This window comes from Odontesthes bonariensis, chromosome 10 (genome assembly GCF_027942865.1).
Source record: "Odontesthes bonariensis isolate fOdoBon6 chromosome 10, fOdoBon6.hap1, whole genome shotgun sequence".
NCBI classification, from domain to species: Eukaryota; Metazoa; Chordata; class Actinopteri; order Atheriniformes; family Atherinopsidae; genus Odontesthes; species Odontesthes bonariensis.
In genome coordinates this window covers 16373313-16605989 of record NC_134515.1, presented here as the reverse complement: position 1 = coordinate 16605989, position 232677 = coordinate 16373313, and the positions used below count along the sequence as shown (strand labels likewise).

Below are 232677 nucleotides of genomic sequence, written 5' to 3'. Positions count from 1 at the left end.
AGTCAAATTGTGTTGGGTGAAATCAGTTTCAGCACAGTAGCAACTGGAAGAACTGTCATCTAATTTAAGTGTTCCCCCACAGTGTTTGCTAATTTTTTTTGTCATCTCAACATGGTGCAATACTCACCTTCTAGAATTGAATTTGTCTCGCCAGAGATCAAATGGAAGTGGATGATTCTGCATACAGAGAATCCTTATAGAGGGCTATTATTTCCCCAGTAAACTGCTTTAGATGCAAGCCCAGTCACTCTGAAATGCCAGCCAGCAATTGAGTGGATGTTTGTGTGCGTGTGTGTCTTTTTCGGCGTGTGAGCAGGAAGAAGAAGGGACACTCAGCCGTGGCAGAAACTAATGAGACATGCCTTGGTAATATGATTACAAAGTCAGCATGGCTATGTCACTGACCAGAGGGGCACTTTGGTAGAGACACGAGCAGAACAAAGTGTGCACTCATATGTATACTTCTAAATGACATTGCGTATCTTGTAAGTGAGTGGCAACCAGTGCAGATGATGGAAATTAAGCTTGCATGCTCTGGTTTACGTACTGATACTTAGAGCAAAACTATAGAGCTTCATGAATGATGATTTCCAACTACTCAGGTGTGTGTTTCATTAAAGAATGTCATCTGGGCCCTTTTAAGGTCAACACTATCCGAGTTTGATCCAGAAAATGATTTCATCTTGGCTACTGCTGGAAGTTTAGATGAGAGACTTGTAAGTGCCGTGTGGGTGGAAAATAATTCTCACCTTCCTTCTAAGCTAAGGGCTGTCAAAGCAACATCTTGGCACAAGCCACAATAAATACACAAAAGTCTGCTCAAACTTGTGACAGTCATGTGAAAAAATGCCACTCTTAACTGTAGTCACATCTAAATCTGCTGTTTTTATTTCCTCTTGAACGTTCCACCTGCAGTGATATTTTAACGTTATTTTTAGTGCATTGACAAGCTCGTTCATTATGGTTCAATTGATTTTGCTTTTTGCTTTGTAGGCCGTAATCAAACTCAAGTATTGTACAAACAACAGCTACCTAAAAAGAAAAATCGAGCTTGAAACCCAAATCTTTGTGTTTGTTTTTTTTTTTTTATCAAAGTTCAAAAGGCTGCCAGAAGCATGAGAGAAGTTGATTGGACACAATGAGTGCACCTCCTGTTCATTACAAGCTAATTAAAAGCGCTGTTTCAGTTTGCTGACGTCTTTTAATTAGCAAGTGATGAGCAGTTCTGGATATCAAAGAGAAAGCAGAGACACTTCAACATGGGTTCTTGTTTTTTTTTTTTTTAAAGTAAATCTTTTTTCTGTGAATCCACTCTGTGGTGTGTCTGCTGTGGAACATCACTCCTGAATTATTCATGAAACCTTCATTAAAACACCTAAATTTGCATAACACACAGGGGCTGCATGGGATACATTAGAGCTTTTGATCCTAGTGTACATGTCAAATAATTTAACACAGAACTGGACCACCAAAGAGCAGGATCTTGGAAAGCTTGATACATGTTCAGAAACTGATGATAAACCTTACTCCGCTTTAAGTATAAAAATGAGGAATTATCATGCAGGGATGTAAGTGGGTCAGCATGGACCCCTTTGGTGCAGTAAGTAGATAAAGTAAAATAAAGGAGTTATGACTTGTGAGGACATTAGTGTTCCTCTGAATAAAACTGCTGTGTTGATTTATCATAATAATCCTTTTGATGGAAGCAGTGTCAGTTTGTCAAACACAACTTCCCAGACGGAAATATAATGATAGAACAAATTGTGTTTCTTTTCGATTTCAGTCACACCAGTTTTGCAGATCCACACCAATCCAACCCCACCCACACATGTTGGTGCACACTTCATATTATAAATCCTTTGCTAGGTGCTTCACATTGGCTACGGAAATCAGGCCAATGGGCACAAACGGTGTAAACACATGTGTGTTCATTTTGTGGGCTCCAACCAGGGAAACATGTATATAGTTGCCATCTACTACATATAGGTAGTAGCTATGCAGTATACAGTAGCATGACATACAGATTCTAAGACCTTGTATTTCTTCATGCAGGTGTTGCAGTTCATGTTCATACCTAGCTGCAGACATAATGCATTTAAAATGCTAATCTGTTGATATAGTAATCTGAAACAGTGTTTTTGGAACCAAAGTTTGGCATGATGAAGACATAATGTGTTGATCTTTTAGACATTAGAGTGGTATGACTGGTTACTGGTTAACACACAGATGCAATTGTATTTGTGCAGCAATATCAAAGACTAAGATCTTCCATGAAGATGTTAACAAAATTGATTGACATAATGCTGACAAAAGCCATCACAAATCCTGGCTCATTGTTCTCATTTGAAACACTGCACATGAACAGGTTCAGCTCATAAAAATGATTTGCTGGCTGCATCTGTCAGCCATATGTACGCTAAATGCCTTCAGCTCACAATCAACAAGAAAACGACTTAGGACATACACGCAAGGTTTCATAAAGAAACATTTCTCAACCCCATTTTTCTGTTTTATAGCATCTTCCCTCAGGCTTGCTCAAATTATGTAAGATTTGCTTTCTTGAAGACTGGAAGCCAATTGACATGCTAATCTGTTACTGTGACAGTATATTGAATACCTCATTGTGCGTGTTGTAGAAACAGCTCTTTATTTTAAATCGGTGGCCTCATAAGATTTTGAAGAGCTCACTGTAATAAAATTGAACAGTTGATAGTGACTTGACAATGGCAGACGATAAACAAAGAACTTTGTTTATCACCTTATTGAAACCCTGTATCCAAAGAAGATGGGAAATTGTTTAAAATGTCGATTAAAAAAAACTTAATGATTTGCATAACATTAAACTCCCTATTCAACTGTAAACAAATCAAAGACAGGACATAAAACTGAAAGTGAGAAATGTTTTTGAAAAAAAATAAATTGTACAGTCATTATGAATTCGATCACAGCAAAACATCTGAAATACATTAGGACACGGCAACAAAAGACTGGAAAAATTCATTAACGCAGAATGTAAAGTTCGCCATTCTGTAACAGACTGCATAAATAGCTCAACAATTTGAATATAATTTTTCTGTATCATCTACACTGCATAATGTAATCTCAAGTATCTAAGAGTCCATAGAAACCTGTGTAAGCCAGGCACATGGCTGTAAACCAATACGGAATCTTTAAACCTTAGGCCCTCAGATGCATTTAAGAGGCACGATTCTGTTGTGTAAATTATTGCAATGTCAAAGGAAAACTACAGAAAACTTCTGTTATTGACACTTCATCGCAGCATCCACAAATTGCAAGTTGAAAAACAAATATAAACAAGGTCCAGCAACGATGCTGCACTCTCTGGGTGGTGCTTTTCTAAGATGAGGTCAAGTGTACAACTGTGTTGAGGTTTGACTAATAAAAATGTGAAGTGAGAGAAAGCTTGTCACGGCCGGTTTCAGGCAAACGGCTCAAAAGGGAGCATCTTTGATGGTATGGATTTGCTTTAGTACACATGGCGTGGGCAACTGTCACATCAGTGAATAGACCATTAATGCCACCAAAAGCAATGTATTCTGGCCGGAGGAAAACAGTTCCATCGTCTGAATCAGACACCCCTAATAGACTTACTCCAAATTAAGACAGTCAGTGCATTAAATTTTCCTGCCTGCAGTTGAAATCAGTCACACTTTGAAAGTATTTGAAGCATTATGAAATAAAAGATACGACTAGAGAAGTACAGAACTTTAGAGCATCTCAAACCACTTATGATACAAGAGTAGGGGTATCACTTTTGAGGCAGTTATTTTGAAACAGGTTGCTGGTTTCAAATTCATGGAGGCATGGTCATAAAGATCCAAAACAATTTAGAAACCACTATATTTTACAAAACACAATAGAAAACAGAAAATACGACATTTCACAAAACTCATCCACAAAACCAAAAACACATTGTCTTAACGGTGGTTGTGGCATGGAAAAAGGAGGACCCAAAATGCAGACTAAAAGCAAAACTGGATTTATTCCACAGACAAAACTAACAATTCAAACTAAATCTGACCAGAACTTTGGAAACTTGACTTTGGACAAACATGACTTGCACAAACCTGACTTGCCATGACTAGCTGTGACAAGGAATCATGAATGACGGTGAGGATCTGGCAATGTGCATTATAAAACCTGGAAACTAAATACTGAGGAGGGTGATTGGTGATGGAGTGCAGCTGAGGGGAGAAACACAGGTGACGTGAGTGAAGCTGATGGCCGATAAACTAATGAAAACATGGCAAAAACTAAAGACTAAGCAGGAACTTAAAACCTAACAAAGCTAACAGACATGAGACACATCAAATTTGCATTAAATGCAGCACAGTATGTGGTGTTGTTTTTTAAAACTGTATTATGTTTTCTGCTGTGGAAGCGCCACAGGTGACACATCATAGGACCAAAAAAAAGATCGGATGCCTCAACTCTTTAAGTTTTCTGTTTTGTTGTGATTTACTTTTTATTCACCGAATATTATTAAATTTCTTTGATCCTTACCCCAGTCCTAAGGAAACTTGAAAAATAAATGTATAATATCCAGCATCTGTCAGCAATCTAATTCCAATTGACATAAATTCCAGTTCTGAGAATCTGACATTTTGGGCATAAACATTAAAGTTGGCTAAAAGTTAAGGAAAAAAGTCAAATATCTTTACATTCACCTGCTGTGTGCTCTTATTTGACAGGGACTTATCTGATACCTGTCAATGAACTTTTCACTTTTGTCAATTTCATTTGAGGAGACAAGAGGATAATCAATAAAAATGCTAGCTAAAACTCATGCAAAAGGCATCATTTGGCCACATATTATCACACAATCGACTCTTACGTCCTGGTGGAATGCCATTGTGAAAGCCTGCATATTTTTTTTTCTGTTTAACACAGACTGATTACTGTAATGGCTTTCTCCTGCTCCACACCATGAAAAGCTGATCCTTGTGCATGCTGTGTACCATCAGTAATGCTGAACGTTTAAACACACGGTCATTTATTCGGCTTTTTTTTCAGTGATGTAATTTCCCTTTAAGACATAAACACATTTGTCTGATACAAGCTCAGCTTAATACTGGCAGCTGCAGATAGTGTTATGATGTGTACAAAAGCATGAATATTACTGCCCGATCAAACTTATATCTTTATCTGAGATTTGGAATCAAATAGCTAACAATGCTAAAATTACGCAAAAGCTTTCTTGGAGTTAGAGCAAAGAAACCGTCTGCTGTCTCCACTGATTCAGAGAGGAGTTATTTCTTAGAAAAACAGCTTATAAACTGTAGGATTAAGTCAATATATTACGTCACACTCATGGATCATGTATACATTTCAAATAAGCCCATATCTGTCAGAAAAGCATTAAAAACTTTCCATACTGCACTGCAAATGAAATAGACTCTCAAATAAAATTCTAAATCAAAGCTTAGAAATATATAGAATGCTTGAGACTCAAAGTATAAAAACACTATACTGATATATACCGTAGGGACCAGATGGGTCTTCTATACTGGTAGGGTTCCCTCCTCCTTGTGAAGTGCTTTCAGACTGTTCTATTTATATAGCACCAGTTAACAAAAACAAAGTTATCTCAGAGCAGAAAATCAACAATTCCTTTTTCCTGAGGAAGTACTTGTTCTACTACATCCATTGTTGTACCGCACCTTTAGTGTGTTGAGAATTACCGCTTAGTTGCAACTTGGCAAACTAGTAAAAACATCAGTGAGTTGAGAGGACATGAGGACAATTGATAATTGTTTATCCAATGCGGCTCTTGCTCTCTTTTTCTGTTTGTTTTGGGACTGTTAACCATCCAACACTGAAACATTGGTTGGGTGGTTTGGGTTTATAACGGATTGTTGAATGGACTGGAGCGAATAGAGATCTCTGAAGACAGATCTCACTCCTGGCAAGGCAAACGTCATGGTTGAGAGGGTTATCCTGCTCCTCCAAAGGACCGATGAACTCGTAAAGTAACTCTAGACATGTGAATTTGCTCAGGTTTTTTTTTTGTTAATGTTGTTATGCCAAGTAAAATATGCATTAATTATAAAGTAAAAAAAAAAAAGAAGAGTGAGCTGAATCTCTTTGAGATTACTGGAGAAATCTTATGGACACGATTGCAGGTTAAGGATTGTACAGCCATATTAAACGTTTATTGCAGTACTTGAACTCTATCACATCTTTCAGCGCCTAACTGATTAACTGGGGCAACAATATTTTGAAAATTGCCCGGTCCTGTGGAAGAATGTTGTAACTGGCAACCATGAAACATTGCAATGTAAGCCAAAAGATAACTGTCCATTTTAAAGCAAAAAGCATCTATTTCTGCAATTATCCTACAACGCTTTTGTATGCATAGCTCTATCTCCTCTAAGAGGAGTGCTTTTCTTCAAGAATAGAAGCTTTTGGTGTGGGATGTCTTCTCTTTTTTTGAACAGCAGTAATCTTCTTGGTCAAAATAATGCTTGCAAACATGATATTCCGCAAAGTACAGTGTAGTAGCAGGAATATTTGTCACTTTGTAAGATAACCATTAGTATTTTCCAGTTCCCTAATAGGAGTGATATCACAATCAAGTGTCACTCCAGAACGTGTTGTATCTATGTTGGTATGTGGCATAAAATGTACAGGTTTCATAATAAACCTGTCCCAGCTGCCATTGGGCAAGAGGTGGGGTACACCCGGGATGGGTCGCCAGTCAATCACAGGGCAACCACCCAATCTCACACTCACTCCTGGGGTCAGTTTAGAATCACTAATTACACTAACATGCATACCTTTGGACGGTGGGAGAAAGCAGGGAGAACCCAGAGAGAACCCATGCACCCACCCATGGGAGAACATGCAAACTCTACACAGAAAGGGCACAGCTGGGATTTAAACCAGGAGCCCTCTTGCTGTGAGATGGTGCTAACAACCGCAACACTATGCACCCATTAGAACAGCATTATTCAATTTTTTGGGGAAAAAAAGGCTACTACAGCTTTGTGAATCAGAGGTATAGGCAAGGCAAGGTAAGGTAATTTTATTTGTAGAGCACAATTCGTACACAAGGCAATTCAAAGTGCTTTGCAGCTACATAAAAGCACAAGAAGGCAATAAAATCATTAAAAACAAACAAAAAAAACCAAAACGTTTTAATTGTAATTTTTTTTTTAAAACATGAAAAATAATAATTAATTAATTAATTTAAAGGCACAATGTGCGATTTTTATGTCATGAGGTGGCGATATAGAGTAAAATCAACCCCCGTTCAACCCCAGGCAGTAGAAGAAATCGCTGGTCTGGCGCTGGCCCCGCCCCCGCCGGCCCACCCCACTCACTCCTCCCAGAGAGTCTCCTCCTCAGAGCAGGTGCCAGTGGCTTCAGAGAGGCTAACGAGATAGCAGATGCTAGCGGAAAATCCGAAAGAAGTTTGTCTAAAAGAATATCAGACAAAAAAAGGGGGCAAGCCCGCGTTAATATAGGGAATGCTTTCATCAGATGGAGGCAACTAATGGAGACCATGGAAATGCGCTTTGACCAGCGATTTCTTCTACTGCCTGGGGTTGATTTTACTCTATATCGCCACCTCCTGGCCAGAAAAACTGCCGGTCCGGCGCTATCAGTTTAGCCTGCTAATTCTGCAGTAATTCAGCTATGCTGCGTATAAACTTTGGTTAGGACATGCCAGTAGGATTATTTCTGCACACTCTAATGGTATGTATAGGTGTTTTTTGTATGCAATACACTTCAAAATGACATAAAAATCGCACATTGTGCCTTTAAAAGTGAAGAGTGCAGATAAAATACTTTCAGGTGTCATATGCACAGCTAAACAGAACTGTTTTCAGCCTGGATTTAAACATTGTCAGAGTTGAGGCCTGTCTCACATCTTCTGGAAGGCTGTTCCAGATGTTAGGAGCATAAAACTGAAACACAGCCTCACCTTGTTTAGTCCTGACTCTGGGCACCAGCAGGAGACCCCTCCCTGAGGTTCTCAGAGCCCGAGTTGGTTCATATAGCTCTAATTATATTTATAAAAACAGGGGTCAGACACTGGAGTTGCCGCCTACATCTATACAACACTACATATTCAACAGAGATGATGTGTCATAATTGCAAAAGCTTAGAAAGGCCTCGACAAATTATGCTGCACCTTACTGATTCATTTAGAGAAAGTTCACCTCGTCACATTCTTCCAAAAGTTTCCTTCTTCACGGATGCTGCCTCCACATCCACACTTCCTGCCACCTTTGAAGGTCTGTTTTTGAACTCTTTACCCAGAGGTTTCCTCATTTTTCTCTCTGTGTTTGTGTTGAGTTTTGTCATATGTGAATCAGGATATACTCCTTTTTAACCCACCGATACATTTTTTGGATACTATTGTAAACTCAATTTGACTTTACCATTTTCTGCACATAAACACACACACACATTCAGCGACATCTTCAGGACTCACCCTCAAATGTTCACAGGGCATGAGCAGGGTGGAACAGGCCTCCACGTCAAACTTTACCTGCAGTGTTGGATTTGACATCTCTACTGTTGATGATAGGAAGTTAGGGACATAGAGTTTGACTTGTGTGGGCTCATAATGCCTAAGTTCTTATAACTTTTCACACTCCAGTGATTGTAAGCTCCCCTAAGGAGACGTGTCCTCTGCATCTTTCAGTCTAAATCACCTCATCTCATTTGCTCCCATTATACTCCATCACGCTTTATATCTCCTGTATGACTTCGAGAAACCAGAATTGCCCTCCATTTTCTCTGCGACATGCAGTAAGACACAACAGGGGCACCTCTTCCTCAATTAGTGGTCAGTCATCCTCCTCTGGAATCCATCAAGCTCTGCCTACCTCGTTTATACGCACTTCACTCCTCTTCCTAACTCCACATTTTCCGCCTGAGAGAAATCTCTCCTGACATGCACGATTACAAGAAAGCCTCTCACTGTCCTTTCCCATTATACTTACTCAGCTGTGATGGAGCCTAATTTAGCTATACAGAAGGTATACTGTCAAATTCTAGCTTATGTCATTTGCTATATATGAAGGAATATCTGCCCGTTCAGACAGTATCTTTTTTCAATCATTCCGTGATTCAGTCAGTTTTTTTTTTCTCTCCTCATTTGTTGAATACAGGAAAAAAAGGATGCTGATGTAAAATATGCCCAAACATTTAATGAATTGGGTGAGCAGAAATTATAGAGAGGCTGTAGCATGAAAATTAGGGAATTATCATGATGGATCCATACAGTTACATTGACCCTTTTGCCCTTTAAGCTCTTCTTGTAAAGGGCTCCACTGTTACACAGAGGTGGTGTAATCATTCATTTCTGATGAGTCCTGCATGGATGTAGGATATTCAAGCATCCTTAAGATTTTCAGGAAACAGCACTTACTTGACATTTGTGAAGCTACTAGCACCTCAGCAAGGTCATGTCCTCATTATATTCTAGAGCTTTTTTTCTTCTTTACTTTATAGTACTTGAGTACCTATGACTAATTTTCTTCTATGCTGCTGTGTATTATATGAGAGAGGCAGGTCCATTGTGGTTTCGCAGTTCTCCATGCACCATGGCACCATGCAGAGATAGTAAAATAAGCTCTGTTTTCCAGAACGCCAGGCGGTGTCATGGGGAGCATTTCTGTTTATTCAATTGGGCAAGCATGCACTATTTTAAGATTTATTTGTTTGTTTCGGGAGGGCTCTTCAGAAACTATACTTTGAGATTTTTCTACATAAGGAGTTCATTTTATTACTCTTAAAAACTGAATAGCAGTAACCATGAGGCACGACTGCTGTTCAGCATCCAATGAAATGTAATGAATTACCAGCTGCCTTGCATCAGCAGAATTTGGAGTCTTGTGAGTTGGCCTTCTCCCAGTATCTTGAAGATGGTAATGAATAAGATTAATGAAGATGGTAAATCTTATTGTCATTTCTATTATCTTTTCTTGAAGAACCATGTGTTTTCCTCTTCCCAGACAGTAGGTAGCCCAGCAGTAGTTTTTGGAAAGCATCCATGCCATGGAGTGGAGTATAATCAGAAAACAACACAGCAGATCATAAAACCACATAAATTTGCTGTCTTTACTGTGGTGCTCACATCTGCTCTGCAGAGTGAAAAGAAGGTTTTTCATAGCCTTAGACACAAAAACAAATTGCGATCCCTACTTTGGTGGAGGGCTGTCATGAACAAAGCATGCTGACAGCTGAATTAGAAATAATTTACCATAGTCATATTAACAAAGCAGAGCAAAATGTTTCAAAATCATTGACTTGAATGATCGGCGGCTGAAAATAAAAGCATTTGCTGTAAAACTTCTTTCTTATGTAAAATGACAGGCGCAAAATGAAGTTTCCTGAATTAGTATTTTGTATTGAAGATAATCTTTGAGAAAGAGGATTATGACGCTGTTGTCTGTGGTTGAAATTTTATTCTTGAGATTTCATCACACCAGTGATTTGACAACACAAGCTGTAACTGGTAGTTACAGCAGTAACAATCAAAGCCATTGCAGTGGCCTTATGACACATCTGGAGCAATTTCATCCCACAGCGTCCAGTATTCTGGGAGCAGCTACCTCTTGAGTGACTACTAACACTCATTGTATCTGTTCATAATTTCACAATAAAACGTCAAAATACAGTATCTACATTTTGCTTCCACAGTTGTGGTACAGCTGTGATACAGCTCTGATGACGTTTCCTCCGCTTCTCATTTATAACACCATGATTTCAACAATTGCCCCTGTTGAGTAGGACAAAAAAATGCCTTATTAGATTGAAACTCCTGAACTTCAAGTGACAGATTGCTTATAAAATAATATTCTAATAAGACTAACTGTCATGTTTCTTCCATCAAGAGATTTTTTTGTCGTATTTTTTTCCCCTTATGGCATATTTCAAGATGGCCAGGATCCATCAGGCTTAACTGATTGATTACACACAGCGTCCAGACCTTTAACGCAATTGAAAATATTTGGGATGTGATGGAGAAGACTTTAGCCTCAGCAGCCTGCATCTATCATTTTATCATTAATACAAGATCTACATGAAAAATTGATCGAACAGAGGTTAGATGTATCAGAGTGTATAACTTTGTGATGCTAATAGTATTTGTTCTTTTCTTGTCTGACATAAAGGAACTACTTTTCGTGTGTATTTAGACTGGGCGGGATATCCAACTGTAGCTACCTATGATTTTTACAAGATTAAATTAAATCTTCTTGAATGTAACAAAAAAAACACTTTATACATTAAATTTCATAGGTGTGTATCTAAAGTTAATACTACTTTGGATCAATGGCTACAGTAAAGTTAGTAAGATTTGTAGATCAAAGCGGCAAAATTGCAGTAGTCTTCCACTTCTTCCTTTTCTTCTTTGGGGGTTGAAACAGCAACTCTGTTGAACCACTTTGCAGTCAAATGTAGTCATTATCAGTAACTGCTTGACCAGTTGTCTAGAAAATGCCCCAGTATCATTCAGAGATGTGGTTGATCTTAAGGTCTTATGGATATTCAATGTCATTCGATTAACATTTTATTATCCAACTGATGTTCAATAACTCCATAAAGATATTAACCTCAAACCACCTTTTTTAAAACTTTTGTATGATTGTATTAAGTATAATTACTGTATGGACTATTGTATTGCTTTAGAGTCTAGGGATGACACAAATAATCAATGTTTATTTCTAAAAAAGTAGTCAGTCACGTTCAGTTGATCTATACAAGTATCTAATATTGGTTAACATAAAAGAAAATCTATGTGTGTCGTACAATGTTGAAAAATGTGAAGGACATGGGACAAAGGGTTAACAAAAGTTTGCCTGGAACATCAATTGGAACTTGAATTCAGTGAGCCAAGCAAATTAGCAAATTAACTCGCAGTTGAGCAAACGTTCTGATAAGTGTCTCTCACCATGTCCACAGCTTTCGGGTGCTAATTTATAAATGAGTTTCTTGAGTAGATCCTGAATTAAGGACAAAATACGGGTTGCTCCCTGTGCAAACTGTAAGTAAATCTGGCCTCAAATCAATTTCTCCGGTTTATATAGATTTCTTTTTTTCCAATTTTCATCATGACTCTTTTTGTGAAACCAAGAGACTGCTATTTAAATTCCTTGGGAAATTTTACTAAATGTTTTTAGTTTGTGGCCATTTTTTGTCTTTTTCTTTTTTCCTTTAGTCCTCTTACACAAATTGAGGCTCAACCAAAGCTGACTTTCAGCCCCTCCTTCGTTTTAACTGGTTATTAGCTGTTCTCAAACATAAATGATAGTTTGCGTATGGACTACATTCATCAGAAAGTTGTGGAATCACCTGGAGAAAAGTCTCTCGTTATGGAAGGTAAACAAGAAACAGGCCTGGCCAAATAGAAAGGAAATTACTCGCAGCAACAGTATCTATCTAGAACAAGTGGCTATTTGCAGGATTTTCTAAAGCCATTATTACCATAGATGGACTGTTTGATGGACTGAGCAATTTTCGCTTGCAGTCCCGCCACAGTTAGAGGGACCGTTTTATAAGAATGAAAAAGCAGAATATTCTACCGAAGTCTTCAAGTGGTATCATATTTTGTCGACAGAATAACTTATAGATTGTGATAAATATTAAAGAGAAAGGGGGAACTAAAAATATCAGAGGCAGCTATCTCAACAATTGTAATTTGAAGCATAAATTATTCAACAGAACTGCAAAATCTGTGTTTATTTACACTTTGCACAGCACAGAGGTAATATCAGAGCATTTGATAAAACGTGCAAATTAGCAAATTTAAGTCAGCAGAATGTTTACTCCATTGTCACTGAAATTGAAATACATCCCTGCATACCACAGATTTTGAGAAGGGATCTTCCAATGTCATATAATTAGTTATATTTTCTAATGTTTATTTCAAGTGGTCCTTATTGTTGTATTGCACATGCGTAGTCTATTTTTTGCAGTAGTGTATGTATGTGTGGACTTTTGCATTCATTACGGTAATTATCCATGGCAGCCAGCCATGACTCCTGCATGCCATGTGTCCACTGAGCTGGCGTAACAGGACATGGGCATGGACTTTGCACTGTAGCCTGCATTACTGCACGCTGTGTTCTTCTCATGTGAGTGTGTTTGTGTCTGAGTGCCCATGCTACAGGCATTCACTACAAATATAACTCTGGCTCTTTGTCCTTCTTTCAGTATGCTTTTCTCCTGCCCCCTTTATCCTTTCTTCCTCCGTCTGTGTCGGAGTGCTGAGTACAATGCTAAGGCTGTGTAGACAAAAATAGGGACATTATCAGGCTGAGGGGATAGACTGCGCAAAAGTTCAATCTTCAACCATAAATAACTTTCTTCCACAATATCATTGACATTCATAAAGGGACATAGCAGGCTGGAAAAGTATAGACGCTCTGTTTGAGGACTTTTTCCATCTTGTTTATTTAATCAAACACCACTGCATCAAAATCAGAACATCCTTGCTATTCCTCTTGTTCTGTGGTATATGAGCTAGTACACATGGGACTATTCTTACAGCACACATATATATCTTCCCCTTGTTTTCCAGTCAGTTCAATATCAGCCAATATTATGCTTATTCATAAGTTTAGAATCTTATTTTGAGGTCTACTAGATTATAATTACAAACTAGAGAAGTTTATGAACCGTAAAACTATGCTTCTGACTTATTTTGAAGTACATTCACTTTATTTATGCACATTCCTGGACCTGAAACTGTGATAACTTAGCCCCCTGCCCACCTCACAGTTCACAACTTTGGTTTCCAGTCTTGCCCATTGTTTTGCTTTACAGTCCCTTGGCATTTTTGTGGACTTTTGCTGGTGTCTTTGTGGCCTCTTCAAAACGACACCAAAGTCACAAGTACGGCTGTACATTTGCAGGACAATGACCCGAAGCATACTACTAAAGCAACACTCTAGTGGTTTAAGGTGTAACATTTAAATGTGTAGGAATGGCCCAGTCAAAGTCCAGACCTCAATCCATTTGAGATTCTGTGGTTAGACTTGAAGATTGCGGTTCACAAGCAAAAACCATCCAACATGAAGGAGCTGGAAAAAGGTGGCTCTACAAAGTACTGACACGCTGAAGTTTTCTGTGATTTTGTCCTATTTGTTGTTTGGTTCACAATAAATAAAAAAAAGAACACATCTTCAAACTTGAAGGCATGTTGTGTATGAAATGGTGCAAACTCTCAAACAATCAATTTTAATTCCAGGTTGTGAGGCAACAAAACATGAAAAATGCCAAGGGGGTGAATACTTTTACAAGGCACTATAGAAAGCAACTGCTTGGACAATTTAAACATACTACCGTACATAACTCTTTCATAAACTCAAATTGCATGACACAAATTTCACGTCACTCATTTGCACCAAAAACAAACAAACCCAACAACTCCAGAGCCGCAGGGGGACAGGAACACATTTTGGAAATTGATCTGAAGTTAGTTGGTTCCTGCTTCATTCCCTCTTCAACATTCACAGATACAACAATAACAGTTCAGTAGTCCCTTGTGTTGACTGAAAGTTGACACTTCATATATTTTAACCACAAAATAAATTGAAGATGTGTTGCGTGGAAACTGTGAATATCAGTGTGTGTGACTAAAAGACCATTTTGGAGGCACAAGTTTGAAACATTATTCAGGAGTCACATCTTCACATTATCACTCTTCTCTTGATAAACGTTTATTCCACCTCTGTGTGATTTTCCTTCTTCTTCTTCTGCTGCTGGTGAGAGGAGTGTGAGTGGAAGAGCTGAGAGAAAGGCTAAGTGTAAAAGTGGTTTTTCTACCCTTTATTCGCTATCCTTGTTTTCTCTGGTAAATGTTTCGTTAGTTGTGTTAGTTCTGCATACTTTGTGTAGTGTTGTGAGGTTATTTTCGGGGGGTTTTTTTGCGTTTGTTTAGTGCGCTTCCCGGCCGCAATGGCGTCTGGCGGCTTCTCCATGCTGTCCCGGAAGTACGGCATCAGGGTTGGTGCCGGCTCTCCGTGCAGTGTGGAGGAGGTGGCGCTGGCCGTGGGGCAGGTTATCGGGCACGGGTCGGTAAAGTCCACTGTCCGTATGAACAGTGCGGTGGTTTTGTTTGTGGCGAAGGTGGAGGTGCACAGCCTGGTAGAAGCGGGCATTACGGTAAACGGGAGGTTTGAGCCGGTCATGCCGCTAACGCAGCCGGCTACAAAAGTTACCCTGTCCAGTGTTGCCAGACAGGAAATCCGGAAGTATCGTACCAAAACCTCCAAATTATCGTATTTTGAGAGAAATTATCGTACACAAACAAAATATTAATAAGGAACATCTCATTCTCGTGAGGTCCTCCCCCAGAAGATGTTGTGTTTCTTAGATGCAATTTCCAGCCTTTTAACGAAATTGCGTCTCGTTTCAGCTCAATACGGAACCGCACTTTTGTTTCTAAATACAGGCGGCAGACCCGGCAACCTGTCTTTACAGAGGTTTACAATTCCGTATTTCAAGAGTTGGTGGTTGGCAAGGCAACCCTAAATGTGGTAACTATAGCTCTATGGCAAAAAAAACAACGCAAATGCAAAAGCAAATACACAGACTAAAATGATTTCTTCTCTGTGAAGGGACACAAACACTGTAAAAAGAGTAGGACTTGGTACTGATGAGAAGTGTCTGAACTAAATGTAACACTTCATTAAACTTAACGTCAAATCCATGTTAACCTAATAAAATGTATGATTGCTACTGTTATACTCGCTTTGGTTATTAACACAGGCGAGACAGTGACTGCCGCGAGTGGTCAGTAGATGACTCTGCACTGCAAATAACATGCGAAACTTAATCGAAATGTTTGGTCATTCAGACCAGCACAGCTCCTGTTCTCTGCACACAAAAAATGTTTGGTACACATGGGTCAGAACAAAAGGCGTGACACAGGTTTAAACAGCGCAAGTATTTAATAACGTTCACCGTAAACAACAGTATTGTAAAGATTCTTCAAGTGCGCACAGTTAACATCAGAATCCTATATAATAAAACAATTCAACAACATAACATAAAATTCATTGTTAATCAAAACTCACTGTAGTAATCAAAGCACATTAGTTTTACTATTAACCCATGTGATAACATGACTGAAATTCATTGTTACATTAATAGAACTCATTATATTACTCACTACTCATTGTAGTAGTCAACTTACACCATCTTCGCAGTTTTCAACGTACACCATCTTCACACTCCACAACCTTTTGTGTGTGTATGTGTGTGTGTGTGTGTGTGTGTGTGTGTGTGTGCGCGTGTGAGGGCATTTTAAAGGGCAGCGATCCGCCTACACCCTAGTAGAGCCCGTGAGTGTGTATGTGGGTCCCGCTACTAGAAAGACTCGGATTCAACCTCGAGGTCGCTGTCGTCATCCGATGCCATGGCCACTTGTGCAGATGTTTGTGCAGATGTTGGTGCCACTTGTGCAGATGTTGGTTGGGGAATCTTCCTGCCAGGGTAGAGATTGGATGCAGTCATGGACCGAAGCATAGTGTCTGTAGGTTTGAAGGCGTGACAGCCACCAGCCTTCCTCACGCACTCTGAACTGTGCACAAGTCCATTGAGAGTGTCTGTAATGAGCCGATTTCGTGGTTTTGTTTTGATGAGATTCACCTTGGAGAAAACTCGCTCGCACGATGCATTGGAGTGGGGAAAGACGAGCACATCCAGGACAAACTTTCCAAGTTCGCTGAATATGGCAACCCCCTTTAAATCCTCCACCTTAGAGACGTAATTCCAAAATTCATCCACATCCATTGCTTTCGAATCTTCTCTCAAACCAACAAGGGGCAATCTTCTCCATTGGTCATCAATGGCTTGAAGACGATCGACATCTGAAGTGTCAATCAAGCGTGGCACCTGCTGCATGAGGGGGAGCAGCGATGGATTTGCGTTTGCGTCATTTGCAGTGGCAGGAGACAGGCATGCAAGGTGGACTAACAGGGCATCATCAAAATCAAACCTTTTCTTGATTTCCCCGCAGGCAATCTGAAGGAAATTCTGGCAGCGCACAAAGAAGTCCGTCAGGCTGGCTGAGGAGACGGTTCCCTGCTGGATATGCTGCATCACTTTTATGCCCAAGTACATGGAGCTGAGTGGGACTTTGGGACCATCTTTGACATCGATGTCTTTAAGTGGAGTGCGCAACACATAGTCCCTGTCCATGTAAGTCAGCAACAGATCTTTGTGCGTCTCGCAGACTTTGCCCATCAAGGAAGTGATTATGACTTTTTCACTCTGAAAGTGCTGATTGAGGTCGGTGAATTTTGGCAGCACCCACTCAAGGAAGTAGTAGAAGAGGCGCAGAGACGGGTCATTAAGGGAATTGAAAACTCCCTCTGCAGAGGTAAGTCTGGCCTCAAGCCACTGATCTGTAAAGAACAGCCGCAGAGCATCCCATTGTGCAGACACGCGTTTCACGACGTCGTTCAGTGACAGCCATCGAGTCTGTGCGGGCTTGAGCATTTTGTGGGGTTGAACTTGACAGAACTCCTGGAACTCTCGGAGCTGCGCGATGCGTTTTGCGCTGTTTTTGAAGTATCCATAAATGTCTCTAGCTAAATCCTCACACCTGCGAGGGAGCTGTTTACATGCCTCACTTGCGCAAAGGTGTAGCGAATGGCACACACAACGCTCCACTGTGATGCCTGGAAACTCACTCCTGAGGCGGCTAGAGACCGAGTTATGTTTCCCCATCGTTGTGTTGCAGCCATCAGACCCGAAGCCCACAATGTTTTCGAGTGGTACACCTGCATCCGTGAATGTCTTGATCATCTCTGTGTACAGTCGTTCCGCAGTGGCTCCCTCTCTTGCAACTCTGTGGTCGTCTGTGTTGGGGAAGAGCTGTACCAGTTTCCAAAACCTTGTATGAATTCTCTGTGATCCCTCATCAAAAAAACGCACTACTACGCAAAGTGTTTTCACATTTCCATTACATTACATTACATTACATTACATTACAGTCATTTTGCTTTTAACCAAAGCGACTTACATTAAGTGCGTTCAACATCGGTAGGCAAAAGAACTTCAGGTCACAAGAAATCATAAGTGCATTTCCTTCCAATACCAAACAGCTAAGAGCAAAACTAGTGCTAGAGTAAGTGCGATAACCAACCAGCCTCTCACCAACTGCACACCAGTCACAGCGGGGTGGGGATGCAAACCCTGGTTCGGGTAGGGGAAGAAATAAAAGAGGTAAGAAAAGCAGGAATGGGATGCAAACCCTGGTTCGGGTAGGGGAAGACATAAAAGAGGTAAGAAAAGCAGGAATGGGATGCAAACCCTGGTTCGGGTAGGGGAAGAAATAAAAGAGGTAAGAAAAGCAGGACTGGGATTCAAACCCTGGTTCGGGTAGGGGGTAATGAAAATATAGAGGGTGCCAGTGGTGGAGGAAACAATAAGTGCGTAAGGAACTAGGACGGCGCAGGTGCTGTCCTAAGAGGGCGGATCAGGATAGTTTTTCTTGAAGAGGTGGGTTTTCAGCCTACGGCGAAAGATGGGCAGTGACTCAGCTGTCCTGATATCAGTCGGGAGATCGTTCCACCATCGGGGTGCCAGAACAGAGAAAAGCCGTGACCGTGTCGATCGTGCGCAGGGACCCCTGAGTGACGGGGCAGCCAGGCGCCTGGTGGCCGCAGAGCGAAGTGGTCGGGCGGGGGTGTAGGGCTGGACCATAGCCTGGAGGTATGAAGGAGCTGTTCCTTCCACTGCCCTGTAGGCTAGCACCAGAGTCTTAAACTGGATGCGAGCAGCTACAGGGAGCCAGTGTAGAGAGCGGAGAAGGGGAGTGGTGTGGGAGAACTTGGGGAGGTTGAACACCAGACGAGCAGCAGCTTTCTGAACCAGCTCCAGAGGTCTGATGGCAGAAGCCGGGGCGCCAGCAAGGAGGGAGTTGCAGTAGTCCAGGCGGGAGATGACAAGAGCCTGGATGAGCCTGGATTTCCAATGTCGGTAGACTCGTCGATCAAAACGCTAAATTTCTTCTGCTTCAGAGTTTCAGCAAGGCTCTCGGCATAACAATCGCCAATCACATGGTTAGTTATGGCAGTCGCTTTCGTGCGCCCAAGGGTCATGTTTTGAGCAATTTGTGAATCTTTGAAAATGTCCTTCAAGACCAAAACCAAATTATCTGAATTTTTCATAGCTACATTGTGCTCTGCCATGAAGCCTGCTAGCTTGATCTCGGCCCTCTTCACAGCCTCATCTAACTTTGGTTTAGCAGGTGGTTTTTGTAGGCATTGTGTTATCGACTTCTGAGACGGTGCAAGATGATTCTTTTTTTCGGAATGCTTCTTCGACTTTTCATGGTTTTTTAACACTGGGCGCTCTGCTACCATTTGGATGTTACAACAACGGCAATATGCCCTAGCATCGTTTCCCTCCACAGCTTTCAGCCATCCGGCGAATTTCGGCTCTTTCTCCCACTCTGACCGATATGACTGTGGTCTATGCTGCTTACTTTTATGTTGATCTCCCGAATCTTCCTTTCCCCTCTCCCCTCCACTTTCACCTCCATCTTCGTTTTCTGAATCCATCTAGGAACTTTTTTGTTTATGTTGTGTTGCTCTCTTCTTTAGCTGCTAGGCTCAAACTTTGTGTCAGTCAAAATGTTGTGATGATGGTGTCATGGTGACGGCGGTCACGGGGTCATACGTAGAACTATGTGCGCATGTGCAGCCGAAACAGGCAGAGCGGGAGGGAGGGAAGGGCAGGGCCGAGAATTGGGAACACATTACTTTGTATGGGAATTCACCATTGGGGAGGGGGTGGGCCTTCAAGTGACTTTGTCCTGGGCCGGGCAAAGTTAGCAGCAGGCAGCCCTGTGTGTGTATTGAATGCCACGCCACCTGAGTTCAAAGCCTGCTATTAATGATTCTTGGGTGTCAGAGAGAGATGCGTGTTTGGGGAACTAACTGAAATTATCGTACATTTTGGATTTTTCCCCATTATTGATCGTACATCGTACAGAGGGCAAAACTATCGTACAAATACGATAATTATCGTACATCTGGCAACACTGACCCTGTCCAACGTGCCTCCCTTCATCAGCGACGAGTTCCTGTTTAAAGCTGCAGTCGGCAGGTGTTATGTGCTTTGGGCACATTAGTAAGTATTTTGGTAATTAATTAGTTTACGTTCATTGGAGGCGCTGTTGGTCCGCCTATAAGTAGGCTGGGTTTCGACATGTCGGGGAATTCCACTTGCACCTTGCCGCTCGCTTCCGCTCGCTCCATTACCAACGGGAACGCGCCTTGAGGCGGTGCGCGCTCGTCCAGTCGCGGTAGGCCGCAGCTGACGTATCCAGCCTGTCATGCGGTATTTTTGGTTAGTCTTTGTTTGTTCGTTTTCTAGTTGGGATTTTGGCGTGGTGGGACCGGTTGTCCTGGTTTCGATCTTTCTTTTGCATTAGGTTCCTTTTTGCTTTAGTCCGGTACTAGTAGGGGCTTCGACGGCCCTGTATAGGGTTGGCCCCCTGCTGTACCGTTTTGTTATGTTTGATCGGCTCACCAGGTCCAACTTTTGTTAATACTTTTGGGGTTGTGTTTTTTCTTTCTTTTTTTGGGGCACGGGAAAACTGAGGGAAGTTAACTCTCTTTTTCTTCACAGAAAATCAAAAGCAGCTGAATCAAGAACTAAAAGTTCCAGAGAGTTTAATAATAAAATATATATTTTTGTACCCTCAATCTTGTCTCGTGTCCTCCAAATATGTTGTGCCTTGGTGGCCGTAACAGCAGGTTTTCAAAATTGCGAGTCTAAAGTCGGAAAATTCGAACTGATACAACTTTCAGGTCCCTCCCCCAACCTCTAACAAGCTCCGAATCGCCCCCCAAACCCCTCCCCCTCTGTGGACGAGGTTGTGCACGTGAGTTCACATCAGTGTGAGCGCACACAAGCTGGGGCAGACTCACGCTCAGCAGCGTGTGCACAAGCTGTGATTGACAGGTAGGATTCCTCCACCCTAACTTGATTGGTTAAAAACAGCCGGGAGCGCTCGATTTTTGCAAGCATGATTACAGGCTTCAGAGGGAGCTACAGATTTCGTTATTTTTCCTAAACAGCCTATTTAATATTCTACTTCCAGAATCCCATGACAGTTCAAGCTAATATGACTAAAAAAAAGTTGCCCACCGCAACTGTCCAGGCACGGACGGTAAGGTGGTGTCACCCATCAGGAAGGTGCTGTCGGGCTGTAAGTCCCCACTGCTGAGACACGTGGTGTCTCAACGCAGGCAGCTCTTTATGATTCTCAACAATAAGAACGTAGAGTTTGACTACCGCTTCCATGTCCGTGTGGATGAGTTTGAATATATTTTGTTTGCGACATCGTCCACTGTGAAGTGTTTCAGTTGTGGTGAGGAGGGCCATCACCGCCGCTGAGCCGGCTGCTCCCGCGGGGTCGTGGGCGGCCGTCGCTGCTGGCAGAGCCGGTGCAGCAGAGAAGGAGGGAGACACAGGAGCTACAGGGAAGTGGCAGGCTGATGAGGTGCTGAGCCAGGCTGCAGAGAGCACTGAGGTGACCGGTGAGAGGGAGGAGGTGGGAGGAGAAGCAGGGGAGGTGAGAGATAACACCTCAGGTAAGTCAGCAGGTAACCTGGTGGAGGATGTGGTTGTACCAGGTGCCAAGGGTGTGTCAGGTGAGGGTTCTGGAGAGGTGAGTGGAGCATATAAAGTGGGAAGTAAGTTAGGTGGGGCAGGTGGACCGGGTGAGGTGGAAGAGGCAGGTGAGCCTGTAGGTGTGCTGGATGGAGCAGGTAAGGCAGCGGGGGGGGGGCTCTGCAGAGGGTCTGAGGTCGCTGGGGGCCTGTGTGAAGTGGGTAAAGAGGGAGAGGCAAGTGAGGCGGGTGAGCTGTGTGAGAGGAGCAGAGCAGCTGAGGCTGAAGAGATGGAGGCCTGTGAGGCTGGTGAGATGGAGCCCTGTGAGGCTGTAGGTGGTTCTGCTCCTGGTAAACTGTGCTGTAAGAGGAGAAAGGTGACGACTGTGGTGGTTGGTGGCAAGGCTGGACGCCTGGCAGGCAGGCCGGGTGCTGCAGGGAGCAGAGCGGCTGTGTCTGACGGCAGTGACAGTGAGGGGTGTGTGTCTGACAGCAGTGTGATGTCCCACAGCCAGCAGGCTGCTCCAATATATCCTGCTGAAGACTTAAAGTCCTTTCTGCGGCAGACCAAAGGGATGAAGGGTCTGATGTTCGAACAGCACTTCCCTGACCTGCAGGGTTTCTATAGTTCTGCCAAGTATACTGTGAAGCACAGAGCCGAGTCAGACCTGACCGACCAGGAACTGTTCAGGCTGAAGAAACACATGAGCAAAGTCAGGAAACAACTCTGCTTTTAATGATGTTGTACTCACAGATTTTCTCATTGTCTGTTCTTGGTCTGTTTTTCCACTTCTCTTTCACCATGGCTGGGTTTAATATAGGCAGTCTTAATGTAAATGGTGCCAGAGAGATGACAAAAAGGGCTGTAGTATTTGAGATGGCCAGGATGAAACGCATTGATGTGTTGTTTTTTCAGGAAACTCACAGCGACGCTGGGAATGAGGCGGAGTGGAGCAGAGAGGGGGGAGGGGAGCTGGTGCTGAGCCACAACACCACCCGCAGTGGTGGAGTAGGTTTGCTGTTCTCCAGAAGCTTCACTCCTACTCATCTGGATGTTCAGCATGTTGTGGCGGGGAGGTGCCTCTTGGTCAAAGCTCACTTTGAGCATTTTAAGGTGGTTTTTATCAACATATACGCTCCGAACAACGGTGCAGAGAGAAAACTCTTCTTTGAAAACATGAAAGACATTTTAAATAGCTGCAGCGAGGAGGATTTTTTATTCGTGGGGGGGGATTTTAATTGTACTGTCAATGAAGTTTTAGACCGCAACCATGCAGAGCCTCATCCAGCATCCCAGCATGCCTTGAGGCAGCTGGTCTCCTCCCATGGCCTGGTGGACGTGTGGAAGAGGATGCACACGAGCTGCCGACAGTACACATGGTCCCACGTTTGTGAGAACAGGATCTCCTCAGCTAGACTCGATCGTTTTTATGTTTTTAAGCATAGAGTTGGTGTTTTAAAAATGTGTAAGATTTTACCAGTTGGTTTTACTGATCACTCTTTGGTTTTATGTCAGGTTTTCATAAAAAATATTTTACCAAAAATCACATATTGGCATTTTAACTCGGTTTTAGCTGTCGACAGATCTTTCAGGGAGGCTTTTAGTTTCTTCTGGAGTGATTTTAGACAGAGGAAAAGCGAGTTTGTCTGCTTGAGACAGTGGTGGGACCATGGTAAAGTTCAAATCAAACTCTTATGTCAACAGCACACGCTCAATGTCACACGTGACATCACCAGACCTCTCAGGGATCTGGAGACTGATATTGTGGATCTCGAGTGTGCCAGTGAGTCCACAGGAAATCGAGGATATATTGAAATCCTCAAGACTAAAAAGATGGCTTTGGCCAACCTGCTGGACACTAAAGTACAGGGTGCGCTGGTCCGGTCCCGGCTCCAGAACATCACGGAGATGGATGCTACGACGAGCTACTTCTTCGGGTTGGAGAAGACAAAAGGGCAGAGCAGACAGGTTCACTCACTGCTCTCTGAGACGGGGCAGGTGCTGACGGAGCCCGGCCAAATCAGAGAGAGGGCTGCTGGGTTTTATGCCTCACTGTTTACAAGTGATTTTAAAGAAAATGAAGAGCTGATGGAGGAAGTCTGTGCTGGACTTCCTCAGCTGTCTGAGGAGCTCAACTCCCTGCTGGACAGGCCTCTGGCTCCTCAGGAGCTGCAGGCTGCTCTGCAGAGTATGCAGGGGAGGAAAGCTCCGGGCATAGACGGGCTCACGGCCGAGTTTTACAAAGCTTTCTGGGACATCTTAGCCCACAATCTTTTAGATGTTTTTAATGAAAGCCTGATGTCTGGGTCACTGCCAGTATCGTGCCGGAGAGCCGTCATTACCCTCTTGCCTAAGAAAGGCAACTTGCAGGACGTAAGGAACTGGCGTCCTGTCTCTCTGCTCTGCACCGATTATAAAATACTGTCCAAGGTCTTAGCCAATATGCTGAGGGGAGCCATGGAGCAGGCTCTCCACCGGGACCAGACGTACTATGTGCCCGGCAGGTCTATGGTAGATAATATCTACCTCATTCGGGACGTTTTGGAGGTCTCCAGTTCATTAAGCTTGAACACTGGATTGATCTCATTGGATCAAGAAAAGGCTTTTGACCGCGTTGAACACGACTTTCTCTGAAAGGTCATGGAGAGGTTTGGGTTCAGCGCTGGTTTCATAGCCAAGATCAAGGTGTTGTACAGTGACATTGAGAGTGTGCTGAAGGTTAACGGTGGCCTGTGTGCTCCTTTTAGGGTACATAGAGGTGTCCGGCAGGGCTGTGCCCTGTCTGGGATGCTCTATGGACTCTCCCTGGAACCCCTCCTACACATGATATGTTCGTCTGTCCGAGGCCTGTTTTTACCTGGTTTTAACAGCAGTGTTGTTTTATCGGATTACGCCGACGATGTTGTTGTTTTCATTAAGGACCAACAGGATGTGTGTGTTTTAGACTCCATCACTAAGTTTTCTGTCTTCTGCGAGGGTGAACTGGAGGAAGAGCGAAGCCCTGGCTGTTGGCGAGTGGCGTGAGGGCCTCGCTGTTCTCCCCCAAAGCCTGACCTGGAAAAGGGACGGCTTGAAGTATCTGGGTGTTTATTTAGGGAGCAACGACATTGTACAAAAGAATTAAGATGCTGTTTTAGAACAAGTGGAAAACAAGCTAGTTAAGTGGCGGTGGCTCCGCTCACAAATGTCCTTCAGGGGGAGGGTCCTAGTTTTAAATAATCTGGTGGCCTCCTTACTGTGGCACCGGTTGGCCTGTCTGGACCCTCCACCTGGACTGCTATCCCAGATTCAGGCTAAGATGGTCAACTTTTTCTGGGATAAGTTTCATTGGGTGCCTCAGTCTGTGTTGTTAAGTAAGCCAGTAAGACAGCCACCTTCAGACTCCGGTTCTTTCAAAGGTATTTGACTGGACCGGAGGATCTGGTGTGGAAGGACATGGCCAGCTGCATACTCAGGCGTGTTAATAACCTGGGGCTGGATGCTGCTCTGTTTTTTACAGATTTTAATTCTCTAAAGTTAAGTGGGTTGCCTCCTTTTTATCGTGGTGCTTTGAAGTCCTGGGCGCTGTTCAAAACTCAAAGAAGAGAAAAGTGTGACTCTCTGCACTGGCTGTTACAGGAGCCTTTAATCTGTGGTGCCAGGCTGGACGTCTGCTGCAGTGCTGTGCCCGGTCTGCAGGGGGCGCTGTGCAGGTCAAAGGTCGTCTGCCTGCATCAGCTGGTGAGTGCTGCTGGACCGGCGCTCGCGGACAGCCAAGCTCTGGGCCCTGTTTTGGGGGTGCGCTCCCTCCACCTGATGGAGAGGTGCCTGGAGCTGTGGAGGGGGAGGCTGACGGAGAAAGAGAGGGGCCTTCTCCTCGAATACGGCAGGGGAGAGACGGAACCTGACCCCAGAGACCTGTACCCCGACATCCGCCTGCGACCTGGGTTGGCGGAGCTGAGTGGGCCTCTGCTAAAGTCCTGCAGTGCGGAGAAGCTGAGCCTGCACACGGCTGATAAGAAGGCACTGTACACACAATGCGTTAAAGCCATCCACCAGAAGGGCCTGTGCGACAGGCCGGAGTGTGTGTGGACCGGGAGGCTGGGTGGGCTGAGCCCACAATGGAGGGTTCTGTACAAGCCTCCTCTGAAGAAGAGAACAGGAGATCTCCAGTGGAGAATTTTACATGGCGCCATCGCGACCAACACCTTTTTGTCTGTGTTTAATCGAAGTGTTATTAATGTGTGTCCTTTCTGTAACCTGCCCGAAACCCTCTTCCACGTTTTCACTGAGTGCAGCAGATTAACAAGTTTCTTTAATGTTCTAACTCATGTTTTTGGTTTGTTTGGTGTTCTTTTTACTGCACCCATCTTCATTTGCAGAGTTAAGTATTGCAAGACACAAAGAGAAAAGTGTACACTCCTTAATTTTTTAGTTGGCGAAGCAAAATTGTCCATATATTTGACTCGCGGAGACAAGCTGCAGGGTGAGCCGACCCTTGCTGCAGAGACTCTGTGGAAGTACCAGTACCATGAAGGCCAGGTTGAAACTGGAGTTTTGTTTCCACAGGATCACCGGGAACCTAGCGTTTTTTGTGCAGCAGTGGGCTTTAAAGAGCTTTTGTGCCGAGTAGCTCACGGAGAATTATCATTTGCATCCTTTTTTAATTAATTTGTTGCCTGCGCTGTCGTTGAAACTGTTCTCTTCAGTAATTAAATGTAAATAAAGTTGTGTTTAAAAATAAAAAAAATCTTCTTCTTCTTCTTCTTCTTCTTCTTCTTCTACCTTTCCTCACTTCCAATCTTTATAATTGACATTTCTGTTTAGCTGTAAGTAGTTCCTGCACAGATGCTTTTTCTTGCTTTATCTCCAGGTCATGGTGTTGCTTTGCTATTGTAGATATCACCCTCTTATTTTTCTTACTTTCCTTTTTCTGGCTGATCATGCATAATTCTTGGTTCCATTCTGAGCAGCCTTTATATGCCTACATTTCAAACTGATATTCTATATGTCTCCAGATACCACAAACAATTGCAAACTTGTGATACCATCTCATTCTAATGTGGTACGGACAAAACTGAATATGTACAATGCTCAGAAGCATTCTGCTCTCTGAAAACATCACCAAAGAGGCATTGATTGTCAAAGATCTAAGATTTGTTTTACAAGAATCACACCAGCTGCATTGGAGTGAAAAATCATACAGAGGTCTAACATTATGCCAGTTTGTTGTCATCCCAGTTTAGTTTTTGTACATTGCATAGTCCTCAGTCACAGAGGAAATGTTGGTTTTATGCTACATAAATTGTTCAGCTTTTATTTTAGGATTCAGTTTAGTAGAGAGCACAAAATCTGACCCACAGAATCTGAGGGTTTGAGAATTTTTTGGACTTTGTTCTTGGGTTTCTGGGTTCATTGTTTCACTTTAGTTTGTGTTCCTGAGTTATTGGTTTGTTATCAGGTTTTTATTTATTTTGTATTTTAGTCTTTAGTTTGCTGTTTAACTACTCATGATTTGTCTTTATTAGTTTTTCTTGTCTTAGTGCTGTTTTGTTTCTGGTTCCCTATTTTGGCTCATTGTTTCCTCTGTCCCCACGTTCAGTTTATTAACTCATCTGCCACACCTGTAAAATTATCTAAGCTGCAATCATTCACTCATCAGTTCCCACAGTATTTAGGCTCTCTAGTTTCTCATAGTCATTGTCAGATCCTTGTCGCCGTAACTATCTGTGGTTTGTTCTTTGTTGCTATTTCTTAGGTGTTTTGTTTACTCACAGTTTAGTTCACGGTTTTCCAGATTTGTCACGCTCTTTCAACTCTTCTAACCTTAAATAAAGCAAGTTCAGTTCCTCCTCATCCTCCTGCCTATCTAAGTCTATATTTGGATCCTCTCACCACCTTGCACCCACCCTGACACAGTCATGAAAGCCCTGCATGTTTATCATAATTGACCTCAGTTTACACCAAGGGAGATCACATCTCTCCAGAGCTATTGTGTTTCAAGCTAACTCCTGCTGGAAACCCAATCTTTGCAATAATGAGCTGTGAAATTTGCAACCTGTGAATCCTTGGGCATGAAAAATTGAATAGGTGCATTGAGTATTGACCTAGGTAGCAGCTAACTTGGGAACATGAACAAATATTTCTGTATGTAAAGACATCTTCCTAACTATTTTATCATTAGTTTTTGCTAGGAAAGTCATACTTGCATGGTTATGACTTTGTGGGGGACAATCTTTGTCTTTGCTGTTTTCTAATTGAAACTGAAAATATGTACAATGCAATGTGTTCATTAATTATGCCCCTTTTTTCTGTGCACTTTTTAAATAGATTTATATATATTATATATTATTAAAAATATTATTGATATCTGAAAACAGACAAAACCCTTTCATGTCTGCTTTTAAATTCAAGTCATCCAAGCCTTTGTTTATTTTAGAGCCAAGGTCAGAATTGCTGATTTCAGTTTCCTCTGTTCATGCATTTGTACTTTTGTCAGGTCTTTGCGAGAGGATGACTAACGACAAAGAGGGATCGACAAGCTGCAGCCTCAAGCTCTGAGAGAGCTATGATTTATTCCTGTTATTAACCTGTACCATTTCCCTCAACACTTATTCACATTCATGGCGAAATCTATCTCTTTCTCCCTGCCATTTTTTCATCTGCATGCTTTTACATTCTTACTGTTTTGATCTATATTCCTGGATAATGATTTGCTGTTTAAACAAAGGAGCAATTTAGATAGTAGCTAGGAATGTGGAGAGGGAATGGATATGAATCTTACATGACAATGCATTTGATTGAAAGCAGCATGAGGCTTGTGCTCGAGAAATGGCTGCGGACAAAAAAAAGCAATACATGTGTGCATATAGAACATTTTAGTCTCCACTGTTAACTAACTGCAGAAAACCTGCAAGCCACACACACACACACACTATGAATTTGCTCCAGCAAAAGCCTACTGTTGTGTTTTAAATTAAGATGAATTTCTTTATTCATTCTATGCTAAAGTAGTCAGTGGATGTAAGAGCGGTGCTGTTTTGTCAGGCAGCAGGTCAAGATTTATTGGAGCTTTCACAGGGAGGAATATCAGTCGCTAACTGTCTGTCATTCCTGCCGCTGTTTTCCACACAGTATTTTCCCTTATTCCATGTGATAAACTATCAGCAAAGGCAAGGCAAGTGGATTTGTTGAGAGCCTTTCAAACACAGAGGCAATTTCAAATATATTACACAAGGAGAAGTGTAAGCAACCTTTCAAAGCTAAATTAAAAACAGCTATATCTCGCTTTGTATTTCTGAAAAATGTGAGTATAATAATAATTGAATGATTGAATACATTTATTTGAAAAAAAAACAATTTTGTTTTTCTAATTTGCTTAGAGCAACACGTCATATTAGTATGTTGGTGATAAGCCTTCATTAATAGGTATTAAAGCCTTTAAGTCAATGTAAAATACTTACTAATACTCTTTGTTTGTCAGACCTAATAATAGCATTATACACATTTACCTTATAAAACATTTTAGAATAAACAATTTTGGTAATCGTTAATAACATGAAGAATACAGTCATTATCTCTAACTAAGTTACTCATCTTATCATCTTTTTAATCACTTTAATAAGATGAATACATCCTTAAATATGCATTTATTAACAGTTCAATATGGTAATGTAGTGGGAAGCACTGTCGCTTCACAGCAAGAAGGTTCCCAGTTCCATATCTCGGCTGGGTCCTTTCTGTGTGTAAATAGTTGCTCCCACTGCGTCCATCACAGAACAACCGCACAGTGCCTGTCTGCGGTGCTTTCCAAAATATTCTGGGTGGCAACGCGGACTGTGTTACCTGCCTAACTATCTGATGCATTAGTAATATAGAACAAATACCCACAATACAGCTTTGCTTGAGCTGCTGTAAATTTTATTTTAGGTTAGAGTGTTTTTTAGATAGCTTTTCTGGTGGCCCCATTCTGGTTGTTTTTTAGGTCTAGCACACTCATTTGAAAAGCTTCTGAAACACAGAGCACTCTGACTGCTGGGTACTGTAGACAAGACATTGATGTCCTTCACACAACCCCACTTATTAAAAGAAATTATGTTAATAGAATGTAATAATATTAAAGATTAAAAAAAACTAAATATCCCTTTATCTCTACAGGTTTCACATTAGACGTTACAATGTGTATCTCATTCACAGAAAGACTCATGCATGCGCTAAAAGTGGTGTTTATAAGCAATAGGTAAAAGGAAAAAACACAGCAAGAAAAATGAACAGGCCCTCAGACATGCATAGAAGAGCAGGTATTATGTTCATCTTGATATAGAACGGAACAAAAGGTAGGCAACATCCAAAGAGCTTTGAGAGGCTGCTTAAGACTATTGAATATGTTTTGAAAAGAGTGATGGCTCAAAACTATTTCAAAACACTATATGCAGCTATAATCATGCACTCATAAGTATATTTTGGGCAGTGTGGGGGATCAGAATCCTGCCCAAGAACCCACACAGGACAGGCTGGAGACTGAATCACTGATGGTCGAACTGACTGAGCCTCACCAAATATATACAGCTCTCAATATCGCATGCCACTTTTAGTTATTTGTCTTACTTTTGTTCCCGTAATTTTTTTCAGTGTGTGTCTGTGCCAGTTTTTCTCATGTTTTGACTGTTGAGAGGACTTCGCATTTGCCCCCACCTTGCAATATTCAGCTCTTATTCAGCTCTCCTGCCCCTCTCTCTCCTTTAAAGCATAAAGGAGAAAGTTTGGTGGCAGCTAAACACACAAAAAGTGTATTTTGTCAGTTCTGAGCTATTTTAGAATCACAAGGTTGCAAAAAAAAAGAAAGAGAGGACCCACATAATTAGTATATCATTACACTTACGAACACAAGGTTTTAATTAATTTATTTATAATTGTTACACACAAGAAACTCTACTTTGTATACATGATTTTTTTTTTTTTTCGATGAACCGATAAGGAACCCACTGAAGTTACAGATACAGTAATGCACTGATACACAGCATAGTTGTAATCTGAGGAAGACTCTTTTACATATATATTGTGAGTCCTGTGGCCTGTAATGTGATTCTTCGCACTGCCTTTTGGAAGGACAGGTGAGAAAAATCATAAATCCAGCCATAAATACCAGTGGTGATATAAATAGTTGTTTTATGCTGTTATATGTTGTTTTATTGTAAGTCCAACCTTTTGGCAGTTGTGGTATGTTCTTAGTGACTGTAACAGCCAGAAAAATCCAGGACAAGCATGAACTGAAACCTAAAACAAGCATCCATTGTCTCTCAAAAATTTGGGAGGAACTTTATTCACACTATTTGACCATGGTGATTGTTTGCATCTCCACAGGCTCCAGTTCAGTGGATAAAAATGCACTTTGCAGAAGTCAAGTCATGATTTCAACTCTCACAGATGACCCAGTTGGAGACTGTTAATCCACCAACTGAAAGAAAAAAAAAACTGCTCAAAAACAAAAATAAACCACAAAGAAAACTTGTCCTTGACATAGTTATTTTTATAAATGATGCATTCTCTCTCTGGAAACCTTTTCTTTGTTTCTGAAGTCATTGAATACAGGCAGCATAAATCATAGTCAAGTGAAAAACAAAGCAAAACAGAAAAAAAAACAAAACTTTTACATATTTTTATCAAAAACAGGGAAATGAGGTAATTGCCATCCACCCTTCAATATAAGTGTCTTGAGACACAGTTGGACATCTGAGATACAGTCCCCAGAGAATAAGTTCGCTGCTGGAAAGGCTGCACAATGAGAGGCTGTTCACAGTAGGAGTTATTTCCAAATCCTTGTACACATCATACTATGAAGTTATGTCTGATATGCTTCACCAAACGCACAAAAAACACAAATGTGACTAATAAAGCTCTTCTTCTCAAGCTCTGTTTGGGAAGTGTGTTATATTTAAGGGAGTGATGAATTTTAAGACCATCGCTAAGACCATAAGCTGTGAATGATTGCTGGTCAATTTAAATAAGATTCCCAGTTTCCAAAAGGTGTGCTCATCCATTCATTTAATGAAGGAGACTGTTACTCTTTATTGGTCAAGAGATATGGTGGTGCTTGAGGCGTCTGTTGAAAAAAAAAAAAGAAAAAAAAAAGTTTTATCATATTACCGCATTATATATATATCAAATATCATTATAACGTAATCATTATTAATTTGTCATCATTTGTTAGACACAATCTGATTTTCATAACATAAGGAGATTTCTGAGGATGTTTGAAGGAAAGGAGGGAAAGAAAAATCAAAACTAACCAATCACTCTAAAGAGTTTGAATTCAACCAGTCTCTGAACAAATGTAGGAAATTCAGAACCACTGTTAGATAAGATTGACCGACAAAGATCAGTCTAAGAATGTAGATAGTAGTTCACGAGGACACAGAAAAAGAAGAAAAAAAAAATACTTCAAAGCAAGTAAAAGCCTCTCACATTAGCCTAAATCTTACGAGATAGAGACAACTTGGAACGACAATGTCATGCATGTCGGGGTGGGAAGAAGAAAGCCATTGCTCTCCAAAAAGAACACTGCGGCTGACAGATTGATAAAGATAACATGGACGAGGCATGTGATTGTGGTATGTTCCTGTTTGCAGCATTTAGAAGATGACTTTTTGAACGATCCCAGTAAATTCTGGGGATACATGTTTGGACACCTGTTACCGGTAAATTAATCTCAATTAAATTGAATTGAAACAGTTATGTAACAGGCCAACGAGCATGAGCACACATCTATCACAAAGAATTGAAAAGTATTGACTTCAGTCCAACAGCAACGTTGTGGAGGGACCTGAGGACCACTGTACACATCAAATACTAACAGCAAAGATTGTTGTTGCCACCCACTGACATTTCATGTTGGATTGTTTCTAACCAGTTCTAATATTCACTCAGTTTTGTATAAGTGGGTTCTATTTATCTTCTTACAAATCTGTGTAAAGCTGAGGTTCTGTCCTTATCATCCAGGAATGCAGACTTTACTAAAGGGTTCACAATCTTTCATGCACCACATTAAACCTACAACTATAAAGTTATCTATATTTTAAAATCAACCCAAGTGCGTGTTCTGAACTCTTTTTTGTTTGGAAGTTTGAAAGATGTTTTAACAGGTATTTGCTGAGGAGCCTAACCGACTTGCAGCGAATTAAATCAGAGGTTGTAATAACAGTGTAATGAGAGAAGGTAGTGTCAACACCAGTTGATAATAGTCCTGCTAAATATAGATGAGAAAATGTTCTACAGATTTTCTGTGAGGAACTGAGGTCCCAAAAGTGAAAGCAGATGGCGTTGATGCAATGCAACGTAAACCTGCCAGCTGTAGGTGTCACGCCCAGGGACTCGTTTTTAGTTTTCATGTTTAGGTTATGCTTTTGTTTTCAGTCCATGTTTAGTTTTGCCTTAGTTCCCCTGCACTCAGTTTATTAGTTCACTCACTTCACCTGTGTTTTTTCCCTCAGCTGCACTCACTCTCCAATCACTCTCACTCCCTATTTAGTTTCCAGCCTCCCCTCTTAGTTTGCTGGATCTTTGTTGTATGTCATGTTTGTAACCCATGCTATGATTCCTGTATCCCATGATTTCCACGTTTTGAAAGCTAAGTATTTATTCCATGCCATGTCCTTTTGTTTTGTTTATAGCTACGTTTTTCTCCGGCTCTGCCGCGTTTTTTGTTGATACTTTGTTTTTTGTTTAATAAATCTACCTTGTTTTTGGAAAGTCCGCATCCGTGTCCTCCCTCACACACCACTCTGACAGTAGGTGCACGACAGGACATAACATGTTGCAGTAGAGGCCTGAAATTCAAACTCATGGGACAGAATAGTGATAATGAGTGGTGGAAGAAATTACCTTGCGACATGTTGAAAGTGTTTTTTTTTATTCATTATTAATAAATTAGAATGAATCCACACATTAATCAAGAATACAATGATCTTCAGGTTGTAGCCTTTTCAGAAAATAAAAATAGACCATCATTTGAGCACATCTGCAAATAATTTCACAAAATCTTTGTAAGACAAAACAAAAGAAAAACCAGTACATTACAAAAGACACACTGTTTCTGCAGAGCTAACGTTTTCCCATCTCTCTGAAGTGACGGTACACTCTGACTTGAAATGCAGACGGTTGACGGTTGATGCAGCTCTAAAGTGTACATAAACTGTCAAAAGTGCTGCTGGGAGACTCTTACTGTTTATAGAGGTACCTGTACCTGAGAGGCAGTAAACCTTTTAACGAACATTTTCACTTCGATCTGGCTGGTAAATATTCTATTTGTATGAAAGAGTTAAGTCCAAGGAAATTCACAAAGTCAGACACTAAAGAAAAAAGAAATATAATTGGATTGAATTGGACTTTATCTAACTGATGTATTGAACTTTTTTAATTTCTTTTTAAAGTTATCTCTAAAATTAGAGATAACTTTGGTGGTGCTATGTTAATAAACTGAATTAGAATAAATTGAATTGCAAATTGGAAAACGTGAGACACTTCACTGAAGCTGGGCATTTTTCAGGCTGTATGAGCTGTCAAGACATCACTTGATATTTTGCTACATATTTGAACCAGACACATATTGTGGATACAAATGAATAGCTGCTTTTCATATTATGGTCAGAATCTTCCTAATAAAGATTGGTGGCTAAATAAATACAGTTTGACTATATAGAATATTTTGATCTAAGCCAAATTTAAGATGCCGAGGAGGTGATACTAGTGGTTAATATCCAACGTGGACCATAGCATTTGGAGCCTGAAAACAATGTACTGTTCAAGTCAATTGGTTTTTGTGCTCAGCCGAACAAGATTCAATCTATTTTAATAGGGACAGTTGGGGTCCATTGGGCATGTCAATGCTTGTTGTCACAAAAAACACAATTTGTCTCACTTTAAGCTCAGACAAAGCCCTAAGGTTATAAATATGTGCCATGTTTGTTTGTTTTTTAAATAAAGGAGGTTTATTGAAAAACCAACTAAAGGGATACACTATGAGCTCAAAATTAGCAATACAAAAGGAAAGAAAAACATTTGTCCTTGCATGTGACTTGGAAAATAAGTGATGCTGAAGACTTCAAGAGGCATTTTAGTTCAATCGTGTTTTCTTTGGCTTGAACATATTTTCTAATTATGCCCTGTCCCCTTTGGCTGACGGAAATGTTCTGAGAGCAATAAAGTTGTGACATTTTAAAATGAGGGATGCCAGACAATTAAGGCTTACAGTGGGATTACCTCCTCATGTGCGACCCTAAGTTGGATGGAAAGCTGTGTTCAGAGCAAGAATATGCTCTTTATTCTTGTTTCACATCCTTTCTTTTTTGTTTTCCTTTTTTTTTCTTGTCTAAATGTCAGATGGGGGATTATTATTAATATGTTTTTGTTGAGGAATGGCTTGGTTGAAAGTAGCATGTCACATGAGTGCACACTGAGGCCACTGACATCAGTTTAACCCAAGGGTCTGCCTGTAAAATGTCAAGTTTCTTAGCAATCTGAAGAAAAAACATGTATAAGAAACTGTGATAAAAATGACATCAGCTGAAAATTTCAGTCATTTTTCTAATTGCTATTGTTTTCCATAGTATCTATAATCTTATTGATCAGCACTTCCATCAAGCCAGTTTCTCTTAAAACATTTTGTGAGTGTAGACAAAAAAACAAAGACAATCTTGAGTCAGCATCAAAAAGTAACACCGATCCACTGCCACCTACACAGTGGCTGCATAAATAGCTGCAGAGATTGCTGATTGATAATCATCCTTATCTCCAAATGTCTCCTGTTACGAGGAAACAAATAAGGGAAGAGGGTAGCGGGAGCTGTCAGGCAGAGGTCAATGGGAGGACTTCTACATTTCATCCTGCAGACGTTGAGAGATGGAAGTGCCACAGTGTGACAGTCTCCGACCCCTAGGTGAGATCTGAATGGGATGATAAAGGCAACTGACGGGTTGAAAATTGGCAGATAATTACCAAGGCTAGAGGGGCACGTTTTGTCTACCCTTGTCTCTTTCTCTCTGTAATACAACACATGCATACACCAACACACATACGATCCGACTGTGACATGTCACGGTGTTCACTCTGCAACATACACAGATAGGCACCAAAATGACATGTAAGCCCAATTCCATCATTATCCCTGTCTGTTGTTGGCTGCTTTGGCTGTTTTTCTTGGAATTACTGGTAAAATATGTCATTTCATAGTGTCCAAGATACAAAATCTTACGTCGAAAGTTTACACTAATCTCTTTACATAGCGATACCCAACTGGTTGAAATTGTGTGTTTGAAGTTTCAGTTTATTTTTGTCTCAAAAAGTTTACAGTTTAGTTTTACTGAGGTAAATTGCAATTAGCAGATTACATCAGTAATCCTCTCCTGAATGAGGACCATGGGCTAGAGAAGAACTGTTTTCCTGTACAAATGGTCACTGTGTGTTGAAAGTATGATAAATCATCACGACAACGAAAAGACAGCAGTTTGGTTAAAGGTGGAGAAATTCTTTTTCTGATTACGATGGACATGTTGCTACAGTTGTTGTAGTGGACAGAGAGTCTCTCAACTGAGGAGGTGTAAAGTTCCACAAAAAGCAACTTGTGAGTAAGGAGGAGATGATGGCAGAGCAGCGCCAAAAGACCCTTTTATTCCCAAATAGAATCACCGGTCCACAGCCTTTTTCTTCAGTGGTTATGCCAGCAAAAATACTTGGTCACAGTCAGAAAATTGTATTGTTTTTGCAGCCCAGTGTTACCATAAAAACACCAACAGAACTCAACTTGTCCTCTCCTCTGAATGAGTGAATCCCTGATTCTTTCTCAGATATGCACCTTTCTTACAGTAGATTAGAGTTCAACCTTGAGCATCATGACTCGTCAGAGTATCAATTCATGCTCATACTGTATAATCTCTAACTTTACATCTACTTCATGGTTTTGTTGCCTTGCCCAAAACTTAGCTTGAGATCTGGGTTGAAGCTCATATTTCTATTGCAGAAATTGGCCATATATAACAAAGACTTTTTTGCAGCTAGCCTCTGATGAGCAGCAGCATCATATAAGCATTGGAGTCTTATCTGAAGATAATATATAGGATTAGGATCTGAGGGGTGTCTACTCTGATGGAAGAGTTCGGAAGTAGCTTTGATGATTGAGGTTCCCTGAAGAAGCCAGATGAATTAATAGTGAAGAAGAGGGTTGCATTGTACGACAGGCATAAAGGAAAAGTGATGGAATTACAATGTTGTTTAAAGAATCTGGGCTGATTGGCCCGGGAAAATTAGGGAAACGGAGGATGAAATTATGGAATTATTTCAGCGTCCTTTTTCAGTAGCATTTGAAGGTGGAGGAGATAAAGAGAATAAACATACACGAAATGTCCAAATTCACCAAAAACTTTATGTGAAGAAATGATCAAAATCATATCAGGAAATAGAGAGATAATTTTCAACACTTTTATTCATGCTTGCTATTCTTTGAAAGTTGAGTTGGACATTTAAATGTGTAAATGTAGCTTCAAGCTGTCAGTGTTTTCACCCCTGATGCATTCCACTTTTACCAATTTTCTACCTGTTCATTTACATCAGACCCTTAATTGCAAATGTTGCCAAACTACCTGATCCTCCTTCATCATTTTCACCAATTAGCCAGCTCTGTGACCAATAATCATGTCATATGTCTCACTGGACTAACCGCAAGGAGTGCCGAGGGGATCAGAGGACTGAACTGCTCTTGAACTGGAAAAAAAAAAAAAAATGCACTAACCCAGCTAGAGTTACTGAACCAAATCATGTCTCAAGAAAATTGTGTGTGGGTGTGTGCTGGTGAGAGAAAAAGACAGATTAAAGTGCTGTGCTGCTGGGTCCAATGTTAATGCTGTCCCAGAGAGAGAAGTGTTCAGTGTTTTCTTTATCCCATTTTTGTTGTTTTCTCTACAGCTACCTTCACTCCTTTAATAATACAGAGGCAAGGGTAATGCAGATACATCTCACTTTATTATCTAGTCTTTCACAAATAAGTGAGAAAAATCACAGGAGGCAGTGTTCTTCTTTTTAATTAAGTGGCATTACAGATTGTGAATTGAGGCATGTGCTCAGTGGGGGCCTGAGCTGTAAATGACTCAAAAGTCCTTACACCGGCCTGCTTTATTCGTTTCTAGGCTACATGTTTACGATCTTGTCTCTCAATGCTCAATGTTTTATGGATGGAAGAAATTTTTCAATTCTGCTCATTGCAGTCGATTGGCTAATTTATACATTTTTGTTTTAAAAAGAATCACCACTTAACTCATAAATTTGTTGTTCCCAAAACATTCTGTATGCAAAACATACTGCTACAGCCAGCAACAATCGCACACATCAAAGAGGAAGTGCTTGTTTTTTACACTAACAGGCTCAGTTATGGTTATTTTAAGTGTTTGACAACATGAATAGAATTCCTACAGAGGTCGATGTGTGTGGAACAGAAGTTTTACTCTGTAATCTCTTGGGAGGAGAGTTGATGCTGGAAGACGACTGTATAAACAGGAAGGAGAGTAGAGTAGCTGGGTTTAAGTCGTAATACAAAAACGGTACCTTACTGTCAAATATTTTCTTTTAATTATTTAGTCACCACAGTGGAACCAGGATTTTGGGTACTTACCTGCTTGGTTTTTAATGTGTATTTTTACGCCTTTCTCCATATGTAGCTTCTTCCTTTCGCTCAAAGATGCATAGGTTAGATGATTTGTTGAGTTTAATGGGTGCCTTTCTCTTTATGATTGGATGTGATGGACTGGTGACCTGTCTACAGGGTACCCCACCTTATGCCCTCTGTCAGCTGGGATAGGCTCTCGGCCTCTGTGACTCCCCACAGCATAATGCGTGTGTAGTGAATAGATGGATGGGTGAATTTATTTCTATGATTTGGCATCAACACACGCACATTTTGCTACTATTAAACATTCAGAACCTTAAAGATAAGAGAAAGAAAGCCCAGGCTTAGAAAGGCTCGTATTTTTCTAATTTTTTTCATTTGTTATAAAAAATGTTATCATGCTCCTTTGCTAAGAATAAATGTAAACATCTGTGTCATGTGATTCACTTTTATCTCTGGTAGCAATTCTAGTGCAACTGCCACTCTCTGTCCAAATCTGTTTGAAAGAAGAGTTGGCTGGTTAAACCATGAGTTAATGCTTGGCCTCTCAAGGAGACACTCAGCCTCTTAAAGCCACTGAGTCAGTCAGTGATTCAGTTTATTCAGCTCATTCTAAAGATACATTTCAAATGTAGTTGATATGGAAATGTGTATTAACATGTAGTTTTTGCCAGAAGCAGTGCATGACTGTGGTGCAGACATATATCATAAAACAGCATGTAATAGATGAGAAGGATCCTTTGACATGTTGATAAGTCTAGTTTGCTTTTACTGATTTTCAAACTTTGTATCCCACTGAAACAATTTTCTATCATTCTTCTACTGATTTTACTTGGATTTGTATGACAGGAGGGAAAACACCTGAATGATATTTAAGCACAATTAGACAGTGAATGGAAACTGACCCATTGCCAAATCCATCATTTTCCTGACAGAGAATCCGAGTCGCTCTATGGAGGATGCGCTCTGTAATGCAAAGCCAAAGACCAGGAAAGGGCAGCCCTAATTGTCTAAACAACACACACCACATTCCTCAGTTGATTCGGCATTGACATCTAACATATTGGATTCCATGCTGGAGCAATCAGGCCAGCACTGCCGTGGTGGAGCACTCTGAGACACGACCAGGAGCCAGGATAATTAACGTTTATTGATACATGACTGCTGTAAGCCTGTTTGCCTAGTGAATTAAACCAGCTCATTACAAATGTAATGGTGGGCAGGGGAGATAAATAATAGATGCTAGTCCACTCACTGCCACTTAAGAATGCATCGGGAGACCCCTTCCACCTTTCTTCCCTCCCCACCAATCTTGACATCAATTTGCCCTACACAAATTCAAAACATCCTCCCATGAAACCAAAACTGCCATTACTGCTTCACTCTAATCCAAGTGGTCTCATGTGAGCTTGGATTGAGGTTTTAATGGTGGTAGTTGAGGATAACGGTTAAGTTGAGCTGGATAATAAATCAGATTCATCCACATCTGCAAAGACATTTTACATGCAGTGAGGGAGCCATGATTTGCAACATTGCTATATAATGTTTATATACCATCCCCGGGGGGTATTAAATGATAAAAATGCAGATGAAGAAAGATGAAAAGTTCTTTGTAGGCTTCAACATCACAGAGAGGTGTTCGCTTGGTGTACTCATATCATATCTCTGCTTTAAAAAACAAAAAACAGAGGAATGTCACAGCGAGACATCTTGACAAATTGGTGATGTTTTTATTGTTGTTGTTTTGATCTTCTATGCCTCACATATCATTTGCAGTTGTTCTCCTTGACAACATAACATTTACACTGCCCCCCACCTCCTGCATGTAACCCCACATGAAATACTGCCTTATCAAGCATTATTTTGTACAATCCACTCAGTCCAAAGTCTTTCATTTTTCTATCTATGCGCACCAGATGTAAAAGCCAACCTTATTTTTTACTGTTTTTTTAGGCTTACACTTTCACTGACCAAGAGATTGGATTAATTGGCTCAAGCATGAGAGACATGTTAAGTTTTGGAAGAAGTTTCATGCAAATTTTTTGTGTGAAGCAAGAAAAATTCATTTTTGTTCTAAAATCCTTTTAATCATAAAACATTGAAATATGTGATGGAAACCATTTAGATTATATCATTAACAGCTTCTTTCTTTAGAGGAATTGTGTATGATAATATCTAAGATTTTGTGTCTTAATCTGATTTACAAAACATTTTAGATAGTTTATAAATTATTGGGGGATATGCTAGGATGTTTTTGCTTTTAGTTTCATGCATAATTACATTAATCTTCCTATTTCAGTGTAGATTGTGATCATGGTTTTGGTTCTGATCGGATCTTTTTTTTCTTTCACTTTTCTTTCTGATTCATCTTGAATGAATAATAATTGAACCAGCATTTTAGTCTAACCTTGAGTAACTCATCAACAAAAAAACTCTGAAGCTCCATTTCACTGCCTTTAATGTCAGTTTTCAAAACTAAAACTTGCTGTAATGCTGTAACCATGCAGTTATTGATTTGTCATTCAATAGAGAAAATGCTGAAATTCCCTAATTTACCTCAACTCCTTTGAAAGAATAGAATGCTTGAATAATGAATGGAGGATGCCATCCACCTTGTGTGCAACTTAGAAACCCACCGCATGATTCAGCTTTGACCTGCTGTTAAATAATGTCCTTTTCTTAGAGAGATTGGTCACTACTTTCCTCCAAATGAAAGTAGTTTAGATGATATGGAAAGAGTAGCTGTTTTGACCACATTGCTTTTAACACTTCTTTTTTTTTTCTGATAATGATCATATTGACTTCATTAAACGTATGATATAATATAAGCAAATCTAAAATAATAGATTTATTGTTTGACCAACTATAATAAGGTCTGATCCAGCCTGACATCTCTGCTCTGCATGTGTCAGTGTGTAAACCTGACCACATTTCAGTGAGTGCACTGTCCTTCTGTATAGCAATGGGGGTGTTTGCCTGCTGCTAAACTATAAAACAATATCTAGATTAATTAATGTGCTTGATCTTTTGATAATTTCACATAAAGGGAAATAATTGACATTCTGTGGCCACAAAGTGATTCATTAGATTAGCTTGCATCTCATGACCATGTTACATTTCCATCTTGACCTTTTCTGCCAGTGCTAGCTTACTTTGTCTTGGACAAAAGAGCACTTTAAGATTTTATATTCCCCCAGTTTGCTCTAGCCTGCCTTATTTTATCTTAACTGAATTGAGATACTATGATCCCTGACTACATTGATCCCTGGTTATGTACATAACCAGGTGTGAGCTGCCGGCAATGAGTTACACCATGCCCCGATGTTCAGGAGGAAGACCCAGCAAATCATCAGCGACTGCAGACCTCCAGATTTGGCATACCTTGGGTCTAAAGATCATCCACCATGTGGATCATCCACCAGAGCTGGGAACTCTCAATATAGAGGCAAAACGTTGGGTTCACAACACAGCACTTTTAATAACCTAAACTTGTTTAATATTCACTGTATGATTCATGCACCATCCTATTAACTTAATTGTTTCCTGTTACTGTGTTTTGATTTATTTGATGTTTCTAGAAAGAATTCTTGAGTCTCTTCACTGTTAGAAGAGGCTGAAGGCCATAATCAACAATGGCTGTCATGCCTGTAATTTCTCAAACCTCTAAGTTTACCTTGAAAGTGTTAAGCATTTGTGCCAAAAGCAGTTGGACAAAGGTCACTGCGCGAAGTTTCAACTCTCAAACAGTTATTTCATGGCTGTAGACAGTATTCACTGGTTCACTTGTACAAAAAATGCTCACATTGTCCGAATAATGCCACTTATGACATTTATGATTCTTTTGGTTTGTTTGGTCAGGTTTGTATGAGGACTCCTTCTGTGTTATATAATTATAATTATCTGTCTATACCAAAGCAACATGTAAGAAACCTCTCAAACATCACAAGCCCTTCTCCAAAAAGGATGTGCTTGGAGTGCTGTGTGGGGATCTAAAAAGCCTCAATGACAAATACTGTACTGTTACATGGTACATATGAAGATGTCGACATGAGCGAATGAACAAATGTTTACTTAAGTAAATGCCGGCAATTTCTTTGTTTTTACTATAGCTTTTATGTACACAGAATGGACAATAATTTCACTCTTGACAGTTCAACACAACAATGAGGATCTGGAACTGATAAAGGGAGACCAGGGAGTATTTATACAGAGGGAAATTGACAAACAAAGGGCTTGGTGTGGTTCTTGTCTGATAGAACCCAGGTGGGAGAGCAGAAAGATGGACAAAGCCAAAGAACAAACTGAGAATTAAAACAAGAATGTAGGACATGATACAAAATTGAATACTCTACTCAAACTTAGCCAAGCATGACACAGAAAACATGAAAATTAGAATGACTAAATAATACAAATATGACAAAAAGCCCACAGATTAAATGAGCCATGTCTAAAATATTTGGATGGATGGATGGATGGATGGATGGATGGATGGATGGATGGATGGATGGATGGATGGATGGAAAGTTGTGTGGTGGTTAGCACTGTTGCCTCACAACAAGATTCCTTTTTTGAATCTTAGTCTGGGCCTTTCCATGTCCAGTTTGAACATGCACATTAAGTTAACTGGGGATTCTAAATTGACTGTAGGTGTGTCAGATTTGTCAGGATTTTTCCCTTTGTGTTGTTTGCATTTCACCTGATTGTAGCTGGGATAGGCTTCACCCACCCACACACCCCTCCCACAGATTTTTCAAAAATCTCCCAAGTTCTGAAAGTAAGAAAGGCTCTGTAATAAATTGTCCAGTATTAGGCTACAGTACATTGTCTGAGTGCTTGATCTATCTTACACAGATTTAACACAGAAAACAAGTTAAGACACAGCTCTCTTAGTTACATTTGGGTTTGTGAAAACGTGTTCACCCCTTGTTTTTCTTGTTTGCCAGAAAATGTCTCTGTAGTGAAACAAGCTTCCAACACAGTGGCTGAACATGTCTGTCACTGGAATATAACATTTCAGCACCGGTAGTGTAATGTTTAGGTGACGACCTATAAATCCAGTTGACAGCTTGTGGGATGAGTCTAACTTGTCAGAGATGTTGATTGGCATGCATTTAGCAGCACATTAACAGCTATGCATTAATCTCAAGTAGGCTCTGTGTCCCTCCATTTAATTTCAGCTCAATATGACTTTATAGGACTCTGTTGCTGATCTCTGTTTTTTATTTAATATTAGAGTGTGTATCTCGTCTCCTGAAAAAATAAGATACACGACCCCATCATGTTCTGACTGTGCTGCTTTACTTTGCTCATGTGTTTTCCCTCCTGGCGCATCTGCTTATGTCACACGTAAAAAGAGGCACCGAACTGAGTCAAGCAGAGCAGACACACTTGGACAGAAGAGTGAAGGAGGGGAGAAGAGAAGGGGGGACAGGTGAAGTGTCAATACTTAGCTAACAACTCATCACACTACTGTAAATGTAAAATCAGGTTTCCAGCAAGTGTTTATCCATTTAAACAGAGCTCTGTATTTATTGTGGCACCTTCTGGTTTAAAAGTGGTAACATCTGCTTAAAAAAGCGTTTTCAATTGCACTAAAATTCATGTATCAAAACACTCAGTATGCACTGAAGCACAAAGTATTTGCGCCTCCAGATATCACTGCAGATGCTCCAAATCCCTAACAGTCATGAAATGAAGGAAATACAAATTTATTCAAATATTTCTTTGTTACCTATCAAGAATCCAAGAAACTAATAACATTTTTAATAATTAAAGATTAAAATCTAAATGTCAACTTCATATATTATGTATAGTTTGAGTTATTGTGCCTTAACTGTCATCAGACACTTGACATTGAAGGAAGTTTCTGTATGGTTTGGATGTTGCTTCTACGAGTCTAGAAGTGTTAGAAACAATCTTTTCTACTATCTGAAAAATCTTCAATCAGTCACTGGGTACAGTGCAGAACAGGTGGCTATTGAGTTGCTTTGACTTTGAGGATTCTTAACTCAGACAGGCTGAGATGACTTTTGGCAAAGTAATACCACCACTGCATTTTGAACAATTTAGCCATTCCAAGCTCTGTTGGAGCCGTCACTGCTGAGTCTGTATAATAGCGCCCATGGGTGCATCCCTGACTAATGCTTTGTTCCTTTTTTTTCTTTCTGTCTGTGCTTTTCTGTGCCCTGAAATGGATTTGTTCCCTATCATTTTTTCCTACCATCTGTCCTAGTAATCTGGAGGCAAAATGAGCTGTGCCATAGCAGCATTTTTTAAGTTATATGGGTGTTATTTTCACATGCCTGACTTTCATCCACATGCAAATTGCTCTTCCTCTTCCAAACAGTTTTGGAATGGTCATCAGCGACGATTTTTAATGTTGCAGAAATATCACTAACTTCAAATGATAAGTGCTTGGATTACAGGCTGTAATTATGCTCCAGCACCGGAACTTGTTTGCTACTTGGTTTTGCAAAGCGAAAAACAAAGGAGTAAACAATATGTACTACATGAAGGCACTATTGCACACCACTGATGCAGTTTCAATTTCTTCTTTTTCCTTTTTTTCCCTTTTCTTTTCTTTTCTTTTCTTTTTTTTTTTTCCTTGATGTTCACTTGTGGTTGTAAAATACAGAGTATAAGACAGTATGGCAATGGCACTGCAATAGAAGTGAAGGACAGGGTGATGGAAAGCCTAAAAACACTCATCTTCACAACACGCAGCCCAATTTTGTGTCTCATCTCATCATAGCACTTCTTTTTATTTTCATTACGTAACCTTGACTATCATCTCTCCTTATCCTCGACTAATAGCTTGTAGGTGCTTTGCAATAAACATCCATCCATTTTCTGTACCTGATTAATCCAATGCAGGGTCTGGGGGGGGGGGGGGCTGGAGCATATCCCAGCCGTCATTGGGCGACAGGCAGGGTCCATCACAGGGCTGCAATAAACATGTTCTCTCCAAATAGATATTTTTTACAAATTGAAAAATTTTGATTGTAAAATTTTTTGCACTTTCATTTAGAAAAATAATTATTTTCAAACTATTGTTTCCCCAAATGTCTGTTAAGTGACCACTTTCAGCAGCGCTCACCCTCTCACATCCTGGGAAAATATTGTTTGGTGCAATTCTTGTTTTTCCCACACAACAAGTAATTGTATCTCAAAATAACCTGGCACAATTCAATTCTGTGACAAGCTACTGGCCTGGATGTTTGAGACTATATCTTCAGGGGCAGAGCTTTAGTTGTCTGTAAGGCTGCACCAAGCAGCATATAGAAAAATAAAATTATAAGAAATATCAAACTCTCCTCTAAAGTTGTGGAAAGTAGGCCTTCAGGCAAGATAAAGTATTAGTACTTTATTGAGCCTTTTGCTTTAGACTGATTAAAAAATTGTGATATCTGTTTTTAATTAGATCATTAAAATATAGTGCTCTGTTTGGTTGGTTTTGATGGCATTTTTCATCTAGATTAAGAAGCAGTGTTCATTTTTATATACACGCATACATATACATACTTGTATACACTGTATATACTAGATTATATAGTCAATTTCTTTTATTTGCTGCCTTCTCCTACTTGATCCCCATAAAATGTCTAGATTAAACTGATGACTGACACGGACAGAATAAAATCCTGGAATAACTCATTTTATCTCAACAAATCTTCACCTCATTTAGTCACTCACAAATTACTGCAGGCAGTTGAACAACTGTGAATATCTGTATTTGCCATGCTTCACTGGTTTTACTTGCACAAAATAACAGATGGAAACTGGTGGCCGAGTTGAACAGCAGCACTGCAACTGCTGCAAAGTCATTTTCAAGCGAAATGCCAGTCAATCTCTGCTGAACATCAAAACAACATGTGTCCAATAGCCTCCCATTTGGACACTAATAGAGCTGTTGGGTCGAGATGTTTAAGACAAGCGAACCTAAATGACACCAAAACACCTGCTAAAGTGTGATGATGATGAACTTCGACGATATGACCGGTTCTACACATGTACAGGTGCATACACAAAGCCTTACACATGCGTGTGCACATACATATATGCAACTTTCTGTCCTTTCAAAATGAACACCTCTAACCTTCTGATGTTTTTTAATCATTCAGCGTTTGATCCCTCTTTCCTTCACCTTCCCTTGAGCCGACCATTTCAAGTGGCCAGGTGCAGCCACTTCATTGTAGCTAACACAGCAGCCCTTCAACCGCGTTCACACAAAGGCCATAATCACAAGCAATGAGCCATTCTGCTTTTCACACTTCATGAACAAAAGCATACAATCAACTATCCAGTTCTTCTTATTTGGTGACGGGCTACAGAAGCTATATGCCAGAGAACTTTACTTTGCCTTCTCTCATTATGTTTTTGACAAGCTATCATTTACAACATCAGTTTATTATGAGTTGAAGAATATTTGCGTTCCTTTCACCACATAGACATCACAACTACAATGTATGGTTTATGTAACTATAACTTCTGGATATGTGAAAGGACAATTGTTTGCTGACATGGTTGCCATGTTAACCTAAAATGTCACTCTACTTTCCCGCAAATGGACAAAAAAAAAAAAAAAAGTCAGTGGTCCAGAAAAAAATCTTTTTCATTTGAAGGTCAGGCCATTTGTCTCACAGCAGAGCCTTGGGGCTGCCCCCCACGGTGAAACTAGGTTAGCTAATAGCTGATTAGACAGAAGAGGGTCGAACAGTCAGGGTAAAGGGCAAAGCACCAAATTTTGGGCTTTTATTCTCCCAAGTAGTTTGACGGCTTTGATTTGTTGTAGCTGTAAGGTACATATCAAGAAGCATTTATTACAGCAAACAGCCATCTTTTTTTTTTTTATCAATATCAGTAACAACCAGCTACCAACACAATCTAATCTGTGTTCTGGCCAATGCATGACACAATCCCAAACAACATCTGCTTAATTACTTACCATGAAATCATTAGCTGATGTTTCCATAATGAAATAATCAGCAGGAATGATGTCTACCACTTATCTTTTCCAACAACATACTGACTCCACAGTCCGTGTTGGCCAGCTCAGCATACCAAGCTATCTAGGCTCGATCGCTCTCTCTCATCCCCACCATCACCATCTCCCATCAGCCATTCTTCTGCTCTATTGAGTATTAAGCTACTCACTCCTCTCTTGCTGTCAACCCAAGCAGAAACGTTGACAGTGAAAAACATCAGTACAATGCCCCTCAAGGAAATGTACTTTTTTTTTTCACACAAATATTTGAATCTAAATTAATCGATAACGAAAGTCCCACCTGTGCTTTTAAGTGTGCACAGAATAAATGAAAGGGTGTTTTACAGCATGAAAATTGTTTCCAGTTTCTATGATCATAATTTTGACAAAAAAAGGAGCTGTCTGGGAACATGAAAAATGCTTTAATCAAATAACTTGACAATTCAAAAGGCCACAGGGAAATCTGCAAAACGAAATTGATGTACTTTTGTCTTTTTTTAAAAACAATTTGTAAACTATTGAAAACATTTTAGACATAAGACTGGTAATGTGCTTCCAAGACAAATCAAAGAATAAACTCAATAAGACACCTATAAAATTTGGTGCAGATTATGGAAATAATCAACACAAGACTTTTAAATCGGTAAATAAATAAAAAGTTTATAAATCTATACAAATCTGGTTGCTGTAATTTTTTCTTGACATGTGAAAACTGTGGATGGACAATCTGGTTTCCGTTAATTCAAATAAAAAAATTAACAAAAGCTTAAATGTATTTGTAATAGCAATGCGGGATAGTGGTTAGCACTTCACCTCCACACCTTAGATTTCCACTATGAGTGTCAACTTGTCATAAATTATGGAGGAACGGACCCACATGCAAAACTAAAGGAGAGACGGTTGCAGCTGGCAGATGATCAAGAAGATCATTTATTAATCCAAAACAGAGAAAACTGAAATGCACTGGAAGAAAACACAGGAGACTCGAGACAAAGTCACGAACGTAACAGCATGAAATGATCTGTCAAGAAACAACTGAAAACCAGAGGTAAATACTGAGGGAGTAAATTACAAACGAACAGCAGGTAAACAACGAGTAATGGAAACCAGGTATGAAACAGAAAGTAAATACAACAAAATATACAAGGGGGAAAATACTGCAAAAACAGGAAGTGAATTAACTAAGGGGCAAGAAGTAAACTGATGGCCAAAAAGGAAAGATAGAACATGGAAAAACCCAAAACATAGAAAAATATATAACACATAATACATGAATCATGACACAACTGGGGCCTTTCTGTGTGGAGTTTGCGTGTTGTCACCAACATGTTTTCTGCTGTTACTCCAGATTCTTGGGTACTCAGGCTTCCTTCTAAAGTCTAAAGTAAACATGCAAGTCAAGTTATTTAGGGGTTTCCAAATTCATTGTAGACTATGTGTGAATGCAAGCTTGCATGGTTACTTAGCTTGTTTCTCTCTGAGTTGGCCCAGTGATGAACTGGAAACCTGTCCATGGTTTACCCTGCCATTGGTTTTATAACAGATGGGATTGGCTCCAGCACCTCCTCTCCTTTTCATATAGAAAAGGAATGAACATTTCAATTGGTTTAATGTAAAGAGACAAAAAGCATCTCCAACATTTCCCTTGTACTGGTGTTCTACTTTTTGTAAATTACTTACTTCTAGGGCCCTAATATGTATGAATTATTAATCCAAGGACTACTGAGACTGTTGAGACTTTAAGTGTTCATTAGAAAGAGATGTGCTTGGAGAAAAAAAAATCAGCAGACATAAAGTAGCCTAGAGTTTTAATTCTTTTGGATCCTCTGGGAAATTGTCATAAAACTGAACCTCCAGCGTGTCCCCGGACAGGATTGTTTATGTCTACTGTTATGTCACGAATTACAACGTGTACATTAATTGAGATGCACTTCTCATTTAGCTATTTGTACAGTATGGATAATGTTGCTAAACTTGGTCACAACAACACAGCAACAAACAATGTATGGTGTCTTGAAAAATAATGTAGGATTTTGAATGTCCATTATGGCTCTGGTTAGGAAGCATGTGGTGACTTTGACCTTTTCTATTTCTGCCAAGATGATACCATGACCAACTGTGAGGCCGGCTGTCTGTCTCTCACTGGGTCCCTTTGTTAAAGCGACAAAACTGGAAATGTTGCAAATATATTCTTCTGTTCTGATGAAGTATGCCTGCATTTAAAATGCAAAGAAATGATCATGACAGCACTTTTGATTACCAAAAAAAAAGTCAAATCCCCTTTTTGGCCATGAATGTGACTCTGTTGGTCCTGAGTGGAAAAAATCTTGAGGAACAGATGTACCTGTTGTTGGAAATGCAGGACCCCACAGGGTGTTGGTAGTTCTGTGCTCTCAGATCACGTGCTCACTATGTTTTCGAGTCCAAGAGGTGCATGACATATTTGTGACAGGTGGATTGCCAGGTGTCTCAGGTGGAGGCCAGACTATAAAGTGCCGAGGCCGAGATCTTACATACGGCTGCGTAGGTCTAAATTGGCCAGACAAAAAAGCGGTAAGTATGTACATTTTCTATCATGGAAATTTGCTCATTAACATTACTTGAAAATGAATTATTTGAGATTTCACCAATGGCAAAACTTATGTATAAAAATACAATGTAAGTGTTTGTAGTTCCTGGTAAATATCAGCACCTGAAAACAGAGTCGACTCTGTTATGTTAAAAACAACTTACTCTTTGAGGCAGGGATGGATTAAATGGAATGAAATGTAGAAAGGTGAGCTCACTCCCCAAATATAATGTGACTGTGTGAGAGCATGCGTGCTTGTGTGCGTATAAAGGAGGAGTACACCTGTAAGCCCTGCACTCACTGGAGCAAAGCCTATTAGAACAAGCACAAGACATATCCTTCAGACTGTGAACTGTGAACACACACACACACACACAAACACACTCAACCCCTTCTCAGGCAGACAAGACATAGTACAGTGCAAGCATGAATTACCATCTTGATCATTCCCACAGTAACCGCAATGTCATGCAAACGTATTGCTCTGTCTGATGTCGAGGTCACCTTTGTCAAGACAAGTCTAGGCGTGGCGTTGGGCTGTCTGCACCCATGATGCTTTGTTCTGGCTGTGAAATATATTCCTTATAACCTACGAATGATTCTTCATTAAGTGACGGCAAAAAATCCGGTGACTTTCCTTGGTGATACTTATCGTTGTGCTTACTGCAGAGGTTGCAGAGCTCCAGAGATCTTAGTTACAGTAAACGCAAATGGTGCAATTTGAAAATCCACTTACTGCATCAGTGAAGCTTTTACAGTCATAGCATTTATTTCTAATTATTTCTGAAAGCTGAGTCGTTCATTGACAGCAAACCAAGGTAACTGTCTGGCTTTTAAGTATCCCTGGTTCCTTTGTGCATTGTCCAATATTTGGTGCAGATTAAATATTGATTTCTATACATTTTGGAACACAGTGAAAAATGTTCCCTTGAGTTGGACTGTATAGGGTGTTACTGGGGGCCACTCATCATCCTTCTGATACCATTTGACTTAAGAGGTGAGGATATACCATTTACTATATTCATGAGACCTTTTTGAGTTGTTAGCAGTGATCAAACTCCACTAAACTTACTTTCTAGAGTGCTAAGCCCTTAAACTAATCACACATGGGGAGAAAATAGACAATTTCCACAAGAGTATCTCATGCTGATTTGCTAGCCAAGCTTATCCAAATAGTCTGGCTGCTTATCAAATTGAATTGGTTTATTTAAATGGGAGTGAAGTCCCTTTTGGTCAGCAGAAGATTAATATTGATTTAATCTGAAATTGTTAAATATGAGTCAGATGGTAACAGTAGAAAAGGCCTTGAATTTTTGAAAGGGTTGTCTACAATGTACTGATCTCTGTCTTCTTTTCTGCAAAGGAACAAGGAGTCTGGAGACTATTAAAGTGGCTTCTTCAAATGAATGTACAATGGTGGCAGCTGTGGTGATGGGGAAATGTATAATCGTACAAGACCATTTCTTTTCCCATTCACCATTGAAACTCATCAAACTCAACGCATGAAAACATTGTCAATATTACCTCTGGAAAGGACTGTAGCAAAATGAATTCACTTTCAACTCACATTCAAGCACATGGCAAAAATACTGTAAAATGTACCCAAAATCTTTAACGATTGTCTCATTACACACGAGTTTGGATGGTTTGAATATTTTACAAATGAAAAAATAATACTGTTCTCTTTCCCCATCAATACTATGATTACAAGATCCCTCCAGAGTGAACGATGTTACTGTTTGTGACAAATGAGAATCAGTCACCACCGAGCCCATTTCAGCGTCAGTGTCCAAAGCTCATCAAACGCTCTCCCTTTGTGCTAGCAGATAATTACAAAGGATTTACAGCATGCCCTCACCTTGAAATATGGTGCCTCATCAGGGCGAAATGTCAGCTACCTCCTCTGAAGATGATCACCGCAAAGTTATACAAAGTCACCACAAATCTGTACAACTGAATTTCCTATTGCATATATCATCCGCACTGTGATGAGGTGGCCTCTGCTTTCCAGGAGAGCAGCAGGTAATGAACTCCAGAGTATCTCAGAGTGTACTACAAACTTGTTGTTGTTCTTTTATTCTCCTATCCCGCACACTGCTGCAGTCATTGAGACTCTGCAGATGCCAGTGAGAGCCAAGAAATCAATGCGCGCAAAAAGGGATAAGAGGGACTTGGTTTTGGATAACTCCGGGTTTCTTTGTGTGCATTATTCATAAGGAAGGAGAGACACAGTCACAGTTGCAGCCTCTGCAGAGTTGTACTGGATATGAAGAGTATGAAAGCTTCATCAGAATACTGGGATTCCTGGTGTTTAGGTTTCTCCTGCTCGATCGGTTTCAGCTGACAACAACACAGTCTCTGATGATGGAGTCAACTTATTTAAAATGGATTATTTGGGGGGAAAAAAACACAACTCAATGCAAAACATGTAAACTGGATGAAATTTGATTATTTTATAGTCAGCTGTTGGTGGACATAATTTGTCATTGAATCCAGACGTAATTCATTTGCATTGCTCATAATCGAATTCATTTTCAAAACCTTTTTCATCTTATTCATGGTAACAGGAGGGCTGGAGCCTATACCAGCCACCATCAGGCAAGAGGTAGGATACACACAAGTCAGGACGTCAGTCCTGTCGCAGAGCCAACAAGGAGACAAACGTGATAAACAACCCTGCTGTGGGATGAAGCCAGAGTATCCAACGAAAACCTGTGCTTTCATGGAGAAATTATGCTAAATGACCCAGCTGAGAGTCGAGGCACTAACCTTTTCGCTCCATGGCAACAGTGCTAACAACCACATCGCCATGCAGCCCAAATGATTTCACATACTAAATATTTATTTTTAAGCTCCCAGTTGAGTGTATATCTAGTGTAAGCCACACGCTAGACAAATCTATTTTAATTCATTTTCAAATTACCTAAGCTCATTAAGTTCAGGCTAAATATGTGAACGTATTAATCGTGTTGCTCCTGCACGAAATATTCCTTCAAGTGGGTTGCTTTTGCTCAAGAGGTTGGTATGTGCCAACAAAAAATAGACAGAACAGCACATTACACATGCAGATTAGTGAAAACACCTCAAGGGCATGTACTTACACACAACCCCCCTCATCCCCAAGACACACTCACAAAGCAACTTTATTTTTATGTTTACAAAGGCTGAAGTTGACATTTTGTCAATGTCAGTTTGTTTTTTGTTTTCTTTCACTCCAAATGTAGAGTCTTTCCAATCGGGCAAAGTGACTGGAAACCAATGCATATGGGTAGAATATAAATCCTTTGGTGAAATGAGCGCTAAATGTTAAAGGAAATATTTGTCTGTTACCTGTCTTTTTTGGTCACATAACACTTACAGACTTAAGAGGAGCATGTTTTTCTTTGATTGCATTATATTCAGTGAATTGAAACATACCTACATTCCTCCTCACAATGCTCCCTTGTCGTACGGAAACCGATAGTTATGGTGTATGAATGTGGATCCCATGAAAGTATTGATCTTAGAAAACATTTGATCCTCTTTGAAACAGATTTACGTGACATAACCTAAACACATTATTTTTGTCTTACGTGCTTTCACTCATGCATTCATTCCACAGAATAGAATGGTGAATATAGAAAATATAAATACACACAAAATACTATGTTACCTCTGCTAAGAATAGTACTACTAAGAGGAAAAAGTAAAAACTAGTGCTGTATTTTTGTAAAAAAAAAAATTAGATATAAAAGGAGAAACACCAACACTATTTAGTCAACAGCAGCAGCAAATTATATTGCACTTGTTACAAGGATATTGCACTTGTCAGTAGGTTCTGCAGCAGTCATAGGGTATAAGTAATATTGAATATTGTAACATGCTATGCCAGTGAGTCCGGTGTATCAGTCACTCAGTGATAGAGTAACAATTTGAGAGGAACATGCAGTTTATTTAAGTACAAACCATTCTTTTTTTTACCAAATCAATTTCTTAACATTTGTCTTTTTTGTTTGTTTTTTTCTAACCCAAAGTAACCAGGTACTTTATTCCCTAAACATGAGGTTTTGGTGCATGTACACATAAATAAAGAAAAGAAAAGAATGAAAAGAAATTTCAGAGTGGAATAGGGATATCTGAGGTAAAAGAACATTAAGGGGTATACAACTACAATGAGATTGCTTGTGTTGTAAAAAAAAAGTTGCAGATTGCATTCACTCTCCACCAGTAAGCAGGTGAGGGGAATTCAGGCATAACGGTGAACACCTTTGAAACGATAAGCCAACTTTTTTCCAAAATAATAGGCAAGCATATACCATTTTGGGCCATGTGTATTTGTCAATTGTAATTGAATTTGTGCTGTTCTGGTTGTGTTTCGCTTACGTTGTTATATATATTTTTTCGTTTCTTTCTTTTTAAACAGCGCTGGGGACAGGAATGTTTTTTGAGAAGAAAACCAATTTTGGAGAAAAACCATGTATGTCAGGACTAGATCTCAGACGGTCTTTTGTTTTCTCATAAATAAACCGTTCAGAATAACATTCTGATGCAGTTTCTGTGAGTCTCTAATAATTCCACAGACGGTGCATCCGGGCACCAAAACCTACCTTGTGTGCATCTCAGAAAAGCGAAAAGTTCCAAGAAAATAATTTAGTGCCCTGGGCTCACAACACATTGCTAATCCCTGCAAAATGATTTAAAATGAAGGCTGTTTGACAATTTTTTTTTAGCTCCCAACGCATGCACACACACACATATATTAATGAGACTTCTAATCTAGGTTTTCACATGACCTTTCCATGACGATTTATTTTTTCATAGTTGAGCAATTCCTCAGTGTATTTCTCAGTGTGCTGTGGATCATTATCCCTTAGAAATTTCAATTTGCAGTTCAAATTCATCCGTCACTCAGATTCCCTTCCATTATCTTCAAGTTCTCTTTGATATGATGTGGATTTCAGGTGAATCCGAGACTGCAAGCTGTCCAGTCTTTGAGGGAGCAAATTAAAACAAAACTATAAAGTTTTCCTTTCATCATGCTGAACAGTTGGTGTGAGGTTCCTCTGAAAATGTGTTTTTGGTCTGCACCAAGCATGTCTACTATTACTGCAGCCAAAGATGTCTATGTTCCCCCTCCAAAAGGCCTGGTCTTTGTTCATATGTTCACTGGCAAAGTGTAGTTTTGTTTAGGTGTTAATTTTGGACATTGTTGGCTTTTCCCTGACTCCCTTCCCATCCATACCAAGTTTTGTTATTTCTTCCTGATTATCAATGTGCACATTGATGCCAACTGCTAAAAGAGTTACTAGCAACATCTGAAGGAGCTAAGTCTAGTACTTGAGATTCTGAGGATGTTAGGCCCAGGTGTAGGTTGAAGCGCCTGTGCCTATTCGCGGTCTTTACCGAGCAGAAAAGGAACCCGGATCTCATATTTTTTTTATTTAACATCCAGCTGTATGTTACAGTTCCATATCCTCTTTCACTGGCATCGGCAAAGTGATGTTGTTTCACCTCTCCAAACTCCACTTGCTTGATGCACCTCCCCACACTGAATGCAATCAGCTGATTCATGTCCTCCATCCACCTTTTCCACCGGGGTAAGATGTCCTTTGGTAGATCATCATCCCAACCATTGCCTCTCCCACAGAGCTCTTGTTGCATCATCTTTGCAAACAAATACATTTGGCTCATATAACAACAGTACCATCGCTACGTTTTTCACCTGATTTTGGTGGCTGTTTGAAATCTTAACCACTTATAGATGATTTTCTTTGTAATGGAAAGACCGTTTTCAAAAAAGTAGGGCATATAATTAAAACCTTCACCGCACTATTCTTTCAAAACTTTTTTTCTTTAGATTTTGGCATGAGGAGACCACACACTTGTAAGTCAGACATGTAAGAAGTTTAAGTAAAACATCTGTCGCTCTATAAGTGGGTTCTAATCACTGACACCTAACCCAAAAACCTGATTCTAATTTTGTAAATATTAAGATGGAGAAAATGTAGGAATATGTATTTTTCTTGTCGACAGCTGTATATAACCTTTAATATGATGCACAGTTTCAGTGAGGGAAAAAAAATCAACCATTTGAATGGGTTGTAAGTACTTTTCACTTGGCTGTAATCACTGTTTTGTGCCCACGCCTTTATCAATCTGTTTGCCAAGAATAGCAACATTCTCTTGGGGGGGGGGGGTGTTCTACATGCAATTACTTGCATCAAATCAACGGTTTCTGGACAGGTACTGTACAGCACAAGTATTCCACGTAAACTTTAATCAAAAGTGTTGCTTCTTTTCATGAGAAAACCATTGTGAAAGTTCACATAAAAACAGATTGAAAATGTCTTATTACTATTTCAGTTAAACTGACCTCACGACATTTGCAATGGCAATAATTGATTAACCTTGAGGTACCCTGGGTTGTAAAATCAATTCAAACACACAACTATCTCCATTTCATGGTTCAAGAACTCGGCTTTTCTTAGTGAAAAGACAGAATTGGCTCAAGGTTAAATGCTCTGGCAAGACAGTCATTAGTGTGCAGCAAGCAAAGGATGGAGATAAAAGAAAAAGGCTCTATCTCTAGATTTTCTGTGAGCTATCTCCCCACACAGACAATGTGGCCCTTGGAGCCAGGAGTCAGGGGTTTATATCACAGCTCCAAAACTATTTCAACTAACATGACTAATTACAAATGAATAGTAGTAAAGTATGTGTTACTTATAGTTGGGTTGTATGTTAGTAGGTTACCTACATTGCTAAATTAAGCTCATTTAACTGAGTGAACGTTGCAAATGAGCCCAGATGTCTTTTTCTGACTCAGAAACTGGCAGACAACCATTATGTGTCGACATGGAAACACATTCTTTTAAGACGATATGAAATAAGTGCAGCTCTTCATCAATCACTATGTAGAGAGATATTAGACAGTTACCGTCTGTAGTGCAAAGATGAGCATCCAGCACGGGCCTCTTTTTTTTTTTTTTTTTTTTTGTGATTTTAATGATGCAGACTCATCCTGCTCAAGGTACATTAAGGTTCTTTCCAGCCAAGACAATTTAGAGTTAAGATTGCCATGTAGTCTGTCTCCTGTAAATTATATTAAGATAAATTACTCCATAACAATTTTTTATCAACAAAAATGTGCTACTTTATTTTTTTCAAGAGTAGAATGTTCTTCGCATGCCTCATGAGCTCATTCTCCTTTGGCAAAAAGTTCAGAACTGAAACATTAGTTTGTGCAATTGTGAAACGAAAAACCCAATAGATCCATTTGCACGGACAGACAAAGTGGTAAAGTTTTTGCTCCATGTGACATTACTGTGTAAGGCAATAAAAGCCCAGGGAAATATCAGGAAAAAAAAACCTGTACATTGGCACCATTGTTGTTATGGTTTCAAGTGCATGCGCTCTACTCAAAGCAACAGGGGACGTGCGCAAAGTGTCTGACACCTAAAACCTTTGTTTATCATGTACACAAAGATACACTGAGGACAGAGCTTTTAAAACTCTTCACTTTGTAAAGCACTTTTTAAATGAACTGTTTTTCTGACTAAAAACACCTCCTGGGTGTGAGTGAGAGGTGCAAAGGCAGATAGATAATTAGCAAAATAGAGAAATATATATTTTAGTTAGATTTTTGAACTTGGAAATTTCTAATTTTTTATTATTTTGTTTTAAAGAAACCTACAATGAACAGAGGCCAAACATCAGTGATGTTTCCTTCTGAATGTATTTGGTGACATCATATTTTAAATTTGCTCTCCATTTCAAAATTCAAATTGATTCTTTTCGATTATTGATTTAAAAGAAAAATGTGCATTCACCCTTTTTTTTTTTTTTTTTTTTTTAACCCCTTGTCCTGTCCAGCATTATGGCAACAGAATTGTAATCTGAATACCATTTATGCCAAACACATTTGCTATGCCAAGGGAAGCTTTATGAATGTAAAGTTCCCCTTGATGTCCATCAACTCCTTATTTATTTATTTATTTTTGTTACAATACTTAACATGTGATAGTGCCGAACTGGACCTGGGGACAGAGAAAGAGGGAAAGCAAAGAAGAAAAAAAAGGAACAGAAATAGGAAGAGACAAACATAGAAAACAATGAAAAATCAGACAACCAACTGCTACACCTGTAAAAACAAAACTGAAGACAATCCACAGCTTTTGTGGGGAATCCAGCCTTAGAGCCACCAGGAGCACCTGTAGGCAGACAAGCAGAGAACAAACACACAAACAAACAAACAAAAAAGCACAATCAGCAGCAATCACATGTAATACAACTGTGGATACAGACTACCTTAAACCACAGGACAACACAACAACTGCTTAGCAAGCATGCTACTGGGCTAATGAATGTGTGTGAGTGTGTGTGTGTGTGTGTGTGTGTGTGTGTGTGCATGAACATGCAATACACAAAGATGGTCCCACATAGGTCTAATAACCATGCTTAATTATGAGTGTATAAGTGTATAGGGCCACAATCCCCCCCCAGCCATCAGAAGCAGGCCGAGAGGGCCCAGAGACCCAGGCCACCAACATGGAGCACAGAACCCGGGAAACCTACCGCAGGGACAACCACGCATCCACCCAGAAGACAGCAGAGGAAGCCAGAAGACAGAGCCTCCACAAGCATAGGGCAGAGGCCCCCCGGTGACCAGAGGTGGCAGCCTACCAGCCCCGCCAGGCCCCCGCCACCCAGACATGGGCCGTGCGCTGGAACCGGTCCCCGTGAGCCCGAGCGCCACCAAACACCCCGGCAGAGGCCCCGCTCAACACCGGAGAGGGCCAGGCGCCCCAGACAGCCAAGCGCAGTGGGCCAGCGCATGCCCCAGTGCCCCTGGCAAAGTGCAGCAACAGGCAGCAACCAGGCAACAGGGGTGTGGGAAGACCCCTCCCCTCGCCCCTCTGGCTCTTCGATATTTTCTAATAGTGAGCATTTAAAATTGAGGGGCAGGCAACCTTGTGGAACTGGGAGTGTGGCACTCCGGGCAGCCTACATACCCGTCTCTTTATCACCCAAAGCCCGATAAACCACACACCTCCCGTGCTTATATTGCTTGGTGGAATATACACAGAGTTAAAACAAGTTTAGAGTTTTTGCTAGAATCCTATTTGTGGACTTTACCTGTGCATTCTATATTATCACCCTGGCTGTGCTCCACAACAATGTGACACTGCTCTATATTGCTCCCTTAATGAGTGGGCGATTATCTGACTTCCCGACAGGTTGAAGGCAGCTACCTGTCAAACCTTAGCCTACAGATACATACATTTTATAAAAATCACTTTTCAAAAAACAAGTTTGAAAAGTCAGAGATGAGATTCTATTTCAGCAGCCAGTGCTAACTACATTTTTATTTGTTTCCATAAGAAATCAGTTATGCTGTTAAGACAAAAGCAGCTTACAACAAACTAAAAACAGGGAATTTCTTAGTTTAAAAAAATGACTTCATAGATGCAGTAACAGATTGCTTTAATTTTCTGTAGACTTAACAGTTAATTAACTTGCTGATTGTTTAAGTACTAACAGAAAGCATGTATCTCTGGGCACATTTTGACTGAAAGCAGGCCCTAAAGGCCCTGGGCTTTTTTCCACAAGCTAGAAAATCTTATTCCGCTCTGAGTCTTTTTCATTTTCTACTGACAACTAAGGTAAAGATTAGACACATTAGCTCAATTGAAGTTTGTCACTCTACTCACTCACTGGTCACAAAGCAGCAGCAAATCTGCTCATTTTACACAATTGTATCAGTCGTGGGTGTTTTATTTGTACATTAAGTGTAAGCACTGTAAAGTACTCAAATTTTATTGCTCAGATATGAACCTTTCTTGTCTTGACACCACTTCTTGTTGTGCCTGTTTTCTCAGCTGATTGAATCAGTTATTAACAAACAGTTTTACAACTATTATGTTAACTATGGTAACTAACTACTGTAGGTTATTTTAGATATTATTCCTGAGATGATGACAGAAAGGTAACAAAAATAACTGTCTCTAAAGCTTCATTCCCACTTTTTTTAGCCTTTGGATTTTGCTTTGGAAATGGAGGGGACTGAGAAAAGAACTTTTAAAAAGAGTTGAGTTGCAGCTTCTTTTTTTTGTGTGTGTGTCGTGTAGTCCTTATATCACATATCTTAGACATACCTGCGTCACTTAGAAAATAGATATTTATAGTGGAATGTGAACATTTTACTCTTAAACATCTTCACTGAGTCATGTTTTATGCTAGGCATAAAGCAGGACTGGAATGGTGCTTTTATTGCCAGTACTTTGGGAATTATAATTTCTTTTTCTTCTCTATTTTCCTCTTGGGTGGAAGGCATTTGCCAATGTTTGGTTTACAAGCTGACACCAGAGAATCATAATCACAGGTTATGAAACAGCTTAAATCAAATAAGGCCTAACACACAAAATTAACAATCAATGCATGACAACGTCAAGTTCTAAGGCTGTGCTGTTATCTGCAGCATGAAAACGTTTACCCATCCAATCGGATGCTCTGCTGATGGAGGCTAAGTTGTCCAATATCAAGCAACCATTCTCTGAGTCTCTACTATCAAATTCAGCTCCATGGTCCTAAATTCAAAGAATGAACTCCAGTGTGTTGTCTGAATTGAGGGAGTGACTGTCCTTAATTTGATGCAGACTGAATGACATCATGCAGAGACAAGGGCAGGGAGGATAGCCCTAAGTGAGTCAATGCACACTCAGGCTGTCATTTGTACCAGAACTAATGTGTTAAGAGACAGAATTTTGGTGAAAAAAAAGACTGTTTTCCCTTCAATCACTTGAAAAACATCTTTCTTTTTTATGCAGCCAGAGAGAAGCAACAAGCAGTATGTCATAAAGCATACATTCGTGGATTGTTTGTTGTGCTCTTTAACCTTGTTCAAGATTCGGCCACAAATGTAGCCATTTAAAAGAGGCATTTGACTCATTTTACTAAGTTGTGCCATATGACAGAGACTGAGACGATAACAAATACATCAAAATTTTATTTTATTAGTTTTTAGATAATAAACCCAACTCCTATGACAAACATACTTACATATTATTTTATGCCATGTAAATGTGGACTTTTGCCATCAGTTTTCTTTTTTTCAATCACCCAGCACAACTAACTAATTCATTTGAGTGGTAATACTGGTCACGTCTGATGTTTGTCCAGCAGGTTTTTGTGTTTAGCCAAGGGGACAGGACTCAGCAGTTAATAATTAAGGAAAAGGATATTTTGATGCAATACGTTCCATTATATTTTTCTAAATTTCACAATGTAGTTTGTACTGCATAACCTCAAACAGTAATTTTTTTTATGCCTAACCTTAAGCAAGTAATTCATAATTTGAAAAACAGCAATGAACATCTGGGGTTGGGAACGGAGCTCTGTTGGTGCATTGTACCAAATTTAGCCACTGGCTAATTTCCATCTGTGGTCACAGATGCAGATTATTACGTTGTAACCTTTCATGCTGTGAGCTGTAATAACAGAAAAAGAGAAGAACTGTACCACATGCAAAATACCCCCCCCCCCCCCCCCCGAAAAACTGTTGCATAAAAGGATAGACTAAAAGTAACATTCCATGTACTAGTATAGCTTGTCAGTAAAAATTATTTTGATTAGAGACAGCATTTTATTGAAGATCATTCATTTGCATCTGCCAAGAGAGGTGTGGGGATGTGACAAAGAGAGGAGTAAATAATATGCAGAGGTGTCCCTGGTGCTTGTCTTTCTGACTCTTCTCAGTGTTGACAAGTTGCTCATTTCAGCATCTTATTTACGGTACTGCCTCAGGACAAAATAAATTCATGTATTCAAATGGTATATTTCGAATCCTGAAAAGTTTATTGTACATGGGGATAGTTCCATGCCATATCTCTTCTAACGGAGAGAACACAGAAATGAGCAGAACAGAGTGAGGGAATATTTTGTTAGTGTTCCTTTGGAAGAGATTATTTGCAGTAAAACGATGCGAAAAATTTCCCTCCAGTCTCTATCATTAAAAAATTCATGAAATATTCAAGCCTAGTTGCAGATATTTGTGTTTGGGGAAGCTATACTATTAACCATTCCTTGAAGCTTTGATGTGCCATTATTAGCTGTGTGTGTGAATGGCTTTGGAACACTAAATGTTCATTCGGTGGGATAATCCAAATATTATTTTTGCCTTTCCAATGCTTAGCAGGGCATTCATTAATTGCATCTGTCATTATCGCTCTACTGTTGGCTCTAACGGAAGTAAATTCTTTTAAATCCCACTCCATATTAAGAGTGGGTTATGAGCCAAAGGCATATAACAAGTTCTGACTTGTTAAACTTAATGAGCTTGCAGTTTGTCTTGTGTACAGCAAGTAATCATGAGAAATATGTGCATGATCAACTGAGAAAGACATTATCCCATGCAATTCTATTTTTATTTTTGTTTGTTTTGTTGTATATAAAAAAAAGAAGTTATGTAATGAACATACAGCATGCATTTAGCTTTATGGGCTGATCTTGTACTTTGAATTGTAACCGTTTCAAGTGTAAATAGTTTAAACTGTAAATAGTTTAAACTGTGTTTCCTTCAGTGATCATTTTTCATTATTTAATATATCTGTACATTAATATACGTGACTCATGGTTGTAAAAAATTCACTCTTTCATTAAATATTAATGCATCTTTAAACTCTGGCCGTGTATTGTGCCTTTAATCCATTACACTCAGTTGGTAAATATAGTTTCCACTCACTATTTACAATATAGACTCCACAACTATGTGTTTTTCCATTTATTCTGCTGACCTGTCAAATCAGGACAAGAATAAGTGTTACTGATAATATTTACGATGTAACTGCATCACATTTAGCAGACTTCAGGGTACAGATAATGTGCATGCAAGGTGTGCCATGTAATGATAATCTGGAATACTTTGAACAGACTCTCCTCACCTCCGACATGTATCCTTGTGTAGGGTAATCACTGGTGTAACTTGTGAAACGATGCCATGGATATGCAAACCTTTACATTCACCTATTAAAGTCACTTGGGGTCCCCTGGAAGATAATTGCTGCTCACTAATCCCTTCGTCAGCAGTCTTATGTCCCAGGTCCAATAGTACCACCCTGACATTTGACAACTAATACATTTCTGGACACCCATTTCAATCATTTTCTTCTTCACTCACTGTACACAGATGGTTTTGCCAAGTGGCATTTAGAGGTTTGATATGTCAAAACTTGGAAAAAAAATCTAGTACCTATGGTTTTAATGTAATAAAAGTGTAGCCCAATCTGGTTTTGATACTAATTATTGGATTGTGATTAATTAAGAAACAAGCAAGGAACAAATCAGGGACAACTGATTAATGCTGTGTACTGCAATGTAATACTTCCATTATTTACTAACAATTACTAACAATACTAGATATTTATTAGTACTACTAATAATACTTTATTAGTATTTATTACTAACAAGTAAATAAACAGGTAAACACTTCTTAGGATGTACAAATGCAGTAAACCACAGAAAATGTAACCAAAGAATCATTCATAGCCTGGCGATTCCTAAACATGCTTTCTAAGTCTGTTTTCTGGAAACTCATCATCAGGCAAGGCAAGGCATCTTTATTTATATAGCGCATTTCATACTACGGGCAACTCAATGTGCTTTACATAAAGACAAGGCATTTAAAAGATACAAATTAAAACACAGTTAAAAGCAATCAAAGAAGAGGGGGAAAAATAAAAATATAAAAAATAATCATTAATTCATTCATTTAAAAGTGAAGACCATGTAGTTATGCATTACCAAGTAGTTATGCATTATAAATTAGTAGTATCGTTAATGATTAATCGGTTGTTAGTAGGTTCCTGGTTGGCTCTTCCCTAATTCCCTAATTTAATAACCATTAATTCGTTAATTAATTTATCAATAACAATAAATAATGAATTCATTGACTGCATGATAAGAAAAAAAAGTGTGTCACAGATATTAACTAATGGTTAACTATTTAATGATTTCTATCTTATTTCTCAAAGGAAAACGAATATAAGCAATTCAAAACTAATTTGGGGTATTTTAAGTCTTCATACACAGAGCCAGCATCTTGCCAAAAGTAAGATGTCTGAATGAGCACAATAAATGTCTGAGCAGAGGAAAATGTGGTATGATCCCTCCTTTGAATCCAGCTCTGGTGTCCCATGTGCCGCCACTGTTGCTGCGCGCAGCCAGTTATTTCAGACCGCATCCAGTTGACGGACTGGACTCTCGGGTGGAAGACTGATCTCAGTCTGACCGTGAACACTTTCTGCTTATTAAATGAAAGAATACCATTCATAGAGAGAGCTGCAAAACATGTCGTTCCGCAGAAGTCCTTGTTAGACACCACTGCTCCAGGCTTGGCTTGAACCCGCCTGCCGGGGTAACCTACATGACCGTGTCGGGGACTTGAGAGCGCGGAGCGGAGGAACTGGCTGGAAGCTATTGTTCGAACCCCGGAAACAAGGTAACTGAAGATGGACTGAGACTGAGACTGAAATTTTAAAGCGAGTGGAGAGTTTGCAACCGTGTTTTTTTTTTTTTTTTTACGAGAGCTTCGTCCGCACTTTGACAAGACGAACTTCACTGTCGCTCTCGACTCTACGATGATGGGAGCTGCAGAGCCGAAGGAGTGAAGAGATGCCAAATTTAACATGGATATACTAAAAGGGATACATATCAACACTAATTGTAGGAGATGTAATCAGGTAAACCATTTTAATCACACGATTTAATCTCTCTTCATCGTAGACAATGATAGGCAGCATGCATGCGCCTTTATTGTCTGGTGTAGGCATGCAGGCTTTTTATCTTGTGAACATCGAACACTTCTAGCGTCGCGTTGAATTAGTCAGTGATAAAGTAGTCTAAAATCTATTTTGTGTGAATATTAATAGCACAAAAGCCATCGTGATTAGCTTTTTTTTTTTAAATGAACTCACACACGATAGTAGGCAGGACATGAAATATGTACATATTTCATGTGGTGAGAGTATTGCACATGTCGGGGAATTGTGTCCATTCCCTTATGGCCATGCGTCTATTAAATACCAACAGGTTTGGAATCTCATGTTTTTCAGCTTCCAGCCGAGTTGTGCCACGATTTCCCATTAGAGATAATAACATTCCCTGTGCCCTCTGATTGCTGTGATCATCATTTAGAGCATGCAGCTTTTCTGTGAGAGGGCACATATCCACCAAGTCTTTCTCATTTAAAACCTCTGGCAAAACTCATTGTCATCAGTGATCAACAGGGGATTGGATTCAGTCCAGCCTCACCTCATCTTATCCTCTTCCTTATTTCACCAATCTTGATTGGTTCAGCTTGTCCTCAGTACTTTTGACTCAGCTGGAAGTAGTTAAGTGTCCATATGTCTGAGATGGAACTTACATTTAGGCAGTTAAGTAAATTGAAGGTAGCTTTTTAGTGACTATCAGTCCCTGACTTACATATTGAATGCTACAAAGATGCTTCAAGATAATAAAACTGAAGACGGATTAATTCCTGCTACTACACTTTAATCAGGAGCACAGTCACACTTCAAACCTTTTTATGAAAAGGTGATGGAGCTACTACACATCTCCTTGAGGAGGTGTGATTATGGATGGACATGTTTCTGATTATGTCACTGGCTCAGAGAGAGGTGGAGGGTGAATGTTGAGTTCATAGTACCCCGCTGAGAGGAGCCTGGTGTGAATGAGGAGAGGAAAATCTGTGTAGAGAATGGCTGTGACGATGGCAGAATCAGGGAAAATGATGCTGCATGCTGATAGGTACAAGTATGGGGTCTACCATGCTACAGGTAGTGGAATGATCCTTGTGGTCTCTGCTTCCGTTTTGTGCCTATGCTGTTCATTCTTCTTTTAATGTTCAAGCACAAGGGAGTGCAGCACCCGCAGAGCCTAGCTTTGTAAGGTTTTCTGCAAATGGTTTTATATTTTGGATGCCGAACTGAACAATAGCAATGTCATAACCAACTAATGCCAACAACACACCTTTACTTTAAAAAGTAAAATACCTCACTGCTTTGACAAATGCCGCATGTTATGTGTGTGTTTGCCTGGTGCAACAACAGCCACCGCTAAGTAAAACCACACAGAACTGTTGCATATTCAATAAATCAAGTGGATTTGGTGTGAAATAGACATATAGATGTACACTTGTCTCTCTAGATGTTTGATGCTCACGAGCATGTGCAGCAAAGACTGGCAACTGTGTCGGTGGCTGTGTTGACATTGAATATTGTGCGCTGATTGTAATTATGTATTTATTAGTGTGTGAACACTGGTTTTATGCCACTGGTTCATAACAAGAGAGCAACCTTCTTCTTTTCCTGATGCTCCACCTCTGCACCAAGTTTCATGAGGTTCAGCCTGGTGGTTTTTGTGTGATCCTGCTGGCAGATAAACAGACATATGGAAGGAAAACATGCTCTTCCTTGGAGGAAAAATGCCATCACAAAGGCTAAATCTCTCATTTTTTTTAGATTTGATAGTGATGCGTACCAACTGGGTGTCCTCAGGGACATCTGTATGGATTAAATAACTATACTGAATAAAAAACATTTTCTTTCACTTCAGAAACTAAAAGTAGTATTCTCAAGTTTCACTTTAGTAAACATACAAGCTTTGAAATGTTTTTTATGACATTTCTGCATCGAGTTTGTATAGATGTATAAAAATGGTAATGCTAATAGATAATAGATTTTCTTTGTCTAAGAGGATCTTTCAGTCCTCACAGTAATAACAGCTTGCTTTTGCCATTACGAGCTTGAACTGACCGCCCATGATGCTGAGTTCAAGCAAATGTGTTTTTGCTAAATTAGTGTATTCAAGGAAGTATTAATTGAATCCTAATGGGATCCTTAATTAGAGCCTCGGTGATGGCAGGTGCACTGGAGCTGTCAGCTGTCAGCTGTATGTGCCTTTTATTTATGTTTTTTTATTCATTCGTCTATTACACAATATAGAATAGAGTTGGTATGTCTATTGCAGTTGTCTATACCATTTCAGTCTCTTTAGACTCTAGGTTATATCCAGTACGACATGTCTCTACCATTTACCAGTTCACATAAACATATTAACTATTTTAGAGTATTTATAATTAATTTGCTGCTTGAGGTTTAACTATATAACCAAAAGTGCTTCTACAGAATTTTTCAAACTGAATTGTGATGGATAATGTTGTAAAGGTGTGTAAATTATCTTCATTAAAGACCTCCGGGAGGACATGTTGAGCTTGGACCATGAATCCAAGGAGGAAGAACCTCTCAGCATACTCAGTGGCTCTTGTCACAGGGGAGATTGGGATGAGGGCTTTGGTAGAGCCCCGTGGTGCAAGCTGAAGAAATGAAGAAGCTGGCATGCGCTACATCACGCCTGCGGCTTGTGTACTTAGATCAAAACACTATTAGTCTCTTTGTCTTGTGCCACTGTTTGAGGTAGACTTTTGGCTGTGGAATAAGTTGGCACTGTCTTGAGTCCCATGGTGTTCCGTTTGTGAGGAGGGGAAAAAATGTCTTGGCAAATTAAATCTTCAGCTCAAGAAAGTCTAAAGATCACACATTGTATATGCATATATTCTTTAGGAGAACGAGGGGGTAAGCACCCTTAAAAATATTTTTTAAACTCTAGTTAAATGCTCCATACAAAATTGCATTGAAAGTCATGAAGACAAAATTGACACATTACAGCTATGTTGGTACACTGCATAAAACAAAGCAGTCAGAGAAAGATAAAAAAGATGTTAAAGTATTACACTTTTCTATGCAAAAACATAAAATGCCTAAAGTTTTGCATAACATGAAAATAGAATCTCATGTTAAAATTTTTTTAAGTAACTTCATTTTCAAGAATCAAAAAATGCTAAAGATTTTATTTGCAAACTGTAACTACATACCAGCATTTTACATTGCCTGAAAATGTCACGTGCATTTAAAAATTGTACAAGCACTACATTTTCAAAGCCTCAGAAACGCGGAATGCCTTCAGTTTTTATTTGCTATTTGCAAACATATATAATTTGTTCGGCCCTGTGATGGACTGGCGGCCTGTGCAGGGTGTACTGTTGACCCATTGACTGCTGGGATAGGCTCCAGCCCCCCCGCGACCCGACGGACGGATTCAGCAATATTATCAAATACATGGTTGCAGGTTGGTATCTTGTTGCATGAGTGCTGCCCTATAAAAACGACTCAAAAAAGAAAGCTTTGCGTTGTTGTAATTTTGTGCCTTTGTTGCCACAGTACTATATTGTGGATTTAGGGACAGATGCACCTAGTACACATTTTCTCGTGAAACTGGGCTTTACATACTTACAGTATAACAGAGCAATGGCCATGTGAAAGAAAAACATCCATGTAGTCTCTGTACAAACACCCCTACTGAGACAAACTGAAACATAATTGCTTCCTGACAGCTGTGTTCAGTAAATTTGGCTGAAAGATGGAATATTAAGTGTCAGAGCCCATAAGTGTGTAATACATATGATACAATTAAGACTTCATCATCACTGCCACTCAGCCGTGGTGAAGCTTTGATCCATGTGTGTGGTAAATCAAAGTATGGACGATTAGGAAGAAATTTTACATTTCCTACCACAAGTTAACACTCAAGCATCCCAAGAAGATCAATTTTAAATGACCAAAGGCACTTGGAGCAATGAGATGAACACAGGAAAACACTGATCCAGCTGGTGTCTGCAGATCAAGTGAAGTCACAGCCAAGGTGATTAAAGTTGCAGCATTGTATGCCATTTTTTTTTTTTCCTGGTCTTGTCTCTGCTCTTGCAGAGTGTGGGAGTCCAGCTTCATTCATGATTCAGAGCTTGTGGGGTGGGTGTGAGTATGTGTGTGGGATGCTCAAGCGTTTTAGTGTGAATTTTATCTTCATCTGAACTCTTCAACGATAGGCACCCGGAGTACCCTTCTATTAATAAATTTCTGAGCTCTGAAAAATTGATGGCAGCTGAAAGATGGGGTGTAGTGGAGAGGGTCGAATCAACTGCCATCACTGTCAGCTTATGTGGCTGACTGAACTACAATCTGTGGTTTATCAACTCCAGCTGGTGCTGTCAGAGGGAAAAAAATGACAAAAGGTATCACTCTGACAACATTGAAATTTAAAGGAGTTCTTTGTCTACACCAGTTTGAATCTTCCTTAAAAGCGGCTGCATGTCTTCAAAAGTCAAGTCAAAGAAATATTCAGCCCTGCATTCATACCTTTCTGTTGCATTACAAGTCAATTATTATCTTTATCTTCTATTCTCCTAAATACATGTATTAGAAGTCCAATTGATTAGTTAATAAACAGAAAGTGTTTCCATGAATAGGTCTTACCTTTCAAGCAAAAATGCCAGTTTCTGACTAACAAACAAAGCACTGCGTGACTTCACCCTGAGGTTTGTGGAAGTGTGATTAATATTTTTCACAGATTTGAGATGTTTTGTAGGCTCAGCTTTTAATTAGATGATTAAAAGAACAGAAAATTAACAGAATATCAGAAGTGAAAACATCACTATTGTGAGCTGAGTTGTGTATATATATATCTAACATACAGTGCATGCTACAATGGTTAAAGAATGAAATGTCAGAGAGTCATGACAAATGCACTATAATCTTCTGAAGTGTCCTCAGGCAAAGTTTCTTTTTTAAGTCTTATTTTATTTGACAAAATCTAAAATCTAAAAGTATTCTTATTCTTTGTTATGTAATTTTATGTATTGTATAAATGCAACAGAAAAGCAGTGACGTCTGAATGGGTGAAAGTCTTGCATTTTGACTGCTTGATATATGGTTTTAAATGACTGTCAAACTGATACTCATTAATAAACGTGATAATGTGTTCACTTCAAGGACCTATCTTAAGATCATTTACTGGTAAATTCCTTTTAGCATTGATATGCTTTGCTGCAGAAAAATCCCACTCTTTGTTTTACCTAAATTACATATCTGCAGAATACAAGTAAGCTGCTCATTCTTTGTTTAGCGTGTGTCAAACCATCCCCTGCACAGGCATTATACATATGTGTTCCATATATATCTCTTAACGGCTCAACTGATATGTACTCGCATACAAATTTGGGTTGAGAACAGATTTCAACTCACCCTCTGATATTCCACTACTGCTGTAAATGTGAAAACTATATGTTTGGCTAGTCAGATGTGAAGCAGCTGGGAGCTGACCAGTTTGTGGAACAGATAAGTCAAAATGCCAAGTCATCAGCAACAAGGGGTATGAAGTAAGGCAGAAGGGCAAATAAAACTCAGACTTAGACAGATTTGTAATATTTGATGCCTTGGGAGGAGAACAGGTTGATACAGGAATTAGATTTGGTCTGTAGTGCATCCCGGCTCTGCCTCCTGATCCCCGCCTGAGCTTAGCGCTGTGTGATCCATCCTTCAGCCTTGTTGATACAACAGAATCAACAAATCATATAGAAATGCTTCAATCTGCTTTTGGCACTGTTTTCTGTTGAAGGAAAAAAATATCAAAAAGTGGCCTTTTCTTTGACTTAACATCAGCATCAACAAAAAATACTCCTTGAGTTTAGAGAGATTGTACGTGCAATTTGCACGTGCAGCGCTGAATCTGCAAATGAATTTGATTTGTTGTGCATTCTTAGAGGTTTTGTGATTTTGCTCACTAAAGTAAATGATTTTTACATGTACAAAAGATGAGTTGCTGCTCTAATTTAAAATTTATGCGGTGAAATCACTGGGGAAAAAAAGCAGTCATACTGCTCAACTTTCAATAGTGAAGATTAAAATTCTCTTTTTTTCACTGAGTCTTTAAGATACTGGAGATGCTTAAGTTCCCTAAAACGTTTGATAATTCACAAATGTCTTAGAGGTAAATATTATTTATTTGTTTGAGTACCACAATTGTCATTTTGAAATTTCAACTGTAACATCTCTTTCCAGAAGTAGTGTCACTGTTATTTTAAACAACCCACAGGTGTCCATTTTAAGTGGAACTTTTGTTTCCTGAAGAAATAGTCACTGTTACTGTCTGCAGTATAGTCAGTGACTCTTGACCTAACATAAAAAGGGCTCCCCCATTTCAAATCTCTCCAACTTTGCATTTTATATATTTACCATATATATACTCCACCATTATCTATCTATAGATATGTAGATAGATAGATAATGGTGGAGTTGAGTTTGTGTAAATTGGGGCAGGATATGTTGCACTCAGGACTGTCATTTCAACCTTGATCATATTCCATTTGTCAACTGTTGGCTGTTTCAGGGACATGAAAGAGGTTGGAACTTGAAAGGCAAAGTTTGAAAGCTTTCCCCATCATTAACTTTCATCTCATACAGCAAACAAATTAGGGAATCAATTTGTGATGAAAGTGAGTCATTGACCTTGTCACTACCACTTAAATGCCACAAGGGTAATTAATTTGTCAAATACTGATGTGGACACTTCCTGACTCTCATAGCCATCATCTTAGTGCTGTGCTTCTTTGGATCAAAAGGATTTCCTCTGTTCTGCACCTCACCAACCCTGTTGTCTGATGTCTTTTGTCTCGGGGCTTTCAGAATAATCGAGATCAAGGGATAGAGTGTTAGAGGCCAACAGATAGAAGCTTTTATGAATGGGATGCATCAGTAGTTCACACTTTCTGACAGAGTTCACTTGTTTTGCTGTGAAGGCTGGATAAATGAATATTTGATGACCAGTCTACTAAACATTTGCATAGCTGACAAAACAATTGCTTTAATTATTTGGAGTGTGAGTAAAACAGGTCAATTTGTGGCCTGAGGTGACACCCATATCTGCTTTAGTGGTCAAATTCAGAAATAAGAAGTGTTCTTAATTACTATGTGAATGAATGTGAGACCTTAGGCAAACAATGAAATAACTTTGCATGTTTGTAGTCGGAAAATAAAGCTTTGCTCTATTTCAAAGCTCTAATTTTTTTCTGTTGAAGACATTTTGTGGAGTAATTTATTCAATGCTTTTCTCACAATTATTCCCTCAAAGGCAAGCAATCCACAAATATCCAGCAGCACAAGAAGCCTTTCTGTTTTATTATTAAAAGCCAAAACAGCCACTCATGACATTTGCATCCTAATAACTGCAAAATAAGTTGGAACTAAGATGCCACTCTAAACCTAATCTCCATAATGAGATTTATTGGCAAAAAGAGTTCCCTTTTAATGCCTTAGTTACTGAAAAAAAGGAAAAGTCACGTCGGCAAATGTGTCAGGGGCACAGTTGATATAGTCACAGAAGCATCAGTATGCTCTGTCATGCCTTTCAGTGGTGCACAGATAGAAGGCGTGCAGATAACGGAGAAAGTATGAAAGAGTAATCTTTCACTTGTGTCTATTTTTTTTACACACGCCTTTTGATAGACTATACAGTGTTTTCCTATTAATTTCTTTCTCTCATTTACTTCAGTGGGCTGATGGTGTGTAGTCCGAAGAAGCTGCACCATCAGTCACTTAAATGTACCAGGGAGAGTCAGTCTGAGCAAAGAACATGGCTAATTTCCCCCCCTTCATCCTTTCTCACTCCATAACCAGTTTTCCATAAGAAAACATTCACCTGCTGTATTATCAGAAAGGACCACAGCTATAAACATGTTTGGGGTGTTAAGAGTATCTCAACAAATGATTTGTCATAAACAAGAGGAGGGCGTCTAATGGGGACCTCTTTTGCGTCAAAACGGGAATAAACAGCAGTTTAATCCTTGAGAAGATCAATTGTGAGTCTCCAGGGGGACAGAAATTGTTTTGCACAATGTACAGTCAGCTCTTTATGTCATAAATACACAGTCCCGCCAGCTCAGATGAATTCACAGAGCTAGGACAGAGCTTTATTACATGCTACAGATATGTCTGACAACTAGCGTACATTTTGTTTTGTCTCAGCAGGTTTGAGCACCTGAAAGCAATCCTGTCATGTTTCTCTTACAGGCACAATCCTTATTATGCAATATTAGGCACACTTAAGCAAATTGTACTGCGGTGGAAGAGCTCAGATGATGTGCAGTACAGAACAGAGCTGCTATTAAATGTCACCTACACCTGCTTATAAAAATTAAATACAAGCAAAGATTTTGTGGTTTTCAGGATATTACTGGGATTCCTTTAATGCCATGGGCTTGCAACATGAACAGTTACTGTCCTTGTGAAGTTTCCCGGATGGTGAGACCTGTTCCCAGTGGTTCTGAATATTTGATGCTTCTCTCCTCATTTTCTTTTCATTTGCAGAAGAACAGTGAAACATCTGTAAAGGAAAAAACACGAAATTCTGCCCACCTGTGATTGGAATTGAGCCTGCTCTGACCTGAGACCAATAAAATGGGGTTGCTATGGAAACTTTGGTTTCTGTCATTGGTGGAATGTCTGTCAGGTAAGCCTTCAAATATGCTTTTTTTGTGTGTGTGTGTTGTTGCGTGGAGTTAATGAATTTCATTTGTTTTAGTCTCACTTAAAAACCAAATGGAAATATAAAAGATTTTGTCTATAAAAGCACCTAAAGCTTTCGACCAAATTCACAAATGTTAGTAAAAAGCTATTGTCTTCCATGGTTGCTCAAGGCAGCTAATTCAAATTTTTTTCAGTTGCACAAAGCAACTACCTCCTTTTCTTCAGGCAGTGAATCGTCACAGAAAATAATAAGACAGGTTTCAGTCTCCGACAGACAGCCAATATCTAGCAGTCTTTCATTTTAAAGAGTGCCTCAATTGTTTCCCTAATTGAAACTGCACTAGTAGTAGTAAAGAAATCTTGTCATTGATCTTGCTTTTAATGAGAGACCTAATTTTCCTCCCTTGGAAGCTGTTCAGGGTCAAATACAAGTTCTCTTCAGAATGTCACGGTCTGAAGCTGCGAACAAGATGAATAAGGGCTTTGTTGCGTGAGTGCAGTATCTTGAGGAATGAGTAATCTTTCGTGTTGCCTTTCACAAAATCAGCAGCCCCTCCTCACAGCTGGGACCAAAAATAATTAGTGTGTGCATGTGTGCGTGTGGGCTTGTGACTGTCAATGTATGTATTTGTTTGTGAACTTTTTTTTTTCCTTTCTGAAGCACAATAGCGTGTCGGCACCTAAATTTGCATACATAGCAATTAGCACCACTTATCACTGAATCCACACACATCAGTGAATGTCTAATGAGGCTTTCCTCTGGGAGCTGTGACTTACGATCGAATTAGGATCTACCCCACAATTCTGGATCAGATATTTTGTCCTACTTAAGTATTCTGTTAAATAGACAAATGTTTGAATGTCTTTGACATTCTTCTAAATCAAAGCAGAATGAGCTTTTTACCTTAGAAAATCGGATTCTACGGGGCAGTCTGTTCGGCCACAAAATTCACTAATGCAATCATGAGTGACAGAAACCTCCGTCACAGTTATTTATTTAAAGTAATTTAGTGCCTGACAATAGGAGGGCCAAGGAGGGCAAACCGTTTCTGAAAAGCTTTGTGTTACATGGGCCTTGCCTCATTTCTAAGGCTGACACTCACAGCTGGAACAGAGAGTAACAGAGCATTAATATTCAGTATGGGGCTACATTACATGTGCCCTGCTTACATTACAAGTATAGTGCAATAGAACTGTAAACCTCTAAAGCCTCTTTGTTCGAGGAAAAAAAAATGACAAGCATTTGAGTATGCTTGTCATCAGAGACCTGCAGAGCTGGGTAGAAAAATAACAGTGTGAGTGTGTTAGGTGGTTGTTTCCTGGTAGGTTATTTATCCAGACTCTGATATGTTGTATTTTAATCCAAACAGTAGGCATTGACTGTGTGGGAGAGAACTAGTGCTGTGGGGAAGTCATTCCCAAAGCGAGTTCATGTGAAGTTAACCACCTCTTCCCCTATTTATCTCCGAGGGTCTGAACAACCTTAGGCAGAGGCATGTGCTGTATGTGTGAACGAGCGAGTAGAGAAAGAGAACAAAGTAGAAGAGATGGATGCACTTTGTCCCCACAGATACAACTAACCTTCACAGAGCTGCCGCTTCCCGACCGACAGTCTCCAATTAACAAAAGGGACTTTGTCAAACAGTTGAAAGTTGGTTGGTAAAACATTATCACAAAAGTTAGTATTATATTCAAAGCTGCAGGGAGAAGATTATATTTCAATTTGATTAACATTCGGCAAAAATCGAATATGTGTTTGTCAACCTCTTGAGGGAATGTAAGCTCTGCCATAACGCATGTTACATTTTGCCCATTATGAGACAGCCACTTGACAAAAGTATAAAGGTGTTGATACAAAACATTGACTTCAAAACTCCTTTCTACAGGCTTAGTTAATTTACAATTTGTTTGGCCTAAAAATAATTGGCAGGAATCATGGAAGGGCTGCAATCTAGTTGTCTGAAGTGAGAACAGAAACATTAAAAAAAAAAATCAAAACAAAGCAATCAAGTGTTTTTCTTTTTTTTGGTAACTCGGAATTAATACTTGAAAAATTGCTCATTGTTTTTCAAGTGGGTGTGTGAATCAGTGCGTTTTGGCAGAAGGACTTGTTGTTTGATTTGACGGAGAGAAAAAAAATCTCAATGGTGTTGTTGAAAGTCAGTTGTTGATACAATCAGATGTCTAGACTTCAGAAATGACCTGCCTCAGACAGTATTCATTGACCAATCAGAAAGTGTGGTGGTTTCATCACACACAATAATGCTTGTGTGACTGTTCGGGGTTATATAACTGGAAAAGGCTTAAAAGAGTCCAAGTCCACATAATTCTAACACCAAAATATAGATTACAAGTGTAAACTTAATTTGGCATTATAATCGTTTCACCTTTGAATTTTGGTGTTCTGCCAGTAAAGTAAAAGAAAACTTTTTTTTTTTTTGTAAACAGATTTTACTCTCACCACTGTTTATCAAAAATAGTTTGCATTTAAATTATGATCTCAAAGTAAAAAGCTTACTTACACCGTGCTCTGTATCCCCATGTTTGCGTCTCAGAGAGGAGTGGAATTTCTAATATTGACTTTAAATCACTGATTCATCAGAACATGGCGAAGTCCTTTAGGAATCCATAAGCAAGGGTTTTATTTAATCTTTGAAGTTATAGATATCTGAAGTCATAAACTATTCCTCTGTGAATATTGCTTTCATAGCTGGCTGCACATTTCCTCCATTAAGAATTGGAACATACTGTTTAAGTCTTTGCTTTTAAAAAAAAGTCTTTATGATAGATCTGTCATAATTAGTTGGTGCTGTGTATTGCTTTTTGTAAGTACTGTGCAACATTATCAATGAGATATACAAAATGTATGGCAGGAAGCATACAATTGTGTGGATAAATGCTGCAAGTGTAAATTGAGGATATAATTCAGCTGGTGTCTCTTAAAGTTGAAGCTCTGTCAACATTACTAGACATCAACATAAGCTTTTTATGTATATTATCTTGCTTAGTTCACAAAGACATGACCATAATTGTGATTTTAACAGTAAATATAATATATATGAAATATTTTCTTTCAGGGATTTCTTTCCAGTTATATTGTTTCAGTCACGGCAAGTGTACAATGTTGGAATGAATGGCTGTCCAGGTGACCAAGATCAATTAGCATACTTTAGATTTGTTTCACAAATTATTAACCTTGTTTAACAGGTTGCAATATGTGTTGCAAGAAATGTTAACAAACAGACTCCATATCACACAGTCAAAAACTAAAACTACTAATGGACAAAAAGCACGATGGAAAGGTTTTGGAATGTTACATGCAGACCTTTTCAAGTCAGTCACTCCAGTGGATGCAATCAAGGCCAATAGTATTAAAAAAGAGGAGGGGAAAAAATGACAAAAATAAGATAATTATGCCAGCGTCTCATTTATTCAGTGATCAATGTAATTTTTACAAAAGCAGTCTTATCACATTGGCAGAAGTTCACAACATCCAACCAAGTAAACTGATAATATATTAAAAACATGAATAAATCAATACATTTCTTGGAGCATCATTTAAAAGACTTGTGCTTAATACATGCAAAATCCTTCGCTTTTTAGCTTTTACCCTACAAGAGCTGATAGGAGCTTCCATGTCTTTCACTCAGTGCCAGTGACACTTACAATTATTCTTACCATTTGTTAATAACAGCAAAATCAAGCATTTAATGGTCTTAAAACAGATGTTAGTTTTGGATTTGCTTTGGTCGTGTGTCTTAGGGCTTATTTTCCTGGAAAGGGAAGGGCTTGAACCATGAAAAATGTCCACATTAGTTTGTACAAGTGCACCTGGAGAGCAAGGGCGAAACCATAGTGTAGATTTTGGGGGGGTCCAAATTAGAACTGTAGACCATATTCCAGCGGGGGGTCTGGGGGTCCTCCGCCAGAAGATTTTTTATTTCTTAGATGCCATTTCCTGCATTCTAGTGCATTTTAGGGTGACCTGTACAAATCCTAAACTCATGAAATATATACTGTATAGAACAGTAGATTTCAGCCCTCGGTCCAAATGTGAGCCCTTCCCAAAATATTTATATTGAAAATGTTGTACAATTTTCATATAGGTGTATTGATAAAGATGTGCTTGTATAGAACATAGTTTTTAAGAAATGCAGTATAATGACCAATTAACAAGTTACAATTCAAAGAAGGAGGACTTTTATATGTCACATACTAGACAAAATATTGGAGGGGACAGATTGGTACTTTCCCAACATTGGGGGAGACGTGTCCCCCTCAATGTCTATGGTGGTTACGCCCCTGCTGGAGAGTGACAAATAACCCTCCATTCAAAGCTAAGTAAGCAGGTGTATGAACATTAGTTTGCCATTTTATCAAATGTTACGACATGCAAACCATTTGAACCCTAGATTTAGATAATTTTACGAGAAAGAAAGATTGTAAAACCATTTCACTTTCAGGACGACAGCAATTGGTGTCCTAAGCTGTCCAACCCTGAATGTGTTGGTAGAAATTAGAAGGGTTGCAACAAGTTGGTAACATGTCCCTGTCACAACTTTCTACTGAAAAAAGGTTGCTGGCACTTTCAATAGTAGTTCAAATTCTATTACGTTAAATGTCTTAGGTTGAAGATTTTTTTTGTTCACTTTTACCATTACCCATTACATGCTGGGAATAAATAATTGGTAAATCTTTGCAGCTCACCTAATGGAGCTTGGAAATGAGATTGGACCTCAATAAGATGAAAAATTACATTCAAAGAAGCAATAAATTCCTAGGTTTACACAGACATTTAGTATTGAGAAAAAAAGCACGGAGCACAGTGTAGTTGCTTTAATTTGCTGTCCCCATGTATAGAGTGGGATCTGATTAATTCCCCATGCAGTGAACATAGCATTGGATACTCTTGACACAACAGGCGTTATTACAGTTCAGAAGCAATAGCTTTTATAAACTGGAGAATATTGTTACTTGGTTGGATGTTTGCTGGGAATGCATTACATTTATTCCTATTAACACCTTAGATTAGATTAGATTAGATTATACTTTATTCATCCCACAATGGGGAAATTCACTTGCCACAGCAGCAACACAGCAAGAAACGCAACAACAGACATGAAGAAGAAATTTAAAAAAAAAGAGAAGTCCTTAAACATATGTGACCAAAAGTAAAGTGACCTAGTATAAATAATATTGCACATTATGAAGTTGAAATGACAAAATATAAATAAATACGGATAACCTTCTAACTGAAAATGTAAATAGCGAGCTAAGATATTTGCACTGCAGTGAAGTTTTTTTTCTATTAGTTTAAATCTTGGGTTATTTCTTTTTTCGTGCGTCTTCCTCTACATCTCCAACACTGGAGTCACCAGAACGTGACAGTTTTCTTTTGCTATTTCTAATTTAAGTGTTAGATTGTTATCATTTACACAGGATTTATTTTTCTGTCCACGATGGACTTTGCAAAACAAGTCTTAAATATTTTTAAGCATTGAGATGAGATATGATCAGACCTATACATTTCTGGAAAAGACCAAGGCTCTCCATTTGCTCCGGTATTAATGTTTGCTTCCCCTGAATGAGCGACCTTAAAGGTGTACCTTATCGGTTTGGACAGAGGGGAAGGTGCTTTAAAAAGCAAGATTGGGTTTTTATTTATTTTTTTGATGCATAAAACCCTGAGTTGAATCGAATGGATTTGGGGCCTTGCAAACGGCCCATACCTCCCCCACAGCTGACTCCCCATGTGCCTGTTTATTCATGCTGAGGTAAGCTGGAGGAATTCATTTGCTGTCAGCTAGTATTGAATTTGAGATTAGTTTTTATTTCAGCCTCTAAAACAGCCCCCTCTGCCTTCCACTTGCTTCAACGCTGAGTCTTGTGTTGTCAGAGGTGACTCAGAAAACACGGACATATCACCATCTGGCAGCTGGGGACAGAAATGAGCTCAGGCAGCCTTTTCTTTTTCCTTTTTTTTTTTTTTTTATGAAACAACCCTTCATAATGACCTCTATGTTTAGCCTGTGGTATTGTGCTGTCAGCTGACTTTTAGGATTCCAGATTAGTTTACTTTTTCTTTTTTTTTTCTGTACATTTGTATCCCTGAGTTCTTTGACCAGTCAACAGATTCTGATATCAATTTTTTTTTTTTTTATTCTTTACCAATTCATCTTTACATAAGTGTTACATATGCTGTAGGATAGGAGTACATGCACTAGTATCCTAACAAGGGAAACAATCTGACAACCAGTGCAGTGTTTAAGGGTTTCCTCTGATGTCTGATTCTTCCTGGTCAGCAAGTATAATGGAGCAGTACATTTGCCTGCAAAATATTCAGCCCCCACTGCATGAATTCAGTGCAATAGGGATGAGTAATTTTGCTGAGGACTGTACATGGATGAGTGTGATAAAAGGAATTTTCTCAAAGGCTTGGTCCAGACTGAGAGGTACTGGTTTAATGTGTGGCACTTTATTTTTTTCCCCCTTATTTTAGGAAACAAGCCTGGAAATGACTCTGAATTCTCTACTACATTTTACTTCCATCCCTGTTAGAGCAAACAAAGAGTTTCAAAGTGTTTGCATCAGTTTGAGCTGAGCCCCAGGCACAGCCCCTGAAGTGCAGTTCTTTGTACAAGTATAAGTTGCAGTGGTGCTATCAAAATTAAGGTAATTTTAGCTCTGCTGTAACTGTAAACGTTACAACCAGATATCAGTGTGGATTGAATTATAATCAGTTGAATATTGAGTCAGGATTATGTAGAGCGGTCCTTTAATGGATTGCTTATGAGTACAACAGACATAGAGATCATGTATGACCTTTCTGACAGACGTGATCCACTGCATTTAGGGTGTCTACTTATGGTTTTAGTGCAGATATTTAAAGGACTGTCAAGTATGTGATTTAAGTGTAAAAGCATTATGTGAATGATATATTTAACTCATAAAACTGTTGTCACAATAACTCTTGATACTATGATCCTTTGTGGGAAACTAAAGTGTACATGAATGAATCATATATGATTTAATAATATCAGTGAATTCCGATTCATGCAGAATTACTTCAACCACATGAAAGGTTTTTCTTTGGCTGGGAGAGGATGTAACATCAAAAAACATTATGCGCATATCAGTGTGTAGTGTGTGTGTGTGTGTGTGTTTTCAGTTCATTTGATTCTATTCACTTTAATTTTAGATGTGAGACTGTTACTACTTTAAGATGTTTCAGAATTCCATTCCGCAACACTTTAAAATATGTTCATTTCTGTTTTTTTTATTTTTGATTAAAAGTCTGTTTTTGTTCATTCGGTTTAAGCCATTTATATAGTAGAACGCACTTTTGATACACAACACGTATTTCATGAAGTCTAAACACTGAAAACCGAATTGCTGATAAGGACTCCAGTCTCACCAGAAAATGTGTAATTGGCATGTTTGTTCAATTGTCAAATAAGGCCAAACGGCTGTTGATTTTCTTTCAGGCAGCGTTCATGTGATATAAAAGGAATCATGAAACGTGTATGTTAAAATGTGTAAGCCCGGTGAAATCATATAGATTTTTGTAACTGCTTGATCATATATTTTGTGACATGAAGACCTTATCATGAGCATTAATTCTAACCCCACCCATGTATTTTTATCTCCTGATCCTTACCACTTGCGAGTAAGAGCTCAGTGGAAGAAGAAATCATGAGTGGGAGGGAAGTAGATGTCTTGAACCAGTGACCCTTTGCATGAAGGTTTGCAGAGTAGTGCCTGCTTCCATTCCCTCCTTCTGTCTTCGTGACCAAGTCAGCAGTGGTAAAACATTGAAAGAGTACGTAACGTAGAAACATGTATGGCGATGTAGGACTTGGATGGCTGACAAAGGACATTGACTTGCTTATGAATCTAAACTTAAGCTGCATTTGCGTCACAAACAAAGTTAGGAAAAACATAGTACTGTAATTGCACCATGTTTTCTGCTGCGGACCAATGTAGCTATTTCCTGTTCTGTCATGAGATTGGGTTTATCACCCGACAACCTGTCAGATGTGTTTAATTCACTGTCAATTTACCTGTGTATGAAATAATTCAAATCATTCCCACCTTCAGCAGATACTCACTAAGCTTCGACAATCTAATCATGTCATATGTTGTGATATTTAAAGTAGGAGGACAAACCAGTACTTTTTTTTCCCCAACACTGACGAAAGTTGACTTTATAACTGAAATCATTCATCAGTTTAAAACAGCACAATGATCCATTACACGTGCGCCAGAGGCCTTGTCATCACTATCAGCTTCTGAACAGCAGGTATATGGATCTTTTTTAATTACGATTGTACAAAAAGTGTCATCTGGTAATCAATCATTTTCAAATTTCTGCTTCAAGGGACACACTTTTTGCAACAAAGACTATAATTAGTTCGCCTTTCATTCCTGCAACTTTCTCTGAGGTTTATCTTTGTGGAGAGGAGCAACAGTGTACAAGGTCCCTTGTCAAACATAACCACCTTTGAGAGAGTTATTGTGTGTCTTGAGGACAAATCTGCACTCACTGAACTCCAGATACTTGAAAATGATACCTGCCTCTCATATAAATGATTTTCCCTTCCTGCAGAATTTTCTTCTTCTATGCCAAGATGCAAATTTTTTTAACAATCCAAAATTAACTCCACTTTCCTCTCAGAAAGAAATGTCTATTTTAATGAGCTGTTAACTACCCCGTGGGCCACTCTTACACACACATTCATGCATTCACCAGTGTACCTGTTTGATTAACTGGCAAATGAGTGTCACCGTAGACATGCTGCTGTCTGAATAGAGTTTTCTTCTCTTCAAAACAATTAATTAACAATGTTGTAGAATCGCACATGAAATTTAAAGAAATCATGCCAAGTTATCTGCTGCTTTGTGCATTTCTCCCGTGCAAAACTACACTCAATAAATAATTTGGATAATGATAATACATGTTGTATATAAACGTAAGAATGCTGTCAAAGTGTGAGTCCAACATATTTGTAAACATCTTTGATTTTTTTCAGACGTTGCATGATTTCTTCACGTGTTTATTTATATGTTTAGAGAAAGCAGAATTTCTTTTTGTTACACTTCCTGGCTAAAGAAAAAAAAACCTGAATTCTATTCGGAATATTCCCTTCTCTAATGTTCAACTTCAGAATGTCTCTTTCTCGGCTTTCATTTAGCAATTTAATGTTTGAAAAAACATTTTAAAGACTTTTATTCTTTACATTTAGATCCTTACATTAAAGGTTACCAGCTGATTATTCAGTACCACAACTGTTTACTTATATGAAAAATGCTGCTTCTCTGCTCACATGGCTGACAGATACATTCCAAAGCAAATCTTCCGTATAGCGAATCACCCTTCTGATGTGCAACACTTTTCCTCACTTCCTCCATCCTTCTTCTGTAAACCATCTGTAAGCCATCAATATCTGCTTGATAACAAAGAGATGTTTGAAGTGGTTTTCAGGCTCAGCGGCACATCAAAGCTGATGTAGTTTTGTTGATTTTTAATCCAGGAAGTGGAATCCTGCTGAAGCCCGTGTTCACCAAACAGCCAGGCAGTGTGGTGTTTCCCATTCAACCGGGTGAGATTCGCAGAGAGGTGGTGTTTAGCTGCGAGGCCCAAGGACACCCTCAGCCCTTCTACAGGTAACGCCTACTGACATGGCTGTATGCACATACCTTCAGGAGCAACCTCCAATTCAAAATGAGTAAGGACGCTTCATAAAATGTAAACAAAATCATAATTAAACAATCTGTGAATTTTATAAACTAATGTTTTATGAACATTAGGCAACAGAATGCTGGAATGGTAAGTGGTACAACAGAAAAGGAAAAAAAAACTGGTTAGATTAATAGATCAATAGGTCTAAAATAAATAAAAAAAAGGTGTAAATAGAGCACCCTAGAGAGGCAGAGTCTCTCTGAAGGAAAGATTGGCACAGTTTCAGCAATCTGCAAAAAAAGTAGGATTTATAAATTGGCAAATTGAAATTCTTTTTGAAAATCATGGATGCTCCATCCGGCAGACTAAGGAAGAGAGGGACCAACTGGTTTGTTATCAGTGCTCAGTTCAGGAAGCTGCATCTCTGATGGTTTTGGGGTGAATTAGTGACTATGTATAACTGTCTACGACTGTATAACTGGCAGCTTGCACATCTGGAAAGGCACCATCAGTGATTACTGGCATGTATAGCTTTTAGAGACATACATGCTCCGATCCAGATGATGTCGTTTTCAGGGGATGACTTGTATATTTAGGGCAAGACAGTGTTAAGTTGCATACTGCATTTATTACAAAAGCATGGCTTCGTAATAGAGGAGTCTGTGTGCTGGACTCGCCTGCCTGTACTCCACACCTTTCACCAGTTCAAAACATTTGGAACATCGTGAAAAGCAAAACATGACAAACAACACCTGGGACTACTGAGCGGCTAGGATCATTAATCAGACAAGAATGCGACAACATTCTTCTCCCAAAGGTCCAGCAACTGGTCTCCTCAGTTCTCAGACGTTTACAGATTGTTGCAAAAGAAGAAGGGATGCTACAAAATGATAATCATGGCCCTGTACCAACTTTTTTTTTTAAATATGCTGCTCCCATCCAGTTCAAGATAACCTAATATCTTTATTATTATGAGGTTGAAATACCTCAGAACTACACAATGCAACACCATCACTAAGAACCAGTTGAGATTGAATATATTGCTTGGAGGGAAAACTGTATTTAGGTACCATATGGCTCACTCCCTGCAGTGCATAGATTAAGTGTCAGTCATTGTTAATTTGACAATGATTATTTCGTTGGCTTCTATTATTCGTGTATTGCGTGTTTGTGCTGGCAATGTGACATTGTTCTGTAGATTTTTCTTTGAGAGTTTATTGTCACCTGCATCACTAACCACTAACCAAGAGAGCACAAGGGAGTGCACTAAAATGATCTGTGTCGTCAGTGAAGAAAAAAAACAAGTCACAAACCAGAAGTGATGTTAAAGGGATCTTCTTTCCATATCTCATCTATAAGCACCACTGCTGAAGGCGCATGCCCATTGCCACAGGGAATCTGATTTCAGGGTTATTATTACAGCATATGATAAACGTGATGCAAATCAGTTGATTGACAAAAAAAAACAGCTTTCACTGGTTGTGCTTCTCAGTACACTGGCCCATGTGTGGTTGTGTAGTACCCCAAGTCAGACATGGATTAATTGGTTCTTTTGCCACAACAATGATGTCAATTTTTTTTTTTAAAGTTAACAAACAATGATTTACTTTAAAGCACATCAAGTGCCTGAGCTATTAATTTATTATCTGTCACTTTGGGCAAGCTGTCAGACTCCTGTCAGAGTAATTAAATGCAAATTACAAAACCAAGCATTTAATGTGTAATGGGTTGAAATTAACTCACATAATATCAGTGTGTGCAGCCATTAATGTGGCTTGAGTATCCTTGGTGTTATGTCTAATGGATACAAATTGAAATCAATGACATATCAGTCCGATCGTTTGGAATACTTAATGCTGAACAAGTCACTTTTTCACCGTCTGTAAAGGAAAATGAGCATATGTGTCTTCTGCCCCTCTGAGTTCAGGTTCTGAGAGCGTGCCCAGTTTGTATCAAATCAATTTTCTTTTTAATTAGCTCTTTAATTACAGCAAGTGGCACCAACTGTTGCTGTCTAAACCTGCATTAAGAAGTCATTTTCAGATTCACGTCAAGCTGCTACGAAATCATGCGCTCATGGTTTTTAATGATGGGACTGATATTAAGCTGGACTCATTCCTGTAGTTTTCATTGCAGCAAAAAACGCTGTTTTCTGTTTTTTCGTGGGTCTTATGAAGTTCAGGCCACCAGATGCTGAGAGGCTCCTGACTGCTGCAGATGTTGGCAGGTCTATTTCAGGGTCAACCCAGGGTTGAGACAACCCAGAAACCACAATGCCAAATAGAGCCCATACTCCAAGTTGTGAGTGTGCCCCCTTGATTTGTCTCATCTGGAGCTCTTGGGCCACTTCCAGCTACGATCTCTAAACCAGTCTAATCAGCCAATCTGCTGTTGAGCACCGCTTCACTGCGTATGTCCTCCCCTTCCCTCCATACTTCATCCTTGGCTTCTCGGCCTTCTCACAGAAAAATTAGCTAGAGAGTTGAAAGAAGAAACCCAATGCCTCTTTTTTTCCAATTAAAGTGAAATTCTGATAAAGACAAAGAACTAACATTAAATATAATGAAGAGTTATTTTACACTTGAGCAGAACATTTATTTTTTAGTCTTTCTTTATTTTTCTCCCTGAAAGTGCCACGTGTACTTGAGTATAACACAATGTATCAAATTAGCCTACTAAGAAGTGTCTCTATACATTGAAAAATCTTTCTGGGAAACAAAGGATTCTAATTCATGGATTTTTTTTTTTTTAAATATCCACTCCACACAGTAAATAGAACTTGAACATTATCACCAGCAAAATTATTCCATCCATCCATCCATCATCTTCCGCTTGTCCGGGGATCGGGGGTCGCGGGGGTCGCGGGGGCAGAAGCTTGAGCAGAGAAACCCAGACGTCCCTGTCCCCGGCCACTTCCTCCAGCTCTTCTGGGGGGACCCCGAGGCGTTCCCAGGCCAGCCGAGAAACATAGTCTCTCCAACGTGTCCTGGGTCTTCCCCGGGGCCTCCTCCCAGTGGGGTCCAGGAGGCATCCTAACCAGATGCCTGAGCCACCTCATCTGACTCGTCTCGATGCGGAGGAGCAGCAGTTCTACTCTGAGCCCCTCCCGGATGACCGAGCTTCTCACCCTATCTCTAAGGGAGAGCCCGGACACCCTGCGGAGGAAACTCATTTCGGCCGCTTGTATTCACGATCTCGTTCTCTCGGTCACTACCCACAGCTCGTGACCATAGGTGAGGGTAGGAACATAGATTGACCGGTAAATCGAGAGCTTCGCCTTCTGGCTCAGCTCCTTCTTCACCACGACGGGCCGGTGCAGAGCCCGCATCACTGCAGACGCCGCACCGATCCGTCTGTCAATCTCCTGCTCCATTCGTCCCTCACTCGTGAACAAGACCCAGAGATACTTAAACTCCTCCACTTGGGGAAGGATCTCATTCCCGACTCGGAGAGGGCATTCCACCCAAATTAGCCATTTGGATTGAAAGTAAACAAACCAAATCATACATTGATTTTGTACAGATGAACATATATTGATGGAGAGACTACTGATGTGTAACACATACTCTCTCTCTCTCACTCTCACACGTTCACTCACACACACTCTCGCACACACTTGATGGACTCCCATAATACTCAAGACGAGGTTTAATCAAAAAGCACCATCATTTTATGCTTTCTCTCTAGTCAATGTTTGGGCAGACATAGGTCTTTAGGTCTGAAAATAGCTATGATTGGAGGTGAAGTGCAGTTAATGAGCAAACAGATTGGCAAGAAAACAGGAGTCAAAGGGATGCAGAGAATTTGTCTCAAGCGAGATGAACGGTTGCTTGAGGTAACTGTTTTCGGTTGCCTCTCTCTCCTGTGATAATCTTTAGTAATGTCACAATCAGCCAGTGTTAGTTCTCTTCTTGTTACTTTAGCCAGTATGACAGTTTGTTAACAGAATGGTGTTGATTGTCTCTGTTTAATGTGAATTTGACTCCATGCCAGGTTGATGTGTTGTCATCAACATCAGTCTGTACACTAGTAAGAAGTCTCTAAGAGTTTGTTTGCTCTCATGTGGTTGCATTCACAGGTGGAAGCTAAATGACTCTTTCATCCTGCCCAGCCTCGGGTCGCGTTACTCTCTTATGGGTGGAAACTTACGCATCAGCCAACTGAATAAAGAGGAAGATGTTGGTGTCTATCAGTGTCTGGCATCAAACTCTTTCGGCACGATCATCAGCAGAGAAGCCAGTCTCCATGTTGCCTGTAAGTTAACATTCTGTTGTAAGTGGAACTCCAGTGATTTACCTTATGTCTGTCTAGGTCTTTGGGCCTGGGAAAATAGGGAGCCAACTCAGGGAGGACTCTGGGTTGCAGAGCACTTTGATTTTGACACCATTGCTTAAAAATCATATCTTTCCCTTTCTCTTTAAATCACAATCCTAAAACCCTGACTGATATCCATTTAGCTCTGGACCCCAAACAAAAAAATTGCAACTCTATTTTAAACAGCTGTTTTTGGTGAGCGACCTCAACACTTCTAACCCAAATAAAGTCAGCATGTGAATGTAACCTGAACATGAAAGTAAGGAATCAGCAGCAATGTGGTTCATTCTTCCTCCACATCTGCCACCTTAATGCAAAGGTCTCCACAGAATCTGTTACACAACCGATAATGTAGCCAGCGTTTACCCTACATGTAGTGATTGTTCCAACAGATCAAAACAATCTCCTGCCAGTCATATTTATATCTTTGGTCCTGCCCCAAACTGGCGACTTTTTGGAAGAATGTTTTTGATGATAAGCAAAGCCTGTGTTCATGTCACCCCTCCCAATCTCTTATCAGCCATTTAGGCGTCCCCTCCTGATACTAACCTCTCTGTTGCAACAAGGAGAACTTTAGCAGTCACAACCCCACAAACCCATCGATTAATCTTGCTTGATTGGAGGCTTATCTCCAACATATGTAAAATAAAAGTTGAAGTGACAATGGACAAGAATATGTGGAATGAAAAAGATCATATGCTCGGTTCTGCTGCATCACTGCCGATTGTATACTCTTTTCTCACTATTATATGGCACTGTGGTAGAAGTGTTCCTCTAAATCTGCAGAGGGCTCATTTAGTTATACCTACTGTATATATTGTAGCTTTACTTTATTTTTTCCCATTTCATTCCCATTTTCATTCCACATTTCAAATATACAGCTCATCAATTGGTCAGTTTTTGTTATATTATCTTGAGTAATTTGTGTTTGTGTTTGTTAAGCTTTGATTTCCTTAGACAGTGAAAGTTTTATTGAACATTAGATATTGTTCGCTGAATGTTTAATGACCCAGCAGAGCTCTCTTTAACTGTTTATTATTACACCCAATCTTAGGGAGAAAAAAAAGAATACTGATAAAGTTGTATCAGTTTACTTGTGTTGTGTTTTTAGGTCTTAACCCTGCTCGTGCTTAGTCTCTCTTCGGTGACTCTAAACTTAAAATACCTCTGTGATGAAGACTGTTTGATTGTATGGCTTGCCTTGACATGTACCATATAGTTGATGTTTTGTAGCCTTCATCCATCACATTTTATAAGACCACAGTCTAAGGCATCTCTTATGGCAAGGTGAACTTGAGGCCTCCACTCTTGATGGGCAGCCCATATCAAATGACAGGCCTGATATCTGTGAACAGATGGTGCAGCTAGATTGAATTCTGATGTCTGTTTCTCCGCCACAGCAGACACAGCAATGATCCTTGGCGAGAGAGCGCCGGAGATATTCATCTCATCGCTATTTGGTGCTTCTTTGTCACAAAGCAGCATTAAATCTTCAGCATAGAGAGCAAATCTGTATCCTGCGCTGTCGGTGGGCCGTTGATCATATTCACATTTCCTATAAATTTTTGAGGCCCGTTCTGAACAGTATGTCATTGTGATTGGTCTCATCCATCGCCCGGGCCTGACCGGAGACCTGCTGCTTTTGTCAACGGATGAGGACAAGCATTAGTGCTGATGTGTCATACATCTTATTTATTGCTCTTGGTTTAACTTAATTAAGTGTGCTGTGTGATTGAACGGGTCTCAGGTCAAGGGAATAAGTCATGGAGGAGCAGTCTGTTATGAGTGTCAGTATTATGTCATTTGTAACAGACTGACTCTGGGGAGCTCAATATTCTTTTTCAAAGACCCGAGGGCTTCCATCCTGTCTTGTAATAACATTGTGCGACTGACACCATGGTAGAAGCCATTAATGAAGAAAATACAGGATTAAGAAAATAATAATCATAATATTATTATTAATCTTCTTAGATCTGGAAGCTTAACACAAATGCTTTTAAGGCACGACTGCTGAAAACAAAAGTAGAACTGTGATTACAGTTAGGTCATTATTAAAAACACAATTTTACCTTCTTTGATAATGCAATCTAAAATTGTCAATTTATTCATGAAAGTCCTTGCTGGTGGCGAGCAAGATCAGAGTCTTTGTTTTGCACCATCTAATGATCTCCCATGTCATCAAGTTTGCAGAGCATAGATGTGTGGTACATGAATAAAATGTAAGATTACATCTTTAATCCTCTGAAAGATGGATAATATAACAGTTTCTGTTCCCATCTGTTATGGGCCTAAACCTCTGAAAGTATAAATGTTCTTGATCCTGTTGACAGTATACCCTGTTAAAAAGGTTCCACTCGCCTGTGGGGAATGATGGAAGGAATAATCTAGTTGTTTACTGAGCATCGAGCCAGATTGAGCTTTCAAATCCCGTTGGATTTTTTTTTTTTTTTCCTTTGGTTCCAAGTGAAAGGATTTTAACTGACGCAAGATGCAGCTTTGTACAACAGATTGCAAGGTCAGCAACAGAGCAAAGTGCACTTGATGCCTGTTCTGAGTAAGGATATGCTCCAGCTGGGATTGTGCATGGTTTTTAGAACCGTAAGGGTATCGGTGTATAATGATGGATGAAATTGTTAGTTGTTCTTGTTGATAGCATTGCAGGATGGGCCTCCCCTATCTTTTGGTACAGATGATTTTTGATCATATTCAGTATTTGCCCTTATCTGCGTATGTACTTGGTAGAAATTATATATCCTTTTGTGCTGGCCGTTTTATTTTTCAAAGGTAATTTGCTCTTTATCCCTTGGCTTTGATTCAGGTGAATATTAAGCCTGTTTTGAGCAGGAGTGCAACTGAGGAGGGAACAAAAGCATTCCTTGCCAGCAAATTAGGTTGTCAATCTGGGTCTCAGCTACTTCTTTGGAAGAAAGGTGTTTTTTGAATGCAGATATTTTCATTGTTGTAATCATTAAGGGGCGCCACCACTGGCGCTCAGCAAGAATTAGGGCCCTTGTGATGTTTATCATTCCCCAAATGTCATGTGTCACTCAACTGTCAGAGGCTCACTATATAATTCCTCTTTGAGAACGGAGATAGAAAAGAAGAAAAGATCCATTTATAAAAGAGCAGATAGTAGCCTTTATGATAAAGCTCACAACAGACTACTCTTTGAAAACAGCTATTTTGTCATATATCAATTTCTTAATCTCTGCTTACATACAGTATAGGTATTACATATTCCTTTGTCAATAATAAAATGTACTGGGTTATACCATTTCTGCTCTCCTTTCTCTTATGAGTATCAATAGGAGAGATTCTGATGCATCTTATACAAGCCGCTTAAAGTTATGGACATGATTCTTGTCAGCATCAGTTGTGATTTTATTATATCATCAGGTCCACAACTTTTCATGAAAAGTTGTCATGGAGATGCCATTGGATTTTTAAATATAAGAACAATTTTTTTCATCACATTTTATTTTGAGCATTTTTTTTAACAATGTCATTTTAATAGGTTTTAAAACCTTTAGGGATCTTATTATCTCAGCAATGTATTCTATTCATACCCACTGCTAATGGTTCTGTTATAGGAGAGAATAATGACAAAATAACCCATTTGTATGTTAAATGGATCATGGTGGAGGGGAAATATATTGTGGCTAAAGAATTTCAAATGGACTTTAGAAAGGTTTTAAAAAACTCTTTATGCCTTTTGTCCTGTGGCAAGATGATAAATGTAACCAAATCACAAATTGTCAGCAAGCTCACGTTGTAACAGAGTTGCCTCATTGTGCCTTTCTACAATTTCCTCTCATTCATTACAATGAAGCAATTTGGAGCAGCAAGCCCAAAAATGCAAATTACCATTCAATTTCATGGATCTGAAAGCACTCAAAATAGCCTGAACCCTGCCATGGAGAAGCACATGGAGGTGCAGAGCTGTGATAGGCTTGATAAGATGATCCACACCATGCTGAACAGCTTGGCTTGTCAAGCATTGTTGGCTTTTAGTGTTTAGCTCATTTACGTCCCTCTATACACCAGAGAAATATCGATCAGGAGAGCTTCCCTCTGTGTGAGTTGAGCAACTGTTTTTTTTTTTTCATTTATGAGAAATTTGTTAAATCAGATTCTGTGTTATACACAATTACTGAGAACAGTCATGGTAAATTTGTGATTGTGGTGAATTCAGTAGGCTATGTCTTTTTGCAAAGCCTCCAACTCTTGGAGAAATGTGAAAAGACCAACTAGTAATATTCTTTTGTTTTTTGTTTTTTTTCTCAGTGTTGAGGAAAAAAGCAGTACAACTCTGATGTTCATGTAACATGAAATTGTTTTGCCATTCAATCTGCTGTGTCACGTTTTTATCAAGTCAGTCACGTTTTATGACAAATGAAATTATTTGTTGCTCAAGCTAGGCATTTCAGCAAGTCACCTATCAGGCATGAACAGCTGGAGCCATAGACAATTTGTTTTTGGGTCATCAGCCCATCAGACCTGTACACTCTCATGAGAGCAGTTTCACTGGATTGTGTTGAGAGAGAATTTCTTTAAATTTGGCATAAATATTCACTTTAACTCCAGAATGAACTCATTAAGGTGATTCGTCACTATCAGCCTGTGTGAATTTCACTACATTTGAACATTCAATTCAAAATTCAACAGTGGATGCATGTAAGAGAGATACCAGAATGGTGAAGTAACTAATCCCAACTCCCAGACCTTGACCCTTAGACCTTCTTGCTTCAACAGAAAAAAACAAACACAGCATACCTTTCTACTGTTCTTTCATGTAATTAGCTGATAGCAAATCTTGGTTTTAACCTCTCCACCTCTAAAACAACAACAGTAACATTCTAGCTACAGCAATATTAAAAACAAAACTAGCTCACGTCTCAGGGAAACTGGAAGTAGACCCGACCATTAATGACAGTCACACAAACTGTATGCAGTGCTCAGGTGCAGAGTGGCGACAATAAAGGAGGACACAAGATGAATAACAGCTAACCACGTAAGACTAAATTGATTACTTTTGTTGACACAGTGTGACAGTGCACACGCAAGCGGAGCAACAATTACCACATAGAAGCATATAGGTTTTTACATTTTTTTTAAATCAGAAAACCCATATCTCAAAATGGGAAACAATACCAGCTCATGTACTTCAGTAGATCCTGTCATCCTGGGGCACCATGCAGAAAAGGCCTTTATTTTCTGTACCAAATTCAGCTTAGTGTAGGAAACTTTGCAATGAAGTTAAACTTCAGACCTACGCTGCTAATAAATTGGCAAATTTGTCATCGTTTGTCTTCTGCTATCGTGACTAAATTGCTAGCTGACCTGTCTAATGGTTTTTGTAGTGGTTTCCCAGTTAAAACTTAACTAAAATTAACTTGCTTTTTGTGCTCCGACAGGTGGCAGAACTTGTCATATATTTAGAGATTGCATAGTTAACCCATTAAAGGAAAATATATGATTGGTCAAATTGAAGTAGAATTTCAAATAGATCCATGATTGAATTAGTATGATTTTGTGACAGTGATGTCACAGAATGCCTATGTTTGAGTTTGCCTCTAACAGACTTGAAATTAACTTGAAATGAGCCATTAACTACATCAAACTTTTCTATCAAATTTCATGAATATAGCCCAACATAGCATTAGATTCCCTTCTAATACCTGGTAAAATACCTTTACATTTATGACCACTGTATATTTCCAAAGTTAGAGGTCAATTTTTTGGTACTTAATGCCCAAAAAAGTCTATATTATAAGAGAGGCTAAGATTCTTTAAAACAAGTATGTCTGTATCTGTATCTTGGAGCAAAGGTCTTACAAGGTGTCAAAGCTTCAATCTGTGTTGAGTTGCTAAGTTTACTCTGCATTAAACCGATTTAAAAAAAAAAAAAAAAAAAAAAAAAAAGTACATGTTTGAGTGTTTTTTTGACAAATGCAGTGATAAACAGCAGTAATAATATGATAATGTTACGCCACGGTAAGCATGACATCACATTTATCCGTATGCTGTTAAAGATTTCTCCCTTACACATTTGTAATTTCTGCTTCACCTCAATAGGATTATTGCATTTATGTTAACCTAGCTGCCTCGGAAAATCCAAGGGGATCTAAAGATGTCTTGCTAGTTCAGAAGGGACTTCGGCGTGTTGAATATTTTCCCTGAAGCTTTGGCTCAGACATTGATTTAGACTTGGCCACTCAAGTATCCACACGATCTGTCTGTCAGCAGCTTGCATGAAAGATCCCCTACAAATTAATTTGTGTTGTCAGACGGGAGCAAAATCATTTGTGAAAGACGACGACGTAGAAGAAAATAGCTTTTAATTGTGAGAATGAAATACTTAATGCTGGATGTATTTTTTTTTATTGCACACACAGTCTGCTAAGATCATGGATTGTATTTATATCATAGAGACTCATCCTGCTGTGCTGATACACAAGAGGTGTCAGTTTTCATTATGTAATTTTATGTCAGCCACGTAGTCGGGATATATTTCAAAATCTCTGAGGGCCACGGCAGGCAAAAAGTAACAAAAGGGCTCAAGGGTTGTTGTCTCTATTTACTTATTTGCATTCTCTCAGTCGACTGTCAACAAGTAATCGGTTTCCATACAAACGAAGTTTCAGTCTTTGTCATTTAATTGTTGCTGGTCTTTGTACAGTGGATGAAACACAGAAAGTGATAACAATATGCTGCTCCAATTAAATTCACTCATGTGTGACTTATGCTTGAAGAATTGTTTTCTGATCCAGTCAGAAGTGTTTAGGACTTTATAGCACAGTGTCTGCATAATGCAAACATGTCATGATGGGTTCATGACAAACATGCAGAAGTTCTGCATCGTATATCAGCCTTTACTTAGAAGCTGTGATCAAGCCGTACATAATTACGCAACCACTGATATGACTTGTACAGTAATGCATTAATGCATTTTCTTTGATCTGCCTGTTGTGTTTACATCCCGTATGCTTTTGTATTTTATGAAACCATGGAATGAGTATGTTGCTTTCTTGCATTTGTGCTTTGATCAACAGACTTGGAGAATTTCAAGACCCAGAGACGAAATCCAGTAAGGGTTCGTGAAGGTCAAGGAGTGGTCTTACTGTGTGGACCACCCAACCACTCTGGAGGTAAGGTGCTCTGTTCTGATGTTTTTTTTGCATTGTGTGATACTTTAACTTCATATATTTGTTCATTATGCTGCACCTTTTATGGTCATAAGGGGACACCGTTGTTTTAGTGACAAAAATGTTCAAATTGTGTCGTATCACCTCTCTGATTCTCCATGTGATGCCTTTATCTGGACGAAGCAAAATCTTGTTTGTCCTTCCTATTCAAGGCTCCTGGCTGTTGATCTGTGTTGTTGAAGTCAGTGTAGTGAGTCATCTTTACTTTGGGACACTCTGGCCTGTCAGCCTGATTTTCAGTGGGGGCGAGGAAAAAAACTTTGGCATCCAAACTGAAGAGGATGTCTTTGGCTGCCAAGCTGGGTAACAGAGTATCTCTCTGAAGGTGCATTGTTTGCTTCGCATCATCCCATTGCATCAATGATGTTGTCAATACGAGTTGGCATCCAGTGTTATTAACACCTACACAGGGGTCTTAAGATGGGCTTTTTGCCAGCAGGACTGAATGTAATTTTCCTCTGTTGAAGAGGCCGGATGTATTCTAATCCAGCACACACAATGATTATAGATGGATAAATAAATAGATTCAGTAAATGAAGCCAATATGACATCAAATAAACCTATATTTATTTATTATTATAGTACAAAAAAAAATTCTCGTCAATGCAATGAAAAATTGTGTTTTCTGGTTGCTCTCATTAACAGAAATTAGCAGTTATTGTGGGTTAGGATTACTAAGAAAACTATAATGTAAGATCACAAGGCAGATTAGTCTCACTGGTGAGCATGTACTGCCAACAAATGTGCAACATGTTGTGGGATGGGATTATGATGGCTAGGGAGGGAGACTGTTCAGCTCCTCACAAAATCACTGCATCCTTTCCTCATCCCATCTTTCTTTGGAATTTCTGATTCGAAAAGCTGAGTTCTTCTGAAAAGTCAAGCTTCCAAGAAAATGTAGATTGATTTAGATCTAGAAGATTTATAGGATGAAAAAACATGCGATATGTAATGGTACATGTAGAAACTTGTGATCTGGCAAAAAAATTCACTGATGCAATGTTTCTGTTGTCTTTTCAAATGTGACTGTGGTGAGGAGAGTATATTATTGTATTGCTCTATTGCATGAATGATTCAGTTGTGGAACTAACTGTTTAACGTTTCGACTCCATACAACGGTGCTAAATAGTTCTCAAGCCAAGTCCAAGTAATGTATCAAAGAAATTGGGACGTTAATTAAATTCAAGAGTTAAAAAAAAATGTCAGGAGAATGTCCGAGTTACCTTGACAGCAGCTGTGTGCCAACAACACAATGCACAAACATTAAGCACAAGAATGTGCTGCATGTACCACAGATGACAATTGAAATGTTTTCAGAGCACTGAGCTTGTTTGGTGCATTGTTTTTTTTAGTCTTTGTAAATTACAACTCTGTCTCACTCCAAGTGGAATAGCTACATCGGATCTACCGCCCAAAAGATGTCAGAGGGCTTAAAAATTGTAAAAAGACTATAATTTAAAGACTCCAAAATTGCTACATGTCTGTTTGCTTTGAAAAAAAAACATTGTATGGCTGTATGTTGAATTACAAGAAGGAAAGACCAAAGTAATTTTTCTCACTTTACATGCCAAACACACATGATTAGTAGCATTAATCTGCAGACTGTCACATAAATATGTAAGTTTATATTTGATACAACAATCTTTTCACTGTCCTTGTCACTCCCGATTCATTAGGTTTGGGTATTTGTAACTAGCCTGGGTGCCAGCCGAACTTAGCCCCGCCCATAAAAGATTTGGTCGGGAAGTTCGGTCTGGCTCTGCTCAGTTGGGAAATCATTATGCCTGACCAAGAATGGGTCGACCCAATCATATTGCCAGGGCAGGCTTTATACGATGATGGACAGATGATCAACAGGGACATTATCGACTACGTCACTAAAGAGAGCTTGGTTTGACTTCGTTTGAAACAAACATGGCTGCCGCTGGAGAGCTAGGGTGTGTAGATTCTGCCATTGAGTCTGTTCTACAGGATCTCCTCATTGCATTCAATTTGAAAGACGAACAGAGGAACGCTATGATGTCTTCACTGCAGTGTATTAACTGAAGCTATCCAACAAGTTAAACTCTGATGCAATAACAAGGAGTCCGTACTGTAGTTAACATTTCACTGTTGTTTACTTGAAGAATCCAGCATCACATGGCAGAGTGAAAACTGCAACAAACAAAGTTTGACTGTTTTTAACATAAAGTTTAGCTTGACATGAAGTCTCATGAAATATCCTTGTAAATACATGTAAATAAAAACGATCTTTTAAACCTATTTATTACCTTCTCTTTCAACTTTCAACTTAACTTAATCCATTAATTATTTAACTTAACAATGAAATTTACTTACGACTTTACTTCTAGCATCGTTCATGGTCAGGAATACTTAAGTAGAAATCGTTTTTAGCAGATCTGAACTTAGTAGGAAGTAACTGATGCCAAGGCAGGAAGTGGTAAGGAGTTACCGGAAACCGTATCAAAATAAAAGGTATCATTATAAAGGTCTTTATATATATATATCGCCCTAATGGCGACACACTCCCCGCCTGACCACTGTGAGGTCACTACACAAGCATGAACATTAAACTCAACTAAGAACTACATCTGAAACATCAGTCCTTGCGCAGGAGCAAAACAGTTTCGGTCACTGGTCTAAGGTAAGTTTTTGATTGTCCTTGGTTTGCTGTCTTAAATTCCACCTTACGGACTCTTCCATCTGTTCCTGGAATAGCCTTTGTGACTACTGCCAAAGGCCAGTCATTGCGGGCAACTTGGTTGTCTTTGAGGAGGACGATGTCACCGTCTTGCAGGCTCTGGTGGGACCTCGTCCATTTCTTGCGGCCTTGTAGGGTTGACAGGTACACTTGTCTCCAACGGTTCCAGAACAAGTTGGATAAGGCTTGTACCTGTCTCCACTGCTTAGTGAGGAGGTCCTTGTCTGTGAAGTCACCTGGAGGTGGTGGGACGCCGACTTTCTGCGTTAACAGCATCGATGGTGTGAGGATGTATGGATTCTCTGGATCACTCGATACTGGAACTAATGGTCTTGCATTCAGAATTGCAGTCACTTCTGCCATTAGTGTGCACAGAACCTCATGAGTTAGGCGAGTGCTGTGATCACGGAGCATTGAATCCAGGATTCTTCGAGCTACCCCAATGAGGCGCTCCCATGAACCCCCCATGTGTGAGGCATGAGGCGGGTTAAACACCCAGGAGCATCCTTGTTGGTGCAGGTACCTCTGCATCGCACTGCCTGGTTGATCTGCACTCAGCCCGAGTTCTCTACAGGCCCCAATAAAATTGGTGCCACAGTCTGACCTCAGTTGTTTGGCTGGCCCTCTTATGGCAAAGAAACGCCTCAATGCGTTTATGCAGCTTGAGGTGTCCATTGAGGTAATCACCTCGACGTGAACTGCTCTGGAGCTCATGCAGCAGAATAGTATGGCCCAGCACTTGCTCTCAGGTTGCGTCCCTCTGGTGCGTCTGGTGTGAACATGCCAAGGTCCGAAGACATCCAGGCCCACATACGTGAAGGGAGGGCAGGTTGTAAGGCGCTCTGTGGGCAAATCTGCCATTTGTTGTTCCTGCATCCGTCCTCTAAGTCTGCGACAGGTGATGCACTTGTGAATAGTTGAGTTAACAAGCCGCTTGCCTCCCAGGATCCAGAGCCCAGCAGCTCGTACAGCACCTTCTGTTAAATGACGGCCCTGATGCTTTACTTGGGCATGGTAGTATCTGGTGAGAAGCAAGGACACGTGGTGTTCTTTTGGGAGAATGATAGGGTTCTTTTGTTCAATGGCCATATCCGCATTCTTCAGTCTGCCCCCAAGGCAAAGGAGGTCGTCCTGTAAGACTGGGTTGAGAGAGCGTAGGCAGCTGTTTAACGGAATTTGCTTTCCTCTCTCCAAAGCTTCAAATTCTTTCACGAAAGTATTCCTCTGAACAGCTCTGAGGATGACTTCTCTTGCTTGTGAAAGCTCATCCACCGAGCGAGGTAAGTCACAGTGATGCCATCCCTTACACTCGCCTGTTGGAGTCTTGAAGGATCTTGCTATGTGAATCAGGAGTGCGGTGGCTCGTTGCAGAGTGTCGAATGTGGAGAACCTTTCAAAGCGCTCTGTGCTGAGAACTTTCCCTTGTAGATCAGTGATGTAGCTCTTCACAACTGGACGGACCTCTGCATCGGACTCTAGTGAGACTAAGCTGAATGGCTGAGCTGGGTCTGGCTGAATGGAGGGCTTGCGCAGGAAGGTTGGTCCGTTGAACCACATCGTCTGTGTGAGGCGTGCTGCTGGAACCGACCGTGATGCCAGGTCAGCTGGATTGTCTTCGGTGTTCACGTAGTGCCATTGTTCAGGGATGGTAGACTGGCGTATACGCTGGACACGATTATGAACGTACACATAGAACCGTCTGGACTGGTTGTAAATGTATCCAAGGACAATTTTGCTATCAGTGTAGAACTTGGTGGCATCCAGCTTTAGATCCAATTCATCCTGAATCAGCTCAGCTATCTCCACTGCCAAGACTGCTGCACACAGTTCAAGCCTGGGAATGGTTGGGTCTGATTGAGGGGAAAGTTTGGCCTTTGCCATGACAAATCCAACGTCCACTGTGTCTCCTTGGATGGCTTTCAAGTAGGCCACGGCACCAATGGCCTTCACAGATGCATCGCTAAAGACATGGAGTTCTACTCGCTCAGCCTTGGTTGAACAGATGTCTGTGTACATCCTAGGTATGTGAAAGTGCCTTAAGTCTTGAAGCGAATTTCTCCAAGCTTCCCACTTGCCTAACTTATCTTCAGGCAATGGGGTGTCCCACTCTGATGTCTCAGAATTCAACTCTCTGAGAAGTTCCCTGCCTTTGATCGTAACTGGAGCCAGAAACCCTAAAGGGTCAAAGACACTGTTCACCATGGAAAGAACTCCCCGACGGGTGAATGGTTTGGTGTCGGTTGACACAGAGAAGGTGAATGTGTCGCTTGCTATTTCCCACAGGAGCCCCAAGCTGCGTTGGGTGGGTGACTCATCTCCGCTGAGGTCTACATCCTTTTTGGCTTGTATGCAGTCCTCGCTTGGGAAGGCTTCCAGAACAGCCTGACTGTTTGAGGCAAATTTGTGGAGCCTCAAGTTAGAGTCGGCAAGCGAGGCTTGAGTCCTATGGAGCAGCCCAATAGCCTCTGCATTAGTTGGGACAGAACAGAGGCCGTCGTCAACATAAAAGTGCCGCTCGACAAAGTTGACTGTGTCTGCTCCATATTTCTCGGCGCCTTCTCTGATGGCTTTTCTGAGCCCATAGATCGCCACTGCAGGAGATGGGCTATTTCCAAAGACATGCACTTTCATTCTGTAGTCGATGACCTCGTTGGCTATGTTGTTGTCTTTGTACCATAAGAATCGCAGGTAGTTTCTGTGCTTTTCGGCCACAAGGAAGCAATAGAACATTTGTTGAATATCCGCCATCACAGCGACCTTGTCTTTTCGGAACCGCATGAGCACTCCTAGAAGGGTATTGTTCAGATCTGGTCCAGTCAAGAGCACATTATTCAAGGAGATCCCAGACTGTTGGGCACTTGAATCAAACACTACCCTGATTTGATCGGGTTTCTGTGGGTGATACACTGCAAAGCTTGGTAAATACCAGCACTCTTCTTCTCTTAGCTCTGGTGCCACCTCAGCATGGTTGTTTTTCAGCAGTTTGCCCATGAATTCCACGTATTGCTGTTGCATTTCTGGCTTCCTCCTGAATTGGCGTTGGAGTGATTCAAACCGTTTGAGTGCTTGTTCGCGGTTGTTGGGAAGCTGTTGCCTTGGTTGTCTGAACGGCAATGGAGCAATCCAGCTGTGTGAATCGTCTCTGTAGACTTCTTTGTCCATCATTTTTAGGAAGGTTTCATCTTCAATTGAAGGTGCTAGGTTATTATCCTGTCCGGTGCGGTCAAACACATTTTGACCAAGACCGTCTTCTTTAGCTCTGGGTGGTAAGGCACTGTTTCTATGCAGTCTGTAGGGATGTTCCTCTTTAATGTGCAAAAGGCTTGTGCATGGATGAAAGAGTGATGGCCGATGACAGTCGACCATGGTCGTCCGGAAGGAACTGACGTTCGGCTTGTGTGTGTTCCCTAGACAGACTTCTCCGACCAGCACCCAGCCTAAGTCAAGGCGTTGTGCGAAGGGCGCATTGGCAGGGCCATTTATTCGTTCCCGTACTTTGTGTGCTCTGATTGCGTCTCTCCCTAGCAGCAGGAGGATCTCAGCTGTGGGGTCCAGCTCTGGGATGTGTTCTGCTATCTTTGACAGGTGAGGTTGATGAAGAGCAGCACTTGGTGTGGGAATTTCTGACCTATTATCAGGTAAGTCATTACACTCAGTGAGTGGTGGTAAGGGAATCGTAACTTTTCCATTGAGGGACTCCACGATAAAATCTAATGCCCTTCTGCCAGAAGTTTCTACTAGCCCAGAACATGTTTTCAGTTGGTAAGGATATGGCTCAGCGTGGATGTCAAACTTGTCAAAGAAACTGGACTTGACCAACGATCGGTTGCTTTGGTCGTCTAACACGATGTAGGCCTTGATGGCTTTGTCTGGGTGGTCTTTCTGGTACACTTTTACCAGGCATATCTTGGAGCATGACCGTCCAACTTGTCCTGTGCCACATACTGCTGTGCAGCTTGAGCTAATCTCACTGGTGTCGTTTACCCCTTCTCCCTCCCCGCCATGCTGTGGCGAGGTCAGAGGAGTCGTAGGTGCTGGTCCCGGGTGCATAGCTGAGACATGTCGGGTGCTGTCGCACTCAAAACACTTCACAATTGTAGTGCAGTCCTTTGCTATATGGTTGGTTGAGCTACAGCACTTAAAGCAGATTCCGTTTTCTTTCAGAAATACTTTTCTGTCATCCAGAGTTTCGGCTCTGAAGGCTTTGCATTTCTTCAGTGGGTGGGGTTTTGCATGTATTGGGCAGATCTTACTCGGATCACTGGAGACATTTGTCTCTGTAGGAGCGACATTGATTTTGTGAACTGCAATGGGTTTCTGGATGGTTTTAGGAAAAGCACTTTCAGCTCGGACAGATGATGTTGTAGTGGTATTTAAAAAGGCAAAGCTGGGGTCATTTCTTTTCTTGGCCTCATAACATATGAATTTCGTGAAGTAATCAAACGGTGGGAACCTTCCTCCATTTGCTTCTTTATACTTAGAACCGGCCGAGATCCATTTTTCTTGGAGTCCATAAGGCAACTTAGTCACTATAGGTTCAATTCCCCGCGTCGTGTCCAGGTAGGACAGGCCTGGTAAGTAATCATCTTCTTTTGCACACTGCACTTCCATAAGCAGGTCAGCTAGCTCTCGTAGCTTCAGATTTTCCTTGGCTGAGACTCTGGGAAATGCATCCAGCCGGGTGAAGAGGGCCTTTTCAATCACCTCTGGGGCTGCATAACACTCTTGAAGACGTTCCCAGGCTTTCACCAGGGCTATTTGTGGGCTTGCTATGTGCACTGCACGGAGACGTTTCACCTGGTTGCTGGATTCTTTTCCAAGCCATCGTGTCATCAAATCCAATTCCTCAGTGGCTGTGAGACCAAGTCCTTGTGTGGTATTTTTGTATGATGACAACCAAGCACGATAATTTTCCGGTTTATCATCAAACTCGTACAAACTTGTATTCACTAGGTCACGCCGAGCTAAATATTGTGCCAGGTGTTCAGTTGCAGACATACTTTGAGTATTTGACTGCTGGGGGTTGAAAGATGGAGCCCTAATATTCAAGTCGCTGATCTGCGAGGTGAGACTCTTGGGAATGACCCGGGACCCTACTCTGGTAAATGGATTCTGGCTGACTGACTGTTTGTCTGCTGGTGGTGCATAGTCCAAGTCATAGTCTGTAAAATCCACATTGTTTGTGTTGTCATATGAAAACACAGGCGGCTGATGGTGTGAAACAAAGGGGTTGTTCGGGCTGTGACTGAGAGTAGCATAGGTGGTTGGCTGCGTTGGTGGCAGACTAGCCTCCATGGCTGTTTGTTGGACAGGGTTAGTGGAATGGAAGTGAGTTTGGATGTATTCACTTGTTCGTTCAAGTTTGCTTTGTTCTGTTGACTTTGTTTCGTCCAGCACAATATAATGGTTGTTCCCTGTAACTGCTGACTCCCAGACAGCTGCTACGGCTTCAGCTTCTGCTGCTTCACGGCATATGGCAAGTGTTTCAATCTCAGTCTCTTTTTTAACTTTTTCTATCCTAGCTTTGGCTTCTTGCTCAGCATATTCGGCACGCACTTTTGCAGCTGCTGCTTTTGCTCGTGCGCGAAGTAAAGCATTGGTTGATGAGGCAGATGAATGAAAGCTGCTTCCACTTCTGCTTGATTTATTAGATCTAGTTTCCATCTTGACTCGATGTTCAATGCTAACTTCAAAGTCTTTTCACTATGATGTCTTCACTGCAGTGTATTAACTGAAGCTATCCAACAAGTTAAACTCTGATGCAATAACAAGGAGTCCGTACTGTAGTTAACATTTCACTGTTGTTTACTTGAAGAATCCAGCATCACATGGCAGAGTGAAAACTGCAACAAACAAAGTTTGACTGTTTTTAACATAAAGTTTAGCTTGACATGAAGTCTCATGAAATATCCTTGTAAATACATGTAAATAAAAACGATCTTTTAAACCTATTTATTACCTTCTCTTTCAACTTTCAACTTAACTTAATCCATTAATTATTTAACTTAACAATGAAATTTACTTACGACTTTACTTCTAGCATCGTTCATGGTCAGGAATACTTAAGTAGAAATCGTTTTTAGCAGATCTGAACTTAGTAGGAAGTAACTGATGCCAAGGCAGGAAGTGGTAAGGAGTTACCGGAAACCGTATCAAAATAAAAGGTATCATTATAAAGGTCTTTATATATATATATCGCCCTAATGGCGACACAAACGCGATAAAGGCTTTTATCGATAGAAAATATGTTTTTGCCGTCCTTCCTACATCAAGTGTGTGTCGCTTAATCTATGTCACATACTTCGTTGCTCTGATTGGTTGTAGGTCTATCCAATTGAGCGAAGAGGCATTTTTTATCCTGGTTCGGTTGAAACACGCTCCATACCCAAAACTCTATTGAGCAGTATCAGACTCACATTCTGACTAGAATCGTGAGTATGACGTAGTCAGGCTAATTTGTAACACTTGGTTAGAGTGAAATATGAAAAAAACAAAGACCTTGAAAATAAAAATGTACATTATTGGGGTTTGCCATCAAGCTACAGAAATGCTGCCCTGCAAAAAGTAATACTCAACAGAAAATTTTACCATCTTACAACTTTGTGACACTACTATTTTTGGGCTGGATGTTGCCAACTCAGGTAAAGTACACTTGAAGTAAAAAAGTTAAATTACATGTTAAAACACAAAAGGGGCCAATTTCCAGTCGTAGAAATGTAGAAATCAAGCTATAAGCTAACACTAATAAAAAAAAGCCGTCTTGGGAACTGGGCAAATAAAACTGGTTTCTAAATAGATTGACTAATATTAAAAATGAATTATAATATTGGTTTGTTTGCTTACATTATCCACGTTTTAGCAGACTATAATGTATTTTTCTATGCAAAGAAAATTAATGATGCTGTGAAGTTACCTTTGCCCACATTTTCTAGCCTTCAAAAGGAACAGCTTAAACTAATGTGGTTTTATTTTCTGTACTGTTGTGTACAGGAATTGAGAAAATTATCACAAAATCCAGTATCAGGCAGAAGTTATGTAGTTCAAGATGCTGCCACACAGTGATGTCATCAGATGTCAGGACATGCAAATTAGGTGAATTTACTACCAATATAAACTGGCTCACACTTAATATGTTTTCTTATTTACAGCATCCTGTTATCTCTAACCACTTTTAAGCTGTGGCTTTGTTGCCAAAATATAAGGTTTTTGTTTGATAAAAAAGGTATATTAAAGGACAATTTTGGTCGTTTACAACATCCAGCTGTATTGCCCAATCTACCCATGATTTAGCCATAGCAAAGATGCAAAAAATGTCATCCGACCCTGACAGTGTTGCTCGCACGGAGATTTCGGACTGACAACATAGCCATGGGGGCATCAATTTATATTGTGTTTTAAATGCTATTTTTATACCTCTTCTACAGCTCCAAACAACATAACACTTACGTGGTAGTGAGTAGAGGGTCCCTAAAGCCAAACCGAAGTGTCCCGAGGTCTTCATGTGGTCGGATATAGAGTCCAGAATGAATTTAATCAAGCCAGTACCTGCTCTTAATCAGAGCCTCTTCCGTCAACAGGAGGCTATCTCATGCGAGACATCACGTCACGTGAGTCCGTAGTTGATTGCCGAGTGTGGAGTAACTCGCTCTGGAAAGTCACAATTTCGTTGCCATTCTTTTTACAAACATAGTCCAGTATTTCTTTCGAAAGTGAAATGAAGTTGTATGCAACAGCAAAGCCTAGCTTACTAACAGGTTGGAATTTTGAAATGTCACGTGACGTGATGTCTCGCGTGAGATAGCCTCATGTTGACGGAAGAGGCTCTGATTGAGAGCAGGTACTGGCTTGATTAAATTTAATTTAATCAATTACCAATAAAGCTCTGATTCACATGCTTTTGTGTTTGCCTTGTCAGACAGCTAAACGCATCTGAAATTATGACTAAAAGCTGCCCATTAGGACTACAATTTGCTCGGTCGCTCAAAACATTTCTGTTAGTTTGTCGGCCTCCTGTAGAGTCCAGCCCCAGCTGTCATCACAATGTCCAAGCTGAAGATCACATTTTTTATTTTTTACCACTTTTACTTGATCGAATCAGTTAAATAATTATGATGCTTTTAACTATTTGTTGTACTTGAATAAGCATTTGTTAGGTTGACGTATAATCCTCCAGTTGTGCCATTAAATGCATCATTGTGAACCTTTCACATCTTTCAAAATAATTATTTTAAAAATGGATTTGTATCCAAATACACTCTGAAGAGACTTCATTTTGATAGGGCCCATGATGTGATCAGTATATGTATAGTAACAGCTTGTCAAGGCAGTAGTTTGTTAGCCTGTTCACTGCTTTGTTTGTTGAACTTTCTGCAGCGTGGTCCCTCAGCACTCCACCACCAAAGTTAAACTTTCTCAATGTACTTGAGGTACATTCTAGGGACAAATTAGAAAGACAACAGACAGTTTTGCACATCTTACTATTAGATATTATGGGATTCCCATAGGAATGAATGGACTTCCACTTCATGTGGAATGATGAATGTGGAAAATGATCATATGCACTGTTTTTAGGCATCACATAATACAGGCCCAATACCCTAATAAAATTATTTTAAATATAACGTCATAGCTATTGATTTTCCCCCCCAAATGCTGTAGATAGCAATAGTTGATTTTTTTTTTTTGACAGGACATTAAACAATTTTTTTTTAGCATAGAGCACCTTTAATCCCTAACACTCTTATAAGCTACTGTAGTAGAGTGAAGGAAACCAAAACGAGGGCCGAAAATTAACATGATGAAATTGAATAAAGAAGAAAATGAATTGCATAACAGTAGTGTCAAGGTTGACCTTAAACATGACTTACATGCTTGGGAGTGAGGCGACTGCTCCCATCCGACCTCCCTAAGTGATTAATTTTTGAAAACATACAACTATCTACAACCAGCGGCACAGCTGGTGCATCACTTACCACCGCAGAAGAATAACAAGCAATATGCAGCTGGGGAGCAGTTCCCCTTTGCATAGGAAATTGACGCTAAATTGGAAAACTTGCATTGAACACTGATGCAAGGTGTTCTTGACCAAGCTCCTGTGTGAAGACTTATAAATGAGAATGTGTTTGTTGCATTATTTGAGCTGAGCACAAACTATTACCTGGGGTGTCCTGGGAAAAAAATGACTAATTCATGAAAGCCTAATAGTGTTATGGTAGGGTTTGTTCAGTGTATGTTATAAGAATACCTCTTACCTTGTGTTTATAAGAAAAGCTGGATAATTAAACCATGTTCTTAGAATTGACAGCCTTGTTGTGAAGTTTGGAAATAAAGATGTACTTGCCAACACCTACTCACATCAGCACTCAACAAAATCACCGCATTGTCAGAAGTGTCAGGCTTCTGTATGATATTAATTGCACAGACAGTATTCAAAATAGGGCTGTTTTAAAAAATCAGGCCACTTCAAATTATTTTTATAGTTTATCATTCATAAGAGAAAAACATTGGTTAACTGAGGATCATACCACATCAGAAAGTTGAGTTGATTGTCTGGTCTGACGTGCGGTCTGCTGCCAAGGCAATTCTCTATTCATGTCGTTCAATTCATTTTTACAATTTGAAGAGGGAAATTGCCTCCTTTCTCTGAATGCTTTGACAAAAGACTATGCACTTTCTGGAAAACACTTCAAGCATGTTTTTTAAGAATGGGACAGAATTAGTCAACCTTGACTGACCTTTTCTTGTACTGGTTGTATGTAAGGATGGACACATACAGTAAATAGCTATAATTTATTTACTCACATGTGAGTTTCATGTTGTCAAATGTGTCTGTACATTATGTTACATTTAGAATACTGTGTGTAGTTGCTCTAACAACTTTGCACAGGAGTTATGGTAAGTAAAAACCCCAATGCAGCAGTTTTTTACAAACTTGAATTTTCAATATCTGCAGCGGCTAATTGTGTAATTGAATTTGGTATTATCATATTTGAATTAGGTTAGGCCTAGTCTAGTTAGGTTAGAAGTGATACATTTCTAATTTGATTTCTTCTCAATTAAAACCTTATTTTTCCAAGGTGTGCATTTACAGGCAGCTAAATAATAGGTGATACTGCAGCTTAATAAATGAACTAAATATATAGATTTTTCTGACGGCAGAGGTGTTTAAAAAGAAATACAATTAAAGGATTTAGTTTTAAATGTGATTTTTACTTTCTTTTCTAGTCTATTTTTTTTTTCAAGTACAAGTCCAGTCCTCAAGAATTCTTCAAGTTTGCTGCTCAGCTCTGGAAAGTTGTAATAATGTAATGAGAGGGTTCCACCTGCAAGACAAACTACGTGTTGAATGAATATGCCTTTTTGTTGATATTATCAGCGGCTATGATTTTAACCACTTCAAGATACCTCACAGTATGTGTGCTATTAAAATAAGAACATAAATCCCACCTTCTTCTTATGATGTGTTGGTCTTTTGGTTTCACAGATAATGATTTCTGTGTGACTACAGCTGATATGCATACACACACACAGTACACCTGGCCTATATCTGTCACAAGGAGTCTTACACAAAGTCTTCAGGTGCTCATAAAAGACTTGTAACTACACAGACAGTGCTGTAGTTTCTAAAGACCTGCTAAATGCTTTACCAACAATCTTTTATGATCTAAAATGGTGATAGAACACAATTATAATACAATTAACAAAACAAAACAAATACATTTAGATTTACTTAGCCACATTTTAAATTTTAAAGATTTAGTAACCTTTGCACTTTTTGGACTCTTGGTTCAACCAAGAGGTAAAGTGCATAAATGTCTCCCCATTCACTTAAAGGCACTGAGAGCAGGCCTGGCCAGAGGGTCCAGGAGATTGTTAGGAGACAGTCTCGGAAAACTCATGAAAATGTTTCCAAAATTGAATTGCTCTTCCGAGCTGAATCAAAGTACACATGTCTAAAAGTCAATCATAACAAGAAAACTGGAATAACCTAAGTGAAGACATCTCACATGTACATCGCATGCCCTTAGCTAGACGTTTCTTATTGTAGCATTTTATATTTGCTGCCAACCGTTGTCTGGTTTAACCATTGACATCACTAATGACTAGAAGAGGAAGTGTTACACTATATTTTTTTCAAGATTTGTTGGCACTAGTGGCCTTTATTGACAGCGGAGAGAAGACAGAGGAAAGGGGACAGAGAGAGGGGGGTGACAGACAGCAAAGGATACCATGCTGGGGCGAAAACCTGGGCCCTCTGCAACAAGGACTGACAACTTTTATTTTGACAAGTAATTGCAGGAATAAGCCAGTGAAAGGAAAAACCCATAATTCGTAGTATAGGTCAAACTATGTAACATAATTATTTCTAATGCTGAACAATGCTAAACCTGATCTGAAAAGCTACAGACTAAAATGGATCTCTAGCAAAGTTAAGAATGTAAGAGAGACATTTTGGTCCCAGCCACTTGTGCTCAGAATAATCACTCAAAAGTAGTAAAAATATGATAGTGGATTGTGTTAATAAATAATCGCTCAATCATTCTGCTTATTTGAGCAACATTTGTCCAAGTAAGTATGTTGATTCCATAAGAATTCCAAATCCATCCATCTTCTAAAGCAGCCCGATACAGACTGCATGGTATATTTTAAGTCTTTTTTCTAGTCTGTTTACTGCATATATATCTACTTTACTACAATTTTAATAACATTATATGATAAGTTTTAAATTAAGATTTGAGAAGGTGTAGTGATTTGACAGCAGCTCATTTATCATAAAGCTCTTTGTGCATCGTGACCCTCTTTTAAGCTGCAGCAGTCTGGTCATGGTAATGGTGAACAGCTTAGAGCTTTAAAAAAAATGAGTTCTCTTATGGTATGAAATAAGTAACATTTTAGGAAAATATAAATTAGAATAAAGAGTACATGAAAGCAACATACCAATGCCAGAATAAAATATACATTGGCATTAACATTAAAACATTTCCCAGTGGTTCACTCATTCTTTGCATTTTGTTTTGTTGACTTGACTTTGAACATACAACTTTGTGCTGTAATGACATTGAGAGCAGCCTTTTTTCATCCATTTTAGTGTAATGGGTTTGTATGTCGTGTGACTGTAATCTCCTAATGGCACCTTGTCCAGGGATATTGGCAAGAGTTGGAGTTGTTTTTTTTTTCTTTTAGGAAAACAAGAGCACTGTACATTATCAGTGATATATAAATGATGCTGGAATTCAGCGTTGTGTTTGAAATAAATATATACATGTACACGAATACATACAGACATACATGCATGTATACACATTCCTGGGTGTGGGACATGGGCTCCCTGTCTGTCAGTCCCACATTTTAAGATGGATTAACACTTGTTTGGAAACATTTATGGAACTTGTGGTATTTGTGGGCATCTCTAGGGAATTCATCTGTTCTGTTGACACCTGCTAACTGCTTATGGTGCAGACATTATCTGGTGAGCACAAGGTTTGTGTGTTTGTTTGTGTGTGTGTATGTGTGTGTGTGTGTGTGTGTGTGTGTGTGTGTGTGTGTGTGTGTGTGTGTGTGTGTGTGTGTGTGTGTGTGTGTGTGTGTGTGTGTGAGAGAGAGAGAGAAAGAGAGAGAGATCTGACCTGGATACGAAGCCCCAATAGCTCAAAATAAATAATAGTGACTTGACTTAACTCCGGAAACACTCGCATTGCCCTTTAACAAGCTTCGCAAGACATTGTGCAGCTTTTCTCTTCATTTGAAAATAATAATTAACATCATACCTTTCCGATCAGTCTTTGTAGTGACCACCCATTATGTGAGATGAATATTAGACAATGAAAGATTGGGGCACACCTGTACAGGGCTGGAGCGGTGGGGGGACACCTGGAATAAGTAGGCCATTTTCAGAAAGATGTTCAAATAAGTCCAAACCAGTGACCTGATAAACATTTCAGCTCAATAGATACACATGTTTTTCTAATACATGCTCAGAGCAGATAGAGGCACAGTCTAATATAATGTGGGAAATTTCTGTCATAATATGAAATAAAAGGATCTCAAAACCCAATATTCATTCTTTCTTTCAGACTAACTGTCAATAGTAATTTTATTTTGATGAATGGTGAGAAATAGCTTTTCTTTTTTTTCGGTCCAACTGGGTCAGTGAGCTTCTCTGCTGTTTTCATTATACTAAAGAAATGCAGCCAAAAACTTGCTTTGGGGTATGACTAATATGACTGATTTTATTGTATATGTGTTGTGAAGAAACATATCTGTTCAAGGGAGACATTTCCCCATGCTTTGAATAGTTTGTTTTTCTTTTTCAGACTCGGCTGTCGTCAGAAATTTCTCTTGCTCATGGTGATGTTGAGGTTATTAGGAGATGCTGTGAGAAAAATCATCTTCAGTTTTCCACCATAATTGCAGAAAGACAAGCCTGATTGTGTTGGATACAGTTTTGACATATCCTTTCCAAGTGTGGTTAGTCTATAAATATGAGGGGTTTATTGTATCAAATCCAGCTGTGGATATAATATATAAATTCATATATAGTTTGATCATAATCGAAAGAAAATAAGAATAAATTGGAATTAAAATATCATGATAAAGTTGTCAGCTTAGGCAGTTCATGGCATGTTTTACTCTGATAGTACTTACAGCCCTGTGACTGCTATTGCATATTAGAATCACAAGAAATCCTATTGGCATTTAAATTGACTTTCGGTGTTGGAAAAGTCAGTAGCATGTTGTCGTAAAGGGTGATAGAACATAATTCAAGATCAGCAGATTAAAGTCTTCGACAGGATCTGCTTCATCTCCCCATTAAAGGCTTACAACATCCCATGCATGATTCAGGAAGCCATTATTTCACTGTAGCAACTCCTGAAAACCCACAAGACCCCTGCAGGATTTTGTGTCAAAGACACTTTGAAGTTGCACTTAAACACTGATGAAAATATTGTTAGGCTTCCAAGAGAAACCCTGCCCGAGATCTTTGTCTGAATCGTTCCTTTATTTGCTTTAGATGCTGGTCTGTGTCATGTTTTGCTTTGTTTTGATCTGAATGACTGTGGTTAGTTCAGGGCCTAATGCATCTGACCTGCTTTCACTAATGGAAGAGGGCCTTTCAGATTTATTCAAGGCTGAAATCGCTTGTTTTTCTCCACCCAGTGTCCAAAACAAAAAATGCTAGTAACAGCACATGTAGCTTGCAGGGATTTTTTCCATGTAGTACGTGACCTAGGCCATTTCGTAGCGTGAACTTGTGTGTTAGGAATACAGATTGGATGTCCTGGTTAATGGCTTTCGCTATCCGGGGAACAGAATTGCGAGTATACTCTTTGACACAAGCTGTGCATATACTTTTCTTTGACACACACTTGTACTTAAACCCACTCTTGATTCACTATGTCCTTGGCCCGTCATGTTCCATTTCTCTACCCTCCTATAAGATCATTAAGTGGAAATTGATGCTGCCTGTTCATTACACAAGGACTAAATGGAACCACAATGAAAATCTGCCACTCACTGTCACTCATCATTGCATTATTCCATTACCACCCATCCACAGAAGCCTCTTAAGTCGATCGAATACAACTATCAGTGCTTTTCACTTCCTTTATCCTGTATCTCAGCATGAATCTTTAACAAGCTAATTAGTAACCACTTATTTGTTGTTGTTCCACTTTGTCAGGTCCTGCACCTTTGAAGGATGAAGTATGGTTTCATAAGAAAGCATAAAATATGCATGACCATGTGAGGATCAGGGAGAGAAGAGGATATTCCAGCTATTCTCTTTGTTGGTGGGACTGATCAAGTCAGGAAGTTATTTTGATAAACCAGAGATGTTGGAATGGAGTTTGTGGCGTTTCTGAAGATGCAAACACTGAAACCAAAATGTAACTCCCTTTACTAAGTGTCTAAATGTGCCTATGACAATGAGCATAAGAGTAGTGCAGAAAAAAATAATAGAATTTCGAATAATACATCAGATCAACTCTCAGTCATGGTAACATGAATACACTAGGACATGCAAAGCTGATCAGCAGGGAAGCGGTGTGTCTAAACCAGAGAGAGAAGTCGAGTTGACAAATCACAAAAAAAAATATTATTAATGTAAATCACAGTTGAAATTTGGAGCTGTGTGGTAATTTATCCTTTTAGCAGCATTATTATTTCATGTGATGAGGAGAGACACACACAGTTTAAAGTTACGCTTGTTGTATGATTGTACCAGTTTCCGGAGCCTTCTTTCTCTGCCACTAAAAATCTGAAAATAAATTACAGAAGTATTTTTATGAATATCAACCTAAAAAAATGTCCCAAATGTCTGTGATAGAGCAGATTGCTGCTTTGGGAGGAGCTTTCAGCAGACGGAGCTTAGCACGAAATAACAGAAAAAACAACCAAGTAGTATCACCTGTGTGCTGCTTACTGCATATTTTCAGTTCAGGTGATGTATAAAAGTGGTGAAACCTCTATTCTGGACGTCAGACGTTGCTGATTTGTTGCTAGCTTTGAATTTAAGCCACTTTTTTTTCTTATTCAAATTGGGCACGTTCTGCCGAGTGATGGTGTTTTCGTATGTTCGTAGGTTGTCCCAGCCTTTAACGGTTATTTCTTGACTGCCAAAGCACGTCTGTTAACACGTGTTTTTTCCTGACGTGAGATTTTATGGTATTGGAAAATTTGACACGATGGAAACATAAACATCACTGACGAAAAACTGAGAGAGGAAACAAAAGAGGTCTGATTAAGCAAAGTTCAAATCTCATCTTGTGTTCTTATGATGAAAGCAAGGGGAAGTTGTCTTGAAGTTGAAGAAACAGAAAACACCCTCTCTGTGCTCAGTCGAAAGGGAAAATCTTCTCACACACATGGCCAGGTGTCATTGCTTAGAAGAGGGGGAAAAATAAAAATATAAAAAATAATCATTAATTAATTCATTTAAAAGTGAAGAGTGCAGATAAAATACTTTCAGGTGTCATATGCACAGCTAAATAGAACTGTTTTCAGCCTGGATTTAAACATTGTCAGAGTTGAGGCCTGTCTCACATCTTCTGGAAGGCTGTTCCAGATTTTAGGGGCATAAAACTGAAACACAGCCTCACCTTGTTTCGTATTAAGGGACTAATGAGAAGAATGGGAGCAGGTGAGGAGCGATGCAGCCGGCAGGTAGGAGTGTGTGAGTTAAAGCAGACACAACAGATGACCAGAGCAAAATGAATGACATAAACGAGGGTGGCACAAGTTCTCAAGACTCTGATTCACTTTGTGATTAACAAGTTTGCAATGATATGTCAAAGCTCAAACATCCTCCTCCCCCTCAAAGACCAAATGTGAAAAATACTGACTCAGTATTGTCCGACTCACATCTCAATTATTCCTTGCTCTGTAGTGCAGAGTCATCGCTTTGACAAGTTTTTCACCAACAGCCAAGATTGCTTTTGGGACAGGGATGCAATATGGTCCAGAGCAATCTATCCTCGTGTCAATACGTCAAAACGCCATCATTCCTTTTTATAATGTTGCTGGTTGATAGTACAGCTTCTATGACTTTGCTCCATGTGGTCGGTAGTGCTGGGAGTCTCTCAGAAACTTGTTATCATGGATGATGAGGAGCAGATGAGATGGACATAAAATGAATAACACGATCTGTAAAACATTGGTTTTATAGGATATCATACAGCTTTTCTCTTTTTGCAGGAACTGTAGTTAAATATTTGATTTAAGGTCTCTCGCTGTGGCATGGCAACCTAAAACAGAGCATCTACGCATGTACAGTACAGCTTCCTAAATCAAATCTGAATAGATAATAATTCTCAAGAAGAAACCATATACAAAATGAATACTATTAAATTGAAATTAATTTGTCATCGGCCTGTGATATTAAAAGGTTAATTTATGTTGGGAGAGTTCATTCAGAACATGTAGTATTCTGCACATGTGGAAAACTTTCAAGTTCACAAATCTACAGCTAACACTGGAAGTCCTGGAATTTTAAGATTTCTTGTCTCACTTGCACTTTTGGCAACAAGGCAACATGGTCATCAATCAGTTTTAAAGAAAATAGGGTTGTTTGAGACGGTATGTTCAGTAAATTCCCTTCCCATAAGAGGTTGACCACGGCGAGTCTGACTCCTTCTTCTCCACAACAGTACTTGTGAGTGGACAGTGTCATACCTTCAGTAGAAAGCATTTAGAAATGGAACCCAATTGGTGAGTCAACCTGAAAGCTACTCAGAAGAGGGCCACAAGAAGAGGCATGAGTTTTTGAAATGTAAAACAACTCAAACTCAGTTTTTAATCAAAAGAATGGTCTATTGCGGATATCACTACTGAATCAGGTAGTTCCTAATAAAAAATATCCCTTTAAGTTGCAACGTGTCAGTCTAAATGTTTGCTTAGTCATACGGCAACAACCAAGCTCTTTCTTTTCCCAAACAGCCCCCAAGTCAAACAAGCCATGGCAGAAAAGACGTTAATATTCATGATGTAAATATCTACTTTTCCAAAAACTCATTTATTCAAACTCTCAGTATCATCACTTCCACGTAGTGGATGTAGAAAACTTTTAACCATATTAAGGGCATTTATCCAGCAGTGAGTGAGAGTAATTGCTCTTCTATTATAAATTATGTTTTTAATCACGGAAGGCTGGCGCTCAGTCCAATCCACTAATTGCTTTATCCCTTAGGGCATCCACTCACACTAAAGTGATGAGAATACTGATAAAGCCCACATTATCTGTACATGCGTTGAGGTGATTTATGAATACAGCATGTGTTTCTACCCGTTCTCTTTGATTTTCTACACAGAACTTACCTTCACATGGATCTTCAATGAGTACCCGTCTTTTGTCATCCAGGACACACGCCGATTTGTGTCCCAGAAGACAGGCAACCTCTACATCGCAAAAGTGGAACCTTCTGATGTGGGCAATTACACCTGCGTGGTCACCAACACTGTCACCAAAAGCAGTGTTCAAGGACCACAAACACCTTTAGTCCTGCGGCTTGATGGTATGATAGAGCCTCTAAATACTACACTATAAAGTACAAGCGGCTTTGTTTTAAAATCACAATTTTAAAGAGTGGAACTCTGAAAGCACAGGTGCAGAACTTTAATTAGCCACTGCCTGGAATAATAACAAGCTTTATTTTGCAAACTGTTGCCAGCTAATTTAACCATCTGTACCTCATTTTATGACTGCAACTTGGCCCGCAGTAATGGTATTTTTGAAGTTGTCTGGTTAGTTTGTTCACTCTCCTTTTATTGAACATAATCAAACACTATATCACAAACTCAGCTGTAATCAGAAACATTCAAATTAGATATTTCTTCCCGAAGGCCTGCGCACGGAAAAATCCAAAGGACTCAACAAGCAGTGCGGTTTCTTGAAACCCACACATACCTGCATCAAATAGAGACATACTGTAGACCACTGTATGTTTTCATTTATGCACTGTGTAACCCTTTTAAGGCCCTGAGCTGAAAGGATTTAAGATCTTTGATTTAAAGACTCATGGCATCGGTTTAATGTTTCACTTTTATGATTCCAGGTGTGATGGGTGAATACGAGCCGAAGATTGAAGTGCAGTTCCCTGAAGTTGTCCCTGTCGCTAAGAGCTCAACTGTCAAACTGGAATGTTTTGCCCTCGGAAAGTACGTCCCACTATATTTTATTATACCACAATGATAACCACACCATTTCTTGTTTATTATGCCAGTGTATGCAAACTGCATGGCAATGTGTAGAGGAAACTGAAATGATATAGAAAGCAGAATGACTTCTTGTGCTGTCCACATACAAGGCACACAGAGAGGAAACACTCAAAAGTCAACATGTCAAAGTTAACTAACATGAAAATGCTTAATCTCTTTCACTACTTTACTGGAATCATATAGTTGTATTAGTTGGCCAATTACAAAACAATCATCAGCTTTCTTTTTCATTTCATGTCCTTGCTGTGTGTTGTATTTTCTTGCCCTCAGCCCAGTGCCAACAATCAGCTGGAAAAGAGTGGATGGTGCCTCTTTTGGCAGGAAGGTGGATATAAACAAAGCCAGTGGAGTTTTAGAGATCCCTTATTTCCAACAGGAGGATGCGGGGATTTATGAATGTGTGGCTGAAAACAGCAGAGGAAGAAACTTGGTTAAAGGAAAGCTTTCTTTTTATGGTGAGTACTGTAGGAGGATGGTGTTCCTGGCTTTGATCTGAAACTTACCTCACTTGACACCTCCTGTCTTGTGTATAAAAAAAAAAAAAGAATCTTCTGCTGTCAACCTGTCAGTCTTTTTCCTAACATATCATGAACATTTATAGACTTTTAGACAATCCTCTACCCCTCGATTCCCAACCTTATTTAAACCCATTGACTACTCTGAGATATGGTTCAAAACCTTGTGGGTAAAAATGGAACTTTGGTGTGATTACATCAAAAAGTTTTATTTTTTTTATCACGCAATCTGTAGCTTTTATTAGTGTCTGTATATGACTAAATCAAATAGTGGAATGGGATGATAAATTAACCTGTTCCCAGTAGATTTATAGGAGAGTAATTCTAACAAGCTCTTTTTTTGTGCCTGCAGCTTTCATATTAGGGTCAGTGCCTTCGAAGATTTACATCATCTCTCAGGGAGAGATGATTTTTCCCTCACCAACACTGGACTTATGACACATATTTCGAGAAAGCTTTTAATGTCCCTTGATGATGGACTTTTATAGTTTCCCTCTCCGTTATGTTACAGTTTATGCATTGATGATGTCTCACTATAAGGCTCTTTTGGGACGTTCTTGACTGAAATCAAATTCAGAGTTTTCTTTCCTGTGAGGGAGAATGCCTTTGATATGATAATATGGGTTTTCACAGCACCTGGAAGTGAGATGAAATGCACTCAGTAAATGTAGATAGGCTGGGGATTAAACCTACTTTACTCGAAGCAATATAACATCACACGACTGGTTGCTGCCAGTGTAAAAGGCTTAGAACAAGTTAAAGTGGTAGGTTGATGTTCATTGTCTTAGCAAGGTAATCATTATCAGCTAACATATGGCTATCACTGCATTAGCGCTTTGGTGTGTGGCCTCAGTAAAGTTTCTCTGCTGGAGCTGGTGTGGAAGTCGTGTTTCTCCTTGAAAGATTTAAGTCTTGTCTCATCTCACAACCTCACAGACTGACTGGCTGCCAGGTGATAAAAATCTGTAATCTCATTTTAAAGTCCCACAGATGGGAGCTGGTGGGACATCCATCAAGTCTATAGGAGAATCAGAGAATCAATATGAGCATGTGGTCTTTGTAAGAATCAAACAGTACGTGCACAGTAACAATAGGGGGTGGGGTGTTTATCTCTTGCTTTGATTTCTCTCTTAATTGTCCATATACAGTTCAAGGGGATTTAAGAAATTGGTCAAATTGGTTAAATTACAAACTGGTCTTGTTGTTTGCTGCATTTAAATAGATACAATTAGTATAGTATAGCAGTAGTAGTAGTAGTAGTATAATATAGTTTATTTATAACGCACATTTCACAGACAAATGTCACAAAGTGCTTTCCAGATAGTGACTTAGAATGACTTTGTGTTGAAGCTACTGCATGATGTCCTCATTCCCATTATGTACCAGTATCATTTGTAATGTTGTTTACTGGCTGTCCTGTAGTAAGACTTCCACTAAAGTCATGCATTCTCAATATCAAACGTAATTATTATTATGCCAAGTGTACATCTTTTATTAAAGATGACCATCTTGTTTTGATTTCACCAAAAAATACTATGTTTAATCTTTTAAACAATATGTGTGCGTTAAGAAATCGGGTGCCCTTCCAAAGTTACCTTTTCATTTATTATTTTTAACTTACTTTAATTAGTTAGTTACTGTCGAGTAGAAAACTCAAACTGCAGCACAGTTTAATAAAGTTGGTGATCGCAAAGAGAATTTATCAGCAAGAAACAGAGGAACACTGCTCTTTCAAAAAAAAAGAAAAAAATGTTTTCTCACTGGAAATGGCAGCTGACCTCCGATGTCTTTGATCAGTGAACCTGAAATATCACAGTTAACCTTAGCTTGTTCAACATTTGCTCTCACACTTTTATTTATGAGCTACAATACATGTTATATTTGCTATCTATTCTGTGATCACGGACTGTACAAAGGACTGTGACATTATCTGTGAGGTCAAAAGCCAATCAGAAGATATCACAGTACTGTCTGAATCGTGAGTTGGTTGATGACCTCACACAAGCTAAGAAACAAGGGTGATAGGCTCTGTCTACATGCGGCCAAAGGCCAGCTGAGGATAAAGTTGTGAAAACATCAAAGAATAATTGGAAAAAAAATTAAGTGACCTCAAACCCCACACTGTACTTCTTTAGCTCCTTAGCAACTCTCCAGTAGATCTGATAAATGGCTGTCAACAGGCAGAGAAGAGACTGACATATAGACAGATAGACAGATAGACAGACAGACAGACAGATTCCCTGATTTATAAGTGAGATTACACTGTCAAAGAAACGCAGCTAGGCAAGCAAACAGACTGTCTCAACTACCTTTGCTGTCATTTCCCTTGACCCTGGCAGGGTATCAGATAGTTGTGTGGATGTTGCATAAGGCCTATAAATCTTACACTGTTGTCAAAGAATAAGTCATGCATGTGACAGTGTGAACACTTTCATTAATATTGAGGAATTTATGAATGGATTTCTTATGTTTCAACACGTTGCAAATATAACCTGTTTCAATTGCATTACTAAAACAACACTTCTAGTGTTAGCCATACATAAGTTACAGGATTATCGGAAAACCTTATTGATGATTCAGATTTACATCACGAGAACAATGTCAAACCGGCTGTATCAAACCCAGAATTTCATTGTTTAGTGTTTGTCTGAGGCATTCGCAATTGCTTTTCCTTGATAGTAATCTTATAAAGTTGTTTTTATTTATATATTTTCTAAGTAGAGGTCAGCTTCAGGTTAATTGGAAGTGGATTTATGATTTGTGCCCTGAGATGCCTCTTAAATGGACTAATTGCCTGCTTGGTTGGTTCATTGATTTATTCTGAAACTAAGGCATTCAGGTGTTACTCAAGCATTTCTGTAGCGTTAAGGTGTTCATTTGCAGGAAATTGTTTTGACCTCACAGCTCCACCGCAGCTGATAGAGAAGCCCCAGGATGTTCAGAGGACCATTGACGAAACTCTGTTGTGGGAATGCAAAGCCAACGCAAAGCCCAAACCCTCATACCGCTGGCTGAAGAATGGAGAGCCTCTGGACCCCATGGAGGTAAAGGATTTGTAAAGTTAGCCTGAGATAAAGACATATAGATGTGAACATAAGAACATGGCAGGGTTCCTCTACAAGCACACAAAGACTGAAAGAAACAAGCAGACAGACAAAAGAGTAAAACAGAAAGTGTGACAAAACGATGTCGGGTTAAATGACATGATCAATGTGCAAAAAGCAACATCAGATAATTAATCAGGGGTGTTCACCTGTATTTTAAGTTGTATTGTCAAATAATGAAGATTATTTTGAGGAGCATAATCTGAATAATCACATTTTGAGTGCTTGTCTAAACCATATGATTCATTTACGTTATGGTTGTGTAAACCACGTGCTGACAAAACTCCACTCTTATTCGTTCCAACTCTGCTCCAGTATTTGACTTTACACCACTTTGGGTGGTTGTACTATATTTGATGGATGTGTTTTCCATATTGATCTTTTCATCTCACACATCACAGATATTCATGCAACCTGTCTTCTGTTACTGATCAACACAGAGATTTTGACAACAAGCAGATTAGGCCTGCTGAAAGTCTTGGTTTTACTGGCTTTTATATAAAGAGCATCGCCACTGTTTTTTTTTCCCTTCTTTTTTTTCGTTATAAGGAATAGTCGAGTGAATTAGGATTAGGAGCTCATAATGTAATGTTAAAGATGATAAGATTTCCTGAGATTTAGGACAATCTTGCTCAAAATATATTTTTTGGGATTTATTTAGCTTGAAATTTAGTAATGCTTCCAACTCACACGCATGAACTTGGCAAGAACATGTCACTTTGAAATGGCTGTATTTGCTTGGGACTGAATTTGGCATCAAGCATGTGTGGGGGGAGGGTATTTGTATGTGTTTTGCAAAGAAGCCAAAGTGATGCCATTTTCTGCCTGTCATCAACCAGGGACTTTGTCAACAATTTAGCGCTCAATCCCTCCTATCCCCTGCTCTCAATTTTATCATTAGGTGTCAGCTCTCTGGGTAGAGTTAAAGAAAAAAAAAAAAGAAATCTTATCATCCAAAGTGCATTTTAAATTTAGGCAATTTGACGTGTTTTGTGTTATTGTTCTGCTCGAGTGAGTGTGCTTTCTGCCTAAAAGGAACAGCTTCAGTGACTCGCACTCACTCTGTCTGACTTTGAGATGGGTTTTGAGCTTAAAAGCAGACAACTGTTGTGCGTTTGAAAGGGGAAATATTACCCAAAATTTGATGCCCTTAAATCAGAGAGCTGAGTGTCAATGCACATGCACTGAAGAAGGTTGGTTTCCATTATGGTGTAATTATCAAAATCTATATATATATATAGCTACTAAAATTTGATTTGGATAAATGTGTTTAATCACAAATATGTCTGTCTATCATTTCCAATATGATCATTTTGAAGGGACTTCAAAGGTCAGTTTGTCTCTGCCACAGATCCTGAAGCATGCATCGCCCTACCCGAACATCTCCAGCATTGATTTGTAACTAACATTGTAGAAATTCTTTTGGCAGGTGGCCAAGGTAACATATTCTCTGTGCATGTGGCTATATTAATGAGGAGGGGTGTTACCATTTTCAAAATGCCACCATCAACTGCGGCAACAGTAAATCAATTTCCAAACCCAAAGGTCAGCATTGTAGAGAGAAAGGGAGGAGGAGGGGAAGGCCAAGGAGGCCATTTGTTATTCCTCATTAGAATGGATCAGTCCTCCTTCTCCTCCTGCCTCTCCTTATCTTAGCATCGTTGGTGCTCTCTTACTCTTTCTTTAGCTCCTTTTCAAGCTTTTTTTTCTCCCACTTTTCCCTCTCTCGCCACCTTATTTTTGCCCCTCCACGGTTTAAGTGGCACAGAGGAGGGCTGTCACTTCAAAATGTCACCCCGGCAAAACAAGGACCCACTCTTGCTTGAATTTTTCCAATACACCTCCAGCTCCCCTATTTAGTTATGTACATGAGTGTGTATTTCCCTACCTTTGACCTCTAAAGTTCACAACTTGTGGACTTCTTTCTTTACTGTTGAAGTGGCATTCATTCAGTCCTGCTGCTGCAATAGCATCATTACGTGTTCAGCATACAGAGGGACAACAGGATTTCATTCTCCACAGCATAACTCGATACAATACTAGTATCAGAGTGAAGCCACGCATAATTACGGATGGTGATAAAAAATACGGATATCTCCAATTGTCTCAAGTGCAAAAGAAATTGGGATGGGACCACCACTGAGTCTGATGGTGTTTTAGTTGGTATACAATAGTGGAGTGTGGCACCGACCCATCTTATTCATCTCCTTCATCCCTCTGGGCCCTTGCACTATGTAACCTGAAAAAAGGACCAGCTTTCATCTATTCAGAGACGATGTCTCCTGTCTTTCTTCCTATTCTTTGTGTATCGTTCTTTTCTTGTAATATCTTCAGTATTTTCCCAAATATAGGCTATAGCCGCCCAGTATACTCGCCCCCAAAAAATGGTTCCATTGTCAACCAGGACCCTCTTTGGCAGTGGCTATAGCACATGCTCAGTCATGTGTCCATCTGCTGCATGCTTGAGCTGGTCTCGGAGGGAAATGTATTTGAAGATCTTCAGCCGTGTCACTGGCTGAAGGGATAGTTCTTGTCTTTTCAAGTGGCAATGCTGTAATGATTCTAGACGACAGACAGACTGGTGGCAGGACCCTCTAGACTACTTTGTCAGTAACATTAAAAAGCCCAGGTACACTCAATGGAAAGATCAAGGGCAAGAACAATGACTGCTGCCACACTTAAATTGACATGACTAGGAAAAGGGAACAGTAAGCAATGCCAAACCTTGTGAAGGTTAGAGAAGTATGAGAAAAACTGTATGTTTTGTGATGTTCACTGGAGGACAAAACAGCCTCCGGCCTGTAGTTTCTTTCTGACTAATACCCCAGAGGTTTTACATTAGCTGTTGTTTGATAATATTTCAGTGCTATGTTGAGCAGAAGGTGGTTACATCCAGCCACTCTGGGCCTATTAAGACCACAGAAAATTAACAGTGTTTCAATTATAAAGCCCCCAAAGGAGACAAAAAGTGTGGCTAAAGCTTGAATTAAATCAGGTCATTCATCAGTATGAACGCACTTGGCAAAGGAGTACTTAAAATGCCCATATATAGACCTAATTATCCACCATACAGTTGCATAACAGTCTCATATTATCATGTACAATTTATGTGATACTGCAATGTCATTAATTGGACCGCTTTTGCATTTCTTACAGGAAATAGTTAATGAATGAAAATAGATTTAAAAAAAAAAACAAGTGGTTGAGAGGAAAATATCAAATTCTCCCCATAGTTTGAAGTAAAAAGCAATTATTCTCTACATTTGTAGGGCAGCATTATATGTGTTTGTTTAGTCTTCAATAAGGAAAATACTCAAAATGCTGAAAAAATGCTATATTAGTAATAATGGTAGTAATATTGCTCTGTATTATTATTGACAGCAGGGAAACATGCAAGTAAGCATGTGTGTTATGGCTGAAATTATTACATAATCTTCTAACTGTTCATCCTAAATATAAATGAACTAATTGAATCTGCCATTTTTAGATTAAATGTCCATCAACAATGCTTTTACTGTGTTTAGTTTGTGTTATAATTTCCCTAATCTTTGAGCAGACCCCAGTCTGTCTCATTTGCAAAGGACAAAAGACTCTCAAACTGTATACTATAGATCTGAGCTGCTCAAGAGAATCCATAACCTAGCAGAAGGCTGTTTGATCATGTAGTTCAGAGGACTGATTTTACAGAGGCTGATCTAACTCTCAAAGTAGTGGTAGCTTCACTCGTCAATCATGATTTTTTTATATATATATATATATATATATATATATATATACATATATAAACATATATATAAACATTGGATCACAAGACTTGGTAGTATAAAAGGGGCAGTGATGAAAAAACACAGTGATGCGACACACACAGTAGGCTAGTACACCTTCCCTGTAAAAACTGACACAAATATAAAGTGATGTAAATGCCACATAAACAAAAATGTCAGAGAAGGTAGGTTGTTAAGAAGCATGTCCCTAATTTGCTGCATATTTGTTGCATGCCCGCATCAGGTTGTTTGCCAAGATGTCAGTTTGCAGGTTTACATGACAGAAATGTTTTTGTTTTTTTTAACTGCGCTCTCATCACATATGAATTAACCAAGAATCCATTTTGAGCCATTAAAGCAATGTTAAAAGCACATCTCCCTTTGTGTGTATGTGTTCAGCAGGACAGATTTCAGGTGAATAATGGAGTGCTGACAATAAGCAGCTTGAATCTGGCTGACATAGGAATGTACCAGTGCGTGGCGGAGAACAAGCACGGACGAATCTTCACCAACGCCGAGCTTCGAGTGATCGGTAAGAGCCATAATGCTTTGATGAGTTCTCTTAATGTAGTCTGTAAAGTTACATGTGATGATTCACAATATCTCTTACACCCACAGGCCTATTGGCAGAACATTTGCTACGCATCTCCCCAATTTTCCCACTGGATCAGTAATATGATTTTACTAAAACATTCGTTGTTTTTTTTTCTTTTCCTTTTAAATCACTGCTATAAGGCTGAACAGTACAGATCATCTGTCCAGCAAAATGGAATTAAAGTCTGCAACTTTGCAACTTTGCTCCCAGCTGTTTGCCCAGAGGTGCATCTCAATACTGCTCTCATCATCAATTGACTTAATTTAATGCTTGACTATACTCTATACTGACACAGGAAAGTGGACTTGGTATGTAGCATGAAGTTACAGTAACACGCAACACAGTTAAAAGTCATTCAGGCTGTTTTTCAGTTTCTAAATGTAATCAGTGGAATGTGTTCATGTCTTTTCCTCCTACTCAAAAAAGCAAGATACTTTCCTCTCTTACAGAGTGAATAAGAACCCAATGTGTGGAATTATGAATTTTCACATGATGCACGAAAACTTTAAATTATTAGACATCATTACATTAATGTAAAACCACACAATTGTCAAATAACACGCATATAGTTAATATCACAATCATTCAAGTATTAGGAGTCAGTCAAAGCCTCTTCACCACCTAACACAGCAGGTTTTAGTTTAGAAACATACATGGCTCTGTGTGGAAGCTCAACATAAATTAAAGGGTTGATGCTGTAAACCTCTCAGAGTCCCTGGTCTGCATTATATGGCTCTAAGTGAAAATCTGTACACCACAAACTACACTGGCTGGAAGATAAAGAAAATTTAATGTAACATTAAGTTAAGTTCTGAAATATTTTGGTTGCATTGTTTTGGCATTGTTTTGATAAACTCTAGCAATGTCACACCCTTTATTTCAGTTTAGAGTTACATTATTTTTCACCAGAATCTTATATATTGATAACAGGAGAGTTGGACCACTGCACAATGCCTTTTCCAGCACATCTCAATGATTTTCTATCGATGTTAACTTCTGGACTCTGTGGTGGCCAATCCACATGTGAAAATCAAAATGAGCTAAATGAAAGGGGTTTTTGTAAGGGTGGTATCACAGCCCCAAGGCGCTCCAGGTCAGTTTTAAGGCTCGGGAATGTGCATAACAAAGGTCAATGGACTTTAAAATGAGTCAGAAGCATGTAGTTTTAAGGTACACAAACTTCTCTAGTGTTGTTTTTACAGAGATAGACCAAAGGAACATTTTTTTTTGACTCCTAACAATTTTGTCATGTAAATAATGGAAACTTTGATTGCTGGATTGGATAGTCTCCCTCTCTTCCTGATATATAAATTTAGCTGTTTATTTTTAAAAGGAAATTGCAAAAGAGGAACACATTGGGAAAGCAGTGTAGGGTTTAATATATTGGCCAGTGATACGTCATCAAATAGAATGGGGAAACTGGGAATCAACTATCGCCCTTCCAGTTCAATAACAAGCACTCTAACTTTTGCACCAATTATTAGTTCCCATGATCCCCAACTGTGTTTATTCATGCACTTAAACACTCCCTGCATGCTTCCTCACAGATTGAAGGCTCTATTGAAAGGTTGTAATGCCCTGCTACCTTCCTCCTAAATCCATGCAAACCAACAGATTTTATTGAAACTGTTATTCCTCTTAAGTCCTGCTTTAAGATAAATATAAAAAAATATATAAATTCTACCCATAAGTCATGAGGAGACAAGTATGACAAATTATCTGCAATTCTGTCAGATTAAACGCTGGCATTCCACATGCAGTGCCAAGAAAGGAATGTTAGGTGCAATGTATGCAAGTACATGTGTATCATCTTGTGTATTGCTGTGTGTGCACATGCACGGCATACGTTGACAGGTGCTAAGCCGTGTCACTAGCACCAGACTGTGTATTCACTTTGAAAGGCTTTTTGCTGAGTCGGAGCACACACAAAACAGAACCAGACATTGGTGCATTAGTAATTAGGGCCTAAAGGAGCAACAACAAAGCTTCGCTCTTGTTTTACATTTTCTTGTTTTTGCATTCGAGCCCCGGAGCACAATTCGTAATGCATAATGTCCTTCTAAGGAGAATTCATGGATTTAGAAAACCACCTCTTTTTCAAAATTAAACATGCCTTAAAAATGATGTACCATGTTTGTTCTGCCGCGTGTATGAGTCTGTGCCTGTATGTGTGGAAACAAAAGCACGCTGAAAGAACAGGATGTGAGTACCGACCTGCCTAATGGATGGCGTGACCTGCGTGTTGTAGGAGGCTCCTTCAGTATCTCTACTCCCTCTGCTCGTCTGTCTCTTTTTCACTGTCAGTAAATTTGACCTTGCGTCTTTTTCTTCTTCTTCCTTAACAATAATCCCGTCCCTCTCCTTCAACTCTTCCCATCAGCAATTGCACCAGACTTCTCGCAGAACTTGTTAAAGGCCCAAACTTTGGCCCGACAGGGTGGCGACATTCTTATCGAATGCAAGCCCAGGATGTCTCCTCGGGGTGTGATCGCATGGAGGAAGGGGAAGGAAGCCCTGCGAGAGAGCCACAGGTACCAGCTTACTTTGCGTAGACCCATTAGTGCATTGTGTGTGAGGCATTAGTTTAGTTTTTCTGCTTTACTTCCAGACTAGTGTTTCATCAACTTGTTATTTTATTGTATCCTACTTGATATTCATGGTGACAAACTGCAAAACTCAGAATCGCAGTGTGACACAATATAATTTGCACTGCATAACAGGTTCTTCTCTCCGCCACTTTGCCCGTTATATTTTTTTTCTCCTCTGGCTGTGCTCAGGTCTGGTTTCTGCACTGTTTACTTAAGGTAATTGGGCATTCCTAGACTGCGGCACCTGGATCAATGCACAGATCCATCAGCTCATTAGCAGCATGTAAGACCTGGAGGGTCATTACAGCACTAGGCAGATGGTGATCCAGACCACCATTGAGACATGGCAAAAGTGGATGAAATACCAGAAAGGGCTGATTAATAGGTACCTGTAGAGCATATGCTCTTTTGTGATAGTGGTGGTGACACCAGGGGAATGAGCTGGACACCTTGTTTTATTGGAAATCAGGTTAAGTACAGATCAATACAAAGTCTTGGTGTGCTGAGAGGAGATGGAAAAGAAAAAACACATATTAATCAGACATAAAGAAGACAATTCTTCCACTGAAAACTTTGGCTAAGGTGGCATTAGTTTGTATAGTAGGTGACTGTATACTGGCTCACATTTCAGTCAACAGGGCCTCATTTGCAGATATGGTAAAAGGCAGCTTTAAACATGTTCTCCTTCATTTGGCTGACCTTCATTTGAGGTGAAGTGTAAAAATCTGCTTAAATGCTGAAGCACCCAGACAAACAGGCAGTGATAGGAAACGTACTTGATATGTCTGAGATGTCTGAGATGTCTGAAATGTCACATATTTCCACAAGATTGAAACATTCTGCTAGATTAAACTGGGAGAAAAGTAAACAGCCTGATGTGATGTTGCACTTTAACTGTTTGGAGATGTGTTTTTTTTTTTCTTTAGGGGGGGGGGAATTGTTCATTTACAGATGTGTTTTTATGATCTCTCATTTAAAAAAAATAAAAATGCAGTCTATGCAAATGACACGTTCTCTGTTCAATAAAGTCTTTATTTTTAGCAGAAATGTACCAGCAGGAGGCAACGCGTACCAGCTGGCACTTGCAGTGATTTAGTGGGGGTCCATATTTCTCATTTGATATGTGATTAATTGTTCAACAGGCTCAGCAGCTTTTCCGCATCTTACCTCTGGTATATCCATCTTCACCACAGTAGGGGTACCACAGATTTAGTCATCTCTCACCTCCACTTGCCAGAGAGCATGTTTGGGAAATTGAACATGCAATTTGAATCTTTGAAAGGTACAGGTTGAGAAATCTGGTGTGAGGAGAGAAATGTTTATTTGTGGGCTTTCAGCAGCATGAGCACTAATATTATGCATTTCAAACATATGCTAATTGTTTGGTCCAGCTTGCAGATTTATAACACTCTTAAACAGTGAAAGGAAAATACATCCATACTACAATGTGTGATAGCCGTGCGGTTACAGCAATGGCACAATACAAATCTACCCCACTAGCTTCACTGGTAACCATAATTCTTTGTGATCTTCCAGGGATAAAGTCTTCAATGATCTGAGGTAGAAGAAAACAAATCAGCCATGACCGAGGCAGAATCAGATCAGTTAATGAAATCATGCAGGGGTGATATCTACATCAGCTTATATCCAATGCACGTATAACAAGATAGCCTTATAATAGGGTTGCATGGCACTTACGTTATGCAGGGAGGTATGAGGTTAATGCCTAAGTGCTTGCCTTAATTGAATTTTTACTGCTGACCACTGCCAGCATTTGCAGAACAGATATAGGAAATAGCTCTCAGGAATATTACCTTTAGATTAAACTACTGTGTTTAAGATTGTTATGCTAAACAATATATATGACTTTATTGTGTAAAGTGAATCAATTTATAATCCTACCAACGATTTCTGTTTGTGTTGCCAAAATAGAATGTGCATCGCAAGTGAAAGACTTAAGCTGCAGCACTTGAGAAAATTACTAGTCCCTTGTAATACACTGACTTAATTATACAATCTTTCTTAAGTGGTTAAAAGAAATGTTTTCATTTAAGGCCTCTTGGTTTTTGCTACACCATGGAGAGACTTTTAGATTACCGCTGCTTCACTTTGATAGCGGCCAGTGAGGTTGAGGTAAAGTGCCTGTTTATGCTGTCACACCACTCTGGCTTTTATGTACCCCACAAATTTCACCAATGCCTTAATTGCTTCACAGCAACCTTTGTGAGAGCATTTCTGATAGACAATGCTCCTAACAAATCTATCTTGCACCGGTCCTTTGTAGCTTTGGAAAAAAAGTCTGACAAAGGCTACTACACAATTAATAGCAAGTCTTATCCCTGTGACATCTCATATCCACAACTCTTTGTTATAGCCAGGAAGCCTTCAGTTCAGTTAAGAGAATATATGCCTGGCTCCATGGGTAATAGGCTTTGGAGAATGTACTAATGGATTTTGATTCTTCCACGCTATAAAGTGATACAGGTAATTTTTTGATGATTAAAGGAGGCCTTCTAAATGAAGGCAGTGTTCCATTTTTTTCTCAAACAGTTATTTTTAAAAGACTTGTTAGACCCAGTCTCACTACAATGTGCAGTTCAAAAGAGAAGACTGGGAGGTCCTTGAGAAGATTTCCTGAGCCTACATTTATCAAAAGGGAAATTTATTCTTAAGGTCACAACAGTGGTCAAGATATTGCTGAAAGGCAGCTTAAAAAAATTGTCAGAAAATATGATCAAATTGTCATGACCTTTTCGACTGAGGCAATTAACTGCAGAGAGATGTTTCACTGGAGCTACCCATCATAAAAAAGATGAAGCTGTAGCATTTTCCGCTTTGCATTAATCAGAAATGTCAATAACATATTTCTCCCACAAGCACAGGATGTTTATACAGTGCTGTAGCTTTGCTCTTTGACAAATTACTCTTCAACACAGTTAACACGTGGCCATCATCACAGACATCCTCATTTTGAAAGTCGGGAAACAAAATCTTAAGTGTAACAATTGCTTTACCGTATGAAATATTTATTTTTGCTCATCAAACTGACCTGATATCATGTCTCTGTAATAATTTTGATAAGGCCTAGTTAGTCGGATTATTATTTCAACATCCTGTGACTGTCAGTTTTGACAGTGTGATAGCTTTTGTCCCTATAGGTAATTTTCCTTCTTGTCTGGCCCTCTCGGAAGACCTGAGCTGGTGGAAAAAGCATAGTTTAAGGCTATCTCTTCAAGGCCAATACTTGGCTTCGATATGACAGCTAAAGGTTGCTGTGTAACAACTAACCTGTCCTGTCACTATTTTTTTTATCTGTACTCTTGAGAGGACATACAACAGATATTTCATTATAATCCGAAAAGCATGTTTTTTCCTTTTCTATCCTGCTTTCTCATCTCTTTATTTTTATTCAAGTACCTTTCGTTCTGTATATATTGTTATTACAGTATTGTTATTAACCTGGTTTTAAATATCTGCTTTTTTCCCTTGATACCCTTACATGATCACTGAATGAATAAAGCAGTTTGTTTTTTTTTTGTTTGGTTTTTTTACATCTGTAGCTTTGCAGGAACCTCAAAAAGTGACATGACATGAAAAGGGATGTCCAATTCATACTTGTCTAAATTCTCCACGCTCTTCCAAACATCATTTTTCACAAATAACAAAACATTTTTTCTTTGGTTTGGAAATTGCTCGGTCAAACACTCCCCATTTAGATTGACAACCAAATCAAGCTATTTTCTTCCACTATTATTTGTTATATTACCAGAAAAAATTGACATCTGGATTTGGAACGACAAAAGCTTTCAGCTGACAGATCTGTTCACAGAGGAGCATATTCAGTAAAATTGTGTCAGACTATTTACGTTGAAAAGCCAAATAAGAGAAAGAGCTAATTTACTGTTAATTAGTAACACCAAGATGTTAGCGTTTAATTTAACTGTAAACATGACCGAAACATTTAAACCAATTTCAGTCAAAGGAAACAAACAGATTCACAGAGTTTGCGATTAACTAGTATCAAAGTTACGTAACTAAACAAGTATATGTGTTCAGTTACTGAGCAACAAAATATGTATAAAAATGTTTTACTTTTACAAATAATGACGATTACAAAGGGTTACATCTTAAGGTATTACAAGTAAGTGAATACTTATGAGTTAAGATATTTATCTTGGTGCATCTTTTTGCCAAGCAGAAACGGCATCTTTTGATATATTTGGGTCAGCAAAGTTACAATTTTTAGAACATCAACATCAAGGGTGACAAGGAGCTGTCTAAATTCAATACAACATTGAATATCATTGAATATCTGATTACTTTAACACTAGAACTACCACGGAGAGGTCAATTGACCTTTTTTTTTACCTAAAAGACCCACAAGAGGGTCATTTGACCCTTTGGACCCCCTGCGGACACTCCTTTTGTTGTGGAAATGTGGGTTGAGTGCTGTATCTCTGCATCTTCGTTCCTTGGAGAGGAGCTTCTTTCACCACAAAATTCTTGAGGGAAATGAAGCAGTAGTCCACATGCACTGGTATTTATCCATCTAACAATTGCGATAGATAACCAATTGGGATAGATCAGCAAGGTACATTCATTTGAAAATTGTACTAAATGTAAGCTGATTGTGTTAACTGTAGGATACTTGTACATAGCCATTTGCAAGGATGTACTAAATGATTGAGACATGTACAAAAGCATTTGAAATTTGATGAAAGCAATGATAAATGCCATTCTGTTGTGAGGAACTGCAAATTAGTTTTGGGATTTGTCCATGTTTTGAGAATGACATCTCAGTTTCAAGAAATGAGCCAAACCAATGGAGAAAAACTGTAACACACTGTCCGCCAAACTGTGCTATCTGTCTTTGCTGCTGATATCTTCATGCAAGTTGCTATTTACCTGTGGTGATTTTGGAGGCTGACAGCCCTTGGGAAGAAGCTGTCTGTCCCTGTTTGTCTTGGCTGTTACCACTGTAAGGTGTGACCCCCTCACCCCTCACCCCTCACCCCACACACGGCCCCTAACAGCCTCATTACCATAACAAAATGAGTGATTAGTGTATTTGGTAAAAGCCGCCGGGTCAAATGACCCCTCTCTGGTACTTCTAGGTAGGCAGAAAAATCCTGGAAGTTCTATTAATCAGCCATCATCTAACGTGCCTGTGACCAGTAAATCACAGCATGGTTGGTAGCTGAATTATCAGCTTTCCTTGCTCAACATTGAACTTTTTTCTCTTCTAAAAGCTAAAGAAGAGCTGTCACATTACTGCCAGAAGTAAAACATTTCACCAGCGGTGACAGTACTGTCAATCTGGATCAACTTGATGTAAAATCTGAGGCCAGTATTGCACTTTTCAGCTTTATTCCTTATGAAAACTTTCATAACGAATGCAATCAAGAAGCAATAAAAGTTAGGATTCGTATTGCTTTAATGAGATTATAATCATTTGCATTAAATGCATTTTATTACATTCTTAACTAGCAAACAGTAACCCATGGCATGTCCAAAATGAAGTATCATTGATTACCTCCATAAATTCAAAAGAATAGGGAAATATGTTGAGCTAAAAAGCTTCAATAAAAGCGAGGACAGAAGGAAGAATGGTGATCAGTAGGTGTTTAAGCTCAATAATTTTGTGACACATTAAACTAAACTGGTGAAGTTTCACTTAAATATGGGTTTGCTTTTAATGGTTATTGAACACATGAATAAATCCTTTTAGCTTTTCAATGGAGCACTTTGTGCAGCATGTCACCTACAGCCATGCCATTCATTTCTCTTTCATGTGTTTGGATATCTCAGGCATGTTTGGATCTCACCAAACAAGTTTCCACTTTAAATGCTTTCCTTCTTGGGTACCTTATCCTTGACTTCTACTCCACTAAAAATGCAGAAAGTTGAATTTTACCATTCAGTTCTCCTTACATGTTATTATGCGCATATTTTCTAAGCCTTGTAAGTACTGACATCCTGTCAGGACTCGTTCCGTATTTAATCTTTTTTTTTTTGCCCCTGGAGTGAGCACCAATATTTCTAAAGTTTTATTTTTTTTTCAACTTCAAAATGTTTTCCATAATGTCACTGTGCACAAACTTAAAAATGCACGATTTAAATTTGTGGTTGGTTGGCTGGTTTATATTTTACAATAGAAAGTACAATGCTAATTATTTAGTTACATGCATTACATTTAGATAAATAGAACTGTTGTGCAGAGAAACTAGGGAGTATTACTTGTTACTTTTAACATTAGGTTAGAAAATAAAATCTGCAGGAGTCTTAACAGTCACTGGTTCTGAAAACTCAGATAACTAACCTTTTGTCCCCCTACAGAGTTATGGTGTTGGATAATGGAAGCCTCCGAATATCCAATGTCACTAAAATGGATGCTGGACTGTACACATGTGTAGCCAGAAACCAGTTTGGAGTAGCAAGCAGTGCTGGCAGCCTTTTCGTTAAAGGTAAGTTACTTAATTGACTTAAAATATCAGGTAATTACCATAAATGGCAACTTGAAATCAAACGTGTTATGGCTATCTATTTGTACCTCCATACTATACTTGACTACCATTGATCCCATGTATGGCAGTCGTTTGGGTCAGCAGTGGTTTCGTCTATGGGGTTCTGTCTTGTTCCATAACTTCACAGATATTACTTTAGGTTTTAACCTTGCACATGTTGTAAGATGAATGAGCCAAAGTCAATTCAAACAATGATCATTTTTCACTACTCCTTTGGTTAAAGTGACACCGATTTATGGTCTTCATTTAGTATTTATACAGTGAGGTTACTTTATTTCAATATTGCTCATGCAAACTTCATTTTGCAATCAACTTGGCTATGCTGTTTGAGTTGAATGTTGTTGGACTTTGATAGATCAGCCACAGGATACCAAATGTTGTGTTGATCTTAGCTCAAACCTGTTGGGATATGACCAGTGGACTTCTGATGGTGTACTGTTGTTTCAGGCACCATGACATTAGCAGTGGTTGAAGGTTGAGGCCTCTATGGATCTGAGTCATTCTGGTGCATCAGATGGAAGTTTGATTGGATTGGGATCTGGGGAGTCTGGAGGCCCAGTCAGTGGCTTGGGCTCTTTGTTCTAGTCTTTTAGCCATTCTTGTGCAGTTTTTGTGATGTTGTGGGCCACGTTGTCCTGCTGGGGAATGCCGCTGTTATTGAGGACTGTTGTTGCCATAGAGTGTGTGCTTGGTATGTAACAATGTCAAAATGGATGGTACAGGTATATGAATATGTGGAAAGTGTGTGGAGCCAAGGTTTCCCAACGGAACATTGCATTGTAAGGAAATGATCAGTACAATGGGGGCTATTAGTAAAAGGTTTAGAAGTGTTTGAGGAATGGATGGGATTTTGGGTGTAGCATAAGCTATACCGAGATGGGCTCTGTCTAATTATTTTTAAAAGCTGGAGAAATCTGTGTCAACTGTTATATCTTTGATGTCACCACCTCCATCTGCCGGGTAAATTGATAAGAAATTCGTCATCTTTTTTTTTTATAATTTAACCAAGGATAGCTAATCTTTTAATTTGGATGGGCATTAAAGAGGAAAAATAGTTTTGTCTGTCTGTGATGTGTTGTCTCTGATTGAAATTTAAAATTATACTTTCTGTAATTATTCTCTGGACCACATAATTCATGCAGGGGAAATTGTAGTGCAAATCAGTATAATCAGACGCCCCCACTTAGTCACCCAAAGTAACAGAGTAAGTAGTTTGAACCAAAAACATGAGCTGAAGATCATTATTATCATTATTATAATCATAAACCGCATTCATTAATCAACATGCTGTAATAATTACTACACTAACGCTCAGTGCAAAATAATTTAGCTGTTGGAAAGTGACAGATATATGACTACACAACTGTTTTTTTTTTTTTTCATTATTCATTTAAAATGACACCTTACAAATTTGGATTCACGTGGGTGTGTCATGGACTATGTTTTAGATCATGTTTGGGTTTTAGATCATGTTTTATTTTAGTTCTTAGTTAGATCATGTTTTAGGTTCAGGTTGTGTTTAGTTTCATGTCATGCCACCCTCTCCTGCCCTGCCATCAGTCTCACGTCCCTCACCTGTGTTTTCCCCTTCAGCTGCACTCAATCCTTAATCACCCTCCACAGTATTTAGTTTCCAGGTTTCCTTTTAGTCCTTGTGAGATCCTTCCCTGTCACCATCCATGCTATGCCACAGATAAGTCACAGATAAGTCACAGATAAGTCACAGATAAGTCACAGATAAGTCACAGATAAGTCACAGATAAGTCACAGATAAGTCACAGATAAGTCACAGATAAGTCACAGATAAGTCACAGATAAGTCACAGATAAGTTTCCATGCTATGCCAAGTGTTTTGTTTTGTTATACATTTTTCCACAGTTCAGGTTTTTCTATCCGGCTCAGCCGCGCTTTCTTTTGATACTTTGTTTTGTAAAATAAATCAAGTTTGCTTTTGAATATCCGTGTCCTTCTCACACCTACACCATTGACAGGGTGTGAAACAAGATGGCTTTGGTTTAGATCTCCTCTCTTAGGCTACGGCAACACGGAAACGAAACAAGGTGTTTTTTTTAAAACGGGTACGAAAATTCTTGCAACCACACGGCAACGCTGCTGTAAAGACTCAGGTCCAGACGAAAATGGATGAAAACAATGAAACGATGCAGTACACACGCCACTGTGTCACGCCACGCTGTGAGACAATAGAGAAGTCTCACAGCGTCAATGTTTGACTGACGCAAAAACGTTTTCGCTGTAATAATGGAAACGAAACAACCTCGTTTTCAAACTTCCCCACTCTGGAACCCGTTCTCAAAAACTATCGTTTTGGGGTAGTGGGAACGCCGGCTCCGTGTGGCCGCGACAGCGAAACGATAAGAAAAAGTATCGTTTACAGTGAAAAACGTTTTCGTGTAGCCGCAGCCTTAGTCTTTCAAATGTATCTTTTTTTTAAGGCAGCGACTAAGCATTTCAGCAAGTTGTAGCTCTCGTTTGCTATTTACAATGCTTGTATCCCTTAGGAAGGCATGCAGTATTTGAAAAATACAAGCCTTTCGAAGACGTCCTCCACACAAACATGACAATACTGTAGGTGACCTACCACCTTTCCCAAATGTTTCTCAGCAACATGAGCACCATATTCACTGTGTCAAAACAGCTTTCTGTACAATCAAAGCCAGCAACCAAGCTGAGTGTCGTTGCTGGCATGCGGAAATTATTGGCGGAAATGGCAGCATGCATTTTCCATATCAAAGAGGTTTGAGATGCTCCACACTGATGAGGGCGAGGAAAGGCAAGAAGCTAGAGATGATTTGGGACTGGAGGCAAGCCTTAAACAAATCAAAGCGACGGGAATAATGTGAGACTCAAAAGACTTTTGGTATTAATTGCACTCTAGGATGTGTCCAGAAGATTCTGGCAATTTAGCTGTTGTTTAAAGGTATATCCTGTTTTAAATGTCATACCCAGACTGTCTTCGAGGACCAGATTGTATATGGTTCTTGTATACGCTTTGGTAAGCGTTCACGTCTGGTCAGTGTTAACAGGGATGCGATACGAAGCAAGCGCTGAATATCCAGATGACAAAAGAATGGATAAAGGATGTGAGTTACCACAGTGGCAGCTTTGGATGAATTCATCTATAACAACCACTGTAAAGACCCAAGATGAATCTACAACAATCAGATGATTGGGTATTTATATTTCCACTAAAAAGGCCACACATTAGAATGCAGGGTCTGGACTGAACTGTCACAGGAGTGAGAGAATTGTAGGAAGACCGTGCAGTAACCTGTGGACTTTTTTTAGTTTCTTTGTTGTACCTGCAGACAGCGGCACCTTAAAGAGGGGGCTAGGGAGGGCTCAAGCCCCGGGGCCACAGCCAACCAGGGGCCTCGTGAGGGGCCTTGTAATATTAATAAAATAATAAACTATCGCAATCATGGGCCTACATTAATGTACTGTTAGATAGAGTTTAGAAAAATACCGTAAATGAACGCGCAGTAGGTAGCCTGCTGTAAGCGGCATGGTGGGTCACACACGTCAAAACGACAGCGAAGTGCACATTTTCAAGATGAAGGAAGAGTTGCGTGACGCTTGAAAACAGATCGGTTAATAATACACAATTTATTTATTAATGTTTCGCATATGAGACGTAACCTGCAACTAGTCTTAATGCTTTGGGAAGGATTCAATCGACTATGTATAGCAACGGCTGTAGGTATGTCTCAAAGGTTTCGCTGCTGCCTGCTCAAGAGTGATTTTGGCAACACTAAGCCCTGCATAGTAGTAGGACTGCTGGGTTCGTGGATTTCGGTCTGTTGATTGAGAGAACCATGGGGTTTGCGTTTAATGTATTTTAATTCTTAAAGACCTTTCTGTCTTTATATTGTGTGTGTTGGCGTCAGTGGCTGTGGCAGTACAGTGGCCTACATTGGTGTGTGTGTCGGTGTGTGGTTTTTATCTCGGGCTACGAGCCTTGTGGAGGTTACTAGCAGTCCTTTGCAAGCAGCAGTCCTCTGTGGTCGGACCTTTTGTAGCTGCGCTGAACCAAATGTAGCATCAATTGTGCGCTTGCACCGCAAATATTCTAAGGGCGTTTTCCCGACATAACGGCAAGATAAGGGTTGACAGGTAGACTGTGAGGGGGCCCCAAAAAAATGTAGCCCCGGGGCCACGGGTGTTGCTAAAGCGCCCCTGCCTGCAGACGGCATCTTCAGAGAATACTTGTTCTGTTTTATTTGATTTTTTATTTCAATTTTTTTCAATGTTGCAGATGTCCTTTTTCCAGAGATAGATTAGATATTAAGATTTGGCCAGGTAGAGGATTCTGCTCTGGGCAAAAATAGGACTTTGATAATAAAAGGAGCAGAGGAAAAATTCATATTTCATAGAGAATATGGTTTCTGCAGATATTTGGAGACTTACTAATCCCCAAAAAGATTTTTTTTTCTCATTGTCTCCAATTCTAGCAGTTAAACTATGTATAAAGTCACAATATGACACCGGGAGGGAGACTAAAGTGAGACTGTGTACTTTACTACTAATGAGCAAATCATTAAAACTACTGTGATGGTATGATGTGAAAAAATTAATATCTTCTTTGATCTAGATATTGCTAAAAATCGCATCTGTCTAAGAGACTTCTGAAGGATATAAAAGGTGACATACTACCTGAAAGAAAAAAGAAAATATGTATATGAAATATATGTATAGTGGAAAGAAACTAATCCTGCTTCGGATATAAATTAGGCAATTCAACAATATTAAGAGAGGTTATATACAACACCAGTGTCTCACAGTAATACTCAAAGATCTGTCATCAAGAACGGTTCTTTTTTAACGCTGAATATAAATTACATTTGAATAATATTGTTACAATCTGATCACCAGAAGGCTTTTGAAAAAGGTGTCGCCAAGATGTAATGAAGCCTTATTATCTATAATTGCCAAAAAGGAGAAAGATTCTTATTATAAACCCATTAGTCCTCTAAGTCTGTATTGTAAAAGATATGGCTTTATCCAAAGACCTGCCTTATATTCTGCTTTCTGAAGGGGCTGTATAAAGTATGATCTGTCATCTCCTTAGATGCTGAAAAGGCTTACAGTAATGTGGACGTATTGAACTTTCTCCATTTTCTTTTATCACACTCAGAGTTCGGACCAATTTTTTGTTATGTAGATTCGTAGGAATAAATCGATGTGGTTATGTGAAAATGTCCTACTTTGGCCTTTTTTTTAAGGAACCTTTCTCTGAGCCACTTGTTATTTTTATAGGGTAAAATATCTCCCCCAAGACTTGTTTAGCCCCCAATTCCTGCAATACAAATGGAAAGCGTAGAGGAAAAGACGCTTGAGGTCAAAATGCAACTACACTCTGTCACTCTTAGAGGAGTTGGGGAGGGTTAGACTTACTCACGGGGGAAATGTATATATTCAATGAATTCTTAATTTGTGACATCACAATATTAGCTTTCATTATTAGGTATGATGATAACATCAAGCACATTCTATCAGAGGAAAAAGAGCCAATATTAAATCAATCTGCGTGCTACCAATTCTCATTCAAAGTGGCCTAATTCACAGAATATTAAAACCTAACCAAAAACAGAGTATGCTTGATAGATATTTTACTGAGGTTATGGTCACCATTTCATCTTGATTTCATTCAACTAAGAGTTTGCCTCAGTGAGGCTACACGACAAGTGAGTCTTATTCAGAGTAAGGTGTGCAGATAAAGATAACCCAAAGGTCTGATCGCTCGCACTGCACAGAAATATGTTTCATTATGGCACATTCTTAGTGTTTATCTTGAAAAAAAACTGAAAATACTGAAAGTGGCATTCATATGCCATACACTATAGGGTATATTAGGGAACTGATTATTTTGAAAGTTGTTGAGGTTCTTAGTTGCTGGTATTAGTTATTATTTCCCCTGACTCCTTCTATGTTTGTTGAAAATTGGATTCCAAGTACCAAATATATCAGAAGGTGCATTTTCTGTATGAAGGGCTTCCTTGACCAAAGCTGTCAAGATTATTTTAGGATGATCAGGGATCACAAATGACTGCAGCTAGTTTATAAGTGTAGGTGCCAAAGTCATGTACAGTGTTGGGAGTAACGGCGTTACTAACGGCGTTATTTTTCCAGTAACGGAGTAATCTAATTAATTACTTTCCCCATCATTACAACGCCGTTATCGTTACTGAGAATATAAAGTGGCGCGTTACTACACTTTGGTTGTAGGCTTTTGGCTACACATCAGCTGCATGCTGCCTTGAGAGAGCAGGGGTGGGGATGATGACACCGTTGCAAATGCGATGATGATTGGCTGTGTGGGCGGATGACCTGCTCACGCTGTCTCACTGCACGCGCTAAACACACACAAGACAGCGGCGACAAGCCAGGGAAGTTCGAATGTAAGTACCGGCACTACTTCTCACTCGTGGAGATAAAAGGCAAGAATGTGTATGTAACATGCACGCTATGCCCAGGGAAAAAAACTTTATCCACGTCTGCCTCAAGTAACTCAAATCTAATGAAGCACTTTAAATCAACCCATGCGAATATGACACTTGTTGCTTCTGCAGCTGCTAACCCAACCCCAGGCCCAAATGCAGCTAGCGTGAGCCCCAGCGAAGGAGACGGAGCCACTCGAAAACAAACAACACTCGATTTTTCGGGTCAGAATTTATTTATTAATTTATTTATATGCATCATATGGCAGGCTGCAATCTGTTGAGTTCAAATAAATACTGAATGTTCTAAATTACTGTATTTAGTGTTTTTATATCTTCTATATAGGGATTATAGGGAAATATTCACTGAGTCTGGTCCATTTTTCAATTATTTATTTTCCTTTAGCACAAGTTTCTTGTGTTTACCTTGAATGAATTCAATCAGTTAATATAAACATATTTGATGTTAAAGATGTTATAGAACATAACAGCGTTATAGAACATAAAAAATAACGCCAAAGTTACTTTGCTGAGTAACTAATTACTTTTACAATGTGGTAACTGAGTTACTAACTCAATTACTTTTTGGGAGCAGTAACTAGTAACTATAGCTAATTACTTTTTAAAAGTAACTTGACCAACACTGGTCATGGGGGGGCTGTTTCTGCATTAAATGTGCCATCAGGCCATTTGTGTTAGTTTTTCTTTTAAAAATTCTATTGAAGACATTGAAATTAAATGAAATCACATTTGTATATAAAGCACATTTAAAGCAACAATATTTGATCAAAGCACTGTTCACAGCATTAATATTTACAATATAAACAACACACTGAAGCAAGAGAGAACAGTATAAGTACAACTTAAAATGAAATGGTTTTCTTTATAAAAAAAAGTGGATTTAGTTCTTTTTTTAATATTTTAAGAGTGTTAAATGCAATTAAAAGCCAAGGAGAACAAAAAAGCCTTCAGCCGTGTTTTAAAAACATAAGTAGAGAGGGCACAGTTGATTGACAGTAGAAGGCGATTCCAAACTTTGGAGCTGCTGCTGCAAACGCTCTGTATTTAATCAGCAGCTGGAGGTGAGATACTCCAACAGGAGTAATTCTCTTATTTTGGTCGTACTTTAAAAAGATGAGATTTCCAGCTCTTTGGATCAATTTTCACTGTACAAGGTAGAAATCAGGCAAACAGCCATTGAACTATGTTACATGTTTTTATTTAGTGTAAAGCATCAGTTATCCAAGCCAACGTTTATACATATCAACATACACTTATTTTAGTACAAGTAGGACAATGTTTTAGGCAATGCACTCTAAATGCGAATTTGACATCATACAGCATGAACAACTGCAGATGAATCATACATCATACTTGTAATCTCACGGTCGTCTTCTGACAGTAATTAATTTGTCAAAAAAAGGCCAAAACACACAATAACTTAGGGTTAAGAGGAATTTGATTTGGATATTTCTGAATGATTGCCTCTGTAAATTCATTTGGCAAAGATAATGGTAAAGTGATCATCTTATAACAGCCTTGGTCTCTGACATGAGTGTATTATTCATGTTTGTGTTTAGCTGCTCAGCCGGCAGACTGGACTTGTCCTCTGTCAATTGGCATCTTTGGTCCTCTAAGTGCCAGTGTTGGCCCAGGTATCTGTCTTGCCAGGCAGGTCTTGGCCCCCCTTGTCTCGTCCTTTTCAGTTTTGCCATCTGTGTCTGGATTGTGTTATTTTTAGGGAGGCCTCCTCATACACCTTTCACTTCTTTAGAACTCCTTGTCAACTCCTAAACGGCTGTTCTACCTTGATAAATAAGGCATTTTTTTCTTGCTCCAATGTGGATATCTTTTTACCTTATCCCTGAAATTATATTTGGTCTATTGTTCTCAAACCAAACACTGGCGTTTTTCTTGGGTATCTATGATGCAGCAGTTTGAGAGTTGGACCTACTTCAACTGCTGTAGCCCAGACTGCAGTTTGGACATTGCAAGCGTTGATTTATTTGAGGGTGGCTGCCATAGTTTGAAAGAAAAGATATGAACTTGATTTTTCCTTTATCTTTTTTTGGCTTTTGAATCCTACTTTTGTCCCAGGAATTTTCCCTCAATCCCTAAACACACTCACATACACACCCACACACACAAACACTCACACACTCACCCATTTGTATTGTGAAAAAATTATTCATATTTACTCCGCAAAAGGATAAAAGGCTCAGATATGTAAGCCAAAGAGCCTCTACACAACATTAAAGCTACTCTTTTGTGTATGTTTCTTCTTTTGGGTGTTTTTTCCTTGTGGGAGATTTCTTCTCACAACTGCTTCTTCACAGTCATTTTGATCTCCTCAGTCAACGCTTGATGCTTTATCTTCTGTTTGTGCTGAGATACAAAAAGATTTACTTTCCAGAATATCACTCTCAAGAAAATCTCTCACTATCCTTGTCGGTCAGACTTTTCGTCCTTTTTCACGTTTCCCTTTCCTGGTATTTCTTTCACAAGCACCCTGACACCACCAACAACAACAGCTTAAAACATTAAAAATAATTCTGACTTGCAAAATACCTAACTGGAGAATTACTTTTTATTAAAAGTTGAATACTTTCAGCACTTAAGCATACATGTGTATTTGCTATCATGTTGAAGACATAAGACGATAAGAAGTGACAATGTGGGGTAATCAGGAAATACCAAAAGTGTACGACTGCATGTTAATCACAGGGCACATTTTTGAAGGAATGTGTGATATGTGAGAAATTTGAATTATATATATTACTGTTGTGATATGTGTAAAAACTGCTCAAACATTTTTATGTAAAGAAGCTATCTATCAATCTGATAAATCACATAACACAGTGTTTTTCCTGTAAGTAATGATTCAGAGCACTAAAAGAAATGTCTGGAATATAAAAACCTATTTAATTAGTTTTAGTGTAGGAATCAACCACAGCTTCAGTCCCCTGTAATTTACAGCCTAAGCAGAGCAGAGGAAGAAATGGACTATTTTCTTATTATGATTCTAAACCTGTACGTGGGAAAGTTTACCAACGGAGCCGAGCGACGCATTTGCAAGACGACACAAAATGAGAAATTCATAAGTTGTAATTTGACATTTCAGCTGCAACAAAGCTAAGCCTTCATCCATCTTCTGTACATGTTTTCTCCCTTCTTCAGATAGCATGTTGCTTTTTTTATTTTTCAGTTTTATTTTTTACTTTATTTTTCATGATAAAAGTGTATTTTTAAAAGAAAAAAAAATGTTACGGGGGAACTGTGCTGTTATCTAGTTGTTGGAGCATTATGCGGTACCATAAAGCAAACAGTTGCGGTGCAGCGTGGCACACCAAAGTATATCTCAGCCCTCAGGATATCATGGCAGGAGGATGAGCAAACAAAGGTCAGAGCAGTTGAAGTTAGTCAGAAGCGCATAGTTTTAATGTTATATTCCTTACTAATGTCACTTAAAGGTGATAGAGAATGGTTGAATGGGGCATTAATCCTTGTTCTGTGATGTGATATGTAGCCCAAAAAAAATTGGTTGGGTTTGTAATGGCTCAGAACCTCCCTAAAAGGCTCTCTGAAACAGCTGTTACTACGCTGGGTTTAGAATGCGTCTTTTTCCCTTATTGGCGTCGTTTCAGAGCTTATCTGGCAACCTCATTATGAAATGCAGGTAGGTGTTGGCGCTATTCGGTTGCCGTTGCTTGATTGGCTGCCCTTGCTCTCACTGAAAACAGAGCTATAGAGTAATACACTGACTGAAAAGAAAGCTCATCGGAATCAGAATTCGTTTTATTGCCATTGTTAGTGAACAGTGTTCACTAACTAGGAATTTGCTGCGGCGTAAGGTGCAAACATGTAACATAGGATATGATAATAAAAACTAAAAAATAAAAATATATGAATATAAAATGTACAAGGTGTGTACAACAATACACAGTATCCACTATACAGAGCAACAACAGTGCAGCTTCATTAGTGCAATTTTAATGATGGTAAAGTGACTGGGGCAGGTTATGAGGTGATTATGAAGTCCAACTGCAAGGGGGAAAAAACTGTTTTTGTGACGGGAGGTTCTGGTCCGAATGGACCGAAGCCTCCTGCAAATAGTCCATGTGCAGCGTGAGAAGGGTCAGCTGTGATCCGACCTGCTCGCCCCATAGTCCTGGAGACGTGCAGGTCATGGATAGATGCAGCCGATCAGCTTCTCAGCGGAGCGCACAGCTCGCTGCAGTCTGACTGTCCCTGTCGGAACTCACCCTCCAACTGAAGCCTGCTCGGAATCGTGCAAGCTTTGTGAAACTGTACTCTGTGAAATGCGCAGAGCAAAGGAAAAGTCGGCGGTTGTATGTACTGGGGATGCTGTTAAAAATAAATAAAAGCCATTGATCGCGAACATTGCTTTCCGTGGGAAAAATATGTAACAATCGTAGTCCGCTTTATCAGCCTTGGAAGGCACACCTGTTCCTGTTTCTCGCCAAAGGGGCGTGTCTGAAACGGGGTGGCTGTGGATTTGGGTGTGGGGGGGGGGCGATTGCTGAAAAAGTGACATCACTTTTTCACAAAAACGGATTAGGGGATATTCTGGGGGATATTCAAAAAAGGGGAGTACTTGAAACAGAGGTTCTGACACTTGCTGGCACTTCGTGTGTACTCCCCACAGCGGGGAGACTCAGAACTAACACCAAAAACGTGAAAAAGACGATTTTGATTCTCTATCCCCTTTAAAAGATAGATATGTGGTAATTCAATTTCTTATCTTTTTAGGCATCTGTTTTTATGGTTTATGTTTGACAAATAAATTGTCATCTGCATGTACATCTTTTAATAACAACTTTGTATTATCACGACCTTAAACCCCAGCAAATAAAAGCTGTCTTCACATCAAAGTTTCTGTTCTCCCGTTTTCATAGGTGGCACTCGAGCCTCCTTATCATGAGGTTAATGAGGTTATTAAGCTCCACAAAGGCACTTTAGATGCCAGCTTCTTTTTATCATCAGGCTCTCTGTTTCAGTTCACACAATGTTCAGGTCAGTGTGACAACCAATTAGCACTTGGTTTCAATCTGTTGATGCTTTTGAACCAAACAGACCTTGCAAAGGGAAATGGGGAGTGGTGAACTCCCTGAAGAATTTAATACCTTTCGGGGCTTTTCTTTGGTTCCATTCACACTGTGGAGAAGAATGCTCCGCTGTCCTGACAGCCACCCAGAGTAGGTGAACGAGTCAAAATACCTCACTGTTGATCCATTCCTCTTTGTTTAGTTTAGTTTTTTTTAAGGTCACCATTTCAACTGTTGTTTCTATGGGCATTGTTTGATTTTTATTTTTTTGACACACCTGTTGGTATCTTTCGCAAAACTATCTGGTTAGTTCATCAAAACAACCTTGAGAAAAGGGAAGGCACTTTAATGAAAATATTCAAGTTACTGAGTGCAGCACCTGTCTGTCTATGCCACAAGCAAACTTATCTGTCAGTATTTGTCCAAACTTTTGTGTTTCAGCCACAAACGGACAGCGTGGAACTTGGCAAGATAGATTCTCTCGTGATTGTGATCTTTCCAAAAATGTATGAATTATAGGACACTGCTGTCTAAACCTATATTCCCTTTGGCTGATAAAGTATCCACTTTGAGTTTCAGGAACTGAAAAAGACCTTCAAATCACCCACATCTCTCGTCGTGTGGACTCAAAAAGTGGGGTACTTTTCCCTATAGTCAATAAGAATATTGAAAAAGTTCCTGTGGTCCAAAAACATCTCATGTTTTGGACTTACTGATTGAAATGAATGAATGAAAAATACTTTATTTATCTCAAAGGGAAATTATATAAGTTATATAATGTAATTATATAATATATAATGAAGGCAACTGTGTCCTTTGGTCCTAATCATCATGTCGACGAGCAATAGCTCATAGTTTGATAACATTACAATCATTATAAGTGTTTCAAATGTAGCCTGCTTTGTTATAATCTGGTCACATGTATAAAAAAGTCAACACATAACTGAATGATCAATTGCAAACTGCCTGTTTGCATACACTTCCATCTCTTACACCCAAATGAGATTCATAGATTGTTAAACACTCTATAACTTTTTTTATGTCTGACAGTCAATCTCAGGATGAATATGAAATAACCATAGACTGGTGCCAGACATCTGAATGACCCATCACTACTTAAGCATGTCATCTTCCAAGCCTCTCTTTTAATTGAACTGTACGTATAGAATCAAAGAGATGACCATGAGCGTAGATGAGATAGGTGCACTGTTGTAATTGAACAAATAAAAAAACAACACTTAACCTTGACTGAAACTGACATCAACAAGATGGACTTGTCACTTAATTATTAGTCAGGGGAAACTAAACAAATAGGATGTTGCTTGATTGACAGTGGGTCCAGGAAGTTAGACGCGATGCCCATTGCCTAAATGTGATGCGATGTTTCATTTATAAGCTTTTCTACAATGGCTCATAGCCATGCTTGTTTTGTTAAATCAGTTTATATATAAGTCCAATTTTTCTCCCTTTTCCAGCCTCTTTACTGCCATAATCTGTTCCAACATAGGATTCCAATAATATGTATAATTGTGTATGTATATGTGCATGTTAATGACATTGGGCAGATGTGGAGGGAAAGGATAAACCAATTTATTCTCCACAATGAGATTTTGTTCTTGTCTGTACAGTATCTTCCGAAAAAATATAAGTTATTCAGAATTTAATTTAGTCATCACTATATGCTAACAGCTGCTTTTGATAGGTCATTGGATCAATGATTATTATTTGCGAAGACACACAACAGATATATACAAAGCCAATACCAAAAATATTGGGACATGGTGTAGTTTAAAAACAGCATGCAATAATTTGAAAATCCTATTGACCAATATTGTATTACAACAGAACATACAAAGCACATCAAATTTTGAAATTGAGACATTTTGCTATCTAATGAAATATATCGTCTCCTCTATAAGTAGATGGCAGTAACTACTTATGGTCTTGTTTACCACTGCGTATCACTTTCTCTTCTTTTAACAACAGTCCATAAACATGTGATGCAGTAGATGCAGTATGTGGTTTATCAGTTACTGGACCTTTGGGAGAGGTTTTCCTGTTCTTTTCTAAAAAGGGGTTCTCGTTGCTCGACACCAAGTTTTTTTTCTTTGTTGTATTTTGAATTTCATGAAGCGCCAAATGTTTTCACTTCAGGACGTCCAGCACTCTGCCTCTTCTACAACGAAGCCATGCTGTTGCGGTAGATGATGAAATATGCAAAGCTCTGAAAAAGACATTGTCCAGATGGAAGCATGTTGCTCTAAAACGTGTATATAAAAAACACTCCATACAAACTTTTTTTTTTTTTTAATGTGCTGCCGTCATCACAAACATGATGAATTAATAATCTTCATAAAATAGTCAATAGTCAATATATTGGTTCATAAAAATGTAAAAAACAATATTTATTTTCTCTTTTTATTTACAGTCTACACCTCATCCTAAGTTTTGATGGAATTGGGATTGTATTTTTTTTTCTTTTTTTGCCTGTTGGTGAGGGCTGTAACTGATGAATACATTTGTTTAATGTAATCCACATTTCTTTTCTGTCGTTTTTATCAAATTTTTTGTGCACAAAATGGAAAACAGCAAAAAATAGCCTCTGATCAGAATCAGAACCTGATGTGACAGTATCTTATTTTATTTGTAATGTTCCATTTTAATGATAGAAAGCAGGAAAAAAAAAACTATTCGACACATAAAATTGTGGATTACTAAAAAGATGTATTCAGTCAATCAAATGTTTTAATTTCACGTAATTGAGTGTCGTAATACTATCCCTCCTCCTCCATGCGGGCAGAAAAAAGCTCTCTTAACCACTGAACATTACGTGACCAAACAGCTGCTCAGTTATCAGTTGGTAAAAGAGGTAATCCATTAACACCTAAACTGACATATAACATAGTTAAAGAGAGAGAATAGAGTCCTTTCATAACTCCTAACAAATAATCAGTCAGTGCTCTGTTAGACCAAAATGATGTGCTGGTTTTCAAAATTCCAGTTTTGTATATCGCTGTTGAATTATTAAATTTTTTTTACTCAAAATAGAAGTTTTAACGTCAATTCTACACTGTCCTTGATAGATGCAATAAATACAATTCTCTCAACCTGTTTTTCCATTGGTTTACGGAATGAGAATTCCCATTCACTTTAGATACTGTAGAGAATTTTGGAAGCCCATTTGTGAATTTTTTTCCTTTCATAACGGGTTTGACAGCTCTGCAATTCATTTGTAAGCAGAAAGTTTTTCCACCCTCGTTTCACAGTTTGTGCCAAACTTCTGTAAGAGTCTCTTAGAATGAAATGCCAAGTCCAGTCTGTTTTCTTTAGGGGTGGGGCGGCATAAACAAGCTGGCTTGTTTTGACAGAGCTGAATATAGACCTTTACTCCCCCTGACATACTGCATTGCCTTGCCTGTCTATTAGATGCTTATGACATGCATGCATAATTCACAGTGTACCGGTGTATAGGCTTCTCAGCCTGAGATGAATTCCTCACACGGCACTATTGTTGAGCGAGACATCCAGCCGAGACGACCAAAGATTATGTAGATGCACAGCACACAGATGATGAAATAGGGTGCCCTTTTGTCTCCCACAAACAGCCAAATTATAGACTTAGAACTGATCTGCCGTAATGGTGCTGGATATTTTCATTTTTTTCGTTTTTTCTGTTTAGTGATCTCTAGCTCCATGCTGTTGTGAAACTCAAAGAAACAAATGAGATATCAGGTCACTGCCTGACTCAAAATTAATTTGTTTTGTGTGGTTTACAGCACCGGTGGGACTTGACAAAGGACAGGATTTGTTTTTAAATGTGGAATGTTTTTTTCTAATTATTTGTCAAAGTTCATGGAGAAGACAGAAAAAAAAAAAAATTTCAGTACAGCAGAGTAGAATAGTCTGAAAGAGGGTATACTAAGTCTAAATGAGGTAAGCCACTAGCCCCTTTACACATATGCAGTACTGTATATTCCATTAAGCTGCTGTCAACTGAACATGTCGCTGTCGTGGGTAAATTACCCTCTGTTGCTTTTAACATTTACAGCAACATAACAGCAATCTGACCAAGCTGGACCAAATAACATTCACATATCACTTTCATCCTGGCACGGGTTTGAACCGTTGCAGTCACATAAAGGGCAGTCACAGACAGCAGTGGTGAGTTGAGCTTTTCAAAGGAATCCAACATACTGTATCATTAAATGCCATGAATGACACCGTTGTCCAAACATTTCTCTTCTGAAGTTTTACCTTCGATAATAATCTGCTGCCCTGAGTACCTTTTTTTTTCCCAGCATGAGCCCAGTGAATGAGAGAAAACATCTTTAAATTGTTGGAGTTGTGCATAAAGCTTCCGCTCTCTGTCTAACTACAGTATATTCTGATATTTATAACTGCTCTGCTCCAACATCACTTAGCCTTTCGGCTTGATTTGAACTTGTATGGCAGAGCAACATGGTAAGAAAAAAATAACTTAATAAGGAATTACAGTTTTGTGGGGTGGTGCTGTTTCTCTTCTGAAAAACAGCAGTGATTTGTGGAGAAGGTGTCCTCAGTTGAAGCGAACAATAGGTTTTTCCTAAGTTAATGACAACTATACTTTTGATGTAGTACAACGAAACCCTCACAAGAAAAGCATTGACTATTCAGTGAGCTTCTCATGTGAAGAGGTGAAATTTTCAGCTGCAGACATTTCTGACTGAAAGTTCAGGAAGTTAAATGAAAAAGTGACCAATGTCTGATTGACTAAAGACCATCATCGCATTAACATACCGATGGAGTCACGTTTGTCATGTGTGAGAAGGACTTGAGTTAACATGACGTACCTTTCTCAATCTGTGTCTCTAATAACAGAGGCGACTGTGATCACCAGTCCAGCTGGTCACCTGGATGTGACCGTGGGGGAAAGCATTGTGCTGCCCTGTCAGGTCTCACACGATCCAACTCTTGACCTCAAGTTCACCTGGTTCTTCAACGAGCAGCTTATCCACTTCGGAAGCCACGGGGCTTATTTTGAAAAAGTCGGTGGGGTAAGTTCATCTTCTTTGTCTTTTGGTGAAGACCTTATAGAAATATAAGATACTAGTTTATTTCATGATTAGATTTGTTTAAATAACATTTGAATTTTCATTGTGACATTGTGTATTGAAAGTAACATTTACTGCAATTGAATAGAACTACTTCTATGTTCTGTTGAACGTTTGTGTTTCCTTGACAGCTGTGACTTTGTGCTGTTGTTTTTACCATGAAAGCTTTCAGCATCTGAGAACAAGATTAAATCAAAGCCCAAATTATACAAACAACAATTTTTTTTTTTTAGACCCTTGCTGTTTATTGTAATGTAACCTATTAATAACACAGTAAACTGTTTTAGTTTTGAGTCATAGTGAAACAATTTGAGCTCAATTAAAATAACATTTTGCAGCATATTGAAGCCTCATTTCTGTAAAGCTTAATTTCGGCTAAAGATTTAACACTCGCTCATGATGAATCACATTGGTTTGACTTATCTTCTTTAATTTTTTCAACAATGGGCCCACAGTTATTAGTAACAATTCTAACCTCATCATTGTCTCTGTATATATTTCTAATCCAAACAATAGATGGTTTAATGTTTCAATCAATGTTCAAAGATACGTACGTTTATGTTAAGGCCGTTCTCCAGGAAAGTTAATTGTATATCAAAAAACTGACAGACTAAATTAAGGAAAGGCCCCTAATGGTTATTTCATTGTGTTTTTGTGCATTACTACAAACCTAATAGATGCCTGATATGTACATATTCCTCTGAGAATGACAAAACTCACTTTTCTCATGTTAAATGTTCATAATCGGATTCAATAGCATTTTCGATTGGCCAAGAACATTTATTTTTAGATATAAAATTAATTCCTGTAAGTGCAGTTTACCTGTAAATTCGCTGGCAGTGTGGTACTGTTTAAATGGTCACACAAACTTTACTTATCTTTCATCCAGGTCCACTGCTTTGTGAACAAAGCTTTTTTGGGGGAGTGTGGGTTCTTCATTTTCAGCATTACTGCCAATAAACTGGCTTGGCCCAGTTATTAATAATAGGCTAATGTTATTTTCACATATTTTCATAATTATCACCTTCACTACTCTTCACTACAGTCGTCGGTGACTCTAAAGTTGACCCCAGGAATGAGTGTGAACGTGCAAGGTTGTTTATCTCATTTGTCTCTGTGTGGCCCTGTGATGGACTGGCAACCTGTCCAGGGTGACAACACTGCCAATGGCAGCTGGGATAGGCTCCGGCCCCCCTTGCAACCCTGAGTTTGATGAAGCGGGTATAGAAAATGGATGGATGAATAGCAGGAGACCTGCATGCTTGCAGCAGCAGCAATATTTTCATCAACATTAGTGTCAACATAACATTCTTGTTTCGTTAAGCACAGAACATTTTGAAGCTCCAAACAGACACCCTGCTTGGATTTTTGTAGAGTTAATCGTTTCTGCAAGTGTTACAGTGGTGTTACAAAGATTTGTTCTTGAGGAATTACGAGAATTAGTATCCATCCTGGAAAAACATTTTTTCTTTTTATGTAATTTTTCATGCACCAAATTGTGACAGCACCAATATGTTGTGAGTATTTTGTGTAATAAATGCAGATGTGACGTGAAGTGGTGTTTACTTTTTGTTCTCTACCTAAAATATAGACAGTTGTTTCAGTATTTTGTAGGACTTCTCACCGTCTTAGTGATTATATCAGCTTTGTAGAAGCTTTTCGCTCCTTTTTCTTGCTGTATATAAGATTTGCCAGTGGGATTTCTGTGATCCATTCCATTCCCATTTATATTATTTCAATGATAGCTGGCCGTATCAAAGAATGAATAACTTTTTAGCTCTTTTAAATGTCCCTGATTATACATTAAAGTACTTATAGGTCAGCCGCGGCTATTCAGAGACAACACGGGAAGCCGGACAGCCTCTCCCATTCTCTGGCGAAATTGCTACATCTTCAATGTTAAATTGACGATAAAACAGTTATTCACAAAACACAAGATATGCCCAATACTGCATTTACTTTCATAACTACAACATGTTGTCCTGTAGCTTAATGAATTGATTTGTTCTGAAATCGCCGCCGTTCACTGAGGAAATCATGTTATGAAGCCGCCACTAGCAGCCAGGCTTCAGGAGGGGGCGGGAGAGTCAAGTTTTTTTTCTACAATTCTAGGTCATCATTGGCTAAATCGACAAAAACTCATCACTTCCGAGGCTGCTCGGCATCTCTGTGGGTAGATTAGACGTGGGCGTGTCAATATGAGGGGCTGTGTCGTGATGATTGGAGTTAGTGTTTGTCCATCATGAGAGATGTTGTGGCAGCCCAATTTTTAAGCGGGGAGAAGCACGCTGGAACTTCAGTCCCAAAGCGGATACGAAAGAGACTGGTTGTCTGTGAAAGTGCTGTCGGAGTTTCACTCATACTTTTAGTTGTTTCCTTCCAGAATTCATGCTGCCCATTCACAAATGTTACCTTTTTAAAGAATACTTACCACCACCATCAAACTCTAAGTATTCATTATGACAGGGAAAAATGCTCCACAGATTCTGATCTAGCCACAGATCCATCCATTTACAGGCCTTAGATTCGATCATACTTGATTTTGCCCTTGCTGTGTTGAATTTTCAAAGTCTATACCTTCTTTCTTTGTATTTGCTGGGCATACTTGTCATACTAGACACAGCTATAACTAATTCTTTTTAACTTTGCTATCTTCTGCTTTGGGATGCCACGAGCCACTACAACCCTGAACGTGTAATATGGGCTTCCCCTGTTTTACAAGTCAGCAGCCGCCACTGTTATAGAGTCTCATCTTGCTTCACAGTTCCTCACTTTCACCTCATGCATGAGGCCTAATGTTAGTTGTAGCTTTAAAGTTCAAAGCTAACAATGTGTTTGGCATTGAATGGTTGTCTGTGGAGTAAATGGAATCGGGGAGAATAAGAGGGATAGAGCTGAAAGAGCTCTTATAGATCTGTCCTCATAAGTGATCATGACAAGCAGCACTAATTGGGTGCATACCTGGACTTGTGTTGTATTTTTCTCCTCCTTAATGGGATAAACTGAATAGCAACATAAATCCGTGTGACGCTGCAGTTGTTTTTGCAGTTCTTTTGCTGTTGCAATTTTGAATTTCTGCCAATGTACAGTTTCTTATGTTTTGGTTGTTTTTTTTTTTATTTCCATTATGCACCAACAGAGGTCGGCTGGGGACATTATGATCCGGAACATCCAACTGAGGCATGCCGGGAAATACACCTGTGCTGTTCAGACCAAAGTGGACAGTGTGTCCATTGCCACAGATGTGGTTGTCAGAGGTAAGGATGCCCCAAACGGGGAAAAAATTGTTTCACGTATAAGAGCAGATTGTCATCGGAAGACAGAAAAGAGAACATTTAGATTTTAAACAACTCATCACTCTTTAGATGTGTTTGTCATTTACGTTTTCTTGATAAATGCCAGTCATGAAGTAAAATGTTTGGTTTGGTCTGGTCATAATTTAGTACTTCTCTTCAAAAAGTGTTAGCACTGGTAAACCCAATGCTCTCTCTTTAATCTAGCTGATACATCAGCTCTAAGCATGCCCCACCCACTCTGTGTCTCTCCTTCTGCCCTTTGTCTTCATTAATCTTAGCACCATTTATCATTCTGTGCATGTGAACTGTAACTAATAATTCATTCAGGTCCTCCAGGCCCACCTGTGGACTGCCAGGTAACAGAGGTGACTGAGACTTCTGCTTCTGTATCCTGGGGACCTGCGAGGGACAACCACAGCCCCATCCTCAGCTACACCATCCAGGCCAGAACGCCCTTCTCTCTTGGATGGCAAGCTGTTACCACTGGTAGGCTGTATTCATCGAGGAGATTTTGTGTAGGTTGTGATGAAAAGACTGTGGGGGTGTGACTGGTATCCTTTTCAAATACCACTAATGAGATGACAGTAAATAACACATCAACAGCCTGGCTAGCTGTCAGTGGCAGATCTTGCATAACTTTGATGAAATGTTATTTGTGTGATGTGTCTCAGTTCCTGAACTGCTAAGGGGGAAGCAGCTGTCAGCCTCTGTCGTTGACTTGAGTCCCTGGGTGGATTATGAGTTCAGAGTTTTGGCAACCAACGGCATAGGGACAGGAGAGCCCAGCAAACCCTCCAAAAAAGCCCGCACCAAAGAAATGCGTATGTATCAGAAGCCTCTTACATCTCATCTGCAGCTAATTCTGATAGTAATACCCTTCTGTTTATGCACATGATATGTCGAGCCCCACCTTCAACACTGCAGCCTCAAAAAGAACTTTATTGTACCCGCTTATTTTATAAAGCACATGGATAAATCAACACGATTTCTGATGCCAGGTGTCTTCAGTCTGTGAGTTTCACTCACCCCTCTTGTGGAAATGCCATCTATGTAGAGTTTTTATACAGTATTTAACTACATACAAGTATGCATATGTATATTCGTAAACCTATATAAGTTTATACATATGCACCAGGGCACACACAATGTTTTAAATGCACAGTAGCAACATCATTTTTTAGTCTCACAATAAACAGCCCACTCTCTAAAGAAATGCAGGGCTTTAATTTGCTGTTTCAGAAAGATTATACTGTGTTTCTTTTTAAGCTGGGTACACTAGCCGGTCCCAAATTCCAATTGAGAACCAGTGTGAAAAAGATTTTGACATCATCCTTGTTTCTTGCTCCAGAACAATCATAATACCAATCAAGATTTCAGTGTTCAAAGATGGCTATTGTATCTAATCAAAGACAAGCATGTTCATTGTCGCAGAGGGGCTGGAGGCCATCCCAGCAGTCATAGGGCGAGATGTGGGTTAGAAAAAACATGTGAAGAGAAAACACTCTTTATAAAATGTTGAGAATTTCAACAAAGAGGACACATTTAACTGTGCTGTGTCAGCAGAAGCCGTGTCTGCTAGGAGTATTATCACCTTACGGTCCATATACATCATGTATACTATTACCCTTTGGGGACACTGCTGTGTATGTTTGAAAACACTTGAGTGAACATAAAGAAGAAAATATATGAATATGTTTCTTTTTTAGTATCCATTCCATATCTAACAATGTCATGAGCGTGCAAAGATAGATTAGTGTTCTAGTCAAGTTAAGAAAAATTATAAGAAAGAACATTCAATACAAACATATTTTTCTATAATTGTAAAGAAAACTTTACACTCTTTATTTTCAGTTAGAACTGCGGACAGTTGAGTAAACAAATGTGTTTGACCTGTTTAGTTCCCAGGGTTACTCCAGCAAAGGTGAACGGTGGTGGTGGAGGACGGTCAGAGTTGGTCATCACTTGGGAAGTAAGTGGTTTTTATTCAAAAGAAATACAAAGCACAATTTTCTTATGTTTCTAAGATGTACACAAGGTGCTGGTTGACATTGTGGTTGTTGTAAAACACAATGTAGCATTGACTTGGAGTATTTGTGTGGTTTCGACATGATTTTGGTAAACTTTGGGAAATGTAAGGGATACCTCTCTATCTCTCTTTGGATAGTTCTATTTTATTTCTCATCAGCATAAAGCCACTGAACCAGACAGGACGATAAGCTCATGCATAGCTTGTACGTACAGTAATGCCCTCAGCACTATTGCCTTACGTGACCTAATCTGTGCAAATCTAATTTCTGTAATATTTTTAAGATCAGTCAATCTTGTCCCTCTGGAGTAATCTGTGAATCATTTCATACCTCCATAGCCAGTCCCAGAGGAGCTGCAGAGTGGTCCTGGCTTTGGATATGTGGTGGCTTTCCGCCCACTCGGCGCACAGGGCTGGATGCAGGCAGCTGTCACATCTCCAGATGCTTCCAGATATGTCTTCAAGAATGAGAGCATCCCCCCCTTCTCCCCATACCAAGTCAAAGTTGGCGTTTACAACAACAAGGGAGAAGGCCCTTTCAGTCCAGTGACCACTATCTACTCTGCAGAGGAAGGTGTGTAAATATTGCAAATGTGCAGTAAAGCATGCGTTGATTTAGCTCTGGGGATATACGGCAATAGCTCTGCGCCAGTGATCAGAAACTGTTACTGTTTTTGTTCAGTTCCAGTCCTCCAGTTTCCAGTTTTCACTGGAATGTTTGTTTCTGATCCTACATGAAGGAAAATCTTTTGTTACAGCTTTTCTAGCTATTTCACTGGAGCAATATTTGTGTTTATGTTTGTGCTCCTGGGTTATTGGGTTGTAGACACTAATCCCAATCTTTTTAAGCGTTACTGCATGATGACAGTAAACATTTAAATAACATTATTTCCATCATTTTTGCCATTATCCATAAAGATACATACAGGTTGTGGGATCTAGGCAAAACCACACAGCAAGTAAAGTTGTATTTCCAGGGAAAACTTCCTTATACAATGTCATAGATAAATTGGATGGAGCAGGTGGATATTCGATAAGTAATGCAGTAGATGTGGGTGTAGTGAATCCATGTATTTCTGACTATTCTGTGTTTGTTTCAGAGCCCAGCAGAGCTCCTGGGAGGCTCAGGGTGAGGAGTATATCAGCATCTGAGGTAGAGGTCACCTGGAAGCCGCTGGCTTGGAGCAACAATCGCAGACGCATCCTAGGCTACGAGGTCAAACAGATGCCCACACAATCTGACTTGAACAAATATAATGGACGGTGCCAACAGCTCATGGCATTATTAACTCATTTAATTGTATTAAACTATCGTTCATGAAAGTCTTACAGGTTCCATGTTCACATTTATATTGTGAAATTCAATAAAAACTTTGTGGAATGTAACCTTGCTATTTTTTGCTTTTAGCTGCGGTACTGGGGCGAGAAGGAAAATCAAGATACAGCAAGTGTCATCAGGACTGTGGGGAATAAAACTTCAGTACTCATCAGGGATCTGGAGGGAAGCAGTACCTATTATATGTCTCTACGGGCCTATAACAGTGCGGGAGTAGGTCCACAGAGCAGCACAGTCAATGTCACAACGAAGAAACCACGTAAGGACCCCACTTAAAAAATATCCAGTGACAATGTCCTTTTCTATTGTTCTAAGTATTGTTTTCCTTGCTCTCTTTTGTTGATACTTCCTCATTTTAATCTGGCTTTTGGGGCACAGTCTATTCAGCCTCTTTTTCTGTGTCAGCTTTTGCTTTCAAATCATGTCCAACCAAATGTTCTTGTATATACCTGAGACCTAAAATGTGTTGAAGCCTTTATCGTTCTCAAAATATTAACAAAGCCATTGTTAAAGCTATTTTCTGACCCACACTGTATACTCCAGTTCTACTCTTATGTAATCTACTCTGTCTTCTTCTTCTTTGCCGGAAATGTAGCTTAGTTTCCTGACGTCTCACAATCGTAAATTATATCAAACCGACTGATGTCACATTACACTTTGTTTCACAGACATGCCCAATTTTAAATGTAAATACCAATTTGATTTATTGTAATGCTGTATGATTTGACAGAGAGATCAATCTTGCAAAATTCTTTTAGTTGTCTTTTTTTTTTTAGTGACATGCATGCACTACACATACTCTGCAGCTGGCATCAGTGTTAATGTTTTGGCAAAATACAAACAAGAAAGACCTGTTTGTTAGAACTCGAGCATTTTATACTTGTGCTGGCTAATAAGATAAATTGTTGAATTATAGCTTTGACATAAAAAACATTCTTCTGTGTCTTTTCATCACTTTACCATCCACCCCCTAACAATAACCTCCAAACGTAAGACGCCCACACACAAATTTGTGGAGTCACTGCTTCCACCTAACAGTGAGATGATAAACTGATGATGAGAAATCTCCTTCATGCTGAGTTGGTTCTGGATTGTTTATTGACTGGACCACCTAATGTTTTTCTCCCCCTGCTCATCTTGTACTACACTACACTCTTCCAGCTCCCAGTCAAGCTCCAGTCAAAATCATGTGGAACACTTCCAACTCCAAGGTCATCCTGAGGTGGGACCAGGTGCATGCCCTGGAGAATGAATCAGAAGTCACAGGATATAAGGTAAAGAATGGAGAGTTTCCACTTCTCCCATAGAGACTGAGTGAGGCAATACCACTGCAGAGCTGACAAGTCAATTGTTTTATAGATTGTAAAATAACAAGGGATTGTAGACTCATATTCCATGTGAGCACAATGAAATATCTTTTTCTTTCTTGTTGTTTAGGCCAGTTTTTACTCCATGCACTCTGATTGTATCGATAAACTTCTCAGTGATGTTAATGCAAGAAGCCCTGATTCATTTTGTAAGATAGTGTAAAGTTTAGGATAACCAAGCACATTTTTTTTTTGCACTGGCTTATGAAAAATATCTGTTCACTGAACATTTCTGGACCACGTTCTAGTCATTTTAGTGTGTGGTGATATTGGGTGGATCAGGTAGCATTTAAAGTCTGGGAACATTTAGCGGACTCTGTGTTCATTTAACATTTGCAGGACCTTTGGCAAAATGACCAGAACCTCTACAGGTTTAACCTATAATACTCTTTTGTGGTCTTACATAGCTCATTGCATCACCTTCCTAGAAAGTTATGCAGAACGTTAAGTCACATTACAGGAACCTTTTGGAGAGATTAAGAATCCCTTAAATACCAACAAAGAATGTAACATTTCTGGCTCAAATGCAGAGAAACACATTGGTCTTAGAGTGACACTCCAGGGGGAAGGTCTTCATTGACGGAGCAAAAGGTCATCGACAAAGATCAATCCAACACAGGGGACCTATTCTGCCAATGAGGAATTAAAAACCAAGAAATAAGGCAGATCTGTGAATCACAAGGAAACTCTTGGAAGCGGAATATGAACACAGAAGGAGAACAATGGCAATCTGGCAGAGGGTTTAGAAGAAATGAGTCGAGGTTTGAAAGCGCAGACACCATGGAGCGTCAGGAAGAAGCAGGGTTGGCAAGAGGCCATAAGCAGGGAATGATGAGCTGGAGAAATGTGGGCTGGAGCTGGAATGACAAGACGGATAAGTGTTTTATAATAAAACAAGAAATTGGAAAGCATACATATACATTTACATCATAAAAAATTCATGTCCATTGTAAATCATTCTCTGCACTTCAGTTCTTGTAAATTATTCTACTGATCATTATGATAAATGTTGCTGTTGCAGACATATTAAAGGCTTTTAAATATCTGGCTTCCATGACAATGTAAGTAATTTAACGGTAGACTGTATCTCGGATTGCAACAAGAAAAATGATTTCCTTTGTTTTACAATCAAATATGTTCTTGTACTTATCAAGGTTCCTATGAAGATTAGTAATGACTTAGTGCACTTAATCAACGTGTCTGATAAACATAGTCAGACATGTCTGCAAAGCAGGCAACTTATGCCTTGTGTACACCAAGAGCGACCTACGCTACCTGAGCGCCGGAAATCATTATTGAGCGTGAGCGAACTGGGCGACCAGAGCGGATTCGCCAGGGGCGAAGCGAACTGAGCGACCAGAGCGGATTCCAGCGATTAAACTCAAGCTAATATTATGGTAATGAGCTATGATGCGGTTTGGCGAAAACCAATGACAATCCACAGATTGTAGGGGTCCGACAATCCGCGGGGTTCGCGGAGACAGACGTGTAAACTTTGGTTCCTAGTTGCTACGTATTTATTTAATTAATTTTAATGTAGAACATGCACGTGTATGTTGTTTAATGTTACTGATGTGAATTTGCTATAGATCTCAAAAATCCGAGTACAGCCTGGCATGCTTGCTGAAAATGATATAGTATGTGTATGTACGATGAGTAAAGAACAGAGTTTGGTTAATGCTGATGGTGTTTTTTACGTGTTAAGTGCCTCCACCAGGTGATAGTAATACTTCATATTAGACTCTTGCTTTTCCGAGACAAACTATCCGGTCTTGACACTATACTCGTCTTCCGAAGTGAAGAGCCAGTTGTTAAAGTCTTTTGTTTGAAGCAAGATCGTGTTCCTCTCAAAAGAGCGGGGGTGCTGCACACTTTAAAAATTGAACATTCTAAATGTGACGTCACGAGCGAACAAAGCTACCAAAGTGAATTCTCAAGGGAAGCTTCTCCACCTCTGCTACCAGGCAGCATAGGTCGCCCTTGGTGCACACGCAGCATTACACTCTCAAAAATTTCAATCTTATGGATTAACGAAAATCTATCTTTTTATGCTTGAACTAGTTTATATTTCACTCAGACTCTTCTTAGTCTCAACACTAATTAAAAGTTTTTGTTAAATACATTTCACTTTTGGAAGTGTCAATCGTATTGCTCCTCTACATGGTATTTAATCAATTCACTTAAATCCTCCAATAATGTCTTGCAGTTTTAACTATAACTATCATGTGTCAAATTGGCAGAACAAAAATATTTCATATCATTGTAGAATGTTGGAATGTGACATTCGAAATGAGAAAGTCACTTGCCGGTACTGGAAGTCTTGCTCACAAACATTCAGTGTTTATCAAAGTAATGTTTTCTCTTAAAAACTCCATCTCCGACCTTTTTTTCCGCACATCTCACTTGTCTTGTATGTAACTCATAATAGCTTCGTCTGTCCAAGATTAAACATCTCGTTGTGACTAACTGGGAACCATATAGTAACATTTTCTTTAACATCTCAGGTATCCTCTTGCAATTTTGTAGATTTGCAATGTGATCATGAAACAGCTGAGATTCAAATGAATCCTATAATCACATGTGTAACTTTAAATTGCAGTATTGTCATATCATAACCAACAGAAGACGAGCCCTTTCAGGCAGAACGTAACAGTGGTATCGCTGCGCTCTGAAACCTTTTACTTTCAGTGGCTTGTAGCACACAATCACAGTTTGTCATTGCGTCAACCGAAGCTCCTTCGGAGTGCAGTGAATAGCTTGGTGACAGGATCCATCCATCCAGGGACTGAAATCAACATTGGGGAAAAAATTATACCATGTGTTTAAATTCACTGAGCTATGCATGTAATTGTATAATAACCTGGAGAAGAAAGCCCTATCTTAAAAATGGGCTTCCATAACAATCTTGTTATGTTTAAAAATTGTTGTCTTGTACATAAAATCAGACACAGCTTAGCTCCACCACCGCTCTGCAGCCTACTGCAATTTAGATCATCTGTAACCAGTGTTACTAGATGGGCTGCTAGAGGTGATTGTGCAGTGCCTTACAAGAAATCAACTTTTGGTCAGTCAGTTTTCACTTATAAAGCAGCTGGTGAGTGGAATACAATCCCACAAAACATAAGATAGTCCAGTTCTTATAGTTCATTCAAATTAAAATTAAAGAAATGGCTGATAGACAACCAAGTCTGTCAGCGTTAGTGTATGAGATTAGAGGGGTGTGATTGTTGGTGTGTGTGTGTGTGTGTGTGTGTGTGTGTGTGTGTGTGTGTGTGTGTGTGTGTGTGTGTGTGTGTGTGTGTGTGTGTGTGGGCGCATGTGGGCGCATGTGGGCGCGTGTGGGCGCGTGTGGATCTCTGGTGTGTGTGCGTGCGTGGGGGGGGGGGGGGGGGGGGGTTATTTTGTGGATGTGTGTGTATTGGGTTTGGGTGGGTTGTAGACAGATGTGTAACACATCTGGGTTTTTTTATATGTATTGTAATTGTTTTATTTTTGTTTTGCTTGCTTTTTTGCTGTAATTTGTTCTTTTAATTAATAAGTAATTTTGCCATGCTCCTTCTGGCAGGGGGACTACCAATGGAAACTGGCCTTTTGGCTATAATTGGGTGCATTTACATTTTCTTTGTAAAATGTCAATTAGTGTACACTGTCCCTCTATAACAAATAAAGTTAATAATAAAAAAATAAAATAAAAAAAATGATAATAATAATTAAACTTAAAGATTTCAGATGTATGTTTGTATTTTTTTGAATATTTATGTATTAAGAAGGCAATATGTACATAGAAATCTAATTTCGCTGGCAACATATAAACTGCATATGGGCGGGAAATTTCATGCCTGCCAAAATCAATGTAACACCCTAGAAGCTTTGAGAACTCTACCTGAGCACAGTGCATGTCACATTCTGTATGAGACATCAACAGATATTCTGATAAGGATTAAGAAATGTATTAGATTTACATTATTTTCTGAATAATTTAGAAAAAGTCCTGTCCCTTAAAGAATTCTACACAGATGATGAAGTGTTTATGTGTCTCCATCTAAAACACTAGAAGATACAAGCAAACTTACACCAATCAGACAAAGGATCAGGATTATTGGCTGTTGTCACATCTGAAATCCGCCCATAGCTCCAAGTTTAAAGTGCTGATTGCTCCAAAATGGTGAGTTTTAACTAGAAACAAACACTTCTAGCCTAGCAAGATGGATCCTCTTGTGATCTTGATCTCACAAATCTCACAAGAATCCAGCTGCCTCACGAGGTAAACAAATGTTCTCATTTTCTTAAAATAGCAATCCCTTTATAACTCTAACCCACATCTCATCCCTTTTTTAGCCTTGTAGTTTCAGCAAACAAACCCAACAAAGAAACTTTGCTGACTGTTGTTGTAAAAGGGTTTTATGTAGGAAATAGAATATTTGCACGGTCATTTTCTCAAATTTTGACATTTGACTTCAATTAGCAGGACTCATGGCACAGCAGATATTTTAGAGACTTGATTAAACCCATCACAACTAATCTTGATTCATTTTTCGTTCCATGAAATGAATCCTGTCATGCCTGAAGATGCTTTAGATGTAACGCTACACTTTTGCCTTATTTGATGTGTGTGAATATGCAAATCAGCCCCACCTCTATTTCTACCTCTTGCCTGGCTGCAGATGCTCTCCCTCAGGCCAGAAACTCTTGACTTTTCGACTTGACAATGTCGCTATGTTAACAGACAGCTAATATTGTTTTGCTAATGATGGATAAACTTTGTTACCTATCCCCAGTTCTGACATTTTTGCTCCTTTGGTTCCTTTTGTTCCTTTGTTTGTTTACATATGAAACTCTGGCTGTCAGAATGCATGTTTATGAGACTGTCCTTATGCTACAGCTCCAAGGCTCAGCCACGTTGATGTCTTATTTCTCTTGTGATATGTTTTATAGCTTATAAAAGATGCCATATGGACATGTTAACAAAATTAAAAATGTGATTTTAAGTGAAAGGGGTGTCATGATTTGTTCAGGGAATGCATTTCAGTGTTTTATTATTTTTGAAAAGCATACCTCATATAAGACCAATAAACATCAGTTTTCGGCTTATCACACTGAAAATCTCAACATCTGGATATAGTCACCTACTGGCATTGCACATTAAAGACACAGTTTAGTGAGTTTACAAATGCATCAATAGCCCAAGCTCCAGCAGATAAGAGAGGGCTGATGGAGCTTTATAGTCTATGGGCTTTTCCTCTGCTGCACCCGCTCCACTGGTGATTCATCACAGTCAGGTGCGGATATCTACACCATAAGTTTCATCCTTGTTAGTTTCTCAGACAGCTCATTCCATCTCGTGAAGTTGGAGTTCAGACTTGTATGTTCTTGCCATTGCATCAGGCAAGAAAAGCACTCATATCATGCATTGTGTTTGAAGTGACTTTATGCCATAACACAATCTTTCACGCTGTGTTTCCTGCAGGTGATGTACAGCCAGGACAAGCACAGTCGCCCCAGTGTGGTGGAGACCAACAACACGTCCTTGGAGTTGTCGCTGCCGGTCAACCAAGACTATGTGATCCAGATCAAACCCTTCAGTGAGGGAGGGGAAGGCATCAGCAGCCGTCAGATAACTATCCCCAAGATTGAAGGTGAGACAGTCTTGACACATGAAATATAAGACCAATGTTTATCTCTGATTATGAGAATTTATATTGACTCAAATGAGCTCTAACTACAGATAATTCTTCTCTGTTTTGCTTTTAAAACCTAATTTTTGCTCATTTTACATTAAATTCACTTGTCTGCACTTCTTCCGGTTGTTATGTTATCCCAGAGCCTGCAAATAAACACTGTGACTTTATTGCATTTAAATAAACCACATGAGTCTAAAAATGCAACCAAAGACTCTAAATACAACACATCCTAATCTAGCATTCCTCTATGAGTCATTTTCCCTGTTAAATGGTGCTTATTGGTTAGTTTTCAAAAAGGACATTTTGCTCTTACAGTGGCTGTTAATGCAATCTCTTATCCATGAATTGGGGAGGATATATATACGATCAAACAGCACGGAAAATTGCCAGAAGCCAGTTATTTGAGAATGGATGTTCCCTTTTATCAAAATATGTCTGTTGCGGCGCCTGCCTCACTTGTCCAGCGCTTTAAAAGCCTCAATAACTGAGTTGTACTACTGCCATCTATTGATGCAGATACGTATTCACACCATGCAGCACTTATTTGTGTTGACTGCATTTTTAATGCTATTTATTCTGGCTATTTATTTAAAGTCTCATGTCCATGTGTATTCAAACTAAAAGAAACAGGTCATTTTTCCATATATTTCTGGACCACACCATACAGAAGGAAAACCAGTAAAAAAAAAAAAAACCTGTTGAATTCCGATTTGATTATGTTTTTCAGGCTCCACAGCTACGGGAGCAGCCTCGGAGTCCGCAGCAATGGCTTTGGTACACCTTTCAGCCTTAATCATCACAGCCAGAGTGATACTATGACAAACATGCAGACATTACAGCTGCTTATTCAGAGGAAAAACAGCAGGTCAAAGACAACACAAGGCTGAAGGCCACATTTCCACCTGCTCCCTTCCCTACCCAACTGTCTCTTTCCTCTTCTCTCTACAAAGAGCTTTTTGCGAGGAAAACTCTTTTCCTCCACCTTTCTTAAGTGGTTACTGAAAGGAACCGACTCTTTCAGAAGTTGCTTTTATGGAGCTGAAAGGACACTGTGACCCGACTGACTGCAGTCTCTTTGAAAATGTTTTTTCTTTCTTTATTTTCTTGCCTCCTTTCTAACCACTGGATACTCTCATATGGTTTTCACCTTAGAGGATACACTGGGACGTGTATGTGTTTTCTCAGTGGGACTGTATGAGTATTGTTCAAAGGTTATGAAATATGTACTGTATGTATTTCTGAACCTTTCTTAGATGGTTGGATTTTAATATAACTGGGAGTTGAGGAGACCTAAAAGAATTAGATGCTTATGTGAAAGAAGTTGCTTTGAAGCTTGCTTTAAAAACCAGAAGACCTGCTCTTTTTGGATTGTTTTTAGGAAACTGCACTGGAGGAGGACCAGCGCTTACTCATTCCTACCAAAAAAGAAAAATTAAAAGATAAAAAAAATAAATAAAGAGAAGTAAAGAAAAGAAAAAGATTTAAAAAAAAAAAAAAAAACTTGTGTTAATCGTCATTGCTTTGTGACAAACCAGAATTTGGGACCTTTCTATCTTTGCCTGGATTTCATTCCTATTTTAGACATTACATGTTGCCACAAAACTGACTAGAACCAAGGTACGGCATCAACAAAGGTTCAGCTCCACTTGCTCTAGCCTGTACAATCCTTCTATGGCTTCCATTGTAAACAGCTGACCTGTGTGGATAATCAACATCTTACCTTCCTCCCTAATCCATGGCAAGTGTGTGGCAAAGGCACGTATGTATAAAATCCTCAGGTCCCAGATGAGCCTTAAGTCTTATGGTTCGAATCCTTATTTTTATTACTCAAGAGAGGTTTTATTTATTACCCTTTCCCTTTTCTGTTTATCCATATTGTATTTTGGCTTTCTTGTGATTTTTCAGTTTCGCTAATTTCTAGATCATGTCTTTGGGGTGTTTTGGGCTCAGAAAGAACAGGCTTTTTCTCTCATGTCCTTCCTGATGAGCCTTGTAATACAGTTAGTGACAGTGATTTCTGACTTCTCTAACATAGCTCATTACACAGTAAGGACAGTATTTCACTGTCAGCCGCTGTTTGGCATGAGATTCGTCAGTGTATGTACTTTGCTGAGGGTGTCTGAACCTGCTTTTAATAAAGATAATGCCACTTTTCTCATTTGTCCTCATTTTACAAGTGCCCCAAGGTACGCGTACTTCAAATCTAAGTGCCAAGTTTCAACAGACCATGCAATTTCAGGTTAAGCTTTTAAATATTTTTGTATAATTTTCACATTTTTAACAGAGTCCTCTTAAATTTCAGTTTGACATAAAAAGCCTAAATCCACTTAAGGCTGGTTTTCAATCCTGGGCTGCATGGTGGTGTGGTCTTTAGCACTGTCACCTCACAGCAAGAGGGCTACTAGTTTGGATCCCAACAGAGGGCCTTTTGTGTGGAGTTTGTTCTTCCCATGCATGTGGGGTTCTCTCCGGGTACTCCAGTTTCCTTACATTGTCCAAAAACATGAATGTTAGATTTATTAATGATTCTAAATTGACCTTAAGAGTTAGTGTGCCTGGTTGACTGGTGACTCGTCAGGGTGTTTTTACCTAGAATAAGCTGAGAAGAGAAAATTAACATATTTTTCATTTTTAGTACTCACCTCGTCGATCAATAGTTTTATGTAACTTGATATTAAGCTCGGACATAAAAAGTAAGCAGCTGGAATTTAGCTGTAAAGATGAAAACAACTTTAAAATGAGTTTTTTTCAGTTTGTATTACATAAACAACTTATTAACTACATACACAGTCAGAAGAACTTATATCAGACCTGTGAGACAACCCAAATTGTCTGATTTTATCTAGGGTATTGAGAAAAACCTTAAGGTTAGTCTTGTTTTCGATTGATTAGCAGTCAGAGGTGGACACCTTGTCTGAGCCAGTGGGAGCTGCAGCCCTAACCTTAACTAGACAAATGTTGCAGATGTGTGCCCAACACAAACGGGTAAATGTTTTTTTTTTGTTTTTTTTTCAAATATATGGTGATGGCATGAAATGCTCATGTCAAACCAAGCTGTGGTTTTCTGTTCTATTAAAAATCATGAGTTGATTTGGCAAAGCCAGAATGTTTATTTTAATCTCCTTAAACCCTTCTGTTAATTTAGTTCAATGCTTTGTCATAGTCTGTGATCACACTCCTGTTTCAAATCACATTCATGATAGAGAAGAACATAGATGTCTGCTCAGTCATTTTACAAACAATTGGTCAATACCTGGAAATCTATGTGAAAACAGCAAGTTCATTACTTTCTTGGAGGAGAACATTGATGCAGAATGTTCCTTAAACAATATGCTGTATGGCCAGTTTGTTATTTGTAATGTAATTTTAAATTTGTATTAGTTGTGTTGAATTAAAGAAATGTGTTGTTAGGGACCGAACCTTGACATGGCACATCACCAACAACACACAAGAGAGTAATGTCACATTGAAACATATCACCTTAATCTCTTACATTCAAATAGTAATGCACAATTTGTCATTTTTAAACCATTTGCGTATTTATTATTCCTTTCTCTTAGCTAAAATGCTTAACATTTAACCATTGCATAAACAGTAGTTTTTCAAAACTAAGTGGCTGCGGAATGATTAAAACTTAAACACGCACCATTTATGAAAACTAATTCATGTATCCCACAGTGTAACATTTTCCAAGCAGTGCAAATTCATCCACAAGAAACCTAAAATCTACTTTTCTTCATTAATAAAAGCTACAGGAGCTATGCTTAATCAGTGTCTTTCAGGACAACTATACACAAACATACATACATACAATTCATTAGGAACAAGCATGTTACATAGCCCAAGCAGAGGGATTCCCTTCTTGTTCATTTTCTCTTGTCTTTATTGATTTTTGAAGAGATGCAAGTACAATGTACAACAAAGACACAGCACCAAGCAATGGAGAGCAGCAGAGCAGAAGAGATGAAGCGGAGACGGAGAGGTTTAAGGGTCAACCACAGGTCGTCCGATCAGACTTTGACAGAGTATCTAGTATCTGGTACCAGTCTGGTTATTATTTGTCAGATTTCCATGAGCCTTCTCTTGACATACGATTGGAAGTTTGTCCTTACAGGTTGATCCAAGAATTATTTGCCTTATTTTGCTCCTTAATGAAGGATGGTGAGAAGAATTTCAGCTGGGTTTGCTTGATGTTGATGCAAAGATCGCTTCTTTTAGGTAAGTGGTGCCCTCTAGTGTGCATCAAGCCCAGAGCCATTAACTACTTCACATTTTTACAATCCAACAAACGCCACCAAATAAACAGTACAAGGTATGCATGATTGTATTTTTTTTCCTTCAATCTTCCAGTTTGACACCCATATCCATGAACAACCATCACTTTAAAGGATTTGGAACCAAAATCTGAAACACAACAGGAGTTACATTACACATTTGAACATTAACTGTAAGGTTTATTTAGTGTCTGGAAGCCAAACTTATACCTCAGTATTACCTTCATAAACCTGACATGACTGTTTGCAACATTGTTTTTTTTAATTTTTCGATCAAATGAATTAATCAATGCTGCATGAATTAATTTATATATAAAATAGGACTTTTGCAAATGTAAGTGGTGATTTTTTGATGTTAAAAAGAATCCATGTCATGTCAAGTTTATGAATTTGACTCTCTGGCACCTTTGTAATCAAAAGTAGTTCATATAAAGTTATTACATACAAAATCAGCGCTTGTACAATTTGAATTCTAATTGGCCTTAAATGGCATGTTGTATGTGGAATCCCTCTAACATTGATGTACTAAGTCCCACAGCTAAAAGTTCCTACTCTTTCCTACTTTTTTTTTTCATTTATAACAATGTACTTAACATGAAAGAGTGCAGTAAAGGCTCTCATGTATAATACTATTTCAGCATTGTATCTTGAAAAATGACAAATTAGTTGTAAATTAACAACAGTGAAAAAACAGAAAATCAGTAAATACAACAGTATTTAATGCTCCTTCAGTTGCAGATAAATAAAAAGCTAACTGATATGTTCAGATATATAGTACAGCACCAGTGGCCCAAAGTGAGATGCAAGTGTTAAAGGGTAAAAACAAATATAAATAAGTACCATAGTTTTGGGATTAACGATACTGATCATATACTGTACATGAAATTTGCAGTAGTTATCAAATTGATATTCTTTATTTCCTCTCAGGAAGCTTAATTGCCTTTCATCAGTCAGACTTCAGCTTGTGATCAATTCAGCCTTTACAGCTTTGTGTTTTATCAATGGAGTTTCTGTCATGATTCTGGACGTAGTCATCCTTCTTCTAGGTCAACATCCATTTAACTCTATGATACTCCAATAATGCAAGAAATTATCATGCAAGTGTTGTTTTAAATAGTACATTTACTGATACAATTGGGGTGTAAGCCTACTCTATGTATTTAATGCACAAAATAGCCAAAGTGGCATTACATCCAGCTGACTTCTGAAAGCATATCTAAAGACTGGGACAGGAGAGAAACTGGGCTCATTCTGAAACACCAGCATGCTCAGAAACTACATGGCCACTGCTTTTGAATGAACACAACAGGCACACTGTGTATTAACAGCTCCTAATATCACCTACAGTATATGCATACCCTTGCATACTTGCCACCCACACATCAAAGTGAAACACACTGAACAGAGGAAGTATTAAAGGGACAGATGAGGGAAGAATAATGATCACACTGGCAGAATAAACAATGCACGATCAGTGCATTGTTTATTGATCTAATCAGTGCACCTTTATCATTCAGTGTGATGGAGTAGAACCAAGCTCATTTGTTCATTTGAATGGCTATGCAGGAGGGGAAATTAAACACAGGATTTATTTTGCTCTCACTAAACCGTCCATTACTGGAAGCTTTAATAGTAATGGAGCTACACTTTTTTTTGTCATCAACAATGGAAACACACACAGCTAGTTTCTCCAGCCACTTTTGTTCAGTACACACATCAAAAACTAACAAGACACTCATATTCCTAATTTCCCAGATGATGCCTTCTGAATTTGATGGCTGACATCATGAGATATAACCTTGGAATATTCCACAGCAAATGAGCATACAGATTATCAAAACAAATCCTATCTACAGTCATTCCCTTGCACCACTGAGGAATACTTAAGCAAGTGGTTTTATTTAGGCCCTGAGAGGACTGCAGGGAATTTAGTTGGATTTTGTATTCAATTTTGTTATAGATGTTTGGATGTATGGTGGCATATTATCAACCAGTTGAAGAACATGAATGTTGTTTGCTTGAATGTCTCCAGCTTCACTGTGAAACCACTCCACTGAACATTTCTGTTTTCAAAAGGGAAATATCTGAATGTTTGAATGTGAAAGGAGTCCTGTTTCAGCACAAAACTTGCACAAGAGGCTCCCTCAGAGCGCCGCTGGCAGTCATCTTATCAGTCGGGATGGTGGGTGGCAATTTCAGGTCAAGTACTGACACTTCTGGTCCAAAGGGGGGCACTCTCCTCTCAGCAAAAAGAGACTGCTCAGAAGAAAGAAGAGTCAGTCAGCCAGAATCAGTGAAGCTCAAAGGATGATAGAGCCTAAGTACAGGAGAGATAACAGGGAGCTAAGATGCCAGCTGTACCTATGATGCCCCGTATCGATCCTCAGTGGATGATTCTGTTTCCCTGACAACAACTGCCTTTGTCACCTGCATGTCTGGATGCTGCTGCTTGGCTTCCTGTATTGCAATAGCGAGAGCCTGCAAGGACAGAGTCAGCGTTATCTTGTATTAAATAAATCACAAGAGCAACTGGTTAAACCTTCACAGCTTCATGCAATTTTTTCAGCTCCTGTCTAAATGCTCACTAAGGTTCCCGTGCAATATTCTAACATGAATTAAAAGAACAAGAAAAATAGTGGCGAAGTTTCACTGATTTGTCTGAAGAATGAAAAAATAGCAGCAACCTGAGTAATCCTAACTCTAAATTTCTCTACTTCCCTGAAAGCTTGACCTAAACACGATTCATTAGTCTTCCTTTGCTTATAATGTGTTTTCCCTACTCTGTTGACAGCTGTTTGTCCACATCTCACCTGTTCCTGGTCTACGTCATCATCTCCTGTGATTATGATCCTCTTCTCAATCCTCGTCTCTGAGTATCCTCCTTTCACCGTCTGCGACACAAAGTGAAGTAGAACTCACATTTAGAATATATGAACCGTACGCCCTTGGGTTACAACGACTTTATCACATTTGCTTTGTAAGTAATGTGGAAGCCGCTCTACCTTTGTGACTTGAGTGGTTGCTGAGGTAACATTTTCAGTGACGAGGATAGGTGACCCTGATGTCTCCCTTCCAAGACTGCCTTTGTGAACCTGATAAAGCAGAACAGCTGGAAGCATTAGGCAAAGAAACACATGCACATATCATTATAGAGTATAATACAAACAGTGCTAATTTTAGGACATTCAGTCGAGGCACATTTTTATGAGTTCATGTCTGTGGTCTTTGTAAGTAGGTTTAAGCTCTGGAGAGCTGGATGGAGGCGGCGGCAGGTTGAGTTAAATTTGGAGAGGTCCACCTGTTTGTACTCACAGGGGATACACTCTGTCTCGTAGAGTAAGAAACTTCACTTAGGCCAGTGATACCATGATCCTAAAAGAGATAAGAGGAGGATGTGACTGTTTTTTATTCAGAACAGCAAGCATATAGCTTCATAACTGGACAGCAGTAAGTTTTCAAATCTGGATTTGAGTACGAAACTAACCTGATCTGTGAACTCCACAATAGTGGTGGTGACCTCTGACCCGTTGGGCTGAGTCTCCGTTCTGATGTCAGTTTTCCTCACTGCCGGAGTGGGCATGACATCGCTGGCTTCTCTGCTCAGAGGTGCAGCGGAGACACGACTGGACTCCTTGTGTGACTGATCTCTTTCCACTGTGGATGACACTGGCACTGACCTCTTTGGTTTTTTGGGGACAACAGGCTTAAGAGGAGAAAAAAAAAAGGTTTTTAAACACAGAATAAGCTAAGTGGGTCTGATGATGTTTTTTCTTAAATTGCCCGAAAGAACATATTCAATCAATCATTTGATTTACATACACATTTACTGCAGATGCAATGTCTCAAGTTCAAGTTCAGTATTCAAGGCTGAAATTTAATCTATTGAAATAAAATTTTAAAAATTAAAACAGCACGAACTGTCTTCTATCTGCTCATTTCCTAAATTATTTGCAAAAATACAAAAAAAAAAAATTAAAACGCAATGCCCTTTGGATTATTATTTTTCAAAATTTATTCAAACCGGACTTGTACACAAAACTAATATAAAGTCATCAACAGCTCTTCTTGGCAGCCTGTTATCACTTTTTGGCAGTAAAAAAAGGGTGCGATGTTTTCATGGTGGATTCGGGAGATGCAATTATTTATTTGCCTCACATGCTTCAACAGGAGTTTAACGAATTGTAACGGACTGGGTGACACATTACTTGTAAATGTCATGTTAAGAGTGTCGCTGTGTGTAGAAATAAGTTGAGACTGGTCTGTTACTATTGTACTGACATTTACAGAGTGTCGTTAAACATGTTAGAAGACCTGTCAATCAGTGCAGTGACTTATGACATTAAGATATGCGATTGGCAGGTCAGAGAGGTGTCCTGTTTTTGTTTTCCCTTGTGTGTGTGTGTGTGTGTGTGTGTGTGTCAATCTTGCCTCACCATTCCTTAAGAAGGCAAACGCTACAATATACAAAGGCATATATATATATCAAACACTTGAAAAATTGGGATTTAATTTAACTCTAATTATACAATTACTGAATTGATTTCTTGCTAGTTTGTGGAACATTCAGAAAACCATTCTAACTCAAATTTGAGTTGCCCAAAAACTGCAGTTTTTCCCAGTGGAAAAATCCTCTAAATACTTATACTGTTGATGTGAAAACTTTGTTCTACCTGCCCTTCGGGCCTCTTCACCTCTGGCCGGATTTCTTCAGGCTGGACAGGTTTGGCTGGAGGACTGCTGCTGGCTCCTCTGGATGGAGGAGCGGACACTGAGGGAGGAGGCGGTTCAGAGGGGCCCTGCTGCTGAAGCAAGTCGATGCCCAGATACAGTCCCCGATCAGGCGACAGATCCCTCTCTCCCAGCTCTGACATACCTCTGGAGAACTCCTCCATGCCTGTGTGCAGGTCTGTGAGGACAGTGAAATCTACTTCGGCCTCCAGGCTGGATGTAGAACTAACTGTGATGCTGGAACATTTTCGCTCAATGCCCAGGTGGGTTTCCTTCAGGTACAGGGTCTCATTGTCCTGGTCGTCCTCGGATACAGAGCCTAGACGTCTTTCCCATAGTTCCCTCTACAGAGAAGAAGATGGATCATTTATACAGACTGTGCATATTTACATTAATAATACATCAAAACATATATACAAAAACACATATCCGTTAGTATCAAAAGTATGAGAACATCTCGGATAAGCAATGTGAAATTCTGAGTCTGCTGTTTTCAGTCAGTTGGATGACAACCGAGATGACAAACTGTCTTTCATGAATTGGGATCTATCAAAGTCTGATGGTGTGTTATGGTACAAACAATCCATAATCAGAAACCGAGACCGGAAACCAACCAGTGTTATCCACCCTAAGAGTGTTTAGCCAACAGAGATCACTCCAAAAACAAATTGTGTAACAGTCACAAAGGCCCCCGAGGTGACATCTAAACAATGACAGGCCTCTCTCTTGTTGGCTGATGTTAATTTTCATGACTTTCCTGATCAGTAGAACACTGAACAGCAGTGGTTTGTATAACAACGCTGCAAAGACAAAGCTGCTGCTCTCCAAAAAGAACATCGTCGCCAGTCAATCACATGAATAAGTCAGAGGGCTGTTGAAAAAGTAAAGCTGAGACTGAAAGAATGATTTATTTTTCTTTTATCTAAATATGAGACATGATGTTTGCAGAAAGGAGACCATTTCCTTCTGGCATAAGAACTTTATCCCATCTGTGAAACATAGCAGTTGTATCATAATTGGGTCAGTGCAGCTTGCCAATATTACCAACATATCAGTTATATCAATTTATACATATTTATAATTTATAATTTAATTTATAAACTGTACTTTTACTACTTGTACTGTCTGCTACACATGCTTCTACTCTATTGTGTTTTTTGGGGGTTGTATTGCTATAGAGTAAATTTGATATATATTAGTTAGATGTTTTACTGAATGAGATTCTGAATTCCCTTTAAACTATTATTTTCTTGTGCTGCTTGTTATTCTCACATCTTAACGTCTTCCCAAAAAGAAAGAAATGTGTAAAGAAATGTGCTTCTTCAATAAAATTTCCTTTGCAGCTAAAAAATTAGTCTCAAAAAAGTGGGCCATGCAGTAAGACAGCAGACCTAAAAGAACAAGTTGTTCTGCCGAAGCATAGTAATAAAAATAATTAAGGTTATGCTTCAGAATGGTCGAGACAAAGTCCTTAATCCAGTTGAAATTGTTTAAAAGTGACCTGAACTGTTGTCTGTTTTTTCATTGTTTTTTATGTTTGTCTCTTCATGTTTCTGTTCCTTTTTTCTCTTCTTCACTCTCCCTCTCTCTGTCCCCCGGTCCGGTTCGGCACTATTATCATATCATGTTAAATATTGTAACAAAAATAAATAAATAAAAATGAGTTGATGGGCATCAAGGGGAGCTTTACATTCATAAAGCTTCCCTTGGCATAGCAAATGTGTTTAGCATAAACGGTATTCAGATTACAATTCTGCTGCCATAATGCTGGACAGGACAAGGGTAAAAAAATAAATAAATAATAAAATAAAAAAAAATTAAAAAGTAACCTGAACAGTGGATTTCATGTGAGAAACCCCACCTATCCAAGTTAAAGTGATTCTATACAGAGAATTTGGCTAAAATTCATCCAAGATGACAAACATTTGGTTTAACTTATTGCTGCTAAAGATGGCACCACCATATAGTAAAAGCTAAGGTTCACTTCCTCCCAGATATAGATGTGTTTAACTGGTATCTTTTTTATTTACATGTAAGACTTGTATGAAAATTTGTATGTTTTTGGTGAAATTAGTGCTGAAATTAGTGCTGAATGCAATCGTTCAATTCATTTCTGAAATTCAGTTAAAAGATTGATTTGCATTTTAAGATATTTAGTCTTGGACTTTGGTTGCTTTTCCCCTTTTGACTAGGATAAGAATTTCCAGAGAGAGAATTCAACAAAATGGCAATAGTGAGTTTATTTCTAATCTGCACTAGAATGAAGTTTTCTGAAAATATAAAGACTATAAAATATAAAAGAAAGTAAAAAAATATAATCTAAATATTCCTATGAACTCAAAATAATACATTGTCTATTCATGTCTGCAGCTGAAGCTAAATAAATAAGACAGGATCTGAACAATGACTCACTGAAGCTTCGCTGAAAGGCTCTTCATGGATCGCAGGTGTGGGAGGTGTCTCCTATAGAAAAGCAAAGCAAACAACAAGAGAAAATTCAAATAAAACCGATCAAGGATGTGTAAATGGAGAAAACCAAAAACCAAAAAAGGTTTTTTATTTTATTTTAATACGTTTTAATATATGTAATACATTTTATTCGTCGCACAACATGGTTTACAGAATGATTAAAGACAATTAAAGACTAAAAGACAAATGTGACAATGTTCTCCACTCATAGCTTTCCAATTAACTCCTAATTTTACTGAAAAGAAATTACTGTAAACACACAATTCCCTCATAAAGTCCTTCATCTGAGAATTCTCACACCCTAATGCGAAAGGCTGCTGCTGGATGCATGCACATCGGGTGTAATTCACAGGCTGACATCATTAAAAATGACTGGAAGTGCAATGGTAATGCCATGCACTGGAAGGTTTTTCAAAATCCCTTACAGCAGGGAGGTATTCATATTCGGAAATGCAGCGTATGAATGCCTCAACCCTGAAGAGGTTTGGCAGCTCTGTAGCCTGTGATTACTTTTAATTGCCTTTTTCATTTTTCTGCTACAGAGGTGCCAAGGTTGAACATTTGGTTTAAATGCCCTTCACAGTGGTTTACAAAAAAAGATTTGAATCATGTGGAAAAAGAGGTTTCAAAGAAAAATGGTGAAAAGGTCTTGCGCTCCTTGCAACAGCGGCCACCTTTACTCTGTGAGGATGTTGAAAGGAGAGACCAGGTGTTAAGGTGACAAGTTGAGGTGGGATAAAGAGGACGCCTGAAGCTTAAGCAATGGGAACTTTGCTTAAAGGCCCACAGCGTTCTGAAATGGCCAAGCAGATGTCAAGCTTTGCGGAGGAAAACGAGGGAAAGCAAAATGCTCCCGGGGCCATGGACGTGAATTGAGTCGGTCAATGGTGCGATGCGAAGGAACGTGAACTTTTGCTTTCTCATAAAAAGCCACATGAGTTTTGAAGTATATGTGTGCACAATGTTTTTGTTTCAAGATGGCAAAAACAAGATCTGCACGACATCGCCTGAAGCTCATGCAATGTTTTACTTTCCGATGATGCACAAACAGGTTGAGGGCAGATGGTTTACCGCTTGCTTCCTCTTGGCTGTTTCTTGAGTCCTGTAGTGGATGTGGCTACTGTCCATGTTGCTTGGCCTGTCTCGGGACCATTGTGTTTTCAGAGGGAGAGTGCGAGGGGGAGCTGTTGGAAACTTTGAGCTAAACTCTGACATAATCTGAAAAGGATTTTCATGTAGAACGCCTGCTCGTGTTGTATCCCTGCAGTCTCTGAGCTCTTGCTGTGCGAATAACTCATTCTTAATCTGTTGGTGAAGTTGTGTTTGCTGCTGATACAACACTGCAGATTGCAGTACAGCATTATCATCCAGTCTTCTTCTTGATTCACAGAATGTTTTTGTCATTGGCTCATGGCCAGCTGCACCAGAGGTGCTTCTGTCAGACTGGCTTTGAGTCTGAGGAAATAAAATATCTTTGTTCTCCTTATTCAAAGATTTCTTTGATCTCTGTGGCTTTAGAGGAACTATTTTGGTGACTTGTGAATGCGCGCTCCCAGTTTTGTTGCAATCCTTCTCTCTCATGGGGCTTGGGTCTTTAATTTTCCAAACCTCACAATGGCTTGTATCCCTCTCACCTTTGGGCCCGTCATCCTTAAGGAAAGAATCCACAGCCACTTGAGTTTCAAAGTTCTCGACTCTCTCTCTATGCCCATACTGATAGTACCTTATATCTTTGTTCATGTCACTCATCAGTTTGTCAGGTGGTGAGCCATATCCATTTTCATGAAATGCATTCCTTGCTAATACAGAATCATGATGCCCATTAGTTGTAACCTCCATCTCGTTCTTATCCCTCACTCCAGCTCCAGTAATTACAGATGTTACAGATGTTCCAAGTCTACTTCTCGAAGCTTCGCATGATGTTTGGCAATTATTCATAATTGCTTCAGTCCCAGATGTGGCTGCATGTGCATCACCCTCTGAAGAGGTCTTATTCTTTTCTCCTTTAGAGTAAGAATCCATTGTTCCCTCATAAGCATCCTGCTTGTCAATCAATTTGGCATCACTGGTTGCCTATGTTGACATAGAGTAGACAATTGTATTAGCCTAACTAGATAAAGGGATATTCCATCTGTGACATTATTGTAAACCTACATCATTACCATATGATTAGTAAGGAAAATAACTCATTGGAGGACCTTTAACTGTGTAAACTTTGTAGATGTTTGTCATTGTGCTTTGAAACAGTGAAATCATAATTTCAAAAAAAGAATGAAAAATTCCATGGAAACTCATCAAACCCTCCCAATTCATGTCATAGACTTTCTTGAAAAAAAGAAAAAAAGCACGTTGAAACCTTGATCAAGTTCAAGGGACATTGAACGTGAATAAAGTAATAAATCTCTACTTCAGTTACTTTTTAGTTAGCTAAATTTTGTTACAGGTATTTTTTATAGCTTTTGTTTCACTGGATTGATTCGAAATTTGCACTGAACATTCCTAATGCCCTAGTATGAATTTGCACCTACAAATAAATCAAATGTTTTATAGTAAACAAATTATTGTATCTTTATTAGTTTTCAGCCCCTTTCAACTCAATTGTTGTTCTGAATAGGCCTAATGTTAATAGAAAGAGGTTATTTGAGCACTGCATGAAAAAAATGGCTGCCAACGATTTAGCTAGATATAATAACGGAGTTAAACAAAAAGATAAATAAATAAAAAAAAATTTAAAAAAGAGTTATTATTTTTGCTAAAAGGATTGTATTTAGATATTTTAAACTTTTTTGGGGAAGTTGCTATTGACTGCAACTAAATACAAAACATAAAAATAGTATTACCTCCAGCTAGTAACAGGTAAATAATTTATACCTCTCAGTGGCTTCAATATAACTTTCAGTAATACTATCCATTCCCAATAACAATAGATTTTTTTCTCATAAACAAAACTTATAGAATCTATGGCTGAGCTGAGGGGATTGTTTTAATTTATCAATTAACCTCATACATAATGAAGTTGAAGTAAACAAAGAACTCAATCAAATGAAACCTCTGTACTGTATTTATAATCGTACAGACCGTGAAAAGCACGCTACAAACTACAACTTTAAGTTGGAAACTGACTAGACCTGTGGCAGTACATTTTTAATGCAAGACTAATTTAGGTAGATGACAGAACTTTATTGATACTACACAAAGACAAAATTTGGAGAGATGAAAGCAAGATGGCAAAAACATTTGCAAAGCAGCATCACATTAACTGGGACACTTTGTGAGTTAGCAGGAAATGATCCAAATGCTAATACTAAAGAAAATAATGGCAGTACAGGAAGCAAGATAAACATAATCAAATTCTTACTGATTTCCGTTCAGGGGTTCCTCCTGGAGGAGTTGCTGAGGAGAGGCGCTTCTCCCTCTGGGCCATCTTGCTATTAGGTTGCTTCAAAGCCCTCTTCAGCTCATTGATGCTGGCCTGGTGCTTTTGTAATACATCCTCTGGTTTATCCAAGAACTGCTACTCACACAGTAAAGGCAACATCAGCGACGGAAATGAACACAAGTTCAAAATTTACTCCTAATTTTACATCATGTCACAGTTTTTTTAGAATTCTACTCGGCTGAAAATTAATAAGATGCTGCACACATGGAGGGACAACATAATATCGCCAGAGATGGACCTTATTGTAGCATCGTCCACTTAAACCATAAGAATGATGGACATTTTTATTCAATTTCTACTTTGCTGCATTGCAGAAGAAAATAAATCCAGTGAGAAGGCTGGAGATTTAAAAATATTACTATGATGGGGACAAATTATAAAAATGCATCTTAAACATTTCAATAAATGAACACTGGCAACCTGTCTTATTGAGCACCTAACTGTCTCTGGTAGATAAAGCACATAGCCAGAGCTGATTGAGGCCTTTAATTAATTCACCAATCAATAGCTACACAACAAATGGAGACTCTAACTTGCAAACATCTTTAAACTGACATTCAAAGACTATGATTATAGTCTCAGTAGGAAAAAAGTTTGGATGCAAGCTCTTTTGCTTTGTCTGTGTTCTAACAGTAAGGGGCAGGTGCCGATATGAATAAGACAACACTGAACACCTGGTGAGGTTCATACACAGCTCATGCCAAAAAGAGGACAAGCAGTACCTCCTGTTTGGGCCGAAGGGGGACCAGATCCTTGTCCAACAGATGAGGTGGGGCAAGTGAGATGAAGTGAAAGGTTTTGAGCAAAGCAGGAGGTTGAGAATTTGAGGAAGGGGAGAACAGATGCGTGCAGAGACAAAGAGGTAAAGTGCTGCAGGTGAGTCAAAAAGGCAGGCAGCCGGACCGACAAACAGAAACAGTTGACACCATTGGGGGTGAGGGGCTTTGGACTGTTAAGCCGAACAATGCTCTGCCAAGAAGACAGGGACAATCCATTTCATTGTCAGCCAAATGATAATTAATGTAATCATTTATTGACTAAATTTAAGTGTTTGGAAGAGGATTATTCCCGTTCTTCTTCACCCAAAGATTTGATGAGAAGACATTACAAATGCAACATCATTATTTCCTGCAGCATCCAAAACATGAACATACATGCCTGCACATAGGATTGATACAAAACAAGTAATGGAATATATTACAAAATCAGTTTGGCATAAAAGAAAAATCTTTCTTCTTTTTTTTCCAGCATCTACTGTTGAATGAGATTTGTCAAGTGGGGAAACCCCTGATTCACAGGATTATCAACAGTGCTTGAGGGCCTTCTGTTTATCCCTTTAATCTTAACAGAGACACTGTTAAAGAAGCCTGCTGTTCAATGTTGTCAATTGAAAATAAGGAGTTCATTGTGGTTTCACTGTTTAAGAAATAATAAATACTATTTTAAATTTTCTAGATTAAATTTTTTTAGGGGGGGCAACAAGAAAAAAAGCAAATATAGAACCTGAATAAATGCATACAACTTTCTGAGGATTAATTCATGCATCTTCCGGGGATTTTACATGGTCGAATCCTGGAAATCATGACATGAAAGTAACATTTCCTCAGACAAACAATACAGAAAGTTGGAGTTCAAAAACAGTCCCGGTGCATGACCTTAAACCACCACACAGACAGACACAAAAAGCTGCAGCCAAAATACCTCTGGCTTAGACTCAACAGGCGAGCCTGCCTCCTCACCCTGCAGGAGAGAACAAGTTGGAGGACAGAAATGTAGGAGAAAGAGAGCTGAGGTTAGCAAAGAGTGTTAACATTGCAGAAGCAAGAAAAGAAAGGATCTGCTAGAAGGCTGGGTGCTGGGTTAGAAAAATATTATCTGTAGCAATTAAGTCAGGTTAGATTTGGGGGGGATTTAAAGAAAGTAGATAGGGCACATACTGAGAAGTCTTATGATTCTGCAGAGAACATGAGATGTTAGGCCAAGAAGAGAAAAATAAGGATGGTGATTACTGTCTTTAAATGAAAAGGAATGTGAGAGAAAGATGAGTAGTGAAAGCTCTTATAGGATTTTTCTGATATCAGGGCAAAAAGGCCAGTATACTTCAAATAAGCTGCTTTTATGTCTCTGTTGGGTCCTGCAACACAGTTCTCACTTTTACAAAGTTTAAGCAAAAAGGTGAGGGTTGCTTTTCTTTACATTGTTGAATAGTCGCTAAATAAAATCTCCTATTTTCTCAAACAAAACATGTCCACAATCTTCAACTAGGTCTCATGTACATTTGCATTACTCTCTGTACCTTGAGCTCCAAGGTCTTGGTGGGTGTTGAAATGCTGGCACCAAATAACTGCCTCGGATCTTGTCCTTCATGCTGCTCCACATCCTGATCTGGGTACTGGTCCTGGTCTTGGTCCTGATAGTGATAATGATCGTGGTCCAGGTCGATGCTGCCCTCTTGGTCCAGGTCTTCTCTGGACATAAACTGTGTGCGTTCACTGGAGCTTCTTTGGGACAGCTGGTCCATACTGTCACCTAGAGCTGAGGCTGGTAAGAATTGAGGGAAGGGTGACGATAAAACACGTGGAGGCCAGTGGGAAGGCTTTTCAACAACATACCACATCAGAAAACACCACATGGACAGTGGAGGAGTCTTGGCTCGTACCTCCATCTATGCTTCGAGGCAGCATGTACCGCTTGCTAACGGATCTATCGAATTGCGGGGCAGGCCTGTCAATCAGAGCACTGGCCTGTCTGGTCTGGGCTTGGGTCCGTCCACTGTAGCGGAACTTGGAGCCAATAACCAAGAAGCCCTTGGGGGGTGGCTCTGGGGAAACCAACCTGCGGAAAGGCTCACTTTATGAAAATCTACCACAGATATTTGGAATTACTTCACTCATCTAGTCTCACAGGAAGTGTACTGGGATAAACTGCAGTACATGATGTACTTTGGTATCAGTTATTCGGGCAAAATTTCCAGATGTTAATGAGTCGTTTGAAAAGTGGAGAAAAAAAAAAAAAACTTCTTTCTGTTTTCGACATGTGACAGATGAGTCTAGATTTTATCCACTTTCATAAGTGTTAATTAATTATGAAGTTAACCCCTGACTGTATAACAAAAATAAACTAGCGACAGGAATGAGTTTGTGTGCAGTGTTTAATCCTTGACTTTGACATCCAAACCATCTTGTTTTCTTTAAGCCACAACATTTAACTATTGTTGGACAAGGGTGGCGCTAATGGAGAGACAGGGTAGCCAAACAGTGAAACTGCTTTATTATCCATTTCGTTCTGAATAATACAATAATTAATCTTTTTTTCTTTTCAGACCTCTTAACAATCTGACACAGTGAAGTAACCCCCCCCCCATCCCACACACACACATTGACTTGCTCTGTCCAGAAGCCAAAAAAATCATCCAACCACTGCTTTCGAATATAGCTGCAGTGTCATCCCTTTAAGGTTTCTGAGCAGCCACCAGGGACTCATCTGTGTATACTGTTGGTACTGTGTTGTACCTCCCACTTCAAAAATCTTATAGAAGTAACATGCGAAGATTTTTCCGAACTTTAGCACATAAGTCACTAAATTTCTTTCAAGGACATAATGCTGAATTTTTAAATGTTAGCCGATAGTTTCACCTTGAAATTATGATGAAGGAGGATGTCCGTACCATGAGTGTCACTTGAAGGGTACCGTAACTCTAACGTGCCAAGTGCAAACAGTTCATGCAAGGTGAAACAAACTCAGTGCCGAGAGGGTGCGTCTGTCTGTGAACCTGTGAGTATCACGTCCTACCTGAAGAAGGTGTGGTGTTCAATGCAGACCTTCCACAATCGCTTCGAGGCCCGATGGTTGGGCAGCTTGAAGCCTATGGTGCTCTCAAACTGCTCATACTGAGTGGTGAGGGAACGGAGTGGGGGTGGAGGTGATGGGGGCATTGGGAGGTGAAGAAGAAAAAGGAGAGTGAAGAAACGAAGTGCAGGGAAAGATGGATGGACGGCAGCAGGGTGAATTGTGTTTACTCCGCAGCAATGGGAAAATCAATGCTTTTCTGTTTACTCGTAGAAGTATATACTCTCGTCTCCTGCGGCCATGTCAGGTAGATTTTCCTAGAAGTCGTTCATGCACTCACTCCATCAGATGTTCGGTGGTGTGAAGAGAAGAAAATGCTTTCAAATCAATAGGTTATTAGCAATAACGGGCCTTTAAAGGCCAAGAGTAGTGCAATCACAAAAGGAAGCCAACTACTGTTACACACAAATATTCTGTGGGGGGAAATTTGGAATAAAAGAGCAATATATTGCAATGATGGCTCTCCGGGCAAATTTAAAGTGATGGCTAACTCAAGAGAATAGATGTGCAGAACAAGTAAATGCACTTGGTATTTACTATGAAGAAGTCAATGTCAGTTTAACAATGGATACAAAGCACACAGCAGATATCCTAAAGGCCAAAGAATGACGGACAATCATAATCCTTTTTGGAAGATGAAAAACAAAAGGAAACTTAATGTGGCTTTTACACTTGCAAGTAAAAACCTTCTGGAACTGTTAATCCTCATAGAGGAAGAGAGAAGGAGGATGAAAACATGTACTGTCAATAGTATCTTAAGAACAATATCTCTGAGGGCTATAAATAATGACAGAAAAATCCTTCTTGGCAGTTGTCACACGGTTTGCTGCAGATAAATCTCAGGAGTAACACTTTCATCAAACTGTGAAATGACTATTTATGCTGCTTGGAACCAGTCAAGAGAGGCAATGATGTCATTTTAACAACTGTGAAACCATGAAATAGAAATGTGAATTTTCACTCTTTGCCTGGTAATCTTATATTTCTCTTGTCTCAGCTATGAGTGACCATGAGCTGTACTTGTGAGGTTGTGCATGCAATCGTTGTGCACCAAACTCTGGTTAAACCAAGCAAACGCTAAACAAACAATAATGCAGTTTTTATTTACCTCTCCAGGGCGGATCTTGATGTAGAAGTTGCTTCTTTTATAGGAGATCTTGAGAATTTTAGGCCAGGCGAACCGATTGATCCTGAGGCGGTCGCGGTAGATGAGCAACCCATTGGCACTCACACCCAGCATTATGTCAATTCCCTCTGAATCCTAATGAATGCAGGCATAGAGTATCCACGAACATCAAAGAGCATATTGACAAATGAAGAATATAAGAAATACTGCGAGCATTGTCTCACAGTCTCACCTTAGCATGATGAAGGTCAACTCCATACATTGAGAGCTTCTTGGCATTTTCAAGAAAGTTCATCTCTGCTTCTGCTGGACTCATTCCCCTACAGAAAAGGTCCCACAAAGGATTATTCCTTTGTTATCATTTTTTCATATTCATTCCCCAGATCAAAACACATGGTAGCCTGTGATATTGCAAACATTTTCTTGAACCTGTAGTTATGGTGCAGCTCCATCACTCTCTCCTCCAGCTCACGTGTCTGGTTGGGGGCAAAGTGAAATTCACTGACGTAGTCTGGGCCGTGTTCCTCAGGCTCGTAGTCTCCCAGTTCTGCTTGGACGGTGTAGGAGCCCAGGAGGGCATGAGTGACAAATGAGCAGGGGAGACGACCGGATAGGATGTCATCCCTCAGCTGTAGGCACAAATAGTACCTGAAGAAGCACAGAGGAGGGGGGGGAGCAGACATGCTGCTAACATTCGACTTCATGGGTAGAATCAACAATCCATTCTCATTCCAGCAGAGTTGTGATGGATCTTTTTTCTATAGTATGACACTAAATTCAGAATACTCAGAAAAACTCAACATGTACAGAAAATTGGACGTTATGAAAGCCAAATAAAACCAAAACAACGCTGATTCAATCTGCCAAAGTTCTCAAATTGCAGTTTCCTTGTAAGCCTTGTATAAGTTGTGAGCTTGCAGTAATGGCTGCCAAACGAGTTGTGTCGTGATGAATCCTAACATAAATCGGATTTCAGTTAAGCTCAAAAAAGCTTTCCAACAGTTTATTGTCATTGTGTGTCGAACTGAGGATAGTGGAAGACCTGACATAAACAAGAACAAGATTAACAAAATGATTTTGGGCGACAATTGAAATCAGTGTCCACACAAGGCGAAGTCAAGCTTCCTTGTTAGGACTGCTTCTTCCAAGTCACACCATTCTTAGTGACTCCTTTCTTGCTTTCAGAAAACACAGTTCTAACAAGTTGGCATGGGTTACTGCAACAGTCTCACTGTCAGTAACACATCATCTGAAAAATTGTTATTTAGTTGTTTTTTCATAACTGTTATAAAGTCTTTAACTGGGTACCTAACAGCCAATCACACAAGCAATGTATACTATTCTGTCTGCTTAATGGAATACAATATGATGCTAACAACTTCAAGGTGACAACAAATATAGTGAAAATGAAACCAAGAAAAGGAATGCATATTGCACTGATGTCAATCCATCTTATGTCTGCGCCATTTTTTAAGTGCGCAAAAGGTTGTGATTGCTTTGACAATACAAAGAAGCATCCTTAAAAATGATATTGAGCAATGAAATAAGTCCTTGAAAGGATCCCTGACATCAGAACAGTCATTTTGTGAGATTTCTTGATGTGATATTCATTAAACCTGGCCATTAAGAATCCCTTCCTGACTTTCAGCAACACCTATGAGATGGACAGTAGAACACCTGCTCTGGTGTCTTTGTGATGCTGTGAATACCAGAGCAGCCTTCACAGTGAAATTACTATAAAACTCTCCATGTGTACTTCAATAAACTAAAGTGAGTTCCCCATGCTGTGCCAACAAGACTTGACAACAACTAAACAACAACAAGACAGTCCCTTATTATTTTATACAAATCCAAAAGTACTTCATTTATCAAAAATGCAATCTAAGTTATATTCTGTCTCTGGCTCTTAGTGTCACTTGAAGATTCTAGTACCACATTTTTAAATTAGTTACATTTGAAATAGTTTTCCCATCTCTACAAATGAATTCTGGCGCTCATTCATACCGAGCCTATTGGTTACCTGGCTGATATGTGTCTTACCAATATGCAGGAATATGGACAATTCTTTGAACCTCGTGACTTTCACAAGAATGCCATAGTAAAGCTTGCTTATCAGTGTAATAACAAGGAGCATGAATACCTATATAAATGGGATATTTTAGAAACACAGCGTCATCATTTTTTTTTGCTTTGTCATGGTGCAGTATTGTGTGCAGACTATTGCCAAATAATACATTTATTATATTTTTTTCTTTCTCATCTGAGAGCAGGCAAAATATTGAAATATGCTGGTGCAGCTTATGCCTCCATTCATATGGCTGCCATTTAGCTCGGTAACATAAAAATGTGAAGCAGATGGGAGAAGGTGAAAGCTTTTGTCAGATCTGACTTTAAAGTTAAAGTGTATCTCAACTCTGAATTTAGCTTCCAGGCAGTTGTAGGCAATGAGCAAATCTGCCATGTGTGAAATGTGTGAAAAGTTTCTTCCTACAGGGTCTAAATGTTGCTCAACCATTCTTTGTTTCTTCAAGGAATGACAGTTTGATGGATGGCTATTTTGCACTTTTGTGAATCTAGTTTCATTGTAAACAATTTTTCCATCTTTGAATTTGTTGTCTCATACCATTTTGACAGGTTAACAGTCTCCTAAATCCATCTCTGTTTTTAGTCATTACTGGAGCAGTGGTTAGCTTTAGTTTATAGCTTTGGCAGTGTACAATATTCAAAATGTCACGTCCACGCTATAAATCCAAAACTGAGGTGCCATCATACAACATCAGTTTAATTCAGATAAAAAATTCAAATTTGTGTTAATTTAATGTCATCTTTCTGTTGCAATAATCAGACCTACCTAGTGATGTCTTCCATGAGCACAGATGGGTCTGGAGGGTAGAACTTGACAGAAAACCCCAAAATCCAGGAACCAACTGTGGACAAACCACCAACAAAGTTGTTCAATTGTCGATATCTGCTCAGTAAAATACTATGTGTGGATTTGAATGACTGTGTGTGTGCATGTGTGAACAGTATGTCGACTGCACTTACCACGAATTTGCTTCTTAATCTCTTTGGAGGGATCCAACCAGTTCTGATAAAGAAATAAAGCAACAATCCCCTCAGAGAAATTCGACTAATGTAAAATTGTCTATATTCATATTTTTAGAGCCCTTTTAAGCACTGTACCTCTCTGACTGTACTCCCCTTTTTAAATCTATCCCCTTGTTGAAGGCTAACATATTCATGCTAAAATAGGCTCTATTAAGCCTTCTGTAAACACTGAAAGCACCAATGCTGTGCTATAAATGTAAGAAGATTCTAATTCTGTCATTTTAATGTTGCTACAGCTGTCATGCTGCACTGTGGACCCTATGCACCATCTTTGAAATGCCATGCTGCCTAATCACATTTTGAAATGTTAAAGGCCATGTATGTCACTGTTAAGCTATAAAATGTTAATCACTGTTAAAAGGGCAATCAGGACTGTAACTGCTCTATAACTGGAAGAAAAAAAAGACGGTTGGATGGGCTGGTCAGTTGAAAAGCTGGTTGACTTTTGCTCTGGAAACAGTAACAAAATTCAACCAAACAGGAAGAAAATCTATGAAAAAGCAACAACAGCAAGCACACTTAATGTATTATCAACTATACTTTGCTTTGAAGACTAAAAAATCTATACAAAAATACATTAATTACTCCCTCATTACATTAATGATTACTGGGTTAGTAAGGAAAAATGTTGCTTAGTACTCATAATGTTGACAATGAGTTGGTCAATGATATATACGGTGACCAACTAATTTCCCTTTGGGATTTATAAAGTAAAAAAAGTTAAAAAAAAGTCAAGTCAAAAGTCATTATATATATCTTTCACCTGTTCAGACCTAAGGCTTTGTTTGAAGAAGCAATCCAAAACCTGAGCACTGTATGAAAACAGCTTCCTAAATCTGAAAGTGTACTGAAAACACCCCAATAAAACATTTTCTTTCTTAGCCTGAGGAAATTAAAAATATGAGAAGCCCTCAGCTTTTTATCAAATGCTTAGCAGCAGTATGTGGGGGTTGGGGTTAGGGTGAGGACTTAAAATAAATGTTAAAATAATGTTTGTAACTATGATCCAAAATGGGATCCGGCAGTGTCATATGGCATCAGCCGTATTAGACTTATTAGAAGTGCAGGTTCTCAAAGTAAACTATCTTTTTGTGTGTGTGAATTAGTGTTTTTGTGTGTCAGACTTTGGAGTTATCTGTGTCCACGAAAGTCAGGCCAAAGTAGTCTCTCTCCAGCAGGTTCAGATGGCCGCACACCATGTCCAGCAGGGTCTGGCCCCTTGCAAATTTCTGTTATATACACACAGACACACATATGCAGACAAAAAAATATATAAATATATATACATATAAATATATGTGTGTGTGTGTGTACACACAGCAGGTAAGAAGGCAAAAAGGTCCAGATTCAGGTTGTAAAAATATCACCTGCTGTAAAAAGGAGTGTATTATAGTTAAAGTAGTTTAATAAGGGTGTAGAAGATGTTAAAGGGATAGTTCGCCTCTTTTGACATGAAGCTGTATGACATCCCATATTAGCAATATCATTAATGAAATTTGACTTACCCCCTGCTGCGTCCTGTGAGCAGAGTTCCAGCCTCGTTTTGGTGTTGACGAAGGTAGTCCGGCTAGTTGGCTGGGGTCGCGAAAATAAAGCGTTTTGCTTCTCAAAACAATATGCGTTCAAAAGAGTAATACATTTGCATCACAAAATCGTAAGCCAGAAAAAAATCAGACCTCACAATCGCTTGGCGCTATTTTTGCCTTCCTTCATATCAATGCGTTCACCTACCTAGCGACAGCCGCACCTGTTACGGTGTTTACAGCTCGGAAGCAGGGGACTGCTCGGTCTGCACTTCGGTCTGCACGGTTTCCACAGCCCGTAGTGATACGAAGGGAGAGAGAAATAGAGCCAAGCGATTGTGAGGTCTGACTTTTTCTGGCTAACGATTTTGTGATGCAAATGTATCACTCTTTTGAACGCATATTGTTTTGAGAAGCAAGACGCTTTATTTTCGCGACCCCAGCCAACTAGCCGGACTACCTTCGTCAACACCAAAACTCAGCTGGAACTCGGCTCACAGGACACAGCAGGGAGCAAGAAAATGTTCATAAATGATATTGCTAATATGGGATGTCATACAGCTTCATGTCAAAAGAGGCAAACTATCCCTTTAAGTCCCCTATCAAACAACTGATTTTCATTTGATTCCAGCAAGCAATGTTTGTTGCATATCCTACTTTTCTGTCTCTGCTTTATATTTCTTGTCAATATACCAACCGGTGTGGTATGACCACAAAATACATAAAAGATCATTTTCAAAAGAATGTAGTATTTTTAACAGAAGTGCATTTGCAGTAAAAGTGCAGCTGGATCATGTATTTCATTTTACTGCTATTTATAAGATCAAAGAGGCTGAAATATCAGTGATATGAAAATCCAGTCTTGCTGTGGTCTGAGGGATGCTTTCAGTCTGTCCTCCTCGCCGCTAAGTAGGAGGAGCTCCTCATTATGTCTATATAAGGAGAGGAAAAGCGTTTTGCATCTGTGGCTCTTCAGCAGACCACACCTATTTTCTATCCATCCCTTCAGGGCTGAAATCAAGGTCTGCGAGGGTTGTGCAGGCAGCCCTGGCGAAGTGCACCGTCCACACAAACATGCACACAAGCACACGCACGCGCACACACACACACACACACACACACACACACCAGATTAATCTCCTAGGGAGACCTGGCTCTTATAGCGACAAAGCAACCAAGCAGCTGTTACCATGGAAACAGAAGTAATAGGTCCCTTCTGTATGTGTGCATGCCCTCTCACTCTCTCTCTATCTCTGGTTACCACAAGGCCATCATAAACCTTTGTTCAGCCCTTGTGAGAAAGGCTGGCTGTAAGGTCAGAACAACTTTTAAAAAAATATGAGAAGGGTAATTAATTAAACGTGACAATGTAATCTGTCTCTCTGTCAAGCAAATAAATAATCAATTCGATCCTGCTGCACAGAGGCTGTCATGTGTGAAATAGTAAGAATAATGCTGATTAAGAAGAGGACACAGGAATTTTTGTGGGAGTGGTGCATGTAATCCCTCAAAATGAAACTTCAACACACATTTCAGAAGGTCCCCAAAGCAGAGCAACTCATTCATGAGATTTGTTGATGAGATTTTGTTGTTGGATCCAATCACATTTCTGTCACTACTTCTGTGGGCTGATTGTGTAAGTAGCCATTTAGTGTAGTCCCTCACCCGTGCAAACAAGATGAGGACAGACAGTTGGCCAAGGAGAATGTAAATCTATTTAACTCTGTCGCATTAAGTAATGCAAGGGGAACGATAGGACGGTGGAATCAATTATTAGTATGATTTGAGATATGCTATCTAACAGCACAAATGGTAAATGGACTGTACTTTTATTCACTCATTCACCCATTCACTCACACACTCATAGCACGCCACACAGTGCTTTTTTTGTTCTAATTATAGACACACATTCATGCTCCGATGGATGCATCGGTAGGCAACGTTCAGTGTCATGCCCAAGGACGCTTTGACATGTGGCCCGGAGGAGCCTGGTGTCAAACCACAACCTGCCGATTGGCTGGCGACTGCTCTTCCTCCTGAGCTGCAGCCGCCCCCCATTCATGAGACAATCTCCTGGTGGAACAAATCCACAGCTAAACAAACAAAAATGGCTGCCACTGGTTGTAATTTGAACATTTTAAGGTGGTTTATCTGAGGTGGACATACTTGACTCCTTGTAGCAAAGATTAATGTGTAGTCTATTAATTAAGGCTGCGGCTACACGAAAACGTTTTTCACTGTAAACGATACTTTTTCTTATCGTTTCGCTGTCGCGGCCACACGGAGCCGGCGTTCCCACTACCCCAAAACGATAGTTTTTGAGAACGGGTTCCAGAGTGGGAAAGTTTGAAAACGGCCTCGTTTCGTTTCCATTGTTACAGCTAAAACGTTTTTGCGTCAGTCACACGTTGACGCTGTGAGCCAATTTTAACACTTCTCTATTGTCTCACAGCGTGGCGTGACACAGTGTCGTGTGTACTGCATCGTTTCATCGTTTTCATCCGTTTTCGTCTGGACCTGAGTCTTTTCCGTGTGGTCGCAAGAATTTTTGTACCCGTTTTCAAAAAAAAACTTGTTTCGTTTTCGTGTAGCCGTAGCCTAAGCTACTGTACTTGGTAAAGAATGAGACTATATTCATTCTCTGGTTGTCTTATCCAGTACGTGAGGCATGGAAGCAGAGTCACACAATTTCAAATCTCATTTCAGGTTTTGTCTGTAAAAAAACGTGTCATGTCGCTGAAATACAAAAAGCACCAGACCTTCCAGGATAATCATCCGTGCATAAAGTATCATTCAGCCACAGTTGTTCACGATGCAATGATGCATGTAAAATGGCCAATTAGTGGGAATTCCCTAATTTGCATATCCCACTACCATTAATAAAAATGTATGTGGACGTGTATGACTTCATTCTTCAAAGCCAAAGCAGGCTTTAAATTAGATTACACTTTGCCAGAGTTTCTGAGACGTTGAACGAAGATCTGGGGTCCGTTTCACAAAGCAGGTTCAACAAACTCTGAGTCTATTCCTGAACTCTGAGTTGATCTACTCTGAGATAGAAAACTCAGAGTTTCCCTCATTTCAGGGTTAATAAACTCAGAGTTTTCACTAAACCTGCTTTGTGAAACGGACCTCTGTAGTGCATTTCAGCGCACAAAAATGTTTGTTCTGCTCTCAAACGTTTGTGATAAAAATTGAACAAAAATTAGGTCAAAGGTTCTAACAAGCATGATTTTTTTCATCAAATAACCAGTTAATTTCTAATTAGATTACAAAAGGTATCAGTGATACCTAAAATGCCTCCCTCAACTCTCTTGTAAGTGTATCTCAATCTTCTAGTGCGTTGCATTACAATTGGTTTCTGGATTTTTTATGCTAGCCTGTGCTCTTTAACCTGAGGGAGTTTTCTAAAGCTAATTTTGCTGCCAAAGGCCAAGGCTGTAAAAAAAAAAAAAAAAAAAGTCTGAAAGTGCTGTCTCTTTAAGAAAATGATTCACAGTTCAAGACCCAGCAATGGGAAATTGCCTCAAATTGACAGATGTAGACATGTAGATATAAAACTTTTCAACACAGCAAGACTTTCAAGTCTCAGCCTGCGGCATTAGAAAACACTGTGGGCTTTTACATTGTCATGAATGTACAATGAATGTGTCAGATTATGATCTTTGTGCCTTCTGGTAATGTACCCACCAAGCACTTCTGGGAAGACATCACTCCTATACGCTCTGGATTTCCTTCATAGCAGGAGTTTAAACACAGGTCAACATTTCTCATAACATCTATAAAATTCTCACAAATACAACTGTAAACAAGAAGCCTGTAATGCTGAGCTTGAAAAATGCAAAAAAAAACTACTTTATAAACTGAACCCCAACCAAAATATAATCACAGCAACTGTATCAAGTAAGTTCTCTCTGTTCATACATATCCTGAATTAGGATTATATATCCCTCACCTCTCTCTTTCATCCATACATTTTCTGATGTCATAACATCCAAGTCAAATCACACCGTAGCATTTCACTACCTAGTTCTGCATATACAGCATAGTCACCAAAGAGAACAGACACTCTTGCCTCTAGGTCATTAAATACATGACAATCCTCTCGAGAAAAACAAATATAACTTTTAAGGAATTCTAAAGCACGCTAATAGAATTTGCATGACATACTCCAATCTTTAGCTCATGCTCCCCTGCAGCCAGGTTAATTAGGCCAAACGAGGCACATTGTCAGCACACTCGAGCAACGAGTCACTCTTGATGAGTCAATTCTGTCCCAGTAATGGTTGCCAGATTTGGTTTGGCTTTGGGTGCGAATTTTTAAGCCGGTTTAAAGTGAGAAATGAGCACATTAAGCCACACAGACCGACAATTAAACTTATTAATGAAACTGCATTTTGTCAAGATTAAGGTAGCTCAGTTTCATCATCCAGACTCTAGCAGCCTTACTTGGGCCAAATGATTTTTTTCTGGCCCTCCAGTTAAGGTCATTATGGACCTAAATCATTTTTTGGCTACCTGGATCTAATAGTGTTAGATTGACCGGATCTATTCATCCAACACCTAAACATGTATAGGCTGCTTTTTTTCAAATGTTCTTGCTTGCTGGCTTTTATTTTTTTCTTTTTTTTTTTTTTATGGTTGTGTGCTTTAAATGCTCAACGGTAAAACATTTTAATTTTTCATTTGGTTTACTGAAATCAAAAGAGAGGCTTTGACAACATGCACACACATGCTCGAGCTCAACATCAATTTACAATATCCCCATATACTCTTAATTTGGGGATATACCCAAATTACCCCCCCCCCCCCCCCCCCCGGGCGACTGCTTACTGGCAGTTACACAAATCTATTGTCAGCTTAATCTATGTTACAGTTTGTGATATGCTCTTTTTTGTGCTGTTTTGTTTCAGTAAAAGAAAATAAAGAAATTCAGTCTTCTAAACACTGGCTACATCAAGCAGCATCACAGTCAGAATGTGTTGAAAATATGAGGATTAAATAAACCTGTGATAAAAACCTACGACTACGTGGAAGAAACAGCCTGACAAATATAGACTCATTCAGATTTCCACATTCAACTTTTGTATGACTAACATCATGTTAGACATCTGCAATAAAACATGAATTCATGCAGTTCATGCAGTTGTTCAGCTAACAAGTTCATGCAGTTGTTCAGCTAACAAATTACACAAGATGGTTTCCAGATCAGAGCAGTCACTAAACAGAAACATCTCCTAAATCAAACAGACACACGTGCTGGCAATTGTACATTCTGAAGTTGTCTTGTGTTAGGGTTTGTGGGGTTTTTTGGACTTTGTTTTTTGTTTTTCACCTCTTGTTTCTTTTTGTGTTTTGTTTCCATCTAGTTTTCTTGTCTGTCTAGTCATCAGGTTTTATTAGGACTTTAGTTGGTCATAGTCACGCATGTTTGTATTATTTTTTTACTTTGCATTTCAGTGTAGTCTTGTCCTGTCTCAAGTTTAGTTTTGTTCCTGTTTCAATCTTCCTCCAGTAATTCTTCTCAGCTGTTCATTAGCTCCTTCGTCTCACCTGTGTTAATTCTCTTCAGCTGCTCTCAGGCACCAATCTCCTCCCACAGTATAAAGTCTCCTTGGAGTTTCACAGTCAGATCCACGCGGTTACAGCTGCTTGTTGGGTGTTGAGGGTCTTGTTTCTAGTTCCATTCAAATTCTGCTTATTAGTAACAAATCTATTCTAGTTCACCTTCAGCCTTATATTGTCATCTGGTCATTCTGCTGGTCTGCATTTGGATCCTTCTACAACACTCGTCCCACCAAATTGTAACAGTTTGAGCAAAATACAGAGCATACTGAATTATTCAGAAAGACAGCCTGTGAACTCATAAGAAGAGAGGTTTTTATACAGATACATATTAAACCAGTGCTTTTATTACTGGAAGAATTTATAAAGAACATAATAGACTGACTGATATCAGAATTTTCAAAGTAAGCAGAATTTGGTCTTGGTCGCATTAAGCTTTCATTTTGTTCAAACCAATGAACCAGTAGATCTCAATCATGGAGGTTTTCTTCATGAAAAAAAAGCATGTTGGACATTGTGAAATGTAGGATTAACACTTTGCCACAGTGTTTTTTTGTTGTTTTAACAGCATGGCAGTTTCTACTGCTACATCACAACGAGAACAATTCACAATACCAATAGACAGATTCATCATTTATCAGAACATGCATGTATTTAGACTGTAGGAGAAAGCAAGAGTACCTTAAGAACATGCAAACTCCATCACAACTGAATAAAAAGTTCAAACCCAGAATCATTTTACTGCATTTTATATCAGCTGCTCACAATTTGGTGCATTTGTTACCACTGATGCACCAAATTGTGAGCAGCTGAATAGATTTTTTTTTATTTTTAAGCTCACAGCTTAGTTCTCCTATTCGCTAAAATGCTGAAAACAGACTGAACTGAGGCTAAAAGCAAACATATTCAGTTGTTGTGACCAGTAATTGAATTGGAAAAAAAACTACAGCAATAGTATTTCATGGATTGGTCCTGCTAATTTTCTAGTTGTTGAAAAACCGGTCTCTACAGGGCTTCACCTAAAATACCAAATGTTTAATCAAAGATGGTTTAAAAGAAAGACTTGAATTTAATTAATTTTCTGTCTTCTCGTTATAAAAGCATGGCTCTGCGTTAAAGACTAGCCACGGTAAATGCACTGACCACAGTCAATCTCGATGATGTCATGAGACAAACATCAATAGGAGGTTCAGGATGCTTCCATGCCTATTTTTCAGCATCACTGCCAGTTTGCTCAATGGACATTATGATTCTAATTAAAGTAATGATTTCAATGCATTCATCATTCTGTCCATGCTAGCATTTTTCCAACTGCAAACGCCCATTTATACTACAGTATATAAACAAGAACTCCCCATTTCTTCTTCCTTTCACTCCACTCTTCATCTTTTCCCTCTCTCATTCTATTTTCTCCCCAGTCAAACACGGAAGCACTAATCGGTCATCTGTATGGATTTCCTGTCAAAGCCCACTACCGTCAGTGTCACTTCCAAGATGACCTGAAGAAACGTGTGTTTGTGTGTGTGTATGCATGCAACTAAGACGGAAGGAAACATGGGGGTTGAGTTGAAGGAAAACGTATGCGATATCTGGTGGGTGGCAGTAAGCAATACAAGGAAAAGGGTTGACATGACGGAGGCTGAGAAGCCAACAAGCTAAATTCCACATCACTCTCCATCAGCAGCAACAGCCAATAGGGCTCCAGTGTTCCTTTTTAAACGTGAATAAAGGCAGCTCTGTGGAACCTGCCCAGGATCGCCCCATTGATGTGAAACACCCACTCTGATGTTCCTTGGAAGTCAATTCAGTGGAGGAGTAGAGTCATTTTCTTCAGCACATTATCACCATGAACGAGTGGCCTACTGTGAAATTCAAATAAACTATGAGCAGTGGGGATCTACTGAGTTGCATCCGTGTGTTTACAAAAACAAAGGGCCACAGAGTCACGATTTATGGAAGCTGGGGATTGCTCATTGGAGTCTTCCATCCCCCACATTGCAGAGTGTGTCTCACCTACCTCCATCTATCACCTCCTCCTCTCAATGAGAACAGCAGCAGAACTACCCTCCTTACTCGGGAGCATGTATTCTAAAGACAGGTTAAGTCCGGGGGTGTGTAATGCTGATTTAATAGCCCTGTTTGAGGATATGACAAATACACCAGATTCCTAATATGCGTTTTAAGCATACAGTTGGTGCTTCTTAGGGCAGAAAAAGACGAATTGTGTGTCATCTTCTTTAATTATGTTTCTGCATGTTTGCAGAATAGCTAACGGTGAAGCAATTACCTAAGTACAGCTCTTCAAAAAGGAGGCCACATGTGAAGCTGCAAACCAGAGAGTTTATTTTTGCAGTTATGGCCAACAGAGCAAAAAAAGGGAGTCAAACGATCAGAAAGATTGCAAACTAGCCCTGATCCAAGAGAAAAACACAAAGTCATGGAGCCCAAAAAACCTAAAGTAGTAGGAGTAAGGCATAAGTGTGGAAAAAATAATGCCAGGTAGTTCTAAAGTAAGATAAGAAAAACATTATCACCTCTTTACTAATGGAACGAAGTTATTCTGCAAACTACAATAAATCACTTTCTTCCATTGCTTTAATTTTATGGTCCCCTGATACAATACTAGTTTTTTACGCAGAAAAGTAAAATACACAAGGGTTAGTTACCTTCTTTTGTGAGTAATATTGTGAGTTGCATTCTTATGCACATTATTCAAAATGAACAAGGAAATCTTTTATAGTAGCACGAGAATCACTGCATCTTTTAAGGTCGATAAGTAAAGGACTAGTGTCCTCTTTATCAGTCTCTCTAATGAATAAGTAGCTCCATCTGATAAGATTTTAATATGACAAATAAATACTTATTTCCCCCTTTTTTTGTTTTTTTTTAATTTTCTAAGATAACTGATAGTCAGTTTGCAGTGCTTCCTCTGATCTTATCTCTAATTTAAACTGCCCTGTAAGATAACGAGGAGATGCACCCAGATAAGAAGTGAACCAACCTGTGTTAAATTTCAATTTACGGGCCAAATGCCCTGCCGTTTTGCTTTTAAACCACTATCATTGTCTGTCTGCTCATGTTCCTGTTCCACTTGATGTGAGAATCCAGATATCAGCAAATCATTTCTTGGATTTTATCTAGTCTTGTCTCTTTTTAATACTGTTGCGTCTGTTTAAAGCTTTGGAGTACCATACCTCAACTGCAGTCTCATAGTCTGAGCCGTCGAGTAGAGTGACTTTGACAGGGACAGTCTTGAGCCGCTTGGTGCTTTTTTGGGGGGATTTGGAGGCTTTGCTGGGGGTCTTTTCTGAGCTGTCATCCCCTTCTGTCTGGTCATCTGGAACCTAGGACAGAAATAAACTTCTGTGAATGAGTGAGCATTAAGCCACTGCACTTTCTTTTGCATTTACTGCAAATATTTGAGTTCTGAGTTTCAAGAGGCATTTTGTGTCTGTTCAACAAAATTAATTAAATCCAGACTCTTTCAATATAGAAAGCAATAATCAAATGGATGAATGTAGTGAGAGCTGCTGCTCTAAGATGTTAAGTCATTGGCACTGACGGGAAGGGCTAGCTGCCTTGCATATCAAACAGAGAGCTGGAAGGCCCCTCAGTGATTGAGAGGCCTGAGTAAAATGATCTACGGCTGCTGCAAGTTCCGCAATGCTCCCACCTGATTAGTTCTCCTGATGTCATCCTCCATTGCCGTCTTCATTTCCCCAGCCAAAGTCTTCTCTGTTGTCATGAAAATTGATTAAGGTCCTGCAACCATACATAAACATATTTGGTTAACATCAAATCTTTTTCCTGTTGCTAAAATCAGTGTGAAGTTTTCAGTGTCGCTAAAAGTCAGATCTGCCCACTGACTGGATTAGTCACGATCTGTGAGAAAAACACGTTCCTATCTACAGAGAGCACATGGGGTCTTGACTTAAACTGTATTTTAAGTTGAACAAATGGCTGCTGAGCCAGTACCTGCAGTGACATCGCATCCAGTTTCCTTTGCAGCTGACGGCTATAATGTGGACGCTTTAATTATCCTGTGCCACCATGCTGTTTGAGCATCTTTTTATACATGCACGGTCATTGCATTGTGTGTAGAATGATATTGAAAGGGTATAGCTCAGTCAGTGCTGGTTCACAGCCTCCCACAGGGGCACTCTGCATGAAGAGTGTTGGCTTCAGGATGCTCTCCTCTCACACGAGCAAAGGAGATGGCATAAATTACATCAGGCAGAGAGCCCTGCAGCACCACACAAGACAGCAGACATGCTGAGAGAGGGAGATGACAAGGAAGGAGAGGGCACAGAGGATGAGGCAGGAGGCTTGGAAGAAGGAGCACACAATCAAAAACTGGAGAGGAGAGAGACAAGACTGTAAGACATACTAGGATGTTGCAATATGCCACTGAGCTGGAGACAGAGGAGCTTATCATTTGAAGGTTACGACTGCTATATCAGAACTCAGCAATATTTCCCTGAATGACACAAAGTAAAATGGCTGATATTCAGATTGGGCATTACGGCTGATAGAAAGGAATTGTCTAAGATGAAGACCCAGGCAAATTTAGCTTTACAACAAAAGGTTGGCACAGGGTCACGGACTTTTGTCAGCTGAAAACTTCAGATAAAATGGGGAAAATTTCTCATGAATTACAGGATGATTAGACGGTTCAGTATTTGAGAAAGTTGTTATGATCCAGATCCAGCAAAGCAGGTTTTTTCCTGTCCGGCTAAAATATGCAATGTCTATTGCTCAATTTTCTTTATCTTCTTTTCTTGGGACATATTTAGTAGTTTGGAAAATCCTAGTTTCCAATTGCAACAGAAGTTGCGAGCAAAAAAATGCTTACATTGCTGTATGTATGCTGTAGGGGCAATTTCCACTTAAGAAATCACAGAAAATGCATATCCTCATAGTGTGTGTGATATACTGAGCGACTTCATTTATGAATATACAAAGTGAGGGAAAAAAAATCCATGAAGCAATAAAGACTTTCTGCTACAATGTTTTAAAATCAATAGTTCATTACACTAAAAATATTGAATAATTTATCTTAAATATTAGAAAAATACACCTAATCTCATTTAAATACACACTATCACACAGTTGTGAAGATATGTGTAATAGAATTTCCTTGTGAATAAGAACGCATAAATTAAGGCATGAGATTAATGAGAGGGATGGATTTGTAAGTAGGGTGCATTAGAGGCACTGATTAAATGTATAATACTTCCAGGGAAAACTGCTGTTTAGGAGAAGCAACACAGAAGCATAGTTTGACCACCAGTGTTTGTCAACCAGGAAACAGTAAAGTAGTATTTTTTTTTTTCCCTCAAAGAGAAGGTCCTCATTATCATTTTTACCCAAACTTCTGTGTTTGCAGTTTTGGAAGCTGGAGCACAGCACGCCTAAGCTTTCATGATAGGTCAGTCTCAGTTTGTTGCATAATGAAGCCGGATCAAAGCAGAGTGCAGTCTGGCTCTTGGAACATTGCAAATGTCACACACTCTGTTCATTATTCCTCCACAACTTTGAAGGGACTGTTTAATTTATTTATTTAATGAATGATAGTGTAATGAGTTCCAGTATGCTTCTTATCAGGGATCAAATATTGAGCCACTACCAATTGTTTTTGTTATCTATTTCCCCATAAATGCCAGGAAAACAATAAATAATGCATTCATACAAAATAACTGAACAGTTTTAAAGTATTCCAGATTCCCATCGCATAATCTTTGAATGAACATGAATTATTTCATACATTTATAAAAAAAATTGATATAACCTTTCACATAAATAGGTTATTTGTTTGTTTAAAACTGTTTCAAAATACTTTTAAGCCTAATAAACCATCACCAACTCTAACTTTTTAGATTCTTGCATTGCCTCACATTTTCTTTTTTTTGTATCCAAAAAAGTCAAATATAAATAAGGGCAAAATCAATGCAACGCAACCAGGACACATCATTTAAATATCGTGTAAAGCCATCGGTTGTTATATTATTTGTGGATAATCCAATTGCAGACAACAAGCTGAATGTTGCCTAATATCTATGTACATCCCTACTTCTTATCAGGGTATGACATAATTAAAAACATTAATTTGTAGATTTTCTAAAACAGATTTTACAATGTAAATGTGGGTAATGACAAAAAAAACCTGAAAGGTATTTCTAGGAGTTAAGATTTTTAATTCCGTTATATAGTTTTTCAATTGGATGTTATAATACAGATATCAGTCAATCACTTTTGCCTGACGAATTTGTGGTTATGGGTGTGCACTACAGTGTTTTAAGCTGTTTTTAAAAACGACTAGTCAATAAAAATGTATCGTATATTTTATCAATTACCACTAGGCTCAACAATCTAGTTTCAATTTAAGCTCAAAACTCAGCGTTGTCCATGTAACTGTTTTATACCCAATTTTGCATATATGAATGCATAGTCATAAGGCACACAGAAAATAAATGGTAAAAAGGTTGAATGACATGAAACAGAGGTCCCCAATTCATATAGGACATATATGAAATAACAGTATGGGGAAACCCTTTTGGATTCCAATGCTTCAAAAAACATAGTGAAGCTTTGGATGTGTTCTAAGAAATACAATTGTCCCAAATAAGTGCAGTCACTGTTGTGCTGAGAAGCACAATAAGGAGGCTTCAAATCCCATATCCACTGTTCACCATGACATCCATCTCTAATCTGATATTTCTCACACACTGACTCATGTAAGCCAATCAGATCTGTTCATTGTAATGCAACCACTCAGTGTCAACCCCACGAAGCAGCTGTCAGGACAACGTGTCTGTGAATCACAAGTAAACTCGAGAAGGATCCTCATAGATCAGAGTCAGAGACTTCAAGATACATATTTCACACTCGCCATGATAGCGAAACCAATCAATTCTTTCATTTAGGTCACTTTTTCATTTAATCACTCCACGTCTGCATCAGTTCTGGCCACAGCACACCTAATCATCTGTGTGAGAGCGATGATGGAGACTGAGATGTATGAGGTTTTTTGCAGGTGTTCATAATCAAAATTCCTGCAACATCGAGAGCCTTCAAACAGACTCCTGTTTGAAGACGATGAGGTTGTTCTCATCCGAAGCATCTGGGCTCTTTGTTTCTTGAACTTCAAAGAATGGGCACCAGGAAAAGTCTGACATATAACAGGATTGTGGTAGAGAAAGTTCTGAAAACAATGTGTGGGACTGAGGCCTTCCAAAAACAGCCATATTTCAAGAGAAAGGCTTTTTTTTTTTGTCTATACTTCAGAAGTTTTCAGGACAAACTAAAGCATTGTCAGACTATGGGAAAGTGCTTGCATTAGGATAGTTATATAACTAATGTACTGTATGTCACTACACGCAAAGGCATAGTGCTGATTTCAAATATTTGAGTCATAGATAACAGAAATAGTCCCAGACAGCTTCCTCTCTGCTTGCACCCTTGTCAAATAATTGCCTATTGTGTGCGTAATGCTATGTGTAAGTCAGTGGGTGTGTGTTTTTCTGACCTGATGGAAAAACAGTTGCTGGTACTGCACAAATGGCCAATGTTGAAGTTCCAAACTACCTCGGATGTTAGTTTTATCCAACACCAAAAAAGAAATCAATGCGATACTTGAGTGGAAAAGCATGTGAAGTTTTGCCTTCAGTTCTTATTGCTTATCCACCCTGTTGAATGAATGGTTGTTACCAAGAAAGATTTGTTTTAGACCATAGATCGGATGCTTGCACCAAATCTTCTGTCTTTTTGTCTTTACACTTGCAAGATATGGGCTGTTGCCAATACATGATGTCCCATTTTTGCATCCACCACTGAGAATTTAACTTCATAAGAAAATGATTCTTATGACTGGTAAGCAATTCTTTCCATACTTAACAAACTCACAAGCTGCCCCTGATTCCATATGAACATTTTATTGAGTTACCTAAAAACCTCTGACTATTTCCTCATCAGCCAAATATGAATTTTGAGTTGTGTGTCTGTCCACCTCATAAAAAGTTTGATATTTGTGCACATGCTCCATTTTAGTCTCCACCAAATCAGAATACTAAATGGCTCATTGTCCAAACCAAATGGTAGCTCACTGGGCATCTCTACCATTTGGTTCCGGGCAAGTTGTGCACAGTGGATTTATAAAGTTTGTTTGTGAACTATAGCTGCCTGGTAAACTGAAAACAATAGAAGAATGAATTAAGTAAATTTACCAACCAGAAAAGCAAAAAAATTAGGTGTCAGAGTAAATCATTTCAAGAAGCCACCAATGCATATAATGCCAGCATGTGTCAACAAATACTTGACCAACATCAATCTGCAGGCAAAACACAAAACATGTAGAAGTTGAAGGGTTGTAGTGGAATAAAGTTGTTGCGGCATAAATGCTTTTGGACGGTGAGCAAAAGCTGGAGTACCAGGAGAAAACACAAGCATACTCCACACAAAAAGGCCCCAGCCGGGATTCGATGCAGGAACCCTCTTGCTGTGAGGCAACAGTGCTAACCACTTAGATCATATAGCCTAAAATAAATACGGTTCGTGTTCCTTTTTGCTGCTGGTCTCACAAACATTCATTAACCATTTAATTCTCTATGGTAAATCTAATAAATGTACCTACACATATATCCGGTAATTCAGCCAGGTTGGGAGGAGGGCATGAGTCACTTCCACCTCCTGGGCTTACTTTCCTAGTATAGGAAAGTACAGATGGTCCAACACTGTTATGCACTTCTGCAGCATTTTTTCTTTTATCTAACATTGGTGCAGTATCTCCAACAGCCAAGAGGAACAGATCGTATCTTCAAATCAAATAAATGAGCTTTGTCTCCATGAGGAACATTACCTTACTGCTCGAATTACCAAGATAAGATGTGTTCACCCAAGCATTCAGTTACTGAAAATCTTTTTGACAAGAAGCAAACAAACAGAATTCAGTGAGACATGCAAACGATTCTCCCAGGCACGTATACACATGCACACAGACTTCACTATCACTGAGCCCTCTCATTCGGGACTCTATCAGCTGTTTCATGTCAGCCAATCTCTGGAGATGACCTCCAGTGTGCTCTACATTTGAGTCCAGGTGAGCAATGCTCATTTTTCAACTGCTGATGTCCTGGTTCTACTGCAAGACTCTTAACCACACTCAATGAATTAAAAAAAAAAACTGTAGAGTACCCAACAAACATACAGAATCGGGATGCAAACAATGCAATGCCCCAAAGTCAGATATATTGCCTGATGGTCAACCATATGATGGTTGATCATCTAGGGGAAAATGATGTCCATGATGCCCTGTTCACTGCAGGATGCCTGAGCACATTTATCTTCCTGGCATTTTTCAAACAAAGAGTCTGTCAGTTTAGAGGCCCCCTATAATTTCTGTGTGTCTCTTCAGGCAGACATGAGTTGCCCACAGGCCCATCCTTCATCAGCACATGGACAGAAGAAATTTGTCAGATGTAGCATTTCAAAAATATGTCACAGCAGAGCAGGGGTGACACAGTAATGACGGCTTGTAGATTCCTCTCACGTCTCAAACACAGTATGCTGTTTGGAAACGGCTTACTCCAGAGAATATTGGTTAAGTAAAAGAAGTCCATTCAGATAAACAGCAGTCAGCTCATATACTTAAAATGTATTATTGCAATTTCAGCTATAACTGGTATTACAGCATTTTTACTGAGAGAAACAATGTTACTCACAGAGACATAAAAATATCTCTCACCATTCTGTGTCAGACTCTCTCATCTGCACATCCAAATAGATGCTGTTGATTGCTCCATTTTACGGCTTTTAGACCAAAGTGCTGCATTTAACTGTCATTCCTGCCTGTCTGAACAAGTAAAGAGTAATATTTGCCCTGTTCATTTTTGACAAATCCTGTGCAACTGTTGTTGCAAGCAGCATTCCTCACCACACACACACACACACACACACCCACCCCCCAAGGGTTTGGACCCCCCATCGTACATTTCGTTATTACTCGATTCCACTTGGGCAAATTTACAAATGCAACATTCATTCCAACTCAAATTAGTAATTCCAGCAGCATCCAAGTTAAAGTGTTTTTATTATTTAAGGTAGGGAAAAAAACACTTTAAGGGGTCATTTTGAGCAGATTTTACAAATAAGAAAAAAATAAATCCCCTATTGAAATGGATCAGTTACTGGCTACACCATTAGTGGAAGAACTATTCTGGGTTAAAAAATGTTTAGATTTAAAGGAACTCTTTGCAGAAAAAAAAATGTTTACAACTGCAGCTTAACTGCTATGTTAGTAAAAGCGATCCCTATAACATTAAATAAAAAAACTCCCATGTACTTTGCAGCTGAGATATACAACTGAGACAACTCTAGGGTGGGCCACACCTTCCAGTAATACCTCTTTGAACCACTAGATGGGATATGAGTCACCCTAGTCTCGAGTCTGCCTTTCAAGCCAACAGGAGCCAGAAACAAACAGAAGATAGAGATGTGGATAAATTGGTAAAAAATACATAAATACTTTCAACAATGGTGGAAGCTCCTGGCAAGCAAACATAACCTAAGTCACCACCTACTCCCAAGAAGAAACTGCAATCAGCAGCAAGATAAGAAATTAGAAAAAAAAGAATCAACACAAGAGGTAAATAGTAGTGTTGGTTTTCCTTGCTGGAGACAGCTTTTAGGCAGAAAAGGACTGAAATCTGATGCAGAATTTGGAACTTTTCTTTCAGACTGTTAGGAAAAAGACTTGCGTTGTAACTATAATTGTCCTCAGCCGGTTCCAAAAACTCAGCTTGCTGTATGTATAAATGCAGAGCAGCGCCAGTGTTGATGTGTGTTGCCATGTTTGTACTAAAAACTATCCAAGTGTAAAGGAAGCTTTGTTATTATGACAAGACCACACAGTATGCTCGTCTTATTGTTAGTTGTTAGCGAATCTAATTGATGATTTTTTTTTTTTCAATTAAGGGACAGGAGCTGATAGTAATCAACAGGCAACAGAGAAGATGAAGACGATTGTTTTGTCTCATTGTCACACCGAAAAAAAAGACTTACTCTAAAAAAAAAACCAAATGGAAACACAGTTTTTCCTCTGGTAAAACTCTGCCCCCTAATGAGGACATTATTTTAAGTCCAGAGTTACTAAAGCTGCCTTTAAGGTATGAACTTTCAGCAAAAGGTCCTCCCAAGGCAGTATCGATGTTCTTCCTGTCAGAACAACTGTTACCACATGATTTTCAGAAACATATAAAGCATGCCCAACAATACTCTCCCATTAATTTGCACAATCATTTATTTGTAGCCTTAGAGGAAGACTTTAGGGGCCTTCTTTTCCTGCTAAAGTACAACAGACACTTAGGCTGCTCTGACCGATTTTGGGCACTTTCTGGAGATAAATCTAAGAGGGGCTTACTCAAAAGAAAAATCTTCTGCATTTTAAAGTATGTTGATGTAAGGAATTAAGGAACGGCATTATCTCCCTTCCTTTCGTAAAGGATTGCCTGGTGTATGTTATGCTAACAAGATGATAAAGAAAAGAACTCAAGAGTCTTCAAATCAAATTGTCGGGATGCGTTTGAAGATTTTCGCGAAGTGCACAGACTTCCAATGTCAGAAGAGGAGTAAGAAAACGTACATTACAGCTAATGAACACAATGTACTCAGACAAAATCGCTGCCACTTGCATGAATAGCAATGAAAAGTGTCAAGTAGTTCAAAGGAAATAGTAGACATTGTCTTTTAGTATGTACTGCACACTGTAATTTAAATTATTGTACCTACACTGACATCCACAGAAACCACCTACTGTATTAGCCAATTGCTCAACATTCCTCAGTCTGCATCTCTTTCTGCATCTCTGCTTTACTATTGGAGCCTCCCTTCTAATGGAACTAAACGACCAGTCCATCAATCCTGGCTGAGCTGAGGCTGGCGAGGGTAAAGCAGGTATAGGATGGTGGGGGTGGTGTAAGGGGGAGTGGTGAGATGTCCTTGCTCAGGAGAAACCACATATACATATTCTCCAAACCTGTGGCACTCAGCAGTCTTGGAAGCAGATTGCATGCAATGACTGTAAAGTCTTCTGCAAATCATGTCACCCACAACTTAGATAAATGATACAACATCCAAACCAATGAGGCTGCGAGTTCCTCCCAAAGAGAAAGGCCCAGAAAGAGCTGTGCGACCCATATCTACAAAATATAAGCACTCTGCAAAGGGTCTGCACTAACAGAAGGGTATCGCACTTATTACACATCAACATCTGTAATCCTTTGTACCCCCTTTTTGATCTGATATCAGAATAATTATGAGAAACCTTGTATGCATTTGCTTCATCATTGATTTGGATTCAAAGAAAGGGGAAAGCATGCATATCGAAATTATTAGAGCAGGGAGTTTGGGGCAGATCACTGTGAAGTTAATTCTCAGTGATTAAAGCAAATCAACCGGTGAAATCCCTCAACGTGAGCTGTCAAAGTGCATTTGATTTATGAGATGAATATCTTAAATATTAATAAATTCACAAACGTGTGAAAGAGCCGGCATCTTCAATCCTACACCACAAAGTAATCTTACATCCATTTAGTAGAGAGACCTTACAAGGTATGGAATCATTCATTTTAAGGTCAACTTTTGCTGGAATAGGCATGAAAGTAAGACTTGGACCACTAACTTGTTTAGATTTCTCTACCAAAAACATTTTCTTTTTCAAAACTCAAACTGAATGTATATTTGTGACACAGACTGAGACCTATTGAGGTACTGTTGATACGCTCCGTGCCAAAAAGTGTTCAAACATGCTGCTACAGTTCACATTGAGACAGAGACACAAGGCAAACCATATGTCTTTTTAGAGTGTTTAGAATAGCTTGATTTAATACAACCGTGCGATTTGCCTCCCAAAAACTGACAAACAATGCTAAATCATTGTTGTCTTAACACAGCCGCAACATATGCTGAATATCAAGTTGTACTTTGTCAAGCAGCTTAACGAGGTGCATACATTACTGTTCCTGTGTTCACCTCCTGTACAGTGTTTAACAGTTTGGTGATCTTAGTCACTGCAGTTAGGCTAAGAGGAAAATATATCAGTCATGAAAGTATATTTACATCGCACTTTTCTAATCAAGTGGACCACTCAAGCACTTTTACACTGCAAGCCACATTCACCCATTCACACGCACACTCATACAGCACATCTTAGCCTAGTCAGGCCATTTCGGCATGTGGTCGGGAATCGAAACCGTCAGACAAATGTCAATCATAAATAAATTCTCTATATTCTTCTCTATCATAACAGCCATTATAAATGAGAACAGAGGACCACCTCCTCCATAATTACAGTAAAATAATTCCTCCACATCCCTCTGCCATCTTTTCTTCCTAAATCAAATACAAAGGGAACTTCACTCTTCGCCCAATAACAGGACAAAAAAAAGGCACCACGCTGTGCTGACTACAGGAGTGAGTGTTGCCACCAACAATGGTTAACACAAAGACATCAGACATGCCTGTTTAATATGCAGTTACCATAGAAACTCTACCCTAACATCGTCTGTCAAGCATATCAAAATAAGATTTAAAATAAAAAAAACTTTAGGAAAACAAGTGGGAGAAAACACAGCCTATGGACTTATTTTACTGGCTGACACATACACATGTGTGAGGGAGGCACAGGTGAACCATCACATGGCACTGTGCTGAAGAATGTGACAGTTCATGTAGAGACTGACACTGCTGTGACACAATAGAGAGTGGTTGTGGTGGTTTTGAAGATGGAGGAGGTTGACCAACGGCTTTCAGTGTAATTTCAGTTTCTGGTCAGCTTTAAGATGTTTGCAATAAACACAAAAGCTCTGCCAAACAAGTTGTGTATTTTTAGCAGAGTTATTGTGTTACTGAGCAGGGACACGATTAATTATGGAGGAACAAAAATCTGGTTAGACTATTAAAATCAATGGTGTAATATGTGATAGTATCAAAGTGAAAATGATGAGGCTGTTGATACTGTTTGATAAGCAGGACTTTATAAACTTGTGTTACTGTGTGCAGGTTGCTTTACCTTTTACCTTATTTGCTTGTTTTTTGTCTTTAATTCCTTTTAGTGAAGCACTTTGAAAGATTGTTAAAATGTTTTTTTGTTTGTTTTTTATTATTATTTTTTATTTTATTATATTTAGGATAGGGCTGAACGGCGTATTGAATTATGACTGAGAATAAAACAAAGAAAATCAGTAAATCATCACAGAAGTTTCCTTTTCCAGCACCTGCAGTTATTACAACAGAGACAAAAGCTCCCTCTTTAGAAACATCTGGATGTATGACATTTGCTGCTTGAACAACAAGCTGGAGTACTGTCAGCCACAGCTGCTGAAGATGATTAAGTACTACCAAAGAAATGTAGACATGTTTCCTCGGTGACATGGAAACGGTTCAGGTTTGCAAAGTCGCACTTTTGCTAAAATTGGTTTGCTGATATTGCACATATATAGAGTGAGTATAGTTTTCATTCCAAAGTTTTCTTTTTTCTTTAAGCAGGGCTACTGGAAAAACAACTTATAAGCAGTTCCGTGGTCAGGTATACCTGTATCGTCCTTATGTAATGACAAATTGATTTTCATTTTTCACCTAGTTGTTGTTCAAAAGAAACCCTGAACATGCAGTCCAAAGAGGTTTTAAAGTAATTAGAGACAATTGTTCAACTGGAAAAAAAAAACAGATCTATCGGAAAAAATTAGAAACTTTAGAGGTGGCAAAATCAAGAATATGGTACATTATTAAGAAGGAACGTGCTAGTGAGCTCAGCAATGCCATAATGCCTGAATGCCCCCAGAGGACAATTAAAGTATATGACTGCAGAGTTCTTAGTGAATGATTACACCCTCACAACATTTTGCCAAGTCAATAATACTCATTGAAATACTGAGGGGCAATATAAACAGTTTACCTGAACATGCAAAGCACTGAAAACATTCACTCAAAGACAGAAAGGCCGTGTTAGATTTAGCTTGAAAACATCTATAGGACTGTGCCCACCTCTAGAAATAGATTCTTTGGACAGAGAAAACCATGCTTGACTTGTACCATAACAATGGGAAGAGAGAAGTATGGAGTGGAACAGAGACAGCCAGTGGTCCAAAGCATACCTCCTCTGTGAAACATGGTGGCAGTGTGATGTCATGGACATGTATGGCTGCAAAAGGAGCCATACGGCTATGGTGTTTATTGCCGATGTGATTGCTGATAGAAGTAGAATGATGAATTCTGAAGTGTAAGGCTATTTACTCTCTGTTCATCATAAGTAAAATGCTGCAAACAGATTGGAGAGTGTGTCACAGTACAGATGGCTCAATACATACTCAAAATATACAAGCGTCTCAAGGCAAAGTGAATGGAACGGCCAAGTCGGACATCTACCACAAACCTAGTTTATTCAGACCATCATCACTACATTCAACATGTGATGTATGTTATTATGGTGCAGCCTTTTCTTACAATACTTTTGTTTGACTCTTGAATTAAAGCTGAAGGTTAACACTTCTGTCACACCATTATAGCTTCATTTCAAGTTCAGTGTGGTGGTACACAGAGAAGAGAAAAGCTAAAAACTGTCTCAACTTGAATTCAACTTTACTTTCAGCTAAGGAACTGAAGAACTGTAATAACATAACTATGTTTTCTTTTTTCTTTGCTTATTAAAAAAAAAAAAAAAAACTCATTACCTTTACAGCCACTCATTCTGATAGGTATCAGCAATCACACTGATATCCCTCAGAAAATCCCTGACTGCAGGTATTAAACGGTCTCATCTTGCGATAACATGGGGCTTACCTTATGAATATACCTCTGTCAACCCATTTTGCCGGTCGTTAATTTGTGCATCATTTGTGGCGATAATGCACAAGTGACAGTTTATTACACGCTCCTATCTTTGCTATGCCTTTGAAAGCTCCTCCAACTTCAAAGCAATTTGAGTTTATCCGGCGGAGAGTTCCAGGTTGGCTGTGAACACACATTGGCTCTGCTTCAATGAGCTATTACAAATCGATCATACTCTAGAATGACTTAGAATATGCCTCAAGGGAGAATTGTATCAAAGTGTGCTACTTTAAACAAGCATGTGTGCTGAATTTACCTGTTACAGGCGTGTACTAAATTGTGGCATGCTGAAAGACAAGATATGGACTAACACTTAGGTTGTATCCAGGGACTGAATGATTATAGGTTAAACATTAACCCTGAAGTACAAAGTCACCGCCTGTGTGCACCATGAGTACATCTGCCATATAACCCAGCATTGAACTAAGGGATTTCTTTGGGAAATGCTATTACTGTATTACCTGACAAGAGTCAAGAAAATAGAAGTTCATTTTTATTTTTTCCTGCAGGTTTTTAGGAGAGTATGCACACAAACAAAGATGCTTTGGCATTTAGTATGAACCAGAAAGTGACTAACAGAGGAACAGCCCTCTGTCAATGGTTGAAAACCAGGGAGGCAGAGAGTGGAGCAGGTGAAAGGAAAACGAGATTGGAAGAAGCAAGGGAGGGCAGAGACATGGATGGACAGATGGATGGATTGTAGATCTAATTTGCCCCCTCCCTGACTCTGCCTCCACAAACTGAAAGTCTGGGAGATACTATAGCCTGCGGTGTGACAGCAAAGGAGCCAGATACTCAAGGGCCCACAGTCTGTTTGAGGGGGAAGAAGGGGGTGCAGAGGGATGGATTACTGATGATGAGAGCTCACAGTTTGACTTGTCTGGATATGATGAAACTTGCTGAATGATACAGTCATATAGATGAAGCTATTGCCCTTAACTTGGTAAACTCTCTGGTTTTGTTAGACTCTCTTGATAAGGTGCCATTTGATCATTTTGGTTAATTGTAGCATCATCTGATGGCTGACCTTTCAAATCTAATCTGCATTTAAGTTTTGTTTAAAGCTTTCAAAATGCAATATCCAATATCTGTTTCATCTTTATTGCTTGTTGTACACTAAGAGAGGCAGCTTGTTGAACTAAATAAGCGAAAAACCTGTTGAAGAAACGTCCAATGAGAGAGGATATAAAAAAATAGCCATAAAAACCTAATGAATTTGATAATTTACGCCAAAAAAGGCGATCTGTTGGCTCTCGGTCAGTGTGACCCTAGCCTTTACTGATACACGAATGGGCAGTTTCCTTTTTCAACGCAGTCCACTTGTTTGACGACATTTAACAGTTCACCTTCTCACAAAGCAGTTGACACGTTTATGAAATCTTGAGGCACCCACGCCTGCCCCCTCTGCCACGCCCGCGTCAATACACTTCTTCAATTAGCTCATTCTTTTGAGCATCAGCTGTTAGCCTATGGCTCAACACAGAAAAATTCCAATCCTTACACTATATGTCTAAGAATAGGTCTGAGCGATTGTTCGTGGGTAGGACGTGTTCGGCACCAGGCGTTATGAGATTAAGACAATAAAGATGCGCCTGCATCCCACTGGGCCTTGATATACATGAAATAAAGGATGTCCTCAGTCAATGCATCTTAATAAACCAGCCTGCCGACCATATTGGTTGTATTAAAGTGTGTGTGGTAACACCCTCTACATCCGCCCGTGTCACCCAAGGCACAAAGCGTTGTCTTTATAGAGCATCTAAAACGTGCAGCATATTGGTGCAAAGCTTGTCACCGGCATGAGATGCTTTTCCTCATATGCCGACATTGTCACTCCTCTGTAACCGGTAAATGCAGCATGCACCTGTTCCGCCGTGTGAGACAAACAAATAATCTGCATACCTGCCCAGTCGGGTCCGGATGTCAAGCCACAGTCCAGATTATGTTCATAGAGATTGCAGGAAATTGGAGGACGGACGCCGCCACCGCCCCGGAGCGCCTTTTTTTTTCTGCCACGGGAGATGCAGCGCTGCAGGCTGGGGCAGGAGACGGGCACAAGTCGGCAGGGATGGCTAACAGTCTGGAGGGTTAGGAGGACAGAAGAGGGGCGTTTTCACGGTGTAAGCAAGGGAACTCCTAACGTCGTGCGTAATGTGTGAGGACCGCTATGCTCTTGACACGCAGCTTCTCTCATCGCTTGCTTCTCTGATTTTTAGGTCATCTTTTCCCACAGTAAAGCTCAGTGCAAGGAGTACTTTTCTTTGGGATCAGTTTAGATGTAATTGTGATTACTTCAGTACAGAATTTAGGGCGTCAATAAATCTTTTTTTTAGGCTGTATGGGGGAAAAAGACTAGGAACAAGAAAGAAAATTTCAAATCCTATAGCCTATTGCAATTATATTGCAACACTATATGTGGTTAGAAATGAGGAGGACTCGTTTAGCATCATAAGACATGAATGGTTCGGATTAGGATCAGGTTATCCCTTAAACCTTTCTTTTTTTTTTCTATTTCTGCCTGACTCTGGAGATACTTGCAATATCTTTTAGATACCGTAAATCTCAATCCAGACTGAAAAATAATAGGCAAAAGATTTATAAATCAATAGATGATTGGATTGAATAAAATGTTGACCTGATCAACACTGTATAGTTGTGAAACCGGTCTTGAAAAAGTATAAGTTTACCATATTTGTTGCAAAAGAAATGAGGCAAATACTCAATCCAATTTATTCATATTGTTACTGGGTGGCCTCTTCAGTAAAGACACAATGCACAGAAACTCACAGTCAGACCCAGATAAGTGGCCTCCAGGTTAGAACAAGTTAAACAAACTGCAAGAATACCCAGATATCAATGTTGAACCAGACTTCACATATCCCAGAATCTTCTTGTATCAAACCAGCTCGGCTTAAAATGAGGAGATATGGACTTTAATAAGAGGCTCCTTCAGAGCTTTGTGTAATGAACCTATCTGTGTAGGAGCATCCTTCAGATGCCATACATGATCTTGTCCTTTTAATTAGGGTACACATGGAATTTACACTTGGCAACAACTGGAAATAAACACTCTTTGCGTAACAGTTGAAAGTCTTATTGATGCCTGCATACACACACTTATAGACAAACATGCATAAATATGTGTGCATATTGCATCACAGAATCCCCACACGCTGAGCATATTTTACATTCATATGCATGTGAGAGCTCATCTTTAACTCACAACATCCAGTTAAGATTGTCATACTGTTCCTTGCAAGCAGTGGATTCAATGGATGAAGGCTAAGTGGGTGTGTTGTATTACATTGGTGAGTCATGGGAACCTTCTGTGCTGAACGCCTTCTCTGGCATTCATGCACAAGTGTTCTGTTGAAATGCAAATATGCATACAGGAAAATCAGTTCCTGTCACGCATCAGCAGGTCTCCTTCAGTTGGTTGGGCAAAAAAGAGCATATGTGATATATAGAGCATAAACCAATGCTTAAGGATATGTCTGAATCTTTTATTGCTCTGGTAAATTATTGAGTGTGGCCTTTAATAACCACAAGCCCATTTCAAAATTGTGTAAGATATTAATTTGATTATTTACTTGAGAACATATGGAGCAAGAAGTCATTCCAAATAGTTGTGATTAGATTTCTCCACATGGTGGCGGCCATACACCGTCTTCATACTCATCACAAACAAGATAACAGTGTGTTAACTGTATGCTTCATCCTTAACAGCAAGCACATGTTAAGATCTTGAAAGTATTTCATTCCTTTTGCACCTGCATTTTACTGTGTGATCATTCATATCTTCTGGCAGTCTCTGCTCAAACCATCACCAGCATTCCATACATGAAAAATTTGACAAGCAGCTCTGCCTCTCATGTGAAATATTAGCATTTTACTGTTATTAGCGACAGAGCAGCACCTCAACTCGCTTTTATTTAAGCTGTCATATGAGGGGGTAAAAAATGAGCGTAAAGATAAACACATGTCATCGGCATGTCCCATCACACATGGTTTATTTGAATTTTAAAGAGATTTCAACATCTTTTATTCTTTATGCAGTCGTGAGATGGAATGTTAGTCTCAATTTTTTTATTTATTTTTTTTGGTGGGGGGGAATTTTGTAAATTGACTGGTTTTATGATTAAATTTTTACTCGTGTGAAAATGTTTTGTTTTTTATTGTTATTTGCTGTGATTTATAACTAAACTCTTTTGATCTGAGTCTGAGTTTGAACTTCCCTTGTTGGCTTTCACAAGAGAAGTCTGAGACTGCTCACCTCTGTCAAGGCTGAATTTAAAATTTATGGATCCAGAAACGGATCAACAAGTCCTCATGGGAAGATAATGTACTCTTAGTTGGGCCATTTCCGACATCTAATGGCATATAATAAAAATCCCTGCATAAAACTTTGAGTAATTCAGCTTAAAAATAAAAACACAGAGTTAATAACATATTACTACACACCTCAGACAGTTAAGACAGATTCATCAATCACTTCAACTTTACCATATTGTTTTACTTTTAGGTATTGATTTGTGCAGCCAGGTGACTAAAAATACATAGTTGCATGGTTTTGAACGGAAGCAATTTTAAGTTTCATAGTGTGAAAAAAGTAAAAGAAATGCTGCACAGCAATTTCAGTAAAGGAATGAACATCAATCATGTTCTGTCACTTTTTTTTCACATCCTACTTTCAAAGCTTTTTAAAAGTCCAGTCCTCTGAGATTCTCAGTCATTCGGGTTGTGGTAATCCTAAGAGGTTGAATAAAGGTAGCGGGACTTCTTTTTCTTGATTCTTTAGGACGTTTCACCTCTCATCCAAATGGTTTCTTTAGTTCAAGCTCCTAGAAATACCATGACCTGAATGACTGAGAAGCTCCAACAACCATAATCACAGAATTTTGTTAATGATCATTAATACTGTTATAAATGGATCCCTTCCTGTCTAAAATTGTGTCTAAGATTTTGTCTAAAATTTGATACTGAACTATCCAAAAATTTTCTAATTAACTGCTAATATCCCTGCTACAGCTATAAGCGTGAAACTTCCCACCAGCTGGTTGGAACAAAGGAAGCCTTTTGCTAGAGAAGTGGAACATCTTCACGTACCAAGAAAAGAAGCCTGGCTGCCATTAGTCAAGCTCTTAGGATTATTGTGATGTGTAAAACCTAAAAAAAAGTAAGGAAAATCATTTTAACCACTGCAAAATGATGGAATGGCACCATTGCTGCTTGTGTAATTTAAACAACACTTAAGTGTTCCGTGTTTAATAATGGACAAGAACCTTCTTTGTTATTCCTATTTCTAGCAGTTGTGTTTAAGGCTCTCTTTAACTTGTCATTAATGAAATAAAATGCACATGCAGATACCTGAGAGTTAATATAAACTTTTGCTTTTTTATGGGATTTCCTTTTCTTTATATTACAGCAGTACAGTTGAGGCACAGTACCTCAACATGTGTCTCTTTATGTTAATAATCTGTGGACTCAAAGAGGCGACCAGACCAAGTACTGCAGTATATCCAAGTATCCTACAAGTCATGAAGCAGCCCTTTCTGCCCAGTCACAAATTAGTTTGAAGATGAGCGGTAGCAGGTGAGAGTTTGAGGATATGTAATCCCCTTGGCTGATGGTACATTACACGTACACACTTTTGTTTAGCTCGTTTGTGTACAGCTGTATAGATTGAGGTTGGTCTAATGAGGATAATTGCATGCTGTGTGTATGGTCTGTTCACTGACAGTCAGGTGTCATCTTGTCCGTAACTTGTTATCTTGGCCTGTCTGACAGGCTGTTTATAATGTGACACCCTGATGTGTTCTAATTTGCTCAATTTCAAGACCACAAACCTGTTCAATTGAGCTGACTGCTTCCATCTCCTCTGCACTGAGGCTTCACTCAATTCAGGCTTAGCCAGAAACAGAAATCCTTATGGTGCTTCCTATAGCTGAGCAGGCAAATTATGCTCACATCTGGATCTCAGTGATGCTGCATGTTACTCTTCTTATAGAGATTCAATATGTGGAGTAAAGTGCTTTTTGAGTTTGCAGCCTCATGTATGTGGCTCCCTGGAACACATGGCCTGTAAAAGTGAACTTGGACCATGAAATCAGATACATTGATGTTTCAAAATGCCTTATTTTTGCATCTAAAATTACTTAAATATGACTCGTGATTTGAACTTGCATATGGTGGATTTCCTGTCGTAGTACCCACAAAGATTCTGTGGGGATTCAAAAGAGTCAAGGTTATGGTACAATAAAGCAACTACTAAATTGAAAGGAATGTTTTTTTGTTAAAGTATTTTTTATGCCTTTAATGAGAGGACAGTTGGAGAGAGACAGGAAGCAGGGGGCAGAGAGAGGGGAAAGACACGCAGCACAGGGCTGCTCGGTGCGGGAGTCGAACCAGGGCCAGCTGCAGCGAGGACTATAGCCTCTGTACATGGGACGGCTGCTTAACCCACTATGCCACCGACTGCCCCTAAAGGAATGTTTTTCACATTAATCAGGCTGTGATAATGAAGTATTTTACAATTGTTCCTTTGGATATATAAAGTATTCACTTAATCCAATTTAAATCTAATTTAATTTAATTTCTGCTTTGACTCACTTTGACAAACATCTGTTCCTCCAGCATAATGTCTTGGACTCAAAAAGACCTAAATTCTTGCGGATTGCCAAGTTTGACCAATGTGATGATTTGATAGATAACTAGACAGAAAAATGAAATATGAGAAGTTGAAACGGCACCACGTAAACAGAGTGCAGTCCTCAAAATGGGCGCTAAAATATATTTGTAATGCTCACCAAAGCAATGAAAGCTTGTGACAGCAACACTTAGTATGTCTTGCAAACTGAAAACGCTGAAAGAGATTACTCGTGATTATTCAGTCACAAGGTGAAATGGCATGTGTGGTTGACTGAGGCAGAGATGAAGCTTAGTTTCATAGCTGTTCTTCTTAAAACAGCTGTTTTTAACCATCTTTAACCTCCATGTACAATTTTCTCCTCCTTGAAATAAACGGGGAGTGATGGGTGAGGATGGATTATAGGAACATAGATTGACCGGTAAATCGATAGCTTCGCCTTCTGGCTCAGCTCCTTCTTCACCACGACGGGCCGGTGCAGAGCCCGCATCACTGCAGACGCCGCACCGATCCGTCTGTCAATCTCCTGCTCCATTCGTCCCTCACTCGTGAACAAGACCCCGAGATACTTGAACTCCTCCACTTGGGGAAGGATCTCATTCCCGACCCGGAGAGAGCATTCCACCCGTTTCCGGCCGAAGACCATGGTCTCGGATTTGGTGGTGCTGATTCTCATCCCAGCCGCTTCACAGTCGGCTGCGAACCGCTCCAGCGAGAGCTGGAGGTCACGGCCCGACGACGCTAACAGAACCACATCGTCCGCAAAAAGCAGAGACCCGATTCTGAGGTCGCCAAACCGGACCCCCTCAACGCCCTGGCTGCGCCTAGAAATTCTGTCCATAAAAATCATGAACAGAATCAGTGACAAAGGGCAGCCCTGACGGAGTCCAACCCTCACAGGAAACATGTCCGACTTACTGCCGGCAATGCGGACCAAACTCTGACACCGGTCATACAGAGACCGAACAGCCCATATCAAGGAGTCCGGCATACTTCCGGAGCACCCCCCACAAGAGTCCCCGAGGGACACGGTCGAACGCCTTCTCCAAGTCCACAAAACACATGTAGACCGGTTGGGCAAACTCCCATGCTCCCTCCAGGATCCTGCGGAGGGTATAGAGCTGGTCCACTGTTCCACGGCCAGGACGAAAACCACACTGCACCTCCTGAATCCGAGATTCGACTATCCGGCAGATCTTCCTCTCCAGTTCCCCCGAAAAGACCTTACCAGGGAGGCTGAGGAGTGTGATCCCCCTATAGTTGGAACACACCCTCTGGTCCCCCTTTTTAAAGAGGGGGACCACCACCCCGATCTGCCAGTCCAGAGGCACTGCCCCCGATGTCCACGCGATGCTGCAGAGGCGTGTCAACCAAGACAGCCCCACAACATCCAGAGCCTTGAGGACCTCAGCTTGATTAATATGTTCAAAGGCATAAAAATGTTGTCAGTGAGAAGATTCTGGAACCAATCTGTCAAGTCAAGGATTGATATGAGGCTAACAAAAGTTTTTTGATAGTTTCAACTCAGTGATAGATGCAATGTGTTCATATCTCCCTTTCAGACCTCAAGAAACATTGCTTGTTTTTTCCTTTAAAAATATTAGAATCATGAGAATCCCAGCAGGCTTGTCATAATTTCTTAAGACACATCAAGGTTGAAAATCAAAGTCCTCTCTAAACTGAGGTACTAACCTTGGTTCTCGTTTTATATTTAGTTTCTCCAGAGGCCAAGAAATTAACATTTTACTGATTAATGGCAAGTTGAAGGAAGCTCTTCTCAAGCAAAGCTTAGGTTTTAGAAAACCTACGGGCCTTGGGTCTAAATTAATCTCTATGACTGTATGTCAGCTTTTGTTTTGTTTTCAATGAAACATTCAATAAGTTCAGTAATATATATTTGTAAGGAACCCACTCGTGCATGATTTCAATTCAATTAAAGTCCCCTCAAAATTTCCTGCTTTACTATGGTCATTGGGTGCATAACACAAACTTAAAAGTTATCTGCATTTTGTGAGTTGCTGTACATACTGTAATCGGACACATTCGTATTTCTTAAAATTGTGTGGTTTAATAGTTGTTGTTTTGTTTTTTATATATTTGAATGACATATATTTATATCAAGAAGAATGTATCAAAATGAAACATTAAAAACGGGTTTAGCTTTATTCTCTGCAGAAACAGGGGCCTTAAGCACTGTTATCCTTGACAGCTGTTCTAGATGACATGTGTGATGTAAAAAGTAAGGGAAAACATGGCATGGCGTTTCTGTTTGAAGAGATGGAATGAAAGTTAGATGCAGACCAAAAAATTGTAAAAGACAGAAAAATAAAGCTGAGGGAACAACAGGCAGCCAAGTTTCTTTCCTGAATCTAATTTGCTGTTCAGCAGTGAGCTTCCAAGTCAGCTTCTTTCATTTTCCTCTGAGAGTACAGTCTCACCCTGTACAGGTGGCCACCTTGAAAAACAAAAAAGTGAGAAATGATTTGCTTTTGTTTCCAGATACATCTTTTTCTTTTATATTTTTTACTATACTCTGCTAGATTTGCTGTGAGTCTGAAAAGATTGCGTATAAAGCAATAAACAAATCACCAGCACTTTGATGCAGCTGCAAAGGCAGCCTAGTCTCGTATTATGTTTCATAGCTGTAAAACTGAAGAAGCACATTTTTGGTACAGTGTTTGTTGTGGGACTCATCCTCATGGCAACATCAGAAAATTGAGAACGAAGCTTTGCAACATGTGGTTAACCTTTGTCAACTCTTTTTTTTTTCTATAACAAACAAATTTGTCACCCAATACTGACTAAAAAGTGGCTGACCAAAAACATAAAGCAAGTGAACATGGGGGTTGGAGTCACACCTTAATTCATATGGTTTTTAAGAGCATTGCTTTACAGTCTTATACAGTTATGCATGTAGTAATGTTGTGTTTGGACATTCAAAATCCTCTCAAATTAGCATTTTTAAATAAAAACCTGTGAGATATACTGATGTGCTCATTTAGACTTTGGGAGATTTCTTTTTAAGGTTGCGGACAGTACATTCTAGATATTTTATCTTAGTTTAAATTCAGTTTACAACGCCTGACTTCTTGCAGATTTCTGGTTATTAACAGTGTGAGTTGTGCCAGACTGCTCTGTAGATGGCATAAACTGTGGCTTATAAAGGTTTATGATTTTTCTTGTGTGCACTTTTTAGGATATATTAAATGTTAAAAATTTGTGACGGAAGTATAAATTAACTGGGGTAATAAATTGGGGTAGTAATACAAAAAATTTAATTTTGTAAAATGTAGGTAAGTTAACATTTTAAATGGCACGATACAATAACATGTTTCCTGAGGAATAGCTGGAACATAAAAGGATTACAACTTTGATATTGCAACAAAACGACCTCACTGGGTCATTTTTCACCCACTTATGCATCTAAGGGTTAATTGTGCAAGAATTTTCCTCTCCATTTTTGTAAAACATTAGAATGAAGTTGACCTAATTTTCTGACTTATAGTCCACATTACATTGGCTCCAGTATTGCCCTCAAACGTTTTTACTGCTCCCCTGCATGGTGCACACAAGCACATACTCCTATCACTGTCACTCACGTAAGAACTCCAGGCCTGCAACCAACGCATCACTTCTGACTACCATTCCAGGGAGAGAAAAAGAAAGAAAACATTTTTTTTTTCTCTCCCCATAATAACCGTGAACATTCTTTCACAGAATTGTGAACCCCCATAAAAAAAATTCACCACAGTGGAATGAAGATGAAGCTCATCTACGGTCATTTCTTCAAAATTATGAATGTCCTGCTGAGGTGAAATGGAACATAACTGATCACTAGGGAGATAGAGCTGTTGAAAAGGAACATTAATCACGTCTAAATATTATTACATTCTTTCAAGTATCATCAAGCATAATGTCATATGCTTGCAGCAGGTGTGGTGTTAGAACAAGCACTGATGTATTGCTAAACACTTCAGTTCCTTCTGGGTGTATCATCAAAATAAAGCTCTGACAGAGACGCTTGTTTCTTCTTGAGTGTTATCATCTAAGTTGTTGGATTTGACAATGTAATCAGTTAAGCTTTTTATTGTTCTCTGATAGACACGTGGAGTTGATAATGCTTCAGTTATGTTGATTTTCCTACAATTTCCTTCCATGTAACCTTCCTGTTTCATTGCTTAGTGTTTTGAGAAGTGTTAGTGTTTCTGCAGGGCATTATTTGCACAAGAAAAAAGTGAATGTAAAGAATGAGTATTTACGTTGGTTATCATTCTCATAATGAACTGTTTTTCTGAGAGATATTCTCATGACAAATCATTAGCCAACCGCTGCAAACCAACCTATAGATTTCGAAGCCACTAAAAATATGGCTTTGAAGAAAGAAGCGTTTTCCACAGCATTTATTTTTAACATTAAATCAGCAGTTTGTAAAGTTTTCAACAGGACCAATTGGCTCTGTTTAATTCACATTTGACCGTTAATGTGATCACTCACCAACTGTAAATGTCATCACCTTTTTTGATCTGCCTTTTTTCCTGAGTCATGAAGAGGAGCATAGAAAATGCAAATAAATAAAGATTTCTCAAATGTGAATAACCAGAGCTGCTCAGTCTTTTTTGTAGAAGATGACACAGAAATGGAGCGACGCGTTAGTTCTGGCAGGCCACGTAGTCAACGCGCCTATTGGCTGACGCCGACCCAACCCCTATGGCTGTCCACAAACCAACTGTGCTTATGGTAATCAGCTGCAGCTCGCAATTGGCTGCTGGCATGTGGGGCGCTTCATTTAAACTACCAAATTTGTTTTGCTGTCACTGCTCTTTTTTGCTTCTGCTGCACCCACCACCTCCCCTGCTCCACTGACTTCTCATTGCCAAACCATGTCATATGTTGTCATTGTTGCTTGCTCTGTTCTAGGGGGTATGTTGCCTTTACAGCAAATGGAAGGCACTCCACCTGAGGATGCTGCTGTTCCCTGTCTGGCTTCCATGGAGCTCATGGGAAGTCGGGAACTTCCTCCGAACAGAGCCATACCGCCAAACACAAATTGTATGCATTCAGAATTAAAGCTTCTGAATTTATCTCTGTCTTCGTCTCGTATTTTTTTACTAGAGTGGTTCTGACAGAACTTAACTTGCAGCTCAGTGCTGCACATGTATCTTTCACTTTTGGATTCAGTCTCAGCTCTGCTAGCAACATGACTGTAGGATTTTTATTTTTTATTTATTTATTTTTTTTTCAAGGTAGCTCGTTTACTCTTCGGTCAAGCACACCCCAAACAACTTCTTTGGGGTTGATATTGGGCAACATACTTGATTATGAATTTGTAGATGCTTCTCTTTTTCCTCCAAGCAGTTTTTGTGCAGCAGGTCATTTGCTTGAGGTCATTGCCTTGCTTTATGACCAAGTTGAGATCTATCAAAATAATAATCTTAAGGTAGTAACACCACCCTGCAAGATGGAGTGATATCAACGTAGGTTATGTATCCAGTAAACCCTCATTTTTCGCGGCGGTTACGTTCCAAAAAGAACCTGTAATAGGCGAAATCCGTGAAGTAGAAACCTTTTTTTTTTTTTTTTTACAATTATTATACAATGAAATACTGCATAATGCATTGAAACCAAAGAACAAAACCGTTTTACAGGCCCAAGCATTTGTTTAACAAATAAAAGTACTGTATAGACGTTGTTTTTTTTTTTTACAAATAACTACTGTAGCCTACTGTAAAATAATCATTTTCATCATCAATACGAACTGAAGGCTTCAAATTGCGGAGATCAGCACCGCCTCACCGCGACCCGAGTCATTGGATTAGAACGGGAGAAAATGAAAAATGATTTTGAAAAAAAATACAAAGTACAGTAGGACAAATAGTGACTCACGTGTATTTCACTGCTCTTCTGACTGAGCTGCTGCATCCTGACTCCGCTCTGTAGCGTTTTTTTCTTCTAAAGCCTGCGGTGCAGGTGTGTTTTTTCGAGAGAAGAACATAGTTATCGGTAGTTGTTGTCGCTCTTTTTTCTTCTGGGCAAAAAGATTTATATATACCGACATGCCACCATCGATTATGTTTGAGAACTGTAATGAACGTGTACGTGTATATTTTAAACCGCAACGTTATTGACACACAGGTAAAGTAGAAGCGGAGAGACTGTTTAGCCAATCAGAATGCAGAACACAATGCACGATGCAAATCCGTGAAGCAGCGAGACCGTGAAAGATGAACCGCGTTATAGCGAGGGTTCACTGTACCTTGGATTTTGTATTGTGGAGGTTGCACACTGAGGAATCGTGGTTTTATACATATTCGATAACAAACAAGAACAGTCAGTGGGGTTACATAGCACTGAAAGGATTGGATTATTGGCTAAATTACAATAATCATAGGCACTGTCAGACCCAAGAGTGGAGGACGCAGGAGCAGGAAATAATAGCTGCTTTCGGACAAAGCCGTTCTAAGAACGCAGTTATCAGAACTGTCCTATTCGAATTTCGTTCTGATAACTGTCCTTCCCCAGCGGAACTGTTTCAGTCTGCATTCGCACATGAGTCGGTACCAGGTCGGGACTGATGCGCCACGTGCAGCCGTCTGCGTCAGTGACGTGTTACGTTAGCCGTTTAGCGCCACATTCAACAACTAAACAAAACAAAACCCGGTAAAAGTAAGGAGAGAAGAAAACACACCACAAAGAAGCTAATATGGAGAGCGGGGAGGCCACCGTGTTCATGGTCTGCATGATGGTGATATTAATCATGGACGATCACATCGGGCATCTAATATCGAGGCTGGAAGAGCACGCAGAGAGAGTCAGGAGACGATACTTTTTCATTTCATGAAGGAAGAAAGGAGAGCAGAGCGCTGCAGACAAAGGATACAACGTGTAAGTTTAACTTATTAAACACCCGCCGGTTGTGTCCGTGTTGTATGAGTAAATATTTCAGCCGTGACAGCATGACATGTGGCGTAGCTACCAACCACCACACACCTACGTCAGATGCGTTCTATAGAACCCTGAAAAGAGCCGACCTCGGAGAAGGAGCTAAATGGTTATAGGAACTGAGGGCGATGGCCCCCGGTTCCTGTATGTCCGAACACGGGAGAAAACGGCCCCGCGGATTAAAAGGTTATTAGAACTGCCAAAGGTTCCTACAGTCCGAAAGCGGCTAATATATCCAAAAGCTTTTGCTTGAGGAGCAGAAGTTCTCAAGTCTCTCCAGAGATAAACAAAACAGGCTATGGAAGTTATTAATTATGATATATATACTGTCTATTCACACATACTTCTCCCAAAATGAGAGAAGTACATCTATGAAAATTTAACCTTGGAGATGCTGAACGGACCCACGAACCGCGATGCCAGCTTTTTACAGAGGACCTTGAGGTGGAGGTCTCGGGCGGAGAGCCAGACTCTCTGCCCAGGTTGGTGTTCGGGTGCATGACGGCGCTTACGGTCGGCGGCCTTCTTGACCCGGTCCCCCTGGCGGGTGAGAACCTGGCAAGCTGCAGCCTAGATGCGCCGGCAACGGCGAACCAGAGCGTGGGCTGAGGGAACTGAAACCTCTCGTTCGGCGTCAGGAAACACGGTAGGCTGGTACCCATAGATAAGCTTGAAGGGGGAGAAACCTGTGGCGGAGGTGGGCAAAGAATTGTGGGCGAACTCCACCCAGACCAGGTGAGTGCTGCACGATGTCAGGTTCTGTGACACCAAGCACCGGATGCCGGTTTCCAACTGCTGGTTAAGGTGTTCAGTCTGGCCGTTGGCCTCCGGGTGGTACCCTGAGGTCAGACTGGCTGAGGCACCGATGACCCGGCAGAACTCCTTCCAGAACCGGGAGACGAACTGGGGCCTGAGACGAGGTCTTTAGGGAACCCGTGGATCCTGAAAACATGCTGCATCAATATACTCGCCGTTTCTTTGTCAGTGGGGAACTTAGGCAAAGCTATGAAGTGAGTCATCTTAGAAAAATGGTCCACCACGGTCAGAACCGTGGTGTTACCATCTGAGACCGGGAGCCTGTGACAAAATCCATTGAGATGTTCGACCACGGTCTGGAGGGAATCGGAAGAGGGTGCAGCAGTCCCCTGCGTAACCCGGAGGATGTCTTATTGCGGGCGCAGACCGAATAAGTATTGATGTACTCCCAGACCTCCGACTCCATTGATGGCCACCAGAACCGCTGAGAGATGGCAAACATAGTTCTCCGAACCCCGGATGGCAGGTGAGCAGTGAGGTGTGGGCCCAATGAATCGCCTGTGGCCCACACCGGGACAAACAAACAATTATCCGGGCAACCACTAGGTGGATGGGTCTCACCGTTCGCTTGTTTCACCTCCTTTTCTATCTGCCAAGTAATCGCTCCAACCACACAGTTCAGTGGAAGGATGGGTTCAGGTTAATTGGCAGCAGGCGCAGGGTCGTAGATGCGGGACAGGGCGTCTGACTTGACGTTCCGGGACCCTGGCCTGTAAGACAACGTGCAGCAGAATCTGTTTTAAAAAAAACAGAGCCCACCTGGCCTGGCTTGAATTAAATTTTTTGGCTTTCCTGATATATTCTAGGTTTTTGTGATCTGTCCAGACAATAAAAGGATGTAGTGCCCCCTCCAACCAGTGTCTCCACTCCTCCAATGCGACTTTTACCACCAGCAGCTCCCGGTTGCCTACGTCATAGTTCTTCTCCGCCGGGCTCAGTCGTCTGGAAAGGAAGGCGCATGGGTGCATCTTGCCGTCAGTCGCTGATCGCTGGCAGAGAGCTCCCTCGATGCCTTCACTGGATGCGTCAACTTCCATGACAAACTGGCGCTGTATATCAGGTAAGGTGAGGATGGGTAAAAAGGAGGTAAAAAGGTGCTTGTGGCGTTGGAACGCCTCTTCTTCTTTCGACCCCCAGCAGAATCGAACCTGAGGTGAGGGCGTGAAGAGGGCCAGCAATGGTGCTGAAGCCTCTGATGAAGCGCCTGTAAAAAATTGGCAAAACCCAGGACCTGTTGGACTTTTTTGCAGTTATCCGGGGTTGGCCACTTGGCCACAGCACTGATCTTGGCTGGGTCCATCTGGACCTTACCGGGAGCTATGATGAATCCTAGAAAAGTGGTGGTGTTAACATGAAATTCCCCTTTTTCAGCTTTTACATACAAATGATTATGAAGAAGACGTTTGAGTACTTGGCTGACATGATGCTTGTGAGTAACCAAACCTGAAGAATAAATCAAAACATCAAGGTATACACAGACAAAATGATCAAGGAAAGGGAGTCGTTCCTTTCCACAGTCGCCTCAGGCACGCTCAGGACGGGAGATTGGACTGAAGACAAGTTTTGGTGCAATCTGTTGGTTTCCTTAGCTAGGAAATTGTTTTTGAATTGGCTCTATAAGAATGAATTGGATTATTTTATAAATAATTATGATTACAATGAATTGAATTCCAATTATCTTGAATTGGACTTTATTATTTAAGTGCCTTGAGATGACATTTGTTGTATTTGGTGCTATATAAATAAAAATGAATTGAATTGAAATTGAAAATCTGAGAATGTCAATAATCATGGCTTGGAAAACTGCAGGAGCATTGGTGAGTCTGAAGGGCATGACCAGGTATTCATAATGTTAGCTGGGGGTGCTAAAGCCGGTCTTCCACTCATCCCCCTCTCTTATGCGAACAAGGTGGTAAGTGTTGCGTAGATCTAATTTAGTGAAGATGGCAGCCTGTTGGAGCTGATCAAATACGGATGACATCAAGGGAAGCGGATAGCGACTCTTTATTGTGATGTCATTTAGTGGGCTATAGTTGATGCAGGGTGAACCATCTTTCTTGTCCACAAAGAAGAATCCCGCTCCAGCAGGAGATGAGGAAGAGCGGATGAGTCCCGCCTTTAGTGATGACTCGATGTATTCCCTCATGGACTGTTGCTCAGGTCTAGACAGTGAGTACAGGCGCCCCTTGGGAATGATAGCTCCAGGGATGAGCTCAATGGCGCAATCGTAGGGCCGATGCGGAGGAAGAGACTTGGTTTTGTTTTTATTAAAGACGTCTTTGAGGTGGTGGTAGCAGGTGGGAACCGAGGTCAGGTCTGGAGGCCGGTCTACCAGACTCGGTTCGCAGACACCTTCCCTCACAGTCTCCTCGCCATCCCAGAATTTTGCCCGAAGGCCAGTCTATGTGCGGGTTGTGTTTGGTGAGCAGTGGATGTACCAAAACCAGAGTGCGAGAGGGTGAATGGAACAGGTAAAACTGGATCTTTTCATGGTGTAATTCTGTAACCAGGGTTACAGGTTCTGTGATATGAGTGATGGAGAACAGGGATTTGCCGTTCAAGGTGCTAGCTTTAATGGGTTGTGTAAGCAATTCGGTATTAAGTTCCAGTTTCTTAGCTACATCCCAGTCCATGAAACTTTCATCAGCCCCAGAGTCAATGAGAACCTTCAGGTCGAGGGTGGTGTTTTTGTGTGTTACCTTGACATAAAAACGTTTGCGTGGCGTGGAACTTGAAACTACAGGTTCTGTTTTCACCTGAGACGGTCAGATCGGGCATGAGGTGACACGATGCCCGGTTTCCCCACAGTAAAAACACCGCCCTTCCTTGAAGCGGCGTTGTCACTCCGTCTGTATGAGCTGGGCTCTGCCCAGTTGCATAGGCTCCTCTCCTCCAGCAGGAGGTGAAACGTGAGGATGATTAGGTGGAGATCTGCGTATGGGTGACCGTGGGAAAGGATAAGAGGGTTGAGGATATCCAGGTGATGGTTGATGCCCTCCCCGATGAACCTTGAACTCCCGGAGTCGGTTGTCCATCCAGACAGCGAGGGCGATGAGCGAATCCAAGTTAGCGGGTAGGTCCAGAGGGAGCAACAGCTCCTGAATGGGGGCGGCCATTCCAACCACTCTCCACAGCCACGGTCCAGAAACAAATGGCGAAGTCACAGACTGATTCCCAGCCCTGTTTGACTACGCTCAACTCTCTCGCCTTCTGACGTTCTGATGTAACTGGATCGAAGACCTTGTGCATCGCCTCTTTGAAGTCCCGGAGGGAGCTGCAAAGTGGGGAGCGTCTTTCCCATTCAGCCCTGGATAACCACGCTCTCGCTCTTCCCGTCAGGTGTGTGATCATGTAGGCGATCTTGCGCTGGTCTGTGGGAAATTTGTGGGGATTTAGTGCAAAATGCATTTCACAGTCAATGATAAAAGCTCTGCCCTAACCAACTTCTCGCGACAACCGCTCCCGAGAGGCCAGTTCCGGCGCTGTGGTGGGAGAGAGTGGGATGAGGCATGGGATAAGGTGGAGCAGAGGCAGTGACATCCTTATCGAGGCGCCCAAGAAGTTGCTGCATCTGGTCGGCGAGTTGTCCCATCTGACCAGAGACGTTAGCCTGAAAATTCCTTTGGCCCTTTTGACCCCCTGGCCGAGGGTAGCCATCTGCTCCTCCTGCCGGGAGAGTCGATCTCCCTAACAAGCAAGAGCCGCAGTTAAAAGCTCGGAGCCTGCTGCGTCCATTCCGGCCAGTGTGTACTGTCAGACCCAAGAGTGGAGGACGCAGGAGATGATATATCCAAAAGCTTTTATTTGAGGAGCAGAAGTTCTCAAGTCTCTCCAGAGAGAAACAAAACAAGCTATGGAAGTTATTAATTATGATATATATATATATATATATATATATATATATATACACTTCTCCCAAAATGAGATAAGTACATCTATGAAAATTTATCAAAATCACTATAAGGAGGAACAAACCAAAAGGACTATCAAAATTGCACGTAAGACCAACTGACAGGCACAAAGCATGTCATACTCCGGTACGATAGGTGGCGCTGTACCCATTTCAACTATTGCTAATAGAGCTACTTCCGGTTGACCGCTTCACCACCACCAACAACAACAAACTCAGGTATTCGAGAAAATGGCGAATGAAGAGCAAAATGAAGCTACGTCCCTCTACATTTCGTTTGTGATGAGCATGCTTATTGCACAAACGCGATGCACAAGGGCACATTCTACATCGCGTTGTTTGTTTCTTTACGACGGCGGTGGACAACAACAGTAATAGTGTCTCTTCTGACTTCCGGTTCACAACCGTGGGAAAAAATCTCGAGCATGCGCAGAACGCAAAGTCTAATTCACCACGTGCTTCACCGTCTACAAGCACGTTTAATTTGACTTTCAAATGAGTTATCTCGGGGTCTTAATCCAATCGTGAGTAATCCGATCCAATTTCTTGTCCGATTAAGGAGTCTACATGAACCTAATAACTCAGTCTTATTGTAATTTAGCCAAAATGGTTATATTTACAATGTTGGAAAAACAAAATAATATGGCTGTTAGCTGTAAAACCAAAATGAGTAAAATGTATCTTTAGACTTTCTATGTGACTAGGTCAAAAATTCAAAATAAAATGTGTCAAAAATAAACACTCAAACGGGCTGGTGCAGGCGGCGATGGCTTGGGGCTGGCTGACAGCGAGGCTGTAGGCATGGCTTGGTAGGACTGAATCATCTGGCAGTGGTGTGGAGGTGAACCAGGCTTTTCTGGAGTGGTGAGATGATTGCTGGATAAAACTCAGGTGTGATCTGTTGTGCTCCTCTGGGAAGTAGGTCAGCCCTGCCCCTGAGCCATCACCTGCCCTGCAGGACAGACAGGAAAAAAGGAAAACAACCCTAACATATACACAGCCGAAAACTATATGGAAACAAAAACAAAACAGAAACCCCAGTCCATAAAACTGAAGTTATGATACAGAACAAGCTTCACTTGAAGTACATGAATAAGGAAGAGTAAGATCAAACTTTACAATGGTGATGATTTAAACAGCTCATGGGGCATCATTTTCTATATGTACTGTTCATGTCAGGTATGTGTCAACTTTGGATTCTCATTACTGCAAGCTTCGACTGAGTATGTAAAGCAATTATGTGGTGACATGTACAGATGAGTTTCCTTGTTTGCACCAAACTGAACTATAGTATTTTTATGATGCAGTCTGACAAAAAAATATAGTCTAATTGAAAATACATTTTTCTTCTTCTCACTTGAAAAAAAGTTTCAAAACAGAACATTTTGGTAGATATCTTTTTGTTTTCACAATACTTTGCAAAAATATGACCATGAAACTAAATAATATGAAAGCTCAAATGTTGTTCATTAATTTTCTGAGGTTCAACAAGAGTCGGTCCTTGGTCCATTTCTCTTTAGCCTATACATGCTATCAACTGGTGGTATCAAAAAGCTTTCTGATATATTCTACCATTCATGGGGCTTTGGTACACAATTTGGTAAACTTTCCTTTCATGATCTCAGTTCAGTTAACAAACTAGTCTATCAGTACTTTCTGGTTGTCCTGAAACTAATTAGAACTGAACAAAGACAAAACTTTGATATTCATAGCTGGGCCAAAAGGTCAGATGATTCCTATGAAAAAGAGCGAACAAGTCATAAATCTTGGTACTATTTTGCAAAATAATCTCCGTTTTGAGACCGCTCAACATCACCAGAATGGTTTATTACTATTTCAAACGTATAGAAAAAATAAAACAGTTGTACCGTAGTACACAAACCTAAATGTGATACGAGAGCTTTTAATTACTGTTGTCCTGCTTTCTGAATCAATCCTGCTGACCCGAGGTCCATAAAAATTTGGTCCACATTGGAAAATTAACCTCAAATCTACTTGATCTCCCAGGGTTATGTCAATTATTGTGTATGTTTATTGTAAAGATTACTATCTATACTGCGGTTTTTGATGGGTTTTGCCATATGATGCGTTTGAAGACTGAATAATCCTTGTCCTCGTTGACCAACGAGTTGTCCGGCCTGTGATCAGACTGACTTTTTCAAATCGTCCTCACAAACACTTGATGTAATCATTTAAAAGTGTCTGATTTGGAAACTCGTATACCATAGATTCACCTACCAAAACGGCTCTGTTGCTGAAAACTTGTGCCATATGTATGTTCAAAGTCATATTTGAGTAACATCTGGATAAGTATGCAGCAGCTCCCTGGGGTGATTTAATGCCTCTCACTGAAGGGGTTTAGGGGTTTATTCCCTGTACAGAGATACATGAAGTGTGCCACTCAAAATATACCATAAAAAGTTTGAAACTGAAACAACCCAGCTGGCTGCTTAGATCCTTTAAACCAGCCATCATTCCATTGGCCAGTTTGTCATAAATAATTTGGGTTTATCATCACTGGGTTACACGTTGCTAAAACAGTTCCAGTTTCTTTGATGTCCCTTTTTTTACATTTTAAAATCTAAGTTTTGAGTTTGACCGGATAACTAAAGTAGGTATCACAGAATGGAAGTTTTAATGGAATTATACCACATCAGTGTAAAATTGCTGCAGACAATTATTTGTACCCGGACAACTGGGGTTTTCACTCCACCATCTAAAGTAAGTCACAGATGGGCAAAAACAAGTCTTATGTGTACTAACAATTAAGTATGACAAGACACTTTTTAAAATTAATATTATTACTATATATTAACCAAATTATGACTACAGTGTACTATTGATCAGGCTCTTCATACATGTACAGCAGAATGATTAATTGTATGCACTGTTTGTTTTTCACCAAAACGCACAATGCAAAATATTTACATGATATTATTGTCTTGTGTGAACTCTGTGCTGTTTTTTAAAATTTCAATAACTATCAGAGGTTCGCCGCATGGCAAAAAGGGGCTATTCATTCACATAACAAGAGCACAAACAACAAACTTTAAGCCACAGTAGGGGCCCTGAACCTGCCGTCTAATTGTCAGGATGTCTGCGCAGAAGTATTTCCCAGGGTGCACTGTGGGAATAGGGCCTTACTGACTGTGGAGGGTTTACACTGAGGCTCCAGGGTAGGCTTATTTGGGCTGGACTTAGTGTGACATTCCAGGATGATAAGTGGTATTAAGGTTTCAAAGGTGCAATTCATCTCACATTCTCGTTATTATTTTTTTTTAAAAAAGGTGTTTTTGTGACAAAAAATGCATGATGTATACATATTCCAAAAAGAAACACAGAAAAAGTGGACACGGTTGTGATTTTTTTTTTTTTAATTTATTATTATTTTCAAAAAAAATATCACACAAGCTCAGGATAACAAAGCTGTTTTGTCATCATGAGAGATTTTTCTCTTTATCTTGAGAAAACAAAACGACATTTTCTGAAATGAATTAAAATAAGCTCATGATCACACTGAAATTATATTTTGTTTTGCAGATTACACAAAAATGAGCTCATTATAAAGAAAAAATGACTTTCCTTTCTGAAGATTGCAAGATAAGTAACACGTGAAAGCAGGAAAATCAGCGCAACCTCAGCTGGTTTCGGTCCGCTAGGTTTCTTTTGTGTGCTTTTGTACATTTTTGTGCCAAAATCTGGCATTGGCGTTCTTTAGCAAATATGCTGATACTAATAAGTGCAGTGACTTGTTTTAATTTTCTCGAACATGAAAAGAATGAAGTTTTATTAGATGCTGTACAATGGACCAACTCAGAGAGATTATATATGTAATAACATCCAGGGTAGCTTTGGGAAGCTTATGACTGGCTGTGGTGGCAGTACATAACTCGCAATGAGATGGTATGTTTGTCTGGAAAATTCACTTTTAACTCGGCACACATGAGTTGACCCTCAACAAGCAGTTTAGGGGACAATTGGAGTTTAAGCACTGTTGCTGACCTTTTACATGCCTGACAGACAACTAAACCTCGGGCAACCCAGCTGTGTGGCACTTACAACTTTAGTAGCTCAAATGTTCAAAAGTAGGAATTCTACTCACTGGGCCTGGCTACTTCTTATCTGTGTAGAGTTGTTCATTTTCACAAGAGGGTTGTAAATTGGAGGAACACAAATGTGTAAAAGAGAGAAAATTGCACATGGTTTTATATCATCTTTACTCAGAACAAGGTGACAAAAAAAGTACAAAGTAGGATTTACTTTGTTGTGAATAATAAACAAAAACTGAAATAAAAAAAAACGATGCTCCTTTGAGCTCTGTAATACATTGCCAGAAAAGGAAATTAAATCGTAACTTTTAGATGAAATGTACATAACATGTCAAATGTCACCAGATGTAATAACATGTATTCTAATGTTGAACATTAGGTTACAATAAAGTGAGGAAACAATTTTCTCTTCTAACAATCTATGACACTTCTATGAAAACACTATAACTGGCTGGTGACTTACAGGACAATTTAGTGGCACACTGTAAATTAAATATAAGTGATTCATTTGAACTAATTTGTTCCTACCAAGATTTGTGCCATACTGTCCTCCTTACGAATTCCATTTATATTGTCCTGTAATAGGTGATAAAGTGTTAAGACATATAAATATGAGAGTCATAAATATATATACAAGTCGTGGATGCACATAAGATATAGCAGGAATGAGTAAACTGTTGGCCGAAAGATAAATGTAATTCTAAACCTTACATTTTTTCTGGCTGCTTTAAGGAAACTGAAAAACACGTTGATTATCAATAACAATAGAAATGACATTGTGTTTTTTTTACCTGCAGTATACAAGATTCACAATGGCATTGATTCCACTGTTAAATTCATGATTTACTATTTTTTTTTGTGAAGTCACACATTCTTTATTGTTTATGCTCTATCCACCTTTCTCTCTCAATGGTTTAAAGGTTAAGCAGTGTAATTATTCATGATGTTATTGATAGATTTTAATGTTCTGTTGCCAAATTGTTCTACCTTTTCGAAGCAACTAGTGGCAAAGCAATTCTTCACTATCTTTGAATGTATCAAATGGTTTTAGTACTGCATGATTTTAGATTTTGGATTATTTCACTTTAGTGATGACCTCTGGGTCTTTGTAGTTGGAAGGCCTCTTTGCCTTCCTTAGCTCCTTCCACAGATCCTG

The 232677-nt window shown here is 39.4% G+C and overlaps 3 protein-coding genes across 9 annotated transcripts; 1 reads left to right on the top strand and 2 right to left on the bottom strand.

Annotated features, from left to right (window-relative positions):
* The first annotated feature begins 64024 nt into the window (after window positions 1-64024).
* cntn3a.1 (contactin 3a, tandem duplicate 1) lies at window positions 64025-165342 on the top strand. 3 transcript variants are annotated; one of them, XM_075476495.1, is made up of 23 exons: window positions 64025-64267; window positions 73026-73167; window positions 82715-82847; window positions 86942-87117; window positions 94230-94325; window positions 114888-115091; window positions 115632-115734; window positions 116065-116249; window positions 119214-119353; window positions 123577-123709; window positions 126153-126303; window positions 132697-132824; window positions 149263-149438; window positions 152635-152752; window positions 153119-153277; window positions 153463-153612; window positions 154690-154760; window positions 155157-155391; window positions 155918-156033; window positions 156226-156412; window positions 157315-157427; window positions 162988-163156; window positions 163929-165342. In XM_075476495.1, the coding sequence occupies exons 2-23, from the start codon at window positions 73116-73118 to the stop codon at window positions 164018-164020; spliced, it is 3087 nt and encodes a 1028-aa protein (XP_075332610.1). In that variant the 5' UTR covers window positions 64025-64267; window positions 73026-73115; the 3' UTR covers window positions 164021-165342. The 3 variants fall into 3 exon arrangements, with proteins under 3 accessions (XP_075332610.1, XP_075332611.1, XP_075332609.1); XM_075476496.1 differs by having other exon boundaries at window positions 64025-64508; window positions 123580-123709; XM_075476494.1 differs by having other exon boundaries at window positions 64025-64508.
* A 1394-nt stretch (window positions 165343-166736) lies between these two features.
* Window positions 166737-211309, bottom strand: LOC142390779 (band 4.1-like protein 1). 5 transcript variants are annotated; one of them, XM_075476492.1, is made up of 24 exons: window positions 211064-211309; window positions 196956-197044; window positions 196477-196626; window positions 187319-187423; window positions 186132-186174; window positions 185938-186013; window positions 183516-183734; window positions 183319-183406; window positions 183069-183221; window positions 181904-182001; window positions 180771-180946; window positions 180408-180652; window positions 179813-179851; window positions 178834-178863; window positions 178031-178186; window positions 174616-174666; window positions 172349-172547; window positions 172146-172243; window positions 170960-171178; window positions 170788-170847; window positions 170478-170567; window positions 170286-170366; window positions 169837-169953; window positions 166737-169731 (listed from the first exon to the last, which is right to left on the bottom strand). In XM_075476492.1, exons 2-23 carry the CDS (start codon window positions 197025-197027, stop codon window positions 169837-169839), a joined length of 2565 nt encoding a protein of 854 aa, XP_075332607.1. In that variant the 5' UTR covers window positions 197028-197044; window positions 211064-211309; the 3' UTR covers window positions 166737-169731. The 5 variants fall into 5 exon arrangements, with proteins under 5 accessions (XP_075332607.1, XP_075332604.1, XP_075332605.1 ...); XM_075476489.1 differs by having other exon boundaries at window positions 172146-172547; XM_075476490.1 differs by lacking the exon at window positions 178834-178863 and having other exon boundaries at window positions 172146-172547; window positions 211064-211308.
* Window positions 175699-176904, bottom strand: LOC142390076 (uncharacterized). The gene is made up of 2 exons (XM_075475446.1): window positions 176878-176904; window positions 175699-176745 (listed from the first exon to the last, which is right to left on the bottom strand). Exons 1-2 carry the CDS (start codon window positions 176902-176904, stop codon window positions 175699-175701), a joined length of 1074 nt encoding a protein of 357 aa, XP_075331561.1.
* Window positions 211310-232677: the final 21368 nt, after the last annotated feature.

What these genes read in the sequence shown, in the direction of transcription:
- LOC142390076 (XM_075475446.1), bottom strand. Translation starts at nt 176,904, where the DNA reads ATGACAAACATCTACAAAGTTTACACA. An exon ending in ACATCTACAAAGTTTACACA is followed by an intron (nt 176,746 to 176,877) that starts GTTAAAGGTCCT and finishes ATGTCAACATAG; the next exon opens with GCAACCAGTGATGCCAAATT.
- cntn3a.1 (XM_075476495.1), top strand. Translation starts at nt 73,116, where the DNA reads ATGGGGTTGCTATGGAAACTTTGGTTTCTGTCATTGGTGGAATGTCTG. An exon ending in TTTAGTCCTGCGGCTTGATG is followed by an intron (nt 115,092 to 115,631) that starts GTATGATAGAGC and finishes TTATGATTCCAG; the next exon opens with GTGTGATGGGTGAATACGAG. An exon ending in AACTATCCCCAAGATTGAAG is followed by an intron (nt 163,157 to 163,928) that starts GTGAGACAGTCT and finishes TATGTTTTTCAG; the next exon opens with GCTCCACAGCTACGGGAGCA.
- LOC142390779 (XM_075476489.1), bottom strand. Translation starts at nt 197,027, where the DNA reads ATGACAACAGAGAAGACTTTGGCTGGGGAAATGAAGACGGCAATGGAG. An exon ending in GATTAAGAAGCAAATTCGTG is followed by an intron (nt 186,014 to 186,131) that starts GTAAGTGCAGTC and finishes GTTTGTCCACAG; the next exon opens with TTGGTTCCTGGATTTTGGGG. An exon ending in CGAGACAGAGTGTATCCCCT is followed by an intron (nt 170,568 to 170,787) that starts GTGAGTACAAAC and finishes CTGCTTTATCAG; the next exon opens with GTTCACAAAGGCAGTCTTGG.